This window comes from Talpa europaea, assembly GCF_964194135.1.
Source record: "Talpa europaea genome assembly, chromosome: 7".
Classification (NCBI taxonomy): Eukaryota; Metazoa; Chordata; class Mammalia; order Eulipotyphla; family Talpidae; genus Talpa; species Talpa europaea.
In genome coordinates this window covers 122,997,992-123,286,349 of record NC_140074.1, presented here as the reverse complement: position 1 = coordinate 123,286,349, position 288,358 = coordinate 122,997,992, and the positions used below count along the sequence as shown (strand labels likewise).

The 288,358-nt window shown below is 45.9% G+C and overlaps 3 protein-coding genes across 4 annotated transcripts; 1 reads left to right on the top strand and 2 right to left on the bottom strand.

The window, feature by feature from the left end:
- Positions 1 to 79,245: 79,245 nt before the first annotated feature.
- On the bottom strand, positions 79,246 to 89,171 carry LOC311174582 (ADP-ribosylation factor 2; the record flags this gene model as incomplete). 2 transcript variants are annotated; one of them, XM_084239115.1, is made up of 4 exons in its annotated part: positions 79,246 to 79,407; positions 81,257 to 81,381; positions 83,625 to 83,735; positions 89,024 to 89,171. In XM_084239115.1, 4 exons carry the CDS (start codon positions 89,169 to 89,171, stop codon positions 79,246 to 79,248), a joined length of 546 nt encoding a protein of 181 aa, XP_084095241.1. The 2 variants fall into 2 exon arrangements, with proteins under 2 accessions (XP_084095241.1, XP_084095242.1); XM_084239116.1 differs by lacking the exon at positions 83,625 to 83,735.
- Positions 89,172 to 99,084: 9,913 nt separating this feature from the next.
- NSF (N-ethylmaleimide sensitive factor, vesicle fusing ATPase) lies at positions 99,085 to 235,127 on the top strand (the record flags this gene model as incomplete). The annotated part of the gene is given in 23 exon segments (XM_084238538.1): positions 99,085 to 99,118; positions 99,121 to 99,224; positions 99,226 to 99,300; positions 126,186 to 126,271; positions 128,350 to 128,449; positions 130,683 to 130,722; positions 135,322 to 135,488; positions 137,173 to 137,280; positions 137,760 to 137,835; positions 140,035 to 140,190; positions 170,106 to 170,305; positions 182,491 to 182,656; positions 183,510 to 183,584; positions 183,785 to 183,972; positions 189,567 to 189,662; positions 193,243 to 193,399; positions 195,961 to 196,094; positions 208,819 to 208,885; positions 211,188 to 211,267; positions 230,282 to 230,416; positions 231,514 to 231,627; positions 234,572 to 234,627; positions 235,055 to 235,127. Coding segments are annotated over 23 exon segments (2,457 nt in total). The 3' UTR covers positions 235,098 to 235,127.
- A 10,853-nt stretch (positions 235,128 to 245,980) lies between these two features.
- WNT3 (Wnt family member 3) lies at positions 245,981 to 285,955 on the bottom strand (the record flags this gene model as incomplete). The annotated part of the gene is made up of 4 exons (XM_084239420.1): positions 245,981 to 246,460; positions 247,576 to 247,841; positions 251,339 to 251,580; positions 285,876 to 285,955. 4 exons carry the CDS (start codon positions 285,953 to 285,955, stop codon positions 245,981 to 245,983), a joined length of 1,068 nt encoding a protein of 355 aa, XP_084095546.1.
- Positions 285,956 to 288,358: the final 2,403 nt, after the last annotated feature.

Below are 288,358 nucleotides of genomic sequence, written 5' to 3'. Positions count from 1 at the left end.
GATTGAGGTCATGCAAAGACTTGTATACAGATGTTTATACTCACTTTATTCCCAATAACCTGAAACTGGGCATATCCTACAACTGGGCAAGAAAAGGAACCTACCAATCCCACAGCAACCTCTATGCATCGCCAGAGAATGATGCTGAATGAAACAGACCAGTTCCAAAAGGTTACATGATTCCATTTATGTAACATAACTGTCATGGCAAAATGATTGAAATGGAAAATATAGTGATTGTCACTGACCAAGGAAAAGGTAGGACCAACAGGGAAGCAGGTCTGGTTATCAAGTGACAGCAAGGAGAGCCTTGCGTGGGGTCTGCATCAATGTCAGTAACCCAGTTGTGATCTTCTTAGTCTGTTTATGCAAGACGTTACCCTTGGGATAACGGGGTAAAGAGTATATGGGCTTTCTCTCTATTCCTTCCAACAACTGCATGTGATTCTACAATGAGCTTGAAACAAACAAACAAAAAAAAGTTTAAGTAAATAAATTTAAATTGGGGCAAGAAAAACAAGCAGGGGAAAAACTGCCAGTGATCCAAGATGAAATTAGAAGGTCCAGGTTTCCAGACTTACTGGACTCACCTGGAACAGACTGAGTCAGGCCCTGGCTCCCTCTCTCTCCTTTCCCCACCCAAATGGAGGAAATGCTGATGAAACCACTCGTGCTAACATAAACGATTGTCCTGTGGGTGCCCGCTCGCAGAGCACGTGCAAGTGTTCATGGGAAAAAGCCAGGTTAAGCTAAAAAGTGAATCTCCAAGAGTGGAATTGCTGACACGGTAGACAGAGGAGGAGAGACATTTAAGAGAGCTGGAGGGAAGGAAAACTTCCCTGAACTCAGGAAAACCCATCGGGCCTGCAAGTCCATCAGGCTGACTCATCAGGACAACTGCACTCAGTGGATGGAAACAAAGACCTCATCGCCAGAGCAAGGATGGAGGTGGAAACGCAGATCTCAGGAGTGGGAATAATTAAAAGCAGAGAGAACTGGGACTTGAAAAATAAAAGATAATTGTTCACTTGTTCAAAACCTCTTTTTTTCTGGGCAAAGCACAGCCCATTTCTGCACCAGTTAGGCTCTGAATGGGAGTGGCCATCTTGCCAAAAATGATTGGCCTAAGAGTGATCACCTGACCCAAGCCTGGCCAATCACAGTCCTGTGCCGACTCTGGGTCTCAATATTGGATGAGAAGGTGAAGGGTAATCAGTTGGTGTCTTTCCTGTTTGTGAGTGGAATTGAAGAGAAAGTTGGTGTTCTCAGAAAGCCTTGGAACAGCAGCACTGGAGAAGCTGTCTGAAGGGGCCCAACACCCAGAGAATCAGAGATAAGACAGTGTGACCCCGGCCTGCTGGCCCCAGTGCCTTGGTTCTAGTTCTCCTTGAGGTCCCTGCATCCCTGCCCAGTCAATGGTTTGGATACCTTTTTCCCAAAAGCTGAAGCAAAACTGGATCTGTAGCAGGGGGAGGGCGAAGCTTATGTGGATGTCCCATCCAATGACCAGGGACTGTGCTGAGCCCCTGAAACCCTGCCCCCCAGAGGAGATGATGCTGAGGAAGCAAGAATGTAAGGACATCTCCCCTTGAGTATCTGAGCCGAATCAGCGCGCCCTGCAGGGCAGGCATTGTTAGCCCATTTACAGAGGCGGAGACTGAGGTTCATAGAAGTAGTGTTGCCCTGGGTAACCCAATAGTAAGAGGTTAGGATTCAGTTATTTCAGATTTCCCAGCTAGTTTCTGTTCGCCAGCCTATCTGCCAGAGCACAGGATTTTGGTCTTAGCGAGTCTAATCTTAGGTGAAGGTTGTGACCCAAGATTTCTACCATCTCAGACTACTCAGTTCCTCTGAACCTCCAAACATGAAGGTCTGGGGAGTCCAGCAAGCTGAGTGGTTAGGGTTTGGAGTCATATGGCTTTGGGATGGTGTCCAGGTTGCATATGAGACCCTGGGCAAGTTGCTTACCTCCCTGAAACTCAGTTTCCCCATCTTCTACCTGAGCTGACAGTAGTGGCTTCCCCCTAGGGCTGTCCTGTGGGTTAATGACACAAGGGCGGGAGGTGCTTAGCATGTAGCTCGTGCTCCAGCCGAGCTCAGTGAGCTGCCTCTGACCATCAGGAAGAAAGCCCTGGCCAGACATCTGCTGTCATCAGCCAGCCCTCTGGGTCCCCCAGCCCCCAGGTGCTGACCTTCTCCCTCCTCCCTAATTCAGCTCTACCCAGGCCATTCTTGTCTAAACTTTCCCAAATGTCATTCTTTGTTTTTTTCCCTTCTTTATGCTCCGTGTCTTTATCTAGCTGACATTTTTCTTCCCTTCCACAGGGACTGTTATGAGACCAGGAGTGAAAATAACAACACAAGGCCTCTGGTCACATCCCTCCAAAGAACAGGAGGATATTTCAGCCTAGAGACACCCAGAGACAGTGCCAAGGGAGTGGAGGGGGCAGGGAAGGGAATGAGCTGAGGCAACGGTGGGGGCGGTTCTGCAGTCAAAGGGCGGGTCCCCCTGTCTAGGAAAAACACAGAGTCTCAAGTGTGGTGAGTCAATGAAACCTGGCTCCGGATGTCTTGATAAGCCTGAAGTCTTCCATGTAGGAACTAGGAGAGTGGGTTCAAGCACCTTCTAGAACTTTCTGTCCACGTGTGACTGTGCTGGCTGACTCAGCCCGACCTTCCCCTGACTGGGTGAAGAGACCAGCAGCCAGGGGTCCCACCGCAGCCAGATCGCCCCAGGCCCCAGGTCCTCAGCCTCCTGTTACTGCGCTTGGTGGACACGTGGGTCTTCACAGGGGGTGTGAGGATCTGTCCACGGTGCTTGATGTTTGTGCTACAACAATAGGAGCCTCAGTGTGGGTTGAATGGAGTGACAGTGACCCCTGTCCTCTGGGAAAATGAAGAGCAGGACCTTCAGAGAGGAGGCAGATGGCAGAAGAGATTCCATTTACAAACTTGACTCCTGGGCTACCCAGCTGGCCATGCCCACCCCATTCTCCAGGAAATGACCAGCTTCGGGCTTGGACCCCAGCTTACCCTTTCCCTCAAGTCCAGGATTTAGTTGGGGGAGTAAGAACACTGACTGGAGCTAGCCAGAGAGACTCTCTTTGCAGGAATTTGAATTTTTACCTGAGCAGATAGTGAAATACATAAATAGGGACCCCTTTATGGGAAATTGCACAGTGCAGGCCGCATCCCAAGAGCTGCTTTCTTTGCTTTCTCCAGAGCCCATGTTGTCACCTTGGAGCCCCAATATCTCCCCAGTTCAACCCTTGTTTTTGGCTTGAGCTGGTGAGAGTCCATTTGTGTTGCTTGCAAGCAAAAGAGCCTTTGGGGATCATTCCCATACCTGCTTGGGGACCAGCACTGGTGTGAGTTTAGCCTGCCACTTCCCCAGAGGGGGGCCGGAGTGGTGGTTAGAGTCCTGCTGTGCACTTCTCCCTGCAATTCCAGGGAGGCTGGATGAAGGGAAGCCCCCTCAGGCCTGGGGGATGGGGCAGTGAGCTCAGAGGAGAGAGCACTGGAGGCAGGAAGACCAAGCCCCAGGCTTAGTTCAGCCACCTGCTTGCCACGTGACTCTGGCCCCTTGTCACTGCACCTCTGGCCTTTTGATCTCTCTCCTTTCTAACTCGGCCTCTCCAATGAAGGGTCCTAGGCCACCTCTTTGCCTGTGCCAGCCTTCCTTTCTAACTGGCTCCTCCTTTTCCCTTCCAATTTGCCCCTCTCCCTGCCTCCCCACCTCGCCACCGTGCATATGTACATTCCCATGCCCTCTGCCTCTGCCTTTCACAGCAGGCTTTAAATTAGACATGTCTCTGCAGCCTATGAGGAAAAGGTAGTGGTTGCATCAGTCAGAGTGGGTGCGGTTAAGGGTAGTATCAAGCAATCCCCAAATTTCAGTGTGTTTCTTATTCTTGCTCCCTGTTCACAGTGAATCAACCCAGCCCGAAGCTTCCACTTCTCACCCAAGGCCTGGGATGACATAGCAGCCTCTCTCTGGGAAATTGCCAGTGGTTTGTCTTGTGGGTTTTCATCATGGCGGGAAAGAGGAGCATGGTTGTCCAGAAATGGACCTGGGAATATGGATATAAGGGCAAGTAGCTTATTTGGGAGGCGTGAGGTACGCTGGTGTGGAGTGGGGAGATGCCGCAGGGAAAGGAAGGCAGCCGATAAAGACTGCACATTGAGCCAGCCGCCACTGTGGGTAAATGAACTTGATCCTATGGGAAATCTCACCTGAGCCCGCCTCAGAGGTGAGTCGTTGACTGAAAGAAGGTGACAGGTGTCATTCCCCAGCACGGCTGGCCTGCTGTGCCTGCTGGCAGAGCTGTCTTTGTGCTCTGGGAAAAGCCTGTATGCAGAGATGCAGACACTGCAGGTAGAAGTTGGCCCAAAGAGCCAAGAGATGGGGTGGGGCAGCGAGGGAGTTGCCTTGAGGGTGAGTCACGTGCTGGCTTTCCAAAATGTGTCCCTTGGCCCCGCAGAACTGTGACAGCAGGAGTATGCAGTCCCGCCATGCGCCGAGACGCCGGACAGTCAGCGTGTGTGTGCACAGCCCACTGACAGTTGTGGACCTGCCAGGACTCTCACTGCTTGTGCAGGAAGGAGCTGAGCTGACTCTGCCATGAGACACCAGAAATCCTGCCCACCGGGCACGTCTGGTCTCCTGCTGGAACCACGTCAGCTCCTGCCCTCCTGCACCTCTCCCTGGGGCCCACTTTGGTTTCCTCTCTGTGTACGCCCCCTCTCTCTCAGCACAGTCATTTCCTGGCTGACCTGCAGCCCTCCTGTTGCAGAGCTCAGGGGATTGTCTTAGCTGTTTCTGCCCCCCTCTAAGTCCAAATAGCTAAGCACTCTGCGATTTGCAAATTGCATAGGTGTCTGCTCTTTCTTCTCACTTCATGGAGGCCACTGTCTTCAGTTCAAAAGCTGAGGCTATGGAGGCACAGAAAGTAACAACCTGTCGAAGGACACACAGTTCATGGCAGACCTTGGCTGTGAAAGTCCCAGCTCCAAGGTCAGTGCGCAGCCTCCCCCCACATGTGGCTATTCCGAGGTCAGCTCCTGACCCCATCCAGCATCCTAGTCCACCGATGCCACCTCCTTCTTCCCTGTTGCCACCCTAACTGGCAGGCTCTCATGTTATCCCATTCTTTCACAACTCCATGCCTTGTGTGTGCCATTCCCTCCTCCTCAAGAGCCCTCCGTCATCCATCTCCACCAGCCAGAGGGTGCCCCAGAAGTTGCCCCAGAAGTGCAAGAGCCCCTGGGTCCCCTCCCCATGAGCAGGAAGTGCTGGAAGTGAGTTCCTCCCACCTGTGGCTCGAGGCACTAAGATGCCAATTCCAAGGCTCATAGCCCTAAGCGCTACCTAAGCCTCCCATCCTTGGCAGCTCACTCCATTAGTTCAATTACCTGCACCAGTGAAGCCCCACTTGCTGTCAGCATTGGCAGCTGGCAGCCAGCCCAGGATCCAGCGCTCGCTGGTTCAGCCCCACTCCCTCCCTTGGGAGAAGCAGTCACTAGGACCTGCTGCTGCCTCGCCTTCCTTGGTTCTGCGCTCAGCAGGCCATAGCATCAGTCTGGGCCTCCTTGACTGTGTGCAGCTTTCATCTTCACCCCAGCTCCAGATTCCTACCTCTGATGGCCACGGGGCGGGGCAGGAGAGGGGCAGAGGCCTGATTTGAGTAAAAGTTTGAGCCTTGAGGAATTTTGCCTCCTACTGCCATCATTCCACCATTCGAGCCTTCCTGTGGCCTCCACCTTCTCACTCTGCAAGTTCCTGGAACCTGCCTTCCTGGGCTGTGTGCCACCGCTGTGCCCTTCTCTGAAGCGACATTGTCTCCCCCTCAACACACAACCTCCATTTAATAGATGAGAAACGGACAGTGGAATAGGTAAGGCGGCAGAGGGAAGCATGCTTATTGATCCATTCAAAGCATTTTGATTTCAGTTTCAGTCCCTGTTCATAGACCTCTGCTGCCTTGCTCAGCCTGTTTCCAACAACTGAGGATGAGGATGTCGTGCAGCTCATAGTGTGGTTGTCGGCATTAAAGGAGACGCTGTGTGTGCAGTGGGGGCTGGGAACGGTGACTGCACCAGGGGATCAGGGCACCTTCCAGGCAGAGTTGTAGTGGCCTTGGACACCTCTGCCACCCCTGGCTCCCTGGCCCTGTAGGCCCCTGGGGGTCTTACTGCATCCTAATACCATGCAAAGTCCTGAGAGAAGCGCTGCTTTCTAAAATCTCTGTCAGTTCCCTCCCCGCACATAGCAACTGGGAATCTTTTCCAGAAGCTACTTCAAATGAGGTCCTCAAGGTCCAATGTGTGGGGAGCAGGGTGCTGACAAGAGGAGAAATGAACCTCGAATTAGGGTCCAATATCTTCTTTCCCTTTTGGGCAAGTTTGCCTGCACTGCCGTCCTGGAATTCTATCACGTTCCCTGACTGTGTTTCAGGAAGAAGCTGGCCAAATTCTAGCCCCTCTGAGCTATTAATTAGAGCTCATGGGCTAGGACCTTGCTGGGAGTGACGGCTTGGCACTCACATTTGAATCTGAGGATCGACACTTGGAGATATTCCGACACATAATATTCACAGTGCTTCAAAGAAAGCAAGCTCCAAAGAGATTATAAAAAGCTCTGACCTAAGGCTGCTCCCGGATGAACCCATCTTGACATGATGAATAGTGAGGCGCTCTGGACAGTAAAGAGGGGTGCTGACAAGTCTGCGCAGGAGGTGAAGTTGACGGCCCAGGCTGGGGTGGAACATGGGGGTAGCACATGGGGTTGCTCCCCAGCCAGCTTAAGGGACCAGAGTCAGAACCAAAGAGAGGAAACCAGAATGTTCCCTCAGGGCTGGCAAAGCTAATGATGTGCTTTGCTTGCTTTGCGATGGAGAAAATAAGTGTGGCTTCTATATGGAGAGGAGAAGAGAAAGACTAGGGGAAGACAGGAAAAGAGGGGAGAAGTGGTAAGAATAAGACACGTGAGCTGTGCGATGTCAGAGCCCACTGGCCACCCTAAAACCCGCCCCATTGCACAGCACCCAGGAATGCTGGAGAAATGCTTTCCTTTCCTCAAAGTACTGAAGTCACAGAATGGAGGGGGCCACCCTCAGGACCCCAGATGTGCCCAGAACAGGAAGATGCAAAAGCGCCATTGAGGGTGACAACCACCTCCTTAGCACAGGGTCTTGAGTTTTATAGTTCACATGGGGATCCAAGCAATTGAGACCCCAACATAAAATCCACAGTCTTGACAGGCTAAACCTCGAGTGAAAAGTTGGCCCCATCAGTAAAGAGAGACTGAAGGAGTCTGTCTTGGCCTGAGCTCTGTGTTAAAAAACATCAGTTTCTCCTGAGAGCATGGATTCATAGCCCCCTCCTCTCAAGCTGGCATTCACATGTCCATTGCTTGTGTGATTTAGAAAATACCAAATCAAGAAATGTGCTTAGGCCCTCCCCTGGTGGCGCAGCAGTTGAGTGCTGGGCTGTGAAGCTGCCCGCAGCCTCTGCAGCGCCGGTTCAATCCCCGGCCACCACCGAGGATCCCACATGGCGCAACAGACCTCTCCTGTCACGCCCGCTGCTCCCCTCAGCAGTGTATTTCGTCAATCTGCCTGTTCCCTGCTCTGGCTCTGGTGAATCATCTCACCCTCCTGCGCTTCTGACTGTACCCAGTGCTTGTATAAATAAATAAATAAATATTTAAAAAAAAAAAAAAAAAGAAAGAAATGTGCTTAAACTGGGGCCATATTTTGTAACACGTTGGCATGCTAATGCTAATCCTCTTTGAAGCTGACACTCTTACCCACTCTTCCAGGAATCCAGGGACGAGGAAATCCCAGATGAACACGAGCTAACAACTACGAGATACAAGTGACTGCCGGATACACAGGAAATCCAGTGCCTTGAGTGAAAATCAGCAGGTAAAACAAACAGCAGAATTAGACCTTCAGAGGACCTCTGATGTCGGGATTAAGAGATTGTTCTATAAATAAGCACGCTTAAATTATTTAAAGAAAAATACTCAAAAGATACAAAGTTCTTCCCCAGACATATGTTGTTCCAGTCTCACAAAGCCTTTTTGGGGCATACTGGTGGCGTGTAGTTTTTTCCTCTGAGGAGTCGAGAGGGCAGACATTCCTTCTGGGAGCTCCTCAGGCTGCATGTATGCAGGGAAGTGTTGGGGTGTTGAGGGCAGCAGGTACCCACCTGGCCTGACCTGGCAGCGAGGCTAGTTCTCTGCTCACCCGGCCCTTCCTGTCCTGGGCTGTTCCCCGCTCCTCCCTGCCCGCCCCCCCCCGCCCCACTGGACCGTGGCCTCAGGTCGGGGCTCTGGGAGCCTCTTCAGCAGCTACTTTTCTTCCAGAAATGAGGTGTGGGAACAGTGCTTCCTGTACCCACCTTTAATTCCCCCCACCACCCTCAGCACTAAGCTGCTTGAATAGAAGGCACAAGACGGGTCCCCAGGGAGGCCTGAGAGCTTCATGCCAACCATTCCACCCCCAGGAAAAGACACTGGATGCCCTACCCTTGTCCCCACTGGGATGCCTGAGACAGTGTCACGGGCCTTAAAAGCCCTGTCAGACACCAGACAAGGTCAAGTTGGAAAAGCCTTTTGAGACTCATTCATTAGTCCAATCCCCTCAATTTGCAGAATGAGAAACTGAGGGCCAGAGAGAGGAAGAGACTTCCAGACGGAGCTTGAGTCTCAGCACCTCGGCAAGTGTGTTCTCTGCTAAACCCCATGAGCTGCCTGCAGAGCTCACTAGGACCTCTTACACGCGGTGTGGGTTGTGTCACAACATGCAAACCACAGCAGAGATTCCAGCCGCTCACACTGAAAAGAAACACAGTCCTTCAAAAGACTGACCCCTGAGCTCAACACAAACGCAAGGTGCTGTCTCTCTGGAAGGAAGACCAGCCCCCTGCACCAGGCCTGGCACAGGCAGACTCCTGCAATTTGGTGGGGTCCCCGGGGTGGGGTGCAGATGTGCTTGCAGCGTGCAGAAGGCCCCACATGGGTGAGAGCCCGCAGCCGGGTCCCATCCCTAATGCTGCTGCCAAGTGACCGCAGGCCTTGACGAGCCTTCTGAGTCCGGCGTTTCAAGTGGAAAGTTCCCCACGGAGTTGGACCTGACGACATTTTGTGATTTGAACTGCTGAGCAACTAAACCTGTTAAGTCCTGGGGTAGGCAAGCTGCTCCCCAGCCACCTGGCCCAGAAGGGAGCCAAGAGAAGAGCCAGCTTTATGGCAGGCAGAAGAGGGAGAGGACCCCGGCCGCCCTGCACTGGGGCTCTGAAGGTCAACAAAACAGCTGCCAGCACATGGCCTGCCAGCATTGCACACACACCCGCCGGCATTGCACAATACCTGCCAGCATTGCACACACACCCGCCGGCATTGCACACACATCTGTTTGGGGCCGATAGGGTCTGGGTGAGTGAAGCCTTGGGCACACAGAGAATTCCCCCACCCCTGCTTCCTGCTCATTCTCACCCTTGCACTCATTTCTTTCTTCAAGCACCCTTTCCTGACAAGGCTAAGTGCAGCCCAAGCTCCTCTCCCCATGTCAGCCATCGGCCCCATCGGGGTCATTCCCTGACTCTGCACTTGCTGTTCCCTGCTGTTCTGAGCTCCTGTCTTTGGCCTGGAGAATTACAACTTCTAATAAAACTGTAGCACCCCCTCGACAGGCTTCTGTGGCACCAAGGATGCTCTCCAAATTGGGCTTCTGAGTCCTCTCCAGGAGTAAACATACCCACTTGATCACAGCTGTTCAGTCAAAACCCATGGGCCTCCCCTGGTGGCACAGTGGTTGCCTCTGTAGCGCCGGTTCATTCCCCGGCCGCCGGTGAGGGTCCCACCAAAAAAATAAATAAATAAATAAAAAGAAAGCCTGTCCTTTAAAAAAAAAAAAAAAAAAAAAAACCCCACGCCACAGTGCCCTGGGGGAGGGACCCTTGTCCCCCTGAGGCACGTGAGCCCTGGTCTCTGGGAGCCAGCCTGTGTGAGGAGCAGACTGGGGTCTCGGGCTTCGATGCCATTTCTGACGTCTCCATGCAGCCAGGGCGCTGTCCTGAAGCCCCGTGGCGTGACTCGGCGCAGACCGCCTCTCTCCAGCCACGGCTTCCATCAGTCCAGGCCACCCTCAATCTGCCCAGCCCAGGCCTCCCAGCTGGCCACCTCCTCACCTACCCACTCCTTTCCAATTTCTGCAAGGAAACCTCCCTGCAGTTTTGATCTTGGCTCCTCTTCCAAGAAAGCTCATCTCCCTCTGCCTCTCCCCCCACCCCAGTAGTGTCTTTAATCCTCTCTGCCAAGACGCCTCTTTCTTCCTGGCTCCAAGATTCTCTTTCACCTCTCCCTCTCTGCCGTCTTCACCTCCACTTCCTCCAGAAAGTCCTCCTTGATTAAGGTGGCAAGAAGGGAGAACATCCCTGAATCACCTGTAAGCAGCCAGCGCCCTGCCTTCTCCCCATGTGCGGCCCAGAGGCGGCAGGCGGCATGCCTGCCCACGCACACCACCGCCCCAAGTTCTTCCTTTTTGCAATTAGTCAAGCTCATTCTAAAGTTCACACAGCAAAATAACCAAGCAAGAATAGGCAGAGGCCTTCTAAAAAAGAACAGTGAGGGGGCCTAGAGCTTTGGGATATTTAAAATAGTGTAAAGCTCTGGTGATTAAAGCAACATGAATAGACTCAGACCAGTGGAAAAGAAAGAAACTGTAGAATGAAAACAAATAGCAGCAGCAGTTTGGTGAGTGGAGAAGGTCCCGTCTCAAATCACAGGGAAGACGGAGTGTTTATTAAATGATGTGGAACGATGAGAAAACAAAGTTGGATCCTTGCCTTGTGCTGTATTCTAACATGGATCACAGACACGTGAAAGGCTTCGACTCAAGCAGTGAAGCCAGAAAGTACTATTAGAAGATTTAAAATTTTAATTTGGAGTATAGAGACCTTTTAAAATATGATAGAAAGCCTAGAAGTCATAAAGAAAATGTTGGTAAGTTTGACTACATAAAAGTCAAGATTTCTTCCACAGAAAAACTACTGAGTAAAAAAACTGGGGTGTCTTCACATAGGGAAGGACTTTCCTTCTTGCTGTGTAAAGATCTCTCCAAAACACAAGGAAAAGGAATTCCATTCAGATGCAAAACTGCAATAAACAGACAGTTCACAAGGAAGGAAGAACAAAAGCATCTTAGACACATGAAAAGCTGCTCCCTTCAGTCGTAAAGGAAATGCAAATGAGGCCGCAAGGAGATAGCATTTTCCTCACCTATCAAATCAACAAAGGTAAAACGGATTTGCTAGCACTTTCATATATTGCTGGCGCGAGAACAAATCACACAATCTCCAACACGCATTTCCCATGCCTCCCCAAAACCATGACTCCTTAGAAACAAATGAACAGGTCTAGTTGCACCCCCACATTTCTCCCCACCCCCCTGGGTTCTTTTTGGGCTGGTCAAGCCATCAAAATAATATCAAACGGATGAGTAGGAAAAAGAATACATTGAATTACATACGTATGGAGAATCTACATGGATGTAACAGCCTGTGGTAAATGGGGCAAAACAAGGGCATTTATCCTGAGCTGAGAAATGAGACAGGGAGAGAGAGGTGGGGGTGGGGAGGGGAGCGGGGAGCCCACGAGACAAAGGACCAGCTGCACTGTAGTTCGGCTGGCCCTGCCGTATAGGCAGGCTTCTCTGATGAAAGGTTATTTCTAGTAAAAATCCTAATTCTGGGCAAGCCCCCCCCCCACCATTTTCACTCTTCTAGGTAGTTAAGAGAGAGAGAGAAAGTTGCTCCTGAGTCCTCAGAGCCTCCGCTGACATTGGTTGAAACAGTCCATGCACCCAAGTGACAAGACTTGGGGAGGCCGCTCCTTCACCCAGAGAATTCCGCTGTTTCAAAGTGTGGGCAGGATGTGAGGGCGATCTGGCTGCGACATCTGTCACCCCATTGATCGCCAGGGTTGATTCGGCTGATCTGGCTGGCTAGGCGGGTGTCCCCTTCCTCCCTCACCGCTCCATGTGCGTCCCTCCCGAAGCTGCGCGCTCGGTCGAAGAGGACGGCCTTCCCCGAATAGAGACGGACCGGTCTTCGGTCGAGGGTATACGAGTAGCTGCGCTCCCCTGCTAGAACCTCCAAACAAGCTCTCAAAGTGTGGGCAAAGCCAGGGCTGGATAGTATCAGTTAGTGCCTGTGTGCGTGTGTGTGTGTGCGCCTGCGTCTGTATGGGGGGTCGAGCGGAGGCCTGGAGGAAAGGGAACCCGACCGCATCAGCACGCATCCTCCCAGCCGAGAAGGATGTAGGGTAAATGGAAATTGTCAGGATTTTCCGCCCTCACGACATTAGCATTAATGATAGGCCCCTGCAGGTGTGTGCCTGCTGGCGGACTCCTGGAGTAGGGTGTGGGCATGCGTAGGTGGGCGCACCTGGGCTGAGAGACTGGGCATATAAGGGCGGCCTCGTGGGGACGCCAGGAGGAACAGCAGAGAAGCAGAGAGAGCAGAGAAGAGCCCGCGAGAGAACACCAGAGAGCCCAGAAAGAGTGAAGACTCACCCGGGGCTGGGAGGCCTGCCTGGCCCCCCGGGCCCCCTGCCTGCCATGCCTGTACCGGTTGCCGCACTACAAGTGATGAAAAAAGTGCAATAAAAGTCTGAAAAAGCCACCGAGGGCTCCAGGACTCTCCTCCATCTGTCCGGATCATAGAGAAGCTGCTCTGAGCCTGGCTGGTGCTGCGGGGGGCCTCATCCCCAGCAGGCAACCGGAACGGTTCCCGTGGGGCTTGTGATGTCCCAAGGCACTGGGCAAAGTTCCTGACTGACTTGGAAAATCGTTCCTGCTTACAACCCACATTTCCTCATCTCTCCCCTGTGGGCTCCCAGCCCAGGCAGGGGTACAAGGTGGCTCCAGAGGTGGGGGGAGCACGCAGAGATGGGCAGAAAGGCCCCCACCTGGAGTAGCAGCCTGGGGAGACTTCAAGAAGCTGAGACGAGGCTGGCGCAAGGCTCCCGGCCTGACCGAGGGTGAGCATCACCTGGGGAACATTGAAACAGACTCCCGGCCCCACCCACCTGCTGGGGCAGGTCTTCAGAGGGCAGGGCCAGGGAGCTGTATTCTTACTAGATGATCGCCATGCAGCTCATCAAAAAGATGCTGATCTCGGCCAAGTTACTTATGGCACAGATGGGGAAACTGAGTCCCCCAGAGAAGAGATTCACCAAGGTCATCCAATCATGGAGTGTCCCCCGTAATCAAGCCTGTGACATGTGAAGATCAAGCATGGAAGTTCACAGGAGCCGCTGGGCAGGACCAGACCCACACATCAACAGAGTGGGAGTCGCCCGGGTGGGGGTGACTGGAGGCAGCCTCACTCCAAAACCGTAAGTGGACAAAAGAAGTTCGTGTTTGTTGAGCATCTACTCTATGCCACTGTTATGCAAGCAGGCAGGCAAGGCAGGGGGGTTAGGAGGCTCTGAGGGGGGCAGCCGAGCCCCCAGAACCCCTCGAATCTCTGAGCAGCCTCTCTGGCATCTCCCTCCCAGTCTCGTGTGGTCTCCTAGTAGCAGTCTTGCCTCAGCGCCGCCGCCCTTTTCCCCCTCCCCTCTCAGCACAGGTGTCCACGCGTGCATTTGCGCACCCCATGCTCTCTGGGCCTAGGTGTCCATAGCCATAGGTACACATGCCCCACGCCCATGCCCCTCGGCCCTGGGCATCCAGGCACCCCAGGAGGAGTGCAAGACCACAGGTGGTAGCCACAGAGGCCGTGGCAGAGGACATGAGAAAGCCTGACTTACTTCATTTACCCTGCAGCCACACTCTGTGCCTCCTATTTGGCGCCCTGGTGGCATTCCTGCCACCCAGCCACAGGAGGACGCCCTCCACACTCATTGTGCAAAGGTGGGAACTGAAGCTAAGGATTGTCAGGAGCTTGCAAAGACCAAAGTCAGCGAGGCAAAGCATAGTTGTCAACTCCCAGGGGTGGAATCCAGTTATAGCCCCACACGAGTCAGTGTGTCTCACCTAAGGTGTAGGTGTAGAGGGGCCCCCACCATGCACCCAGAGGGGCCAGGTTTCTTCATTTGACACAAGTGACTTCCCACGGGTGCAAGCAGAGGTTTTGGAGCCACCCAGAGCTGGGTCTATGCCTCTCATGTGCTGTGTCATCTTGGGCAAGTGACATTAACTTTCCTGAGTCTACATTTCCTCATCTGTGAAAGGGGTATAAGGTTGGTCACTCCATGTCAGCCCTACCAGTTGATGTTACTGCAGCCCCATTTTACTGATGAGAAAACCGAGGCTCAGAAAGTTTAAGTAATTTATCCAAGGTTGCACAGCCAAGCAGGGATTCAAACCCAGAACTGGACTCTTACCTTTCATACAATCCCTCTCCTAGCGTAAATGAATGCTCAACCCATCCTACCTATTGCTACTGTCCTCAGAGCAGGAAGCAAAGTCCAGGATGAGAGGATGCAGGCAGGGGTGCGTGAGAAGCAGAGCAGCCTCTGGCCCCCCGAGGCTGAGGCAGGGAGGGTGGCCCTGCTTCAACCAGCACCCTTCTTATCTGGTTTTGTCCCACCTGGTGGGATTCTACTTCCATCCCATGGTGAAGAATAATCGAGTGACTTAGGTGGGAGCCCGGCCACATTGTGACCGCCAGGTGTGGACATCTGACCCCCTGGCCTGAGGCAGTGCAGGCAAGTGTGAAACTGGTTGGGCCCGTGAGGGCCAGACCAGCACTCCCTGCTGAGCATTGATTGAATTAAGTGCAGGATTTCAGGTCAAAGTAGCCCATGATTTTGACCCGTGCACATAAATGGGACCTTCAATTAATTTGCAATTAGGTCTTTTCTGTTACTGACGCCGCTGTTGGGTCTTGAGCTTGTGATGGACGCCTTTCTGCAGGAGAGCTGTGTTCTAGGGGTGGCTCCTGAGCGGGGAGGGGTCAGCTGTTTGAAGGACTGACTTACCAGTGGAGAAGAAAGAGGGAAGTTGTTTTAGTACCTACTTTAGAAGCTGCCAGGTTCACTCACATTGAGAACTCTGGATCATGCCCCCAAAATATGCTGAGACAAGTATTGTGATCCCCATTCTGCAGATGAGGAAATGAGAACTCAATTCCACCCTAAATCTGGCCCAAGTTCACAGAGCTAAATAAGCAGCAGACAGGAGAAAGCGTACGAAATAGTCAAGCACCTTTCACGTCTGCCAAGCGCTTTCCTGTTCCTGTTTTTACCTTAATACTTACAGGAACCCTGCCTCGCAGGTGAGTTTCCCACCATTTTACAAAGAGAAAACAGATCCCAAGATCTCAAGTGGCTTGCTGGCAAATGGTGCATCTTAGAATAAAATCCACACTCTTTCCCCAGTAGCTCAGAGTCTCAGATGACCAGGAATCCGTGAATCTGTGCAGTGTCGAGCAATGACAGGAAAGCACCACACCTCTTGTGTTTCTGCACTGCTCTTCAAATGCTCATCAGCGGCTGGTGTCGTGGATAAAATATACTTTAGAATAGAATCAATGTTAAAGGGTAACTAATTCATGGATGCTTTTTTTATCACCATGTTCTGTCCCGAAACAGGGTCTCAGTCAATGGTTACCCAAAGGCAGCCGCTGGGCCTTGGAGGTCTGAGATATGGGTCGATGCTGCAAAACGGCTTTTGTGATGGAGAAGGTCAGAGGAGCTTGGTCTGTGCTCCCTGTGGGAACAACTCTGGGAAGAAGGTGCATTCACTTCCAAGGGGATGCATTGTCACTCTGCAGCCTGGCGAGGGCTGAGGGCCGAGGAGAGGCTTCTTCCACAGGTGTGGAGGGTCAGGAAGATCTTTACTTGCCATGAAGCTGTGTGACAAACAGCCTCAGGTCCCAGTGTCCTGTGACTATGTCCTCTCGAGTGTGCTGGCTGGCCATGCTGCTCTAGGCTGCGGAGAGGCTCAGCCCTCCCCTACACGTCTCTAGTCTCCAGGACCCAGGCTGAAGGGCTCCATCAGGCCCACTCTTCTTGGGGTGCAGGGCTGGAACCCAGGAGGTCAAGCCACCCACATAAGCACATGTAAGGCCTCTCTGTGGATGAGCGAAGTCCCGTCCACCTATGCTCCACTGGCAAAGCCAAAGTCCCTGGGGCTGGGCAGGATACTCAACTCCTGCTGAACAGGAACACAAGCAACCACAGAGGGTGACTCTGCCAAAGTACCCTGGGCAGGACGACATGGAAGACCATTCTGGGGGAGCTGGTCCCAAGCAGTCAGGCAATCTGAAATTCACAACAGGCTTAGAGCCGGACATACCTGTTTTACCCCTAAGAAGATCAGGCAAGGAGACCATTGGGTCTAGTTTTGCTCCTGGTTACCCCAGGGCACATCAACCTTGGAGCCTCAGGACACTGAAATCTGCCCCAACCCAAGACTCTCTGGCTTCTCCAGCCACCCCCACCCCCACCCCGCTCAGAGCATTACTCCCCCTCCAGCTCGTAAAACTTTCATTTCCCCTAATTCAAATATTTTCACCCTTTAGAAGACTTGTTAATATTGTATTTCAAGAAGCATTTGAAAAAATCACTTTCTGCTCCGGCTGAAGCAGTAGTTCATAAATTATTGATTTCTGCTGGCAGGAAATGATGATTCGTTTCCTTCTTGAACAGAAAAGATGTTGCTCTGTCTGGGCTCTCCAAAGGCGAGGTGAGGTGGCGGGTGCAGGAAGAGGCTCTCCACCCACCCAGTGCAAGGGAAGGAAGAAACAGGACTCCCTTTTGCCCATCCCTAAAGGGGGTTCCAATTCTGGTTTCCCCGCCCTGATTTAGGCAGTGGGCCTGAGGAGAGTCCCTGTTCTGCCTCCTGTGCAGCCCTGGGGCAGTTGCTTGGTCTCCCTGAGCTGCAGTCTATATGCCTGGAAATAGACAAGAGGCACCAAGGCTGCTGGGAGGTGAGAAATGAAGGAGATGATGCCTAGAGAGGTCACACTCACCCATAGCATCCTAATAAGGGGATTATCTTCCTTGCTTCTCTGGTTCAATCCCATCTGAATGATGCATCCTGTACTCACAGCCACATTCAAACTCTTAAACAGTGCCACCTACTGCAGGAAGAATTTCCAGCCTGGGTTCACCAGCAACCTCTCTGTTCTGCCTAGAGGCCTCTGCAGGGCTTCCAGCAGTGCCCTTGAGCCTGGTTTGTGCACCTGGAGGTAGAAGTGACCTTGATCAGGGAGTCTAGTGGCTGCTGGCCCTCAGAGCTCAGCACTCGGAGGAGGGAGCTGGAAGGAGCTGCTGGAGCAGTCTGTCTTTCCCTTGCCAGCTTCCGCCCCAGCCTATCATCCCTGGGGATCTATTAGCATCTCGAGACTCGCACAAGGCTTGGTAAATCAGATTCCCTTGCGTAGTGGTATTCACTGGAGATGCAGAGACAGGAGACATGGAGAAAAGCAGCTCAGAGCCCCAGGGAGCTACTGGGGGGTATGCTGAGCTGGATCTGCCAGGGCCCAGGGGAGGAACTGAGGCCTTTCACCTGTTTTCATCATCTGGTGTCCCAGCAGGGGGGTGGTGGTGAGGAGGTGGTGGGGTGGAGGTTGGACACAGTCCTGGCCCAGCTTTGTCTCCCGCTGGGTGGGTGAGGCCTTGGGCACACCCCAAAACCCAGAATCAGGTGTCCTGTCTTTGAGAGAGACACTGAGAAGGCTAATTTCTCAAAACTGCCCTGGGTACTTGGTAGATCATTCCTAAACTTCAAGTTCAATAGTTTGAATTTTGATACATAAATTAGGACAGAGGCAAGATGTCTCCTGGCCCTTGTTCTGATGAGCTTTTTGGAACAGGGGATGAGGGCTTGCCCTGCAGCCCCCGAGTGGTCCTGAAGCAGTTCTCGGGAGGGCCAGCATATACATGTTATGGAGGGGAAAAAACAGTCTGGGAGTCACAGATCTGGCCCAAACTCCTCTACTGGGTGAAGAAACCCAGAATAGATTAAAAGGTTAGGACAAGATCATACAGCCGATTGGGGTGAAGTCTGCCCCGAGGTTCAAATCCCAATCCAATTCCTTTTCTCTTCTTCATCTCTCCACGCCCACCTCACCACGGTGGGTCTCTCCTTCCATCCGCAAAATGGGAATAATCGTGCATCCCTCAGGGGTTTCCAGGGAACCGCCCATGGGAGCAGATAAAGCAGGTGAGATCCCACAGGATCACTGCAGTGCCCTGACTTCAAAGCTGGGATCACCAGGCCCTGCAGCACAATCCTCCCCCAGCCTGGGGGAGCTCAGGCCCCTCTCGGCCTGCTGCTGTCAGCCTCACTGCTTCTGCCTCACGGAGCAGCAGAAGCGCGGTGGTAAACTCCTCACTGAAACGCGTTCTCCCGGGATCGCCAGCGGAATCTCCCGTCAGTCGGGAAACACAGATGCCCGTGGCCAGGGCGGGGTTGGTGAAATGGTCCAGCTCCTCCATGACCAGCTCTCCCTCTCCTTGAAGGAGGACCCAGCCAGGGCCCTCTGTAGCCGTCAGCCCTGCTCTCGGGGCATGTGTTTTAAAAGAGGAAAAGAGGAGGAAATGCCTCTACAAATGGTTCCTAGATTAGGCTCTAGGTCCTTGCAGGGAGGAGGGGATTCGGCATCTCTGCCTCCCCCAGGGGGCCAAGCACTTAGCCTCTGATTCCTAAGGCCCCCCTGGCTGTGCCGACAGGGGCTCCGGTTTTCATCTGTAGCCTTGCTGCACCAAGGTCACAGCCAGAGCCCCTTCCTTCTCGGCCTTCTCTTCTGGGCAAAGAGCCAAGAGGCCTGTATTCCCATCCCAGCTCTACCTTGACTGTGGGCTTTTGGTTAAAACATTCTTTTCTGGAGCTCAGTTTCCCCAGGTCTAAAATGGGGGGATCTGACCGGAGGGTGGCTGAATCCCCTCCAGTCCTGAAGGCAAATGACTGTGCAGCTCTGAGAGGACCTTTCTGTGTCCTGCAAAGGCCTGAGGCGGGTGTGTGATGTTTGTGCTGTCAGCCAATTGGAAAGAAAAGGCATGAAAAGTTGCCAGAATTAAAGAGCAATACAAGATGACCCTACAGCGGCCATCTGTCACCAGGACTTTCACATGAAGGGCCAGTGGGGCTGGGAATGACCTTAAAGAGAAAGAAGTCAGAGGAGGAGAGGAGAGGGGATTTGGGGGGGTGGGGGAGCTGGAGTGACTAAGGAGATATTCTAGCAGGAGGGGGGCGAAGCTAAGCTTTGAAAGATGGGTGGGACTTGCATCAAGGGAGCAGAGCCAGGCAGGAGGTGGCATGGACAGAGGTAGGCACTGGGAGTCAATGAGCAGGTAAAGGGACAAGGAAGGTAAAATTTAAGGTTCAGGTGGGAACAGGACTTTTTCCTTCTTGCAGGGTCCTCGCTGGGTGTCCCAGGATGCTAGCTAGGATTTAGGACTTGGACTCAACCCCAGCCACTTGGCCATCCTTGCCCAGCTGTCTTTCTAGGAAATTCTCCCTGTCACCTGACTCTAAGGAGGGCTCCGTGCCACATGATTTTGTGTCTCTTGAGGCCACAGGGGCTCAGACGAGGGGTAAGCATGGGGCTGCTCTGTCCACAGGCAGATTCAAGGGTGCTCTGGAGGACGTCACAGCGACATAAAAACTCTGGTCTGGGGGCCTCCCTGGTGGCACAGGGGTTAAAGACACAGCGCTATTAAGCTATCACCAGCCACCACTGGCCAGGGAGCTGACCCACATGGTGCAGCAGGCCTCTCCTGTCTCAACCGTTGCTCCCCTCAGCAGTGTGTTTCAGTCAGTCTGCCTGTTCTGTTCCCCACTCTGTCTCTGGTGGATCCTCTTACTCCTGACACCTCTGGCCTGTACCTCAGTTCTTTTATGCAATAAGAAAAAAAAAAAGACTCTAGTCTGGAATAAGGACTGACACCAAAATACTGCACATAGAGAGAAGGCAGCCCTTGTGGAAAACGAGTAGGCTGGGGGCTCCCAGAGAAGGGCTGGAGGAGTCTTTCTGCCCAGGGCCTGCCTGTTCTCTTTGCCAATCACAGTGTACCCTTACTCGGGCAGTGCCCTGGGTCAGAGCGCCTGGTAACAAGCACGTGGCATGGCGGTAACTAGCCTGAGAAGTATCATTATGGGCAGAAGCCTCCCTCTCCCGGCCCTCTCACCCCCCTGCAGGCCTTGTTTCTCCAATTAGCATCAGAAATGACCTCCACAGAGGCACAGCCTCTCCCACTCTGAATTCCTGGTACCTCTGGACTTTTTTTTTTTTTTTTTTTGTGGGACCCTCGCCGGTGGCCGGGGATCGAACTGGCGCTGCAGAGGCTGCGGGCAGCCTCGCAACCCAGCGCTCAACCGCTGCGCCAGCAGGGGAGGCCCTACCTCTGGATTTTGCCCATGTTGTTCCCTGCACATTTAGAACCCAACTCAAGACTCACTTCCTCTAATTCCTCTAAAGATTCCTCTAAAGAAGTCTCTAACTACAACCTCATCTGACCACACACCAGCCAAAACCAGGAGAGTCAGGGTGAAGTGGACCAGCGGGGGCAGCCCTTCATAATGGACTCTATGCTTTAACCTCCATTACCTGGCCAGAATTTCATGGCGGCCTGGAGGGATGTGGGGTGGGCTGCCTTATCGCCACTTGTCTCCTGGAGAGGCACTTGTGCCCTCCAGAATCCTAATCTGAGCCCTTGTCCATTCATCACCTGCAGGTGGACATCCATGGCTGGGCATGTCACCCGTCCTAATTTATTTACACACTAACCCAACCAAGATTTACTATATACCTTCTTCAATTCAGACATTTTTCTAGATATTGAAGATGCTGCAGGAATGAAAACAAAGCCCACATTCTAGTAGAAAGAAGCACCCAATAAAAATAGTGACTAAATAAAAGATACATTATGTTAGGTGATGACAAGAAATATGGACCAAAAAATTAAAGCAGGAAAGGGGGATAGAAAATGCTAGCAGTGGTGACATTTTACATAGCGTAATCAGGCAGGCCTTACTGAGAACGACAGAGTTGACAGAGCTAAGAGAGATGAGGGAATTAGTTATCCAGTTATGTGGAGGATGAGCCTTCCATGTGAAGGCAGCAGCATGTGCAAAGGCCCTGAGGCAGGTGATTGCCAGCCCTGCTTTTCCTCCTTCTATAATTTGGTCTCCTACTCCTTTCAAGGTGGTAGCCACAGAAGCAAGGCAGCTGCCCATAGCAACCAGGATAATAACCCGGTCCCATGTTCTAAAAAGAGAGGCCATTGCCATGTCCAGTGATGAAGACAGACCTTTAAAAGCCTTTTCCAATGGCAGACTCTGTTCCAGAACTCAGGTCAGGACATTGGCCACAGCTCCATCCTCCTCTGATGGAAGCTGACCCGGTGGTTGGAAGCTATTGGTTGAATATTCCCTAAATACCTGTTTGCCAGCCTCACTGACCAGACAGAGCTGAAGAAGGATCAAGACAAAAACAAAACAAAACAAAACAAAACATACAGGAAGCACAAAACAGTGCAGCTGGGACAAGATCAGAAAACACCACCATACACGCTGGTCACCTAGAGAGAAACCCAGAGAATGGCAGGCCAGCAGCCAGCAGGGCTTCAGAGGGTCCCAGCTGCTCCCACTCCAAGGTCCTGAATTTCCATATTTCCTTGAGCAGGTAAAGATGTGCAAACCTCTTGCCTTCACCCACATTGTATTCCCTTCACTGAGTCATAATCTCTCTGTCATCTACTCCCACTCAGAGTGATTCACTCATGTCTACAGGCCCAACACTGCTTCCCCCCCACCCTTCCTGCAGCTCTCAAGACTGGACCTGGGGCAGACAGGGCAAGTGGGAGCCTGGGGGTCCAGATGGGGCTGGGGGGGGTGAATCCTAGCATTGGCCCCAGTGTTGATGCTGCAGGAAAAGGGAGCAAGAGGGAGACCTGGGAGGGCAGCCCCAGAGCCCCTAGGATCTCTATCTGGGATTTCTACTAAAGGTGCTATAACATCTGCAAAGTCAGGTCTAAACAGACGGGAGGAAAAGGTTGAGAGATGGCTGGACCCACGTGCCTGGTGCAGTCTTCTGCCCATCCAGATAGGGATGAACTTGTCCCTAGGAAGGGCGCCAGACTCTCCTCTAGGTACCCACTCTAGCATCTCCTCTCCTGTCCTCAGTCCTGCCAGATGTGACAGAATTCTCAAAGATGTGTAGGGATGCAGGATCCACTGGGACAGCAATTGAGAATAACAAAATTGATGGACTGAAGAGAAAAAAATTCATTTCCCTTCCCAAACCAGTACTTACCAAACATCGAAGACCCATCCGCCTTTCTCCTGGCAGGGAAGCAATTACACAGCCTGACATCCAGTCCCTGGGGCCTGGGCTGAGATGGAGCTAATTACCAATTACTAATAAACATCAAATTAATACTCTTGGCCAAATTAAAACTAATTTGGATCAAACCACAATGACCTAAATGAATCCCATCTCCATGGCGTCCTCTAGATTTGCTCACATACTCACATCAACTTCTGTCTAAGCCCCCAAAATCTTCCCAAGTTTAGCTTCCCCAGGGTAACAATCCAACGCACAGACACCTGACATAAGAACCAACCTTTCTTTCATTCCTATTGCAGGGACCCTAAATTCTGGAAGGAAAGTCCTTGGCTGTCTCCCTACCCCACAGCCCTATGTCTCATCAAATATATCTCACAATCCCTTTCTCTGGCTCATGGTGGCCATGTGAGATCTCCTGTTCCCCAACACAATCAACTTGTCAGTCACTGCTTTTTGTCTTTGCAGCATTTGATTCTCCACCATTTCTCTTCAAATCCTGACCCAATGGCCCTTCTGAAAGCTTTGTGAGAAAATTTCTTGGGTAGTCTTTGTCACACACTGAACTGGACAGTATATGTCTTGTGCCCAAATCTTTCCTTCTGCACCTGCCTCCTCTTTATATTACCCAGTCACTTCTTGGAGAATGGAAAAATCAATTTTTTCTTCTCTCTTTTCTTTTCCCCTACCAGGGTCATAATGTTTTGGGGTTTGTCATGTCCCCTGCCTTTTCTCCTGAGTGTTCATGGAAGTTAAGGAGGAGCTTGCCCATGAGGCTGGCTCTAGCTAAGGTCTTTGAAGAAATGGGTGAAGGGTTCCTGGAGGGTCTATGTTGTCTTGTCCAACTTTGTAAGTAGAAAACCAAATCAAATAGAAAATAACAGTCCCAAATAGTGAGCTTGTGGTTGGAGAGTTACCTGAGTAACTCAGGAAGTCAAGCCTTCAGGGAGTAGGATAGATGAATTGGGTACATATATGTCCAAGTTAAGTAAGGACCCAGCCATACCTCTAGTTCAGAGCCTGTGAGGATGGGTGAGTAGGACCACCCACTCAACACCTCTCATTTTAAAGGAGAAGCAAACCCAACGACAGCGGCCTGCCCCTCAACAGGTTAGTCAGGATCAGTGTATTAATCTGAAGAAACAGTAATTTTTCCTATTCCAATGACAGAGCTAAAATCTATGAGTAGTGGACTTTCACATAGACAGATCTAGATGAATACACAGGCAAGCTGCCTCCTCCTGTCCCCCCACCCTGAGACCCAGTGGGGTAAGCAGAGAGGCTACTTAGCAAAGAGGAATTCCAAAGTTACAGCTTCTCCCCAGTCAAGGCAAGGGAGGGCACATGCTGAGAGCAGAAAAGAACAGGCAGAGTTCAACAAACTCAGGAATGGAGAATGCTGAGGGCAGAGAAAGGACTGGCAAGGGACTGCACCCCCTTAGCAGGGCCTCTGGGATCTGCTGGGTGCTACAGGGACGACTAGGGTTTGAGAGACCATGGGGATGGGCACCCAGACAAAAATTACTCACCAATCCTTTTTAAAGACATAACTAAAAAACTAATCATGTGCTTGCATTTCAAACATAGCATTAGTAGCTAAATTTAAATGACTGCATGGCTGCACTTAGATCAACTAGTTTTGTATCCAAAACCTTTAGGCTTTAAATACACTAGGGAATGGTGTGATGACTGAAGAAAGAATATTTCAAAATAAAGTGACTTTTCTTTAACAGGTTAGACCCTAAAATGGGGCTTGCCTTGGGGATTCCTTTGTCAAGACAGCCAAAATCCTTTCTCCTGTGCATTTTACCAAGACCACCATTATATGGACTGTTTATTATTATCCTTGTGTGTTTTCATGTAGATATTTCATTGTCTTCAACTTGATCAAAAGGCCCTTTATGGCAGGAGCTGAGTTCCCTGTGTCCTTTGGCTTCCCCACAGTGTAGAGTTAAGTGCTAAGCCTCAAACAGAAGTCCAACAGCTAATTATTTCTGGGATTGATCTTCAGCACCATGGACAGAACCGTGCTTGGCCTTCCTCGTCCCTGCCTGTTTCCCATGTCTCCCTCCTTGTTTCTTTCAAGGTAAAGCCTCCAGCTGCCTTACTGAGGGTTTGGCAGTACTTAAACCTCATTTTCAGTGGAGAGGGGGAGGGAGCTGCAACAGGAGCCAGAAACAAAATCATGTTAGGGTGGAGTAGAGATGACGGAGAGGACCTCACAGCATTTCTTGCTGTGCATAAAATGAGAATATCTCAGTCATGTACCCCCTGGAGCCACAAACCCCCAACCCCCTTCTCCCCAGTGCTGCAATAATGCTTTCCAATACTGCTGAACTTGGTCAGAAAGTTATAGGCCAGCAGAACACCTGACCAGTTGGAGCAGTACTGGGATAGAACTTAGGCTGGGGTGGGCTGGGCAGGGGAGGCCCCTGGCATGGCAGGATACAGATGAGGTGAGAAACATGCCTGAACTGCAAGTGAGGAGGGAGTCAAAGCCTGAGGGTCAAGGGGGAAATATCAGTTATCATACCGAGGAGATTCGCTAAGACCCTGGTGGGGGTAGGGCAGATGGCCAGTATCTGAGGCCAAGGAGAACGAGGTACATGTTCAAGACAAAGGCTGCAAATAATGCCACAGGGCTAACTGTGCTCCCTTGCTGGCTGTGGAGTAGAGATGGTCACCACCGGGATGCCACGGGACACATCTTGTGGCAGGAACAAGATAGAATTCTCAAAGCCCACTGATGCAGGACCCATGAGAGGTCAGAGAGTGCCCACCAGAGCTGGACTTAGCGAAGTTGGCCATCTGAGATCATTTAACAATTCTACTCATTGGCTGTATCTCTACTGGGGGCTCCTCATGCTGAGATAAACAATTATGTGACCACCTCCTCATGCTGAGATAAACAATTATGACCACCACAGCATTCACTATGATTCTATTAAGTACATTGCTCTCCTCTTTCTTGCACATTCTGTCCTCCCTTCAAGGTCCTCTTGAAATCCTTCCTCATCCAGAAACACTTTAGGGCTGTAGTTATCACAGGTTCCCTGGTGAGGGGATGGTTAACCTTTGTGATCACTGGATCTGCTGATCCTCAGCCTTTTGGTACTGCCTGAATATGGGCTACCTGGGGAAACAGACTTTGAAAAGGATATTTGTATGAAGGAAATTTATTGAGGGTGTTTTCAGTGTCAACAACTAGGGTGAGGACTGGGGAGGGGGTTGAGGAAATGGGATTGGCAGAAAGAGGAGTTGAACTAAGATGAAACTTCCACAGAGATCTCAGCCAGCCCTACAGCGTTCTGGAGCTGGGAGGACCCTTCTGAGCCATCCTGTCCTGGGGCAAGAAGGATGGATATTTATGCCTCCCACATCCATTTTTGGATGTAGACTGTCTCCAGGAAGGTAGCACACCCTGGAGCGAGATGACTGTTTTGGTTGATGGCAATTCCTGAAGAGGAGAGCATCCTCTGCCAAAACTCCCAGCAGCTGGAGGAAAGAGGACCTCGGTCCAGGGAGGGGTCCATCCGTGACCCAGAGCAACAACCTTGGATGACACTGTGTGGAGGGCCGGTGTCAGAATCCCTGGAGGGGGCATGGTTTAAAGGTGACTCTGCGACAACCCTCTACCTGCCCACAGACCACCATGGTTAGGAACTGCTGATCTCCTCCAACTTGCCCTGAGACAAAGGAGGTGACTTAACACATAGTAGGTGACTTAACACATAGTAGGCAAATGCCTAGGATGAAAGGAGCCCACGCATCTATGAGCTGCTGTTTGTTGTGGTGAGAACCCTATTCTCCAATTAAGCACCCAAAAAAGCAGCACCCATGCCTCACCTGCTCTTCTAACCCCTGTAATAAATTATGCCTAGCACATACTTGGTCCAGAGGAAATGGGAATGTTTTGGGGGAGGTGGAAGCAAGGGAGGAGGTTCGTGTGCCTGTAAAGGCAGGCAGAATTGAATTGGGTTTTTAAAGCAGTTATTATGTATAGACATGGCCTTTGTGCTGTGTATACATGACTTAACCTGATGAGCAAATCCCCCTGATTCTTAATTAACCTTTGCATTTGAACCCCTTGACCAAGCAGCAAATGGGGCCTGGCAAATTGGAAATGAAGCCTCACCTCCCCCCGTTCACAACATGGCCAGCCACCTAGGCTGGTAATTACCTCAGCTAGGGCTGGGAACTTTTTACAGGCTGATGAACAAATAATCTCCCACTAATAGCTGTGATAACCACAGAGCCCAGCTCTCCCCTGATCTCTTTCCAGATTACCTTCCATAAAACCAGAGGCAGTTTGCAAATAATAGCCCTTTCTCTCTCTACTTTTAATAAAAAGGAGACCCACTTGGGCTGAGGATCATGAGAAACAGCATAAGGAGGGGAAGAATGTGCCTTCAGAAGCCTCCCTTCCCCTCCCCCACCCAGCTGCTCCAAGCCAGGTCCTTCAGCAGACCTGGCGAACAGCTGATATTTCTGGAATGTGCTCTGTAGTGGATGTCAAAGCAATTTGGAAGATGAGGCTCTGGGCCCACAGTCACATGGAGGGTGGGGAGGTGTCAGCAAAGTCTTTCGCCCCCAGGCCACCCAGCAGAACCAAGGGAGGAGCGGCTGGAAGAACAGGGACAATCTATGGGATGAAGAGCGGGAGAGGAGGCGGGAGGTTGCAGCAGAGGAAGCAAAGATGAGAAGAGGCAGTCCAGGCAGGGAAAGGCGGTCCTAACCATGGCCTGGGGCCCTGCCCCCTCCCCCTGTGATGGCTCATGGTTTCAGTCCCCACTCTGCACCTGCTGAAATGTGATAGTAATGGTGGAATCAGAGTGTTTACTTTGGGCCAGACCTCTTCTGAGCTTTTCATCCAGCACCCAATCTCTCCTGTGAGCCTCAAGCAACCATAGGAGGTCGGCACCCCTCCTCCCATTTTGCACATGAGGAAACCGAGCACAGACACATTAAGAAACTTGCCCATGGCCCACACAGCTAGTTCTAGATGGAGCTAGGCTTTAGGCCTAGGCAGCCTGACTCCAGAACCCAGCCTTTGCCTGTTCTGCCCAACTCCTGTCCCCCTGAGCTCTGGGTGCCTGTCCTGTATGTGCTTGATGTGGCAGAAAGAGCCCTGGCCCACCCAGCTGTAAAACCATGAGCAAGTGAGCCTGCCTGTGCCTCAGTTACCTTATCTGTCAAATGGGCACAAGGATGGTCACCCTACTCCAAGAACAGGTGCAGGGATCACATCACAGGAGAGCGCATGGGTGATCCCCAAAGGCCCTGCACGTGCCCCTTGGCATCTCCTCCCTCCTCCTGTCTGCACCGCGAGCTCCTGCGGGGACCTCGGGTCGTCCCTGCCTTGTTCAGCCATGCACACCGTGCACCCCGCCTAAGGTGGGTGCTCAGGAATCGTGGGCTTCCTGCGGGGCAATGAGGAAAGAAAGAGAATGCCCAAAGCTTCTCTTCTCTCTCCACTGCTCCCTCTTTCTCCTCCCCCCATTTCCTAGTTCATCAGTTCCCGATCCTTTCCCTCCTCCTCCCGCAGCTCCTCTCCCTCCTCTACCACCTGAACTAGACCTTCCCCCTTCAGCTGGCAGTTCTCTACCAGCTCCTGGCCCTGAAGACGCAGTTCCCCAGGGAACTTGGAAATCTTGCCATGGAAGGCCTGTGAGACTGGTCTTCCGCCCCCCTGTGCCAGACCCTGGAGGGATTCCCTAGGGTCCCTCCTTCCCCCATGGGAGGAAGTTTCCATTCCCTGCCCACCCCTGCCCCCACCACTACCCTCACCCTAGACATGAAGGCCTTTCTGATGCACTATTAAATGCTCAAGCTCAATTTGATTAAAAATTCAGTGGCTTTTTTACTGTTAAAAAAAAAGAAGAAATAAGTGAGCAAACATCAGTGGTCAAGGTTGTAAACTGCAGTGTGAAAATTCAAGCAGGCTGAAATCATTGCTGGAAAACCCATCAGCAACAGAACATTTCTATTTCCCAAAATTCCAGCTTTCCAGAGGGGAGGCTGAGCCAGGCTCCCCTTTCCAGTACCCCCGATTGCATGTTCTCCCACCCACAGCCCTCAAGTATTCATTCAGTAGGAGTCCGAGGGATGAAGAGAATGGAGTCTGGAGTCAGATTGATTGTTTTACCCGCTGTGTGTCCCTAGCTAAAGTACTTAACCTCGCTGAAGCTCAGTGTTGCGTCTGAAAAGATTACCATTTGCCATGTCGGATATTCAAAGCACAAAGCACAACACTGAGCCCTGGAGTGGTCACAGAGCTGAAGGCACATACTCGGCCCTGGCCCTGACCAGCTCTGGCCCTCTCTCCCCCCTTCCTTCTGAGTCCTTTATTTCTCCCTTAGTTGCTCCTCCGTTATTTGCTAACCTCCAGCCTTGAAAGCTGTCCATCCTTTCTATTTGGCCTCTACATTCTGGCCGGGCCCCTCACCATTGGCCCCCAAATTTTTCTCAAATTGCCTCAGACAATCACCCTCCAAACCTGCGAGGGGTCCCTTTCCATTCTTTTCCTACCTCTCCCCCACACCAGCTTTTTCCCATTGCTGGCACATCATAAATCTAGAGGCTGAAAAATCCATCTTTCACTGATGAAGCATCCCGAGAAGTCAGTCCATTCTGAGACTGGGGGCTGGGCCTCCGCAATTCAATTACATCCCTGAGCTGGTTGCATAGTAGGTGTTCAATGAGCTGGTGACCTGGCCAGGAGAGTGAACAATGATCGACTCATGCCCAGAGTATCTCTGCCCAGTTAACTTCAGGTTTGGGAGTAGCTGGAGCAAGGTTGGGGGACACAGAGGACAGTGATGGGTGACAGACCATGTTTTAAAGGAAGGTGGCTTTAGACCTGCCAAGCTTCAGCAACCATCGGACACTAACATAACCATAATGCTGGTGCTGACTAGGGCTGAGTGACTACTTTCTGCTACCAGGCACCACGCTAAGGATGTACGTGTCTCCACGTATTCAATAGTCACCAAGACCCTATGAGGTAGGGATGTTGTAAATCCCATTTTACAGATGAGAAGATTGAGGCACAGAGGTTTCAAGTAACATTCCCAAAAATGGGTGGCCAGAAGTGATAGGACCAGGATTTGAACCCCACTGCCATTTGAGCCCCACTAGCCTGGAAGACTTGGGTTAACCCCGCAGGTTATATGTAATGGAAGACCAAGACTATTGCTAAGATTATGCAATGCCCCTCTTCTCAAGAAAGTAGTTCTCAAACTTCACCAAGCATCAGCATCATCCTGGAAGCAGGTGAAAAATACAGGTTCTGGGCTCACACCTGAGAAATTGATTCACTAAGCCCAGGTGGCCCGGGAATCTGCATTTGTGATGAGTATCCCAGGTAGCCCTGCTGAAAGCTATTCAGGACCTATGTCTTTGGAGACTCTTGGCCTCTTTGGAGACTCCTTGAATCAAGACCCAACTTCTGGGCCTGGCTGGCTGGGTCCGCCTCATAAGGAGGAGGCTCCCTGCTCAGGCCATACCCCACTTACCCCTGCTCCACTCATCCGGGTACCACCCATGCTTAAAGGCCCAGGTCAAGTTCTCTGTAGTTTCCTAAGCCCTCCATGGGAAAAGCAGGTTTTCCCTTCTTTAGTCCCAGCCCCTTCTCGAGGAACACGCACTACTGCAGAACCTCATTAGAAATGGCCAGTATTGCTCCATTAGCCTCCTGTGATGTGGCCGCGGGCCTTTTCTGACAAACCAGAGCATCACAAGTGCCGTAAATGTAGGAGCTTTCTTTTATATTCTTTGCATGTGGCCCCACAGCCCAGAGCAGGCAGTATGTAAGCAACAGAGACCCGTGGATTTGACAGCAGTGCCCGGTGCTGACACCCTCCTGTTTCCACGATTAGCATAGCATTGTATGTCCCCCCAGGCATGGGTGAGGTCCAAGCATCTGGAATCTTCCTTAACATAACCTGGGTGCCTTTTCTGTGTCAGGCATGGGAGTCCAGAGGATGCATCGTTTCTGAGGTCTGACACAACCACTTCCAAAGAAAATGCCTTCTAAGGCAGTTTCTAAAATCAGGTCATAGTGATGGATGTGCAACTCTGAAAATACTAGAAACCATTGAACTATAAACCTCCCTACTACCTAATTTGGGGTGTGAAGTTACCACCCAGCAGACATTTGACAAGGACTGGAGACACTTTCATTTATCACAGCTGGACTGATAGGGCTATGGGCCCCTCGTGGGGAGAGGCAAGGAATACAGCTGAGCATCCTACAATGCACGGGACACCCCAAAGCAAAGCCATGGCCAGCCTAGCAAGCTTGAGAAAGCCTGCTTTCAGGGGACACGCTGAGCCATACCTACATATACAATATACCCCACGTAGCTGCAACCTGCGAGGGTGACAGGCATCCAAAGGCAGGAAGGAGTAACCCCCAGAGAGTTGGGGTTGTTGCAAGGATTCACAGAGAAGATGTTTAACACCTATGAATTGGCTGATGAACAATGGATGGCAAGGATTTTAGCAGCAGAGGCAGGAGAGGAGAGGGGGGTGTTTCTCAGAGCTGTGAACATGCTTGGCAGGTTTGGGGTGCTTGGCGGGTTTGGGGTGCTAACTGCCAGGTCTGATGTGGCCGAGTGCCTGGTGCTTGTTCTTTTCATTCATTCGACACCTCCATCCATAGCCACTTCATTTTCATTACTCATTCCCTCAGCAAATCTGTCCCCCAGCAGAGTGGAGGGGTGAGCAAATGACCCTGGTTGAATCCCCCTGGTTCTGCATTGGTGGACTCTGAATAAGGAAGGTGTTACTCTGGGGGGTCTATGGGGTTGAGCTGAATGTGGTCTTCCCTGATGGAGAGGTGACACCTCCCCAGTCTCTGGCGGGGCAGACACCACAGTACTTTAAAGGTATTCGGTGCCCCGCAGCTGTGAACCAGGGGTTTTCTGCCACTGCAAATGAGGAAAATGGAATGTGAAGAATGCCTGTGCCTCTCAAAGTTAAATTGGAATGAAAACACATTACAAAGTAATTCTGAAAAAAAGAAGTAATTTTGGTAATGTTTGTCTCTTTAAAAAAAATCAAGCAACCCGAGACGGCTGTGTTGTTCATTCGAAATAGCTGTTTTTCTAGACGAGCTCAATCTTTGCTCGTCTCCCTCTCATCTGCCTCTTAATGTGTTTCTTGCTCTTGCTCTGGCCTCTCCATCTCTGTCCTTCTTCACCTCGAGTGTCTGTGTGAGTTGTGGGGGCCCGTTTTTCTTTCTTTGTCTGCATTTTTATGTTTCTTCGACTATGACAGCGCTGCTTGCATCCTTCCCCCGCCCCCACTGCTGAGTTCTGATTTTTTTTCTTATTTCCAGGCACCTGTTTCTGATTCTGCTTCTCTCCCACCGCCCCGCCCTCTGCTCCTCTTTGCCCCCCTCCCGCTGCAGCCCCTCAACCTCTCTGCCATACCTGGTCACTGCATATAACTGAGGTGTATTTTTATTACTGGTTCTATTGACTGACTAGAGTTACATGTCCCCCATTCTTGATTTGTAAAAGCAAATGACAGAAACATTTTCTATTTCTTTCCCCTCAAATCTCCTTGAATGGACCTGCATTTTACTTTCATCTTCCTCCGTGGATTTATTTTTCCATTGTGTGGGTCATGCCCTTGATAGAAATAAACAAGCTCTTCACCCTCATTTTACTGTATTGCAGGAACTAGCTGGCCAGACTGGGGTGCAGGCACTGAGACAGGCAGGTGGGGGGGGAACTCAGTGTGGCTCTGGCTTGGGTGCACCCAGCACTCTGCCATCGGGGCTTTTCTTGGTTAATCTTATTTCAGTAGAGCCAAACCTGCTTTGGGTTTGACATAAGCAGTTCTGGAAGGATAGCTATAGATCCCTAATTCATCACTGCAGATTCCCTTGCCTTTTTTGTGGCCTGTAGAGACTGGAAAGGGATAGAAAATGATTGAACACAAGCCTCTGAAAGAAAATCTTTTACATCTTAAAAGGAGAGAGATTTTCAGCCTGCCAGGAACATTAAAGTAGACCCAGAAGCTCTTCAAAGCTTTGCGTTTTCCTGCTTCACCGGAACCTTTGATATGAAGGACGCATTCCAGCCTGGGTAGCAGGCCCCATGTCCCTACTTGCTGGAGTGGACTCTGCATCACTTACCCTGATCCTCATCCTGCCACTCCTGCCCCTGCCAGGGGTCATTATAATTGGAGTCATAGGACAAACATCGGGGATGGAAGGGTCCAGTCAGACTGCCTCTTCCAACAGAGGAGGAAAGGAGCCTCACAGGGTGGAGATGAATTTCCCCCAAAGCACTAGGCAACCTGATGCCTTTGTCCCCAGAAGTAGACATCCCATGTCCCCTCTAGGCCTGTCTGCACATCTATTAAAGGTAATGCTGCTGCCTGGCCAAGGTCTGTGGGCTAGATTCCCATCTGCCTGACAGTTACAGGATGAGGGCACGGGGTCAGGCTGGTGGCATGAAGGGATCCATATGGCCGTCCTCAGGGACATCCTAAGACATGACACTCACTCACCAGAGGGATCCCTGATGAGCCCCTGCCACTGTAAAAGAGGAGGAGGAGGGGAGGCTCTGGGAGCAATCACACCTTTATGTACATTCAGTCTCATTGAAATCGATACCTTTTATTGACCAACTGGTGTGAGATAACCCCTTGGCTCGAACTGGGGATAAGGCATAAAAGTGTGACCCTTAGGGTGTAATACTGAGGTATGTGTGGAATGACAAAGGAGAAGAGAACCAGTTCTCCTTCTAACTCAGCCCAGGGGTGGGGGGAGCCCAGGAAGACTTCCTGGAGGAGGGGCTGTCATGAGAAATTATTGGCCTAATGTTCTTTTGAATCTTTCTTAGTGAATTCCCTGCTAGGAGACTTGAGGAGTACCATTTTGATATATTAGCAATTCAGATCTTAGCTTCCATGTTGGCCTCCATGCTCACCCATGGCTATGTGACTACAGACAAGACAGGGGAGCTCCGAGTCTCCCTCTCCTGCCCCTTGTCTGGGCCAGGCATCCTGCAAGATGGGATGTGGGAAACGCATTTCACACGTTTGAAAGTGCTCTGACATCATGGGCTCTAATAGCCCTGGAATCCCTCTAAATCCTCTGGCGGTGGAGGCTGAAATCAGTCAAAGCCCTCCCTTTTGGAAGTGACAAAGGCGTGCAGAAGCAGACTCTGTTCCTGAGCCTCTCGGGCCTCTGCTTCTTCACCTGAGAAAGGAGAGCACTGGCCTCTTCTCAGTTTCCCTCCCGCACAAAGGGTCTAGAGGCCTGTGGTTTCAAGACAGTGGCAAAGACTAGGCCCTTGAAAGACCTATGTGGGCCAAGCAGGTGCTGCCTCTGCCTGGCCTCGCCAGTCCCTGACAGGGCCTCAGACCTTCCAAAGCAGAGCCTAGGGTCACCACTGAGCCCACCAGCCTCCTCAGGTTGAGGGACACCAGCAAGGCAGAGGCCTGCTCCAGACCAAGCTGCTGGAAATGATCTCCTTTCCCAAAAAGAGGGAGCTAAGGGGAAAAAGATCTGCCTTCCTCCTCAAAATAAAAACAGAGGCAGATGGCCGGGAGGGTTTCCATGGTTAATTAAATATGCTTTAGTCTCTAAGTTAATTATAAAATGATTCCTGCAGGGGAAGCTCTGCTTTGCACGGAGCAGGTTCCGGTAAATGGGCCGGAGAGCCTGCAGACCCCCTTAGATGCTCTCCCCAGTGTGAATCAAGATCCTCTAGTCCAGGCCCTTGGGAGGCCTCAAAGGAACAAAGGTGCCCCACTGGGGTAGGGCAGGCATTGTAGCAGGCATTGTAGCAAAGCTGTAAGGAGACAGACAGATAGAACATAGCAGAGCTGAGACTCTAATTTCCTTCTGAGAATTTCTTCTAAGGAAACTATCAGAAACCCAGATAAAGCTTTCTGGGACAAGAATATTCACATAGCATCATTTATAATCATGAAAAATGGAAACCGCCCAGATGCCTACAAATAGAGAGCAGGCCAAATAAATTCTGGTATAACCAGACAATGAAATATTATGTAGTCATTAAAATGGGGCTTTTGAAGAACAGTTAATGACATTGGGAAATGTGCCTGTTGTATAAAGTGAAAAAAAAGCAAGAAGCAAAATCAGATACAAAGTGCCACCTATTTTATAAAGAGTTGTGCACAGAAAAAAAAGGGGGTACATTACATCCTAATCATGGTTATTTCTGAGAAGGAAGATTCAGAGATTTTACTCCTTTCTATGCACCTTTCTGCATTTTCTTAATTCTTTGCAATGAGAGTACTTTACTCTCATAATCAGGAAAGCAATTTTTTTTTCATGCCAGACATCCTCATAACAGATTTCCAAGTGAGCCTGAACAATTTAATCACACCTTCTTCGAAGTAAATTAACTTTACAAAAATGTGCTCTTTTCAGGCTTGATAAAAGTGAGCTGTAGTTTATTTTTGAGACCTCTTAAGTCAAGGTGTCTTCAAGGGGAAGCAATGCATACATGAAATGTGCCTCCACACTGGTGGAATGGCACGTGCCAGCCCGCTCTGTCAGCTGCAAGAGCCATGCATGAGTCTGGATGTGACTTCCTGGAACCCCCACATCTGAGAACCAGAGACATTCAGTGCTAATGTCCCCCAGAGATAGGAGAAACTGTATCATCTGGAGAAGCATAAGATGTGATAAGATCATTGAGCAATGGTGAAGCCAAGGTGGGCCTCTTCCAAGTCTCTGGAACCAACTTGGAGCTCCCATGAAGATGTGGGTACAGTGGCAGTCAGCCTAACCTGGAGGCTTAGAAGATATTATTGACCTCACTAGCCCAATGGATTGACAGGACTAGAAGATGGAAATAGGAAAAAAAAAGTTCACAAATGTTTATACAACTTACACGATGATAGTCACCATCCCTTGTCTATTTAGTAAGCACCCACCACCAAAACAACTCCCAGAATTCAGCAGCAGGAACCATGACCACCAGATGTGAAGGGAGGAGTTCAGTGTCCTGTCCTTGGGAAGTGCTGGCTGGTGATGGCACCCCCTTTGGGCCCCAGATTATTTCTATATGCAGGGCTGTCCTGTCCATTGGTCTCGGGCCTCTCTCAATGTTTTGGTGCTAGACAGGCTGCTCTGAGTACAGGTGTCCTCTCCAACCTCTAGAATCTAGAAAGAAGAATACCAAGATTACATATACTGTCGGTGCAAAGGAGAGTGCAGGACTCCAGCTCTGTCTAACTCACCCCAATCCCAAAAGCAGACAAAGACACGTGGGATAAAGACTGGCACCGTTCCTGAAAGTTATCAGCTTTAAGGAAAGACACCTGGCCCCCATTTGAAGGCCGCTTGAGAATCTGCTATTTCCTGTAACTTCCTAAGCTGAGTACACAGTAGAACTCAGCGCAACTCCATTTAAGAATCTCCTCCTTTTAAGCTTCTGCTACAGGAAGGAACAGCAATTATTAAAAGTGTTCTCGTCACAATCCCAGCGTGACATAGACCTGGCCCCATCACCAAAACTTTTCAAAACCTTCCATTTTCCTGTAGAAGACCATCTTAATTTTATAATGGAATTTTCTTTTTAAAAATGACACCTCGTGTATAGTTGCTTTATAACCAGCTCTCTTGGAATGGATCTGCTAGAGACAGAGCCTGTCTGTCTCTCTCCCACTTTGTGGTAACAAATTGTTCTTTCAACAAGCAGCTCATGATCTGAACCCAGAAATATGGCCCAGCCCCGATGGTCTCTAGCTTCCGAGCCTTTGCCAGCATCTTATACAGTGAGTAGACTTTGACAGTCCTAAGTTGATTTTTCCCTACCAAATGCAGACTTTTGCACATCCACGGACAACAACATTACAATGTCATAAGGGAACCCCAGCCACGTGTCCCATTTCTGAGCATCTTCAGCCCAAGTGGCCGTTACAATGTGCCCATGCATTGTTCAAATAGCTATTGTGTTTATTGATGTAAGACACAAGAAAATAATGGGAAAATAAATGTGCAGGTACTGGAAAGAAGAAATGTTCTCACAAACTTAATTCAATGGAAACTAAGCTTAACTGATGATGTGGAAGGGGACGAGCCTTAGCACCAGCCCAGGAGACACTGGTCTTGAACTGGTCGACTCGATTCAGAGGAAAGAGAAGGAAAACTAAGTCTCAGAGATAGATCATCGGTGGCGATGTCTCAGAGGGAGACAACAGAGAGCCAGTCATTCTTTTCCACTCTTGAGTACAGTGCCCACCTTAAACATAAAACAATAGGGGCCTCTCTGGTGGCGCAAGGGGTTAAGGCACAGCACTATGAAGCTATCACCAGCCACTGCAGCATAAGTTCGATCCCCAGCCAGGGAGCTACCCACATGGCACAGCAGACCTCTCCTGTCTCGCCCACTACTCCCCTCAGCAGTGTATTTCAGTAGATCCGCCTGTTCTGCTCCCCACTCTGTCTCTGGTGAATCCTCTCACCCCCCATGCATCTCTGGCCTGCATCCCAGTTCTTATATGCATAAATAAGTAAAATCTTAAAAAACATGAACAATAATCATTAACATAAAGCATGGCTGTTTTATGTGTGTTAAGTATATAAAATTACCAAATTTGCAATAGAAATGTACAAGGTCATTACTGTCTCATTCTATTTTTCAAAAAACTGAGGCTCAGCTCTCAGGCATACCGCAGCTATGTCCACGCAGCTGGTTATTGCTCATGCCCTAACCACTAGACCACACTGCCTCTTGTGTAACCTGAGCCCGTCACCCAACTTCGGCTCATCTGATATTCATAGGCATTTTTAGGAGTTTATAGATGTAAAAAAAAAAAAAAAGTTCACACTCCATGGGGACTGGGCAGTCCCTCTTTGCTGTGCTTTCTTGGCTTGCCTGAGCACACTGAGGTCAGCCTGCAGACTCAAGTTAAAGCAGGGTGGAGGAGGAATTTAGACCAGACCAAGACAGACATCATTTTGCCATAATCAAATGCCTTTGAGTGTAAACAGTCCTGTTTGTACTTCATGTAGGTAAGCCAAGTTCAGTTTCAGGAAACATTCCAAAACCCTATTCAAGGCAGAAACCCATAGATTTAAATCAATTAAAAGAAAAAAAGCCTTTGGGAAGAAACTACTGACATGTAGGACCTTTGCGGGGAGCAGATGTCTTGATTTCCCTGGGCTTCAGGCTGGCCCACTGTCAGGAGAAGGGCAGCCAGCTGTGCCTGGGAGGAAGAGGAGGACAGAGGATGCACCTGCCCCTGCCGGGCTGAACTCCGGCTCCCAGAAGGGGATTAAGTGTCAGGTGTCAGGGGTTCAGGTGACAGGACGAGACCTCTGTGGATGAATGCTGACAGCCCTTGAACTTGGAAATCAGATTTGCTGGGAATGAACATCCATGTGGACCCAGTTCACATAGACTGGTACCGAGTGGGACCCTTTAAAGGCACTCAGACCCCTTTGAGTAGCTGCAGAAACTCCAGGAAAGAAAAAAACTGTTCATGTGCACACACCCAGGAAATCTATAACGTACCCCCAGCCACCACCCCCGCACTAGTGAAATCCAAGTCCCCTCCCCAAATTAGCCAGGCCCTGCAGAGTATAGGGCCATTTGGGCCTTTGACGTGGGCTGAAAGGGCACAGCAAGCCGGGCCACGCGACTCCCCCGCCTGGTTCAGTGCCAGGCCCGGAAGGTCACAACAGGTCTCCTCACCGGGACACGCTGGTCCGAGCCCCTCGCAAGCTGTTCTCATTCACACTCTCAGCATCTCTGTAAGAGGCGTGGGGCGTGACCTCATTCCTCCCACGACCATTCAGGGAAGAGGAGAGCTGGGTGCTTCGTCCATCTGCCCATCCCGGGGCCTGCCCTATCAGCCTGTCCCCCCACCTTGCCATGCAAACTGTGCAGACACCCCATCCATCTGCCTTTCCTCTGCTCCTAGCATGGAAGATGGGTGTGGGGGAATGCGGGCGCCTACAGAAGGACTTCGCCCTAAGATACCTGGACCCCCAACTCCTACCACTTGGAGAGATGCTGTTGAAGGGGGCAGTGGCTCAGGGGAGAAGGTCTGAATAGCAGGAGGAGGCCGGACTCCTCGCAGTGAGCACCAGGGAGATTGGGGGCTTCTTCGGCTTCTTCAGGAGGAGGGTGGGCAGGATAGAGTCAGGCACAGGCAGCTCCTGGGGCAGCTGGCGCCCATGCAGCCTGTCAGCAATGAGCTGTGAGCTCAGCAGGGTTAGGCTGGAAGCTGTGGGTCAGAGAGATGTGGCTGAGTGTCCCAACAAAGGCCTGAAGGGAGGTGCAGAAGGGGTGTGGGAGAAAGAGGGGAGCAGCACCCCGGCTCTGGGAGAGGCACAGGCACCTCCCAGGAAAGTTCCAAGCTTCTACTCACGTCTTGGTTTTCCTGGGGCCAGCCCCCATCCTGCGTCTAGCCTGAGGCTGTCCAAGATATCCTGAGAACGGCCTCCTTAGAACAAAATACACTCCGTCACCCAGGAAATGTTAAGGGTTTTAGGAGCTCTGTGCCAGGAGCAGGGAGTGGAGACTAAAATATTTCATTTCTAATATTCACAACAGTAAACATTATATCACAGCTTCTATGAATTCAGAAGCAGCTTGGCCAGGATGTCTGGCTCTGGGTCTCTAAGGAGGTTACAGACAAAACCCTGGTCTGGGCTGCAGTCATTTGACGTGGGCCACGGGTGTGACGTGGCTGCTGGATCTGCTTCCAAGGTGGCTTCTCAAGGCTGTTGGCCCAAGGCCTTGGGTCTTGGCTAGCTATTGAGGGAGGCCTCAGTTCCTCACCATGTGAGTCTCTGACCATCTCTCTGTTGGGTCCTTGTGTGTCCTCACAACCTGGCAGCTGGTTCTCCCTCAGCGTGAGGAATCCAAGAGAGAGAGGGCAGCCAGCGTGACTGCTAAGATATTCCTGTGTTTGAGACCACTAGTGGAGCCTCTCTGATGACCCTCAGAGGACAGCCCAGAGAACACAGCAGAACTGACTAGAAAGGGCAGGATATTTCACTGGCCCCTGCCTGGTTTCCTGGGTTGGACAGGAGGGAAAATGCAGCTCCATAAGCAACCAGACGAGCAAGACTCACCCAAGTTTCCGGGATAACTGGAACAATTTTGGGTACATCTGATGCAAAGATGGTCAGGTCTTGCATCTGAATTGGGGAGAATCCCACATGCATTAGCGGTCTCTCTTTGCCAGTATTCCCCATCACCTTGAGTGATAAGAATCCCCTAGGGTACCCGCAAAGTGGCAGGTTCCTGGTCCCGGGTCTAAGCTATTACACAGGAGCACACAGGACCAGAGAGTTGACAATTGCCCCAAGCGATTTGCCATCAGGGACTTGTGGGAAATCACAGGACTGGCAGAAAGAGGACAATCCAATTAGGAACCTTGCAAACCTCAATCACTGAACCTGTAAAATGGGAGTGACTGGAATTGTTGCAACTGCCTCAAGGCAACCCTGGAACAAGTGGATTCTTGGGGTGTCTTTTAGCCCAGGACCAGAGCAGAGAGGAAGCAAGGGAGGGGGAGGTTTAGCAACTCCAGCAAACTTCCCGGGGGAACGAAATTGTAGTTAAGGCAGATGAAGCAGGCATGCCCATCTTCCCTGGGGTACTGAGATGCATCTGAGGAGTTGGTGTCATGGGGGGCTGCCCACCCACCCCACAGCTCCAGCAGAGGAAAATGTGTCAGCGAGACTTGGCAGCTTTCCCAGCACCGACCTAAGATGGCTCTGAATAGAAATAAAACCTGCCTTCTCCCTCCAGAGGACGGGCTCCCCTGCTCTCCAGTGAGTCAGTCACACATGTGCAGACCCAGAATATGCTGGGCGGACAGATGGAGGCAAGGAGGGCGGGGAACCCAAACCAGGCTGTGGAGCAAACTGGCAAATCCAAGGGCTTTGGTGGCAGAGTCCTGGGTGCAAGTCCTGCCTCCCCCAGCTCCTGGCTCTGTGACCTCAGTTAATAGCCTTAGTGTTTCCATCTGTGAAATGGAATGATAACACCACGGTGGCTGCTGGGAGGTCACAGAGCAGAGCAGCCAGCAGCTCAGCAATAGACCCAGAATCCCTGCGTTGAATCGTGACTCTACTCCTTGCGACTTTCAGGAAATCCGGTGCAGGTCGCCTGACCTCTTAGAGCTTTGATCTCCTTGTCTTAAAAGTGGGGGTAATGAGAGGTCCTACCCAGAGGGTGACTGAGAGGCACTTAGAATACTGCAGGTGCACGGGAAGTGCTGTGGGAGTGCCCACTACGTAAAGGCTCAGGGATAGCTGGTTCTCTTCCTCCAGTTGGATTTCCATTCCTCACTCTCACCCCACCCCTCACAATGTCACCCCTTCCCCCGTTCCAGTCCTTCCAGAGATAGGCTAGTCTAGCAAACCTAACCAAGAGCCTCCCTATCATGGAGCCCCATACAGAGTCCCAAGGCAGGAGACAGGGTGCTGGGGGGAGGGCGCTGGAAGCACAAAGGAAGATACCAGAACCCAGATCCCAGGAGCATGGAGGGCCCCCCTAGAGAGGTCTGTGGGGTGGGGGGCCAGCCCTGCTGAGGCAGGTGGGAGCAGTGCCTCAGCCGGTGCTTCTCTGTGCTGGCTGGACCTTAGAGGTGGTCAGGGAGCTTTAAAAATGCTCCTACTCCAGAGCATCTGATGTAATTTCCTGGGATGTGCCTGGACACTGAGAGCTTTTAAAACTCCCCAAAGGGTGCTCTAGTGCTGCCAGGGCTGAGAAGTAGGCTCTGGGGTGGGGAGGGTGGGGGGTTCCTGCGTGCATCAGAATCAGCCAGAGGGCCGGATAAATGCAGGTTGCCGGGCCCCACCCCAGAGTTTCCAATTCAGTAGGTCTGGGGACTGCTAAGCAATTGCATTTCTAGTGTTTCCAGATGCTGCTTGTGACATGAGACTGCACTTTGAGAAAGACTGTTCTAGGGTCAGCAAACTAGAATCCTTGGGTCCAATCCTGCCTTGAAGCTTGTTTTTGTAAATAAAGGTTTATTGAAACTCAGCCACACCCATTCATTTACATGTTGTCTGTGACTGCTGGTTCGCTACAGAGTTTCACAGTAAGGACCGAGACCCACATCCCTCCCGGCTAAAATGCACACCCCCTGGCTCTTTGCAGAAAGCCCTGGCTTGCAGGGACCCTGGGAAGTCACTTGATGGTGGGATTCTGGGTCTCTGCAGCTGAGCTTTCCTCTGGACCTTTCTATTAGAAAAAGAAACAAATAATACTGGATGGTCTCACTCATAGCAGGAATCTAGAAAACTTAAATAAGGGACCAGGAAAAGGAATATAAGAAAGTGAAAATCAAAATCAACAAAAAACTATGAACCAGAGACACTTTTTGGGGGGTGGGGGGCGGGAGGGGAAGGATTGGGGTCAGAATGGGGCGTTTGCAATTGTATGGGGGAATATAAAAATAAAATTTAATATTAAAAAAAAAAGAAAAAGAAACAAATATTAATTCGTTCTTTAAGCTGCTGTATTTTGAGTTTTCTTGCTGACCGCAGCTCAGATTCAGTTACATTCTAAATCCTGGCACCCGCACTCCCTACCTATTCTATTCTATAATCTCTCTGACCTCAGTTTCCCCGTCTGTGAAATATAAACAGTAGTATCAACCTTCTGGGTTATCAGAAGGATTAAATAAATTATCGAGCTCTGGCTCATAGCAGGGGCTCAACAGATCTCAGTTCCCTTACCTGCTAGACCCTTTGGGTGCCCCTGGTTTGAAAGGTGACATCATTTCTGTACCCTACGTGCCCCTGGTCTGCTTGGAGAGAAACCAGGTCACACAATCTGACATGCCAGAGAAAGTTGCTAAAAACTCCCGATGCTCGTTTATGCTCTTCAGCCAAACACGCTGCAGGTCCCCACCCCCACCCCCTGCTGCAGATGAATACAGTTTTCTTTTATTTGGAGGCTGGCACAGCTGTTCACTTGCAGAAATGTCCTTCTCAACTCCAGTGAGCCAATCTTGGGGTTACTTTAAAATAACAGTCTCTCCAGGTGGGGAACCCTCTGACTGAGCAGGAGGTTGAGGAAACCAACTTAAGTGGCCGCCCACTGCTCTGGGGGCTGCACTTGAGTGCTTCCCACCAAGGTCAGTAATTACACAGTTTCCACTTGGTTCCACTTAGTGTCAGCTGTGGAGTGGGGCAGCCTGTGCCCCTGCAGTAAGAATGGGTTGGTTAGCTCAAAAGCATGACTCCATCATCTGGGGGAATACAGAATGCTAAGGAGCTGGGGAGGCGGAGAGGAGGAGACCCAATAAGAAACAGATCCACAAATGCCACCGTCAACAACTCTTTGCTAGAAACCAGGAGGTAGCCAGGTTTCAAGATTCAGAGCTGCCAAGGGCCATTCCACCCCTGTCTGATCGCCCAGTCGCCTGAGGGTTTGTTAAAATGCAAATTCCCAGACCTATGTGGGCCCACAGAAGCAGATTCTCCAGGGTGGGCATGAGGAATCTGTATTTTTAACAGGATCCCTGGGTGATTCTGATAGTGCCTGCCTAGTTGTAGGGTAAGGAAAAATGTCAGGCTTTTCTGCCCACCCGCCATCAGGATAGATGATGGATCCTTGTCCTGAATACATACCTGATGGCGGGCACCTGGAATAGGGTGTGGGCATAGGTAGATGGGATTCACCTGGGCTGAGACTGGGCTTTTAAGGGCGGCATCACTGGAGGTGGGGGAGGGGAGGGGGGGAGAGAGAGAGAGAGAGAGAACACCGCCGGGAGTGTCCAAATACAGTGAAGACTTGCTGGGGGCTGGGAGACCTGCCAGCCGCCCGGCCCCCTATCACCCCTGCCTGCTGTGTACCAGGTAAATCCTAGTAGAGGACCTGCAAGGACCACTGAGGACTCCGATTCCTCCTTTACCCCGTCTGCTGGATCATAGAGAACCTGCACCGTGGCCATTCCTGCCCTTACACTAGTACTGGTCTGAGGACAGACTTTGAAGAAGCACTGGATTTACTAAGAGAAGGGACTCTGAACACCCAGATCTGGATTCAAATTCTACGTCCAGGTCACAAGAGACACCAAGTGTAAAAGAAAAATTTGATGTCATACTATATCAAAATTTTTAAAAATCTGCTATTGAAGAGATACTATTATAAAAATGAAGGACTAAAAAAAATCTGCAAAGCACATAGATGATCAAGGACTGGTATCCAGAACACAAAAAAGAATTCTCAAAGCTCAATAACAAGCCAATAAAAAACAACCAACAAAATGACCAATTTTTAAAAGATTTATTTTTATTTATTTATGAATACAAGTATTGGGGTACAGGCCAGAGGTAAGCGGCTTCAGAGGACTCACCAGAGACAGAGTGGGGATCAGAACAGGCAAATATACTGAGATACACTGCTGAGGGGAGCAGCAGGTGAAACAGGAGAGGTCTGCTGCGCCATGTGGGTCAGCTCCCTGGCTGGAGATTGTACTCATGCCGCAGTGTTTGGCCATAGCTTGATAGTACTGAGACTTAACCCCTTGTGCCACCAGGAAGCTCCCCAATTTTTTTGGTAACCAAAATGTGAATATTCACCAAAGAGGAGATATAGATGGTAAATATGTAAGAAGATGCTTATAGGGAAATGTAATTAAAACCACCAACTACCTATTAGGAAAGCTTAACTCAAAGCCTGGGTCAACAGATTACTGTCTATAAAAATCCTGGCATTGTGCTTGTCCACCCCACACCTTCGTCCACAGCCTTAAGATGGAGACTACGTCCATTCTGCATGGTTGTTGTCAAAAGTGTATGAAATAGAAAATCAAGTTATAGTGGACACTCAGTACATTTAGTTCCCTTGTCCCGCCTTTTCCCCTCATAGAGTGACCTGAATCATTTGCTCAATTTTTTACTCTTAATTTCTATACATTCTAAAAAAAAATAAAGTTTAATTATCTTGTCCTATCTTAATCTTATCCTATACCATGAGAAAAGAGGCTGTCAAAGAAAAGCCCTCTGAGGACAGGGAGAAAGAACAGCCAAGGCACACGTGATGATCCTTCCTCTCTGATTCATTCATTCATTCATTCCTGAGCACCTGATGCCTCCAGCACCATGCTAGGACCTTAGCAGTGGATGCTGCTCAGGCAGCTCAAGGAGCTCCTGTTCCCGTGGAGAAGTCAGAAACATCTTATTAGCCAGACCTCTCCTAGTTGCAAGTAACAGACCCCAGTTCCACCAGCTCAGGGGGATTCACAGCTTTGTTTGCAAGGAAGACTTCTGATTCCCAGCACAGAGGAAGAACCAAAGGAACCAGACCACCAGTTCACATTGTGGGCTCAAAACCCCAAAACTCTCCCAACCCTCTCTCATCTCTGCTGGGTTCTCCTTTCACGGGGCCTTGGTCTCTCTCACATGGCAGACTGGGCACCAGCCCCAGCAATGCCACGAAGTTCTCAAGGATAAGAGCTTCTCCCAGGGAAGGAATCTGATGGGTCCTGCTTGGGTCACATGCCTCTTTGGGAGCAATCACCTTTGCCAGGATAGGTAGCCGTGTGTTCTCTACATGTGGCGCCAGAGACAACTAGAATACAGGTAGTTATTCTGGGAGGTGACTGCAGGAAGCAAGAGGGAACTGACTAGTTGGTGGGATGGCCGGTGAAGGTGGTATTAGGCTGGTTAGCATCATAGACCATACAGGGTGCACCACCAGATTGACCCCTGAAGGACAGGAGGCAAAAGTCCTACTCCTCCCCAGTGGTTGGGGATTATCCCTCTCTTTCCTCCTCCTGTCCAGGCTGCCAGTGCAAGGGCCCATCCAGCTTCCACGGTTTTTCAGGGCCAGGTGGCTGCGGCTTGAGAAAGACAGAACTGTCCAGCACGGCTGTGGCTGAATTGGAAGTGGGCCAAGAGGCTGAGATGCAAGGCAGGAGGACATCTGCTCCTGTGGCCAGGACAGCACAGCACAATCGATGAAGAAGGGGCTGGGAAGGCTTGGGGGACAGACCCAATCAATAGTTCCCCATAATCTAGCACAAACAGTTAGTATGCTACTGTACTATTCTACAGATACGATGAGAGTGCAAGCTACTGGGAACCGAGCTCTGCCTGGGCATGCGGAGCTCACAAATTGTTGGTCAAGGTCAGGGTCAGTGAGGCCAACATCAGGTAAAATAGCCTCTCCGCCAGCCCCCCCACCTTTGCCCCTCCCCCCACCTCCTCTCCAGCTGCTGTCTGACTGCTGGAGTTTCACCTTCAGCTGCCAGGCGGGACAGGAATGGATGCCACCTTGCCCTGGTTTCAAGGCCCTGAGCAGTGATGGCAGAAAATCCATCCTTTTGCACAGAAAAATAGAAAAAAAAATCCCAGCAGGACACTGAAATTTTCTCCTTTCTGCTTTGCCGATGTCTCCTGGCAGGAGATGACACTCCCTGCCACCGGTAAGAGAAAACAGATACTCAGCCTTGAAGCAGGGTCTTCACAGCAGAATCCAGAGCCCCTTTCAGCCTGATCCAAAGGCCAGGGGTGTGCTGTGTGTGCGCAACCTGAACCCCAGCACAGGGGGATGACATACAAAGGAGGGCATCTAGGAGGGATGGGGTGCTGCTTAGCTGGTTCTGCCCTCTGGGTTCCAGAGTCGTACCTCCCAAAGGGCGGGGGCCACTTGTGGGGGCCACTTGTCAGTGGGGGCCACTTGTCCCTGTATCCATAACATCTAAAGATGTCCCTGAACTTACACTTCATGAAAAGGACAAAGAATAACCATCTCAAATAACTGGACCCTTTCGGGCTCAGAATGAGTGGCCAATACCATTAATTACGCTAGGAAACATTTTGATGATCTTACTTACAGGAGCCACCGTGTGCCAGGCCCTCCTTAAGGGCGTATTGAATCATCATGACTTCAAGGGGTAGGTACCATTACTGTTTTCACTTTACAGGTTAGGAAACTCAGTTCCAGCAAAATTAAGGAGCTTGCCTGAGGATGCACAGCTAGGAAAAAGCAACACTCATCAGCAGCCCCCTGCACGGTCTGAACTCAGGCACAATAACAACCACAGCAGCTAGTAAGGCCCTGGGGCCAGAATTGAATAAGAGGAAAGAACTTCTCTCCCCAATTTAAGTAGAATTTGCTCTTTCTTTTGCAGACCTCAGACTTCCTTTGGGGGCTCCAAACTGTTTTCACCATGCAGGAGATTTGGGGCTTGGCAGTGTCTCCAGCCCTTTGTTACTATTTGCAGATTTTCTCATCTCCTGTCTGCAGCTGCTGCAGGTGAGCACTGACACTTTAGTGACAACTCTCCTGGGAGGCTGGTGCCCTATGAGAGATGGTCTGCAGGACACCAGCTCCCACCGGATGCCAGGGCACCAGTCCTGGTCCAGCGCACCAACTCGTCTCTCAGACACAGGCCTGGGTGTTTGCTCTGCCCACACATTGCCACATGCCCGTCCTCCCTCATCAGGGAGGAGAGCGTGGGAGGGGACTGATCTGCTTCTTGAGTAGCAAGAGAAACTTCCTGATTGAAATAGATCCTGAACTGGACAGAAATGTGAATGTCTCAACCCTTTCTGAAAAGCATCATTAATCATCCCCCAGCTTCAACAGCCCAGGAACTGTTCATGTTTAACCTCCTTTCTTGCCGTGGGCTCCGGAATGGTGAGGACTGCCCTCAGTCAAAAGAGCAATGGGAAAAAAAAAAAAAAAAAAAAAGGGCAGTGAGGGGTGGGTGAATCAGAGGATCCTGGGGCCTCCATAATAGCAGGACTTACCGTCAGCTTGGAGTGGCCCAGAGGTGATAAGTGAGGAAAGCGGGCCTGGTGAGCAGAGAGTAGTCTGGAGGGGCAGTTTGGCGCCATCACCTCCAGAACCTTCTCTGAGTCCAGTCCCATGAAGAGCAGGGAAGGAGGGTGAAGAGAGGAAGACCCCAAACCTCAGCAGCAGTAACAGCAGCAGCAGATGGCCCTTCCCATTCAAGGACCTGGAATATTCTAGAACTACTGAGCCTGTCCAGGAAGGGTTCTGATAGTTGATTATACCCATTGTGAGTACCCAATGTATCTATGTCTCTTTCCAAGACAGAGCAATAGATTCTGGCTGGGAGACTGGATGTGCATGTAATTTAAGAGTTGAGGACTCAGAGAGAATTATCTGAAGGTGCTTCAAAAAGGAAATATGCAATAAAAAAATATGGCACACCTTGGCTGGCCAAGAGGAAGGCAAATACATTCCTGACACAGAAAGAAACCTCTTTGCATTTGTTGATTCATGCATTCATTCATTCAGTAAGCATGAATTAATCTCCTACTGTGGTTGAGCACTCTTTTCGGCCCTCAGAATGTAAAGACTTACAGGACAAGAAGGGCCAGCTTAGGGTGGAACAAGGAAGACACTTAGAATGCAAAATAAGGTCTTAGTCACTTTTGACACCATCCTGCTTTTGCACGACCCCGAGAGAGTGAGTGCCTCCTTACATTTTGCACCCTGGGCTTCCTTTGCACTGCTGGCCTCATCTTGAAGGGTTCATAGTCCCTGATGAGCAAAGACCTGAAGGTGGAAAGCCATCAGCATCTTAGCGTGTATTCAAGACCCTCAGGCTCCATTTAAGAATCGCCTCTTCTTTCTCCGTCAAGCCCTTGCAGGCTGAACTGTGTCTATTCTGCTGATGTGGTGTACACCTTAGCGCCCCCACTCCCAACTGGAAATCCCTCCACTGCTTCCAACCCCCCATTCCTGGTCTGCAAAGTCCTACCCACCCATCCTGACCACTCAGCCAGCACCTGCTCTCTGGTGCACCATCAGCCCCCAGTCAGCCTCTGGTGAACTGTAACTGGCAACCCTGATGCCCCCAGGCAAGGGCAGAGATGGGCTTGGTGGCTCTGGCTACGGCTAGGGGCGTGGCGTGCGGGATGTAATTCAGTACATGCCTGGAAGCCTCCCATTCTGAATAGCAGTCCCTGCCTTGGGCCTCCTGCAGTGGAGGAGGTGTGCTCCGTCATCAGGTAATGTGATGTTTTTTGTTATGAAACTAAAATAATTTTCCCCCCAATGTCACACCCTCTATGTTTGACTGGTCTGGGACAAAACTCCCATTGTCTGAGTTCCAGCTCTGCGTGGAGGGGAGGGTTTTCCTGGGTGAGCCCCGAGGCCCCCTGACCTGGAAGGTGCCCTTAACACAAGCATCCCTGGGGCAGCCAGCTCCCCTGGGGTTGGGGGGGTGGATTGGGGAGAGGGGGTGTTCCTGTTCTCTGCTAGATCTCCAGACAAAGCACAGGGTCTATCAGCCACTGGGCTAATTAGGTGTGCTGGGGGCTTGGGGCAGCATCGAGGAGCCCACCCACCCAGCTCAGAGCATGAAACAAGAAATGACCAAGACGCGGGCAGGTACCACTCAGGGTGCGTGAGTCAGCGGGAGAGGGAGGGGGCAGAAGAGGAGGAAGAGGGGGGCAGGGCCCTAAGTGGTTCCCCTGATTCAGAGCAAAGCCAAGTGCCTCTGGGAGGCAGAAAGGGCCTTGAGGCTGCCCACGCCCGGGAGGCTGGCTCCAGACACAGCCCCTGTCTGCTGAGATGAGAAGCTCCGCAGCATGCCAGCAGATGCCTCATCGAGGAGAGAACTGCAGAGAAATTACAACCCCTTGTTGTGACTTCTCCCACGGAACTAAAAACAGCGCATCAATCCCACGCTCTCTGTATCCAGATGGATGCTGCTGCCTCTCCACCCTGTGGTGGGGACTGAGGATGGAGAGGACACTGGCCTGGGAGGGGCCTTTGGGGACCATGGACCTCTGTGGGGGAATGAGTGTCACCCCCAAGCTGGCTTTGTCATGCTGGAGTGCCAGCCCCCCAACATGACACTCCAGTTCCTGGGGGGAGCCACAGGCGAGCCCAAACAGGGTTCATTCTCCCCCTTATCTCAGTGGGGTGGGCCAGTCACAGGTAGGTGAGGGCGCGTCAACAGCAGCTGAAAAGCCAACACCTTTTGCTCAGATGAGCCACCTGGGGAAAGTTCTCTGAACCCTGACGAGGTAACCAGGGAGGCTCAGAGCACGGCTGGAGGAGTCTAATTGAGATAAATCACGGGAAAGAATTTTGTCAATATTATCCTGCCAGGTTGTCGCAGATGCGAGAGGAGACAGCGGGATTCTGAATGCAGTTATCACCTGTGGCCAAATCACCTGCACCCAGTTCCCTTCCAGGCCCAGTGGTTTTCCCAGCAATGAGACCTGCAGGCCAGGACACGTGCTGAGTTTGCCTCTCAGGGCCCCTCCCTCCTCCTCACTCCCACCCTGGGCGGTGGGCAGGCTGCCCAGCACCGTCAGGCAGCGTGGCTCAGGCACCTTGGGTCCGGCCTTGGCAGTGAGGGAGGGGACGGATTGCAAGCTCCAGGGGAAGGGGGAGGAGTTGCTGCATCACTGGAGGCAGTGTGGGGGTGTCTTGTGGGGGTGTGACAGAGATGGCAGGGAAGCACACCCATCCGAGCCTGGGGTGGGGCACCTCTCCTCCCAGAGCTGGGGGCCTTCAGTGCAGAGAAGTACAGGGTCCCTGGGAGCCCCTAGCATGCTTCTGCTTCCAAGCCCCAGCTCAGCCAGCCACAGCTCCGTGTTTGCCATTGCATGCAATGAAAACTCAGCCTTCCTGCCCTGTCTCTCCTACTTCAATGTTTATTAGAAGTCAGTTTCTTTTCAGCCTGAGTAGCTGTACCTACTATGTGCCACACAGGGTGCTAGGCTCCTTGGAGGCCACCCACAGAGACGGCCTGTCTGCCAGATTCTCACTGAGGCCGAGTCCCCAAACCAAGAGGATGCGGTGAGAATTCTTGTAGCAGAGGGACAGAGCTCAGAAGCCGGGGCAGGGGAGAGGTTCCAGGAGGCAGTCTGGCGACTGGAAGGGCTGGTGATGGTTGAGTGGGTCCTCAGAGCTGGATCTCCTTGTTCATTCAATCAATCCCACCACAGGACCTTTGCTCGACCACTCCCTGTGCCTGGAATGCCCTTTATCTTCCACTAGGTCCCTGCCTCTCACTTTGTGAAGCTACCACCCAAGATGCTATGGAAGGCACAGAAGTCAATCTAATAAATACTAAGATAAAGGGCCTACCTGGTGGCGCAGCGGATTGAGCACAGCGCTGTGAAGCTATCTGCAGCCTCTGCAGTGCAGGTTTGATTCCCAGGGAGAGTCCCACATGGCAAAGCAGACCTCTCCTGTCATGCCCGCTGCTCCCCTCAGCAGTGCTTTCGGTCTGTCTGCCTGTTCTGTTCCTTACTCTGTCTCTGGTGAATCTTCTCATCCTCCCCGCGCCTCTGGCATATACTCCAGCTACTGTATAAATAAAAAATAAATCTTAAAAAAAAAAACCCAAGATAAATAAAAAATGCTGTAATAGCTACTATTTGTTAGCATTAAGTTCTGTGCCAAGAATGGTTTTCCATCCAGAATGCATTTAGAACCAACTGGGGAACTGGAATAACCACCTATGCTCAGCCCCCCACCCCAGAAAGTCTGATTAGGTTAGGCTTGGTGGGGCTCAGACCTGGGTAAGGCTTGAAAGCTGCCCAGGTGATTTTACGATGCAGCGGTGGGTGAGAGCTAGTGGTGTCAGGGGTCCTTCCCAGGTCTCTCTCCCCAGGAATCTCCCCCACGAGGAGGGCTTCTCCTATGAGACCCTCAGATGGTCATTTTTGCAAATAAAGTTTTATTAAACGCAGCCACACTCATCATTTTCATCTGTCAGTGGCTGTTTTCAGGCTATACCGGCAGAGATGTGTGGTTTCTCTAGCCAACTCCTGGCTCTCAGGACTAAAATATTCATGAACTAGCCTTTGGCAGCTGCAAGAATAATGCTGATTCTCACTTCTCGGCAGGAACAGAGGAATCCAGAGGTCTGGGATCTGCTCTCCATGCATGCAGGTCTTTTCTGCTACTTCTCAGTGCCTAGAACAGTGCTTGGCACACAGAGGACTCACAAAGTGTCTGTTAAGTGGGGGTTGGTGGGGGGGTGGGAGGGTGGGAGGGTAGATGAGTAGATGGAAGGTGAGTGGCTGGATGAATGAATGGGTAAGTGGATGGATGGGAGGAAGTGTGAGTAGACGGTCGGGTGGGTGAATGGATGGGTAAATTGATGGGTGGGTGAGGGGTGGATGGATGGGTGGGTAAGTGGGTGGGTGGATGGGCAGGTGGGAGGATGGGCGGGTGAATGGATGGGTGGGTAAATGGATGGGTGGGTAAATGGGTTGGAGGGTGAGAGGATGGGTAGATGAACTCCCACCAGCCTTACCTGGGTCAGCACGTCTGTGGAACTAATACAGTCATTCCTCTGCCTCAGAGTAACTGTGCTGAAGCAAGTCCGCCCAGTCCCCTAGTGAGGCCCAAGACAAAGAGAGCCACTTCAGCCCCCAGGCTCTCCACCTCCCACCATCCCTCCCTTCCAGCAGCCCTTTCTGGAACAACATGAAAATGTGAGCAATTCTCTTAGCAAGGCAATTTCCCTTGGCCCCTTAATATCTTTGAAACTGCTGGGACCTCCCTGGTGGCGCAAGGGGTTAAGCATGGCACTATGAAGCAATCCACAGCCTCTGCAGCACTAGTTTGATCCCCAGCCGGCCAGAGAGAAACCCATATGGCGAAGCAGACCTCTCCTGTCTCGCCCGCTGCTCCCCTCGGCAGTGTATTTCAGTCAGTCTGCCTGTTCTGCTCCCCACTCTGTCTCTGGTGAATCCTCTCACCCTCCAAACCTCTGGCCTGTGCCCCAGCTCTTGTATGCATAAATAAATAAATCTTTTTAAGAAAATATCTTTGAAACTGCCCTGAATATGTTTCTCCAGCCCCAGCGCCCCCGGCCAACTTGGGGGGAGGGAATGGCAAATCACCTATACCCAGTTCCCTTTCAGGCCCCCGGGCTTGTCCATTGCTGAGACCAGCAGGTGAGGACATGTGCTGAAAAGACTTTGGGTTTGGAATGGAGGGATGCCCAGGGGGCTCTCCTGGCTCTCAGGATCCCATAGGGATCCCCAACCCCACCATCCCTAAGCTACTACTAATCTACTTTTTGTCTCTATACATTTGCCTATACTGGACCTTTCATATAAGTCTTCTTTTATTGGTCATTGTCTAAATCATCAACATCATCATCACTGTCTTTTGTCAAATGCTTTACAATTTACTGTGTCCTTCCATACATATTATGAGGGTGATCAATTGCAATAAATAACAAACTTGGGCCAATTCTTCCTCTCTGTATCTTGCAACTTGCAGTGCTCTCTACATGGGGGTCACGTTCTGGCCTCAGCCTTGCTGCTTGCTTTGCCCAAGGGAATGTTAGCCAACAGGAAGTGCTACATGTTCCCCATCCTCTCCTGCTCTCTGCTAGGGCCCTTGAACGTACCTACGACCCAGCTGTCCCGTGGAGAGAAAGAAGTAGATGGCCCAACAGGCCCCTCACCTCCCCGCCCGCCAGCCAGCCGCCAGCCCCTTGAAGGGGGAGCCAGCCTACACCGCAAAGTCACAGATTTGTGAGCTAAAGAAAGGCTTATTGTGGTATGCAAGTGAGGTTTTGAGGTTATTTGTTACTACAGCATTATGGTGGCAATAAATAACAATTATCTCATTTGCCTCTTACCACAATCCAGTGAGGTTGGCAGAGCAAGAAAAAAAATCTAGATTCCAGAGATGGAAATAGAGCAGGGGGAGGAATCTAGCCTGGGTTGAACACCTACTCTGAGCCAAGTCCTGAGCTTAGAATTTTCCTGCATTATTATCTTATTTGAAGCTCATCGCAATTCTGTGAAAACCCTGTGATACAGGGAGGAATGCTTTGATGCAGGAAAGAGTGTACCTGCTAAAGTCTCATGGAACACATTCTCTTATCAAAGCTAAGACGTCCAGAGGGAGAAGCAGCCCAGGGTGGATGCACAGCTCAGCAAAGTCATCGAGGAGCCAGTCCCTTTCTATCTTCCTGCTCCGCCACCCTGAAGTGTTAACTTTTCCTCAGGCTTATCACCTTATGGTTAAAAGATGGCTGCCACAGCTCCGAGCATCACATTCTCACCCAACCTTATTCATGGCAGGAAAATGGGAGCAGGACTTCTTGACATATAAGAAAAATCCTTCCCAGAAGTTCCCTCATAGGCTTCTCCTTATATCTAATTGGCTAAAATCGGGTCACATGTCCAGCCCTAAGCCAATCAATAACAAAAAGAAAATGACGTGACCATGCTTAGATCAGACCATCTTGGTATATCTCTAATTGGGGAGGGGCCCTCCCTCTCTGAACACGTTCCATCTAAACAAAGTCTAAGGAAAAAGGACAAATTAGTTTTCAATGGACAACAATCCATTCACAGGTTGTTATTATTTCCATTTTACTGACAATAAAACAGACTTGGGGATTCAAGTAAATGGTCCAAGATCATTGAGCTAAGTAATGGTAAAGCTAAGATGCAAACTGAGCTGGCAAAGTCCCCCTTTCTGTAAGGGGGGGATGCTTGGCCAGATCATGCAGTTATGGAGGCCACAGGTGGGCTAGGACCTGGGTTGGGGTGGGGGGCTTTATCCTCACCCCGGGGCTGCCTGGGGTGCCTCTCCGGGCCTGGGCGGTGCCTTCACATACCATCACATCATACACTACCCCCCTGCTCCCTCTGAATGTTTCCAGTGCCCCGGGAGTGGCCACACGTCCACAATTTATGACACATCACCGGAGGTGCTCTCACCCCGTAATGTATTCCAGCCTCAGAAGCTCTAGTCATGGTTCGGGGTCTGCGAAATGATTTACAGTCCTATCCTCGCCATAAATCCAGAAGCCTATGTATCACATTTCTCAGACTAGAACACACACGCCTGAACCTGATAATAGATGCCCCATCTACTCACTCCGCCCCCTGCCTGCTCCTCTCCAGGTGGCATGTCCTTGGCTCTCCCGATTCAGCACACTTCACTGTCTTCCTGCCACTTTTCTGGTTCTCAGAGAGGCACCGTGGGGAGGCCCCTTTTATTTTTTTTTTTTAAGATTTATTTATGCATACAAGAGCTGGGGTACAGGCAGACATGCAGGGGGGTGAGAGGATTCACCAGAGACAGAGTGGGGAGCAGAACAGGCAGACTGACTGAAATACACTGCTGAGGGGAGCAGCAGGTGAGTCAGGAGAGGTCTGCTGTGGGTAGCTTCATAGCCTGCCAGAGATCAAACTCATGCAGCAGAGTCTGCAGATAGCTTCACGGTGCTGTGCTTAACCCCTTGTGCCACCAGGGAGGCCCGAAGGCCCCTTTTCTGTCTTGATGGTCCAACTTAGTGGTGACCCTGTGCCACCTTCAGTCCCATGAGGTCATTTTGATGCCCAGAAAACACCCGGTGGGGGGCTCCCACTTGACCTTCTCTCCCTCCTGCGCCTGGACCTGGGGGTTGCTGGTGTTTCTCATGGGCTTGTGTTGAGGATGCTGAAACAGGTTCTGTCTCCCTAGATGGCTTCTTGGAGGAAACAGCCCCGGGAAGGCTCTCGTGTCCCCTCAAACCTCCTTCCCCACCCCAGCTCCTGTCTACCGGCCTGGAGACCCCCTCCCACAGAGGGGTCAGGCAGCTGAAACAGGAGCCCACCTGCCCGGCCTGCCACCACGTTGGGGCAACCAGCACAGGCACGGCAGGTTCACAGTTGATTTGGGCAAATGGATAAAGGATCTTGGAGCCGGAGGGAGCTTTGACAAGCCTTTAATGCTGAAGCAGGGGACTAGATACAGGCAGACCAAGGGGCAGGGGCCAAGGAGGCTGGGAAGCAGGCAGCTACTTCTAGATACTCATAGGAGCGCACACCCTATGCTCTCCAGCCTCTCGGCCCAGTGTCCACAATCACCGCTGCACGCGCCTCATGTTCACGCCTCTCGGCTCCAGGTGGCCGTGCACGCCCCACGCTAGTGCTCCCAAGCACTTTTGCCCCAACATGTTACCACTTGTGGCCAATGAAACCTGGGAGGAAAACAAAGCCGCAGGTGGCAGCTGTAGAGGGTGACAGGAGCCAAAAAAGCTCCAAAAAAATCTCTGAAAAAGTGCCTGAGCGCTCCATCTTCCCTGCACCCCCACCTCGTCCTGTAGCGGGCAGTGTCCCGAGCACCGGGTCTCCGAAGCTCACTGAGGAAGTCAAGGCTGAGATCGCACAGGCCCTGTCCACTCCAAGCACCTGATCCAGTCTTGCAGAGGCCAGAGCTGCAGACTCGAAGGTAAAACCAGAGAGAAATCTTCACCATCATCTAGGCCAGTGGTTTTTAAAAGATGCTTCAGCAACAGAACTTTTGTCTTCTGAATGAGATGTGTACCTATGTAGGGTAAGGAAAAATGTCAGGCTTTTCTGCCCTCCCGCCATCAGGACACATGATGGATCCTTGCGGTCCTGAATGCATGCCTGATGGCGGGCACCTGGAGTAGGGTGTGGGCATAGGTAGATGGGATTCACCTGGGCTGAGACTGGGCTTTTAAGGTCAGCATCACGGGGACGCCAGCAGAAGCCAAGAAGCCAAGAGGGAGCAGAAGCTGAGAGAGAAGCAAGAGAAGCTGAAGCTGAGAGAAAGCAGGAGAACCCAGATAGAGTGAAGACTTGCTGGGGGCTGGGAGGCCTGCCAGCCTCCTGGCCCCCCAGCATCCTGCCTGCTGTGCACCTGGTAAATGCCAATAAAAGGCCTGCAAAAACCACTGAGGATTCTGACTCCTTTACCCGGTCTGCTGGATCATAGAAAACCTGCACTGTGCCATTCCTGACCCTACAACCTAGAACCTCAAGATATCAAGTAAATACAAGTGAAGCCGCTAATTAAGCTGTGACCCTCTTGACCTTGGGGATCTGAGGAACGAAGTTTGAAAACCATTGCTGTGATCGATTCTTTAATTTTATCAATGAAGAGATTGGGGCTCCGAATAAGGGAAGTGATTTGTCGTGAAAAATAGGCAGCCAAGCTCAGCTCAGGGGCCCAGGGACAGCTCAGGTCTCCGCGGCAGAACTTGAGGAAGGCGGGGCAGGTGGGGCTGGGGACTGTAGGGGATTGAGTAAATCAGAACTTCCCCCACCTTCCTGCCGCTAGTGTGGCTGCCTGGGGCCTGGGGCCGAGGGGCAGGCACCGGGCACACGTGCCTGATTGTGGACAGCTGGCCCAGAGGGCACAGGCATGGGCATGTGTAAGTGCCGGGAGGCCAGGGGGAAAAGGGCGGCGTCCTGAGACAGGACTGCGCTACAAGAGGGCCACTCTGAGGGGAGGCCACACAAGAGAAAGGAAGCACAAAGATTCTTGGGGGGCTGGGACGTTCAGTTGCCTGCCCCCCTCCCTCCTTCCAGCCTGCGCCTGCCTCCCTGCATGCAGCCTCCCTGCCTGGCGAGCCTGTGGACCTGGTTCCCTGAGAGAACACTGAAGGCCTGTAAACATCCACTGAGGGCTCCGGGACTCTCTTTATCCATCTGCCCGAATTCACCTGCCCATGCTGCTGGCACTAGACAGGCCAAACGTGGGGGAGGGGAGCAGGGGTGGGAGAGGGGGCAGGGGTGGGGGGATGGATGGGGGCAGGAAAAAGGCAGAGGAGGCGAGCAGAAGTGGAGCTGAGCCAGGAGGGGGGCTGGGAGGACTGTGCCTGTGATGTGCCTTGGGCAGAGGGTCAGTGAAGGTTCAGGGCCCAGAGGAAGGCCGTCCACCTGGGAGGAGAGGTCGGACTTTTGTAGATTTCCCCCCACACTAGGCCTTGGGGAGTTATTCTCAGGGCAATCCTTCACCACATTCAATTCCTGTCAGCCATTTAACACACTGAATAAAACATCAATCCCTCCCCAAGAAGCGCTCCAAAGTGAAAGTAGATTGAAGTTGATTCGAGGCCACACAGGGGCCTCCACTCTTGCGGCGCTGCAGCCCCAGCACAAGCCCTGCCTCCATTCCAAAGTCGGAACAGTCACTTTCCAGGTGGAGCAGAACCAAGGGGCAGCGGAAGGGGGGGGCACCACTTCCCTCCTTCCCCTCCCAGCTGACCCTAGACTAACAAGATGGGGGAGGGGAGTGAGACGTCTAATTGAGTTGTGGGGTGCTGTTGCTTTATGCAGATGTGGAAAGGAAAGAACAAATCAGGGACCTCTGAGGTGTCTTAAAGCTGTGGTTCTCCCCGTGCTCCCCTGCCAGCATCAGCACCAGCTGGGAATCTGTTAGGAATACAAATTCCAGGGCTCCACCCCAGAGGCACTGAATCAGAAACTGGGGGTGGAGCCCAGCAATCTGTGTCTTAACAGCCCTCCAGGGAAGCCTGCAGAGTGCTCTGGCCTCTCCTGTGTTCCTGAGTTACTCTGGGCGCTGGGGCGGAGGAGACTGGGGGCTGTGGATCGGCAGCTTGAGATTGTGTCCTAGAGAACAGAAAGGAGCTGGGGGCCCCCCTAAGGGGCTGCTGTTCAAGAGGAAAAAGAATCTTGTTTCAAAAATGACAAATGTTGGCCAAGATGTGGAGAACTTGGAACCTGTGTACTTTGCTAGTAGGACTATAAAATGGTGCAACTGCTGTGGAAATAGTTTGATAATTTCTCAAATATATATATATATAAAGTACCATTTGATCTAGCAATTGCACTCCTAGGTGTCTCCTCAAGGGATTGACAGCAGGGACCCGAGAGACTTGCACTGCAACCTCTCATACTGTAAGGTGCAACCCCAGGGTGTGCTGTGAGAACATAATTTCATTCATTAACAACTCTTATGAAAAATTATGGTTATACTGTGCCAGAAAGGAAACTGAGGCTCTCAGAAGTCACACCGCATGGACTCTCACCCTGGGTCCATGCTGCTCCCTTCTGGGTGGCCTTCCAGCTCAGCTAGCCTGTTCTCTCTCCACCAGGCCCAGACCTTTCTTTCATCTGCCACTATAGCATTGTACTGGAATTTCTCTGGGTCTGTCTGTCCCCCCACCCCACAGCCCTGGTCCCCTAGACTGGGAGTCCCACACAGGCAGAGTCTGCTCTTCCTTATTTCCCGGCACCCAGCACGGTGCCAGGCTCTCCATGGCTGCAATGGGCTTTGAAGGGTCCATCAATAGAAGGTCCCTGACTACTTGTGACAACCACAAGGCCAGACCTTGGGAGAGATGCATTCTGAGGTTCTGGCCTCCGCCCGCCTGCGGTACCTGGCCCACTCTAAAGTAGGGGGTGGCCTGCATCGCCCTCATCCAGTGACCCAGCAGGAATCACGTACTGCCCCTCCTTTTCCTGCTCCTAGCATGGTCTAGCGTGGGGGCTTCTATTCTGGGTCAGCCTTTAAGGAGAATAAGGCGAAAGCTCAGGCCCCTCTTCCCAGAAAAGACCTCCCTGAGCCCAGCCATGTGCAATGCGCTTGCAGCCATTAAGCTGTGCGTGCATCACTGGGACCCCAAGAGAGAGGACAGCCCAGGAAATTTGGGGAGCATCGCATGTAAATAGCAGAGAACAGGGAGCTGGGGTTCCTAGGTAAAAACTGGGGTCATACTGAACCCTGGAGGGAACCCCAAGCCTGCCCTCCCCAAAACTTCTTGGGCCCCTGTGATGTACCCCCTCTTCCTTGGCCCACCTTCTCTGCCTGAGAGGACTTCTCTCCCCGCTTTAATCGCTGCCTTGGAGGTTTAACTAACGTGAGTTGTTTTGTATTTGCCTCATTAGAAAACCCTTTAACATGCATTTTCAGGTCTGTGTTCCGTACAGTGTGTCTCCGTGTCAAAATTTTCAGGCAAATCACTTTTAAAATATTGGGTGTTTGTTTTCCTTCTAGCCAGCCCTGCCTGGGCTTCAGCTCAGTGCAAGTCGCGGGATTACATTATAAACCATAAAGTGAATTTGGGGTAACTCTGGGCCCTACCTGCCTAATTCCCTCCACTCCACAGACCTGGCTGGGACCCTGCCCGCACCTGCACGGCTGGCCCGGGGCACAGGCTGTGAGATGTCAGTGCCCCTCCCTGCCCCAGCCCCAGCAGACCTTGACCCCAGGAACAAAAGCTCCCTTCACAAACAGCGTGGGTTATTTCGCAGTTTTGTAGGTGAGGGTGGCTCAAGAACCACAGCAGCTTTGTCATTTGCTGCTGGTTAAAACTTCTAAGAGAAAAAACAGTTCGTGGTTGTAGGTGGGACAGAGCCTTGGTCTGGAGCTTTCCAGATGCTACAGTTCAATCAACTCAAAAAAGGCCCAGACAGTGCCGGGACAGCGGCAGGGACAGAGCTGACAGCTGGCTCCAGACCAAGCATCCGGGTCCAGACTGCTGACTCTGCACGGGGTCACGCGACTCCAGCCCCCAGGGAGTGACGTGTGTGGCCGAGGGGCCTTGGGAAGCAGCCAGGCTTCCCATTCAGGCTTCTGAGGTCGATGTGCCGTGTCTACAGGAACATTTCCTTCCAGAAGCAAGACAGAGGAGGCTGGATTTCCCTCTGAGCACGGGCCCGACTTCCACAGGTGTCACCAGTGTCCTCAGACCACAGGCATCCTTCCCACCTCCCCATCCCCCCAGGCTCTTGGGCTTGTTCTGTTCTCCGTCTCTTCCCTGAAGCCACCCTTGGGCTCTGGAGCTCCTCAGGTCAGGACCTGAGCTCCCAACTCAGTGCGTAAGGCAGGGTCCAGCACAGCTTCTCACACATGAACTTCCCACAACGGTTTAACGGGGCCAGGAGGATCTAGATCATGGAGATCTAGAATCTAGAAGAACAAGTCTGTTGAGGAAGATGCAGTGGACTCTACTGATTCCAAAGGAGTAATGGGCCCTTCCAGGCCAGAGGGGGGGCTTAGCAGGAAGCTGTTTAAGTTTATGCCTCAGGCCCTCCATTAGCAAGGGCCCCTTCTGACCCTGGTGCTGCTTTTGTGCCCACATTTTGCATCCACTTCTTACAGGAAGTGCTTGAAGTAGTATGAGCCAAAGGCTTCACCAAACCCAATCTACCCCTAGCCCTGGCCCTCTAGCTGTGCACGGTCTGAGGCTCCTGCTTTTAAGAGTGGTATTCCAGAATTAGGTGGGATTTCAAAGAGTATCTGGCTTATTCCTCAAGCAGGTAGATCCATCAGCTCCCTTATTTTAGGGGTCTGCTGTTGCATGAATGGGAGTCATGGAGCAGGCTGCACAATGCAGGATGCTCCAGAGTCTGCAAAGGTAAGATGTCACCTTCTCAATGGCCCTTCTTAATGTTTGACTCCTTTAAAGTCAAGAAAATACTCTCTGTTGGGCTGCTGTCTCCTACTTCAACTGAACATCATTTCCTCTTTGCAGGTTTTGGGAACACAGTGACTGTATCTCCCCTTTCCTTAGGAATGGTGGCATCTCCCTCAGAGAAGATGGCAGAGACACTGCAATGCCGCGGACCAGCACAGCAGTAGACGATGAGGCCACCTCAGGTTTGAGAGAAGCGTGCAGGGTGGTCAGGGCGTCGGTGAAAGAAATGACAAACAGACACACTTCAAGAGTGATAATCTGAGTGTAATTTTCTTTGAGTTTGTGACCAGTATATATATGTTTTCCAAAAGCACAGGAACAATGAATATCAATGAAATCAGCTTGCTCATGGGCTCAGCCTATCACCAACAGGGCGGTGATCTACATCTACTATATTTTAATTATTACAGGGTTTAGTAATGTTTCATTTGAGTCAGCCTTGTTTTAAGGATTTCATATGATTTTTTAATTAACAAGCAATGACCTTTATAGAAGAAAGAAGGAAGTTTAGAAAGACAATAAGGGATTAAAGTTTGTAGTTCTAGAAAGACGGGATAAGATTTTTAGCATTCTTATAGTGGTTCCTGGTGGTCGTTATCTTTTGATAAGCTTCTGTCTTTTCAGGAAACTTCGCTGTACTTCCCCTGCTTCAGGGTGTTTTGCTGTTCTCCCCCTGCGCGCTGGTTGCCCAGCCGGACCTAGGGACGTGGCGAAAGCCATTCCTAAAGGTCACTGCAGGGGGAGGTGCAGCAGGTATGTTTCAGGGGGTTTTGCTGTTCTCCCCCTGCGCGCTGGTTGCCCAGCCGGACCTAGGGACGGTTAGCCCTAAAGGTCACTGCAGGGGGAGGTGCAGCACTGCAACATATTCACTGCACTGTAGTGTCCTCCTGAGCACACAGTGAGGCCAGTTTCCCATCCTCCCTTGCAGGCAATTTGGAATCACATGACAGAGTGCTGCCCAATAGGATGCGGACAGAAGTGATATAAACCCATCCTGTCTTGTTCCTTACAAACATCTTGCAAAGTCTGCACTTCTCACTCTGTAGAGCCTTGGAAAGTCTTGGCTCCAGATAGAACAGTTGCAAAATATATATAGTTTGAGTCTCGGGCGCCTCCTAAGGGAAACTACCAAGAAGCAGCAAGATGATGCAGTGAGAAAGGAATGGATCATTATTTACTGTGTTAAGACACTGAAACTCCGGTGGTTATTTGTTAGTGCAGCATAGCCTATCCTGAGTAATATAATCTGAGTCTCAAGTTTAGGATGTCTCTTCTACAGCCCCTTGGAGGTCCACACACACAGTAGAACAATGGAGAGCTGTATCAGGACCGAAGTCACTTTCAGGAATCGGAATTCAAATGAGTAACTAATCCATCCACGAAACTTGTCCTCTCTGAGTTAAATAACATCAATACCTTCAAACATTTCCTGGATCCAAGGTCCATCAGTTTGATCATCTCAGCTTCCTTTATCAAAATTTCCTTCAGTTTTTTGCATTTTTAAAAGAATCAGTGACCCAGATTAGAAAGATTAATAAGAGACTCCATGACACATTTTGTATAGAATAAGGGAGACCTCCTCATGTTTCTCCTTATGTCTATCATCATAAAAGCACAAGATAGCTTGAGAAGTCTTTAATCTCATGTCTCAGGTTAAACCTGCCAAGTTGAGCACACAAATTTATCGTCTCTTTCTGAAAAGCCACGAAAATGTGGCTGAAGCTATCCACCCACAGGAACAAAAAGAATGAGAGGGCGAAAAATACCAGCAGAAGACAAAAGATGTCAACAGATTTTTCGGAAGATAGAAAGCAGGTGGAGGAATTATCAGAGCTGAGAAATCTGAATACCATGTGCCTACACAGGGGGATGCTAAGGAGAACAGAGCCAAGTCAAGCTGTGGGTCTTGGCAAGGGGCAGAAATCGCAGACACAAGAGCTGCAAAAGACAGGGATGAGTTATAGATCTGAAAACTGGGCAATTGGTTTAAAGTCTGTATAAGAAGCAAATGGGGAGTTATTCAGTGGAGAAATTGAGGGTCTAAATCCAGATGGATGGGAGAGTAAGAAAGACAAGTTATCTCAGCAGGATTAAATGAAAGTTTGTCCACAAATGGCTGTACCTCTTGCCCTGGGGGCACACATCACCAAGGGTATTGGCACCAGACCTCCTACCCCACCACATTCACCCACACCCACCCCAGAGAGGAGGTCGGTGGACTCTTCTCTGGAGAAATAACATGGCTCCAAGAAAAGACCCTTGATAATGAAAATTTGGGGATCCCCAAAGAAATGGCCCCCATATGACTGCTATGGTGAAACCCATCCATCGTGATACCCAAGCATGCAGAACGTCCAGCAGGCTTTTTAATGCTTTGCTCTTGAACATCAATGAACTGCAAAAGGATAACCAAGAACTTGAGGGCAGTCTCCAACAGGAAACTGAAAACCCGCTGACAACCAACCAAAGGAAGGAGCTTAGCAGAAAGAAAACATCAAGGAAATGATCATGAACAGCTTTCAAGAGATGCCAGAAGATACTTCACCTGAGAAACTGGAATAAAAGACTGTACAAGAAGAGATGATCCCACTTGGATTGTGGTGATGGTTGCCCATCCCTGGAACTTTACTAAAGATCACTGAATCATACTCAGAATGGGTGACTGTTATATCTAAGTTGTCTCCACGCACACCCTCAGACCTTTATAAGAGAACAATCAGGAAAAAAAGGAGCAAGTCCTTGGGTACTGACAATATGACAGCAGAAATGAGACTGTCAGTGAAAGGTTTGAGAGATAAGATCCAGGAAACTTTCAGAAAATGGAAAAAATAATGGTAGGGAAAATGGGAGATAAAAATAGAGAAAATAAAGACCCACCTAGGAGTTCCAACAAAGTAGAGAATAGAGAAAGTGGAGGGCAGTCTATTGTTTTTAAAGATTTATTGTATTTATACAATTAAATAAATAAATAAATAAAATATATATAGCTTGAGTCTCAGGCACCTCCTAAAGGGAACTACCAAGAAGCAGTAAGATGGTGCAATGAGAAAGGAATGGATCATTATTTACTGTGTTAAGACACTGAAACTCCAGTGTTTATTTGTTAGTGCAGCATAGTCTATCCTGAGTAATATAATCTGAGTATAGGCCAGATGCGTGGGAGGGTGAGAGGATTCACCAGAGACAGAGTGGGGAGAACAGGCAGACCGACCAAAATACACTGCTGAGGGGAACAGCGGGCGAGACAGGAGAGGTCTGCCGCGCCATGTGGGTTGCTCTGAGGCCAGCAGGAATCGAACCGGCACTACAGAAGCTGCGGACAGCTTCACAGCACTGCGCTCAACCGCCTGCACCACCAGGGAGGCCCTAGGGGAGTCTATTGTTGAAGAAATAATACAATATTTCCCGGACAGCCAGCATGATGTTTCCAGGTTTTCAGAGCCCACAGAGCCTCCAACACGATGAATGAAGACAGGCACACGCTACTCTCACAGCGACATAAATATGGAGGTAAAAAACCTTATGTTTCCAGAGGGGAAAACAGTTAAAGAAAAATCTATCTGGAGGAAGGTTTCAGACTCCTCATTCTCCAAGTCAGAAAACAAGAGAGAAATATGTTCAAAAGTATTCCTTTGTGCTGGCAAAAATAAAGGCTTTTTCAAGCAAGCCTTTGATGAGACCAAAGTGTGCACATGCATGTTGTGTGTCTGTGCCTGCGTGTGTGCACACGGGGCTGCAGCTTCAGGTCTCTGGCTTCTTCCCAGCACACCTTTCTCTCCCTTGCTTTCTCTCCCTCCACACTTTCCCTCTAAGTCACCATTTCTGCTGACCTTCTTCTCCCTTCTGCTTCCTGTTTCCTCTTCCTAGGCTGACCATCCCACAGAGCGCAAGGAGTTGTTCTCCAAGATGTCCTTCGTCTGTTAGGTCATGTCATGCTCTCTGTGTCCATTTCAAAAGCAAACACATGTGACACTTTGTGTCTTCCCGTTGCAACCTCTAAATGAAATGCTCCCTTTGCTTCTCTCCTCTGCGGCCTGTGCTGCCCTCCCGGGGCCTCTGCCTGCAAAGCCCTGTCCCACTCGCCCTCCAGGGCTGCAGTTCCCTATTAGTGGGTCACCTCACATGGGGACCAGAGGCCTAACTGATCTGAGCTCAGGCTCATCGTGCACATTTAGAGACAATTCCAACAAGTCTCTGTAAGTTCCAGGAGAGAAAGAGTTTAGATTTGGTGCTCAGTAGAAGGTCTCCTCACTCTAGATCCTCTGGTCTTCTGACCCCAACCTCTCACTGCAGCAGACTGTCACTCTAGGCCAGACATCCCAGGGACCGGGGACTGCTCAGTTGAGACTTGTCTAGAGGGAGTGGTGCCAGCAGTGACAGTGCATCCCTCAGAACATGTTTGCTGAACACCAATTCTGCGTTCAAGGCCTACGATACAGAGAAAGCTGAGGCTGGCCTCTGGCCTTATGCTGTCTGTGACAGAGGGAACAACCCCACAACAGCTAGTTACTATTCACTGAACACTGTGGTAGTAAAGGCACCAAGTTTGTACAAAGCATCAGCGCAGCATGGAAGAGGTAGGGTTTCCTTTTATTCTGGAACACTGAAGATGGCGTCCCAGAGGAAGTGACCGGGGAACTGCGCCTTTAAAGATACACCACGAGCCGCTGTCAGATGGGAAGGGCAGGCTCGGCAGAGAGAACAGCCGGTGCAAAGGCACTGAGGTGAGTGAGAAGACTATTTTTGGTATGATTTGTGGGGAGGGCATGCCAGTTCTCCTCCCTTCAGCATTCTCCGAGCTCACATCACATCTGTCACCCTGTCCAGAGAGAGACGGCAGTGTCTGGTCCTGCGTGACTCCATGGTGTCCTGTGAGTGACGGCTCGGTCATTAGCAGCACGGAGGCGCACTCTCCTTGGAAGAGCAGCTCCTGGATTTGACAGGTGCGCTGTCAGCCCCAGCCCCAATCACTCCCAACCAGACTCTCACCTCTGCTGCCCCTGTCTCAGGAAGAAAGGAGGCCCCGCTCCACATACACACACACAGAGAGACAGACTCAGCCTTCAGGGCCCTGGGGACTGGCTCCCTCGCAGCAAAGGTAAGAGCATCCGCAGCGTGGAGTCTGCCGCTCTGACAAGCTGTGGGGCCTTGGAGAATCCCGGGCAGGGCTCGTTGCATATTCCACAACTGGTCTCCCAACACCCTCCCCCTGCCAGTGCCTGGCATATGGCAGGTGCTTCCTACAGGCCTCGCTGACAGATTTTAACAAGAACGGGAGGGAGAGTCACGATGTTGGGGCACCAGGCACACAACAGTCCCAGATCATGCCCGTGGAAGGCAAGCCAGATCCGGGCTCACTGCAGGACCTTGCTCACTCTCACTCAAGATCATCGGAACAGCTGCATTTTGTAGTCCAGGTTGAGGCAAAGTGGGGCTAAGTGACTTGCCCAAGGTCACAGGCTAGTGCAGGCGCTGGGCGTGGGCCCAGGCAATCTGGTCACAGACGTTGTGCTTGTGACTGAGCCATGTGACAAGGCCCACAGGAGGACATCTTATCGGGACACAGAGGAGAGCATGTCCCTGGGGGACAGACAGGACCACCGGCTGGGGGCAACGCGCAGGAGGAGGCCTGGCTTCCTGGTGATGGCTGAGCGCAGGCTCTGCCCTGGGTGTCTGGAGACCCGCACCTGCCGATAGGGCTTGTGGTAGTCTCTACGGTCAGCTGTGGCTCAAAGGAATCTGGCCCCGAAGCCTCTGGTGCCATCTATTGCTGCTGCAAAAACAGCTGCCAGGTGGTCAGCTCACTCCACTCCATCCCACATCCCAACAATGGGGCCACCTGGGGGTCAGCAGAATGAGAACAGCTTTGCAGCGGGACTTTCAAGGGTTATCAAAAAACTTCCTCTCTTGAACCCACTGTCACCCCCTCACCCACGTGTCTGCCTCAATGGCCGTCCTTGTCTTCTCCTTGGTCTGATACCTCCCATCCATCACCTCTGCACCTCAGTGAACAGCAGTCAACACCATGTGAATATCACCGAGTGCCAGGCGCGGTGTGTGACTCACCCTGCTCAGCCTTCACCGGCACATCCTAGAGGGTAGGTATCATTCTCTTCCCTTTGCAGGCAAGGGAAGGAGACTAGGGTGTTCCTTCCGATCAGGCCCCTGGTCACACGGGTGCCACGTGGTGGGGTCTAACCTGGCCTGGTCGTGTTGAGCTGGGCCCAGCCCTTCACCTGGAGCCACAGGCAGACCTTTGTCTTCCCGGCTTGGGGCCCTCCTCTTTAGCATTGGCATGGAGCCTTTCTCAGATTGCCTAGTTTCATCTGGATGGAAACAAAGTCAAAGCCAGGATGCTTATAAAAGTAGAGATGGTGGCCTCTGTCACAGAGGGAGCCTGGGGGCATCATCGAAATGCTAAGGCACCCCAAAGGGATTGAGGGGTGCACATACCACCTACTGCAGAGACTCATAGGGTCAAAGGGAATTGGGTGGCTTGGATTGGGGAGGTGGGTCAAAGCATCCCACACTTAGGCATGGCCAGGTAAGAGGGTACTGGGCTGAGGAGGAGGGTGAGACCCACTGCCCCATCCACTAGAGAAGGCCGCAAAGAAGGAGAGGGTCGCTGGTTTATAGGGTCGCTATGAGAACCCAAGGCTGACATGGAGGACCTTCGGGGGGGCACATACCCAGATGTATGGAAATGCAACCCAGGCTGGACTGACCATTTCAGAATGCTCAGGTGCTTATTTATCCCTGACACCATTCTCCTGGCCACAGCGCCATCTGCAGGCAGCCCTGCACCATGCAGAGGTTGCAGGTGCTCGTCCCCAAGTGCTGGCCATCTGGGAAGCTGGCCATGACATTGGCTACAAAACCAGCAGGAAATGGTTCTTTAAACCTTAGAGCAGTCACATAGCAGGACCCCTTCCCGGCGACCTTCTGAGTGATTCAGCGGGTGTGATGGCACCCATTCATAAAGAAACAGGGTCCCAGAAAGCTAGGATCACCCAACTAGCTCTCAGTACAGCCAGGCAGGATTCCAGCCTAGGCGCTTTGACAAAAATTTCCCTGCTCTATAGTCATCTCACCCATCAAATCCGTGAGAGGAGGAGCATGGAGGGTGGAAGATGAAGTGAAAAGCTGCTGGTTGAGGATGCCAAAGAGCCAGGATTTGTGGTTTGTGTGGGTCACACCAGGACCCTCGGCCTCCCTGAGTCCTCCCCACCCCAGCCAGGGAGAGCAGACATCCCCAGAGTGTCCATCCTCCCTGGCCTGTCAGCAGATTAAAACAGAAAATTGAGCTGCTTAGCGGAAACTGTCGAGGAGGGTGAGGGGTTTTTTAAACCTCTCAATAACTGGCAGCATAATTGAGAACATTGTTTTTTACTCCCCTCGGTGCCATCTCAGCAGCGAGCCTGTCAGCCAGAACTTGGAGGCCAAGGCCACCTACCCTAACAGGAAACTCTGAATTTACCAGTTTTTTTTTTTTTTTAAGATTTGTTTATTTATGCATACAAGAACCGGGTCACAGGCCAGTGGTGTGGAGGGTGAGAGAATCCATCAAAGACAGAGTGGGGAGCAGAACAGGCGAATCTACTGAAATACACTGCTGAGGGGAGCAGCGGGTGAGACAGGAGAGGTCTGCTGTGCCAGAGGGTCTATAGCTCCCTGGCTGGGGATCAAACTCGTGCTGCAGTGGCTGCAGACAGCTTTATAGGTTGAGTCTCAACCCCTTGTGCCACCAGGGAGACCTGAATTCACCAGTTTTTCAGAAATTTGAAGGCTTTAATTTCTGAGCCACGCTCCATTATCAGCCATCCAAACTTTTGAGCTCTTGTTTCAGTGTCAGAATGAAGGCCACCCAATCAGGTTTACACTGCTGGTTAATGGCCCATTAGCCACATGTGGAGTCACTCCTTCACAAATGACCTACAGTAAATTTATTTATTCCTGGGACAACCTTCTTTTCCAACCCAACTTAAATCTCCCAGGAGTTTGGCCCCAAAATAGAAAATAACTGCTATAATATCCCGAGCTAGTTGCAATAGAGTCCTGATGGAAGCCTAATTAGAAGGCAGATCTGCCTGGCTAGTCAAAAATCCCTCCCCCCACGCAAGGCCTGCTGAGGTGCGGGCTACAGCTCCCATAACTTTGCTATTTGATTATCTAACATTCAGCTCTCTTTCTTTCTAATTTACCACTTTTGCATATTTATGCTGCCTAATCAGTCAACAAGTCATTACTAACTGCCTACTGCATGCTCGTCCTTACCGCCTTTGTTTTGAGTGGGGGCCCTGCAAGAGAAATACTGGCTCCTTTGGGGTCTCTTCTGGAGTCTTTGGTCAGATGAACCAGTAACATATTGCGCAGTCTTGGTGTGAAAGCAGGTGTCTGGAACACCCCAGATCTGAGCGTGCACACGTGGTAGGGCATTCCCAGGATTGGTTAAAGGAGAAAGTCCTGCTTCAGGACTCTTCTCTACCCTTCTTCAGTCAGAAGAGCAAAAGGAGAACTTCGATTTCATTCATTCGCTCACCAAATAGTTGTTGACCGCCTACCTGGTGCTAAGCCCTAGAGGAGATTTTGAAAAAAAAAAAAAAAACAGGATAGTCTTAAAGATATGACAGCATGGGGGTGGGGGAGCTGGGGAGTACATCTTTTTTTTTTTTTAAAGATTTATTTATTTGTTTACATAAGAACCGGGGTACAGGCCAGATGTGCAGGAGGGTGAGAGGATTCACCAGAGACAGAGAGGGGAACAGAACAGGTAGTCTGACGAAATACACTGCTGAGGAGAGCAGCGGGCACGACAGGAGCGGTCTGCCGCCATGTGGGATCGAACCAGCACTGCAGAGGCTGCGGACAGCTTCACAGTGCTGCGCTCAACCGCCTGTGCCACCAGAGGAGGCCCACATCTTTCTTTCTTTTTTTTTTTTTTTAATGCAAATCACAAAATGGAACAGAGGCACATCCAGAGGGATGAGTAAATTTAGATCTCAAGAAATTGTTAAAAAGATTCATTCTGTTCAAAGTTGAGCGTCCTGTGAGGTCTTAACCTGCTTGTTCTCAGCAGGTTGAGGGGGTAAGGGAGAGAGCTGCTTCTCTGGACTCACTGCTGGCCCTCGTTGGTGAAAATAGAAATAGTGATGTATTACTGGGTTTCTCCAGGGCATTGGCACCAACAGGAATTACAGTGAGGCAGGAGAGATTTATTATGGGAATTGGCTCCTATGATTATGGAGGCTGAGATGTGATATAGACTACCTGCTCTCTGCAAGCTGGAGAACCAGGAAAACTGGTGGCATCATTCAGTCTAAGGCCAAAGGCTTGAGAAAGGAGCTTGGGCTCGGGGAGGGAAAGGGAGGAGGTTTGGGTGCTGTTATAAGACTTGAAATCCAAGGCCCATGAAGCAGGGAGGCAGGAGAGATGGATGTCCCAGCTCAAGAAAAAAAGCAGAACCTGCCCCTCCTGCACTATTTTGTACTTTTGGGGTAAGGGGCATTGAACAGGATGACGTGCACCTATAGTGAGTGGGGGGGGGGTCTTCTTTACCCAGTCTGCTGCATCAAATGCTAATCTCTTTCAGAAACACCCTCATGGGCATACCTGGAAGTACTGTGTTATTATCAGGGCAACTTTAGCCCAGTCAAGTAGACACACAAGAAACCCTCAAGGATGGATTCACACTGTTACAACCTCCATCTGGAGTGACTGCCTCCTCCCATTTCCTGGTCCAATCAGGCTGCCCAGTCTTCAGTCTTTGGCCTCCTGCACACTGAACCCCCAGGCTGCCACTCAGCCCACCTGTCTACCTTTTGCATCATTCTTTGGTTAATTTTTCATTTTTCTTCTCTCACATCAGTCACCCTGAGTCAAGGTCATGTCATGAAACCAAGCCCCAGGGAACTTGCCCTGCAGGTGTGGAAGGCAGGACTCCTCTGCCTTAGCGGCTGGACCCACCTATCCAGGGAAAGCTTGAAAAGAAACACAAGTGGCTACACCTGGAGCTCATGGCGAAGCTCAGATTTTAAGAGGACTTGCATGAGAAAAACAACAGATTTTTGATAAGAATGGATAGTTTCAGAAATGTTTACTGATGAGTTGAAAAGGTGTAAGACATTTAGCACAGTGCGGAGAATGGGTGTTAGTAGCTGTAGGGTAAGTGAACTGGTCAGGCTTTCTTTGGCTGTCAACTGGGGCTGGACTGCAGGAGGTGCTTGGGAGCATGGGGCGGGGCATGCATGCCTGATTGTGGATACCTGGAGCATGGTGTGGGCATGCGTAAGTGGGCACACCTGTGCCTGGAGGCTGAGGCTGTAAGGGTGGCATTACTCAGAGATAAGGACGGCTATAGAAATGGCGATTGAGGGGCAGTTAAGAGAGGATGAGGGATGGCTATGAGCAGAAGAGACCATGAGAGAACGCCAGAGAAAGCCCCAAAAGAAAGAGTAAAGATTTGCCGGAGGCTGGGAGACCTGCCAGCCTCCTGGCCCCCCAGCCTCCCTGCCTTGCCAGCCTGCGGGTTTGCCCCACAGCAATGGGCACCGAAAGAGCATTAAAGCCTGAAAAAGCCACTGAGGGCTCCAGAACTCTCCTTTATCTGTCTGCTGGAATTGGTGGAGAACCTTCCTGTGCTTGCTGGCACAACAGTAACCAATAAATATCAGGTGCCATTATTATCATTACTGAATCCCAGGATGGTGAGCGTTTGTAATATAAATGTAACAAAGACAGTCTTTAAAAGCTAAGGTATTTTCAAGGCAAAGAAATCAAGGAAGAGAAGACGCAATGTTTGAGCTGGATGATGTGATATTAACAAAAGACTGAAGAACAAAAAAAAAAACCTCCTTTCTCCTCATTTCCTTCTGTTTCCTTTACTAAAGAGAATGATCTTCAACCTGAGAGGCTGAAGATGAACCAACCGGGACCCAGGAGAGGAAATGTAGCACTTATGCAAGTCCTGCTGCTTCGCGGGAGCTCAACTCTTGATTCCAGCTAAGTGTAACCGAGAACTTTCCAGTGTGATTGCAGAAACCCTACTGGTAAACTTGAGAAATCAGGAAGCTGCAGGGTGTGGGGAAATACTGGAGCTGGGCTGATGCTGCCCGTTTGAGAGACGGTGGGTCCTGACCTTAGATGGTCGTGGTCAGAAGGTTCTGAGCCGTTTAAGATGGCAGGTGTGATTAGTGGGCAGCGTGGCTCACTCAGGCTGATCGGGGACCTCATTCCACTGTGGGTAGAAGGCTCCCTGAAGGTGCTGCTCTGCATATTGTAGACTCGATCCTCACAAAACACCTAACAGAATCTTAGAATTCCTGGTGGGCAAGATCAACAAGGGTAGGGTTCAAGGATGATTAGCCAAACTGTAGGTGACTGTTAAGTAGCTGCACAACCCGCCAGTGCCATGACACAGCCCTGGGAGCTGCTCCATCCGCACTTGTCACACTGATGAAACAAGTGCAGGAGGCTTTTGAAGGCGTGTCCCAGTTTTGTTTGATATTTCTTATCGATTCAGATGACGACTTAGGAGTCATCGTGTCGAATTTTCAGGGAGCAAGTCTTGGGGAGAGAACTCAGACAAACAACGACAAAAATCTAAGATTCAAAATGATGTGACAAGATGGGATGATGGGCCAGAGCTTAGATGAAATTAACAGAGACAAATGTCATCCATTCGCTTCCTAAAAGCAGCCTGGCTTCCCCTCATTTCGAGAAGAGAGAGCAGCATGTCAGAAATGGTCAGAAGCTCAGTGTGTTTCACTACTTTGAAGTGGTTCCCCAAACGCAACTCAACCTGGAGGCTACACCCAGGATGGAGGACGTGTTTGGGCCCCAAGGTGAGTGTTTACTGCTTGTCAGTTCTGAACTGTGTTCACACAAGTGACTTCATTATATGGCTTGTATAGTTTTTATCCAAAAGGATGTCTATTGTACCGGCAGGGTGAGAGGTCTGTTTTGCATGTAGGATTTAGTAGAAATTTAATATGTGGAGTTAATAAACTGAGGGCGATATCAGAATATCAGGAAGGGTGAGCAGATCATCAAATTGGATTCAGCCACACGGGCCGTGGACCTGGGGAAGGCTGGGCTGGGGAGACCCACCCCAGGTTGTCCCAGTTTGGGAGCCTCTTCCCCAAGTGGATGAATTGTAATAAGACAGGCCTGGAATAACAGTAATGCTGGGGTGAAGCAATATGTGATCTGTTAGTCCTGCCTCAGAGGTAGTTTGGGGAGGGATTTGTGCAGTGTACGAAGAGTGAGAGTAAGAAGAAAAAAATGCCATGAGGAAAAAAAAAATCGGTGGGGAGACAATTCTAGATGTATCAATTAATGATACATTATCGGAAAAACTTGACTGGATCCTGGTTTGGGGGAAAACTGCTGTAGAAGACAATTGGGCTGAAATTCGAGTATGGACTGGAAATTAGATGGTGTTAGGAAATTACTACAGATTTTCTTGGGTGTGAACATAATTTGTGTGGATGTTTACAATGTCCTCGCGCTTAGGAGTGCCCTGCTGAAGTTCTTGGGGGTGAAGCGTCGTGATATCTGCAGGTTATTTCCAAATGTTTCAGCCAAAGAAGTCTGGAGCGAGAAAGCGATATAGAGCAGATGTGACAAGTGTTGCAATGAGGCGAAGCGTTTCTCTACTCCTTTTAGCTTGGTATGTTTGAATGCTTTAAAAATGTCGAGGAAAGAGAAAGAAGGGAGTTACTTGTAAGTCAAATACTTCTTGGGTATCTGAGTCAGGCACATCAGAGATGTTTTGTGTCCCCTGTCTCTCTTAGTCTCACCCCTTCTACTGGGAACCAGAGCTCCCTGGAGGGAAGGCTGGAAGGTGAAGGTGGCAGACCCCTACTGAGGACTAATGTATTATTAGCCGTCCAGGCAGCTTGCGGTGTGGAATGCTCACTCTTGCCCTAATGGCCACCAAGCCAGGCCAAGCCACCTAGTGGGGTTAGACAGGTGGAGGCGAGGGTCAGTACAATCCTCACAACAACTCAAATGGAGATACCGAGGATCAGAGGGGTTGGTACTTTTAACCATGGTCTCACAGCTGTATGGAGAGATGATTTGAACCCAGAGAGCCTAGGACCCGTGCTGCTAACCACAGTGGTGGGCCTGCATCTGCAGAATGTGGAGCTCACTCTGACCCTGCACTTTAGGATGCAAAGAGAGCAAATGAGACTGAGAGCTACCAGGAGAATGGGAGAGGCTGAATGAAAAACTTGAATGAAAAACTCTGGGGGTGGGGTCTGTACAGGTAATAAGGACTTGGGGTAAATGCAATGTCCTTAAGGGCTCAGAAATGTTATATGGGAAAGCAAAGAGGGTTACTTTGCACAGCAGAATAAGGACAAGCAAAAGCAGTCAACTTTCTTTTTTTTTATTTAAATATTTTATTTTATATAATTCTTACATCTTTTTTCATCTTCGCACAATGTATGTATTTTCATTTTGGTAATATTCCCCATACAATTGCACCCCCCCCTTATTTTGACTCTAGTCCTTCCTTTCCTCACTCCTCCCCCCCTCCCCCTCACCCCGTAGTGTGTCTCTGGTTTATAGTTGCTTGTTGATTTTGATTTTTATTCTGTATTGATTAGTCTTTTTCCTGGTCTCTTACTTAGATTTTCTAAATTCCTGCTATGAGTGAGACCATCTGGTATTTTTCTTTTTCTTTCTGACTTATTTCACTGAGCAGGAGCCCTTCTAGCTCCATTCATGTTGCAAAAGCAGTCAACTTTCTAAGATTAGAGTTATCCCAAGCTGGAATGGGCTGCTTTGTGAGGTAGTGAGTTCCCTGGCGCTGAAAGCATTCAAGCTCCGGCTGGATAGCCATTACCTTTCTTCTTTGGGGTGCTACTCCCTATCTCTTCTCAAAGTGCCTACAGCATTGCTGAGGCCTGCTGATACGGCGACATCCTCATTGCTATTGGTTTCCTGATTACTCATTTCATACAGCTTTGCTGAGGTATAATTTACACACCATACAATTCACCCATTGCAAGCAAGCTCCTGGGCTCAGTAAATGTATACAGTGGTACCCCGGTGATCACTGTGGTGATCGATTCTGTTTCCCAAAGAATATTCTAAGCAGTGGACAAGAGGTTCAGGTCTCCCTTGGCTGTGGTGTACTCATGGCCCCTCACCCCTGCTCACTCCCCTTGCGCAGGGGCTGGCACTTCTCTGTGCAACCCTATGTCCCAAGATCTAGCACTCCTCGGGTTCTCTCCTGGACTTCCTTCTGCCAGCCTCTGGTGACCAAAGTCTAGTCTTGAGCACAGGCCCAAGGCTGTGATGTGGACTGGAAGGCTCTGGGGCCTGGGTGCCTCAGATCTGCCTTTGAATTATTACCATGTAACCTCTGGCACGCCGCTTTCTTGAACCTTGGTTTCCCCCTTTGCAAACAGATTAAAAACAAAATGGTCTTTGCCGGGTGTGAAGGTGAGAGGTGATGTGTAAAGCACACAGATGGGTCTCTGAATGCTCAACTAGTGGCCGTGATGACACTAATACTGCTGCTGCCTTTACTATTATTGGCACTCTCAAATCCTCTGCTCTAGATGCGCTTGTCCTGCTCTTACAGGCATGTCTCTGGCTCTAGACCCCATCTCCTGCGTTACTTGCCTGGGTCTCCTGCACTGGGGAGCCAGTGGCCTCAGCTGGCAAGGGCTGCAGCTCAGTGGGATGGAGCGGCAGCACCACCTAGTGGCAATAAGCTGCCGTCAGCTATTTCCTGGTCAAATCCGGAGCTCAGTGGACAAGACACCTAAGGGCACCAACTCAGTTGTCCATTGGTGCCTGTGCGGTCATAGCATTCCATGCCATGCCTTAGAGTAAAAGAAGCAGCTTAGATGAATGAGAATTAACAAAAGAAGTCCTTAACGTTGTGCCCTTAGAGACCAAGGTTGGTGAAAAAGCAGCATCCCCACCAAATCTATAGATGGAAAGGTCGGTGGTTAGTGGCTGCCTAGGCCTGGGATGTGAGGGACGTGGTACTGGGGAGCTGGTACTAGGTTTCTCTTTGGCATGATGGACATGCTCTTGAATTGACTGTGGTGATGCTGCACTTACCTGTAAGCAGACAAACGACGCTTGATTATATAAGCAGGGTTGCTGTCCTTTTTTTTTTTTAATTTTTGTTTTTAAGATTTATTTATTTATTTATTTATTTATACAAGCACTGGGTACCGTCAGAGGCGCGGGAGGGTGAGAGAATTCATCAGAGCCAGAGTGGGGAGCAGAGCAGGCAGAAGGACCGCAGTACACTGCTGAGGGGAGCAGCGGGCGGCAGGAGAGGCGCGCCGTGTGGGACCCTCCTCCGGTGGCCGGGGAGCAGCCGGGGATCGAAACCGCCCTGCAGAGGCTGCGGGCAGCTTCGCAACCCAGCGCTCAACCGCTGCGCCACCGGGGAGGCCCAGGGTTGCTGCCTTGTATATGAATTAGACCTCAATAAAGGTGCTACCAAGGAAGGGTGAATTGTTGAAATTGTCAACAATTTCAAAAGAAAAAAATCTCCGGAACACATGGTCAGATTTTCTGCAGGCCATTTGACAAGGGTTATCAGACACCCTCTGACCAAGGATGCAGGTCACTCCCAGGTGTCACTTCATGTGAAGTATGAAACTTTAGCAAAGGCACCTAAGCAACTCACATGCAGCTGTCCAGTCCTGTGAAGGCATCATCTCAACTAGATCAGATGACATGACACTCAATATACAGAAATGACTCACAATACCCCCTATTTCTGGCAATCACAAAGCTGTACTTTCAAGTGAGCCTGAAAACTTCCATTTTCAAGCAAGAAAACAAGAGGCCAACCGATTTCAGCCATTCATGAGTGAGCTCTAATGCAGGCCTTGGCTTCAATTCCAGATTGAGCCCTTGCCCCTCCAAGGGGGTGACTGGGCGTGCCACTTCCCCCCTGCTGCCCTGCAGGATTTGGAGAGAGAGTGCTTTCTTAGAGTGCCTTTCCCTCAAGGTAATCAATTTGAGCTGCCTGACCACAGGGCAGTCTCTTCCCTGGGGCTCTGCTTCATCTGTAACTCAGGACTGAAGTTATGGCCAGGCCAGTAGTACGCCAGCATTTTCCAGAGCACCCAGGAGCTCCCGTCTCCCACCGTCTCCCACCGGGGCAGAACAGGCAAATCCATAGAAGCAGAAAGGAGGGAAAAGAGGAATGGAGAGGGGATGCTAATGAATCCAGGATTTCTCTTTAGGGGGATGAAAAGCAACCAATAATGGTGGTTGTACAACTATGAATATACTAAAAACCACAGGATGAGGCTGGGAGGCGGAAAGAAGGTGGTACACAGCCATGTGCTTTTTAAAACAAAAGCACATCAGCTGGCCGTATTGGCACTTAGCATGGTTAGGACAGGACGGGGCCTTCAGCCAGTTGGAAGGTGAACAGAGCAGGAAAGGACCAGTGTCTCCCCACCCCATCCCATCCCACGCCTGTAATGTTGATCTGCCTGTGATGTTGATCCGTATCAAGAATCCCCAGGGAGGGCCTCCCCTGGTGGCGCAGGGGTTGAGCGCTGGACTGCAAAGCTGCCCGCAGCCTCTGCAGTGCCCGTTTGATCCCCGGCCGCCAGGTGAGGGTCCTACATGACACGCAGACTTCTCCTGCCGCCCGCTGCTCCCCTCAGCAGTGTACTTCGTCAATCTGCCTGTTCTGTTCTCCACTCTGGCTCTGGTGAAGCCTCTCACCCTCCCGCGCTTCTGACTGTACCCAGTGCTTGTATAAATTAAAAAAAAAAAAAAAAAAAAGAATCCTCAGGGAAACGCCAGAGCAAGGTCTAGAGAGATCTGAGACATTTAATTCTCACATCCCTACGAGGTAGCTATTTTGCTCACTTAACGGTTAAGCAAAGAGGCTCAGAATATGGAAGCTAAGTGACTGGGCTGAGGCAGCGCTAGCGAGGAACACAGCTGCAACGTGACCATGACTTTCGGGACCCAGGTCTGTGCTCAGTCACCACACAGATGCGCACGCCCCCATTGACCCCACCCCTCCAGCTCCACAATCATAGACTGCCAAGCTGGACGTGTGAGGAACAGCAGGCTGCTTGGGCACAGGCAGGGGACGGCCTACGTGGTTGTCTGTTGCACAAGCGCCCCAAGAGCTTTCAACAGAAAATCTGCTGAGGGGAGAGGGATTTTAAAGTAGTTCAAGACACTGAGAAGCCCATGGCCAGCCTTCCCTCCTTCCAAAGCAAGTTCTTTATTGTCTAACCAATCAACAGGTCAGCACGGCCCAGCACAGCACCAGGCACGCACACTGAGCATAAATACAGAGTGAAAGACACCGTCCATGCCAACTGAGACGTACAATTGAATTATTTTCCATAATTATTCCATGTTTAAAAATCAAATCTGGACTTGGCTGCCAGTATTGCAATGAACATTCTTTAAAGTCAGCATTTTAAAGGGAAACATATACACCCCACATTAATCACAGTAGGAAATTTCTTCCTAGTTAAATCAACTTCATTGTTATCACTAAGAAGGTTTGGGTTAAATTTACCTTATCTTCCCTCCCTCTGTAACTGGATAAAGATTTTCTGAGAAGAAATTTTAAATAGTAAACAGACTAGAGGAAGTGCTCAGGTCCGAGTGCAGCCTCGGTTACTGGGCAAAGGAGCGTCAGATTACGTGCGAGCTGAGCTCGTCTTCAGACCATTTTTATTAATATTTCCACACATGACATTATTGCCATCCAGAAGAGGGAATCAGCGCCACGGTGAAAGGTCCAGACTAGACATTGTTTCATAGCAAAATTTAGCACCAACTCGAGGGCAATACAAGGGGTTGCTGGGAATTCCGTCCCCAAAATGAACTTCTTGATTCTCTCACGAACTCTCAGAACTCACAGGTGTGTGGTTCTGGGAGCAGGACCACCTAAAACCGGAAGCGGGACTAAGGTAACTACACACAGTGATGATTTCATCCCAGGAGCGAGCCTCCTGCTTCAAGCAGAGAACATTCAGCACAGAGCAGAGAAGTGGGAGCAGCAGTCTCGGGAGCCTGAACTCCGAGATGGTGGTGCGAGGACACGCATGTGACGTCACCTCACCTGACCCTTCATCTGACGGAGAGGGCCCAGGTAGGGCCCCACACAGGTCACTACCCCCAGTGGTCTCCATTTGGCAAGTAAGAGACAAGTAAGGGGAGGAAGTACTGTTAGGGAAGGACTGGCTATCTAGTGTTACGGAGTCATTACACTCTCTTGGAAAAAGATCACTGATTCCTTTAAATAAAGCACGTTAAACCAAGAAGTCCAGGCTAGAATGTAACGTAAGGGAAAAGTTCCCATCTGAACTCCAGATCAGTGGCGAGCAAGTACCTCCTCTTTCTCGCGATCACTTGCTTTTCAAAGTCAGTTGTTAACTCTGGCTGTGAACGGGAGTGAAGGGCAGTCCCTGTCTTTTTACAGAAGGACACCCAAGTCTAACTGGACCCCAAGGACACAGAGGTCAGGTCCGGGACTGCCCAAATGAACTCAGTCCAGGTGCCAACCATCTCCTTCCCCCTCGAAGACCACTCTGGCTGCTGTGCACCAGTAAGCCTTCGGGACTCCCCCCTCCACTGCAAAACTGACCATCAAAGTGACTGAAATGGAAGGTAGCGTTTAAAATGTAACACTGGTTTTGCTTAAATGTAAGACCGGTTTTCTTATAGCATGTATAAGGCACGGTGTGAGAAAGCTGCTCCCACGCCCAGCCACACATCCACACTTGGCTCCTCACACGCACACATGCACACAGAAGAGGCCAGCTGAGTTGCCACGATGCACAGGGAATGGGGAGCTTCCGATCACTTCTGGTTTTTGAGCTGGTTGGAGAGCCAGTCCAAGCCTTCGTAGAGCCCGTCTCCGCTGGTGGCACAAGTAGCCTGAATGTACCAGTTTCTCTGGCGGAGGGAATGTAAGCCAAGTTTGTCTGTTATCTCTGCTGCGTTCATCGCATTGGGAAGATCCTTGAAAGAGAGTATTCAAAAGTCAGCTTATGATGCCGTGTTTACAAAATGAAATATTCCCTACCCCAAAACCTGCCCCAACCCAGTGTTACCTCAGCCGTCCAGTTAGTTACTCAGCCCCCAGACCTTCAACTTAACCTTTCTCTCAACACTCACAATTCCACATCAGGAAATCCTACTGGCTCCACCATCAGTCTCAGGATCCGACCACTTCTCACTGCCCCCACAATGACCCTGTTGCCATCACATTTCTCACTTGGGTTACTGAAGTAACTTCCTAATTGGTCTCCTGTTTCTGCTCTTGCTCCCCAGTCTATTCCCAGCCGAGCAGTGAGTGAGAGCCAAGTCCCGCAACATCTCAGGCTCTCAGGGGAAGAGCCAGGGGCCTTGGGATGGTTGGCAAGGCCTTCGTGACCTGAGCCCCACGGCCCCTCTTCATTGTCCTGCTCAGTCATCTCTTAAATGCAGCGCTACTGCCTGTTACTATATGGCGCCATTTACTCACTGAGCCTGTCTATTATTATCCACCTCCCCTAACTAGAAGGCAAATTCTGCAGGGGCCAGAATCCCTAACTATCTGGTTCTCTGCGGTATCCCAAGTGCCTAGACCCATGTCTGACAGAATAAGCTCAAACTTAATTGGAAGAAATGAGTATTTAAGAACAAGGTAGGTCTAGATGTGCTGACATGGAAGGGCACCAAAGGTGTGCAGAGCCAAAAAGCTGGTTGTGAAAGCAAACACAGAATATGATCTCGAGGATTGGAAAATGAGTAGAATCAGATAACTGCCTTTAATAGGCATTGACAGTTCTATCTCTGGGAAGAGAGAAAAGAAATTTAACAATGTTTCACCCTGAGGGGTGGGGTTGAAATATTTCACTTGATATTCTGAACTGCTGGCATACTGAGACCACGAGCATGTTCTGTTTTTATCATCAAAAAGAACAAGCTGGTTATTTTCCTTTTTGAAAGTCCGTCGTGTTCACTAGTGAACTTCTGGACTGGCATCGAGCCAAAGAGTAGGGCAATGTTTGTGTGAATGATGACCCGTCACCACGTAAAATCACGATTACCAAGAGTTGCATGACAAGAGAACATGTTTTTGATAAATCTGAAGTGACACAACAGGATGCAGCCCTGTCAGAGCAGCATGATTTCAGTTATGTGAGGAAATGTGCTCGTGGGGGAGAAAGTAGAAGGAAACCGTCACACGAATGGCGCTCATCTCGGGCGCACTCGTATTTCCGCTTAGTTCAGCTCCGAGGGCTGAGGCAGGTGGCTCCACGTGTGGGCCTTGCTCACTCTGCTTTTGCGGTTTCGCTCCTCTGAGACAGGCCCTGTATGATCTGAGCTCCTCTCGCCCCTCACTGCCCGCCCCCCAACCCCGCGCCAGCTGCGCTGGCTGCCTGGCAGTCCCCAGAAGTGCGGGGCTCCTTTCCCACGGCCGTCAAGACTCTGCTCAGATGTCATGTAGTCAGAGAGGTGCTCTGGCCCTACCCCACATCCACCACGCCCCTCCTCTGTTCTACTTCCCCCCACAACACTCCTACCAGACACGCAGCTTACTGACTGGTTCTCCTCTACTAGCCTGAAAGTCTATTAACACAAGGCTGTTAGCCTGTCTTGTGCACGGTTCTATCAGCAATGGCTAAAACAACACGTGAACTGAGTATCAATAAATGTTCCACCAATAGTAGTTGAGTGAATCAAGATTATAAAGCAGGTGGAGAGAGAGGGTACTGCAGGGCTAGAGAGAGGGAAGAAGACATCTAATTTAAATATCTGTATTTTTAAGTGAGGAATCAGGCTGTTAATTTCCGTCCCAGGACTGAGAGAGCCAATAGCATACCTGTTTATTTACAAAAACCAATAAAACTGCATCTCTGAGCTCATCTTCTGCTAACATTCTGGTTAGTTCTTCTCGGGCCTCGTTGACCCGCTCTCGGTCATTACTGTCAACCACAAAAATCAGACCTGAAAGGAAATCACAAGCATGTTAGTAATCTGAGCCCAGACAGAGTGGCTGTTGTTATGTCCTCACAGCTTTTCTGGGTGTGGTTTCACTGAAAGCAATCTATATGGAAGGATATATAATCTCAAATTAGGAAGGCTGCTGTATACTCCACTAACCTATCTTTTCCAGAAGTCTCACAGCCCTTCACTGGGTTAACAGTAACAACAGGGGAAAGGCGAGGCTAGTGTTCAGTCACTCATTTCTACCACATGCCTATGTAAGGAAGTCCCGATAAAAACCAAACGTTGTTCAGACCAGCTCCCCTGCTTGGCAATACTCTGCATGAGTCACACACCCGTGAGCCGGAAGGGTAACACTTCCTGGCCCCCAGGAGAGGGGACAATGGAAGCCCAGATCTCATTCTATACATTTCTCCCTTTAGCTGGCTCATTTGTATTCTTTTGCTATATTATAGCAAAAGGATAGTGATTTAAATAGAGCACTTTCCTGACACCTGGGTCAGGAAAGTGCTCTATTTCTAACAAATTACACAACCCAGGGAAGTGAGGGATACGGCCAAATTTGTAGCTGCTAATCAGAAGTGAGGGTAGTCTGGGACTCCCCAACTGGCAGCTGGTGTCTGAAGTGAGGTGTCTGAAGCTGTGAGGACCATCACCTGAAAAGTTGGACCCAACTCTAGGCAGGGGGTAGGGGTGGTCAGAAGCCTCTCAGCATGCCACCGCAGCATGAGGGGAGAGATGGGCGAAGAAAGGCTCGGCCACTGTACCGGCACGAAGGTGGCTGAGGCCTGGGGAGACCCACCAGTGCCACAGTGGCTGGAGTAAGCAGATGACCTCAGTTCCTTCTGACAATGAGTTTCACAACTATGTCGAGGAAGGGAAACGGGGGTGAACCACTCTCTTTCCTTTCCCTCCATGCTTCCCAGATCCATCCAACAGCTGTCTGACCAGCAGCCATTCCAGCAGATAGGAGCTCTGGCGGCTCCTGAATGTTTGGTTGAGATGGTAGATGGCAGCAGAGAAAAAAATGCCAAATATTCCACCCCACCCTACCCTGAAGAGCCATATGCTTCCAGCAATGCTGGACTCTGCTCATAACTACATAAACAAGGTTATCCAGAAATTTGAAGATATCCTTTGTGATCCGGGATATCATCCCTTTGCAATTCCTAATATAAATAAAGGTTTATAAATATTAGGTTCCATTTCTATTGTTTGGATGTTGAGCCTTATCTGGGAAGCAAAACAAGTAGCATCAGACAGACCATACTTTTGTATTGAGAAAAAGGGTAAATTTAGACATGAAAAGTATACTAGAATTGTTTTTCAAAGGGAGAAATATGTATCTATAGCTGCTTATAAATGCACAAAATATCTCTGGCTAGATAGATAAGAAATAAAAGTGGCTTTCCATGGGAGAGAAACTGGGTAGTTAGGTGTCAGTAAAATGAGAGTAAGTTTTTACTATATAATCTTATTTCTTTTTGAATTTTTAACTAGATAAATATATTGGCCTTCAACAAATTAAAATAAATGAACCTACAGTCAAAGAGAAAAATCTTTCCACATGTGAAGTAATGAATCATTTTATACCTCTGAGATGATATAATCAACTACAAGCCACATAAACAGTTCTGATTTCAATCTATACAAGTGAAACCTACACATTGTTAAGTATCTTAATAGAGAACTAAGTTCTATTGAGTCTCTTATATACAACATACTGATGAAGAAGAAAATGTAAATGTAAAAAAACAGCCTGAACTGGGAAGTTGGCAGAAAAACAGAGACAATACAGGTTCCAACTAGGGAATTAGGCATTATTTATAGTTAGCCTATAAAGGCAGCATTACCTCCACTTTATAGATGAAGAAATTGAGACAGAGAATAATTACTTAACTTTCCCAAGGTTCCACAGCAGAGGTGTGATTCAAACCCACATTTTCTAGTTCTATTATAGATGAAGAACTGCAATAGTTTGGCCAGTATGGCAAATGCCAATCCAAGATTAATGAACACTTGGACTATCAAAAAGATTACTCATCTCTTCTCTACAGAGGGATGATTTTGCAATTCTCAACAGGTTTAAAATATTTAAGTGAATTCAAATTCTTCAAAAACTGAAACTTCATCTAAGGCACATATAACTCTTAACCAAAAAATGAAATTTTGCTTCTAGCATCCATCTATAAAAGCATTTAATATATATATATTTCCAAGTCTATAGATCAGATAATCTTTACCTTGGGTGTTCTGGAAATAATGTCGCCACAGAGGTCTGATTTTGTCCTGGCCACCAACATCCCAGACTGTGAAGCTGATATTTTTATATTCTACTGTCTCCACATTGAAACCTAAATTGGGAAGATGGAGAAATTTTTCATGAAGACTTTCATTGGCTGAACAATTCAAAATAATTTCAACTAACATTTGGATAGTACTTTTAATATGCAACACAGCTTGTGAGTTACTAAACACTGTATGGTTCCCCCGCCCATTCATCACCACAGGTGTTTCAAACCTTCTCTGCTCTCTCCAGCTTCCATCTTGCACCCCTTTCTCTTTCTCTCAGCAGAATATCCTCAGCCCTGTTGCTCACAACAAAGAGAAGCACTGATTTCCACATCCCACCTGTGTAGAAATCTACCTACCCTCAACCTATAAAGATAGAGCTTCCATGTGATCCAGCAATTCCACTCCTGGGAATTTACCCAAAGGACACAGAAACATTAATTCAAAAGAGCACCTGCACCCCTATGTTTATAGCAGCACTGTTTACAATAACTAAGCTTTGGAAACAACCCAAATGCCCAAAAATAGATGACTGGATCAAGAAGATGTGGTACATATACACCATGGAATATTACTCAGCAATAACAAAAAGATAAACTCATGCAATTTGCAGCAACATGGATGGACCTGGAAGGGATCATGCTCAGCGAAATAAGCCAGAAAGAAAAAGAAAAATACCAGATGGTCTCACTCATAGCAGGAATCTAGAAAACCTAAATAAGGGACCAGGAAAAAGACTAATTATAATAAAGAAAAAATCAAAACCAATAAACAACTATAAACCAGAGACACACTGCCAGGGTGTGGCGGGGGTGGGGGGGGGCGGTATGAGGAGGAGAGGAGGGATTAGGGTCAAAATAAGGGGGGTGGGAATTGTATGGGGAATACAACCAAAATGAAAATGCATACACTGTGTAAAAATGAAAAATGATGTAAAAATTATATAAAATAAAATAAATTAAAAAATAAATAAATTGAGGTTCCCATCAGGAACTACAGTTTTGACATTCAAAAAAAAAAAAATCTACCTACCTACATCTTTACCCAAACTCTCCTCCCTCCTGCTTGGAACAGAGGGAGCAACTCTCTAATGCCAATTCCGCACACTCTGGGACCTTTCACTGTTGCCCGCCCCATCACCTTGAATATCTCCAATATTCTCTTCTCAGCATGCCGGTCTTTGACATCTTTCAAAAAACCTTCCTTGAGGACACAGCCTCACAGCTACCACCCTCTATTTTTCCTTTTAAAGTCAAACTTCTGTAAGACTTTTGGCTACATTCACTGTGCCTACTGTCACCTCTCACCCAGGAGCAACTTAGCTCTGCCTCACCATGTTATCCAGATGGTCTCACCAAGAAATCCCCCCACACACACCCCCGCCGTGATCTTTAGTTCTTTGGGAATTTGATGTTATTCCTGACACTACTGCTCATTTTCCTTTTTTCCCCTCTATTCTATGCTGTACCTTCCCCAAGCTCCTTGACGAGCTCAGACACAGCTAATGATCATTAAGTGGTAAAAGTTTCCATGACTCTCTCTTGTCCCATCCAGTCTCCTCTTTCCACCCCCCACCCACATTTCATCTGTTCCTGGGGCTTCATAATCATCTTTGTGCTCTCAAGTTTACAGTACCCTGAGCCAGATCTCTTCCGCACTGCAGGCTCATAGTCCATCTTTGCTTTGATGTTCCAAAGCAACGTACCAAAACTTAAGATTTTCATTCCATTAACCAATTTCTCTACCAGACATTGCCTCACGGACTTCATTTCGCAAGCTGGAAACCTGGGAGGTGTCTTGACATTTCCAAATCACTAACTCCCTGAAATCTCATGACCAAATCTCAATTCAACCTATCTACCTACTAGTCACCCTAAGAAGCCATTATTTTTAGGCTCAATTAATGACACAGCCTAACTAATTTCCCTGCATCCATTCTTCATCTCATTATCCACTCACCATTTTAAAATCAAAGCTATCAAAACTATATAATGTGTCATATCATTTCTCTATACATTTATGCTTGATTGAAATATTTAAAATAATAATAATTTAAAAAAAAAAAACTTCTTGGCTTCCCACACCCCAATCCCAACCAACACTATAATCAAGGCCACAGTCTGGACCTACTCACTTTCCAAATTTCAGTTCTAGTCATGTCTTATTTTAGAAAGGTCCACTCATTACACTGCCACAATCTCAATTCTTACTAAACAATGTATAAACCTAATGCCACTCCAATTCGAAAGTGATGGGGAAGCAGAGGGAAGGCAGGAAACTTAGCAAAATGATCTTAAATTTAGTGAGGAAAAATAAGTAAGCATAAACAGGAAATCTCTGAAAATGAATTATAAATTATTTTAAAAAACATTATCGGGCCTCCCCTGGTGGTGCAGTGGTTGAGCGCTGGGCTGCAAGGCTGCCCGCAGCCTCTACAGCGCCGGTTTGTTCCCCGGCTGCCGGCGAGGGTCCCACAAAAAAAAAAAAAAAAAAAAAAAAAAAAAAATTTATCAAAGCCTGGTAATACCTGACATAATCGCATTCAAATGAATACAGTAGGGAGTTGTCCAGAAAAAGAGGCATGTACTTGGGGATATTTATTCATGATAAAATCAGCATGGACAATACTGTCAGTAGATGGCACTGGACATCAGTCTACCCTGTCTGTGTCTAAACCATATGTGGATATTTAATTAAAGCTAAAAAGACAGTTTAAAAAAAAAAAAAGAGCTAAAGACAGTTATAAGTTCAGCTCTTCAGTCACACCAGCCACATTTCAAGAGTCCCACAGTCACTTGTGGCTAATGGCTACTACACAAAATAGCACAGACAGAACATTCCCGTCATCACAGCAAGTTCTATTAGACAGCTCTGGTCTACTAATTTGAAAAATACAACCAAGTCCCTAGCTTACTCATAATAGAAAAATAAACTTTAAACGAATAAAATACTTTTTAAAAATTAAGTGAAAATAACCTATAAAATTAGCAGGAGAAAATATTGGTGAATATTTTTATGATCTTAGAATGGGGAAAATCTAAAAATATTTCCTAAAGTAATAAATGGGGGGGAGGAAAAGGGAAGGTAAATTTGACCACCTCATAACTTTAAACTGCCTTATGGAAAAAACACAGAAAAAATAAGGTTCAAAGAAAAACTAGAAAATGTAACCACCACATGACAAGAAGTGTTCCTGACCAGGCTGATCTGCTTTAAATCAATGAGACAGATAAACATCCCAACATAAAAAAAGTTGACCAATATTAAAAACAAGTCAGAGAACAAAAACAAATGGCCAATGAACACTCGAATATATTCACTTAAAATAAATCTGAAGTCAGATTGGCAAATTCCCTGGAGAAGTGAACACTTTTTATAGTTGGTGACACAACCTTTTTGGGGAACAGTCAAGTAAAAGAGTACCCACATTTTAAAATGCACACAAATTTTAACATAGCAACCCTTTCTCCAGGGATTAAAGGTAGGGACATTTATAAAAATGTTAAGGATGCTTAGTTTAGCACCATTTATAATAACCATTACAAATACTCTAATCATCCATCAATGGAAAATTGTTTAAAATACAGCCACAAAATGGAATACTATCCAGTTATTAAAATTTAACGTCAATTTGTATGGGTCTTGTTATTTAAGCCCAAAATTTAGTGGCTTAGAACAATGATTTCCCCCCCACAATTCTCTGGGGTGCCTAGGCTTCCTCTGGTAGCTCCATTCAACCATCAAGTCCCTCGGGGGCTGTGCTGGACCTCTCTCTCTCCTGGTGGTCTTTTTTATCCTGGAGGAGCATTGAGCTTCATCACAAGGTTGTGGCAATGTGCCAGAAGGGCAAGCCCCAAGACACAAGCACATATTCAAATTACATTTGCTGATGCCCCCTTGGCCAAGTCTGGCTAAGCTCAGCATCACTATGAAACAAGACTGCCCAAGGGTGTGGCTGTGAGGGGTACGATCCACTAGGGCCCATTAGTTTAACACTCTACCACAAGGTCGGCATTCAGTTCATTCACCAAGTATTTACTGGGCATCTAATGTGAGTCAGGCATTTCACTGGGCTTAGCCGTGAACGAGACAGACAAGATTCCTGGTCTTATTTACACTGTTGGGAGGAAGAGAGAGACTGAGCAAGCAATGACAAATGTACCCCGAGTTACTAAGAAGTTCAGGTTGCTATGGAAACTAATAACAAGGGGAAACCAATCCAAGTGGTTAGGAAAAGTGTCCCTGAGAAATGTTTAAACAGGGACAAAAGAATGAGTTGGCATTAGCTAGATAAAGGGGGAGGAGCTAAGGAAGAAGGCAGGAAAGCATTCCACAGAGAGGAAATGATATAAGTGAGATCCAAACAAACTGTCCAATGCATAAGCTGGAAAACAGCATGCACAGACACTCACCAAAATCTTAATAGAACGTTTTTTAAAAAATTGTATGTTTTTCTGCATGTCTGAAATCACAGAGGCGTAAATTATTTTTCCAATTGGAGAAAACCAAGCAATTATACTATTTTCACTTCGGAATAATAACATTTTTTAAACTATGGGTATGAACATTTTCTCCATCTGGTTTCCTGTTTCTTCAAATGTTGCAATCTCAGAAGCTCCTGCCCACATTGGAAATTGGTCATTTGGTCCCTGTGCCTAATCTAACATTCAGAACACCACTGACATTCACATGCCATCTGGGGAGTCCTTCTCACTCAGGAGTTTGGATCCAGAGGCCGGTCATAAGGTAAAGATTAAGCTCTGTCAAAACAAAGATTAAGCTCTGTCAAAACTGCCTTTGCAAAATGCTTAAATAGCCTATGTTGGTTCACATAACTACACTGTCAGACTGTCCCCTTGCATTGAACAAACCATATTTTTCAATTGGACACCAGTTCTGGCTTGAACCAAAGTGAAAAGAAAAAAATGTAATCACGCTGTATCTTTAAACACCAGGAGAATACTTGCTGTGGGGAGATGATTCCACTCAGAATGGAGACTGACCTGGGAGGCAACAGCAGATTCCCAGCTCCCGGACTCAGGCAGGGACACATGCTAAAGGAGGGGAATGGTGAGCATAGCCACCCTCACTGTTTCCATCATTACTAGCTTTTTCTTTTTTGCCAAACAGATAGGGTTAAATTTGCTCAACCTAAATGGGTTCATATGACTCTCCTACAACCTAGCAGTGTGCTAAAGATGCCAAAGAATAGTTGCGAAATCATGTTACCTGATTTTGGACTCCAAAGATTTATGTTCTTGGGGAAGACAAGAGAAATATTCAATAATGTAAGAAGTATGTAAAAATATGACACACGAAACTATAGGTCTCACTATAGGTCTTAACGTACCTATTGTAGGGATGGTCGTCACTATCTCTCCCAGCTTCAATTTATACAAGATAGTGGTTTTTCCAGCTGCGTCCAAACCCACCATAAGAATCCGCATCTCTTTTTTGCCAAATAGACTTTTAAACAGTTTTTCAAAGACGTTCCCCATCGTAAATGAATTGTTACCTGAATGAAAACAAAGGCAGTCAAGTCATTGTTCTTTGCAGAAATAAACAACATAGATATCTCTATTAGACATGGTTCCTAGTAAAATTTAAACACTTTAAGAACATTTTAACCAATGAGGAATAGTGTGGCTTGTTTTCAAAGGGAAATTCAACTAAGCCTTGTGGTGCCTTGGCAGAAAATTCTCTTTTCCACTGCAGCGTCCAGGCGGGATGGACAGAAGCACACTCTCTATGCGACCACTATGGGGGCAGGATTTAGTCACTCTAAGCCTGGAAGCAATGCCGTAACAAACAGCTAAATTCTCTGGAATTGAGAACTTACGAAGCAGAGAACCAGCTTATTTTATAATGTGAAGCAAAGTCCTTAACACAGGTTAAGTATCAATATTGCTTAGCAATTTAGTAGTTGCCTTTGGCTAGCAGACAAAAACAACCAGAAAGAACCAAAAAAATTTCAGAGGAAATAGAGCATTAGGAAACAGCCCTGCTAACAGAGAAATTAACTAGGCAATGAATTGAGAAGATACTGTACATAGCACCAGTTTTGAACATCACCTTACTCCCAACCAATTAAAAAAAATTTCTATTTGGGTCTCCCTGGCGGCGCAAGGGGTTAAGACGCAGCACTCTGAAGCTATCCTCAGCCACTGCACTAGGGAGGTGACCCACATGGTGCAACAGACCTCTCCTGACTCCCCCCTTGCTCCCCTCTAGTGTATTTCAGCCAATCTGCCTATTGTGTTCCCCACTCTGTCTCTGGCGAATCCTCTGCACCTCTGGCCTGTACCCCAGTTCTTATATGCATAAGTAAATCTTTAAAAAAATGTTATTGAATATAGTTTACATACAGATATAAACATACATAATAAAGATACAATGAAATGATTACCAGTCAAGCTTTCCTTATGCTCTTCTCCCAGTTATTAACCGCAAAAGGTTAATGACTCTTGACTTCTAACAACATAGATGTTCAATATCTCATACACACTCTGTAGAGTTGTATTAGAGCGTCTATAATGGGAACCAATGTAAAGACAGATTAGCTTTGCAGAGATTTACAGTCTTTTAACAGATTAGCCTTTCTGAAGCATGAGCTTGACATTTGAATAAAAGACATAGAAGTAGTACTTTAGGCCGCTAATCAAACTCCAGGAAAACTACAAAGATTCTTCAGAAAGAAAAAGACAAATATCCTTGTTCCAGGGACTACAATTTGCCTTTAAACTACTCACCAAAGGAAAACTTTACTCCTGGGCAGAGCAGGAGGAAAATGCAACCAGAACCACTAAGCTCCCATTCATCTGGACCCCAGTGACCTCAGAAGGGAGAGTCACAAATTCCTGGGGCCCCAGCTCTGTAGGTAAACAGCATGGATGACGTCCAAGCACACCGCTTCCTTCTCAGACAGAGAAAGGGCGCCGCGTTTATCCTGCACATAAAGGAGCTACAGCTTGAATCATTCCTAGAAGGCCCGGGCAGAGAGTCTGTAAAAACCCGGTACACTGCAGCCCTCGAAATCTCGCTAGGCGACAAAACTAGAAATTCCTGGTCTTTGTTTCCGAGGGGAAAAAAGACAAAGAGCGGAGATGAGAAAGGCCGTAGGAACTTGCTGGGGGAAAGAAGGTACTTCCCGCTCAGACGCCCTCTGAGGCGAAAGCTGGTGCCCGATCCCTCCCCCAAGCGCACACAGGTCGCCTCCTGGGGCCGGGGGCCTGCTCCCCTCCCCCTCCCTCCGCCTGCGCACAGCCCGGGCCCCGGACCCCGCGGAGACCCTCTAGGGAAGAGGCCGCCCGCCCGGGCCCTCTCGAGACCTCCTGCCTCCAACACCAGCTGCCCTTCGGGGGAAGAGCGACCGGACCTCCAGGGCACCGAGGAAACAGGGGCACGCGGGCTCCCCGGGAGGCCCCCGAGTGCCCCTTGATCCCGGGGTCCGGGCGCTCCCCCCAACCTGCGCGCCCGCGGGAGCACCGAGGGCCCGCGGCGGCCGCCAAGCCTCTCAGATCCCCGCAGCCCCGACCCCACAGAGGGCGAAGGAGCGACAGGGAGCCCAAGCCCTCTTCGCGGGTCCCTCGCAGCTCTCCAGCTCCCCGCCCGCCATCGGCGCGGAAATCCAGACAGGCCCCGAGCGCCGCTGCCCTTTCCCCGCCGACTGCGCTCACCTGTCGCCGCGCGGAGCCGAGAAACCGACACTGCTGCCTTTAGATTTCGGGTCCCCACTGCAAAATGGCGACTGACGCGGGGCGGGATCAGCAACCAACCAATCACCTTCCGCCTCTTGGAGCTTTTGCACCAATGAGCTCAAAGCTCCGTGAGTGACGACAATTCGGGCCAATGTGAAGGACAATATGAGTGTGGGGGAGGGGACCCGCCCCTCGCGACCTAGGCGACGGCACGAAGCTCTACAAATGCCGGGTTCATCATCCAATCACAGCTTTCTGCGTCCCGGCGAGACACGCCCACGTGCCCCGCCCCACTGCCGCGCGCGACCAATCAGAAAAGTAAAAGGATTTCCCATTGCTCCGCCAATCAACTAGGAAAAATCCCAAGGATTGAACTAACCCGGGAGAATTCGGACCAACCCGGTGGGGGGTTGTGGGCGGGGTCAAAGGCGCGGTGCTATTTAAGGAAATTTGCCCGGGTTGAGCTAAAAGTAGAAAGTAGTTTGGGTGGAGTTCTGTGTGGGAAAGTTTCAGCCACAGACACCGAAATTAGGAATAAGGAAGACTTCCTATTCAGGCTGAAGCTGGACGGCAGCTCTGCCTCTCAAAAGGGTGTTCAGGGGGCCTCCCTGGTGGCGGGGGGGTTAAAGACAGAGCTGTCAGCCACGAGTTCCAGCCCCCGCCAGGGGGCTACCCACATGGCGCGGCAGACCTCTCCTGTCTCGCCCAATGCTCCCCTCAGCAGTGTATTTCAGTCAGTCTGCCTGTTCTGTTCTCCGCTCTGTCTCTGGTGAAGCCTCTCACCCTCCCGCACATCTGGCCTGTGACCCAGTTCTTTATGCATAAATAAATAAATCTTTAAATAAAAAGGATTTTCAACAGTTGGGCAGAATGCGAACCACCTGCACCTTTGTTCAGGTGTGGAAAAACCATGGTTTTCACTTCTGAAAAATGCTCTCAATAACTCCTACATGCCGGCTTGCATAGCTTAAAAAAAAAAAGCCGGTAAGTGGTACATAACTGAGATAACCAGAAAAACTAACATCAACTAACTGAACGCATAATCTGTGCCAAGAATTTATGTCAAGGACTTTACCTGCATGGCCATATCACCCAGTGAGTTAAAAACTATCATTTCTGTTTTACAAAGAGAAAAATGAAGTAGTCAGATAGATTCAAGCGTAGGTCTGTCTGATAGCTTCATCTTTTTAACCAAATAACTTCTTGGTCACAGTGATTGTATACGAGAGTAAATGTAAATTATACGAGAGGTGTCTACATGACTCTTCAAACATTATTTTTTATAACAATAGAAATTTATACAAGTTTTTAAATATATGAGAAAAAAGGCCGTCATCAACAGAAAGAGAAGAAAAAGGAGGTGGAGAAAAGAAAATCTCCCATCATCAAACTGTTATGGAGAGGCAATCACTGTTACTTCAGTTTTTTTTCTTTCCAGTCATTTTTCTATGAAATTTTTACATAGTTCAGATTATTAATACATATGATTTTGACTTTTTTCAGTTAACACTGAGTATTTTCCACATTGTTTAACATTTTTGATGGCTGTGTAATATCTATCATATGGGGGTACCACGATATATTTAATCAATTTCTGTAGTTCAACATTTAGATTTTTTTAAATCTTTCTAGTATGAGTGACGTTGCAGTGAGCATTTTTTTTTTCATTCCAGCATTCTTGCCTATTTAGGAAAAAATTCCAAAAGTGGAATCACTGGGTCAAAACATGAAGATATTTAATGTTCTTGATATGTATTACTTTGCCCAATTGTTTTTTCAATAGATTACACAAATTTACATCCCCACCAACCAAATGAAAGCCACTATAACTTCATCATTGGTAAGCTATTTTAAGAAAAAAGGGTTTTTAGTGTTTTGTTTGCTAATTTAATAACATATTTTTTTTTACTTTTCATTGGTTTAATTTTCATTTCTATGATGACTTATTTTATTTTTCTAAGTATTTACTCATGCTTTTATTTAATCTACTACAAATGATCTATTCATGTTTTCCTGCTAACTTTCAAGGAAAGATGTAAAGTTGTCTTACCAGCAGCTACGAAAGTTTGAAGGGAGTCATCATAAGTGGGTGGAAGAACAAGTGAAGTAGCAAAGATAAGATTTTTATGTACCACACTATTGTTTATACCTACAGAAGTAGTGTAGGGTTGATTATAAAGGGACTTTATTCCTCCAGTGCTCACAACCTGAGAATATACATTATTTCTCCTAGATCCGATCATGCCTATTAATAAAACAAAGTCCCTGCTTACGTGACACTCAATTGTTAGTGAATCAGAACCATTAGAACCATATATACATCTATTTATATATATAAATATATGGAGAGAGAGAGGGAAAGAAAGAGAACAATGGAATATACAGGTGGTCTAGAAGAAAATGAACCTAACTTACTAGTGACTGTATTAAGGAGGTAGGGTTATGATTTTTTAAAATAATTTTTAACTTACTGTACTAATTTTATAATGTCAAACAACTTGCTTCTCAAAAAATACAAAACTGAAAACAGGAAGGGGGTTTGATTGAAATGTTAGCTGCTCAGGGGAAATTCAGTTATCAGTTCAAACTGTTAACTCAATAAACTCAAACTGCTTAGGGTACAATTGATTGAGTGGGGGGTATTTCTTAATTGAAAACACTTCCTGTCAATATAATGTTTGTACAGCATGGGAAGTATAAAGTGCTTCTGAGAGAAGCAGAAAGATCATTTCATCTTGAAAAATGTCTTGTTTGAAAGTAGCTCCCAATTAAATGTTAAAATTGGTTGAAACACTTGTGCATAGTGTTCTTGGTCACAGTTACAGTTCTCTCGGTGGTAGTTAGTACTGCTTTGGAACTGCTGGCTCAGTTGCTGAATAAATTAGGTACTTTGTTAACAATCTCATCTCATTCTCACATGAAAACATTTGTTTTGAGAGTATAAATATCACACAGAATACCAAGACCACCTTTCTCCCCACTGTCACTAGATGTGTCCTCTGTTCTGGTCATACGTGTACTCAAGAGATGCTTTCTCCCTTTCTTGGAAACCCTGCTCTCTGTGGTCCTTGCCTTAGAAACAGTCCTCCAGTAGATTCACCCTCAGGAAGAACCTTCCTCTTTCCTAGTTGCTCTCCAGAGAAATCACAAGTAGCCAAGAGAGTCCTCCGCAGTTAGCTGTAGTTTGTGGGCCTCTAGTGTCTTGTGGTTGTAAGAAATTCAGTCCCTCCCAGGAGACTATGACTTCCTTTTCTCAAGATGCATAAAAGCTCATTAGGCCAGTGTCTGAATGATCCCTCTTCCAGGAGCTGCAGGCAGTTCTCTGGACCCACAATGTTCTTTTGCAGCCTAGCAAGTGCATTGGGGCTTACACTAAAGGATCATTCGGTTGCCATAGCAACATTCCTTCCTTTCGGAGAGGATTCTGTCATCTCTCCTGCCCACTCAGACTTTCCAGATGAATTGATTTTTGTGACTAAAGGTGTTTGTCCTTGATCCTCTAAAGAGAAAAGACATATTCATTAAAAAAAATATCCAACAATAAAAAACCTGACTGCAGCTAAACTACTGCATTGCATCAGCTGGGCTTCCTTTCTTTGAAAATTCCATATCCATTCTCCATTTTGCTTCACTCTCTAGCCTTATCCATCATTTTGGAGAAGAGATTTCTCTAACAGAAAACAAACAGATGGCAATGCCATCTTCCTAAAACAAGCTAAGATGGGACTGTAAAATGAAGTTCCCAACAAGCTTGGGCTGGGGATGGGTGACCTGTGGGTTATGTTGGAGGGGCGAGAATAGGATTGCTATGCATATGTAGCCCTGCCACGGAGCTGTCAGTCTCTGGAATTTTGCCATTTGAGATGTGTTTCCTGGGTTAGGCATTTCTTGCCTCCCATTATATTCTCTTCAATTGCATATTATCTTCTGGGAAGATAATATATGAGGCTACTAAGACTGAGGGAACATTTAAAAAGCGAGGCGGTGGCGTAGAGGGAAGGGTAAAGGAATTCTGTAGACCACCTTTATCTACAATGACATCTTCTGCAAAAGGATCAGTGCAGGTCCTTGTCACACACACACACCCCCCTGGAGGATGCCCTCTGACATTTACAATGGGGTGAGCTCTCTGCACAATACTGTACCCCTTAAAGTTACTAAAAACTTTGTTCCCAGCACCATTTGTTTAACCCTCCAGTTTCCACAAACTAAAGGGAACGTTCCCTTGATTATTGTGGAAATCATCAAAAAGGTGCATTATTTTGTTGGATGACAGTGAATCAGTTCACATCTATGTAGTTTAGCACTATGTAAATGAAATACTACACAGAAGAAATTAATTTTTCCCCCAGGTATATTCCACAATTGTTACAACCAAATGTTTATGTAAGCAAAAGTTACTTAGTCCCACGCCAATGGAGCACTTATGAGTGATGTTTAATGAGAAGGAATTTTAACATAAAATTCTGTCTATGTAGTCTTCAAGTCTTTCAATCAGGCCTCCACTTATAAATAATGATCACCTAGTGGGGAAACAAGAGATAATACTAAGTTTCTCTATGTAAAAGGAGTTTCCGGTGAGCTATAAAGAAATCATTCCAGGCTTTTACATAGCAAAACTTAATTGTGTATATATATTTAAATACGTATTATATATTATATATTGTATATATAAATGTATACATTTAGTTATTTTAATTAACTATATAAATTTATTTGAAAAAACTGAGTTGCACTTTTGGAGGTTTGAAGGGTTAAAAAATCTGATGCTGTGGGGCTGGCAAACCGGAGATTCAGGAAAGAGTTGCAGTTCAAGTGCAAAGGCAGTCTGCTGGAGAATTGCCTCTTGCCCTGGGGAGATCAACCCAATTCTCTGGGGAGATCAACCCAACTTCAGTTCAGGCTTTCAACTGCTTTAGATGAGGCCCACCAACATTATGGAGAGTAATCTGCTCTACTCAGAGCCCATGGATTTAAGTGTAAACTGAATCCAAAAATGTCCCCATGGAAACATCCAAAATGCTTGACCAACTATCTGGGTACCATAAATTAGCCACACTGACACATAAAATTAACTATCATACTAGGCTGTGTTCAGCAAGAACTGGACTTGGCAAGCCCTTCCCATTTGCGCCCTCCCTTCTATTTCAGCATCATCATCTTCTCTCCCCACCTTTCAGGTATCGAATCCTTAGAACATGATGTTAGTCATTTAGGTTTTAGGTTAAATTTAAGTCATTGTTAGCGCTTACCTATTTTCTCACTGTAAAAGGAGAGCATAATAAAAGAATTTCAGAGAACAATGAAGACCTGGGGGAACAATGAAGACCTGAGGGAGGTTCTTTGTGGGTTTATTATTTTTTTTTTAAGATTTATTTATTCATGCATACAAGAACGGGGTACAGGCCAGAGGTGTGGGAGGGTGAGAGAATTCACGAGAGACAGAGCGGAGAGCAGAACTGACATAAGGACCGAAGTACACTGCTAAGAGGAGCAGCGGGCAAGACAAGAGAGGTCTGCCATGCCATGTGGGTATCTCTGCCGGCCTGCCGGGATAGAACCTGCACTGCAGAGGCTGCAGACAGCCTCACTGCACTGCGCTCAACTGCCTGGGTCACCGAGGAGGCCCCCTTTTTTTTTTTAATGAAGGAAAAGAGAGTGACTAACTCATAGAAATCAAGACAAAAATTTTGCAAAAGTTACAAACCTGGTAAACTCCAGGGGTCTGCATAATGAGTGTGTCACCATTGTGGTCAATTTCCATTGACTATATTTCATCCTCAGGATAGTCAAGATTTATTGTTTGGGAAAGACAGCATCTGATTGAGTCTCTTCCCTCCTGGGCCAGGGGAGGGAGGTTACCATGTCTGAAAATGCTTCCAACACTACACAAACTAGGAGAGCAAAGATCAAAAAGTGGGGTATGGATTTGGGGTAGCAAAAATATTTGTTGTCTATCATATATCACTGCAAGGTAATGCAGGTCAGCTCCACTCTGCTTCTATGACCTTGAGTGTCAGCAACGCGCAGATGGGAGGCAAGGACACGTCACCACCTGGAGCAATGTCTCATTGCTCTTCCTCTCCAGCTGGATCCTGCACACTTAAAGACAGGAGCTCATGGCTGTCTTACAATTTCTTTGGTAGGTCCTTCATGGCTGTGCACACGATTTTATTGAATTTAAACCACTTGTGAGAGGATACATAGGACGCTTATTGTGTGGATAATATGCTCATAAACTGACACACTGGAATCTCTCTACAGACCTGCAGTCCTCCTGGGTGGAGAAATTGAGGACATTTTCCTGTGCAATCTAGCTAAGCAAGACAACAGCACAAGGGCATAGATACATACTTTTGCATTTTTCTCTGGTCTTGAAAATAATGTCACCTCATTGGACTGAGAGTCAGTGTCATCTTTTGGATCATATAATTATTTGGATAAAACCTCTTTGATTTACAGATTCACAATCAAAGTATCAAAATGTAAGCCAACCAACCATGAAGCTCATCTAATTGTACCTGACACATTACAAATAAGGAAACTGAGGCTCTGGGGGTTGAAAGGACATAGCCAGGGAGTGGCTGAGTGATGGAACAAGGAAAAGAACCCAGACCTCCTTACTTCCTAGTCCATTTGAAATGTTTTTATAGCTTTTGCAAATGAATAGGTCAGGGTTCAATTGTTTCCTATCTTTCCTAATAAACTCTCTGATTCACCCAAACCAGTTTGTCCCACAAAGCACTGTGGCTGTCAGGTGCAGAAGGACAGTTTATACAACTGGCCTGTATTTTGCCTCCATCCCCCAGGGCCATTTCCAGTCATTGATTTTTATTAGTTCTCTGTTTTAAATCGCTAAGCATATCCAACTCCTCTCATCCTTTCTTTCCTCCTATTGGAAAAAAAAAATGTTTTTTAGTTAACTGTGAGAAAAGAAAATTAAGTCCTACCACTTCTTACTGTCTGTGTAAACATGAAGAGAAATATAAGGAGGGGCAATAAAAGCATTTGGCAGAATCTTTATACAGCGTTCTGTTCCTGCTCTTGTTATTAGTATTACTACTACTATCTATTCAGAGATTCCAGTGAGGAAATCTTATGGTAGATAGCAAATACGCAGGTTTTTAAAAGGCCAAACAAATTAAGGGTAGATTGTACTCCCAATTACCACTATATAAAATACTGTCTAAAGCGAAACCACTGGGGGATGACAAAGGTGGTTAAAAATACAATTACCTTTCTAAAGAGGAACGTGAAAGTTAATATACAGATATAAAATACTCATAATTCACTTTTAAATTTGTAAAAACGAGTTCTCCAAGTGATACATAGATCATCATAAACGCCAACGTTGATCATTTCCAGGAACTGGGAAAACAAGTCCACCTACAAGAGAAAAGCCCGACTTCACGCAGATCTTGAACCTGGAGCCAGGTGCTGGTTACCCATGTTCTAGCAGGAAGGCCTGGACGACACGGGGTGCTCTTCCTACAAGATCCCATTTCTGGGGGGCTGACACACATAGCTAAAAGGCCTTTAAAAGGCACACAGCAGCAGACAAGGAGACAGGTAGGGGCCGAGCCATTCAACGCATGAAAGACCTTCCTACAAAGTAGCTGTAACCCTTGCAAAAGCACCCCTGAGACCGTCGCTGGCGGAGACGGCCGCTCTGCAAGCAGCCACAGCCTCCGCCGCGCCGGCCGCTCCCCCCAAAATGGCGCCGCCGCCCCGCCCTCCCGGCGGCCCGCGGGCACGCGCGCGCCCTGCGGGGCGGAGGCGCCGGGGTCGCGGCCGGGCGCGCGCGCGGCCCCACGGCGGCTGCGCGCCTGCGCGAGGGCGGGCGGCGGGCGCGCGCGCGGCGGGGGCGGGCTGTGCTGAGCGCGGAGCTGCAGCCGCCGAGCCGGACGTGTCCGCGAAGATGGCGGGCCGGGTGAGTGCCGGCCAGGGCGCCCGGGCTCGCGGCGGGGGCGCCGGGCTCGCGGGCACTCGGAGGTCCAGACCACCCCAGGGGCGGGGGAGTGAGTCTGTGTAATTGGGGTGTTTGATGGGGCGGCAAGTCAAGAGAGGCTGGAGGGGAGAAGGGGGAGCGGTGGCAGGGGATTAGCCCTCCTTGGAAAGTCCATCCCCCCCTTGGGAAGCCGGAGGAGAGGTGACCCCTTCGCATCTCGGGTCTCCTGAGTACCCCCTAATTCTCCCAAATCAGCCCTTGGGACCTGATCCCTGCGCCCCTCAAGGCAGCCTCAGCTCTGGCCATCCCAGCCGGGTCTGACGGGGCTCTGGGGGGTTCTCCGCACCCCTTCGGCGGGGCTCGCTAGGGGCAGCCGCTGGGATAACTGCGGGGTGTCGTCTGCTGCAGTGGAGCGAGGGAGGTGGGAAGGATCATTAGGAACCCATTTGTGGTTCTTCACATGAAAGGTCTGGAGAAAGGAAGAGGGGGTGCAAAGGACTTTTAGTGTCAAACCCCGGCCATCTGGGGGACCTGTCACTGTCGGAGCGGGCACGAATTTGGGGTGTCGCATTTTGCCTTTTTGAATGACAGTCGCTACGAATGCAGCAGGATATGTTGTAGTTTTTAGGGTTTTAAATTTTACTTCCTCCTTTAGCCTGTAGGATCGCCCTATAGGATGGGTTTGGTGAGGGGAGATAGGGCTGGTTCTGTGCTGTATTGCAGTGTGCCTTGAGCAAAAAGCCCTGTGAGGCATGGATCCTGCCCAGAGATTACACTGGCCATAAACCTGGGACATTAACTGCGTCATTGGGGGATAAGGATGTGCTTGCCTGATTTATTTATACTGGAATATTTGAATAAGTTTGCATAGACTTATGCATACATACAAATGTCTACCTAAAGGAAATTGTAAGTCATGAGATTCTAGGGTCAGAAGAGACCTTAAAGGTCATTTAATTTAGTCCGACCTCTTTCTCTTCCTTTCCCCCTTTCATGGAGAAGCTATGGGGGAAAGGCCAGACCTGTGCTTCAGTTTGTCTTTTCCCACCTTCTCAGAAACTTCTTCACCTGATGATTAACTTACTCGATCTTCTCCCATCTTAAAACAAATCCTTCCTCCACCCCCACACTTGTCATCTTTTCTCTCCCCACTTGCCAGCCAGATAGCTTGATAGAGTTGTCTATATTTTTTGTCTCCCATTTGCTTACCGCCTATTTAACCCTCAGTGCACCGCAGTCTGATTTTCGGCTCCATCATCCACTGAAACGTGTTGGTAAAATAGATATTTTTCACTCCTTGACTTAATGTCTCAACAGCTATCGACGCTGTTGACTGTTGGTCTCCTTGGAAAATACCCTTGCCCTGGCTTCTGTGAAACCTTGTTCCTGTTTTTACTCTTCTCTTTTGCAGACTCACCCTCCTCTGCCCTGTTAATCAATGCAGGTATTCCTCAAGGCTCTCTATTTTACCCTCAGGAAATCTCCGTGAAGTCCACAGTTTCAGTTACTGCCTATCTGACAGTGATTCTCAATATTTGACCCCCAGTCCAGACATATGCTTTAAGTTCCAGACTAATAAGTCACCTGCCTGTTTAAACCAAGACACTACAAATTCAACATGTTCGAATCTGAAGCCATGATCTTAGCTTACATAGTTAGTATTTCCCCCTTGTTTCTCATTGCAGTGAATGGCAACCCCATCCATCCAGTCATATAGGTTCCAGCCCCCCCAAACCCCTCAAAGGATGTTATTATGGCCAAAGATTCTGGCTTGGGGCATTGCTGCTTTAAACTATCTCCAGATCACCCACTAGATGGGTCACATGTTCTGTTATTTTAATGTCCTAGAAATCTCTCCAATCTGTCCTCTCTACATCTTCATTTCCATATCCTTTCCCCAAAGTATTACCACTATTCGTCTGAACTACTGCAAGAAGTTTGGAAATGGTTTGCTTATGACATTCTCCACATTGATTATTCCCTGCCATGCTCATTGTCATAAAACCCCCTCCTTCAACAGCGCCCCATTACTTTTGGTAGAAGATCAGATCCTTAGCCAGGCTTTCAAGGCCCTTTGTGGTTCTGCTCCTGCTTCTCTCCACTCACCCCCTTACTTACTATGTTCAGTAATATAAGCCTTCCCATTCCTTCAACTCATAGTAGTTTCTCTTACTACAAGATCTTGCATATTCCTTGTAATGTTTTGCTCCCAGTCATTTACCTCCTACCGGTAGATCACTCAGGGAAACCTATTTTGATCCACACTGCAAGTCAGGATCCTTTGTTACTGCTCTGTAAGAACTGTACTTTTTTTTCTAAGAGATTTATTTCTGTCATTTCAAATTTCTTTGTGTGATTATTTGTCTCTACTATTTACCTTCTATGAAAGCAGAGACCGTGTAGGCCTTTTACTCACTATTATCATCTGTGCTTTGCATATGCCCTGGGGCCTAGGTGCTCAGTACATTTATGTTGAGAATGAATCTAATCTCTGAATACCCTAGTGACAGAGAATGCATCATGTTAGTGTCATGTTAGTTTTTTTTTTATGTGGAGTTCCATGTAACTTGTACATAAAGATATTATTTCTGCTGTTTAGAACTTCATACAGCTAAATACAGCTCCTTTTCCATAAGATAGCTTCTCAGATATTGAAGACAGGTTACTTATTCCCTCAGATTTTCTGTTTCACAAATTAAACATCCCCAGTTCTTCAGCTCTCCTGTATAATAAATCCTTCCTCATTTAGGTTATTATTCCTTTGGAAATGCTCTGTTTTGTCAGTGTTTCTTCTTCTTCTTTTTTTTTAATTAATTAATTTATTTATACAAGCACTGGGTACAGTCAGAAGTGCGGGAGGGTAAGAGAATTCACCAGAGCTAGAGCAGGGAACAGAACAGGCAGACCGACAAAATACATTGCTGAGGGGAGCAGCGGGCGGCAGGAGAGATCTGCATGCCATGTGGAACCATCGCTGGCGCCTGGGGATCGAACCGGCGCTGCAGAGGCTTCAGGTAGCTTCACAGCCCAGCGCTCAACCGCTGCGCCACCAGGGGAGGCCCTGTCAGTGTTTCTTCTAAATGTGCTCAGGGTAGAACACCTTGAACAGTGAAAAAAACGTATTTGAACTATTTATATTCTCTTGAGCTTGACCCTGCCAATTGCTACAGAGTAAAATTGTATTTATTTCCCCTGCAATAAATCATGTTCTTTGCTCATATTGAGCTTACAGTCAATTAGAACTTTCATGTTCTTTTAAAATCAGCTCCTCCACCCCTATTCTAGGTATTGTGCAATTATTTTATTGAGCTTAAGTATAAGACTTTGTCTTTATCCCCTTTACAGTTCATTTTTGTTAGGTCAGGGCATGTCTGCTACTTGTTGAAGGTCTTCTTGATTCTTTCATGTTATGCAACATAATAGCTCTCTCTCGTAGGCTTAATAGTCATGACTTTTGTGTCTGTGTTGAAGGCACTGATGAAAGGTAGAAAAAGAAGAGTCAGAAATGGCCCTTGAGCATCATGCTAGGGCTTCTTTTCTAGGCCAGCACATCAGTACATTTTGGGTACCAGTGCTTACCTACACATAGATCTCATTTAATCCTGACAAAACCACCGTGCAAGGTGAGTAGTACCAGCTTTGTTTTTAATCAGATACTGACTCACAAACTTGACAAGTTCACAGCCAACAAGATGGGTGAGAATTTGAGGGTTGGATACTGTTATCTAATTCACCAGTTTAGTTTCAAGGAAATAAAGAAGGGTAGATTTGCCTTACCTAGACGTATTTTTTTTTTTTGGTGTAGAAGAACTTGGGTGTAGGTCAGCAGTGTGGGGGTGAAAGGACCCACCAGAGAAAGAGTGGGGAGCAGAACAGGCAGATCAGCTGAAATACACTGCAGAGGGGAGTGAGACTGGAGAGGTCTGCTGGGCCACATGTGGGCTAGTTCCTTGGGCATTGAACCCAGCTGTAGTAGTGACAGCGCTGAGACCCAACCCCTAGACCACCAGGGAGTGGTGGTCTAGAATGTTTTAGAATTTGCTGTGAAAGTTTAAAACTACTGGCCTACCTTTTGAAAAATCTGAACACTTTTGGCACATCTCTGAATGTTTTATTTCTCCTGGGGGCCATAATTTTCAAATAACTACCTATTGATGTTTAGCGAATAGAATTAGCCTCGTTACAATACGCTTAAAAAACCTTCTGTATTTCCTTTTTGTGGGAAAAGAGCTGTTTTGAATTATTATTGCTTTTGATTAGTTAATTTTGACATTCTGATGCCATCTTGTAAATGTATTTATATTCATATACATTCAAAATATATTTATATTCGTAATTAGAGATTTTTTTGTTTATGCCACTATTGTTACCATTAATAGCATTAGTAACATATTTATCTTGTCCTTTGCTTTTTCTGACTTAAAACATTTAGTTCATCTGCGAAATTTGATGAAGAATAAAACATGTGACTTATTAACGTTGAGGCTGTCAGAACTTGATTAATCCCTAAAATAACTTCAGACCCCTAATCTGAACAGTAAAGAGCATAAAAGAAAATAATTTTTCTCATTGTTGTTTTAGTGTATTTATTATTTGAGAAAAAAATATGGAATGGTTAGTTGGATACATTTTTTTAAAAGATTTATTTATTTATGCATACAAGAACTGGGGTACAGGCCAGAGGTGTGGGGTCTGAGAGGATTCACCAGAGACAGAGTGGGGAACAGAACAGGCAGATCGACTGAAATACACTGCTGAGGGGAGCAGCGGGCGAGCCAGGAGAGGTCTGCTGTGCCATGTGGGCTCCTCCCTGGCCGGCAGTGGCTGCTGATATCTTTACCCCTTGCGCCACCAGGTAGGCCCATGGATACATTTTATAGTAAAATGACCAATCTATTTAAACTTATCTGGTTCCCATTAGCCTTTCAAAAAGATTCAGTTAGTAAATAAGTTTTCTTGGCTGTTTTAAATTTTTGCTAGTAATTAAGAAGATTTTAAAGTCATAATTCTTATTACTTATATTGAACACAGACTCTTCCTTCATAGTGAACTCCAGATACACATGGGCCTTCCTGCCCCAGGCCTCCATGCTGTCTTTTTAGCACTCTGAAAGCCGCAGCTGCTGGACTCAGATAGAGGAAAGAATGAATCTGAAACACAGCACAAATAGCTTAGGAGAGTTGATTACAGGGAAAGACTCTTCAGGAAAGCTACTCATTTGCAGTTGCTTTTAGGTTGCCTTACACAGTTGCCTTATCACCACCACCCAACTACTGAAAAAAAAAAAGAAAAGGTGATTTCCCACATTGCGGGAACCTTTTTGTACTCTGTCTTTAAAAACAGCCAGAAATCTCACTGACTAGAGATTCAGCAGTCACGTTCTGAGAACGTACATACATTAATGCAAATAAAACCAATGAATTGCTTTCTTCATAAGTTCTTACATCTGGTTCAGGTAATATGTTGTGAAAAAGAGGAGTAAGATCATGTTCAACAGGAATCTAAGGGAGAGAACTCTCTTAGGAGTTGAAAGGGGTGTTGAAGGAGGTAAAATTTACTTAACCGAACATTTTGTCTTGGGCAAGACTGCATATTCAGTGTCATTTAGTATATTGAAGAAGCTTTTGTGGCCCAATTCAAAACCAAGCCATTTGTAACACTTTATGGATGAAGACATCTATAGATAAAGTTTTGGGACACATTATAAATTGGGGATAGGGCTTCCCTGGTCACACAAGAGGTTAAGTCTCAGCACTGTGAAGCTATTGCCAGCCACTGCAGCATGGTTCCATCCCTGGCCAGGGAGCTGACCCACTGGTGCAGCAGACCTCTCCTGTCTCTCCCGCAGCTCCCCTCAGCAGTGTATTTCAGTAGATCTGCTGTTCTGCTCCCCACTCTATCTCTGGTGAATCTTCTTGCCTCCCACACCTCTCTGGCCTACACCCTAGCTCTTATATGCATAAATAAATAAATCTTTAAAATAAATAAATAAATTGGGGATAGTTCATGTGTATTATCACAAGTTAAAAGAAATAATATAAAATGTTTCTTGGTCCCATTTGCTAAATCAAAGTTTTGCTGTCCAAGGCACCTCAACTTTCTGGAATCTTATATGCAGTAGTTCTTGTTTTTGCATATCACCTCTGTGAATATTTTTAAAACTATCTTCAAATGCATTACACTTCAGAAAATAAAATTCAGCTCTTCATAGTATTACTTAATAGCTTCCTCTTTGAAACCTAAAGGAATTTACACTTACCATTGGTGTATTCTTTTTTCAAGTATTTAAGCCAGCATGCAAAGATGTAAGGTGAAAGTATATTACCATACTGTTGAAAATTTTTGAATTAACAGAATGGTGAACTATTGGCAATACACTGGACACTTGCAGTAATGGTGTTATGAAGGTCCATATTCTGGATATGGCATTTTAGGTAAAAATCTCCCAGTTAGATTCTTTTTCATACATCATTACTAATACCCTTGAGTGGGCTCTGAGACCTACCTTACACTGCCTTCAACATCCTAATGACTTAATCGCATAATTTCCAACTTAGGTTTTTATGATGAAAATCAAGTATTCCCTGTGTAACTGTAGGCTCTATACATTTTTTTTTTGTTCTTTTGATATTTAAAGAGCAGGTTTATTAGAAAAGGGATAGAATCGTAAAAGACACCTGCATAGACACAAGCCGGCAGGAAGAGCTGCCCGGAAAGAGACAGGTTTGCTAAGAGAGGCCTGCATGGTTGCAGGCGGGCAGCCTTGAGGAGAGCTGCCTCCACTGGGGGAGGTCAGTGAAGCGAAGCCCCGGCATATACAGGTCACGGGCAGGCAGGAGCCTGCTGCCCTGAGGAGGGAGAGAGTTGGTGAAAAGAGGCACCTGCATAGTCACAGTGGGCAGTGAAAGTGCCGCCTCTATACATTTTAAACACGTGTAATTTATGCGCACTTTAAGAGATTTAAAGCATGCTGGAAAGTACAGCAAATAACACTTATATCCATATGCTCACCATCCAGATTTAAGAAGTATTAACATTGTGATATTTTTAGAAATAAAACATTACAGGTGCAATTGAATCCCAGTTGTGCCCCCTCTTGATTCCACTGACCTTTCCCAGCAATCGCCATGATCCTAAAGTTGATGAAGAGCCTATCTGTCCACATCTTTTTTTTTTTTTTTAATAGAGGCATGTTTATTTATTTATTTATTACATTTGTTTGTTTTGTTTATACATGCACTGGGTACAGTCAGAAGCGCGGGAGGGTGAGAGAATTCACCAGAGCCAGAGTGGGGAGCAGAGCAGGCAGAAGGACCGAAGTACACTGCTGAGGGCAGCAGCGGGCGGCAGGAGAGGTCTGCGCACCATGTGGGATCCTCCTCCGGTGGCCGGGGAGCAGCCGGGGATCGAACTGGCGGCGCCGCAGAGACTGCGGGCAGCTTCGCAACCCAGCGCTCAACCGCTGCGCCACCGGGGAGGCCCTGTCCACATCTTTTGCTCACATGTGTTGCCATGAACAATATATTATTATTTTGTGTTTTAAATGTAGATCATGGTGCCATTGTATATTTCCTTTGGCAACTCGCAATTTTTTTTTTTCATTTAAGATGGTGTTTGAGATTTAATTACGATAATGTATATAGAACCAGTTAATTTTGTTTTAATACCGTGTAGTCTGTTTTGTGAATACAGCGTTATGTGTTTTCCTATCAGAGGATAATATAGCCAGTTTTCAATTTTGTTTTTACTGGAGTGCACATTCTTTTATATGTCTCCTTACATACATATGTAAGAGTTTCTTTAGGATACATGTCTAGAGACATAGACATATACCCTATGTAGAATTCCATATTGCCACGTGGAATTGCTGGGTGATGTTACCTTTAACCTTCATAGTTACACCAGTTTACACTCTTACTAGCAGTATATGTGTGCCTGTTACTCATGTCCTCGCCAGCACTTAATATTGCAGCTATTTTAGTTTTTATAGTATGATAGCTGAAAAAGAACCTCATTGTTTAAATTTGTACTTTTTCCAAATTACTGGTGAGATTGAACATTTTTCATGTGGTCATGGAAATTTTCTTCTGTAAATTACCCCGTATATCCTTTGTCCATTTTTCTAAGTTGGATTATTTGCATTTTAAAAATTGACTTGTACCCTTTTCTTTTGTGTGAGTAGGATAGATTCTAACCTTGTGTTAGTTGGAAATAGCTTCTCCTAGACAGTGGAGATCTTTTCATGCTGTTTATAGAATTTTAGATAAAAGCCTTAGTATAGTTGTAATTATCATGTTCATCTCTATTATTTTAAGGAAATCTTTCCCCACCTTGGAGTCATAAAGATTTTCTTCTCATTATAAGGTGTAAAATTTTGCTTTTCACATTTTGGTGTTTAATTCATCTGGAATTAATTTTTGTGTTTGGTGTGAATTATGAAGCTAATTTTACCTTTTCCATATGTATAACCAGTTGTCCTAAATATCACTTATTAAGTTCATCTTTTCCCTCACTGATTTGTAATGCTATGTTTTATTAACAGACTAAGTCTAGACTCTATTCTGCTTCATTATTCTGTTTGTTTATATGTATACCAATGCCACTGTGTTAATTACTGTGGTCTTAGAATTATTCTTGTTATTTAGTATGGTGACTTCCTTCCTTTACTCCCTTCATTTGGCATTTCTTGACCCTTTTCCATATGAATATAAAGAACAACTTAATCCTTCCTTCTTTAAAGTTTTTTTAACCTTGAAATTTAAATGTATCTTTATTGCTGCTAATTTTGACCACATTTTTTCCTTATTATTTATAAGGGCAAATATAAAGCTTATTTCAAAATTCAGCTGAATTAGTCTAGGAAGCTTCTTTTACTTTTATCCTTTTTTTGACATTAAGCCAAAAGTGCTAATAATGTATCACAACTTTTTGTATAGATTTGAAACCAAGTGAATTAGGATCAGCTGTTTATGAGTAATGCAGGGTATTTTGGTTCTTTGCTAAATTCAGAATGAAGTGTGAAAGTGCTGATGCATTTTGCACTAGCCATATAGATTTTTGGTAATGAAGAAAATGGGAGCTTTATTACTTTCAGGTAAGAAATAAGTTAGTCATGTTTAGATACCCCATCAATGTTCACTTATTTCTAAAATAATAGTCATAGTATTTTAGGGTTTCACTGGTGGAATTTCTTGGCTTGACAAGCAGTGAAAATAGCAATTATCAATAATTCTTGGTCTTCCAAAGAACATGTGTATTGGGGGAATTAAAAATTTTAGTTATCCTAGTTACTTTTCTCCCAGATAATGATATTGACAAAATTTTGTGAACTGATGGCAGACTTGGTTCTCTCTGTTCAGAACAGAGCCTGGGATAGAGGTATTATTCAGTTAATGTTTGTTAAATAAATGAATGTTTATTTCTGCTTTAATAAAATATTATTTTGGCCATTGTCTATAGTATGAATTTTAATAATCTCTGCCAAACTATTGAGTACTCTAAATATGTTGCTTTTTAATTCTGTTTTCCAAATCATTAGTAATATAGCATAGCTCTAACTTTGAACAGCTATTGAGACCAATACAGTCCTTCTTCTTCTGCAGATACTGAATTTAATAACTATTTATTTGTATATAGACTTCTAGGCAGTATAATACTTATTAAGCATCAAAATAAACTTATATTTACCGAGTTAAATGATGAAATGGATCAAGCATGTTATTGAAACCCCTTCACCACATTTTTTCCCTTCCATTGTAGAAAGAAATCAACTTGTTAGCCTTTCTATTTCTGTGGAGTTTATTTTTCCTTACTTAGTACAATGATTTTAAAAGTGGGGTATGCAGACCAACAAATCTGCATTACCTGAGAATTTGTTAGAAATGCAAATATCCAGGCTCCACCTGATGCTGATTAAATTAGAAACTTGGGGGTGCGGGGTTGTGGGACCTCAGCAATCTCTTTTTCATCAGAATCAGGTGATTCTGATATGTGCTAAAGTTGAAAACCATTTAGTCCTTTGGGTTCTCCAGTTTAGTTCCTTTCACAAATTGTTGAAGATATATTTCTCAACCTAATTATTTCTAGGATTCAGATTTATTATCATTTCTTCCTTTTAATGCCTTCACTTATATCCAGTTTTCCAACATTTAAGAGGAATTGTTGTTTTCTGCAGTATAAGTTACATATATTAGTCTATATTAGGTATCCTGTTTGACCTTCCCATAAAAACAATTTAAAATGTTGAATAGCATGATAGCTGTACTTAATGAGAAATCGTATACTTGAAATTTGCTAAAAGTAGATGTTAAGTATTCTCATGTCACACACACACAATGTTAACTATGTGAGGTGGTGGATATGTAGTTTGATTGTAGTAATAATTATACTGGGTATACTTATGAAAACACTATGTTGTATACCTTGAATATATGCAACTTTTTGTCAGTCATACTCTATAAAAACTGGAGAAAAACAGACAAAGTGCTAGACTAAATTAAAAAATTAAATATTTTTGGTAGAAAGTAAGGAATGATCAGGACAAAAATTATGTGAAAGTGTAAGCTAACATTTTTGCCTAGAAGACATTACTGCAAAAGCTGGTTAACTTGTCCTTCTGCCTCAAGAAACTCGGGGAATAGGGGATAAAGTGTGTAGTTTTCTGGGAGAAGTTTCCCTTACCCCATAAAGTACCTCAAAGGGAATGCCTGATTTCATACTGCCTGGATGGCATGAAAATCTTAAGCCAATAATTCAGTTTAAAATGGTATAAGAGCAGAGTGTCTCAAAATGCCATAAGAAGAGTTAAACACAAAGCTTCTTGGAAGACCTCATCTTCATCTCATAGCTTAGAGATTTCCTAAACATAGTTGTAAGAAATATGAACTCACAGAGGCAGAACACAGGACAATGAATGAGAACCAGCAACAATGAAAAGCAGAGTCAGGACCTGCAAATACTTAGATTTGTAAATAAGTATATTTACAAATATACATGTTGTAAATAAGTATATTTAATATTAATAGAAATTTTTAAAAATTGACAATAAGAATGAACAGCAGAAGTTTAAAAACAACCAGGTAGAATTGGAAAAGAATTGAATGAAACTGCTAAAAATAAAAAAAGTTATGTTTGAGAATTCAATGTATAAGTTTGACAATAGATTAGATACAGCTATAGAGAGATGGAATAAATTGGATGATCTGAAAACAACTATTCAGAATATAGCATAGATGAAATGGAAAGTAATGAAAAAGTTCAGAGAAGACAGGGTAAAATAAGAAGGTCTAGTCTTTTCAGAATTCCTGGGGTGAAAGCATGGTAAAGAATGAGGCAAAGGCAATATTTGAAGAAATAATAACAAAAAATTGATGGAAAACACCAATCAACAAATTCAGGAAGCCTAAAAAATCCCAAATAGGGTGAAAAGCAAGGAAATTCATACTTACACATCTTTTAAAGAAACCATATGACATGAAAGGTAGAGAAAATCTCACAACCCATTAGAGAAAGAAGACATTACTTTTAATAGATAATTAGGCTGTTAGCTAATTTCCTGATTGCAATGGTGAAAATCAGAGGACAGAGAATAATATTTTCCAAGTGCTTGGAGAAAATAGTTGTCAACAAAAATTGTATATGGAGTGAAGAATGTGGCCAAATTAGTCTAAAACAAAGAAAAATGGAAAGTTTGTAACTGATCAAATTTCTTAGTAGGAAAAAAAATGCTCAGTGATGTAAGATGTGAGATTCAAGAAAAATTAAAGAACAATGATAGTGGTAAACTCATAGATACATCTAAATAAATCTTTGCTTTACAAAGCAATAGTAATGATAGAACTAGATAGAACAACAAAGCATCTAAATCAGAACAAAGTAATTTAAAGTAAGCTATTTGACTAACTTTAGACTTTGACATATGTATTAATATCTTAAGAGTAACTTGTCAGGGTAGAAATATGAATAGAAGGGGGAAAGTAGAATTTTTAAATCATAGAAAAAAATGAGACAGATAAAACAAAACCAAGATGATAGGAATAAACAAAAAATAAATGTAAATGAACTAAATGCTTCAATAAAACAAAGAATGTTAGATTGGAATTTTTAAAAGCAAGCAAGTGTGATGACACAACTGAGAATCCAAGTATAATTTTTGAGCAGTACAGTTAAAGCAGGACTATAGAAGGTACAAAGCAAAAGAATGGGGAAAAAATTATCAGACAAATTCTAACCAAAAGAGAGGTAAAGTACTATATTAACCTCAGACTGTATGAAATTTGAAACAAGAGAAAATTTGATATATGTCCCTAAACAATGATAAATCATTCAGTTACCCATTAAGATAATAAGTTTTAATTTTTTATGAGTTCAATAACTTCCTCAATATACAGAGGATAAGATGATGGAACTATAAGATGAAATAGATAAATCTACCAAAGTGGGGAGTTTCACACCTCTCCCAGTAGTAGATAAATCAGAGATAAAAAATGTTTACAAATTTATTAAGGATCTAGTTCCTCAGTTGCACTAGTCATATTTCAGATGACTTAGTAGCTACATATGACTACGCTACTGTAATTAAACAGTATAAAAAGTATTTTGCACTGCATTGATATGGAAGACTTCAATAATAAAGTTAACAATATTCATAATTAATATTGACCACCATAGCCAAGTATGGATTTCTGTATAATATAGAGATCTGCAATGCAAGTAGATTAGAAATTGATGACAAAAAGGTGGCTGAATAAATGGGGAAGATATGTTGGGGGTAGATATTTGAAATATATATATAGTGTATATATATGTTTGACAAGGACTTGTACCTATATATATATATACCTATAGGTACAGGACTTGCTGCTTGTACGTGTGTGTGTATTTGACAAGGACTTGTACCTAGAATATATGAAGACTACAAATAATAAAAAGGATAGAAAGCCAGTAGAAAAATGGACAAAAGATTCAAGTAGGTGTTTTATGGGAAGGATGTCTATGATATCTATAAAGGTGCTCGACCTCGTTAATCATCACATTAAAACCTCAGGGAGATACCACTAGAACCTCAGGGACATAACCAGTACACAACTGAAAGTTAAAATAGAAACACTGGCAGTCCCAAGTGTGGGAGAGGATGTGGAGCAGCTGGAATTCTCCACACCATTGGTAGGGATGAAAATGAGTACAACCGCTTTGAAAAACTATTTGGCAGAGTCCTCTAAAGCTGAACGCAGGCATGAATGCCTGTATGCTAGCAAGTGTAGTACCCAAGATGATGGGAGTAGGGAGGGAGTATATCCAGTAGAAATGCATGCATCTATTTTTCAAAAGATGTACAGACATGTTTATAACAACATGTTTATAAAAACTAGAAATAATTCAGCTGAATGATGGTGACATGTTTGGAATTATATACTATAAAAAGCAATGAAAATGAATGAACTGCTACACGCAACAACATGGATTAGTCTCAGTCATATTGAGGGGTAGATGTCAGATACAAAATAATACATGCTGTATGATTCCATTTATATAAAGTTTTCAAAAACAGGCAACATGTATCTATGATTCCTGACTCTGATACAAACAGATAGTGGTTATCTGTGATTGGGGGGGTAAAGGATTTGTGATGAGGAAGGAACACTATGGGGTGGTGGTAATGGTCTTTCTTGAACTGGGTACAAGTTGGTTACTCTAGGTTTGTTCACTTTGTAGAAATTCACTGGACCAAACACTTGGATGTATGTACTTTTCTGTATGTATGTTTTTCTTCAATAAAAAGTTGATTTAAAGAAATAGTAATGTTCTTTTTCTCAGTGGGTGGTAGGTATATGGTGTCTGTTTCATGGTATTTTATTCATAAAACATAAAGATTAGTCATAACTTCACTGTTATTTAAGTATCTCCTGTACCAAGCACATTGCCTGGGATAATAAATTTTGTTCCATGGGATAGAAGTAGGCTAGTAATTCCTCTGTGCTTTCCCAATAGCCAATTTACAAATAATTATTTCTAAATAATGAAACCATAAATACTATTCTATTGTGCTTACATTTATTATCAAGATGAATTTATTAAATGAGAAAGCTCAATATCATTAATTATTAGCAATTTTTGGTTTCGTAGAGTGTGGGCTTACAGATATAAATAAATCACCTTCACAGTTTTGAAGATGGGAAGTTATTAGACCTAGTATTTTCAGTGTCTCACTGTTTTTTCATTTGCTTCTGAATAACTAGAATGACAGTTAGTGTTTTCCATTAAATCTTGTGCTCTTTCCTGGGTTCATACTGCCACTGGCTTCTTGCCTATCGTGCATTTGCTTTCCTAAATGCCCTGTATCTTCCTAAGGGAAAAGTCCACAATTATGGGACTAGTTATTGGGTGTTTAAAGTCTCTAGGCCTTGGATCTTTGCCCCAATTCCTTTTCCGAAGAGTCTGCTCTTTCTTGTAAACTTTCAAAAGAACATGTACCAAATTTTTATCAGCATGTTGGGAATTTTAAAAGAAAGCTTCCTAAGTACTTTGATTTTTCTAACAACATTTACAGTCAGCTTTTCAGAGGAAGAGCCCTAGGTTAGCCAATAAAGACTATCTTAAATTGAATGGTATCTTATAGTTTTAAAACACCTTCATAGATCTTTTCTAGTTAGATTCTCAGAGCAGCCATATCAGTTGGCACTCTGAAAATTCAGTTCAACAAACAAAATTTCAGCTAACAGAAAAAAACTCACAGCTAACATACTGGTGAATACTGAAAGCTTTCTTCAAGAATGCTTCAAGAAAGCTTTCTTCAAGGAACGAGGCAAGGAGGTCTGGCCTGGTCCCTTTTATTCAACACTGTATTGGAAATTCTAAGTAGGACAGTTAAGCAAGGAAAAGAAAGAAAAGGCACCAGAGTGATCTCTTTGCAACTATTTGCAAATGACATGATATTATATGTAGAAAACACAATAGACTTTACACACAAAAAAAAACCTAGAGCTAATGAACAAATTCAACAAAATTGCAGGACATAAGAACAACATGTAAAAGTCTGTATACTAGCAATGAATAATCTAAAAATGAAATTAAGAAAAATAAACTTACAATAAAATCTACTTAAAATTATTTCAAAAAGAATAAAATATTTACATATAAATTTAACCAAAGAAGTGTACACTGAAGACTACAAAACATGTGGAAAGAAATTAAATCAATGGAAAGACTCTTGTGTTCAGGGATTGGAAGATTCACTATTAATAGCAATTTGATGTATAAATTCAGTGAAATCCCTCTCAAAATTCTGCCTTTTCTCCCAGCAATAGATAATCTGATCCTACAATTTATATGGAATTACAAAGCCATTTTAGCCACAAAAATATTTGAAAAAGAACAAAATTGGATGATTCATACCTCCTGATTTCAAAACTTATACTTAAAGCTTCAGTGATCAAAATGGTGTGGCAGAGGCATAAGAATAATCATTTAAACCAATGGAATCAATCGAGAACCCAGAAATGAAACCATAGATTTATGGTCAGCTGATTTTTTTTTTCACCAAAGGTGTCACAACCATTCAGTTGGGGAAAGAATAGTCTTTTCAGCAACTGATGCTGAATATCTACATGCAAAAGAATGAATTTGTGCTCCTACTTCATACCGCATGCAGAATGGGTCAAAGATCTAATAAATCTGTGAAATTCTTAGAATGAAACATAGGTGAAAATATACATGACCTTGAAATAGGCAATGTTTGTTTTTCTTTGCAATCAAAGAAAAAATAGATAGATTGGACCTTATCCAAATTAAAAATTTGCTTGAATCAAAGGATGCCATCAGGATGATGAAAAAGAGCACACAAAATGGGAGAAAACATTTACAAACCATATATCTGATAAGGTTTTAGTATCCAAGATAAGTTAGGAACTTTCACACCAATTAAAGACAACCTAGGACCTCCCTGGTGGCACAGCAGGTTGATTGCAGCTCTGTGAAGCTGTCCGCAGCCTCTGCAGCACGGGTTCAATTTCCAGCCAGCCAGGGAGAAACCCACATGGCGCTGCAGACCTTTCCTGCCTCGCCTGCTGCTCCCCTCAGCAATGTCTTCAGTCTGTCTGCCTGTTCTTTGCTCCCTTCTCTCTCTGGTGAATTCTCTCGCCCTCCTGCGCCTCTGACCTGTACCCCAGTTCTTATATAAATAAATAAATCTTTAAAAAAAAAAAACAACCTAAATGGGCAAAGGATTTGAATAGAGACTTCTCAAAATAAGAGGTATGGATGACTGATAAACACATGAAAAGATGCTCAAGATGATAGTCATTAGGGAAATGCAAACAAACCCATAGTGAGATAGCGCTTCACACTCCCTAGGCAGGCTTTAATTAAAAAACAAAAACAGGACAAGATAACATCAAGTGTTGACAAGGATGTGAAGAAATTGGAACCTGTATATATTGCTAGTGGGAATATAAAACAGTGCAGCTACTGTGGAAGAGTTTGGCAGTTCTTCCAAAAGTTAAACTTAGAATGACCGAGAAATTCTATTCCTAGGTATATAACCAAGAGAGTTGAAAACATAATTTCATACACAAACTTGTACATGGACGTTCCTAGCAGCATTATTCATAATAACCAAAAAATGAAATTAGCCCAAATGTCTACCAGTTAATGAATGGGCAGATGGAATGTGGTATATTCAGACAATGGATTATGATCAGTTATAAAGTTCTATTATTTGCTTCAACAAGGGTGATCTTGAAAACATTATGCTAAATGAAAGCTAGTTACAAAGATGACATTTATGATTCTATTTATATGAAATGGAGACCATAAGTAGATTAGTGGTTACAAGGGGATGAAGGGAGACAGAGTTGTTATTAACTGCTGATAGGTACAGGGTTTCATTTTGGAGTGATGGAAATCGCGAATTAAATGGTTGTGATGGTTGCACACCATAATAAATATGCTAAAAACTGCTGAAATGTATACTTTCAAATGGTGATATTTATGTTTTATGAAGTTTGTTTTAGTTCATTCGGGCTACTATTACAAAATACCAGAGACTTGGTAGTTTATTTCTTTATCACACTTCTGGAAGCTGTAAGCCTGAGATGAGGGTGCCAGCATGGTTGAGTGAGGGCCCTCTTTTGGGTGACAGACTTCTTGAATCTTCATGTGGAAGGTGACTTAGCTCTCTGGGGCCTCTTTTATAAGGGCCCTAATCCCATTCCTCAGGTTTCTGTGCTCATGACTTGGTCTCCTCTCAGAGCTCCACCCCCCCTCCCCAATACCATCACCTTGAGCACTAGGTTTTCAACTAGGTTGGGGAGACACAACCATTCAGACCAGAGTAGAAGTATTTCTGAATGCTAATGAAAAGTTCAACCAACATTTACTGCATGTTCACTAGGCGGCACAGGGAATCAGCTAAGTAGCATTCAACAAGGTGTGTCAGACATGTCATAAGTAGAGATGAAACTGTTGGAGAAGCACAAATAAAAAATATACAAGCTTACTAGGAACCAGGGAGTTTCATAAACTTGACTTTGCAAGATAGGCAAGATTCCCTGGGAGGAGTTTGGAATTGGGAATTCAGGGCAAAGGAAAAGTGTGAAGAAAGTCATTGGCTTATGGAGAACATAGGGTTGGGTTGGGGCATTAAGGTAGATGCTGTAGAAAAATAAGGCTAGATCACAAGTGGTTTTGAGGAGTTTTGGATTTATTATTTTTTAAGTTTATTTATTTATTTATACAAGAACCGGGGTACAGGCCAGATGGTGGGAGGGTGAGATGATTCACCAGAGACAGAGTGGGGAGCAGAACAGGAAGATGGATTGAAACACTGCCAAGCGGAAGAGAAAGTATAACTGGAGTGCCAAGGCTAAAAGGCGAAATACCACTGGGACTGGTCGAATGAGGCACCTAAAAATTGTATACCGCAGATTCAGGCATGGATTCCATGAAGGAACAACACCTAAACCCAAGAGGGCCACTGCTGCAGCATCCAGTTCATCTTAAGGATTTCAGCAGTCACGCAATAAATTTCTGGTTTAAAAAAAAAAAAAAGAAAGAAAACACTGCTGAAGGGAGCAGCGAATGAGACAGGAGAGGTCTGCTGCATTGTGTGGACATCTCCCTGGCCAGCCGGAATCAAACTTGTGCCGCAAAGGCTGCAGACAGCTTCATAGCACTGCACTCAACCTGCTGTACCACTGGGGAGACCCCTGATTTTTACTTTTTAAGTCATGGTGAGGAATGTAGACATAGCTCTGGGGAGGAGCGTTTTACCGGCAGTGCCTCAACACGTGAGAGCAGAGGCTGGAAGTCGCAGTAGGGATCAGAACTACTGGGGCAGGATCCTGTGGCCTTGCTTTTGAGATATGTGCATTAAGATGCTTCTGCGACGTTAAGACTGTGATGGATGGAATGGAGCTACATTGTATGCTTTATGTGCTTGAAATTGGAGGCAGATGTAAGATTAAAACTTGCAATTTCAGTTATTCTTCATAAAATTAGATTTTTTTTCTCTTCTAGCTATGCAGTGTTCAGAATGAGTCATGTTTAAAAAATCATTTAGAGAGAAGTAATTTTCTTGTGTTATGAGAAACAAAATTATTATCTAGAGTAAAGCAAATCATGTTATTTAGATTTGCCTATAGGAAAAAGAATTGTGGGCTGGGATCCTTGCAGGTAAGTAAAACTCTCAAACAGTGCCTGGTGCATAATAAGCTCTCAAAACAGCTATTATTATTAACACCCCCACCCCCTCCACACACACCCTAAAAAGATTGTCAGTTGTCTCAACATTTATTGAGCTTTGCCCCCTGTTGATTCTAAATCTCCTATTAAGTTCTCATGTATCTGGTTCTACTTCTGATTTGTTTGTTCTACTCTGTTGAACTGTTTGCTTCTCCAGCAGTACCACACTTTCTAATTACTCTGTTGGGCATGTTTTGATGTCTAGTAAAGCCAGTCCTTCTCATTCTTTCTGACAGTTTTCTTGGTTACTTGCACCAATTAAAAAAAAAAAAAAAAAAAAGGCCTCCCTGGTGGCGCAGCGGTTGGGTTGAGCGCTGGGTTGCGAAGCTGCCCGCGGCCTCTGCGGCGCCGGTTCGATCTCTGGCTGCTCCCCGGCCACCGGAGGAGGGTCCCGCATGGCGCGCAGACCTCTCCTGCTGCCCGCTGCTCCCCTCAGCAGTGTACTTCAGTCCTTCTTCCTGCTCTGCTCCCTGCTCTGGCTTGGTGAATTCTCTCACCCTCCCGCGCTTCTGACTGTACCCAGTGCATGTATAAACAAAACAAACAAACAAATAAATAAAACATGCCTCTATTAAAAAAAATAAAAATACTTTAAAAAAAAAAAAAAAAAGCCAGGCCTCCCCTGGTGGTGCAGTGGTTGAGCACTGGGCTGGCCAGGGAGAAACCCACATTGCGTGCAGACCTCTCCTGCCGCGCCCTCTGCTCCCCTCAGCAGTGTATTTCATCAGTCTGCCTGTTCTGTTCCCCACTCTGGCTCTGGTGAATTCTCTCACTCCCCCGCGCTTCTGACTGTACCCAGTGCTTGTATAAATAAATAAATCTTTAAAAAAAAAAAAAAAAGCCCTTCCATTTCCCTTGCTACATCGACTTTCCTAGTGGCCCTTTAGATTGAATTTACTGACGTCCCATTGGGATTTTCATTATAATTACATTACGTTTATGGTTAATTTGGAATCAATGATCCCCTTACATTATTGTGTCATTATATGTAATGATAATATATATCTCTACATTTATTTGGATATTCTTTTTTGTACTTCTGTTGGTTTTTTTTTTTTTTTAACATGGGCCTTGTACATTTTCGCTAAGCTTTTAACCAGTACTTTTATTTTTGTTTCTGTTGAAAAATAATCTGTTGTCTCTTACTTATACCAAGTATTTTAATTTTATGTATCTATGATGATAGGTGTTAATTTTCTTCAACTTTTAGGCATTTCTCTAAATTTAAAAAAATTCAACAAATAGTTGAGTGCCTATTATGTGATTAAATATTGTTCGGGCACTTTTCCAGACTTTAAAGTAATTTTCTTTTCAGGCATTGGTGAATTTTCCCAAATTAATGCCGTTTTGAAGAGGAAATTATTCATAGGGCCAAGGACTCAATTAACTGACTTATGATTTATCGCTCATTTTAATGTGGAGTCTAGTTAACTTGCTCAGTAAGAAGAAATCGTTATAGTTTTTTTTTACATATATTTATCAAATGGCTCTGTGATCCAGAGCTTATTACTGAGCTCATTGTTTTATTTATTTACAAAATTCTGTCTCACATTATTATCAAAGAAAATTAGATTTAGCCAACATAATGTAAATATGAAAAAACAACACATAAATGATGAGACCATGTCTTGTATTTCATGAATGAAATGACAGTGCCCTTTTACCAACCATGTCCTCTGAGTTACTTTCCTAATGTCCACAGTTATCACTCTCTATACAGCAGGAAACAGAGGTCTAAAATAAAATAAGAAAATGCAGGAAAGATGAAGAAATGATTTCTTCCCATGGATCCATTGTCCAGTCACAATTGTTTTTTACATTTTGGTGTATTTCCAATTAGTTGGTTTGCTAATACTTTTAAAAATCATGCTGTAAAAATAAAATTTATATAATCCTATGATATGTACCCCTTCCTTAAAGTAGTATGAGGATTTGAAGCTGTATGATACTTGATTTAATTAAATGGAAATGTGGTTTACGTAACTATTATTTAATTAACCATTAAGTATCACAACTTTATCCATATTTAATGTTGTTAGCCTTTTTATTTTTGTTTGTATGTTTTTTCCCAAAAACCAAAATTGGAAACTTGCTTTTTTTCTTAACAATATAAATTTGTAAAGGAATTGTAAGTCCCAAAGGGATTCAGGAGTCTCACTGATGCAATTTCTGGTCTGAGATGGGTAGTGTGAAGGGTGTTCCTGCAGGCTCATTGAGGGATAACTATAGGACATACAAGTTTAACTTGTTTCTACCCCATCACTTCCAGTCCCACATGACTACCAAATTTAACAGAAATAATGATCACAGAAGCTAATTGCACAGAGTGATTCCATTGCCGCGGACATAGGTACTGCTGATGTCTGGCCTCTCCCCAGTCTAGCACTATCCACTGAAACGTCTGTGAAGTACTAGCCACATGTGGCATCAGAAATGTGATTAGTGCAACTGAAGAACTCAAGTTTTAATTTTAACTAATTTTAAGTTTAATCCATAGTGTCTAGTGGTTACCTTATTAAACAGTATAGTTGCAAAATGTTATTTTCAGGAAAGAAGTTGTCTGTCAAGAAATGACAGACTGAGACTGGTCAGCTGACCTGGCCTTGGGCAGTTCTTGCTCTCTGACCTACTTCCCTTTCCCGTGGGGGCATTTGTGTGGCTCTAGAGAGACCCATCGAGGCCTGAAGCACCAATGGGAGGAACTGGTGGATTCAGGAGTGTCGCCATGAGGGGAGGAGGTCCTGTTGCTGGCTATGAGCTCTTCTAGTCAGGCCTCTCTTTTTCCTGTTTATTTTCCTCTACTAGATTCTTCTGTTAGCAATAAAGCATATACTTCAGTAATCCAATTTTAAAGCATATCTTTGGAAGAAAGTAAGTAGTTAACTCTAAAACTTTACACTATTGCCCAGAGGAGTCCTGGTGGAATCCCCCATATATTTTTTAAAAGATTTATTTATTTATGCATACAAGAACTGGGGTACCAGCCAGAGGTGCAGGGGTGGGTTGTGAGAGGATCCACCATAGGCAGAGTGGGGAGCAGAACTGACAGACTGACTGAAATACACTGCTGAGGGGAGCAGCGGGCCAGACAGGAGAGGTCTGCTGCGCCTTGTGAGTAGCTCCCTGGCCGGCCAGGGATCAAACTCGTGCTGCAGAGGCTGAGATAACTTCATAGTGCTGTGCTTTACCCCTTGCGCCACCAGGGAGGTGCCTCCCATATTTTTTTGATGATGAGAAGCAGATTCTTGTTCTGCCCTTTAAAGACTTTTCATATAAGTCACGATATAACTACTTCCACTCAAGTTTCCTTTAAAGATTTGTTGGAATTTTCATTCTTTTGCATCACAGTGAGTTAACAATTGTTTACATTTCAAGTTGTTAACAAAAGGATTTTATGGCTTTTGGACAATTAAATGTTCTAGTAACATGGATAAGTAAACTTATATTGCTTATCAATTTTGTGTTTTCATTTCTTAATTATCTGCGGAATTCTGGTGGTTGAGTTTTTGTTTCCTAGAGGCAAGGTCAATGTTAGAAAAATTGTGGAATTTTCCCTTGGCATTACAGTAATAAGTAAATAGCTGCTATTTATAGGGACTTGTATTTTGATGAGATACCCTGCCTGGCTTGCCATAAAAACACAGATGCTTCTAGATTCCAGTAGGGAGGCCTTTTGCTAATAGCATCTGTTTCATTTGGCCAGCCAGATGACTTCTACAGAGTTTTTCACTTTTTTTTTTTTTGAAGGACACCCTTTGACAAATAAATAGGCTTACAAATGAAAAGGTTAACTTAGCATTTTGTAAAATTTTTATTACTTTGGCTGTGTGATTTTGAACTATTAGATAAGTAATGAAGTTATAGCACTTCCTAAATAACCTTGAAATGTCCTTTGTGTACGTGTTCTTTGAATTATTTATTTTGCAGTTGAGATAGATTTATATTGCTCTATAGCTGATTCAGTCAACAAATGCTTGGTGAGAGTTCTTGTGTCCAGGCCGGGCACTAGCCCTGGGAGCAACAGCCCACACAAGAGACAGCCTCAGCCCTTGAGGAGCACACTCTTTAATGCAGTGCAAACTTGTAAACAGACAATAAAAACACAGGCCGGTGCTTCCATGTGATGTTTATTTTATAAGTTTCAATGGGCTGCCCCACTAATGGGGGTGTCTAAGAAAATCTTCTAGAAAGAGTAATGTCTGAGCTGAGAATTGTAGTCTGAATCGGAATTTGCTAGACAGGAAACTCAGAGGGGAGAGAGAAGGATATAAAAGGAAGAGACTTGTAGGTGACAGAGGGTAGATAGGAAACTAAAAATGTCCAGTATATTTTTGTTAGCTGGCTGGTCAGATTGTGACCCTGAGCAAAAATATCGTCTCATTCAGAAAGCACACTTCTGGCCTAGATTCTATCCAGCTTAAGTTCTAAATTGGTGATTTCTAAACATATTGAATCCTATCAGTAAAAAATGTTTTGACCATATGTACTCTATATATTTATATTTATTTATAACTGATGGTAATACTAATAGTTTATAGCAAAACATATACATTGTAAAAAATAAAAGGGATGAGCTTAAGATGAAATGTACAATATTTTAATTTTGTTTAAGTTATTAACAAAATAGAAAGAAAATGATGCTTTCTAAAGTTTTGGTTTAATATTTTGTGATACCACTATTCAGAAGTCGGTGTCTAATTTTTTTTATTTCAATACTTGTCTTTTTCTAAAGATTTATTTACTCATACAAGAGCTGGGGTACAGGTCAGAGGTGGGGGGTGGTGAGAGGATTCACCAGAGACAGAGTGGGGAACAGAACAGGCAGACTGACTGAAATACACTGCTGAGGGAGCAGTGGGTGAGACAGGAGAGGTCTGCTGTGCCATGTGGGTAGGTCCCTGGCCTGCTGGAGATGGAACTCATGCTGCAGAGGCTGTGGATAGCTTCACAGTGCTGTGTTTAACCCCTTGCACCACCAGGGAGGCCCTCAATACTTGGTTTTAATGACTGTCAAAACCTAGATAAAAATGGGGAAATGTGGCTGCACTTTCAAAATCATGATTTTTTTCAGATTCACTCACCATTTATAGAAATGTTTTATTGAAATATGCCTGGGAAGTTTCCACTGATCTGTTAGTTTTTCTTACAAACTAATCAGAATATGTTGTACTTTCATTGTGCTAAAAATGGGTTAAAATCCCTGAAAGTCTTCATTTACATGATTTTTATGAGCTTAGAGAATTTTGTTTCTAATTTTTTTAAGCATGCAGATATGAGTTTTTATTTCTTATTTATTTTTAGGTACCATAAATTGCTTAAACAGCAAAATCACTTAGCATTAGAAGTGTTTCCAAATACCCATTTTTGAACTGCTCTGTTCATGAGCACAATTACTAGCCTTGACTTTTTTGTTTTTGTTCTGAAAGAGCAGTTTCTAACATGTGTTACAACATTTTCATCCAATTGGAGCAAAGTGAGTTTTCTTCATATTCTCTTGGTAACATCCTACTTACAATTTCTTCAGAGGAGCACTAGTCTTTTTATAAAAGGGAATTGTATAACTCATCTATGTTCAACAGATCTTATAAGTGCTTTCCCTTGTGGCAATCAGTTAATCCCTATGCAATTAAAAAAATCTTTTTTATCACTTTAAAGAATAAAGTGATAAAGTGCTTCCTACCTCTTTGCAGAGTGTAGGAAAGATTCTCTATTATAAGTCTTGTTTCAATAAAGTTGACCTTGGTGACATCCCAAGGCACAAGGTCACACCTTTCCTCTGTCTTATTTGCAGCTGTAGCTTCTGGAAATGAAGCAATGAATCACTTTCACAATAGATGTTACCTTTGTAGCTTTTATTCTGGAATGCTTTTTTAAAAATTACAATCAAGTCAACTAACCATTCCATCAGTGGTTACAGTTTTCTTTGGAAGTACATTGTTTCATATACAGTTGAGACTATACCCTTTCAGTAGTGTTATCTTTGGTAACTCATAAAATTATAGTTCTTGGTGTGTTTCATAATTACCCAGAAAGTATGCTCAGATAAAAGAAATACCTGTATTTTGAGCTAACTATAATTTCATTTCTTTAGGGTTTTCTAAGGGCTTCTGAGTGCATTTACCAGTAAAAGAATGCTGTTTGTCACTATTTTGTTTTCCATGCATCATTTTAGCCATCTTTACTGTGGTTCCTGGCTTCTTGTCTTTTATCCTAGGAGACTTTAACAGTTTCATCACATGAACTTTAATACCATTTTGTGAAGTGCTGGATTGAAAAGGATATGACTTTAAATAGAGGTGGAAAAAAATGTAGAAGTTTAGCTCTTGCTGTGAATACACTTAATTTTTAAAGGCCTGGTAGGTTATCAGGACTTTTTTTTTTTTAGTGTCATTAAGTTATATGTTAAGGCAAGATGTACACTTAGGATGCAATTCATCTTAAATAAAAATGGGTGTGAAATAAATACAAACAGATGTACTAACATTTTCTTCTCACACTCCAAACGATTATCTTGCAAACCCCTTGCAAATCCTACTTTAGAGACAACTGATCTCAAACAACTGGGGTAGCTATTGCTGAAACTAGTCTTTTAGTTAAAGCACAAGCAAAGCAAAATGGAATTTGTTATCTGCTGTAGTTTCATATTTGTGAGATAAACTTAAGAAGCATCACCTTTGGCTTGAAGTTTGAAGAATGAGCACTTTAGTCATAAACAGACTATAATTATGAGTGTCATATTTCACCAACTAGAAAACCTGAAAGAATGCTGGAAGTGTTATTGGTTAAATACATTATATGAAGGAATGTTTTGTTGATCAGAAAAGACTGTTAATTGATGTTTTTTAAAAAATACACTGTAATTATTTTTGTCGAGAGGTATTTGGAAGATGGCATTTCTCTGTCTGTAGGAAAGTAAGGTTCATAGCCGCTTGGGATCTCCTTTTTTTTTTTTTTTTTTTGTTTTAAGATTTATTTATTTATTTATCCAAGCACTGGGTATACAGTCAGAAGCGCTGGAGGGTAAGAGAATTCACCAGAGCTAGAGTGGGGAACAGAACAGGCAGATGGACCGAAGTACACTGCTGAGGGGAGCAGCGGGCGGCAGGAGAGGTCTGCTCGCCATGTGGGACCCTCTCCGGCAGCCGGGGATCGAATCGGTGCTGCAGAGGCTGCGGCAGCTTTGCACCTCGCAGCCCAGCGCTCAACCACTGCGCTACCAGGGAAGGCCCCACTTGGGATCTCTTATAAAAAGAGACTTTTTCCTGATATACTTTGTCAGACTTAATGAATTTACTTCATTGCATTTTTATCAGTCAAGATTATTTTCTTTGGAAGAGATGGAAAATCAACTCAAATAAGCTTGATCAAAAATGAGAATGACTGATTCATAACCAACATTTAGGCCTGGTCTCAATGGCTCTTGCTGGTTTGTCAGTTCTATGTTCCAGACTCTATTTCTCTGTCTTTGTTTCCTTCGCTATCTCTGATAGTTTTACTCTCTTAAGTGGGAAGTCTTCCTTCTTGCTTGTGTGAAGCACTGGGAGTAACTTTCTTTTTGCACCTGTTTATATAACCCCCACCCCCACCCCCAGGTGGAAGAGGAGCCTGTGTGCTGTGGCTGTCAGGCCCTCTAAAGCACATGGGATGGGGAAGGAACAGTCTGCAAAAGGATGGCTTTGCTGTTACCACAGAGGAAGGGATGCTGAGAGTCACAAGTAATAGGTGCTTACTACAGTACCATGACAGATGCACAAGTCATAGTCATCTCACCTAATCCCCAGGAAACTCCTCTGGGATCTGGTGACTGCTTCTGCAATCTAAAGAGGGAGAGAATAGAGTCTGTGGGAGGAGAAATCTGATTGGGGGATGGTGAAGGAGGCAGGGCTTGAGGGAATAAGCATGGAGGGAGCCAGGAGGGTGCTGGCCAAACTGGACCTGGGCTCCAGGCTGGATCAGAGAGAGTGACAGCTTTATCTGTTTTTTTTTTTTTTAAGATTTATTTTTATTTATTTATGCATACAAGAACTGGGGTGTAGGTGAGGAGGAATAGAGGATAGGAAGGCTTAAAATATCCTTTAAAGTTATAAAAGATGACTCAATTTTGTTTTCCTAATCATTGATTCTTACAGAGTATGCAAGCTGCAAGATGTCCTACGGACGAATTATCTTTAACTAACTGTGCAGTTGTGAATGAAAAGGATTTCCAGTCTGGCCAGTGAGTATCTGACTTTGTTTTTTTCTAGTGTGCTAAATGGTATTTTATTTCATTTTTATTTATTTATGCATACAAGAACAGAGGTACAGAGGATGAGAGGGTTTACCAGAGACAGAGTGGGGAACAGAACAGGTGGATCCACTGAAATACACTGCTGAGGGGAGCAGTGGGCAAGACGGGACTGGTTTGCTGTGTCATGTGAGTCAGCTTCCTGGCTGGGGATCAAATTGCCGGCTTCCTGGCAATAGCTTGTTAGCACTGAGACTTGAATCCCTGCGCCACCAGGAAGGCCCCTAAAGTGGTATTTTAGAAACTTACAGAGAGTCCTCTTGCTGAGCTGGAAATAGAAGAGATGAAAAAGACACTATTTCAGTGTTTACTGCGTCAAACTATGATAAATTATCTTCTAAATGATATGTAGTTTTTATAGGTAACTTTTTTCTTATTTATTTTCTTAGCAGGACTAAACAGAATTTAGCAGAGCTAAACTACACTGGTTCTTTGACTCATAGTAGCGCAGTCACCCGGTTTTTGTCTTTGGAGTCAGTTCTTCTGAGTTCACATCCTGGCTCTGCCAATTACAAGCAAGATGACTGTGGATAAGTTATTTATCCTCTCTGTGCCAGTCTCTCCTAATCTGTAAAACAGGGGTGTTGGTAGTATCTTGCTCAGGGTAGTTGTGAAGATTGAGTTACACAAATAAAATAGAACAGTGCCTAGCGTGTGAATAAGGCCCCAATAGGTATTAGCTATTCTGATCATTATTACCATGACGACCTAAGCAGAACGAAATCTGCACGGTGCACACCAGCGTAGCACCTTTACAAACATTTGTCCTTGTCATTTATTTTAACCAGTTCACATCACCCACTGCCAGGCCTTCTAAAGACTTTGTTACCAAATTCAGTGCCCTCCATGTGCTTCTGAGATTGGCAAAGGTGATGAGGGACTGTCCCAGAAAGCAGTCAGGCAAATAGGGGCTTGGAAGCAGGAATTTTAACTGTGACATATTTTTGGTTGTTTTTCAAGCTATTTGTGAAATATGTGAGTTCCACAGGATTAGAATTGCTAATCATCACGGTTTTCAGCTCAGAGTAAGGGGCTATGCTAGGCAGCATATCAACATTGTTTCTAGTCCAATGCTGAGCTGAATACAGAGCTTTCATCATACAAGTCAGTGTGAGAATTTGTTTATAGGATTCTTTGACCTATGTCCCATGTTCACTGTTCTCAGATGGGGTTACTCAAACTATTATCATATTTTATATCTATCGATATAAGGGACTTGTGACCTAGTAGCAAAAGGACACGCAAAAACATTCATCATGAATATTAAAAAATTACAGCATTCAAAAAGATAATTTTAAAACAGTGCTGTTGCCTAACAGAGTTTGAAGCATCTGTCTCACACACAGTCACTGCTAGCTTCTTGGTGTAGGAGATGATCAAATGATGATTGTATTTTAGCTATTTTCAGTTAACTTCTCCCAGGGTGAATTAGCACAAAATCTTTGAAGTAGTAAGTACTGTTATCTCAGTGAAAGCTAATGTATTTTGTGAAAAATTTTCATTTTTCTCATCTTTTTAATTTTGCAGGTTGATATTGTTTCAACCTGTTATGAGAACCTGCAAAGAGATTTAATGAATAATCCTAAACACAAACATTTTTTACTGGTATATCCTGAGTCTTCTATCTTTGGTTCTCTTCCCTCCTATTAAGGATGTGAAATAATTCTTAGGAGAAGAACTTCATCTAATTTTTATGTACTATCAAGGTCTCTAAATCTCTTTAGTTTTTGTCAGCTGGTAATGTAATAAGTAGAGATTGTCCACTCTTGAAATTAGTCCTAATTCTGCATGATGTATATTTGGCCTAAGGTGCTTCCTATGCCTGGAAAACATTTGGATTTCTGACAAATAGAATTGAACGTGAAATTTGTGGTCCTTTTCCTTCGGGATTCCCATAAACTGCCATGCTTCTGCTTAGTACACATCACGAGTCAGATGTTGCAAATGACGTGTCGGAAGTGGGCTTCTCTCTTCTGACGTGCAGTACTGACTGTGCTTCTGTTTTTTAGGCATGTGGTCGTGAGGACCTCTGCCAGCCACAGGTACACATTCACACTGAGGACCCATCCGTCAGTGGTCCCAGGGAGCATTGCATTCAGCTTACCTCAGGTAACTCAGGGGTTAACTGATTCTCTCCTTCTAATCTTGAAAATTATAAAAGAATTGATTTGTTTAAAGCAAGCCATACCTTACAACTATGTTGATTCATGCTAAAGAAAAATATCAGTATTCTAAAAGGAGTTTAATGTACTATGACTGCCTTTCGTCACCTTGGCTTTTTCCTAATTTTATTCTGCAGTAATATCAGTTACCTATCAGATAAAGTGTCAGGTTATTTTAATGTTCACTTCCAGGGTAGCAGAAAAGCTATAAAAAAATAACATTTACTTGTAAAGTGGACAGCTAATAAAAGTGATTTTTAAATTCAGTGATGTCAGACAAGAATGTGATATGAGTAGGTCACCTCAAATTACAACCCTTCTTGCTAGACCCGCATGATGACTGGATGGATTATGATTTCAGCTATAATCCTTGGTGCAGTCTGTGGAGGGAAGATTGTTTAGCACAGAATACATAATCTAGGAGTCCACAGTACTGCCTGTATCCTTTCTCCTTCTACCTTTTTATTTTTTTTAACTCAAGCCACTGATTCCATAGTCCTAAGCAACCCCTGTCTCCTCTTGGATGCTGATAATCCCTGATTTCCTGTCCTGGGAGTGTAGGGCAAGAGAGAGGTGCTCTTTAGACAACCATGAAAGATCTCATGAGGCTCTCAAAAATTAGGGGCAATCTCCACTCACTCTTCCATTTTTCTCTGGATTCCTCTCCATTACCAGAGCTGCTTTTCACCTTTGTTTCTATAGATCAAAAGTTTGGAATACTCCAGTTTGGTTTATTCCAAAGTTTCATTTGGGATTCTGTTGATCAGAATTGGGGTTTCTGAATATTTCTGCTTTTCTCTCTGCTTTAAAAAATTTCCCCTAGCCTTTACTCTAGGCCACTTACTGTTCTGAGTACTTCTGCCTGTTAATTCATTTAATTCTCAAAACAACCTCATGGGATAAATAGAATTGCTCTCATCCCTTTGGAATCAAAGTACAGAACCTAAATGTAGCTGCTTTGCGACAAAGTCTGGACATAACTAGCATGCTGCTAAACTTCAGGCTGACTGAAAGTGGAGAGAAGAGGGAGGTGATACTGAAAGAGGAGGGAGAAGGTACCTGTGGTGAGAGCTGGAAGGGAGAGCACTTGATACTGCACACATTCAAGATGCAGCATCTTCTGAACCATCCACCACAGGATCTGTGATGTTCAGATGGGTAGACGCGCTACTGACTTTCAGCCAAAATTATTTTGCTCACTGTTCTTTGGAGTGTTATCAGTAATTACTAATTTTGAATGAATACTGTGCCAGTCCCCAATTCCTGCCTCAACACAATCTGGCCTGCCTCAGTACATACTTGTAACCAGTTAGGACTTGGAGAAGTTCAAGTCTGCTTGCAAATGCCTGAAAATTCTCTGACTGTTACCCAAAGAAGAGTCATGGTCATCGAATGATTTGAATCCCTGCTTGGGTTTTAGGGTAGGTGATCTGACAAGTTTTAATTTGGTTTTCATGAACTGAATGCCTTTCTTGTTTTGATACTATAATAAACAGTATAACAAACAACAGTGTATTTAGAACAAGGAAATATTATCTGCAATATAATGAAGGCTTTTGGGAGCATGATATGCAAAGAAGCAGCCTACTCTGGCTTACTGTAAAAGGGCAAACTTTGTATGTTTTAGAACAGATGTTTAGTTATACACTATAGCATGTGCATTCACTTCTTAGGACAGCTGTAATGAAGCCCCACAACCCGGGTGACTTAAATCAACAGGAATTTATTGTTTTCCAGTTCTGGAGTCTGGAAATCTGAACTCAGTGTCAGCAGAGCTGTGTTCTCTCTCCAACCCTGCTTAGCTTCTGGTGTTGCTAACAATCTCTGATGTTCCTTGACTGGTGGATGTATCCCTTTGTCCTCTGCCTCCCTTGCCAGGACTGTCTCCCTGTGTCTGCATCTCGTCCCTTCTCATCAGAACACCAGTCATGTTAGCTTAGGTTCTGCCCTGCTCCATGTGACCTCGTCTTAACTGATACATCTGCAAAGACCCTGTTTCCAAATTGGTCATGTTCACAGAGGCCAGGTGCTAAGACCTCACCGTATCTTTTTGTGGGACACAATTCAATAAATAATCCCATTCCATGTTTTGGTCTCTGAATATGTTCCTGAAATTCATAAAATTTCTTCTTTTCCCCATTTCTCTAATTTCGATGTCTTTTTTTTCTTTTATTTTACAGCGAAAATGGGCTGGACTTTCTATTGGGCAAGAAATAGATGGTAGGTATATTTTTCATTACCTGAGGTAGATTCTCTCCTACTATTTAGATCTGTACAGTTTTCTGTTACTGATTGTCTGGACATTAAACACTCATTCTGTTCATATTACTGTTTAGACCTATGAGAATGAAAGTAAATTCGTATGATACCTATACCTCTTCATCTACTTGCTATTCTGCCTGAAAATGTAGGTTTTTTTTTTAAGATTTATTTATTTATACAAGAACTGGGGTACAGTCAGAGGCATGGGAGGGTGAGAGAATTCACCAAAGACAGAGCGGGGGGCAGAACAGGCAGACGGACCGAAGACACTGCTGAGGGGAGCAGCAGGCGAGGCAGGAGAGGTCTGCTGCACCATGTGGGTTGCTCCCTGGCCAGCCGGGAATTGAACCTGCGCTGCAGAGGCTGCGGACAGCTTCATAGCATGGCACTCAACCCGCTGTGTCACCAGGGAGGCCTGAAAATGTAGTTCTAATGGGGAAAAGAATATCCACTTATTCTTAGTTCACACAGAATGTGCATGGTAAATATGTGCACAAATATTACCATTAGCAAGGCTAGAAAATTAGCCAGAGAAATCTTGCTAGGTCCTGGAGTGTTGACTGTGGAATAGGAAGAAAGCATTACATGTTAGAGACAAGGAAGAAAGGCTTTGAAGATTTGAAATAATATAAATAAATAATATAAATAAAGCAAGTCAAAGGTTGTACTCAGAAATTATGTTTGCCTAATTGAAAGGATTTGCTTGAGTGGATTGTGTTAAGTGGTATGAGTTGAATATGAAGTTAGTGGAGGAATTAGAAGTACATACTGGAAAATTTGGATTTTTATACAAAAACAGTGATGTGTGCCTGAGGGTTTGTTAATGAGCACATCAAAATCCTACTTTTAGGAAAAGATTCTAAGGTCAATATGGTGTAGAGTGAAGAGTGGGGAGAATTCAAGAGTTGAGAGAAATGGTGTGGAGACTTTTCGATTTGCCTGGAATTATGTTCAGTAGGACTTGGTGAAATTATAACTATGGAATTTCCTATTTCTTTATTTATTTTTAAAAGAATACTTTTTAGAGTGTTACATATTTTTTTTTATGGATTTATTTATTTATTTTTATACAAGAGCTGGGGTACAGGCCAGAGGTGCAGGAGGGTGAGAGGATTCACCAGAGACAGAGTGGGGAGCAGTACAGGCAGACAACCGAAATATAATGCTGAGGGGAGCAGCAGGCACAGGAGAGGTCTGCTGCACCATGTGGGAATCTCCCTGGCTGGCTGGGAATCAAACCCGTACTGCACAGGCTGCGGACAGCTTCACAGCACTGTGTTCAACCCCGCTGTGCCACTGGGGAGGCCCTCTTTATATATATATATATATATATATATATATATATATATATACACACACACACACACACACACACACACACACACACATTTAAAGAACAAGTTCATTAGGAGAGGGACTGAAAAGTAAAGTACACTTTCATAGACACAGGTGGGCAGGAAGAGCTGCCCCAAAGATATAGGTTTGCTGAGAGAGAGGCCTGCATGGTTGTAGGCGGGTGGCCTTGAGGAGAGCTGCCTCCACTGAGGGAGAGGTCAGTGAAGAGAAGTCCTGGCATGGTACAGGTCATGGGCAGGCAGGAAGCTGCTGCCTTGCAGAGGAGAGAGTTGGTAAAAGGAGCACCTACATAGTCACAGGTGGGTAGAAGGGAGTGCTGCTGGAATTTCTTTTTTAAATCTATATTGAAGAGGAATAATTGGTATTACTTGGGGATTCCACTTTACTGTATACTGAAATGTGTTTTCTCCTGTGTTTGTCCGGATAAATAAGTCTAAGTTGGAAGAAAGAGTGGCAGTACTTAAGAGAATGGCCTGTTTTTCTCAATGTATGTTATGAAGTCATCATAGCACATTAGGGAAGGACATGGGAAACAATTTATGGCTTCCGGAGTGGGGGGGAAGATTAAACCACTGTGGATTATAAGCCAATGAACTAATAAGCAAAAACAGGCATTGTTTCATAGGCCATGTGACAAAGTTGTCAAATTATTCATGTCAATTGCATGGTACAGTAGGGGAAGAAAAAAATAGGCGAGTATAGTTAAACCAGCTGTTTTCTCTGCTTGCTTTTAAAACCTAAAAAAAAATTCATATTTACAGATGAAATATTTGCATACGCTCTTCTGCTTGTGATCCCACTCTTGTTTTAGTTATGACACTCTTCTTTTAGTTAGGACTTAAACAAGACCTTTAGTCAGGTCTCTGAAATGATCCTCATTAGTTCTTCTGTCAGCCACTACTTGGTTGAATAAAACTTATTCTAAAGTAGATTCCTCCAAGGAGTATATATGTTATAGTGTTCCCTAAGTTCTTGAGTGTTTACACTATTTTTCCTATATCCTTAATATTTCAAATGCAGCTTAGCTGGATATCAAATTATTGGATTGTTTTCTTTCCTTGAATTTCTTGAAAATGCTGCATTAAAGTTGCCCTGCTTCGTGTGATCCTCTCCAGGAGTCTGATACCAGTATCATTTTCTTTCCCTTATAAGTAATTTGATTTTATGCTGGGAGCCTTGAGGGTTTTTCTGCCTTCATTTAGTCTGCTCTCCATTAGTCTATGATCTTAAATTGCCATTAGCCACAAAATAAGGAAACATTCTCAACCTCCCCCTTTGCTCCTTTATGAACCCTCAGGGCACCTCTCCCTTTGGAAGTGATTGGCGCTGACCATGGTGCTGCCTGAGGTGCTGTCCATGGTACTACCCTTAACTTTTTGAAGTTGTAACAACTAGAAGGTCTTTTTGGTTTAGGAACATTGACTTTAAATTAAAATGTACTTAAAAATTATAGCCAGTCATGATGATATTTTAATATGTTTATTCACATTTCTTGGTAAAAGATGATGCATCATGCCATTGTGAAATCATTTTGGGGTCTTATGTGCAAAATGGCATCATACTGTAAAAATCTTTGCAACATACTCTGCATTCAACATTATATTGTAATGGGTGACCCATCTTTATTAACATACCAAGTTTTTATTTTTAATTTCTGTACAGTATTCCATATTAGGAATATACCAATTTTATTCACAATTTACAGGTCAGCATTATTTTAAAGATTTATTTATTTATGCATACAAGAGCTGGGGTACAGGCCAGAAACGTGGGGTGGGGGGAGGACTCATCACAGACAAAGCGGGGAACAGAACAGGCAGATTGACAGAAATACACTGCTGAGGGGAGCAGAGGGCGAGTCAGGAGAGGTCTGCTGTGCCATGTGGGTTGCTCCCTTGCTGGCCGGGGATTGAACTCATGCTGCAGAGGCCACAGACTGCTTCATAGGTTGCGTCCCAACCCCCTGCACCACCGGGGAGACCCCAAGATCAGCATTTTAAAAACATGTTTCACTATTACAAATAATGCCGCAATGAAACACACTATAGATCTCTTTTTAGGTAAATGTTCAAGAGTCTTTCTGGGACAGACACTTAGAGATGGAATTGCTGAATCAACTTACTAATTTTTACATTAGTATTTCACTGTATATATAATTTCACTATGTGGGAAAACAACTAAACTCTGTTGCATGAAAGTTATTTAGCATAAAGCCTGTGCTTTCAAACTTCCAGAAGTGGAGGCTGCAGACTATTCTGAAACTTTTTTGAGTTCATTCTTTTATCCTCATGGCATTTTCCATCCCTCACCCTGACTTTCTGCGTTGTTTTACTTTTGAAAATGTTTATCTTTAAAATATGTATGTCCCCCTTTATGACAGCAGACAAAAATATAAATGTATGACTATACAAGCCATTTTGTTTAAAGAATTTAAGAAAGTCCTTGTACATAACTCCTAATTAAACTGTAAGAAATAAGTTTAGAAGCAAATTTAGATGCTGAAACCTAAACATTCATCTAGTCTAGTCTTTTTATTTTATAGACATGAAAAAACAGAGAGTTATAATTTACTTAGAATCTTCTTGTTACTAGCAGTCTGTTGAAACACACAGAATCAAAAATCCCCCTGTCTTCCTTTGTTATTAGTATGGACACTGTGGCATTTTTGTGTTGCTGTTTCATTGAAACAGGTCATGAACATGTTAAGAATCTAACAGACACTTATGTGCTGTCAAGACAAGGATGAGTTAAAAGCATGGCTCTTGTACTGTTCTTGTCCACACACCTCTCATCTCACATCTTTCTTGTGTCAAACAGGAATCTTGTTTGCAAACAGCCTGCTCTTCCACTCCAAGGGGCTGCCCTCACTGTTGCTTTGTCCCCTATTAAATAAGGAGGAGGAAGATGCAGAAGTTGTGTGAAGAGGACTGTGGTTTTCCCCATGAGTTGAGTGAGGGGTAAAAGTTGAGGGAGTGTGCTGTTCAATATGTTCCAATCAATTCAGAAAGGGAAGAAAATCTCTACTGGTTGTTATTATTTTTGAAACACCTGTGCCTGTGCCTGCCTCCACTGAAGGCCATGTAAAGTCTCCTTTGGGTCAAGTTTCCTTCTGATTTGCTTATATGAAAATTCTTATTTCTTAAAACACAGCAAGTATTTGGTGTCCCTGTGGTTGAAAACAATGCTGTTTTTCACTCCTAGTGTCCTCATATACATTTGACAAAGCCAAGCAATGTATTGGCACAATGACCATCGAGATTGATTTCCTCCAGAAAAAAAGCATCGACTCCAACCCTTATGACTCTGATAAGATGGCAGCAGAATTTATTCAACAGTTCAACAACCAGGCATTCTCAGTGGGACAGCAGGTACTTTCTAAATTTCTTTCATTCCTTTGACTTTATAGGCATTCTGATGCCTGCAGCATGCAAAGTCAGTTCTACTTTGTAAAAGCCGGGAGGGATTTTGCTTATTAATGGAAAGGTATATCCACAGGAGGTGATACAGGGCAAGGAAGGTGTATTTATTGAACCTCTAGGAGTCTGTTCAGGATAATTCTAAAGTAGCTTTTAGGTAGCAATGTCACATACAATTATAGTAGCTTTTCATCTTGGGTTTTGGAACACTGCAGAGCTTTGGCTCAAGTTTCTTCTTTTTCTTATTGTGGGACATTGCTTTTGATTTTGGATGTCTTTCTCTTTTACTGATACATTTCTGTAGGAAAGTAGTTCTTAACTTTGTTTGGTTATGAACTCCTTTGAGAATCTTAAGAAAATTATGTAAACACATTTTCAGGTTTTTCATGGAACCCCTGATACCCAGGCTTTCTCTCCTTTCAAATGATACTGCTGATGTCCCTTTTTGGGATTTCAGCTAATGTATAGTTAACCTCCTGCAAAGAAATTTCTGTCCTTTTAAACAGGTGTGAGTTCATAAGTTGCTGCTTGTACACATAAATAATCATTGCTCTTGTGACCTAACCTTTACATTTGTCTCCTTTCTGATTTCTTTCAATCATTCATAATTCCTTTCTCTTAACCTAGCTCTACAGCAGTGGTTTTCAAAGGGTGGTCCTGAGGCCCTCAGGATCCCTGAAGCCCTTTTAGGGGAGTTGCAAACTCAAAATTGTTTTCATATTAGCAACAAGACAACATATGTCTTTTTCCTCTTGTTCTCTCACAAGCCTTCAGTGTAGTTCTGCAGACAACATGCCGTGTGCATGCCCAGTGCACCCACTGCCAAGGCAGACACAAGGGTCCAGCTGTCCTCCATTAAGCCAGACGTTAGAGTTTGCAAAACTGTGACAGTGTCATGCTTCCCACTTACAGTTTTTATTTCAGAAAATAGTTTTTGAAGTAAATTAAAAATATGTCTTTATGTTAATGCATAATGGATCTATCATTGTTATTTTTAAATTAAATACATTTTAAGTTTGTTATTCTAATTTCTAATATAATATATATCAATAACTATAATTCATCTCAATAAAAGCTCTTTGGGGTCCTCAAAAATGTTCAGGCTTATAAAGGGATCCTGAAACCAAATTATTTGAGAATTCCTCCTTAGAGCACTCTCACTTACCTAGATTTGCCAGCACATAGGAGAGCACCTAGCTTGTGGAAGACATTCAGTAAACATTTGGTGGAAGAATGACAGAGCATTCAGAAGCCATGTCTGCACTTGTATGACAAGCTTTTGTGTTGGTTGCAGAAAAGCATGAATTTTAGACCTAGGCTTGACTCCATTCACTGTGACTCTGGGTCCTATGGCTTAGATTTTCCCTGGCTTGCAGCTTCCTCCTTAGTAAAAGTCATTTCTGTTTGTAAGAGAGTCTGTGAGTGCTAATTACATAGCCTCCTGAAGTGTTGGGTGTGTGGCAGGTACTCCAGTGTTAGTTCTCTTTCCTCTTGTTGACTATGTGGGTAGTTGGCCTGTTCAGCAGATTGGAGATGAATAAACAGGAGAAAGCTGCTTGTCTACGTTTGGAAACATCGGTGATGATGTGAGAATGATGTCATGAAGTGACTTTTCTCCCTTTACCTCTCCATATAGCTTGTGTTTAGCTTCAATGACAAGCTTTTTAACTTACTGGTGAAGGATATTGAAGCCATGGATCCTAGTATCCTGAAGGGAGAGGCTGCGACAGGTAAAAAACAGAAGGTACGTGTGTTTCTCGTGATATCTACTGGGATTATCTTTACGATGTGAATTGTGCAAAGGCATTGTCTTGCCGGGTGATTTCTTTCATAGTCTATACTCTCTTAAGAGAGTAGGGAGAGAAAAATTGCTTTATAGCTAGCATTATTATTAAAATATTACACCGGAGTTATATGCCGACCTAACAGTTACTTGAAATTTCTATATGTACTTGTAACCTGCTTCAGTGCAGGTGATATTTATTGCAAATAAATAATAGCAATGTGAAAGACAATAACAACAGATATATGCATTGAATAAAGAAAATATAAGCAGTAGAAGGTAGTTGTGAGTGAAATAAATGTGACTTAGATAATGGATTAGAAGATCTGCTTTGCCCAAAGAGGCCCCATATACCTTTCTTTGGGGGCGTGGGGGGCTTGCTTTGCGAAATCCAGAAATCTGCTATTAGACTAACTGCTAACTAATGTCTTTCTGTACAGATTGATGTAGGACTGGTTGTTGGCAACAGTCAGGTCGCATTTGAGAAGTCAGAAAATTCGTCACTCAATCTTATTGGTAAGATTTGTAGTTTTTAGAAGATTCTGAATGAAGTAAGACTATCTCTGTTGTTACGTAGATTCTACTACAGATTTTCAAATGGGGAAAGAGAATAGGGATGCCTCCTCTGAGAAAGCTTGTCACAAAATCACATCTTTCTGATGTGTTGATGTAGAAAAAAATTTTAAACCTTCATTAGATCATCATTGTCCAGTAGAAAATAGAAGATGACCTACATAATGAAATTTTTAATACTCTGATAGCCGCATTCAATATAAAAAGATACACATAAAACTAACTTTTAAACTGTTGATACTGATAAATCCAGACTTACAAAATATTTGTAAAAAACAAATCAGAGTTTCTGTATAGCCTTCACCAGCTTCCTCCAATGTTAAGTCTTAAATAATCATAATGCAGTTACCAAAGTGAAAGCAGTTACATTGCTACTAACTAAACTACAGACTCAGATTTCACTGTCCTTTTTCTGTTCCAGGATGTAATTCAGGATTGCATGTTGTATTTAGTTATTTAGTTTCCACAGTCTTTTCCAGTCGCTGATAGTTTCTACTTTTGTCTTTTATGACCTTGAGAACTGGTTAGTTATTTAGTGGAGTGGCTGTCAGCTCTGTAATGCTAGACGACTTCTGTTAGGGACTGTGTGAAATGAATGCACGTTTAGATCTTTTCAACACATTTATAGTTCAGTCCTATCCTGTATGCTAGCCTTATTTTTAATAAATTAAATAATGATGTCTGTCTCTAAGCATATTAACTCACCAGAATAATGCTGTCATTAGTGCTATAGTAATTCTTCTTTTCAGTTGATTTGACTATATTGATGTCTCAACTGCAGTAGAAAATGAGAATTTTCGTTGGTTGCCTATCAACATGTGCACGGTTGTTTAACTTTCTTCAAATGTCTGGGCTTTTTTCTTGATCCATAAATTATCATTTTACCTTTATTGTTTTGTTTTTAATTATAAAATAAAGTACTTCATTTCCTAAAATATGGATAGGAACTCAACTCACACTAAAATTTTTTAATTTGATTTTGTCTTCAAGCAGTTTTATTACTTGTTCTTTTTGCTTAACATATTTCATGTAATAAATGTACCTCTATAACGTAATTTTTAATGACTATATATGTCATTTTATGGATGTGGGATATATCATAATTTCCTATTATTTGACCCCATACTTTCCTGAAGTCATTTCTTTGTATTTTATTTTTTGTCCACCTTTTGTTAATGTTTCTTATCCCAAGGAATTGCACTACTTTTATATAATATGGGGATTTTTAAGAAATTCTTGCAAAGGTATGATAGATTTTTTTCCCCCATTGGAAATTAAAATTGTGTTGTGATTGAGCATTGATAAATTTGGCCACAAGAGGGCACTAGCGTGTAAGAAATATTTTTGATAGCTTCATAAAGGAAATGTTAAGTCTACAAAACTCTAACCATAAAATCACCATCTAGGATAAGCACTTTGAATGTGACCTTTTCATTCCTAATTTAAAAAATCTATAGTATTACTCTCGTTTTTGTTTATAGTAAAGTGTTCTAAGGTACTTCATTCTTCAGTTGAGATAATGTGGTTCCCTTTAGTAACTGTGGGTGGCACTGTGACATTTAAGTTAGATCATTTTCAACTAAAAGAATTTGAAAACACGATTTTTGAAATCATTAAATACTTTGGGATGATTTTTGACTTATGTATGCAAGTGAAGAAAAAATAAGACATTAAACTTACACAGTGCCTCTTCTTAGACTGAGGGATTATGTCCCAATTATAAACTTAATCTAGAAAAATATAGGTATTTTTAAGTATGCTTTCTTTAGGAGATTTGAGGACACCTAGATTTCAGCTGTGTTTCTGGCAGCTAATGTTGTCTTCATCAGATATGCACATGGTGTTTCCGCTAATCAACTAAGTTAGTAAACTTGTTCAGGATTAAAGATGAGTGAGATTTAAGCTCCATGGATTGGTAACAAATGCACTTTATTTTAAAAGCATTTTACTGACCCTAAGTGGGAACCAGACAAAGTAGTTAACATAGCAAAACTCATCCTTCTTGGAAAGTCAGCTCGAACCTGCGGTTCATCTTTCATAATTGCGGCTTCTTTTTATTCATTGAGGATGCCCCGGAGTTCTATCTCTTTGCATTTGTGATGAACTTCTCATTTCACATTTGATTATCTTTACTTGACACAGGCAAAGCTAAAACTAAGGAAAATCGCCAGTCTATCATCAATCCTGACTGGAACTTTGAAAAAATGGGAATAGGAGGTCTGGACAAGGAATTTTCAGATATTTTCCGACGAGCATTTGCTTCCCGAGTGTTTCCTCCAGAGATTGTGGAACAGATGGGTGAGTTTAAAAAAGGAAAATTTGATGAAGTTTTGTGTTGTTAAAGAAAATAAAAAAGTGGTGAATTGTTTTTTTCAATAGTGTTTAAAATTATTTTTCAGTCCTGGCAAAGAATTTTTCGGTTTTAACTTCCTCTTTAAAAAAAGACATTTTCTGAAAAACTTTAAATATTAAAATTTACAAAAGGCATTTTGTGGGGAAATTATGGAAATATATTAGCTTGTGTCATTGTATCTACTTCCTCAGTACATTTTTCTAAGAGACATAATATAGAAATAGCTTTTCATTTATTTGTTTCACCTGACTCTAAAGGTCTACTATGGGTCAGATTTACCCCGCTGAATAATCACTATTTATTAGACTGTGGATATTTTAATATTCGCTGCTGCTATTTTTTTTTTTTTATTGTGCTCTTGCCTTACCCAATTAGGACATCTTCATACCTGGTAAATGGATACTTGGCATGTTTTAAAATTAGATAAGTTTGATCCAAAAAGCCAAATGCAGGACATAATAGGAGTTTCCATACTGTGCTCTTCATTTATCACTTTCTCTGTGAAGGTTTGTTTAGTTTATCTGCATGAAGTGGCTTTATTTGCCCTCATGGAAATGCTGTCATGGCCATTTTCATGTCTGTATCATCATAGGTGGGTTTGGAATGTGAGCCACAGAATGTCTGAGAAAGGAATTTATAACCTAACAAGCTTCTGGCAGATTGTTAGTATGAAAACAGTACCCAGAAAAATTGAAGGAATACGAATATATTACTCCCTTCACCCCCATCCTTCTTTATCTTTAAATTGCTACTGGGAGATAAAGTGTATTCATCACGGTGGGATAAGAACTGCTTTCGAGGCACTAAGTGCCTGTTCTGTTAGCCTCCTATTGTTGGTAGCTTTTCTGCCTGGGTGCTCACTCTGATAAATTGCAGGAACAGCACACACCTGTTCAGTGGCTAAAGGTCGAGTTTGGAATTGGATTAAGAGAAAATGACAGAGACCCTCATCACCTGAGTTTTATACATCTTGAAATGCCAATGACATACTTTTTCTTTTTTACCTGAAAGATACAAAGGCCAAGTCCATAAAAACCAGAATTTTCATTCGAAACTAGTAAAAACTGTGGTAGTTCACTGTCTTGGTAATGTGTATTTCAAGGCACCATAAAATCCCTAAAACTTTTTGATCAAGACGTGAAAATATTGCTTTAAGTTCCTCTTAGATACAAGCAGAGATACAGAATGATTCCAGATGTTCTGCCTTATCCTTGTGGAATATTTCTACTGTTTTTCAAGAGTGAGGCCTGATGCAGAAGTCTAGTGATTCTGTTTCTTTGAACATTTATACTGTCCGGCCAACAAGTAGAAAAAGAACTCCTTCCGTAATAGGCCATATATTTTAATTTGTTAATATCTTCTCCCAATTTATAAGCTTTTGAGGATTCAGTTATTCTGATACTAGTTACCCTATTTGTGCATCTTCCAAACCCTGCTCACTAGGGCCTTTTTCTGGGGTTAGGTAGATATGCCTGGAGCAGTAAAACAACTATCTGTCCATTGGTGACTTTGCCAGCTCTTGAAGGGTTTGACATGAAATCAGATTTGGAATTTCTGAGTGAATTTCATCAGTGTTTCTGCAATCTGCATTTAAAATGAGTTGAGTCATAGCAGTGTGCTTTTTGACCAAGGACTGTAGACTTGAATTTCGTTTGTGAGTGCTACTATCCAGAGCCTTTGTTGTGGATTTATTTCTTCTACTTTTTTTACCCTAAATTAATTAGGCAGAAGATGAGTTGTGTCCTTTTTAAAAAGCAATATGTTCTTCTTTTTATGTTTTTTTTGCCATCAAGAAGCATGTGTTATCAATTTGATATAAAAGGTAGTAAGTGTTAAGTTAACCTTTGCTTTTGAGCTGAATTGAAAGACTTTATTTTGAATGAGGTGTTGTGGTGTCCTAAAGCTAATTTTTAGCGGTAAAATGGCTAGGAAATAATTCTCTTGCTGTGCGTATATCATTTCCCTTTTTCCAATACAGGCTTCTTTTTTTCTTTGAATTTTGAGGGAATTACACAGTAAAATATTTCACTGCAAGTCTAGTACTCTGTAGGTTATAAAGGTCTCATTGGGCTTTGGTAAAGACATATAAGTAGACTATAAAATAACATTATACAAGTCCTTTCTTCACATATACCCCCTGTTCTTTGACCCTGCCAGAAGGGAACAAAATTGACTGTTTTTTTCCCCTTCATTCTTTGTTAACTTAAATCATCAACCTTTCTGGCTTTGGGATCCAATTGAACATTGGTATAATTGGTTAAATCAACTCAAATTTTAAAAAATAGTGATTACGAAAAGAATAATTTGTGTCGGTTATGGGACTGTTTTGTTTCAAGAGAGAACTTTTTTACTTTTGGCTTGAGACCAAATCATTGTTTTTACCATGGAATCTAGAGTTATGTCAACTTTGTAAATGGCAATCTTAACTAAATGCATCTTTTTGACTATATGTTGAAGTTCTAAGTTCACAAAGTGATAACTTTAGAGTTTTCTTCCTGTCATTGTGTTTATGAGACTGATAATGGTTCTTCTGGACAATGTCGCTCTTTCATTTTGCTTGTAAAACTGTACATTGCTTTTTAAAATCGAGTATGTCGTTTAGATACATACAGAATGGTGCCCGTGAGATATAGGAAGACCTGAGGACTAAGCAGAGGTATGCAGTTAGGCAGGAAAATTAGGGATCAGGCCACGCAGTGGTCATTAAATGTGTCCTAAGTACTTTCAAGCACATACTCTATACCGCCCTGCTTTTTAAATATTTTTATAACATATAAAACCAAGGGAAGCCTTAAAGGGCAAGAGATCACATACAGTGCTACAAATCGAGGAAGAGAGACCATGTGTAGAAATAGGAATAGGGGTTACTCAGGAGGATGTATCAGTTGCATTTCGTTGTTTTCATGAGCGTAACTAGTTATGCCTTGTGTGTAGTGGTTGGACTCACTCAGCCCACATGGGGCAGCTCTTCCTTGGTAACATGAAGCCAACATGAACGCATGAGCATGGAAGTTTAGACTTACACCTGTATGTAGTGGATGCCAAATAGACATTTAGTTAGGATATCCTCGGCTCCCACGATGGTAAATGTTTAATTAGGGATGACCTTAAATCCTTATTTGTGGGTTAATAGAACCATCTTTTTGGTCCCAGAGTGGAAATGTGGCCATCAAAAACTTATCTGGAAGGATGGGGGGCTAATTCAGCAGCTGATAGCCTGCCGAGGGCATATTCCTATCCACTGAACGTATATTTCTGTTCAAACACTTGCCACACTTACACCCTTGCAAGGAGTTTTGTGGTGAGTGCTCTGGATAAATCATTGATTGATTACCTCAGTTCTTGTTGTAGTTCTTTTGTTGGCAGAGACTGAGTTTCTCTAGTGAAACTTCGTTTTTCAACATCCTTGGCAATTACCTCTAAATTGTAAATGTCAGAGCAAAAAACAAATCCTTTCCAAAGAACAGTGGAATGATTGTTAAAGAATTAGCTGGTGTCTCTTAAGGTAACTTCAGGATTGTCCAAGGCAGGGGCTTTGGCAGCAGTCATCCATTTGAGAGCTAGCAGGCGAGGGATAGGGACCCTTTCCAGCCTCACACCGTCTGTGGGGGTCTCTACTTTGTAGAGATCAGGCCACCTAGTGGGGAGGAAAGTCACTTTTTAGGGTCTTGTGCCCCCATTCTCATGAAGTTGACATTGTTCTTCTGGCCCCCTGGCCTCCTGGCCTCCCTCTCTAAGCCCATTTCAGTCCATGCTTTTAAGGTTTCACTTGAAATTCTCGAGGAAAGGAGCCCTTTTCTGACTGATATCATAAGCGGAACTGCAGCTCCCTGTGAAGCAGAGACGAGTCCCCAGCCCCACAGACATCTTCCATAGCCCAGGCGCAGAGCAGTGAAATCCCGTGCAGGGAAGGGCGCTGAGGCTTTGTGCCTGTTTGGGAGAGAGGGAGTTCTTGCCAAGATTAACATAAACACTGACACTCTGAAAATGCATTTTCACACCCCCACTCCTGAGGAGAGCTTGCAATTTAAATGGGGGTTAAGACATCTAGCCGAACTCCAGGGCTCTGTAAAAGGAACCCTAAGGCTAAAGAGCTTATCTGAAATTTGAAAAAAAGAGAAAAAAAATGAAGCTTTCTGACATTCATCTTTTTTCCTCGTATTAGTCATAACTTGCTTTTCAGCTATATTTTAGGTTTTGAATGCCAACCTGACATCTGTTCAAGTCTGCCTGTAATTTATTAGGGAAGGAAAAGAAAGCCATTGCTCACTAGTTAGAGATGCAAAGCTTCCCCTTCAGATTTCCCACAAAGTACCTATAGATGGATACTTGCCTATGAGGAATGTAATGAGCTAATAATTTGCTAGTTCTAACTTCAGGTTGGGAAATTTATAAAGTTTTTTTTTTTTAATTAGAAGAAGAAAATGGCTCATGGTCACGTGATTTCCAGAATCTCTGGAGCAGGATTTAGAGAGGAAACCCACACCCTAAAAAATGACTAGAGGGGCCTTTTTATTAGTGGAAATTTTTAACCTTGAATTAATTTTTCCCATTGGTTTTAATTTTTCAAGTAGACATACTTATGTTGAATAGAAATAATGTAGCTGTGCTAATATCTCAGCATCAAACTAGATGTAAATTCAGTTGGAATTTTTTATTTATGGACAAATTTTTAGAAATAAATCTTTTGGAGATACCCACTGAGTGACTAAATGGGTTTGATTTGCTGGCAGCTGCAGTTGAGTTACAGATCAATAATTAGGTCACTATAAAGTTGAAGTCTGTGTTTAAGCCTACATAAATACCAGCAAGAAAATGATTAAGTAAATGATGCCACGTTCTCCCGTCTCATTAGGGAACAGAGTGGTGCAAGCATTATATAAAATGAGAAAGCTCTAGATGAGGGGACGTGTTTGTTCAAGTGTAAAAAAAATACATAAATTTTATTTAGACTTAAATGCATTTAATTCTCTACAGGCACACATTCAATTGAGAAAAATTTTCTTCTGTGAAAGGGAAACTAGAATGGGCAATACAAGGAGATTGTTATTCTGTTACTCATGTTTCTGTCTGAATGTTTCAGTGACATGATATTTCTACTGATGTAATTAAAAAAAAAAAGATAATATCACAGACTGTTCTTCTCATAGGGGCGCCACTGTTAGCACAGCGAGGGGCAGAGCCACAGCCCCTGGGAGAAGCTCTGTGGGGAGAATTGCTCAGGCCCGGGCCTGGGTGCCGGGGCTTATGGAGCCCTTACCACACGGATGGAGTGTCTGGCCGGATCTCCGCAGCCTCTTCATAGCTTACAAACTGCTTCTTCCCGTTGGTTATTAGCACTCAGTATTCTCTCCGGAGCGAGAACATTTGCATCCAGGCCCTTAAGCAGCCGTAGACACATCAGAGGGCCGAGGAGAAGGGCCGCTTGAAGGAGAGCAGTTTCTGACGCAGGGAGCCATGCTTGAATTGTTTCTCATCTCAAACCTCTTTCCATTGAGGACGCTAACTCATGTGACTCCGAAGCCAACCGTTACTGTTTACTCCTGCCTTTAGATCGGTGATGAGGTGATAGCTAGTCCCTCCGTAGTCCCACTGTCCTGAGTGCTTTGCTATGTTCACTTATTTAATCCTCACAACAGCTTTATGAGGTAGATGCTGTCTTGCCCTCCTTTCACGGAGAAGGAAACTGAGTCTCAGGAAGGTTAAGTAATTAGTCCAAGTCATGGAGTCAGATTTGAACCCAGGCCGTCTGGCCTCAATATCCTTAACCCTTGTGCTGTTCGTCTCTCGTGAAAGCCCATTGTACAAAAACTGGTAAAGTAGGACTTCTCAGCCCCACTTCTTTTTTTTTTTTTTTAATAGAGGCATGTTTTATTTATTTGTTTGTTTGTTTGTTTTGTTTATACAAGCACTGGGTACAGTCAGAAGCGCGGGAGGGTGAGAGAATTCACCAGAGCCAGACGGGGAGCAGAGCAGGCAGAAGGACCGAAGTACACTGCTGAGGGGAGCAGCGGGCGGCAGGAGAGGTCTGCACGCCATGTGGGACCCTCCTCCGGTGGCCGGGGAGCAGCCGGGGATCGAACCGGCGCCGCAGAGGCCGCGGGCAGCTTCGCAACCCAGCGCTCAACCGCTGCGCCACCGGGGAGGCCCTCAGCCCCACTTCTTGAGGACCTCTGAGGGAGCTAGAGGCCAGAGATTTTTCACCCGTCATCATTGACATTTTAAGCAAGATAATTGTTTGACTTAGTGGTGTGGGGGGCCGACTGTCCTGCACTTTGTAGGATAATTGGCAGCATTGCTGGCCTCCACCCACTAGGTGCCAGTAGCATGCCTCACCCGTAGTGGTGACAATCAAAAGCCACTCCAGACATTGACAGGTGTCCCCTAGGGGGGCAAAAATCACCCCCTCTGAGAACCACTGTTCTAGTATAGTCCCCTGGCTCCTTCTCGTTATAGAAGCTGAAGCTATGGTCAAGGCCAGCAGGAGAGACCTACAGGTCAGAGCTAGAGCTAGAACTTGGTTCTCCTGGTTCAGGAACCCTGAAAGAGGAGAAGGATGACCTGCCTAGGTTTGTACCAGTCAGTGGCAGAGCAAGGGTTGGAAATCGAGCTCTCTAGTTGCAGAGGCTCTTCTGAACTGCCTCTCTGGATATTGAGAGGCAAAGCTAAGAATCAAGTCATCAATGAAGCTCTGGATTTTGTGTTAACAGATATCCTGTGGTGAATAAATAAGTTTCACTTTTGCATTTCTTCCTTCATTAATTCTCAAAGAAATTTACAAAACTGTCCATTTGTAAAAGTTCTGAGGACTTGGACATGATAGGTTTGGGGGTCGGGGTGAGAGGAAGAGAGGGGTAGTTCAAACACTGAAGAGCTATAAATCTGGCTTCACCCCTGCTGTCCCTGCCTGCTTTTATAAATGACAGCCTTAGCATTTATAAATTACCTTTGTTTGTGTAAATTTGGTAGAATTCTACGTATTGAGTACAGACCTAGGGATGATTATAAACAGCATAAATCTGACCTTTGTATTAGAGAGCAAACAGTACCGCTATTTCAGCCCGCCCAGCCTCTCTCCCTCTGCTAACAAACCACCTTCCTTTCTTCTCCTTTCTTCTCCTCTTCTTTCTCTCTTCCCATTCCTGCCTCTTCCCCTCTTCTCTCACCTCTTTTCTTCTTTCCCTTCTTTTTAAGATTAGAGACCATTTCCAGAATCTCAGTCAAGGCAGCCAGTATATTGATTGAAAGCATAAAGATCTCTGTATCTGTGCACACCTTGAACAAACTCTCAATTAGGATTTCTTCATTTTCTTATTTCTGGTATCGTTCCTGGAGCCTGAATGTGGTAAAAAAAAAAAATCAGTAGCCCTATCTTGGTCCAGAGTAGGAAGTGGAAGTGTTCACTGTGTGAGAGTAAGTGACCTCTGAGACACTCAGACTTTATAAATAAACTGCTCTTCTAGTAGCCTGATGGATTCAAATTGTAAGGAACTTAAGAGACAGGAGGGGAGACTGTGGAGTCTAAGACCTAAAAACTCTAGTCCACTGTCTTCATGTGTGTTTTGGCCCCAAAACACACATTATTCCTGTAGAATAATTCAGGAATTATAATTCCTGTAGAATAATACAGGAAGGAAGTGGTTGTTACCAGTGTGTCGGAAGCTCCGCATAAATGAACTGTCAACTTAGAGATGGAACATAAATGTTAAATAATGTTGTACATGTTAAACAACGTAACCTAAGAAGTGATATCAAGAGGGCCTCCCTGGTGGCGCAGCGGTTGAGCGCTGGGTTGGGAAGCTGCCCGCAGTCTCTGTGGCGCCAGTTCAATCCCCGGCAGCTCCCCGGCCACCGGAGGAGGGTCCCACATGGCGCGCAGACCTCTCCTGCCGCTCGCTGCTCCCCTCAGCAGTGTACTTCGGTCCTTCTGCCTGCTCTGCTCCCGCTCTGGCTCTGGTGGATTCTCTCACCCTCCCGCACTTCTGACTGTACCCAGTGCTTGTATAAACAAAAACAAACAAACAAATAAAAAAAATGCCTCTATTAAAAAAAAATCTTTAAAAAAAAAAAAAAAGAAGTGATATCAAGAACCAGCATATGATGAAGTGCCAGTGAGTGGGATAGATAGTAAGTCCTACAGGAATGAGGACTTGGAGAAGGCAGAGCTTGAGTGAGGCCATAATCACCGAATGGTTTTGGAAACGCGGGGTAGAAGGAAAGGCTGTTCATTTCCTGGGAAGAATAACAGACCAAGCAAGGTAGAGAATTCACAACTTAGACCAGTCCGGCAGAGCTGTTGCTGGAAAGAAGCAGGACATTAGCCCTTGTCTGGCTAGGTATTGTCCCCGTCTAACTTCACACAGCTCAGGTGCTTCTCCCATGCTTCCCTGAACCTTGTGTACTCTTAGACTCAAGCTTACTTCTTTTTAAAAAAAATTCTTTTTAACGTATGCTAATTATTTATTTGCATTATAAGCATAAAGCAGAGCCTCTCAAACTCGACTTTTTTTTGACATTTTAGGCTGGATTACTCTTTGCTGGGGGGGTGGACACCTGGGGGTGGAGGTTGATCCACTTGGTGCCAGGAGTTCCCTATCTCTCCCCACCCTGTCGGTGACAATCACATGTGTCTCCCGTGACTGGTAAATCTGCCGGCCTCAGCTGCCAATCCTTTTTACCCAGGTCTCCACCATATCAGGGCTATTTGGAGTGTGGTCTCCTGACCATTGCTGTTACTAGGCCACCATGAGCTAAATATTGAAAGTGAGAATTGGAACTTAGAAACATGTAAGGCAATTTAACATTGCTATAGTGCTTTTATAATATTTGGCAAAAATACTGGCCTATAATGGGTTAGAAATTAAAAAGAAAAAAAATCTTGGGCCTTAACATAGTTTGAAAAGCACTGCCCTACATAAATATTTGCTAAATGAATGAAATTTTTTGAACAAATTATTATAATGGGAATTCATTGGGGACTTATAGCAATGGAATGAAGCAATTAAAATTAATATTTTGGGATAATTACTATGGTTATTCTGCTTGAGAGGATTGCTCTGGGGAGGAGGTAAATTGTCCATTTGTGTGGTGCTTAGAACCTGGATTCGGGGTAGCAATGGGAATGGGAAGGGAGAAAAAGTTATGAAAAAGATCAGAAAGCCAAAATGGACAGACTTTGGTGATTAGCTTCTGTGGGTGACAGAATTGGAGGTGAGTCTTAGTTCTCAGTGAGAAAATGCTGGAAATAAGGTGAGGAGGACCTAGTTTGGGGGAGTGGGAATATCACTGCATAAATCTTCACTACCAAGGAATAAAACAGACCCTAAATGGAAGGTGGAGAGGGAGGGCTGCTGTCCCTGCAGGTAGCTTCAGTCACTGCCTGTGTGTGAGATCTGCACTCTCCACCACTCTCTCTGGAAACAGTCTCTTCACTTGGTTTCTTTTCAAGGGTTTCTGATTTTTCTTCCACCTCCCTGGCTGTCCCTTTTCTGGCCCCTTTTAGAGGACTTTTCTGTCCTCTTGGGAGTTCCCCAAGAGTCTGTCTAGCACCTCCTATTTTCCCCACTCAGGAATTATTCTCTCCCAAATTGATCACATCCATTTCCGTAGCGTCACTGAGTATCTATGTTGTTAACCCTCCAATATACATATTCTATCTGTTTCTGTTGGGAGCTCTGGATTTTCACCAGCGTGACACACTGGCTAGCTCACGATCACACAGTGAGTTCAAAGTTGAACTCACTCAGCTCCCCCCTCCAGCTCCCCAGTCGTGCTGCCCCTCTGCTTTTCCTCTCTGGACTCTGCTCTTCCCCACACCTCACATTTCCAGGCAGCCACAGACTGGACTGTCTGTCCCGCCACAGATCTCGGCTCTGTCCATTCTCCATCTTTCCCCCGCACTACCTTCCTTCGGGACAGCATTATCTCTTGCCTGAATTGTTCCCTAAGCCTGCAGCCTTGCCCTTCTCTAATCCATTCTCCACACTGTAACTGGAGCGATTTTTATAAAAAGGCAAGTCTGATCCTGTCACTCCACCGGTTAAAACGCTTTAGTCGCTCTCCTTAACTCCTTCCATGGCTTACAAGCCCTATGTGGTCTGGCTCCTGCCAGACTTTCCCGCCTCCTCTCTCCGTCTGTGCCCCCTCCCCCATGCTCTGGGTTCCAGCCAGCCAGTGCTATTTCCAGTTCCTCTAATTTGCCATGCTACTGTATCTTACCTCTATTTCTGAGGATATTTTTCATCCAACTCCTGTTCATTCTTTAGACCACAGCTTTGATCTCCCTTCAGTGCTCCTGTATGTTCCAACAGTTCCATGTGTTCTTTCGTACATTATTACATTGTAATAGAATTGCTTATTACATGTCTGTATGCCTTTCCACCACCCCTCCGTGCCCCTACCCCTGCACCACAATACAAATTCACAGAGGAAAAGACCTTGTTTATTTAGTCACTAGTTTATTTTCTGCTCCTAGTATGGTGCCTGGCTCCTGGTGCCTGGCTCTTTTTTTTTTTTTTTTTTTTTTTTTTTAATAGAGGCATGTTTTCTTTCTTTCTTTCTTTATTTGTTTGTTTTGTTTATACATGCACTGGGTACAGTCAGAAGCGCGGGAGGGTGAGAGAATTCACCAGAGCCAGAGCGGGGAGCAGAGCAGGCAGAAGGACCGAAGTACACTGCTGAGGGGAGCAGCGGGGAGCAGCGGGCGGCAGGAGAGGTCTGCGCGCCATGCGGTACCCTCCTCCGGTGGCCGGGGAGCAGCCGGGGATCGAACCGGCGCCGCAGAGGCTGCGGGCAGCTTCGCAACCCAGCGCTCAACCGCTGCGCCACCGGGGAGGCCCCTGGTGCCTGGCTCTTAACATGAGTTTTTAGGACATGAATAAATGCCAAGAACTTGCTTAGTCTCGGTTCTAGAACACTTAGACAGTCAGAGCCAAGTCTGCCCTCAAGATGCTTCCAGTGTGTTTGGGAATTACAATAGATTTACACATCCCAGAGCAGTACTGTGCAAGCATAAGCCTGCTGTGAATTAATTTCGCATGGTAGGCCTCTGGGGGAAGCGGCAGGTGCATGGAAGGGGGGAGACCAGAACCATGTCTTTGAAAAGTCAGAGCAGGTGCGCTTATATTCATTACTAAATCTATGTGGATCTCTTAGATTCTTTATTAATCCAGGAAAGACCTCTTATAGTGATCCTAAGTGAAAGTCATCTCCAGAAATAAGAAGGAAAGGGCATTTTTGCCTAGGCATTTGTCACCCACCATGCACTTCATGGGGAACTGCTATCCTTGCACAAAGGTGCTGTAATGAGCATGTTCACATTTAAGGGCATGGTGTCAGCAGTGCGTGTGTGTTTGTGTGCATAGTGCATTTTCTATTTTAAAAATTATGAGAGTCATGCATCCTAGTAAAATAAAATAGATATGCAGAGTAAAAAGTGAACTCTACCTCCGCCCCGGTTTCTTTCCCTGGTATAAAGGGAGCTGCTGTAAAGAGATTGGTGCAAATCTTTTCACACCTTTTCCTAAGCACTTACATCCATATGCCTTTTTGACTGTGTGTACTCAGGGGAGAGTTATTTTCCTATTGAATATTCAAATAGGCTCAGACTAGTCACTGTTCTGTGCCTGTTTTTTTTTTTTTTAATTTAAGACTTATTTAGTAGTTTAACAGTGGGCTTTATTCTATGAAAGAACATAGAGATAACTTTTATTTTTTATTAAAAGATTTATTTATTTATTTATACACTGGGTACAGTCAGAAGCACGGGAGGGTGAGAGAATTCACCAGAGCCAGAGCGGGGAGCAGAGCAGGCAGAAGGACTGAAGTACACTGCTGAGGGGAGCAGCGGCTCAGCAGGAGAGGTCTGTGTGCCATGTGGGACCCTCAACGGTGGCCGGGGATTGAACTGGCGCTGCAGAGGCTGCGGGCAGCTTCGCAGCCCAGCGCTTAACCGCTGCGCGACCAGGGAGGCCCAACTTTTATTTTTTAAAAGGTAAACAGTATTAACATTATATTCAGATAAATCCTGTACTGGTAAATTAGCATCTCATGCTCAGCAGTAAGAAGGCTCGTGGGCACACCAAAGAGTCTGGTAACACTTACGACTGGTTTGGCCCTGGATTTCTTAATGCTTAAGGTCTCTGAGCCCTAAACTCTCCCAGCCTTGCCACCCTCTCCTGCAAAATTTACTTTGTAAGTTTATTGTCGGGGTAGCGTTAATGCACATAAATTTTCCGACTCGGTACTTGACTCACTATAAACTCCATAAATGATAGGTGATTGGTATCATATTGCCAAAAGTTACTTTTATAGCTCTGTAAAAGGCAAAAAATCTTTAATCCCTTCTCTTTAATCAAATGTTTAGGTATACTTTCTTATCTTCAACTTCAGTGGCTGTTGAAAATAGTTAACGCCTTAGATTATCCTCTTATGCTGTTTTGTAATTACCCATTTTGAACAGTGTTTGTTGATAAGGTAGTCAAGGGGACACTTAGAAATATTTTTTCTTTATTTGTGAACTCATACTTGGGCTGATTTATATTTACTTTTTATCACATTCCATCAGAGAGAAGCTGATAAATGTTCTACCGCTTCTATAAATCTTGTCAGTTTCTTGTATGTAATATACTGACTTGGAAAAACAACCATCATCTTGATAGACACAATAGAGAATAGGATGTTGGAGGAAAGGGATGTGGAAGAAAGAATTAGCAACAACCTTAGTTGCTCATTCTCTAACTGCCCGTAACGTAACACACTATTATTTGGGAGGATAATTCTATCATGATTCCACCAAGACTTTTCTCAGAATTCTATATGGTTTGTCACTTGGAGCAATCTATTTTTGAAAATATGTTGATAATTTCTAAAAAGTAACCTTACAGAAAACATGGAGTTTGCTTTTTTAAATAAGTAAGGGCATTCTTTCAGGTTCCTCAAAGAAGTTAGAGTAGACAGCAGTAAATTCCTTCTACCTACCATTTTACTAATAGTGTAAATTTTGACATTGAAAGTTACTGAGATACTGTATCCAGTACGCAAAGATATTTTTCTGACTTCGAGTTTTTCACTAACACCTTTGTCTTAAATATTAGCATCTTTTCTCTGGGCAGGTGATAGTTTGAGTTCTATTCTTATTTCAAAAGTGACTGAAAACTGATATATATGAAGGTACATACCTCTTCAGCTTGAACTTCTATACTTTTTATACATGTATTTACTGGAATTTATCCACAATGATATAATTTTTTAGAAGTGCTTTGATTTTTTAAAATCTACCTAGAGTCCTGTCATCAGGGAGAAAACTTAGCAAGACTTAAGAGCCTTTTGGTAATGAATGGTTACTATAGGATAAACCTATAATTAGTATGCAGCTAATCCACACATTAGATATATTCAGTCAAATCTCAAATATACGTAGGAGAATTATCCAAATTGCAGATTATTAGTGCATTCCAGGGACATTTCCATGGTGACCCACAACTGCTTTTTTGCCTGACACTTTTCCTGTGTTACCGGACTTCTCTTTATTGGTTCTTGGTTTTCTGTCTGCTACCTGATTATTTGGCTTTCTCTGTGACTATTTAGGCAACAAATTGAGACTGTGATGAGCTTAGAAAAACGGAGACAGGAAAGACTCATTTAACCGAGTCACACATTCTCTGCATTCTGATTGTTTTTTATTTGACTAAAGGACATAGAACTCAGCTGTTCAAAATTCAGATTTGTCTTATAAGTAGTAATGATTCCAGGTGGGATACTCTGTTAACATAAGGAGAGAAAGATAGATTATTGCAACAGTCAAAAAAAAATGGAATACTTTTTTTCCATTTTATCTAAAAATGAATTTTTAAAAAATTAAATGAGTTGAACTTATATTTGAGTAATTGTATTTTTAGCAACTCCTAAGAATTTGAGTTTGAAAGATCATTTAGAAAGGTAAACAGAAACATAATGGAAGACATTGTTTACATTTATTACTTTCATTATCCAGTCCTTTCTCAAACATCATTTGCCTTTCTTACTGTTAGGCCCTTTGCTTTCTGCTCTTAGATTGCTGCTGTCAAGGTATGAAATTTTCTCAAGAGGATTTTCACCCATTTTGCACTATCCAGTGCTCCTGTTTATGAGATAATCAAAAGCAGACTTAACTACATTAAGGTAGCCATATATTTGAATCAGAATTAGACTGTTAAAATCCACATTTTCCAAATTTACTTAAACTTATCTGACACACACTGAGATACATCTATTAACATCCCAAGGAATTCTAGTTTAAGAAATGCTGATCTTATCGATGTCATTCTTACTTTATAAATGAGGACACTTGGGGCCCCAGGAGAGTCAGCAATTTATTTAAGCTAAAGTCACAGTAGGGGCTAGACACCAGTCTGGTGCCCTTTAGTTTCAGCTACTTGAAATGATTTGTTATTTCAGATTTTACAACTTGGTTGTGGAGACACATTTCCCATTCTCTCGAATGAACTTCACTATTTTCTGGAGTCTGATTCAGAGAGCCTCTCCCTGCCTTTCGATCCCTTCATGCTCTCTGATGGGCCTGCAGGAGGGTTCAAGGACAATGCTTTTTTTTGTATTTTTAAATCTGCTCTTTATCTCAACTGCTTTTTAGGGCCTCTTAGATTTATGTTTATGAAAAACTTTTATTAGTTATTATAATTATAGTAATGCATGTCCATTATTTCAAAAATCCATATAAGTAAAAGAAAGAATAAGATAATCACTCAATCTGAAAAAGTCCCTGAAAACTCCTGTTAATATTCTGGAGTAGGGACTCCCTGGTGGCGCAGGCGGTTGAGCACCACGCTGTGAAGCTGCTGGTAGCTTCTGCAGCGCTGGTTTGATCCCAGCCGGCCAGCAAGGGTCCCACATGGCTCAGCAGACCTCTCCTGTTGTGCCTGCTGCTCCCCTCTTCAGTGTATTTTCTCGGTCTGCCTGCTCTGTTCCCCACTTTCTCTCTGGTGAATCCTTTCACCCTCCCGCGCCTCTGGCCTGTACCCCGGTTCTTGTGTAAATGAATAAATAAATCTTTAAAAAAATATTCTGGAGTATACCATTCTATTAATTTTTGCTTTGTGTGTGTGTGTATAAATATATGTACACATATACATGCACATATGCAAATGTACACATTTGTTTTGGTTTCTATATGCATTGATTCTTCATCTCTATGTTGTATATATAAATACATAAATTTGAAGTATGTGCTTTGAATTATATACATATACTTCACATATAAATATGAGGGGGGGTGTGTGTGTGTATGTATATATCTATATCTATCTCCTGAAAGCTAAATATCTTTGCCTCTATATATATTTAGGATCAATTCCTGGAAATGGAATTGCTGAATCAAAGGTTATTCATAAGCTTAAATTTTTTTGTCACATATTGTCAAGTTTAGACTTCCTTTTTAAAAAATCAAAATGTCATATATATGTAAGTCAATCATCAAGTGGGTTCTACAGAAAGCTGCAAATATGAGAAATATCATGGTTTAGTGAAACTGGGGGACAGGGTGTCAAAAGACGGCACCTAGTGTTAGATTTGTCACTGACTGTGGCTTTTGAATCTGTTTCCTCATGTGTAGAAGGATGAAGCTGTAAATTAGGAGTGGAGATGCTTCTGGAAGTGTTCACTGAATGCCTCACTTCAGTGAAATGTGAGGTTTACACACAGACTCTGGCAGAGAAGCTCCCATTAGGTGCTCATCCTCCAAGTTTCAGCTTGTTGTCGCTCTGGAAAATTTGTCACACATGTATCCTCCCTATAGAAGTAGTATTTTCCCTTTTTGGCTTCTTATAGCCCTTTATTTTTCTATATAATTGTGTCTTTGATTTTTAATATTTAGCTACTTATGATTATCTTATTTGTCTCCTGAAAGAACTCTGCTTAGGCCTCCCTGGTGGCGCAAGGGGTTAAGCATCACACTATGAAGCAATCCACAGCCTCTGCAGCACGAGTTCGATCCCTGGCTGGCCAGGGAGAAACCCACATAGTGTAGCAGACCTCTCCTGTCTCGCCTGCTGCTCCCCCGAGCAGTGTATTTCATCAGTCTACCTGTTCTGTTACCCGCTCTGTCTCTGGTGAATCCTCTCACCTCCCTGGCATCTCTGGCCTATACCCCAGTTCTCGTATGCATAAATAAATAAATCTTAAAAGAAAAAAAACAACTCTCCTTAGCATAATTCTTGGGTATATAATAGAGAATCAGTAAATATTTATGGACTTAGGTCTTTCTGGAGAGACCTGAGAACTAGCTCTTTTGGTCCCCAGCAGATAAAGCAATGAACCTAGTCTTCTCCCTGCAGAGCACTTTTTCCATTCTGAAGAGGCCTCCATGTTTCTTTGGTTTTAGAAGTTGTTACAAAATGAAGCTCTTCTTTTCTGATATTTTTCTATTCAGTAACACAGTGGTTCTCAATCTTTGGTGTGCATGAGAATTTTTGGAGTTTAAAAAAAGAAAACAGATTTTCAGGCTCTCCTTCAAGTCTCTTGAATCAGATAGACTCAGGTGAAGCTGAGACCAGTGCCTTAAGCAGCTCAGCTGTTCCTGGGGTTTTAGCTTTGGCATCCGGCAGGTTGGTGTTCAGGTCCCAATTCTGCCACTTACCAGCTGGTGTCACAGGAGAATGCCACTTAACCATTACTAGCCTCAGTGTCTCATCGCTAAAAGAGGGCAAAAATAATACCTAGCTTAAAGGGCTTTTTAAATGATTACATAAGAGAATATACTAAAGCATTTAGTTAAAGGAAGGATAAAAATCCCTTCCAAAGCTGCAGTTCTAGCCATGATTTGTATTTCTTGCGTTTTCCATGCATTATTTATTCATTTCTTTGTAAAATATTATTCTTCAACTTTTAGAAGTTAATAATCTCATTATAGGAAACTGGAAAACATAAGCAAAGATCTGAAAAAATCATGCACAATCTGAAGCAATTTATACTTCAGCATGTCCTCCCAGTCCTGTATGTATATACACATTATACATAGTTGAGTATACTTTTCTTTAACAAGGTTGAGCTCAGATAGAACATATCATATTTTTTTCACATATCATGAATATTTACCAGTGTCCAAGCCCCAAAACCCTGAGTATTTTGATAATCAAGTATAATAATTCCATTCTAAAGTATAATAATTCCATTGCATATAATACAAATGAAGCCAAAGATATATTTCCTTATCTTTCACACAGACAAAAACATCTTTCACCAGACAGCAACATCCAAAAAGACAAGGCAGCAGACCTCTGTAGATATTGGTAAATGTATGTTAAATATTTAATACCCAATTTAAAATGAGACACAGAACAGTAGAGTAAAATAATTATGCTTCTTAGACAGTGTGTATCAAATCTATACCATTAAAATGTTAAGTAATAATACTTATCATTATAATAAAATATTAGCAGATGTAATATTTTCATTTGTTTAACAGTGTATTCATATAGTCAGAAGACATGTACATATATATCTACAGTTATCAGACTGTAAATATGAGCATATTTTATATATCCTTTCTCTTCCCCTTCTTTCTTGTTTTTTAAAGATTTTTATTTATTTATTTATGCATACTAGAACTGGGGTGTAGGTCAGAGGTGTGTGGGTAAGAGGATTCACCAGAGACAGAGTGAGGAGCAGAGCAGGTGGATCTACTGAATTACACTGCTGAGGGGAGCAGCAGGCGAAACAGGAGAGGTCTGCAGTGCCATGTGGGTCAGCTCCCTGTTCAGGATGGAACTCAGAGATGGAAGGAACTCAGCTGCAGGGCTGTCAATAGTTTGATAACTCTGAGACTTTAACCCCTGCGCCACCAGAGTGGTACCTTTATTGACAGTGGATGAGCCTACAGTGACCCATCATGATCACCCAACTGTGAAACTGAAGTTTCATAGCTTACATTATGCTTTACTCTTGGGTGTGGGCAAATTTATAGTGACACGTAGCCATCATTACAGTAACAGAGAGTATTTTCACTGTCCTAAAAATCCTCTGCGCTCTTCCGCCCCCTCCCCTCACTCATGGCATGCCCTGATTTTTGTTGTCTGTTTCATAGTTTTGCCTTTCATAGAATGTTGTTTAATTGAAATCATACAGGATGTAGTCTTTCTAGATAGACTTCTTTCACTTAGCAATATGCATCGAAGGTTCCTTCGTGTCTTCTCATGGTTTGATAGCTCATTTCTTTAAAGCATTGTGCTATAGTTCGTGATGTACCACGGTTTATTTACCCATTCATCTACTGAAAGACATCTTGGTTCCTTCCAAGTTTTGTCAGTTATGAATAATTATGAATATAGCTCCTATAAATACTCATGTGCAGGTTTTAGTGTAAACATAACTTTTGAACTCCTTTGGGTAAATACCAAGGAGTATATTATTGGATAATATACTCCAATAAACATATATGGAGTATAATATATAATAAACATATATAATAACATATATGGAAAATATATGTTTAGTTTTGTAATCAGTTGCCAAAGTGTCTTCCAAGTGGCTGTACTATTTTGTATTCCCACTAGCGATGACTAAGAGTTTCTGTGGTGCATATCCTTGCCAGCATTTGATGTTGTCAATCTTTGAATTTTGCCCATTCTGATAGGTAAGTGGTGGTATCTGATTCTTTTAATTTGCATTTCCCTGATGACATCTGATGCAGAACTCTTTTCATATGCTTATTTGCCATCTGTATATCTTATTGGGTGAAATATCTACTAAGATCTTTGGCCCATTTTTTATTTGGGTTGTTTGATTCGTTATTGTTGAGTTTTAAGGATTCATTGTGTATTTTGGATAACAGAGCTTTATCAGATGCCTCTTTTGCAAATACTTTCTCCAAGTCTGTGACTTGTCTTTTCATTCTCTTGACATTGTCTTTCACAGAGCATGCGTTTTTAATTTTAATGAAGTCCAGCTCATCAATTATTTCTGTCATGATTCATGCCTTTGGTGTTGTATCTAAAAAACCATTGCCATTCCCAAAGTCAACTAGGTTTTTATTCTGTTATGTTCTAGACATTCTGCAGTTTTGCATTTAACATTTATACCTGTGATTCATTTTGTATTAATTTTTGTGACGTGTATATGGTCTGTCTAGATTAAAATGTTTTTGCACGTGAATGTGTAGTTATTCCAGCACTATTTATTGAAAAGACTGTCTTTGCTCCTTTGTATTGTCTTTGCCTTTTTGTCAAAGATCTGTTGGCTATGTATTGTGTGTGTGCATTTCTCAAATCCATGATTAAATACTTCTGTTTTTTTTTCCCCTTGCCTTGTGTTTTGGGTCATTCCTTTTTTTCTTCTCCATAGCTTTGATAAATTACACTTTAGCTTCTGCAGTAGCTTCTTTTATTATCTTCCTAGCCTTCAGTCTTCTTCCTTCCAATCCTGGAGTATTTATTTCTAAACTCATTCTCTTCCAAAGCTAACTGGTTTTATTGGAGAATATCAAAAGAATTGTATAATCTCAGTATTTGCAAGGAATCGTAAGAGTTATTTAGTTCATACGTTTGTCTTTTGATTGAATATTCTCTCCATTTCTGCTGAACAACTTCTGCCAAATTCTTTAGGTTAACTTGAGTTCCTCCAATGAAAGGAAAATCATTCTCTCTGAATGTTGATTGCATTTTTTTGTGCTTAACTATAGGTTAAATTTGAGTTTTCCCTATGTTAAGATGAGATCTGCCCTTGTAGCTTCTACTGCAAGCTCTATCTCTCCCCCTAAGAATATACGGAACAAGGACAAGGGGCTTCCCTCTGAAGCCCCTTTAGGTATGTGAAGGAAGCTATTCGTACAGACCTAAACTGCCCCAGATTCATCTTTTGTTGAAGCTAAATCTCCCATATGTTGGTTCCTTCAGTAAATTCTTTTAGAACTTGATTTTTAGCCCTTTACTATCTTGTTCACATTTCTGTGAACTTTAACATTTGTTTATACTCATCTTAAGTTATGAAACCCTGAAATCAGTTACTACCAGTGTGGTCCCTATTGTAAAATAGACCAGAACTATACCTCCCTTGTTCTTTGAACCCATCAGTAGTCTTTTAATACAGGTTGAAATCGCATCAACATTTTTGATATCCACAGTCTATCTGGACTCATAATGCATTTACTCATGTGTAAAAGCCCCAAGTCATGTCTCAGAAAATCATATCTCCCCTGGTTATACTCAAGAACAGAAATCTTACATTTTTTCTTGATAATTTTCATCTTGTTAGAATAGTTTTTTGCTGTTGAACAGCTATAACTTGTCAAAGACTAAAAAGTGTGTTTTTGTCAGCTCATGATTTAATTGAGACTATTAATCATATACACTAAATAAAATAAAAATCTCATAACTCTTAGAAGATGCCTTACTATAGTTGTAGCTGATGATGTTTGTCAAAGTGTCCTCTCACCTGCATTAGAACCCCCTGGGTGGGAGGCGTGGTAACTATTCAGCCTCTTCAGCTTTACTCCACACTTAGTGAATTTGAATTTCTAGAAGTAATGCCTGAAAACTTGCATTTGAACAAGCATCTTTGGACATTTGGTGCCATTAAAGTTTAACAACAGCTAACTATAAATACTGAAGAATAGAGATACAGTCAGAGCTAGATAGATGGTCTTAACAGAGGTAACCATGAGTAAAGTTAGGTGGCATTAATGAAGGAGCTATTTCCCAAGGAACAGAAGAGCATGAAATGTTAGAGCGAGTAGAAGTCCCAAGTGTAGGAAGAGAAGGAATAAGTTATCTGTTAAGAGAAGAGAAGATCCCTATCTCATGAAGCAGAGGCCTTAAGAGCACAAGTGAGAAGAGTTTAACATTAATGGACAGAGGAAAACGAAGAAAGGAAAAGCTGTAAAGTTCTGAAACCAGCCAGGAAACGTGCTGCCAGGTGGCAGCAAGGCAGGACCTGCTGCAGGAGCAGCATGATCTTTGTCATCAAGAATTCATGAAATACCAAGCAACACCCTATAAGGGAGTGTAGTAGGGTGGGAGTGTCAGCAAAGATTAGTTTGGAGAGTTGCTACACATATACCATCTTTAGTTCTGGGCTATCTAGTGAGAAGATCTATATTAAGTCTCAGTTGACTAATTTGGAGGTAGACCAGTCAGGTGGTAGGTATCTTGCACAGCTGCTTGGTGCTCTGGGCACAGGCATTTCTCTCGTACCGTAACGGAACTCAGGGTGGTATTTTAAAGTTGGTGGGGCAACAAGTCTCTACTAGACAAAATGATACCCAGAGAATGGATGATCAAAGACCTGACTCAAATGGGGTCAGGAGTTGTGTGTTAAGTCTTAAATATTTCCTTTTCTGAAAGATTTGGTAAGTGCCTAGTTAAGCAAATGTTGGTGATAACTTGTAGACACTGATTGACATCTCCCTCCTAGATTGTGATTTGATGAAAGTCATGCACCACATTCCCATAGCATGGCTAGAAAATTCAAAACTGTGTCTTAGAGTAAATATTTGTATCATGCTACTAAAATGATAGGTTGAACAGAAGCAGGAAAGTACTCAAGATTCCAGAAGTTAGAATTACGCATACTTTAAAACAAAAGATTAAATAGTAATACAGATTTGTGAATTGTATTTTCTAAAAGTGCATATACATTTGAAAATAAGCATTCAAATCTGGTTTGCACAACTGCAGAGAAAAGCTTGCAAGACTTGTGAATAAGTCCTGACTTGCCATTAGTCTGTTGATAGCCTCCCTCTTTGGCAAACATAGCATATCTGTCTGTATTTGAAGTAGAAGCTACTTGGGATTCCCCCTTTAAACACCAACTATCGTTCAAAACCTACTTCACACATTTCTCTCTCTTTATAAGATCATGTTGCCCACAAAATGAATTATATATTCCTTATCCTGATGCTAATTTGACAGATATCACTTCTAATTTATTATCATTCTGCTCACTCTTGTGTAAAATTAGTGTTTGCTATAATTTTTTCCTCTTTTAGATACCTAAAAGTTGGCTGACAATTTTTCATCAGTGCAGCTGGTTTTGAAATCATCTGACGAAAATAAAGAAAATGCTCTTTAAAATAGAAGAACAGAGCAAACACAAACTTGTTACTTTTTTGCATCATGTTTTAAAAGATTATAAATAATAGGCATTACTGTTCTTTCATTTTATTGCAGAAGTAAAGCTATGTATTTTTCATTGAGGTATTTCAAGAAAAATATGACAATTAGTATATTAGCTATCATAATATTTTCACTATCATTTCATTGGTGGGGCTGGATAGACTGTCTTATAGTGGCTAAGACCCTATATAGTCTGTTTATACTTTTAGATCAGAAATCATTTCAAGTTTCAAGTATACACCTTAAAACCTATTAAAGTTATCCCCAGCAAAATTTGTATGATTACAATCACTGGATATCAAGACCTGGAGCTCAAATAATATTCCAAATTTTGTATATTGTTGGAGAATTCTAATTCAAATTAAAGCATTTCTTGAAGTTAGGTGAGAAGGCATGTCATGGAACCCATCCAAACTAAGAGGCACAGGATGGGATGTGGTAATCCAGTATTTGCAAATACCCTTTTGGGTGAAGTGCCGAGAAATAGCCCCAGTTCTTCCCAGTAGAACCAAGTCATCCCAGGTGAGCGCCAGCAGGGCAGGGTGTGTGCTGCCTAAGAAAGGGGAGTGGCAGCTTTCTAATATCTGGCAGTTAGGGACTATGAGTGTGGTTACAACTGGGGAGATAAGGGGAACTTTGGAAAAGAAACCTATTTATGATAGAACAAGAAGGGGGAGAAGGTTATAGAAGGTGTGTACATATGGAACTGATAATCATGATAGCTTTTATGGCTGGGCTAATATTGACCCTAAATGAGCATGGAGAGCTTGAAAAATAGATGAACCAAATGTATAAGGCATAAGAGAAGCAGGCAGGATTGACTCTGCTAGTAATCCACCTGGAAGAGAGAAACTGAAGCTGCGGAGAATCCTGACTTACTGAAACAACAGTGAAATCTTTGTAAAATTGCTGTGGGCCAGCTCATTTACTGCTGTGCTAATTTGGAGCTTGAGGTTCATCAACGGAATGGGTACTGTCATTTGCAATGTTCAAGTGATAATAGTGTTAGAGCAGTAAGGGGTCAGATGGTCACAATAGACCATCCCAGAAAAAAATTTCATAAGCAAATGGTCACTTATTTTCAAGTCATCTTGTGACTTGATCTAATTTCCTCACTGTTGGGAGTCTGGTTTCATTCCACCACTCAGCTTCAGCAACCTGATAAAAAATAACTGAATATTAATTAATAGCCAATATTTATAAGCTCTTACTCCATGCCAGGAAGTATGCGAATGCTTTATGTGCATTATACTTCCTTTTTTTTGTGCATTATACTTTGAACCCTCATAATAACCTCCCGAGGTAGCTGCTGCGATCATTTCTAGCTAGTAAGGGGAAGAACTAGGATTTGAAACCAGGCAGCTGACTCCAGAGCCCCTACTTTGAACAATGTGCATAAAAGTAAGTTTATTTAATCCAAAAGACTCTCCTTTATTCTGAAATTATGTCCATTCTACCTTCTGATATTGAAATACATTGTCTTATATGAAATGGTGGTGATAGAAGGTAACAGGTTTGATATTTTTGGTTTAAGAAGACCCTACCTTGCAAAATGAAAATAAAGTAACCCAATGATGGCACATTCCCCCAGTTTAAAAGAGAAAAAGTTCTGCTTGTTTGCAAGAGCCAAGTCTGAGAACCACTGGTTAGAAAAGCATGGCTCTTAGTATTTTTAATGTTCTCTTGAGATTTTTCACTTGATTTATTTCCTAATGCCTTTAATCCAATCAATCGTTACTTATCTGGCACCTGACCACAAATCATACTTTTATCCTTCTGACAGATATCTGTTGTGAAACATAATTAAAATGCAGCTTTGTGGTTCATTTTCTAGGAAGCCATTAAAATACTTTATGACAAAGGGTCTAGAATGAGATACAAACAAGACTTATATTAAATTATATACAGAGTATAGTTTTATAGGGAAGTATCAGTGTCTTGTTCACTTAAATCCTTAAATCATAAACTAGAGCTTCATCATTTGTTATATTTCTTTGGCACTTTATATTATTTCTACTTTTAGTGTTATTATTACATATTGACATATTAATAAAATTAATACTTTTCATTATCACTAACCTTTGGAGAACAAAATGAGGGAAAATAAGATTTGACCTGCCAGAGAAAGGAATGAACAGGGGAACCAGATAAAGAAGCATAGTGAAGTAATTGAAGAAGATGCAAATGGCTTAGAAATGAAGATTAAAGCCTCAAACTTTGTGGGAAATGAAGGACAGGGCCTCCCTGGTGATGCAACAAGTTAAGCACAGTGCTGTGAAACTGTCCACAGCTGCTGCAATGTGAGTTCTATCCCCGGCCAGGGAGCTACCCACATGGCGCAGCAGACCTCTCCTGTGTCGCCCGCTGCTCTTCTCAGCAGTGTACTTCAGTCTATCTGCCTGTCTTTTCCCTGCTCTGTCTCTGGTGAATCCCCTCACCCCCTACACCTCTGGCCTATACCCCAGTTCTTGTATACATAAATAATAAATTAAAAAGAAAAGAAAATGAAGGACAAATCTTGAAAACAAGTTGTGCGATACTTTTGACCTCATACTTTGGGAAAATTATTAATAGATAATAGCGTTGAGCAATAAACATGTTGACTTCAAATTAAACTAATTTAACACTGTTTTTTTAACCTCATATTGCTCATCTTTTTAAGATTCAGTTTTGACCCAAAACCCAATCTTCGCCTAAGGTCAAGATTCTTATGTCAGCTTTGATGAACTTTTTATTTATACAATCGAGAAAATGCCCGCAGCTTTCTGAACACTGTGAGTTGCTTATCTAACTACCACAATGAGGCCGGAATACCTGTGCACTGGATCCAGTTGCTGAGTTCACTTACCAAATGGATATGTCCTCTGAGGCACATCTCCCCATTTCCTGTGCTCCTGTTCTCTAGTGTCATCTCCACTTCCCTCATTTTGTGGATGACCAGGTTTCTACTTCACAGAGTAAAGAGAACCCACCGGGTACAACTTTGGCTTATTTCCTCTTCTCCCTTTTACTTAACTAGTCTCTGAGAAGGTTTCCTTGCAGACTCTCTCCTGAAATCCTTCCTCTCTGTTGCCAGAGTTCTGGAAAATGTGATTTCTCTCTGCTCCTGTTTATACTGCTCAGCTTCCTTTTCCTTCCTCAACCTGAAATTATCTGACCCTGATCTTAAGACCCTGTGGCCCAAATCAACATGAACTTTATGATTTTTAAACCTAGTGTTCTTTTTTCCAGGCTGCAACCTCTGTCTTGCAGCATTTGTCCTTATTGCTATATCCCTCTACTTAAAATTGTGGCTTTTCATGTGCCCAAAGAAGGCATTAAAAAAAATGAGTCAAATTATAATAAAGAAAAAATCAAAATCAACAAGCAACTATAAACCAGAGACACACTGCAGGGGGTGGGGGGAGAGGAGGGATTAGGGTCAAAATAAGGGGGGGTGGAACCGTATGGGGAATATAACCAAAATGAAAATGCATACATTGTGCAAAAATGAAAAATGATGAAAGAATTATATAAAATAAAATAATATATATATATATATATAGAGAGAGAGAGAGAGAGAGAGTCAGTACCTATAGCTTTTCTGAGCCCTGGACACTGTATTTGAATCTCAAATGCCTTATACCCAAAAAGCAAGTTTTGATTTGCTCTCCTCGCACCCTCATCTTGGTCTTCTGGGCTGATCAGTTTCTCCATGCACCCAGGCTAGATATCTCAGGTCATCCTTGCCTCCCTCTGATTTTCATTTGAGCTCTAAACTTTGATGAATATCTCCAACATTTTCCTTTCTTTTTCTACTACTATTTCCTATAACTATTGCTTCCAGTCTCTTGTCTGACTTATTTCGGTAGTATAGTTAGAGGTTTTAAATTTGGATTCCAAGAATAGACCTCCGAGGATCTAAGAATACCTTCAAAATTGTGTGCAAGCTTTTTGTACATGTGCGTTTTCCTAGGGAACCCATTAGACTATTCCATGGGAAAGAAAGTGGGAGAATGAGAGACTGACAATTTTTCTGTTCCATTTCTCCTTCTTCCATGCCTGCCCTTTGCTATTTAGTTTTCTAATCCAGGCACTGATCTCTAAGTAGTAAGGAGTCTTATGAGACTTAAAGGAAACAAAAAAGTAATAGCAATCAGTACAACTTGGCAGTCAGACAGTCTAGTAGCTAGAGATCAGAGGCTCCCAACCTCAGCCAGGCTTTTAATGTCCTAAGAGAAGCTCTGAGAACGCTGGTATAGCAGTAGGGAGGTGTCCTCTTGAGGCCTCTGGACCCATTCGTTCATGTGTTTCCAAAAGACTTGGAAGGATATGAAAGCTTAATTTGGTAAAAATCCAGAGCCAGCCAGTAAGGCAGTGTCCCCAGAAAAGGGTTAAGAACATTCCTCCAACTAGACATCCACCCTCTGATCTTTGTTCTCTAGTCCTTCCTCACCTCTACCCTCAGAGTTAGTTTTTCAACACATATCTCATTGTGCACCTTCCCTGATTAAAAACCTCAAATGTTTTTATGAAACAAATTAAAAACTCCTGGGCATGGTGTCAAGGCCTTCCAGAGTTGAGAACCTGTCAGTCTCACCTTCAGGCACTCCCCTGTTCTCACTTCCAAGACTCCAGCCCACAACAGGTCACTACTGGCTCCTTGGAGAGGACAGCTTCTATGTTCACACACCTCTGCGCCTTTGATCATGGTGGTCTCTCAGTAGGGTGCCATTTCTTTTCCCTGGCCCAGCATGAACCTCCTCTATCCTTCATGACCCAGGCTGAATGCCACCTCTTCCCCCTGTGTCCACTCCAGATTTTCTGCCATCACTCTGGGGAATCAGTCTCTCTTGGCTTGGTTCCAGAAACATTTCAGACATATCTGTGATAATGTCATATTATATTTTAGATAGCCTATTTTTATTTCTATCTTTCCTACTAACCCAGGAATGCCCTGCAGGTAGGGACTGCCTTTTTCAAGTTGTATGCCTGATACCTAGTTTCATGCCTCGTCCAAACAGGAGCTTAATACACTTGGTTGAATGGAACTACTTATGAAATGTTTTCATGACTCACCTAAAATTAGAGACCAATGCTTATTTAATAAGTCAGAATAGACTATTATAATAATGGTAATAACAAAGTCCCATTTCCATTGCTTATTCAAACAACTGCTTCCTTTGTGGAAGTGGATTTTGAAAGTCTTCCCATGTCAATGTATATTTTTGATGTACTTTCTTGACATCCTGAAAGAATTATATTTCTAATGCAGACTAGAGCTGCTATGATATTCTTATTGATGTTATATTGAGTAGATTTTGTCATTTCAGAGATCTATATTATATGTAAGTTTCATCTATTTTTCTGTTAAACTTCACGGTAAAAATTTGTGAATTGTTTATTTTATGAGAGCTGAGGCAATTAATTCAAAACATGAAATCAAGCCTTTTCCATATATAAAAATAGTTATAAAATCAAGATTCTAGTATTTATAATGTGATTTGTTTTGCTAAATTTGCAAAGTCCTAGTTATTACAAATGTGTTTTTAGGTGTTTCGATTAGTTCAGCTATGAAAGAAACACTGTTCCATAAATTAAGATCTTCCAGTAATTTCTTAAAATGGTCTTCTTTCCCTCATTCTCTTTGTGTTTTATAGGAAGGAAATCAACACTTTACTTATTCAGCTATTTACTGAGGGCATATTACATGCTAGTCTTGTGCTGTTTGCAATTCAGGATTGATGAAACAGTACCTGCTCTTGAGTAGTTTACAATCTAATAGAAAAGGTATATAAACAAATCATTGCTACTCAGACCTTGAAGAAAACCCTTCCTTTGAGAGTTGATGTGAAGGTTGAGAATGAATGTGTCTGCTGATAAATTTGTAGATAGGAAACTAAAAGGAGTTTAGGTCTCTTGCTAGTCCCTTTTTTCATTCCCCCAATGTGGAAAGTATGGATCTAGGTCATCTCTACGAATTAATGGCGCATGGTAGCACTTGAGAAGAGATGAGTGGTGAAGATCTGATAATCATTACCAAAGAGAATGGGAGATGAACTTACAAAAACAAGAGGTAGCATGCAGAATTAAGAAAGCAGTGAGAATAGAACTGAAACTGGATAGCATGAAATTGTGAGGATCTCAGCCCATGCAATGGTGTAATTTTCTCTGGCTGGACTCCGTGGCCAGTGGATAGGTCCATAATGCTGTATTGTGTTCAGGGCTTGTAGGGTGGAAGGCCAAGGAGTTGAGAGTCCTTGGAAGAAGATATCGCTTAATATTGAAGGAAATGTGGTTAGGAAGAAGTTGAAAACTGGGAGAATGTTAAGAAATTGGAGGTGAGAATAAGGCCTGGTACTTTATAGGACTACAGGGGAAGCTTAAGGCTTCTCTCCTTATCTCCCTCAAGGATAGTCAAGGGCAAAGACATTTTATGAGGCCTTGGTTCTTGGGAGAGGAATTTACTCTGAATTGAAGAGAATTAAGATTCTAATCCCTACACAAGCCAATTCCCTCTTGTCTAACCAGAAGCACAGATCTCATTACTTTCAAGGATTTAAGAGAGAGTCTTCTTTGACATAAAAATAAAAAGCAGTGACCATACTGGCAAACCAAAGGATCTTCCTCCTCAAAATCTAAATTTTCCAGTAGAGTTGGTTGTGTCTTATGATTGTTTTAATGTGAGTTACTGAATTTGTTGACATAATATTTTCTTAAATACATAATTTTTAAGGCTCTCATTCCCAATGAAGGCAAACTCTTTTCCATAGAAACCCACTTTTTATATTCCATTTCTAGAAACTGTCTTTCACCTGTAGCTTTGAGTATAACACTGAAATCAAATAATTCATCATTTCACAGAGTGCTTCTTTGGTATGGAAACTCATAAGCAAAAGTTATATATCTTAACTGTGAAACTGTTAGAAAGGTGAGAATTCCTAGTGAATTCGCAGAAGCCACAGGCCATCTTACTCTTCAGAAGTGGAGTAAGTGTTCTTTAGCAGTCGCTGAAGAAATCCTGGGGAGTGTAGATCATCCATCTTGCTACTTTGCAGTTGCTAATGATACCTTTAAGGCATTTAGCAATGCTCACCTAGAAAAGAATCAAATACTATTCTTTTGAAAGTTCATCTTCATCTGGGTGGCGCTGAGAACACATGTGCCTGACTTGGCATTAGTCACATGAAGCAGGACATTCAACTTGATCCACAGTCTTAACATCCCTCTGCATCCTGCACCTTCTCTGTACCCATCCCTCTCAGACATGTTGGCCCTTTCTTCAAGTGCTTGTATTGACAGGCAAACCTGTGATTTATATGACTAAGACATAGTTTCCATAGCTGATTATATCATCATAGATTTGTTTTAGGTTAAATTTGCCTAAAAATAGATTTCTTTTTCTCCCTAAGTTTAGAGTGAAGGATAAAGAAAAGCAAGTAATAGTTGCTAAGCATTTAAGCAAAAGAAACATTTTCAGAATGAAAAGTATTTGTCCTAAATGATAGTTCAAATAGACTTTTCCAGAGACCTTTCAGTGGCATCTTCTCCTCCCCGCCCTCAAATATTAGTAGTGGTATAGAAATTGTGTGTGGAGTTTTTGTTACAAAAAGGACTTTAGTTCATTTTTGATCTGTTCATTTCACCTGGATATTAATACATGTTAATGGCATCTCTGTGTTTTTCCGGAAGTGGATATGAAGAAGAAGGAAAACTTTCCTGTAGGTGTCTTGCTTGGATTTTAGTTAGTTGATACAAGCCTCTTTTCTTTTTCTTTTTAGGTTGCAAACATGTTAAAGGCATCCTGTTATATGGGCCTCCAGGTTGTGGTAAAACTCTCTTGGCCCGACAGATTGGCAAGATGCTGAATGCAAGAGAGCCCAAAGTGGTCAATGGGCCGGAAATCCTTAACAAATACGTGGGAGAGTCAGAGGCCAACATTCGTAAACTCTTTGCTGATGCTGAAGAGGAACAAAGGAGGGTAATGTTAATATAAGTACAATTTAATAAAAATTTCGTTACTTACATGATGAAGGAAACAACAGAGTTAAGGCAGAAACTTGTGACTGTGATCTATATTTAAAAAAAATTATTTATTACTAGTTTACGTATGTCAGTGAACCAGGGATTAAAGGGATTTACATGATGTGGGCAGATGTCATTACCACATGTTCATAATACAAAGATAGATGATTGTATAAGTCAAGGGTTTTGTGAAATGAGAATCATGAATATGTTTTCAAGTGACATTTTTATTCCACATTACTTCCAGAAACTTGAACTCACTTATCCTTTGGAAAAGGGGGAAATTGCATCTATGAAATGACTTGTAGACTTATATGTATGTTAGGTCCAGGTGCAGAAAGCCAGCTTACTCACCACTGGTTCAGTTCAGTTGTAAAGTGACAGGTATAACTTGTTAGGTCTCAAAGGAAAGCTTGATTTAGTCTTAGAAAAAAAAATTCCATTAAAAGTCAAACCAGAGTGTACTAATTGTGGTGGTTAATTTTATGTGTCAGTTTGACTGTTCCACAGGGTACCCAGGCTTTGGCTAAACTTTATTTTGGTGTGTTTGTGAGGGTATTTCTGGATGAAATTGCCATTTGAGTCAGTTGACTGAGTAAAGCTGATTATTTTCACTAAAGTAGGTGAGCCACACCCAATCAGTTGAAGGTCTAAGTTGAACAGAAAAACTAACCCTCCCTGCAGTGAGAGGGAAGTTCCCACTGCCCAACTGCCTTGAGCTGGGATATCAGTTTTCTTCCACTTTCCAACTCAAAATGAAATATTAACTGTTTCTGCGTCTCAAGCTTGCTCGCCTTTTTTTTTTTTTTTTTTTTAAGATTTTATTTATTTATTTATACAAGCACTGGGTACAGTCAGAAGCATGGGAGGGTGAGAGAATTCACCAGAGCCAGAGCGGGTTGCAGAGCAGGCAGAAGGACCGAAGTACACTGCTGAGGGCAGCAGCGGGCGGCAGGAGAGGGCTGCACGCCATGTGGGACCCTCCTCCGGCGGCTGGGGAGCAGCTGGGGCTCTGCAGATGCTGCCAGCAGCTTCGCAAACCAGCGCTCAACCGCTGCGCCACAGGGGAGGCCCTGCTCACCTTTTTGATGCAACTCATTGGTTCGCTTTCTCTGGAAGATCCTGACTAACACACTAATATTAATACATTTATTTCATTAACAGACAGGTTTTGAAAAGTGCCATGGGATTTCTGGTCCTAACAATACAGTAGACTAGGTAACCTGAAAAAGTTCCTTCTATAAATACCATCAAATACTGGGTAAAAAATAACTAAAATCATTTAAAATATGTAATTGGGTTCTCTGGAAAGAAAAAGATCTCTCTAGAAATGAAAAGAAAACTGAAAATTAGAGCAGCAAAGATAGGAACTGCAGCTTTTAGTTTTGGTAATATATGAGTTTGGGTGACAGCACCCAGTGAGGGGTAGAATAAGTCTTTGAGCCCACCTAATGTGTGGACTAAGAACTGGAACCTTCTGAGAAGTTGTGTCCTCAGTGAAGAATGGGCTAGAAAATATGGGCTTATAAGCACAGAGAAATAACAAGAACATTTAACTATCTGCCTGAGTTCTGGACTGGGAAGTGGAGAACTTCCCTTGGGAATTCTAAACCATGGATCGTTGACTCATGTTAGTTCAGAATTTGAATACACAAACACATATATGTGTAGTCTGCATGCGTGCACACACACACACACACGTAGTGTGGAAACCCCAAGCTGAGAAATTAATTGAAAAATGAATCCTTGGCTAATGATCCCATAGGGTTGTTACATATAAGTGAACCCTAAGGGATGCTTCAACAACCCAGACCACAACAGATTCTCATAGGGGAAGTTAAAATAGCTTCAATAAATGGAAAATTTCAAAATTTAAAACTCAGCAACCAAGTTAAAGGTAAGTCAGTAGTTTAAATTGAAGAACAAAGTGATAAATAGAAGACTAGACCTAAAAAATATTACCCAAAATGTAGATCAGGAGAGAGAAAGAAATGTAAACTATGAAGTAGAAATTGAGATGAGTTAAAATAAGAGTCCAAATAGAAGAATGTAGAAACAATATTCAAAGATAAAATGACTGAGAATTTTCTAGAATTGATACAGAAAAATAAACACTAAGATTCAGGTAGCACCATAAGCCCAAATAGGACAAATAAAAAATTAAATGTCTTTCTGGATACATTGTGAAATAAGAGCATGCCAAAGGGAAAAAAAAGAAACAATATTAAGAAACATCTTAATAACCAAAGAAAGAAATCCAATTTGTTGACTGCAAACTACTCCACAGCAGCAAACAGATCAGAAAACAGTGCTTCTGTTTTTACAGAGATAAATGAAAATAACTCTCAACTTAAATTTTTTTTAAAGATTTATTTATTTATTTATACAAGCACTGGGGTACAGTCAGAAGTATGGGAGGGTGAGAGAATTCACCAGAGCCAGAGCGGGAAACAGAACAGGCAGACCGATGAAATACACTGCTGAGGGGAGCAGCGGGCGTGGCAGGAGAGGTCTCCGCACCAGCACCATGTGGGACCCTCGCCTGGCGGCTGGGGATCGAACCTGCGCTGCAGAGGCTGCAGGCAGCTTTGCATCCCAGCGCTCAACCACTGTGCCACCGGGGAGGCCCCAACTTAAATTTTTATACACAACTTAATTCTCATTCAGGAATAAGGGTGAAAAGTGAATGAAGGCAAAGGCTGATAGAATTAACTACTCATAGATGCTTCCTGGGAGAATGTGAAGCAGGATCTACTTGAAACTGAGGCAAACTGAACCCACAGAAGCAGTGAATGCAGGAAACAATGGTGAGCAATGAAACTGGTGAAAATGTTGATAAAATCTGGGGCCTTTACTTCCAGTAGTGGCAGATTAGGTCTTTTGAATCAACACATTTTTTTGCCTAAGGCATCAAAGAGCTTACAAGATGCAGGGGGAGAATGGAGGCCTAGTAGAATAGATGTATGGGCTCACTGTTCCTCTGGAGATACTAGCCTTTTCTGGAGGGAGCTGTTAAACAGCTATGCAGTCATTTTGACAGGCTGTTGGAAATAATGGGGGGCAGAGATTAAAGCCATAACCCCAAAAGAGGGGATACCCACAGAACACGCTGCATTTTGTGTGGGACCTTGAAGGGCTACGCCATAGGATCAAGGGTTAACTAAAAGTAGGCCTGCTTTCACAGAGGCTGCAGATCAGCTTTCAATCTTGTCATTCTCTAAAATTAGATGGAGGGTTCCCAAAATGTTAGTGCCCCAAGGTATCTGGCAGAACTATAGCTCCTTCCTGGAAGGAAGGCCATCATGCAAGGCCACAAATTATTTCTATAGATTGCAAATACAATGTCTGGCTTATAATGACAAGTAACCAGATACACCGGATCATAAACAACATGAAGAAAAATAAACAAAAGATGATAGAAGTTAGGCCTCCAAATATTAGAATTCTTGTGACTTTTAAAATAACTATTCTATGTGCAAGGAAATAAAAAACTAGACAAAATTTTAGCAGAGCACTGATGAAAATTCTAGAAATGAGAAATTTAGTAACTGAAATGAATTCATATGGATGATTTTTAAAGAGATTAGACACCTCTAAAGAGAGAATTAGTGAACTGAGGGATATTAGAAGAAAATAATAAGAGACAAAGGATGGAAAAACTAAAGAAAGACAGAAAATAAGTTGTCAAGGTCTAATACATAAATTTAAACTTCTAGGAAGTCAAAAGAAAGAGGATGGAACAAAAGCAATATTTGAAGAGAAAATAGCTTAGAACTTTCTAAAAATGATGAAGAGCATCAGTGTGTAGATTTTAGAAGTAATATGAACTGCAAGCCAAAGAAATAGCAAAGAAGCCTATACCTATAAATAATCACTGTTAAACTGCTGAAAATTAAAAACAAAGAGAAGAATCTTAAAAGCAGAGGGGGAAAAAAAGATTACCTTCAGATAAACAGCAATTAACTGACAGCTGTCTTCTCAACAGATATAATGGAAACCAGAAATCAGTTGAACACCTTTTTAAGGGACTGAAAGAGAATATTGACTTAGAATTTTATACTCAGTAAATGGATACTTCTGACATAACTATAAGATGGAGTGCTACCCAGTAATAAAATAAATAGCTATACACAGTTGTGAATCTCACAAATAAATGTTGAGCTAAAGAAACCAGACAAGAAAGAATACATACTCTGTGTTTTATTTACCTAAAGCTCAACTAAAGTACAGTGTTTGATGATGGTAACTGGTAAAACTGTAAAGAAAAGTGAGAAATAATTACCATAAAAACTGTTGAGGGAGGAGTGCTGGGGGAGGCATGTGAGGAGCTAAATTTACAGGCTTTTGCACTATAGTGCTTCTTGTTATGGTTACATAGACGTTCATTTTGTGATCATTCATTAAGACATACATTTATGTTATTTGAACTTTCCCTCTATGTATGCCATACTTCACAATAAAAAAGTTTAAAAGAGATCAGTTTAACTACGGGATATGCACATCAAAGACATCTTTACAGACACATCACCCAAAGCAGTGATAGTGAAGGCAAAGATCAACAGCTGGGACTACATCAAATTAAAGAGCTTCTGCACAGCAAAAGAGACAATAACAAAAACTAAGAGAAACCCCACCGACTGGGAGAACATTTTTGCAGACAACACTAATGATAAAGGACTGATCACAAAAATCTGCAGAGCTGATGAGACTCAACAACAACAAAGAAAATAATCCTGTCAAAAAACGGGCAGAAGAGCTAAAAAGAAACTTCTCTGAAGAGGAAATGCAAATGGCCAACAGGCATATGAAAAAATGTTCAACATCACTTGTAATCAGGGAAACACAAATCAAAACTACCATGAGATACCATCTAACACCAGTGAGAATGGCACATTTTAAAAAAACTAGCAACAACAAATGTTGGCGACGTTGTGGAGAAAAAGGAACTCTCCTGCACTGTTGGTGGGAGTGCAAACTGGTCCCACCACTATGGAGAGCTGTGTGGAGATTTCTGGACCTACTAAAGATAGAGCTTCCATATGATCCAGCAATTCCACTCCTAGGTATTTACCCAAAGGACACAGAAACATCAACTCCAAAGAGCACCTGCACCCCTATGTTTATAGCAGCACTGTTTACAATAGCTAAGCTTTGGAAACAACCCAAATGCCCAAAAATAGATGACTGGATCAAGAAGATGTGGTATATATACACCATGGAATATTACTCAGCATTCAAAAAAGATAAACACATGCAATTTGCAGCAACATGGATGGCGCTGGAAGGGATCATGCTCAGCGAAATAAGCCAGAAAGAAAAAGAAAAATACCCAGATGGTCTCACTCATAGCAGGAATCTAAAAAACTTAAATAAGGGACCAGGAAAATGAATAATTATAAGAAAGTGAAAATCATAATCAACAAACAACTATGAACCAGAGACACTCTATGAGGGGTGGAGGGCGGGGAGGGGAGGGATCGGGGTCCAAATAAAGGGGTTGCAATTGTATGGGGAATATAAAAATAAGATTTAAAAAAATTACAAAAAAAAAAAGATCAGTTTAATAAGCATTCACCATATAAAACAATAATAATGGTCAATATAGGTTGTTGGATTTTTAAGGCTGGAACTAAAATATAGCACAAAGCATATGGGAAATGGATCAAGTCCATATAAGATCCTTGTGTTATTTGGGAAGAAGATAGTAATGTTAATTAATGTAAAATTTTAAATTAAATGTGTGTATGAAAATTGTATGAGACTTTCAGGCTTCTCCAAAGCATGAGAAGTTGAGGGAAAAATAAAGGAAACTCAAGTACTTTAAAAAGCAAGAAAGGATTAGCAAAGCATAAAAAAAAAATGTGAAGGTACAGAAAATGTAGCAAAGTTTTTCACTTGTAACAGCCATGAGAATGATAAGGGACCAGCGTTAAATCTAACAGGAAGATTAAAAGAGCAAATATAAACATGTTTGCTAATCTTTTTTAAAGAGCTAATGAATGGGAGGGTATAACATGTTCATACTGATGATAGAAATACTGACGATGCAAGGATGCCAGTTCTCCCCATATTAATGTGTAAATTCACTGCTTTTCCAATCAAGTCTAAAGAATTTTTTGGAATTTGAAAAGTCAATTATAATTTATTTTCTTTATATTTGAAGAGCCGTGAAAATTTTAGAGAATAATGAAGACTTGTCTTCTCAGATGCCAAGACTTTTACTGTAAAGCTATAGTAACTAAGACAGTGTTACATATTCATGCAAACACAGCCCAATGAAACAACAGACATGTTATGTGAAAAAACATGTTATGTGAAAAGTGACAGTATCATCAGAGAGGAAAGGATAGGTGATTCCATGAATAGAACTGAGATCATTGGCTCTCTGCAAAGAAATTAATGCACTCTCTCGCATGATGCAGAATTGCAAAATGGGTTCACAAAAGGGCCTCCCCGGTGGCACAGCGGTTGAGCGCTGGGTTGCGAAGCTGCCCGCAGCCTCTGCAGCGCCGGTTTGATCCCTGGCTGCTCCCCGGCCACCAGAGGAGGGTCCCACATGGCGCGCAGACCTCTCCTGCCGCCCGCTGCTCCCCTCAGTGTACTTCGGTCCTGCTCTGCTCCCCGCTCTGGCTCTGGCTCTGGTGAATTCTCTCACCCTCCCGCGCTTCTGACTGTACCCAGTGCATGTATAAATAAATAAATCTTTAAAAAAAAAATGGGTTCACAAAAAAACAAAACTCAAATTTATAGGAGAAAACATTTTTAGAAAAAAATAGGCAAAAATCTTTAAGAATGGAAAGTAGAGAAGAACTTCCTTAATAAGATACAGAAATAGGAGGCCTCCCTGGTCACCTAGGGGTCGAGTCTCTGTGCTGTTATCGCTATGGCCTGGGTTCTATCCCTGGCCAGGGAGCTGACCCACACGTGGTGCAGCAGACCTCTCCTGTCTTGCCCGCTGCTCCTCTTAGTATTGTATTTCAGTAAATCCACCTATTCTGCTCCCCACTTTGTCTCTGGTGAATCCACTTACTCCTCCTCCCCGCTGCACTGCTGGCCTACACCCCAGTTCTTCTACACTAAAATAAATAAATATTTTAAAAAGATACAGAAATCAAATCTGTAGAAAGAAAAATACTAATTTGATTACATTGTAAAGAAAACATTTTCATTTTCAGATTTTCATATACCTTTTAGAATTGTCAATCCAATTTTTAAATATCTGTATCAGCCATTTCTTCTTGTCTTCCCTCTGTAATACTGGCCTTCAGCATCTTTCTATTTACAGTCCATATCAAGGAAATGTGGATGCACCAATGAAATAAAAGATGAAAGGATACTGTCCTGTGTTCTTTAGAATAGTAAGATGGCCTAGTTTCTTGTCATCAAATATCTCACAGTAGAGACTTTTTGTTAAATAAATAACTAGATAAGTAACATATTTTCTTTTTGTCCTTAGAAATATATTATTCACTCAATCTTGAGTTTGAGAAAATTGTGTAGGATATCCCATGAAGGCACATAGTCTGAGCTTGACTTGTAAAGAAAGATCAGTTTACATCTTCATTAGAGCCTCAAGAGCTGCGTCTCTCCCTCTGTGTTCATGTGAAAATTCATCTACTAATTGTGAAGCATTTTTATTTGTGGATTTTCTTTTCTTGGACGTTATGGCCAAGGAATTAAAAAAAAATCCAAATCCCCAACTGTGTTCAGTTAAGCTAATATCAGGCAACAAAGATGGAGGCTGATGTCTCCAGACATCTTTTATAACTTCTTAAGCAATGCTGTAATACTCTGGACAACACAATAAGCAAATTGAAGGATGATGTCATTGTGATATTATTTCACTCTTGCATCATTTTTCTAACCAATTCCATCATTCTTCCATTTTCTTATTTTAACCTTTTTTTTAAGCATCATTGGGAATAATTGATGAATAACAAGGATATAATTTCTAGAATGTTGAAATAGCACAATATCTCTTGGATTTATAAAAAGATCCAGTGGACCTATATGGTAATTATAATATAGAATGAATTTTATTCTATTTTTAAAAATATTTTTTCCTTTTTATTCTGGGGAAGACTTCTAAGGAAAAAAAATGTGATTTACCATATAAAGTTTCTTTAGAAAAGAAACCTAAAAACTGGCATTGAGGCTAATGGACCCTGATGGTCTTTTGAGGATTGGACACTAGGTGCAGGTGAATTCAATGCCCTTACATAAATCTGTTATGATAGCTTCCACATGATTATATAGGTACCTTTGGTTCTGTTTTTAAACAGACATTTTAATGCAGCAGTTTAAATGACACTATTAATGATTAAACTGAGTTGGCAAAGAAATCTAGGGAAACATTAAGCATAGCCAGCCCTTTTAGTTATACCTTTCTTAATCTTTACATCCAGAAATGGCTTGGTAAAGTCGGCTAGTGACCCCATGGAGGGTATATATGTGTGTTACATAATGAAGAAGTGCCTCACCTCTGTGATTCTGGACAGTCCAGGCTGATGGAGATGAACACTTACATATAGGTCAACTAGTTAAATATAGAACAGCCGCTTTAGAAGTCTGTTGCCAGGAGCTCAACAGCGTCAGCTCTGTTTCTATGGGGGGAGACTTTGCAGACAGTTAAACAGCTAGAAGCCAGTGAGTTGAAGAGGCTCGCATTGTGGAAATTTAAATTATTTGGGAGAGGGTTTATTGATGATTCAGCTGTACTGATCTGTGAACATTATTTGGCATCTTCCTCACCTGATTCCTAATTTACTACAATAAGAACCTGCCTTTATTTAAGTCACACACCTGTAAAAATTGATGTTATTGTACTGACAAGGTTGGGGGAAGGGACTGATGACAGGTCACAAGATTAGCAAGGTTCTGAAAAGGTCAGAATTGTACCGAATTATGTTTAGGACAGATTACTCCTGTGATCATGTAATCAGACACAGTGTTCTTATTGTCTTTGTCCTCGCTGTCCACATGGATAAGTCTTGTGGTTGGGCTGAGAAGGAAGTCATGATTCCAGGCAGTATTAGGCACACTGACAGCAGAATTCCCACATAGCAGCTTTTGTTTCATGCTATATTGGCAGAATTTATCTGTTTATGATTTTAAAAAACCTTTATGTATTCAAAAATTTTTTAAAAGATTTATTTTTATTTATGCACACAAGAACTGAGGTGTAGGCCAGTGGTGCGGGGGTAAGGAGATTCACGAGAGACAGAGTGGGGAGCAGAACAGGCAGATCTACTGAAATACACTGTTGAAGGGAGCAGTGGGTGAGACAGGAGAGGTCTGCTGTGCCATGTGGGTAGCTCCCTGGCCAGCTGGGGATTGAACTCGTGCTGCAGAGGCTGCAGCTATCTTCATAGTGCTGTGCTTAACCCTTTTTGCCACCAGGGAGGCCCTGAATTTGATTTCTTTTCAAATTTGAATTTAGCTTTTAACATATTTGTGGAAATAGAACAATTTTTAAGCAGTATTCAGGAAAAAATAATAAAACTTAGTTAACTGTTAGAAACCTTTGAATCTTTAGAACATATGACTATCATCTTGTATAGAATTGCATCAAAAAATGGTCAATAGTTCAAATATGAGTAATGAAATTGTACTATAAAATGTTTTCTTTATCATTATTATTTATACTATGCAGTGAAATTGGCATTTTTCTCCTCTGGTATACAGTTTTATGAATTTTAACATGTGTATGGATTCATGTAGCCACCACCAAAATCTAGATAGAGAACATTTACATTATCCTCAAAAATTCCCTCATCCTGTCTCTTTATGGTTACCCTCCTTTTGCCCATAACACTTAGGGACTACTGATCTCTACCTCTCTAGCTCGATAGTTTTGTCTTTTCAAGATTGTCATATAGATGGGATCACAGTACGTAACCTTTGAGACTGGCTTCGTTCACTTTGCATTTTGCCTTTGCAAATCATCCAAGTTGTTGCATGTACCACATATCCCTCCTTTTCATTGTTGAGTAGTATTCCATTACATGGTTATACTCTAGTTTGTTTAGCCACTTACCCACAAAGGGCATTTGGGTTATTTCCAGTTGGGGCAATTATGTGCACAGCTGCTGTAAACCAAGGTGTGGAGTTGCTGACTCATATACTGTCTTAACTGTTTTTTATTTTAAATAACATATATTCAGGTTTGTTTTAGGCCTAATCTTACTTCCTTTAGGTCATTTTGGAACTACTTTTTTTTCTTTCGATGTAACATTTCATCTTTTATCTTTGTGATGTTTTCTTGTTTCCCTTTTCTTTAGGTTGCCTTCATCATAGCTGTCTTCTGGTACTATAACCCAGAATCTTTCTTGCCTTTATATTACTCCAACTTGATCATGTGACTCACCTTAAACAATGTAGTTTGCTATTAGATTTTTTTAACTAGATGATTTTCATATCTATCTTTCTATTCTCTTTTGTTCAGTTTTGTAGATCTTGTTCTCTGAAGGACATTTCTAATTAGATGTCCTGCTAACACTTTAATCTTATCATGGTAGATACTTAAAAAAAATCCCCTTGCGTCTTTTCCTCTTTGCAACTTCCTTATCATAACTACAAGGTAATTTCTTATCTTCACTGTCACTTTCCCCTTCCAAATGCAGGCAGTAATAAAACCTAGGACTTTGCTTTTTATTACTACTTCCATCACCAAAATTGTGTTACAGATTCTATGTACCTCATTTATGTACATTATTTTTCACTGATCTTCCAACTGTATACTTCTCTTTTTTCATCCAAAAGTCAGGATTTAAATCACCTTTTATAAAGAACCTTTTGCTTTTTCAGATCCTTTGGTGAGCCTCTCTATTTCATTAGAAAGGCCTGCTTCTGGATTTCAGTTCCTGTACTATAATAACTTCAGGGTCTCCCTGGTGACACAAGGGGTTAAATCACAGTACTGTGAGGCTATCAGCAGCCACTGTGGCATGCCTTCGGTCCCTGGCCAGGGAGCTGACCCACATGGCACAGCAGACCTCTCCTAACTCACCCACTGCTCCCCTCAGCAGTGTTTTCAGTCAGTCTGCCTGTTCTGCTCCCTACTCTGTCTCTTCTCCCTCTGGTCCCTAATAGGAGACTTAATTAGTTAAGTATAAAATGTTAGAAGGTTCATGTTAATCTAATGAACTATACACACTAAGTCTTTGCATCTATTAAAAATTCAAAATATAGGGGCCTCCCTGGTGGCGCAAGGGGTTAAGCACAGCACTATGAAGCTATTTCAGCCTCTGCAGCACGAGTTCGATCCCTGGCTGGCCAGGGAGCTACCCACATGGCACAGCAGACCTCTCCCTGACTCACCCGATGCTCCCCTCAGCAGTGTTTTCCGTCAGTCTGCCTATTCTGTTCCCCGCTCTGTCTCTGGTGAATCCTCTCACCCTCCCGCACCTCTGGCTTGTACCCCAGTTCTTATGTGCATAAATAAATAAATCTTTTTAAAAAATTCAAAATATATAAACTCATTTATTTCTATGATGACTGTTTCCATTAAACTAAGACAGAAATCACTATGCAGAAGAAACAGAACCCTCTTGACCATGTCTCTGTTCTCAGTTCACAGTTAGGAAGAAAACATCTACTTTCTTGTGATTTAACTAAATATGAATCATGTTCAGTTCCTTCCCCTGTTTGCTCAATTCCCAATCAACCACTGGATAGAGTTAACATTTAGCTATATCACAAAAGAATCAACGTTACATCTGTTATTTCTGGGATAATCTGCTCACCAAAGTGCAGGGGATATAGCAGGGAGTTGCCATTCCCTGACTTAAGAAGGGCATCCGGTAAGTGTAAGAGTTCTTTCAAACAGTAAGATATGTGGGTAAATGAACAGTTATTTGATGGACCGTTCACTTTCATCAGTACATAATGTGTGTTTTTCTGTTACAGTTACTAAGTACAGGTCCTAGAATGCCCCTTTAGCTCACAGAATTCTGAATGCAGCTCCAACATTTGGGGTGGGAGTGGGGGGCAGGCTGCAGCCGTGAGTGCTAGCTGCGTGTATTCGTTAAAATGGAGTAAAGCCAGTCTGTGGAGAGCTTTGTCTTTTTTGCTTTTTAAATGAGTCTGCTTAATAATATGTTCAAATTCTAACTTTTAATGTAATTTCTTTTCCCTTCTTAGCTTGGTGCTAACAGTGGTTTGCACATCATCATCTTCGATGAAATTGATGCCATCTGCAAGCAGAGGGGGAGCATGGCCGGCAGCACAGGGGTGCACGACACCGTGGTCAACCAGCTGCTGTCCAAAATCGACGGGGTAGAGCAGCTCAACAACATCTTAGTCATTGGTATGTTTGCTCTAAAAAGAAAAACGTGCTATGATTTCAAAAACATTGGACACCAAGGCCCTAGAGATTGCAATTATACATTTTGCCAACATTTCTAAAATAGTATCACATGATATTGAAAATTCTGATTTTAATGTCTAGCCTTAAGGGATAAATGAAGAAACGGGCTTTGGTGACTGATGGGTTTAAGTTTATAGCTCCCCTCAGATGACAGTGGTGACACAGTGGAATATACGGTTTCCAAACAGGGTCCTGCAGGCCTCTGAGAGTCCTCAGAACTGCTTCAGGGTCTGTGAGGGCCAGAGATTGAGCTTTAGATCACCCATTCCAGCCATAACCACCTTTTTATTTATTTATTTTTCTTCTTTTTTTTTTTCATAACCACCTTTTTAAAAACTGTTTTATATACTAAGGTTATTTTTAGGCTGACTTTTGGGAAAAACTTCTAATGTTTGTAAAGGTTGGAAACCATTTGGTCAACATAAAAGGGGAGGGACTTCAGGGTCACACAGATTGTGGTCACATTGCCCCTTTTCACCATGACAGATGACTTACCCTCTTCAACCCTTAACCTTTCTTTTTAAATATTTGAAGCTTTCATTCATTTATATTCCACTTACTTGTACAGTAGCGAAATACTAAAGCAAAGTCTCCAGGTATTTTCATTAGGACACATCAAGAACAAATGATACTTTCTTTGAGAATAATTTTGGTTTTCTATGTGACTTTTATAAAATGCCATCTTTAGCCTGTCAGGAAAATGAGTATTCTTGCATATACTGAAGGGTTTATTAAATCTTATTTTTGAACCCTGATAATGTACGTGTTGTTTTGTTTTAACATCTCTGCTCAGGAATGACCAACAGACCAGATCTGATAGACGAGGCTCTCCTTCGACCTGGAAGACTGGAAGTTAAAATGGAGATAGGTGAGCAGACCTATCCCTGATGCAGGCAGCATGGGGCAGGGGTATGCACTTAAGAGTTCATTAGCAGGATCAAAATCATATAACTTAATGTTTGTTGAAAAAGTTGTTTATCATGAGAAACAGATGTTTACTTAGTGGAGTACCCATAAGAAATGCATGAGGATTATAATGATCTCTATTTTATTTACCAATGTTATCAGGCTTACCAGATGAGAAAGGTCGACTACAGATCCTTCACATCCACACCGCAAGGATGAGAGGACATCAGCTGCTCTCTGCCGACGTTGACATTAAAGAACTGGCTGTGGAGACCAAGAATTTCAGCGGTGCTGAGCTGGAGGGTCTGGTGCGGGCAGCACAGTCCACTGCTATGAACAGACACATTAAGGTCAGTAAAATCAGCTTCTAGGTAAGGAGTCTGCACCCTATAAATACCACGCCAGCCTTCTTTCGTTTTCCTTTCAAGTACACCAAGAACTAGGTAATGCTAACTTTTGAAGGAGAAGAGACATGGTAAAAGAAATAGAAATTAATTGCCAACTGCTGAACCTCCAGAGTAGCAGGAAGAAAGATAATGGTCACATCTTCTCCCTGGTAACCGCTGACCCATGTCGCAGGACGTTGGGTTTTCTACGTGCTAGAATTGGCGACTGCTTCATTCAGCCATATACTGAATACCTACTGTTTTTGAGATATTACGCTTAAGACACAAGATGATAAAGCATAACCTCTTCCCTCAAGGAATTCAGTCAGGGAAATGAACATGCTTATAAATTAGTACAATCATGCCACTGATACTGTGGTGGAAACACAGCATTCTTTGATTTTAATGAGTGAAGTGCCCTTGATCCTTTACCATCTCTCCTCCTCTGCAGGTCGTAGTTGTCACCTGTAGAGAACTCACTCCCAGATTCATGTCTCATCTCTTGAAAGTATCTTTCTCTGACTTCCAGATTTATACTAAAATACCTCTGCTTGGCTATTTTATCAGGTCTCAAAATTAATATTCCCCAACCAAATTCACTGTCATTTTTTTACCACTTTCCTTCTTGTTCCTATTTCCCGGTTTATTCCAATTCCCCAGGCTTACAACTTCCAGGCAGTTGAATTAGCATTATTATTAAACTTCATGGGGCCTCCCCGGTGGCGCAGCGGTTGAGCGCTGGGTTGCGAAGCTGCCTGCGGCCTCTGCAGCGCCAGTTCGATCCCCGGCTGCTCCCCGGCCACCGGAGGAGGATCCCACATGGTGCGCAGACCTCTCCTGCCACCCGCTGCTCCCCTCAGCAGTGTACTTCAGTCCCTCTGCCTGCTCTGCTCCCCACTCTGGCTCTGGTGAATTCTCTCACCCTCCCGCGCTTCTGACTGTACCCAGCGCATGTATAAACAAAACAAACAAACAAATATAATAAATAAATAAAAAACATGCCTCTATAAAAAAAAAAAAAAAAAAGTTTAAAAAAAAAAAAAAAAAAAAACTTCAGGTAGTGCATGTTGAATTGTGATCAACACCTTTTGTACCAAACAGCTTTTACTGTTTTACACTATCTATGGAATGACTAAGGCAAAGGATTATATGGTCCTTCTGAGGAGAGAGAAAGATAAGTAGGACAAAAACCTTACCCCCCGCCCCCCCCAAAAAAAAAAAAAGAAATAGCATACTAACACTTATTTCCTTTTCTGCATCTTTTAAAATCTTTTTTGTCAAAGGGTCTCTAAGCACTGTTCGGGATACTCCTCCTCAGCTGAACAAAGGGTATACAGTTTTGTATTCGCATTGCTGTAGATGCTCATAGTTTTCCTAGTAGTGATTGATGAATATATATAATATGAAACTTATGATTTAAAGTGGACACAGAATTTTAGAACATCTACAGCATTGCCACTGTTTGTTCTGATGTTCTGTCCTCATATTACAAAGGTCATTATTAGTGTTATTTTTCTTTCTTTTCAAAAGATTTAGGCTTTAACAAAGTCAGGTGGACTAAAGGAAACAAGTATTCCCTGTTAAACGTTTCTCAGGTTTTTTGAAACAAATGGAAATCTGATCATAAACACCTGATGTTCGTGTTGTTTGTGCTCAAACTTGTATTTGTGGTCAGCTAAAATTCAGGTGATGTTTGGTTGTTTTTATCTTGAAAGGAATGTCTGCTTTAGGTAGCGAAGATTCAGAACCCAAATTTCTTCTGCTGTAATTTGTTGTAAGGAAACTAAGAGAACACACACATACTTATTACAACTAAATCAAAACGCTCATTTATATTTGCAGAATTTCAATACACTTTTTTCTTATTTTCTGAAGAATTTTGATTGATTAAGTTCATTCTACCCTTAATTTCAGAGGAATGATAAGAACTTTGAAAGGTCAGATTTAAAAGGTTATGAAATTTAAGGGTGACCACTTGATATTTGCTAGTGTTGAAATACAGGTTTATTAGTTTCTGTGGGTCTAAGCTGAAAGATGGTGCTTCTTCTATATTGATTAGCTGTTATAAAAAAATACAGAAAAAAGTCACACAAATTCAGACAAGTGAGGAACGGTTTCCTGAAGAAGTAAAAATTCAAAATTATAGAATTTTTAAATACAAGATTTCACTAATTTTGTTAAAATAATAAAAGCTAAGAGAAGCCCTTCAAAACCATGTGAATGAATAGGTTGGAGTAATTTACAACTGGAATATTGTTTACAGTTAGGTAACTTCTAAAATTTCTGGAGTGCCTAACAACATTGTGTTCTAAAATAAGCACCCCCCCCCCAACCATCTTAATTCACTTTTCATTCATTGGGGGAGTCCCTTTTTTTAATAGCAAAAAGACAAGCTTCATGCCAGCTTCAGTCCTAAAATTGATCATAGTTTTTGCAAATGCTGAAAGATAGACAAGATTTTCCCTTTGTTTTGCTATGTGTTTCTATCATGTGAATTCATTTCACTGGAAGAGGAAGTCAAAATAACAAAACATACTAAAAGCTTATGTGGGGAGAAGACATTTAAAATGAGGCTGGTAACTTCATGTGGATTTTAATATGATGCTGGCTCACTTCTTCATGTTCCCCTGAAAGTTTACACCTTGTAGAAGCCTTTCAAATGTGTCAGGAGGTTTTGGTCAGAGTTTAAAACCTTTATATATGATTATCTAGAAAGGAGAGCCTATATCTACCCTTAATTAAATTATCCTTATCCTTAATTTAAGAAAACTTTGCTGACTTATAGAAGGATAAAATGATATAATCAGAATGCAAAAATGGGATAATGTTAATAAACATACTTCATGAACTATAAAGTACCATAGCGATTTATATATTATGAAGTGAGTATCATAATTCTTTCATGGAGAAGCTTATTTCCTCTAACACCATTTCCTTTTTTTTTTAACTTAAAAATGTCAAATAAATGCTATTAATATTTTCTGAGTGCTTGATATTGCCACTGAAAACCTTACTAATCATTAAAATGCTAATTACTCTTTCAGCTAATTACTCTTTTAATATTTTATTTATTTAAAATGTAACCTGTTGGGCCTCCCTGGTGGCGCAGCGTTTGAGCCCTGGGTTGCGAAGCTGCCCTCGGCCTCTGCAGCGCCGGTTCGATCCCCGGCTGCTCCCCGGCCACCGGAGGAGGGTTCCACATGGCGCGCAGGCCTCTCCTGCCGCCCGCTGCTCCCCTCAGCAGTGTACTTCGGTCCTTCTGCCTGCTCTGCTCCCCGCCCTGGCTCTGGTGAATTCTTTCACCCTCCCGCGCTTCTGACTATACCCAGTGCTTGTATAAATAAATAAAATAAATCTTTAAAATAAAATAAAATGTAACCTGTTAACTTTCTTGTTAAAAATACAGAGGTCATGCCAGAGTGTATAGGGAAATGTGGAAAGACCATCTCTGACGCCCCCCTTTCCTGCTCCAGTGGTAGCCAGCATCTGGGATATAGCTTTGTAGTGTTTATATTTACATTTGTATACATATATGCTTTTTTAAAAGAAGGGGAAAAAAAGCAAACATTAATGGAAGTGTACTGCAATTTAAATTTTCACCTGATAATATGTCTTGGTTAGCTTTCTATCTCAGTATATGTAAATCTTTTTTATTTTGGAACAAATGCTTAGTATTCTCAACTAGGACAGCATAATTTAAAATGTAAGCTCCCTCAGGAACCTGTTTGTTTTATTTACCGATCTGTCTCTAGTCCCTGGAATAGTACATAATCCTGGCATGAGAATGCCCGCCTTGCCCTGCTGTGTCCACAGGCAGTCACTTCTAGGGCAGGTACCTAGACATGTGTTGGAAGCTGTAGTATAAGTGTTGCCAGTGAGAGCCATCACAACAGATTTAATCTGGTTTCTTCTCAGATAACCTGTTTCTTGTCTCTCAAAGATTGTAGGACTTTCTTCACCTCTGGTGCTCTGAAGGTTTACAGTCATGTGTTTGAACAGATGGGGGTTCCTGTCTGTGTGTTCCCCTCAGAGCTCCTTGAACCTTTTAAACTGCAGACATGCCTTTCTCAGCCATAGAATATTCTTTTTTCCTTCTGTCTTCTATTGGTTTTTCTCATTCTTTCTGTCCTTGCTTCTGAGAATCCTATTAGGTTGGTGTTAAAACTGCTGGTTATATCTTCCATGCTTTTTAACCTTTCTCATTACTGCAATCATTTTATGGGATTTGGGACAAGAAGGGAGATAAATAAATGTACTCTATTTGCCATCTTGATTCAGTTTCCTGACATAGTTATTTTTATCCCATAGGATGACATTTTCTTTTAGTGTCTATCATTTTATTTGTATCAACAGTCTGTTCCTAAGGGAGCATGACTCATATTTTACAATAATCGGTGGAAGGTAGATACTGCTATACATCCTTTCATTTTGTAGTCAAGGTTTTTTGGCAGGTACTTTTTTTAAAAAAACATAATATCAATTTAAAAATTAGACTCACTTGTCTTGTGCTATTGACAGTGAGCCCAGTCACACCGAAAAAAATGTGTTGGTATCTCAACCACTTATCTGATCCAGGCAGATCCAAGTGCTGACAAAGGACTCGATGCTTCTGCAGATGTCTGCTGTGTTAGCTCCAGGTGCAGTAAGCAGAATATTTGGAGCTGGCATATAGAATCTCAACAACTAGTATGATACAAGTCAAAGTTTAAGGGCCTTGGTCTCCTAGAATAATGGTTCGTAAGCTTGAGCATCAGAATAACCTCTGGTACTTTATAAAAATATAAATGCCTAGACCTTCTGCTGGGCCTTTTAAACCAAAACTCTGAAGAGGGTGGAGCTGGGCATCTATATATGTTTACAGGCGCTAAGGAATTTTCTGATACAAAGCTGAGGATGAGAACTACAGTTTTTAGAGCCCCTCCTCTGTAGGTATGTTCTCCTCCTCCTGCCTCATTTTGAAACACTTTTTCTCAAGTGTTCTTTGATACAGATGTATCATAATTCACATCACTGGTGCCCCCTCTGTAGACTCCTGAAGCTTCCAGTCTCCTGTGGTTCCCAGTAACTTGGGTATCATGGTGCATGTGACTTAGTACACACTTGTGAACACACTAATAGGATAAAGCCCTAGGAGTGGGGTTGTTCAGGCAAATATAAACATGTTTGTGAATTTGAGAGAGATGAAAACAGTTTCTTAAATCCTCGGGTGTTATATTCTTAGGTTGAAAATATTCTTAAATCTTGGAATTCCTGGGCCTCCCTGGTGGCACAAGGAACCCCTTGTGCAGCAATATGAAGCTATCCACAACCACTGCAGCACGAGTTCGATCCCTGGCCAGGGAGCTACCCACATGGTGCAGCAGAGCTCTCCTGTTTCCCCGCTGCTCCCCTCAGCAGTGTATTTCGGTTCATCTGCCTGTTCTGCTCCCCACTCTGTCTCTGGTGAATCCTCTCACCACCCTCACCTCTGGCCTGTACCCCAGTTTTTATATGCATAAATAAATAAGTCTTTAAAAAGAACTTGGAATTCCTTACATTTTATTTTTATTTCTAATTAGGCTAGCACTAAAGTGGAAGTGGATATGGAGAAAGCAGAGAGCCTGCAGGTGACAAGAGGAGACTTCCTTGCCTCTCTGGAGAATGATATCAAGCCAGTGAGTATGACTTTTGAGTGATGTATGGCCAAAAAGCAGTGATAATTCAGGAGAAATATGAGTGCCATTTAACCCAGGATGATGGACAGTTATATCATATGTAGTTTTATAAAATCTGAAAACCTCTGTACTGGAAATACCTAATATAAGAAATGTCTGTGCAATAACTCTAATGACTGGGTAATAAACCAATACTTACTGACATATTTCTCATGATTATGACACAGATCATTCAATTTTGAGACTTTCTGATTATTCTTACATGGTACTAGAATTTGTTTTTTCATTTGTTATCCAGTCTGAAGCTACAGAAACCTAAATTCAATACATCCTCCAAATTTCTGCTATTTTGATATTTAAAATGAACTCTCATATTCTCCTCTCTCCCTCTCTTTTTCCAACCTCTTCCAAGGCATTCCTTTTTCTAGCTGAATACTACTGCTGCTAATTGCTTTGGTTTCTAAAGACACTTAACTATCTTCGGTGCTCTTTAAAAAGAAAGGTGTCAACTTTCTTAAAAGTTTACTCAAAACTGAACTGTCATAGTTGGAATTTTAGAATGCAACATAAGGTCATTAAGCCATTTTCATTTAAGACAAACACTAATGTTTGAATTACCACTGTTTGGAGCCCTGTATGAGCATGGAAACAAATTAAAGAGGTGTGTGTGTTTGTTTTTCTTTACTAAATGGGCCTCAGGTGCCTAGAATTAGATTAATCTTAATCCTTAATTTATGACACACTGTTGTCATTCTTCTATGTGGTGTGTAAAATAAAATAGTGTATGTAATTTTCCCGGACTTGCTATTTTATTACAAAGAGTCAACCTTATGATTTCCTGTAGGTATACATACATCATTCATTTTCAAGTACCAAGTAGCACGCCCTTGTGTGACTACCACTATTAATTTTCCTGTCAATGGGTATTTGGAATGTTACCAATTTTTGTTATTACAAATAAATGCTGCTACAAGCATTCTCGGGTGAGCTTCTCTCACTATGTATTTAGGAGTAAAATCACTGTGTTCTTGGTTATATGAATGTCTAACTTCAATTGGAATTTAAAGTGCTTTTCCAGTGGTTGAACCAATGAACACAATCCCCAGTAATGTAAGAGATTCTATTAAAAGGCATCATGTGTAAAACATGGTGTTATCAGACAACTTTTGGCATTCAGTCAGATGGAAAATGGGATCTCATTTTGGTCTTGATTTGCATTTCACTGATTATTTATAAAGTTAAGCATTTCTCAGTCTATATTTATTGGCCATATGCATTCTATGAAATATTGTTTATGTATTTCCCCCTTTTTTTCTGTTGCGTGTTCCTCCCTTATCTTTATTTAACCAGCATAACTTCTTTATATATTTTTGACAGTAATTTGTTGTACATATCTCCTGTAAGAAAAGCAGTCAATTCATTTTACCCTGCCTATTTTTTGACTGTGTGACTTTTAAATAGAAAATATTATCTTTCGAAAGTTACTGAGCCATGAAGATGGTGTAATCTCTTGCTATTGTCATTTGTAATAGTTAACAAAGATATTAGACCCCAGCCTAACTGATCTGTTGCAAGATTTTTGTAATGAAAAATGATTTGGCTGTAAGGAAGGGGAAACTAAGATAATTTAGTTAAGTAAGTAATAAATTACTTTCATTTATTCTAGGGCTCTGGGGGATAAAACAAAAAAAAAAAGAAATGGTGGGATAAATAAGGATCATTCATAGCCTGGGAGGATTACTTTTTCTGGGTCGGGCTGATTTATTTATTTATTTAAAATAACTTTTTTATTGTAGTGACACTGGTTTACAACACAAAGCGTGTTTTAGGACTACAAGTTCACACTTCTCCTTCAAATGCATGTTACTACATCTACCTCCAAAGTACTACTAATCCTTCATCCCAGTCCACCAGACCCCCTCCACCCTTTATCCCTCCCCCAACTAACCTCAATTCTAGCAGAATCCAAGGATTTGTTTTTGTTTTGTTTTGCCTGTTCTTTTTCTTTTTCTTTTTATTTATCATATGAGTGAAATCATGGCATTTGTCTTTCTCGTTCTGATTTATTTCATTTAGTATAATCCCCTCCAGTTCCATTCATATGGTTACAAAAGGCAAAATTTCATTTTTTTTTTTATAGCTGAGAGAATTCCATTGTGTGTCTAGGCCACATTCAGTCATCCACTGATGGGCACTTGGGTCGTTTCCCTGTCTTGGCTAATGTAAATAGTGCTACTGTGAACATGCAAGTACTTTCACGTTCTTCAGATAGGCACCTAGAAGTGGAATTGCTGGATCATATGGTAGATCTCGTTTGACTTCTCTAAGGTCCTGGTTCAGGTATCTTAAAGCTGGTACTGTGAGACTCTTTATGTATACTTGGAATAATTAAAGACAACAACAGTCAATTAAATTTCTTAGAACAGCCATTCACCATTATTTATTAGGCTCTTCCTTCTTACAGAGCCAGTGAGTTTACTACATTTAGGCCAAGGACTGAAGACTTTCCTCTGCACTCAGAAGTCAAAGCACTAGCGTATGCAAGAACCAGAGTGGTCTGAAACAGATGATTTTGGTGGCAAAATAGGGACATGAAGCCACTGAATACTGTGTCCGAGACAGGACTAGAAAGAATGGTTTTCTGTGAGATGTAATTTCTAAAAAACTGTTAAAATTATTCCATATATGGGTAATGAAAAACTGACTTTTTGAGGGATGTGACAATTTTTAAAAATTTGAAATTCTTCTTGAGAAACTATACCTCACCTTTTACTTTATGTTGGTTTACTTTATGTTGGATTACTCATTTTTTCTCCTAATATCCCTGTGGAAATGTAGTACAGTTAAGTACTAAAGTTATGACTACTTTTGGCAGCTGGTTGGGCAGGAGTTACAGTTTGAAATTAGAAGTTGAAAATGAAAAGGGACATGACTCGTGCTCCGATAGTGAACACAAAATTATTTTTAATAATTGCTTCTATTTCCTTTTCCTAACCCTTCAATCTCTAATTATAGCTGCTCATTTCTACCTCCTTCTGAGTCTTATATTTACTCACATGTACTTGCCTTGGTATCATTTACCTTGTTTCCCCGACTGCCAGACTGTTGTGGAAAAGATTCCCTCATGATCATCCACATTCCAGTATTAATCCATGACACAGTGAGTGTTAGGATAGTATCTTTGTCTGCTGTGCCAACTATTTCTAATTTCTAATTCATAATCTCTTTTTCTCTTTGTTCTTAGCAGAAGGCACAGTCTGCTTACTCCTTATAGAAACAAGCGCGTTGGAACATACCCTTTCTCAGGGATTACGAGGGTTTGGGCGCTCATAAAATCTGAGCCTAGAATCTATTGTTTATTCCACTCAGTCATACAGAGCGACTTTTGCCCCCAATGGGCAAAAAGATAAATGAGAAATTCCAAGACCGTTTTGTTGCTTTTTGGGCTTTTACATTAACAGGGAATATTGCTTAACACACTGTGTGTGTAGGAATAATTATACTCATTTCTTATAAATTTAAGTGCTCTTGCTGTTAATACTAATGCTCAAAATGCTTTGAATTATCCTTTCCTCCATAGGCCTTTGGCACAAACCAAGAGGATTATGCAAGTTACATTATGAATGGTATCATCAAATGGGGTGATCCAGTTACCCGAGTTCTGGAAGATGGGGAGCTGCTGGTTCAGCAGACTAAAAACAGTGACCGCACACCTTTGGTTAGCGTCCTTTTGGAAGGTGAGAAAAAATATGAGATGACATTTTTTTTTAAAGATTTATTTATTTTATTTTTTTTGTACAAGAACTGGGGTATAGGCCAGAGACATGGGAGGGTGAGAGGATTTACCAGATAGAGAGCAGGGAGCAGAGCAGGCAGACAGAAAGCACTGCTGAGGGGAGCAGTGGGCGGGACAGGAGAGGTCTGCCACGCCTATGAGATGACATTTAAAAAAAAAAAAAAGCAGCAGCACTTTTACAAAGCCATTTGTCACATTCCAGAACAGTGAAATATTTTTGGTTCTAAACCACTTCATGATCTAAAAATAGTAACTCAGCAGGACAGTCTATGTACCAGTATTTACACAAATTAAGTTTTTATTGGGGGGCAGAATATTATTCTTGAATTATAACTCATTTTCTTGTGGAATTACATATAAATTTCTGTTACTTAATAGACTATATGATGGCAATTCAATTAAATAACTATTCACTGAGTACTGACTAGGTTTTCAGCACTGAACTAGTTGCTGGAGGTATAAAGACATTCATAAGGCTTAGTCTGGTCATGAAAAAAGTCAATGTAAGCAATTTCCTGACTACAGTGTGCATGTGTCAGGGGTATGTGAATGCAAGTCACTTTGCCTGGGGGTGATCAGGAAAGCTAGAGTGATGTTTAATTTTTAGACCTTGAAAGATCAGTTAGGATTTTACCAAGTCAATACAAAGGAGGGACATTCTTTTCCCAAATTATTTATTTACAGTTATGATTCCTATAAAAGTTCAGTAAATCTACAGGACATGAGAATCTAACCCCTTCCAAAGGCCTGGATGCTGGGTTCCTTGCAAGAAAAACATTAAGCCATGACTTGAAGGATGAAGACAAGTTGACTGGGCAAAGTAATTGGGGAGGATGTTCTAAGCAGGATGTGAAAGAGTCCTTAGTAGAAAGGAGACTGAAACAGAAAGGGGGATTGGCTAGACATGAGACTAAAGTAGACAGGAACCAATTCATGCAAAGTCTTATAAGTCCTGTTAAAGAATTAGACTATATCGGATGGGCAATGGGAAGCCATTTGTAGGGATTTCAGCAATAAAGTGACATGGTCAAATTTGTATTTTAAAACAAAATATTACGTTATTAATCATAAGTATTATAATTATTAATTGTTAATTATAATTGAGCTAACTTATTTTAACTCTTACTATTTGCTGGTCACTCTACTGATACTATGCTCATCTCATCACATTCAAACCTCACTTCAATCCTATGAGGCTAGATGCTGCTGTTCTCCCTATTGTATAGATAGGGAGCTAAAGCTTAGAAATACTAAATAACTACAAACTTCACCCCCAGGTTTCTAGCATACACAGCCTGCTAAACAATGCTGTTTACTAAGTTCAGGACACCATCATGAACTGTCAGTACACAGACTGCTGTCGAATCCACAGTGCAGGGGGCATCACTCACAGACGGGTGTGGGTTTAGGAGAAAAGGGGGCCTAAAACTGATCTCCCAGGTGCATCAACATTTAGAGACTAGAATGAGGAGGCGAAATGGACAAAAGAGACCAAACAAGAATAGCCAGAGCAGTAAGAGGGGGAAAAAGAGAATATGCTGTCCCAGAAGCCAAGAAAAGGAAAGTATTTAAAGAAACAGGAGAGTTACCAGTTGTATCAGCTATTCCTTACAGGCGAACAGATAAGATATTTGTTGGTGGCATGGAGGTCATTGCTGAATCTGACAGAAAGCTGTTCCATGTACAGGAGTGGGAGCCAGCTATAGGGTTTGCCAGAGGATGGATGGAAGGTGAAGAGTGAAGGCAGCCTGTGTAGATAATTATTTCAGGAAGTTCCATTTGGAAAGGAAAAGAAATAGTGTTGAGGGGTGGTTGAGGTTTTTTGTTTTATTAAGCTGTCAGGTAGATTAAAGTGTGTTTACATGTTATTGGAAAGACTACATGGAAGAGGAAGAGAGTGAACCTCTCCTGGTGAGAGGGTGTAATCAATAACATCAGGTTCCTGAGAAGATGGGAAGAAAAAATTGATTGTTTTATGGATGGAAGAGGGACACATCTTCCATTACACAGAAGGGAAGAAGGAAGGGTTGTCAGAACACAGGTAAGTTTGCTCCTAGATTTTGTTGCCTTTAAACTCCTAGCTTTTTGGTTCACATTCGCTTCTGATAAGGCATTTTCCCATGCTGCCAATATCATCTACGAAGATCATATTAATATTTTTGTTAGACAGTTTGATAGAACTAATAACATAACTACTGATATGCATTTGAATGCATTCTTTTTTTAAGACACAAAACACTTGCACTTTATACATTGAGCTAGAAGATTATGACTATGTGAGAAAGAAAATGTATTTCATCATACTTTTGTAAAATGCTAATCAGTTCATTAAGTTTAGTTGCTAATAAATAAGAGCAAACATGTCTGCTGTGAAACTGTCAGAAAATGGTAATGAGCAACTAGTTGAGACCTCAGTACATTGTGAATAAAAGTTTAAACTTGTTTCATTCCCCTGTGCTTAGGTTGGCTTTATTCCCCTGACTTGCTCATCTCCTTACGCAGGCCCTCCTCACAGTGGGAAGACTGCCTTAGCTGCAAAGATCGCAGAGGAGTCCAACTTCCCCTTCATCAAGATCTGTTCTCCTGATAAGATGATTGGCTTTTCTGAGACAGCCAAGTGTCAGGCCATGAAGAAGGTATCACACTTCTCACTTTCATTTTAATTCCCTGTGGCTTAGGTATATGTGTATTTGTGTGTGTACACATGTATGTGTGTGTGTGTGTCTGTATATAAAGGCCATACCAACTGTGTTCTTCTCAAGTGGCTAAAAATAAGAGAAAACATGTCTACTAAAATTATCAGTAGAATTTGGAGGGAAACAGTGGCTGTTTTAGATATATTTAACTCATAATGAATTATTGTTACTTTATCTTCTAAATTTTGCTGTGTTTATATCATGATTCATTTTTATTGATGTTTATATTGGGTAGATTTAGCAAATTCATTTACAATTTTTTAAAAGTTCTTTCATTAATGTAGAAAGTCCAGCTGTTTTGGGTCAATTAAGGTGACTATATAGTTTAGGAAAGGACAGCATGTAAGTAACATGGAGTACCCAGGACCCAGGCTCTTTTTTGCCTCCCATTGCCAGCCTCTATGGCCACCACCTATGGCCTTGCTTTCCTCCCAGGCTGCATTACTGCATGTGATATCATGTGATTAAGGCAGTCGAGAGCGCAAGCATGAGGCATGCACACCTATGATTATGGATACCTGAGCCAAGAAGCCAGAGAGCACTGGGTGTGCATATTTAAATACGGATACCTGGGCCGAGAAGGGAGAGCTAAAGGGGAGATTTGCAGGGACTAGGGGACTCAGTTGCCGCCTCCCTGCCTGCTGGTCTGCCTGTGTGTCTGCTTCCCTGATTCAGCATTAAAGACATGTTAGAAACACCAAAGGCTCCAAAATTCTCTTTCCATTTGCCCGAATCAACAATGAACCTGCCTGGCCTGGGAAGGCTGCACAGAGCAGAGGCATTCATCAGGAAGAGACCAATGAAATTCCCTCAAAGGGCAGTGGTATATTAGATGGTGGTGGGAGTCAGCTCGATGCAGTCTTCATCCTTCTGCCATTCTCTAAGCTCCTCTTGTCACCATCTTGCTATGACAGCTTTGAACCATCAGTAAAAGTCAGAACAACATAAAATAGAGCCTAGAGCTGAGTGCACCGTAGGACCACCAAGTCCGTCTCTGTTACACCTAACGCATCTGCGATAGCAGGTAACCCTCTAGAAACAGCATCAACAACAACAAAACTCTGTGCTGAAGACTCTTAACAGCTGTTTCTTCCCACTTGGCAGCCAGAATTTCCATGGCTGTTCTAATTTTGTACACTCCCAGGTCGTGAGTAAAGTATGTGTCCTCTCTAGTTGAAGTGTTTCTGCTACTCAAGTCCTTTTTTCATGTTTGATCTTTTATAGATAATGAACTGACTATAACTCAAAAAGATGTGGGAGAATCAGAATTAGGGGAAAGCCGCTTTGAAAATTGGGGTGCCACCCAGTATGACAGTACACATGTTTCTTTTACCTTGCTCCCACACCCTCGCTTTGTTAAGACAGAATAGAATGACTGGAGTTATAAGTTTGAGAAACCAGTCTCGTACTGGTGCCAGTTGCAGAAAACCTGGTAGCATGCTTGACATGGATGGAGGCAAATCCCTATTATATACCTTGAAAAGTCAAGATAAATATTCTAAGACTAGCGAACAGTACAGTCAAGATGGTTACAGGTGACCCAAAGGGTGAGGTGTCCACCTAGGCCTTCTTGGTGTAGGCCTGCCAGGTAGAGCATAAGAAGAAAAGCCCAGAAGTCTCTGTCAATTTTGCATTCTCCAAGAAGTTCCTGGCGAGGTGGAAGACAGTGTCTGGGGAGAAGTCTAAATCTGATGAAATGGCAAAAGTTGATGAACTACTTTATGATCAGGAGAGGAAGGACTGTGGGCCAGCTGAGGGAAATGCCCCCGTACTCCCGGGAATTCTTCCTGTTCTGTTAAGAATTCCATTCCAAGATGAAATCCATGAACCCCAGCATCTTGATCAGAGACGTGGAGAAGGAGTGAGTGAGATGTGAATTCACTAAAGTGACAGAGAAAAACAGGCTGACATCAGGCAGGAGGCTGAAGAAGACAGAGAAGGATCTCGCTGACTCTAAGTCGAAAGGAAGCTTTGATGGCACTAAAGCTTTCCTCCCACTAAAGTTGCCAGGAAAAAGGTGGAAGAGGAAGATCTAAAGACAAGGAGGGGAAGATGAGAAGGAGAGAGGGAGAGGAGGGATACAAAAACTGTCTAAAAAAAAAAAAAAGAAAGAAATATTCTATATAAGGATCTCTGCAATGGAGTGTGAGAGGGGTAAATGTTGCCAGACACCAGAACTTAAAATATCATGGTCAGTCTCTTCTATGACTGTCCTTCCTGGGGACATCTGGACAGAGTAACGAGGACCAGTAACTTCCTTAGTGCCAGGTAGGATTTGGTTGTTTTTGTTTTTCTCCCTTCAAAGGGAATCCTTAAACTACTTCCTCTGGTGAAAATTTAAATAATAACCCTGGGAATCTGTGGCATTTAGCCTTAACCATTTAACCGAACAGCTGATTCTATTTCCACTTCCCTAGCTAGCTCTTGTCTATTCCTTATACTTGTTCAAAAACAGTTGTCTGCCATGCACATGGTAAATTACTGCACTGCTCTTCACCAGCTGCCAGCTCCTACCTCAGGTGTACTCTGAGATGTGGGTGGATGGTCCTAGTTTTTCTATAAAATTTTTAAAAAGTATTTTATGCTCCTGCAGATCAAAGCAGCTTTATAAGTGTGAGATATTATCATTTTTATTGTTTTAATCTCTTGCAAATTGACTTGAGGGGGGAAGGTAATATGTGCTGATTTTAGAGGCTTAAATGGTTAAATTAATGGTTTAATAACTTATGATTTAATCTTTAAATTGTTGAAGCCTTTCAAGGTAGAGTTTTAGAAGAGTGGAAGGCTAAGGAATATAAAAATAAGTGTCTATACAAGCTTATTCAAAATTGTTTCGATTCATGATTCACCGTCTGGATCAACCGTGCACCCTTCAAGTCACAAAAATTGTTTTTGTTTGAGCAGTAAAAAAACTCATACGAGGACTTTTTGATTTTTCTTGGGGAAAAGCTATTACTCCCTGTAACTAAAGGACAGAACAGAGGAAAGAATGAAGCATAGGTATTTTAGAAATATTCTCAAAATATTGCAAAATCTTTCCCTGCAAATAGTTTTCACATTGTTGTCTAATGATAGGCTGACAAAGCCTGAGGGCTCAGACCCGTCTGAAGGTGCTAAGTCTTCCAGGTTGCTTTTGAAAGTGAAATATGAATGCCATTCTCCAGTAGTCCTGGCCTACCTCCACCACCGCTCCCTACCCTGCATTGTTCCCAAGGATGGGAAGATGTTTTCTTTTGTGTTTTTTTTTTCTTTAGAGCACAATTTATAATTTTTTCTCACCCCAGAGAGGACATTTGTTTCCTTAGAAAAGTGCTTCACCCTCACCAAATGCACCATTTCCTAATTACAAAAATAATTTAAAAAATACAGAAAAGAACTTGGAAGAAAATAAAAATAAAGCCGTATTTGACCTTCAATTTTCTTATCTCCTCAGACACACACACATTATGTATCAGAGATCACATCAGACACTGTTCTAAACATTCTTTTTTTTGCTTAAAATATTATGATTTTTTTTCATTGTCATTACAGTCTATCGCCAAATCACATTAAATTAATAGCTGTATGGTATCTACTTAAACAATCCTTTTTTTTTTTAGCTTTTAGGTTTTTTCACAATTATAAATATTATTCTGTAGAGCTATCAAACTAGGGAAATCACTGCCCTCATTTTCTTACTAGATTTTTCTTTAAAAAGCATCATAGTGTCCTGACTGAGTGCTTGGGCTTAGGATTCAAATAGAACAGAATTTGAATTCCAGCTCCACCACACTTACCAGTCCTGATAACCACTTAACTTATAAGCCCATTTTCTCACCTATAAAATGAAAATAATATTAACAATCACCTCATAGGGTTATTATGAGACGTAAACAAGACGGTACTTTATGTATCATGCAGTGCCTTGGGATATAATAAATATATGATATTTATTTATACATAAATAAAATAAAATGTAGTGATTATTTTTACTTAACATTACTGTAAGCATGTATTTCTGGTTATTCCTTAAGATAAATTCTCAGAATTGGGATTGCTAAGGTAAAAATATGAATATGCTATCAATCCTCTTACTTAAAAACACTAATAATTTATAAAGCCCACATCTACAGAAAGCTGTGCACTTGCGGGCATATGAGAATACCAGTTTCCTTAGACTCCCATCCACAATTGCTGTTTTCAAAATTTTTTTTGCCAATTTAATAGGTAAAAGATTGACATATAATTATCCCCTCAGCTACATTTTAATACAAAATGTTCAACCTTAAAATTTTTCAAAATGTTTTGCAATGGCAATAAGTTTGTGAAACTCAGATAGAACACATTAATTTTATTAAAAGGGAGTGATCTGAATAATTAATTCATAGAATATTTTAATATACCATTTCATTACTTAAACCAAGGAGGGTTTTTGTTAGCAGGAAGGACCATTATGATAGCTTTAATGAGTACCTAAGATTTCACTGTAATTAAGTTACTGCTTCTTGTTCACATATGGATGGTGCTAAAATAAATGAAAGTGGTTTATTCTCAACTAATTTAAAATTCACCTTGTATGTCTCTAATTTGCTTGAAAAATCCTCTCTCCATGGATAAGCTCCCCAATACTGCGAAAGTCTGTGGGAGGTATTTTCCTCACATTCTGGAAGTGTGAGGACACTATATGTTTTATTAAGATATTTAAAGTATTCACAGATCTCTTCCCCCATTTTTGTTTCCCCAGTTTCATCCTATTTTAAAATTTTAATTTCTTCCTCTGTTTTTTACATGTATACTTTTAAAAAATATCTATTTTAGTAGTTCTGTTAGTGTTACTAAATGAACAAAAAGAACAAAGCAGGAGAATTTGATTTTAACTAATTACCTAATCTTGATGCTTGCCAAGTACACAATACAGAGAACAATCTATGTGACTAAATTGATCGAACAAAATTAAGATAAAATATCAGTGATTTATAAAACGATCCCCATTAATCAGATAATATAGTCTTGTTTTTAAAGGACTGAAAATTAATGGAAGAAATTTTCCTTTCCACTAGCTTTGCAAGAAAGAAATAATCTTCTTTGAATATCCTCCTGTAAATCCCACTGCAAATTGTAGTCTGCACAGAACAGAATCTTGGTACCTAATCCTCCTCTTTTCATGGTTTAGTCCATACAAAGAGCAAAGCTGGAAATTGGATCTTTTGACAGCAGTTACTAAGCAACAGAATTTGGATGTTTTTGGTTAACATCCTAATATATCATGTAGCTGATTTGCTGAAGTTTGTGCATGTATTTACAGAGAGAAGTTGACACTCCAGAAGTGTCTACGTGCCCCTGAAGAGGAGGCCAGGGAGGGACATGCTTGCTGGTGTTTTGTTTATTACACTGTCTTTCGGCATTTGTGTGTTTGGACCGCAAAAGAGGATGGTACAGATCTTCAGCAGGACTTTCAGACCTTGTGACATTTTGTATTAGTAAGAATACCCCACTCTGTGGCTTGTGTTATCTGAAAATGTACAAATTTTTCCTGAAAAGCAGGGAGAACAAATAGGGATTTTAAGGTCATTCCAGGAAGCTTTAGTGCTTTGCCAAAAGTTTAGGTCCACTTCCTGAGGCAGTTTTCATTAGAAGACAGCTAATGTTTGCTTGGTCTACTCCCAAGTTATTTTTAGAAACTGGAGATTATTACTGATAGCACGTATTTGAATTTGCTCATTTACGTTTTTATATGCTACCAAATATGATTAGAGTATGCTTGCAACTAATTGCTGACAGATTTACTACATTAGGGATTTTCTAAGTCATCAGAGCCCTAACTAACTAGGTACTTGACGCCAAGCACTTCAGGACTGAGATGAACTCTTTCAGCCCCAAAAGAACCAGAGAATTTGGCTTCACTTACCTCGGATCACTAAAGTGGTTACAGAAAATGGAGGACAGAAGCTACTTAGAACATGCTTTGCTGTGGTTTGTGATTCCGAAAGACTGGGATTAACACGAAGCTACTGCTGGCATGTTCCCATTTGTATTCAAGCAGACTCCGGAGTCTGCAGCTGCTGCCCCTCCCCTACACACAGGTGGCTCCCAGCGTGTCTGGAGACTCCAGGAGTGGGCTCTGTGCCTCGAGAGCTTGCCCGTCCTTGAGGGCTGCATCTGGCCTCCCCCAGCCCCTTTGCAGCGGGAGCCTTCCCTTTCAGCCTCCTCATCTAACTCTAAGACCCTGCACACACGTAGATACTGACAGTTCTACTTGCTGTGCAGGAAACTCCCTGATAAAATGAGGATGACCATACATTCCAATCTGCTTTGAGCAATCCTGGTTTTTACCTGTTGCTGCAGCGTGATCATTAACAGCTCCCCCCTTTCAAGTGTCCTGGTTTGCATGATAACTTAGTATGATCCCCGACTGATAACCTCTCCAACAAGAAAAGGCTTGAATATCATACTTTTATCTTACTAAATGAGAGGAACAGAATTTAAATTAATTTTTTTAAGAGTCTATAAGATGCAACCATTAGCTCCACTGCAGCCCACCTGGCTGACTGTTGTTTTGGCCTCATTTGATGTAGAGCAGGAACTGCTGTGTGCTGTTGCTGGTGGCAAGTTTGCCCTTCAGTTGTCTTCTGGCTGGGGCAATTTGGATGATTTTGCTTCTTTTCCATGTTTCCTTCTAGTACCTCTCGTCCTTTGGGGGTTTATCTGCCTAAAGTTGAGGAAGAACTTCCCAGTTCAGCATGTATATACCTCACATAGATTTTTGTCTGGCTGCTGATCTCGGGCACTTGCCAACCGAATCTGAGCACCTTCTTAGTCAACTTTCTGTGGGGCCTGGGCCAGGAAGCCCGGAATGAAAAGGAGTGAGGAGACGAGGCAGGGAACATGGGTCTCAGGGAAGAGTGATGACTTGATATTACACTAGTGACTAGATAAGGCAAAGAATGTGCATGAAAGAAGTGAGAGGGGTGTGTGCATTTAAATTAGGGCAGAGGTGCTACTTGAAACTGGTCAAGTTGCAACTGGAATTGCACAGCCTGTGTCACGGTTAGTACGTTGTTAAGAGAGTTACCCATGGGTGCTCCTTTCCCCGTGGCAGTAATTAGTACATTAAGAGCTGTCGGTAAAACAACAACAACAAAAAAGTACATTAAATGGCTGCTGTAGGTATTTTTCTTCTGAAGTGTTATAGGTAGCCTGTATTATAGGCAGTCAACTGTGGCGTGATTTGTCATGGTACCTGAATCACAGGCTCTGTGAGACTACATAACCATTTATCATTAGTTAAAAGCCAAGCAATGTCCTAATGAGGCCCCTGTAGCCAGGGAAGCTCTACTCTGTTTTCAGAAAAGGAGAAGGGTTAATTCAAGAAAAATGTAGAGTAGCAAGTCTCTACTATGCAAGTAGCCAGTCTGTGGCATCCCAGACGGGGGGGGGGGGGGGGGGGGGGGGGGGGCTCTAATCCACACTATTGCAACCTGAAAGACTTACGTGGCTGCTGAGCCTTTAGTAGAATTCTGAGATGTTTTGAAACGCTATTTTCAATGCTTCCTGAACAGCCCCCTGAATTTATAGGATACCGCCTTGAATGCTGTTTTGGTTCAGTCTTTAAAAAATAGTAAAGAACCACTGTGGAACTACTTTTAAACGTTTTCATTGTCTTGAATTCAGCACCCAAAGTCAACAGGAGACACTATTTGTAGTAAATGCTAAAGTCCATATCCTATTCCTCTTATTTTTCCCTTTGTCTTGAGAGAGGAAGAGCTGAAGTGCTTTTCTCTACCAGCTCTTTAAATGCACCCACAGTCCACCCCCAAAGCAGCAGTTCCTCTGTTCATTTCATTTGCCAAACTAGGAATGATCCTTGGCCACAGTTTCTCCTCATCACCACACCCATTGGTTCACCACTCCCCTCCCCACTTATGGGCTGCCATTATCTTTCACCTGGAATCTATACTCTCAAACAACTGCTACAGCTCTCTGACACTTTTCTGTACCTCAGGGAGAAAAATGCCTCTAAGTCATGAACCTGACATGTTGGTCCATTACTTTAAGCCCTTCAGTGACATTGTAGTCCTCACAGTAATGTTTCAACTGATGAAATTTATAAGATACTTCACATCCAGGCTCCTTCATCCCCTCTTTTGCTTCATCTCTTGCCCACTACTCCCCACACATGTCATAACAACATCTCTTCACTTTTATTCTGACTGACTATATGTCAATTCTGTGGTGCTCTTCAATCTTCTCATCTCTGTGCCTCCTAGTATTCATCATGCTCTGCTTTAGAACTGTTTTGCACTGGTTCATTCTTTGTGTGTCAGATTAAATGTCACTTTCTGAGTTTAGGAGACCATTGTTGACTCTGTAAGCTCTAATGTCAGTCAGGGCAGGCTAAGTTTTGCTGCAAAAATGAAGAACCCCAATATCTCAGCAGATTAACCCAACAAAGTTTATGTCTTGCTAATATTACATGTCTGTCATGGTTAGGGGGAGCGCTGCTCACTGTTGTTTCTCAAATACTCAAGCAAATAGGTCATAGAAGTTCCAGCTCACATAATTTCACAATAGGAAAGGCAGGATAAAGGAAATATGGTGAATCATGCATCACATTTGTCTTATTCATGACTCTCTTCATTGCCTTCATTGATGCTTGACGTATTATAGGAATTCAAAAATATTTGTTGAATGAACAAATAGAGCAACACTTCAAGATTTTACCTTTATTTTATTTAACTTTTATTTATTTAACCCTTTATTCCTCTTCCCTCCACTCTTTCTCCCCCACAATCTCATCCCTGCTCATGAATGAGGGTGACCTCCATGCCCCGATGTGGGACATCTCCATGACGGACTTGATGTTTCTACTTGCATTTAAAATGTGTAAATTTAAACATAATTTTCAGTAAATATTTATTGATTACTTTCTGATAAGACATTATATTAAATGATGTGAGGATACAGAGAAAATTAAAATAGTGCCTTCAAAGGGCTTACCACTAGTATAGTAAGGGAGGAATACAATGAACTGTGATATAGACACAATGTACAGAATGCTATTCCAGAGAAGAGATGAGTGGCTTATGGCACTATGGCATTCAATTAATCTACTGACCGTTAATCTACTGACCAGATGTCTTAACTAAATACTGTCCTGTGCTGGGTACTGGACGTACCACCAGTGAAGTTTTTATGGACCTCGCAATCAAGTAGGGAAACATAATGTGGGAGAGGAAAGCAGCAGGGGCCTTGTCTCCTGCAGGCATATAACAGATATTCATTTAACACAGGTTTCTGACCCTGAAAACGTAATACTGAAGAACATAAGTCCTATCTTAAAGAACGTACAGTTTGTTGTGGCAGAACTTGTCAACATCAATTGTTTTGTTTTGCTGGGTTTTTTTCCTTGCGTCTTTGAGGATGACTTTGAGCCTGGGAAAGACCATGTGTAGCTAATTTAAAATGTAAAAAATTAAAAGTCAAGATATTGAAGTTATATATATAGTTTAAAGCCTAGTTTTTCAATACAAAAGAAAAACCTAAAACTTTTTCGAAAGCCACCTGTACATCACTTACTCTATTTGTAAGTTTAGTAAAATTTAGCAATTATTTAAAAGGGAACTTTTATAACTTAATTAAATTTTTAAAAATATTTTAAACTATATTTACACATTGAAAATATTTTACTTTCTTTTTTAATTAATTAATGCTGGGCAAACAATTGACCTGCTTCCCTCATTCTGAGTTTCAAAGTAAAGCTAGAGTTACAGTTATTTATTAATAATTTAAAACTAGGGCCTCCCCTGGTGGCGCAACAGTTGAGCGCTGGGCTGCGAAGCTGCCCACAGTCTGCAGCGCCGGTTCAATCCCCGGCCGCTGGCGAGGGTCCCACATGGCTCAGCAAACCTCTCCTGCTGCGCCCACTGCTCCCCTCAGCCGTTTATTTCGTCAGTCTGCCTGTTCTGTTCCCCGCTCTGGCTCTGGTGAATTCACACACACACACACACACACACACACACACACCCCACCCTGTGCTTCTGACTGTACCCAGTGCTTGTATAAATGAACAAGTAAATCTTAAAAAAAAAATTTTTTAAAACTAATACAAATATGGTGGCTCTCAGATTATCCACTATTAAAATTATCTTTTCAGAAAAGTTTATAAAATTATTTACATATATATTTTAAGCTGAACTAGCAATGCTAATCTATTATGGTAAATTTTCTTAATTGCTACAAATCCTTTAAAGATCAAGTATGCACAAGTTGTCTTTAAACTTAGTATGAGAAATAGGGGCCCTCCCTGGTGGCTCAAGGGGTTAAGTCTCAGCTCTATGAAACTATCTGCAGCCACTGCAACACAAGTTCCACAGCTGATTAGGGAGGTGACCCACATGGCACAGCAGACCTCTCCTGTCTTGCCTGCTGCTCCCCTCAGCAGTGTATTTTAGTCAGGCTGCCTGTTCTGCTCCCCACTCTGTCTCTAGTGAATCCTCTTACCCCTGCACCTCTGGCCTGTACCCCAGTTCTTTTATGCCTAAATAAATATTTAAAAATAAGTAAATAGATTTTTGTGATCAGTCCTTTATCGTTAGTGTTGTGTGCAAAAATGTTCTCCCAGTCGGTGGGGTTTCTCTTTGTTTTGGTTATTGTCTCTTTTGCTGTGCAGAAGCTTTTAATTTGATGTAGTCCCAGCTGTTTATCTTTGCCTTCACTATCACTGCTTTGGGTGATGTGTTTGTAAAGATGTCTTTGATGTGCATGTCATGTAGTGTTTCGCCTATATTTTCTTCTATGTATTTTATGGTTTCAGGTCTTATGTCTAGTTCTTTAATCCATTTTGAGTTGGTTTTTGTGCATGGTGTGAGGTAGTGGTCAAGCTTCATTCTTTTGCATGTACATAGGCAGTTTGCAGCAACATGGATGGAGCTAGAAGGGATCATGCTCAGCAAAATAAGTCAGAAAGAATAAGAAAAATACCGGATGGTCTCACTCATAGAAGGAATTTAGAAAACCTAAATAAGAGACCAGGAAAAAGACTAATCAATACAAAGTAAAAATCAAAATCTACAAGCAACTATAAACCAGAGACACACTACAGAGGGTGGGGGGGAGGAGGGGGGAGGAAAGGAAGGACTAGAGTCAAAATAAGGGGGAGGTGCAACTGTATGGGGAATATAACCAAAATGAAAATGCATACATTGTGCAAAGATGAAAAAAGATGTAAGAATTATATAAAATAAATAAATAAGCTTAGTATGAAAAATATTAACATTGTAAGTTTGCCTTACTTTCTTCCTATATTCAACTCTTAATCTTGTACACTTAAAAGATGCCCTCCAAGAAATATTATGTCATCCCATGCAAGATATGGGGAGGAGTTATCATCTTGGTGCACTGAGGTTATTTATCAACCAGAGAGACTGGGGTGAGACACAAGAATTAATTCTTACAAATGGCACCTATGAGATATACTGAGCCCTAATTTGAGTTGCTGGAAGAGGAACTTGCCCAACATTTACAAAAACGTTGATTTCAAAATCTCGGAAACTTATTTTCAACTTACATATAAATTAATTCTTCTGTATCACTTGGAATTGAAATTGCTACATGATCAGGATCTAACAACTTCCCTCACTATGTGCTTTAATTGCATTTCTCTGACTGTCTTTTTTTTTTTTTTTTTTTTTAAATTTTTTTTTTTTTTTTTTTTTTTTTTTTTTTTTTTTGTATAGAGGCATGCTTTATTTATTTGTTTGCTGGTCTGTTTGTTTGTTTTGTTTATACATGCACTGGGTACAGTCAGAAGCGCAGGAGGGTGAGAGAATTCACCAGAGCCAGAGCGGGGAGCAGAGCAGGCAGAAGGACCGAAGTACACTGCTGAGGGGAGCAGCGGGCGGCAGGAGAGGTCTGCGCGCCATGTGGGACCCTCCTCCGGTGGCCGGGGAGCAGCCGGGGATCGAACCGGCGCCGCAGAGGCCGCGGGGCAGCTTCGCAACCCAGCGCTCAACCGCTGCGCCACCGGGGAGGCCCTTCTCTGACTGTCTTAAAACAACATACTGTTATCTTCTCACTAGTTCCAAAGATAGAATCATATCTCTCTGATCTTTTATACCCAACTTTAATTCTCTTGTAAACATTTTCACATTATGGTCTGATTTGAGTTGATGGACCTCTGTTCATTCCATGTTATTCTTGCTTAGCAGGACCATAATTCTTACAGATAATAAAGTGACATCCAACTTTATTCTGCACATCCCATGTGACTCCATCTAGCTCTTGAGTCACAACACTGAGGTCATGTGCACATAGATAAGAGAGACCATTGTGATCGACTTGATGGGATTTGCCTGTTGATTAATGACAGCTGCTCCTTGGCGTGCCCAGATGTGACACAGTCAGCTTCTGGGGCTGGAAACAGCCTGTTTCTTGTCAGCCACCTGAGCAGTTGTGCCGTCCTGGGCAAGTCATTTAATTGCTTTGGGCCTCAATGTTCTCACTTTTAAGTTGCATGGACTCTTTCAGTTCTAAAATCCTATTACCTATTAAATTCTAATTTAGTGTAGTCTGAAATTTGGTGTTGTTTACTATGCTTTAGACATTGCATAAGGACTATAGTTCTATCTTCTTGGAAATCATAATTATGGAGGACACTGAGATAATAAATGGTTTTGCTTTCTTACAGATCTTTGATGATGCATACAAATCCCAGCTCAGTTGTGTGGTTGTGGATGACATTGAGAGACTGCTTGGTGAGTCCTAAGTTTTGCCATTATACCACCTTTGCACATTATAGCTAATGTTTCACAAATCACAAGAGAAAAGTAATGGGGATTTATGAACTACAGGACAACAGGAGTACCTTTCTTTGTCTTATGGAGAAATACAGCATCACCTCTTATATCTGAAGTCAGTAATGACTTATGACCATAACATTAACTGCTTTCCTGTAAGCGGCCTTGTGTCTTCACAAGGTTCCCTGCCCACAATAAATGATTAGTAATTTTTGCTGATGGATGTATTTGTTATTTGGGACCTCTGAGCTACACGTGTGACTTGGACAGAACTAAGGAAAGAAGGGTTAGGATAGGAGTGATAGCTAAACTTAGCTGCAACACTGAGGACAAAAGTTGCAAACTCCTTGTACCTCAGTTTCTGTTCTTATCAGAGACTATATTTCACTTATTTACTTATTCCACAAAGAAATCGTGGAGACAAAAATCGGATAACAATGTTGAAAACATTCTAAAGTTTCAAAGTGCTTTGTGTGGGGCTCCCTGGTGGCGCAGCGGGTTTAGCGCAGCGCTGTGAAGCTGTCCACAGCCTCTGCAGCACCTGTTCAATTCCCGGCTGGCCAGGGAGAAACACACATGGTGCAGCAGACCTCTCCTGTCTCACCCGCTGCTCCCCTCAGCAGTGTATTTCGGTTCATCTGCCTGTTCTGCTCCCCACTCTGTCTCTGGTGAATCCTCTCATCCTCCCGCACCTCTGGCTTTATCCCAGTTCTTGTATAAAAATAAATAAATCTTTAAAAATAAATAAATAAACAAACAAACAACAAATAAAAGTGCTCTGTGGTAATTTTTCAAAGTATCTCCTCTGTTTAAGGGTACTCCTGCAAGGACTGCCCTAGTCATCTTTGGGACAGTCCCTGCCCTCAGCTCAGAAGTTGTAATTTACAAATAAATGACAGAAAAGTGTTGTTACTCTTACATTTCATTTCAGTGCAAAAATTAGATAAATCTGGAATAAATCCAGCAAATGGCGATGTAGGATGCTGGAATAAACTCTATTGAAATTGATCCCATCTGGTGACATAATAATTAACCTCTGAAAATACTATCCAACACCTCAATAATTCCTTCTTCCTTAAGCTATCCGTAATGTGCAGTGATGATTTCAATTTAATTGTTCTTACTGCATTTCCCCCAGGATTTCCAGACTAGCTTTAGGTGCTGTTATTTATATTCCTGCTTCCTAGAAAAATGTTTGCTATAAAGCAAAAGCAGGTATATCTGTGAGGTCTTCTTAAATTGATAGTTTTATCTACTGACTTAGGTTTTTGGTCTGCTATTTTTGATACATTTCAGTCCAGTTTATAGGATTATTTCTTTAAAAGCTCTTAGGCACATACTCATAGCTCTGTGTAAATTCCTTTATCTAAACACAATTGAGATGTGTGGTCATAGCAACACCATTATGTCAGGAATGTGTGCCCTCAGACTATATTTTCACTCGTATGAATAGTTATTATCTATACTTGTTCATTTATTCAGCAAGCATTTGCTGAGAATTCTTATTACTGTGCTAGATAGTTAGGGTTCAGGGGAAAAATTGCTGTCTGTCATTATAACATATACTGGCAAAAAATTGATGCAATGTAGACTGTACCTTATGTTCTGGAGAGTCAGAAAAAGAAAGGATCACTTTTGACTCCCAATGCCTGAAGGTAGCTCTAAACACAAGGCCAGGCGCATCTGCAATACACAGAGGAAGTTGAGTAGGTGTCATTTGTGCTGAGTTTTGAAGGATTGTTAGGAGTTTAACAAGTCAAAAGTTCTATTAGAAAGTTCTTTGTTCGTCTCTATCTGAGGACCAATCTTAGTGGCTCTACTATCACTTCAGTGACACTGAAATGCCATACTTATGTTATAACTGCTTGACATTTCCTCTACCCATTTTCTGGTATCTTTCTTGTTTTATTCCCTACATATAGACTGTATTGTTAGGTTTGCAGTAATTTCTTGGAAATGCTGGGAAAATAAGCCTAGGTTTTTCCCCCAAAAAAACAAACAAACAAAAAACCCTCTGAATACCAGACAAAGATGTCTACATGAACTCAACATGGATATTTAGAAACTCTTAAAAAAAAAATTACAGATAGGAATTCTTATATAATATTTTAAGTGTTACAGTTATTGGAGAGTTTTTTTTTTCTTACTCTCATTAGGTGTGTGACTTATTCTCATTGAGGACTTGTTATGCCTAATGCAGAAAAATCTGAATTTTTAGCATATGTGTTTCTCTCTAAACACAGCAATGTTTCTCTTTCAGATTATGTCCCTATTGGCCCACGATTTTCTAACCTGGTATTACAAGCTCTTCTTGTGTTACTGAAAAAGGCACCTCCTCAGGTAAAAATAATATAATAAGGAGCATTTTCACAGTGTTTCCACTAAATCTTATATAATGGTGAACTCTCTAAATAAACAGGTTATTATAAACATATATTTCTGTTGTTGAAGGATTTGGAAAGATTGTCCAGTCAGTCTGGCTTTCTGTCTTCAGGTAAATAATTTTAACAATCAGAGAAGTTTTCCACTCCTTTTCTGAAGATCTAAAAATCCCACAGCTTTTATTAATATGCTTTTTTTGTTGTTTGATAAATTCCTTATCATTGTCACCTCCCTATCCGCCTCAACCTTCCATGAGAAATTATTAAAGTGGAAGAAAGTGAAGACTCCCTTTGATTTCGTTAATTGTTTCCTAAGAATTTGTTTTGGGAAAACTTAAGTTTATTTCCTGTAAGTAGATTTTTTTTTTAATTTTTACAGATGGGCTTGAGTTATTTCTCTTGTGTCATGTGGCACTTGTGAGAATGAGTTTATAGCTAGGATCTTGGTTTCTTTAGTTACATTTCCACTGATACAGTTATTGGAGACGGGGGCTTTGATTGCTTAACACACTTAAAGCTAACCTATGCTGATTGGTTAAATATGTTAATTATGTAGAGGCTGCAGAGCGTGTTTGGCTATGACACAAGACACGTATTGTCTTGATTTATTCTGGGTGTTATAACCTTGAAGAAATGCCAATCAAAGGCAGATGCAAAGGGGTTAAGTGCTAACTTGAAAAACATCTTAATACTGTATGAGCGCTCATATTTGAAGTCATAATTGATCTCATATTTGAGTATAAACTAAGCTGTATGGGAAATAATGTTAAGTTGGTGAATCTAATTTTTAATTTAACAGCTAAAATTTTATGTATATATACATAAGACCTAGAGGTAAAGGACTTGTTTTGATTATCTGAGTATTTGGCTTTGGATTTTTTTTTTAATTTCTAGAAGAATGGAAAGAAACATAACATAAAACCTACAAAAATTTATTACATGTTTGTGCTGTGAAAAGAATTTTTTAATCATCTTTCCATAAACTGTCATTCCCAGTAACTGGAGTTTTAACTTTAAGTAAGGCTGAAGTTTGAGAAATGAGTATATGTCTCCTACTCTGGTTCCTTCAATAAATACATAGAGATCCTTCAAATTGCTGGAACAAAAATAGATTATTTTTTCCCAGTAGCTGTGTGTGTGTCATACTGAAAGATCATTTTAATGAATTTAGCATTTTAAAAATTTTTAGATTGGGAGATTTCTCCAGGCATTTCTCTATTTCAATAATACTGTTTTTTAACTTGAAAGAATTTTTAGAGAGGGAAGACTATGTTTTCAGTATTTTTTTTTTTTTACTGCTTGTCCTTTACTTTGTTAAATATTATATACATTGATTTAAGCAGAAAGATATCCACTATCTGAGAATTACTTGCAATCCAAAATAGATACTAATAGAAGTAAATAGAACATTTCCGATTAAAGACTTAGGAATAACATTTCTGTTTAAAAAAATAGTTTTAGGACTCTTGAGGAAAGAAATATACTTTTAAAGTTTATAGTATCTGTCACAGTTTTATACATATGCACTTCAAGAATAGTTTATTCAACTATATATGTGTATATATATATATACATATATCATTCAAAATTATTTTTTGAGTTTCCCTCATTTTGGTGGGGTTAAAGTATTTTGGTATTGCTGTCATTTATATTTGGCAAGCTATGAATAAAGTGAAAACATTCAAAAATAACTAAAGAGCAAATGGTCAATAAGAACATGAAACAATACTTAACATCTCTCAGGGAAATGCAAAATAAAGCGACAATGAGAGACCAGCCCATACCCTTGAAGATGGCCATGATCAGCAAGGTAATTACAGTGTCACCATATGTATAGGGAAATTGAAACCCTCAAGCTCTGCTGATGGGAATATAAAAATCGTGCGGTCTTTGGAGAACAGTCTAGAAGGTCCTCAAATAGTTAAGGATAGAGTTACCATATAATCCAGCTTTTAGGTATCTACCCAAAAGAAAAATATATGTCCACACAAAAGCTTGTGCATGAATGTTCATAGCAACCTTATTCATAATAGCCAAAAAGTGGAAACAATTCAAGTGTTCATCAAATAAAGTAAAATGGTTGTATATATACAAGGGAATATTATTCAGAATAAAAAGAAAAGAAGTACTGATGACTGGGTGAACACTGAAACCATGCTAAGTGTTTAAAACATCCAGTCCCAAAAGCTGTATATTGTATGACTCCATCTTAAGGAAATGTCTAGAACTGGCAAGTCTGTAGAGATAGAAAGTAGATTAGTGGTTGCCTAGGACTGGGGGGTGTGGCTAGAGAGAATGAGAAGTGACTACTTAATGGGTACAAGGTTTCTTTTTGGATGGATGAAAATGTCCTTAAATCAATTGTGGTGATGGCTGCATAGCTGTGAATGTACCCAAAAAATCATTGAACTGTTCCTTTAAATCAGTGTATCCTGTATTATATGAATTACCTCATTAAAGTGGTGACTCTCCTCATCTCCCCAAAATAAGTGTTTTCAGAAGCTACTTAAATGATGAAAGGAAGGTGAAGAGCTGGAAGGAATGCACATCCAAGAACATGGCCAGCTTGGGAGAAACCTTAGAGACAGGAATTGGATCATTAAAAAGGGGCATGGAATGAATTTCTCTAAGGACTGAAAAGGAAGAAGATAGGAAAATGTAAAAAGTAGAAGCAAGAGCTGGTTGCCTTAGTGATTGGAAATGGCAGGGATGCTCTTTTAAGAGAATACCAGCCTCTCATTAATCAGAATTTGGTGACTGCCCTGGACTGCCAAATGACCCTCTGTGGCAGAGGAAATGAATGTTTAAAATATTGCTAGTTGCCATATATTGAACAAAGCAAAACCAGGCTTTCTCTTTACCACCTTGCTTTTTAAATTAGTTTGTATTCTCTCAGAGAAATAAGGCTGATCCAGTGTCAAGAATGTTTGTCATTCTGGCTTCACTGCCTAGGAAGAACATCTACATTCTGAAATAGAAGCGTTCACCTCATCAAACCATTTTCATGTGGGTTTTTCAGACTTTCAACTGAATATTAAAATATATATATAAATCTGGATATTGTAAAGATATGTGTAGCTGTGTAGAAAACTATTTCATCAGTATCAAGAAAACAGATATGTTGTAGGCATTTCTCTTTAAAAAGAGGCTTGCACATGTGATGACAATACAGTAATCATATCAGTCGCAGAATCCTTAATTTTGCATTTGTTGTAATTCCAGCTTTCACACAGAAAAACTGTGTGTGCGTGTGTGCACACGCTCAAATAAAAGAACCCCTCTAGGGGCACGATGTTGTTCTGTATCAAGATATTCTCTTCTGTCCTCCCCCTCTCCGCTCCCTCTTGTAAATTGGCTTATTAAAACTGGCTCACAGGCCTTCCTTTTTTCCCTTTGTGATTGCTTTGGTCTTGGATTTTCAGTGTAGGACTGAAAATTCAAGTCAGATTTCAGCTACTAGGATAATTTTCTTTGAATTTTAAATTTTTGTAAGTAAATGCATAGATTTTTAATGAACCTGGTATTCAGTGGATTTGCTTTAAATTTAACTGCAGAGTTAATTTCTTGATTTATTAGCCCTTTGAGAATATAAAAAGTGGTATCTGCAGTTCATGAAGACTGAGAAACATCATCACATTTTGTTTAGCATCTTTTTAAAACCAATTAAAAGCTTTTCTAAAATGGATTGAACAGGAGAAAATAAACCATGTTGCCTAGGCCTTTATTTCAATCAAGTTTCCCTGTGTTCCGCAGGAGAAGAGATCGAGGGGGGATAGAAAGATTGAAAAGGGCTGTCCCAGCAGGGAGCCACGCCGCAGAAAAGGGCTGCTCTGAGAACTCGCAGCAGCAGCTCAGAAAGCTCCCAGCCCGCTTCATCTACATGCAGAGTCACACAAGGCCTGGGGGTGCTCACCGTCACCACAGAGGTTTCACATGTGCTTCCCTGCTGATTCCTGTGAAAAGCTAACAATTGGCTCGGAGGGTAAAAGACCACTGCAGTTCACCCTCCCTGAGCTGGACATACAATTTGTCCAGTGTTAGGAAATGTCCGGCTTAGCCGTGAGAGGCTTGAAGACACCCCTCCTTCCAGAGAGATTCCTAAAGCCCCTCTCTTTTACTTGATGACACTGAGGCGCTTTTCAAGTTTTGCAGATTTATGGAGGTTGAGGGGAATGTGCTTTTCAAGCCCAGGAGGATGAAAGCCTGAGTGTCCTCCATGTTCAGGAAGAAGCGGTAAAGCGGGGAAGCCCAGGTGAATGGTCCCCAAACCTGTAGCACCAACAGCTTTATTGTTTCTTTCACTGATCTCTCCTGGCACGCCTTTTAGAGTTTTGGGGAGACAGAATAAAGTGCCTGAAAAAGGAACTTCTCAGGCTGTCAGATGACCTGGCAGCCTAGTTTCTCTAAGTGTGAGAGTAGATAAGCCCAAGAACCCGAGAGCTTGAATGCTGGGTTTATTTGACACTTTAGGGAATCAAATTGAAGACCTATCAGAACAGCCTTGTCTATGGAGAACCATCCCCTTTCAGTTAAGGGTTTCCCAGCCCCTTCATGTCTGTCTTAGAGAAAACAGTAACCTCTGATGATGTACCTGAGTGAATGGATCAGACCAGCCATGCCAAGCGCCCCCAGCCTTTCCAAAGAGTGCTGAGAACTGATTCCTCAGTCCACCTGTAATTCATTTGCAATATGCCATGGAAGAACTTTTTGTAAAAGAAAACTTTTACGAGAGTATCGCTCCAAAGTCATAGCAATATTATTGCAATAGAACTCAGTTTTAGCTACATAAAAAGGTTTTGAAAAAGATAGTTCTCACTGCTCTGGCACCTGGGAATATTACCTAATAAGAAAGAAATAGGGTTTAGAACTGGGAAGGGTGTGACAGGAAACTGTTAGTAAACTCCTGATGGGAAGTCAGGCAGACACATTTTTGTCTTAACAGGTTTTGTTTTAATATTACCCGTCTCCAGAGAAGACTGCTTTTTTATGCAATGCTTATAGGACAGCTTAGTACAGTCTTCCTTCAGCTATATTATTAGGAAGTCTTGGTTAATATTAAGTAACTCGTCAGTCTTTGGGTTGCTTTAGTGAAATAAGCAGATAATGGGAGCGCCTCCACATCATGCAGGCCTAAACATGAGTATCTCTTCATCTATCTGTTCAAAATAGACTCTGGCCAGTGACTGCAGTATGACTCCATATGATATACAGCCACTTTAGGAAAGAAGTTTAGTCACTTTGCCAGACACATTAATTGTAATAACTGATGTGGTGACTTTTGCACTGGACTTCTTTATTTGAAGACCAAAACAAAAAATGATTGATTGACAGCTTAATGGCCCAATTTGTCCATTTTTTAATTCAGTAACTTTTAAGTCAGAAACGTTAGATGGTAATTATATTTTATAAAATTCTCTTTGCTTAGCAAGGTCTATGTAAATCAAATATATATAATCCAGATATGTAGAATAATTTCTAATTTATCAAGAAATAGTGGGGGAACAGGGTGTCCTTTTTTTTAAATATTGCTATAAATACCTGATGAATGTAAGCTATGGTTGCAATAGGTATTAATGAATATAAAAATTATTAATCATCAGAGAAATGCTAATGGTGCTGAGACAAAATATCCTCTTCCTGCCATAATGTCTTCATCCTTCCCCTTGCCTTCACTATGTTACTGTGACGTAACATCAGCATTAGAAAAGGGATGATTAAAAAGGAAGTCAAAGCAATAGACAAAGATGAGGATGACTGAGCTTCTGGAAGAGAGAATGATTACAATATCAAAAGCTTAAAGTTCTTTGGGAAAACTGAGGAGGAATTTAAATATTTTTCAAAAATGACTCTCATTTGCTCTTGATAGGAAGTTAAATGTGAAGTCAGGAGCACCCTGGTGTGCTCTCATACAATTGTGTGACTGTAAGTGCCCTCTCTGAAGCGCTCACTCTTCATATCAGAGTCAGAGAACCTGAATTTGAGTCTTAGGGCTTCTGATTTTGTAGCCTTGAACTTGTTGTGTGTGTGTGTCTGTGGAGACTGTTCCTCCTGCCATTTGTATGCTCCCCAATGAGGGCCAACTAAAATAATGCACAGTGTTTCGTGGACTGCATAGTTGAGTATCAGTGCCTTATTGTGAGAAGCATGGAATCACAACAAATAGTGTGCCTTCATCCACCGAGAGAATGCCATTTGCAAAGAATTGGTTTGTAAAGTCTTGTAAAATCTTCCAAGGGAATGAATGTGTAGCCTGCATGGTTTGAATATGCCCATTGCTGGGGACCTATGGTTGACATCTAAGATTCTATTTCTTTCAAGTTCTTAGAGGACCTAGTATTTTATGAATATTGTTGTGAACTCAAAATGTGTTTTCCAGGTTTGTTTGTTTTTTTTTTTTTTAAAGAAAAGAGTTGTCTTTAGATTGTTCATAGACTCTTTTAGCTTAAAAGATAGGAAACTAAGAGAATGTAACTGCTATATGTGAATAAGAGTCCATGGAGAGGGAGGTGGAATGTCCAGGCACAACTCTCCTCATCTGCAATACCAGAAAAAGAAACGGGGACACCCTGCTTCCTCATCTCCCACTTGTAGAAATTAAGACTTTCCTAAGTCCTAAGAAAAACAGTCTGTTCTGGGGGTTGGGAGTCCCTGTTATAAAAGGAAGAATGCAGTAGAAACAGGAATTTCCAAGCTTTCCAGGACAGGAGTAGGGGGTGGGGCAGGGTTTCTGGCCATTGTGAGCTCCCCAAGGATACTGCCAGTCACCCTTGTCCTCTGCCTCCAGGGACAATGGCCCACCTTCTTCCTTTTTCTTGGCAGCCCATTATTTTAGTGACGGAAGCCCCCATTTTCTCCTTACTCAGGGTGGATAGAGGACCATTTCACAGCTTCTACCTCCCTGTCCCCCAAACAAGTACATAGATCTTTGGCGATTTCGTAGGTATTTATACTTTACAGCCTAAGAGCTACTGGGTAAGAAAACCCAATAAAAGGAACCTTACAAAGGGTCTAGAATAATCCATCGATATTCCTAGTAGTTATTGGAATGTAGATGGGACCAGGCCCACAACTTGATTTGTAGCCACATCTTGCTCATGACAACCCTCCTTCCCCCTCACACTGAGGAGCAGAGGAGGCTCCAGACAGTGGTCTCCCTTGTCTCTTCTTCCTTTTAAACCTATTTCGATTGTAGAGATACTACTATTTGTTGAATGTTGTTAAATAAATATTTTGAAGCTAGCAGGTCTTAATTCCACATGGACCAGTTATTGTCAATGTAAAATAAGAACATAGCAGTTAGAATTCAAAGACTTGACTCTGAATCCAGTCACTAAATGTCTGAGCCTCAGTTTTCTCATTTTTAAAATGGGAACAATAGTAATATTTTAGTTGCGAGAATTAAATAAGATAAATGTTTATTGTCGATCTTTTTTTTTTTTTAAAGATTTATTTATTTATAGAGCTGGAGTACAGGCCAGCAATGCGGGGCGGGGGGGGGGGTGAGAGGATTCACCAAAGAGTGGGGAGCGGAATAGGCAAACTGACTGAAATACACTGCTGGAGGGAGCAGCGGGCAAGTCAGGAGAGGTCTGCTGCACCCTGTGGGTAGCTCTCTGGCCAGCCGAGGATCGAACTCATGCTGCAGAGGCTGTGGATTGCTTCATAGTGTGGTGCTTAAATCCTTGCGCCATGAGGGAGGCCCCTATTGTCAATCTTTGTAAATAGCAAAGCACAACTCAATTATTAGTTTTATTACACTTCAGAGAAAACTCAGACTCTGTCTTCCCTCACATACACAACACTGCAAAAGCAACAAAGTAGGGCCTCCCTGGTGGTGTAGTAGTTAAGTCTCAGCACTATCATGGTATCACCTCTACAGCCTGAGTTAGATCCCAGGCCAGGGAGCTGACCCACATGGTGCAGCAGACCTCTCCTCTCCTCAGCAGTGTATTTCAGTAGATCTACCTGTTCTGCTCCCCACTCTGTCCTGGTGAATCACCCCCCTGCACCCCTGGCCTACACTCCAGTCCTATGCAAAAATAAATAAAATTTAAAAATATATAAAATTTAAAAAGCAAGCAAAGTAGCCAGCCCACATCTGAGGCGCCCACTAGACATGCTGCCACTGCAGAAGATGCCAGCCTGGAAATGTCAGCCGCAAAGAGCAAAGCAGCTCGCCTTTCCCCCCAGATGCCACCTTACCCCTTCAGGTCCTGTCTTGACCAGCCCTGGAGCAGGCAGAGGAAGGGGTCCAGTTTCTGGAATGAGAGGACTAATAACCCAAAGGGAGGACAGGGAGAAATATTGAGGGACAGCAAGGGCATGGAAAACTTTGTGGTCACCCAGCTAGTGACCCATTATTTATATAAAATTGAGTCTGTGTCAGAAACTGCCTGCATAACCATCAGATCACCTTTCACTTAATCCTCAGTTATTCTCATGGTATGAGTTCAGTTATTAAAAAAAAAAAAAAGGAGACAGGAAGTTTGTTGGATTTTTTGTTGTGATTACCTTTATATCAATGGTCTTCAGACTTTGGAACATGTACCCCTATCAGTAAAACATCATTTGAGCTCATCCCCTCCAATATTTTTGTAATTTCAAACACCTATTATCCTATGGCATGATGTTCATTTCAAAACACATGCAAAAGAAATATTTTAAAGAATGAATTAAAAGTGAAAGGAAGTATTGTTATTTCTCCATCTTAAAGACAGCTGTCCTATTTAGATGATAGGATCATAGGTGATTTTTTTCCTGCTTATTGTTGCCTGTATTTTATAAATTTTCTACAGTAAGCTTTTGTTTTTTTAGCACTATTTGTTTATAATCAGGAAACAAATTTAAAATGCATATACAAATCATTTTCTTTCATTTTTTAAAAAGATTTATTTATTTATACAAGAACTGGGGTACAGGCCAGAGGCGTGGGAGGGTGAGAGGAGTCACCAAAGACAGAGCAGGGCGCAGACAACTGAAAACACTGCTGAGGGCAGCAGCGGGCGAGACAGGAGAAGTCTGCCATGCCATATGGGTCAACTCCCTGGCTGGGTGGGACTCGAACCTGCTCCGCAGAAGCTCTGGACAGCTTCACAGTACTGCGTTCAACCCACTGTGCCAGCAGGGAGGCCCAAATCGTTTTCATTTTTAACTTAGCAGCATAATTTCAAAATTCTTCAATTCTAATTCTTTGCACTAATTTGCTGCCTGGCTAACAAGAGTTAAATGAGTCTACCTTAGTCTATATGTGACTTAGTCTATATGTGATGTATTTTTTGACGTAAGCCTAATTGTTTTTTCACGTAAGCCTAATTTAATATAAGGTCTTGTCTATAAGACACTCAGTAGTGCTGAGACTCTGACAGTTGTTCTTGGGAGCCCACCTGGCATCCAGCTCAGTGCTGTGCCCCCGGGCCAGTGTGACAAAGGTTGTCCAAGAAAAAGGGGGTGACAGTAGTGTAAAGTTTATGAAGAGAAATAGCAAGTTTCTTTTCCATCCTAAATAATTATTTTGGAATATGCAAGTTTGAAATATCACTTTAAGGAAGTGATATTTATCAGGATGATCATTCAATAAATGTTTGTTCCACTTTATAAAAATGCAAAGATGAGTAAGACATTGCACCTGCCCTCAGGGAGCTGGTAATGCAGGGCCACCTGTTCAGTTGTACAGATTATGCTCAAGGTCAAGTGTCAAGTGGAGGTTAGCATCCCAGCCCATGACCTGCTCACCAAGCTGCCCACCCTGAGTCTGCCTTGAGTCAAGTTGTCAGATATTTTAGTAGATAAGGATTCAGGATATCCATTTAATTTGAATTTCAGAAAGACATCAAAGGATTTTTATTTATTATTATTATTATTATTATTATTATTTAGTGTAAGTAAAGCTTATCCAGAGTTTGGGCATACTTATAGTCAGGACATTTTTTTTTTTTTAAGATTTTATTTTATGTTTGTGTAGAAGAGCTGGGGTGTAGACCAGAGTTGTGGGGGATGAGAGGATTCACCAGAGACAGAGTGGGGAGAAGAACAGCCTGATCTACTGAAATACACTGCTGAGGGGAGCAACAGGCAAGACAGGAGAGGTCTGCTGCTCCACGTGGGTCAGCTCCCTGGCCGGGTTCGAACTCGGGCATCACAGTGGGCCACTTAACCCTTAGGCCACCAGGGAGGCCCATATACTCAGGGCTTTATCTGGCAGCCCAGCCCTAAGGAAGAGGGGAAGGCTGCCCTTTGCTCATACAAGGTGCTAGGGCTTTGGGGGTGGCGCAAGGGTGCTCCCAAAAGACTGCTTTTTCCCTGAGCCATCCACCTAGAAGGGCTGTTCTTTTCTAATTCATACAGAGGTTAACTGACTTCCCTGTCACAGATGAGTGAGGAAGAAAGGTGTGTAAGTATGTAGTCACAGGTTCCAATGGAGAATAAAGATAAGCCTGTCCATTTTACTTGAGAAAATCTGCAAATATGTCACAAGTAGTACTTGATCTTGGTCTTGAAAGATGATAACAGGGACATTTCCCAGGGTCATCTTGCCATGCTAAGGACTTCTGCACTGATGGGGAGAGACAGTGTAACATGTGCCTCCATCAGAATTAGCAAATACTGGGAAACCAAGGATGTGCTTTGTATATAGTGACTTTTCTTCATGGGGCATAGTCAGTTTTATTGGAGGGAAAAATAGGACATCGTAAGAAATCAAAGGCTTCATTTTCCCCAAAATGACTGAAGCTTAACCTCTTTAAATACCAATTGTTGTTATACTTTAGTCTCTTTTTTTTTTTTTTAAGGGGAAAAAATTGCCACATACACCCATGATCTACAAAGCAGTTCCTTTTAGCACTGAGAATACTGTGGCTGTTGGCCAGTACAACTTTATCTTCATAATTTAAAGTATTCTCTTAGAGCTCGGCATTCATAATTTCTAGGTGCTAGAGCTGCCTCGCTTATAATTAAGAGATCAGGCATTGCTGATATGAATAAACAGTTACACAAGGAAAACAATGGACGGCAAAGCAAGTGGAGAGACCAGTGAGGCCGGAAGCTAATTTCAGCTCTATCTCTGCAGGGAAAAGCTTCTGCCAGGTCACTGCACCTCTCACCCAGGTTCCTCCCGTCTACACTGTAACCAGCAGGGGGAGAGCAGGAAGAGGGGACTAGGTCATCTTTAACTGTCAAATCTACTCCAAGTGTCAAATCTGATGATTCAGTATCTTTTCCACAAATTGGTACTAAAATATTCTTTAATATCACAGAGTGGTCTGCTCTTGCCTAAGTAATCATTTAAAATTTTGGGGGGTGAAGTTTCTCATGTCATATCCAGTCTGCATCCTGAGCCCCCCTCCTCACAGTCCCCTGCCCTGCTTGTAGCTCTTCGAGGATGGTTACAAAGACAGTAGACTAAGAATTTGCTTCAGGGTAAGATCTAATGGAGAATTTAAGTGTTGTCGTCTGCCTAGTTGTAGCATGATTTATTTGAAACATACTTCCTTTGGTATTCAACTTAAACATTTAACTACCAAAAAAGAAATAAAAGTTAGACACTTGCGCATGAGCAGTCAGAAACGCAGGCAGATATGCAGAGGCCCCATTCTCTTCATCATGGTCCAGACTCCTGATTATTTTTGGGTAGTCATTTCCCCCCTTGGCTCGAGGAAACCAAACGTTCTAGGAGCTGCTGAATACTTGTTTATCTCACTCGTTTAAATGAATGTGATAATCTTGTGATAATCTATTCTCCGTTAGATAAGTCCACATTCATATCTTAACTACTGATTAATCAATTAAGAGATATGACAGTCTTTGGCAACTACTTATATCGTAAGTGAAGCATCCATGCCATTCATTCTAGAGTATTTCTTTAAAACTTGTTGTGACAACATTCAACACTTGGCGCGCAGGGGTATAGTCTCACTGAAGCGGTAGCTAGTTGTCATCCTGTTGAAGTAGTAGAATGTGAGTTTTTCCAGGGCCAGAAGAGGGATCGTAATAAGGAAGGAATGATCTGCTACCCTTGAAACCTAAACCAAGATCACCATTCACTCATTCAACACAAATGATTCTTAACTTCTCGCCCCATATACATAGATATGTAAACACACACAGAGGACACGTCAATTAAACCCAACAGACAAAAACCCTGTCCTCGTGAAGTAAGACAAGCAATAAATAAACAAAAACAGCGAATAGTGTAGAGTATGTTAGAAGGTCATCCGTACCATGGGGTGGAAAAACAGGGCAAAGGTGGCCGGGACGGGGGAGGGGTTGCAGGTTTTAAATGGCGGGGGTGAGGGAAGGGCGTGTAGGCCTTGTGAGAAAGGTGGCATTTGAGCAAAACCTTGACTTGCATGCAAAGGAACATGTGGACGTACAGGGAAAGTGCACTCGAGGCCGAGGGAACATAGAAGCATCTCCTGTATGCCTGGCGTGCTGTGCTCAGTCCTACCCCCCCCCCACCCCCCCCGGACAAGGTTAGAAACAAGATTCTGACTCGCAAATAAATGCAGTGGTGAAGTTGTACAAGCACTAGGTCCGGTAACACTTTTTAAAAGGTCTCTGTATCAGTGATCCCCATTTCAAGATGAAGCTTGGGTACGGGATGGCGGGAGGTGCCTCTCGGTAGCAAGCTGCTTCTCCCCTCCTGCCCCGAGCTGATTCTCCCGCAGAAGTCACTGCCTCTCGAGGCCCTTGACGCTCACCCCACTGCCAGGACTCCTTCTGAGGAGGTATTTGATCTTTAGCTTCAGGCCTCTCCAGGCCTCACTATAACCCTAGTTAAGCTGAAGATTGGAGCCCTCATCTTCCCAGGCCCGGAGCGGGTCTCAGCCCTCTGGAAGAACCCACTGCTCCCCCTTCAACATAATATCAAGAGCCCCGACATCCAAAGCAGAGGACGATTTTCCAGGTTCCTCTCAAGACCACCCTCGCGCTCGCGCTCTCCCTTCCCCTTCCTTCTTGCCTCCTCCACAGTGATGGCAAAGACCCCTCCCCCAAGAATTCCTTCCCTAATACTCTATTCTGACAGGTAGAGAGGATTTTTAATCCCATTTTTATGGTCGAGACAGTGGCTGAGAAGTTAAATAATCTACCCCAAGCCACACAGCTGTGAGTGGCGGGGCCTGCACTTGCCTGCTGGACCTGCCCCCCAGAGCACAGGCCTCTCCTCTCTCGCTCTGCCAGCCCTGGCTCCATTAAAAAGAGGTGTATGTGAGGGATTGGTGGGAGGTGCAGATCCTCCCTGGAAGCTCACTCTCAGGACTGGCCCCCCAATAGTGCTACAGCTGCCCCACAGCTCCCTCATCTCCCTCCACAGAGCTTCCAGAATCATCTTTCTCTTCATTACAGTTCTTCCTCCTCCAGGACCTTCTTTAGTTTCCCGTAGCTTTTTATAGTAAATGTCCTTCTTGCTACCCTCTCTGCACCTCGCTAGCAAGACGTTGTCTTCAGCCCCGAGTGCTCGGGCTCAGCGCCTCCACTGCCCACCTAGGAGTCAGTAGCCTTAGAGACCCTCCTCTTTGTCAGTGTCTCTGCAATACTCCAGGAATCTTCCCAGATGACCCCACTCCATGCACATGTCCCCTCAGCCGGTGTTAAAGTCTGCCTTTCCTGGTGTTGCTGGGTGGCGATCTTGAATATTGCTCTTCCCGGCTAGACTGTAATCACTTTGACAGTACACACCCAGCTCATGATTCCGTCAGCAGCTCAACAGAGAAAATTCTTGTTACTGGTCTGATGAACTCATCTGTTTTATCTTTTACTTACAAGGTTTATAAATTCTTAATATTCTGAAATCCCCCACTCTCATTTACAAAAAACCCAAATCCTAACAATCCAAAAATCAAGTTTCAAGTTTAAAGCCCCCAACACTCAGCAGTTTTGAGTTGCACTTTTAAACTCACTTCTTAATCCATTTCAGGATTCCCAATTGTTCCGAGTTAATTCTTCTTACCCAGGGTGTATTACACTTGCTCAGCACTGAATGATACAGAAAGAATGGTCTTTCTTTACTGCATAACTGACTTCACTTTTGTTCACAGGTTAAAATCAGCCCTCCATTTCACTGCAGTATTATATTGGTGGCATTTTTATTTTTAAAAAAAAAGCTTTCTTCTACATGAACTTTTGTTACAAATCAGTTTATTGGGACCAATCAATGGGCAGGACCTTTGAAAGGGTGTGGATTATCTGGTTAGCCCTTTGTGTGGCAAAAGGCTTAGATGCTGCTTAGTACTTGGCTCATTCTTCATCATGTAAAGAAGTGTTTTTTTGAAGGATCAACACCTGACTGAGCCTTGCCTTTTTCATGGTAATGTTTTCACCTGAGTTGCTGCTTATGGTACTAAGATTAGTTAACTGATACTTATTTAACCTTGGGACAATGTTTATCATAATCCGATTGGCAGATAGTCATTTTATTTGGCCTTCTCTTTATTCATCCCGACTAGCAAATCTCAGTAAAGAGTAGACTGGGAACAACTTTGCACCACCACGCCCCCTCCCCCCACACCCCAGGTCATCTCTCTCCCTTTTTTGCCTTTCCATCAAGGGGCAAGCTTTGACGCTGTCAACAAGACTAGCAGCCACCCAGACCCTCTTAGATTGAGCTCTGCTTTGCTTTTTAAAGCTGGCCTTCTCATTTCATGCTGCTGGCAGCTTTTCCTCCACAGCGTTCTCCAGTGTGATTTATTATATGACGACATTTGGAGCTGGTTTTGTTTTTTTTTTTTTTTTCCCCATGATGAATCTGCCTCATGAGCATTACCACTAATTAATATACAAAATGACCCGGCACAATTTAATAATTTGGTAATGTTTTTCGGTGTTTTCTTAAAGATGATGGTTTACAAGTCAAGGCCTGAACTTGCCTGGGTCGTGACCTCTCTGCAGTGTTTGCAGTCTTGTTAAACAAGCAGAAAAGCAAAACATAAATTAGCGTCTCCATTATAAGTTGCTCTACATTTCCCAGTCTTTCAACACTCTGATGAGCATAGTCACTACTAACCTAAGAGAAAATTTCACTAGGGAAATGGAAATTCCAACTTTCTGGAATGAGCAAAAAACTTGTTCGGTGCCGTTCTCCTAGGGCTAATGTTGTCCTCCATGAGAGAGGAGCAAGATGAGGAAATTTGAACTGTGGGCTCAGAAATATTGAAAACCTAAGGATAAAAGAAAAAACCAGTTACCTTACATTACAATGGGATGTTCCCGTCTGTGTGGCCTTTGGCATCTATTAGCTCTTAGGGGTATGTTCTTAGGGTTACCACTAGATTTTAGTGGTAAAACTTCTTTGTTAGAGCACCACTTTTCTCCAGTAGTGGAAGTTTATATGTCTTTATGCATTTGTAATTACCCAACACCCCAGTTTAGTTTTCATTCTGTTGCCTTTGGACTTATGTGTTTCTGCTCCTTCTGACTTGGAATGTCCTTCCCTCTCATCTCCCCAATGGACTTACTCATTCCTTAAGCCTCTGTTCAGCATTACCTCCACCTTCCCATGTTAGCTTGAAATTAACTATTTTGTGTCCATCTGTCTGTATAAGGTCTGTTTCATATTTCTCTAGAAAAACTGTTAGTGTCTTTAATTTTTAGTGAGTTGATTTCTTGAATAACAGTAATGGTTATCCCTTAATCTGTGCACTTCTATCCCATACATCTTTGCACAGACATCTGATATACCAATCAGTAATGCTACCAGAACATCTCAACTTTGTATCTTCAGTGCACCTTTGTTTATCTTGGTGCATTATCCATTCTCGGCACAATAGGTGGGCAAAAACAGTAAGAAAGATTGAGAAAGGCTAGCATGCCTTATTGCCAGCAGTAGTATAATGTTTATAAAATGCAAATTATTTTGGTATCTGAGCTTCAATTTTTTAAAAATATGTTCCTGCATTTATTTTCATTTTCACGTACTAATTTCTTTATTTCCAAGTTTATTTTGACTTCCTGAGTTTCTAAGATTTGTGAGTAATGATTAAAGACTTATTTGTGGAGTGAATGTAGATCATAAATCTAGTGACATTAGTTTATTTTTCTTTTTAATTGAGGTAGCATTAATTTACAACACTATCTGGGTTTCAATTGTTCAATTTCTCACCTCAGCAACCATATATATTATAGCATATCCACCATCAAATTTGAGACATTAATGTGTTTTCCCCCATGGATTCTGGATATAGTTTCCATCCCTGGCACTATCATATTTAGTTATTTAGTTGAACAAATTACATCTGTGAGATGCAACAGCTTCATCAGTAACGTAGAGACAATACAAGTACTTAAATCTCACTATTATAATGAACATTAAATAAGAGACTGATCTAAACAGTAAACAGTAGTAGATACGCAGACCCTGTCCATCATCTCCCAGTGTGCCAGAAACTAGGCTTTGTGACTCTCATGAAGGAGATCAGAAGAGTCCTCTCTGGGAAAAATTTATACATAATGACCATTAAAGATCTCCAGTAATCACTCTATCTGATCATCCTATAGTGACGTCTCAGACTCAGAACTACCAGTCATTGGTTTAACTTTTAATATGAAGCCATTCAACAAACATCTGGCCACCAAGGAAAGCCTCCAGTTTGCAAATGGGGGGAGGCCAGAGGAAACAGTGACAGAGCAGAGAACAGAGGAAAATGTTTTTAAAAGTCTCTCAGAAATCTAAACTAAGTTATTATTTCCATAAAATATAATAGGATAACATAAAAAAGGAAACATTTAAGAAACAAGAAAGAACTCTTAGAAATTAAAAATTTATAGAAAAGCTTAATATAAAGATCGCAAGGTAAAGTTGATGCTAATCCAAAAAGTATTTGAAAGAGAAAGAAATAAAAACCAGGAGCATAAAAAGAAAATGAAATTAGAAGTTTATTCTGTGTTGAGCTATATCCAACTATTCTAGAGTCCAGGGAAACAGAAAGTGAATGGAAAGAAACTTCAAAGAATCCAAGATATTTCCTAGAACTGAATGATTGGAGTTCTGTTTAGAAGAAACCCGTATCTCATGCCAGCAGAATGAGTAAAAAAAGCCTTATCTTGAGGTAAATAATTTAAGTTTTATATTATAGAACATAAAGATAAAAAAAGAGATTGTTTAAAAATTATATTTTAAAAAGTTAGAAATGGTCAGAAAACCAGGATAGCTTTGACCTTCTAGCCAGCAACACCATAGAGCAATGCCTTAAAAATTCTGTGGGAAAATTATTTCTAACCTTGTTCTCTATACTTAGCCAAACTATCAAGTATAAATACAGTATAGTTGTTAAGGTTGGAATAAAGGCTTTTCCATAAAGGCCTTTAAATTTTTGCCTCCCATACAGACTTTTTTTTTTTTTTTTTATACATGCACTGGGTACAGTGAGAAGCGCGGGAGGGTGAGAGAATTCACCAGAGCCAGAGCAGGGAGCAGAGCAGGCAGAAGGACCGAAGTACACTGCTGAGGGGAGCAGCGGGCGGCAGGAGAGGTCTGCGCGCCATGTGGGACCCTCCTTCGGTGGCCGGGGAACAGCCGGGGATCGAACTGGTGCCGCGGAGGCCGCGGGCAGCTTCGCAACCCAGCGCTCAACCGCTGCACCACTGGGGAGGCCCCCCATACAGACTTTTACAGGAAGTTTATAAAGTATGTTCACTACAGAGAAGAGGGAATAAATGAAGAAAAAAGGAGGCTAGGACATAGGGCATCTAACAGGAGAGTGGAAAATTCTAGAATTGCAGCTGAGCAGCAGACCTAGGGAACAGTCAGTTCAGATTAAACTTTGAGAACAGAGGGGCTCCAGGAGGGGAATATCTCCAAGAGGAAAAAAAAAAAAAACAACAAAAAATTTAAAAATTCCCTGACAAGTTTGAACATAGTGAAAGGATAGTGCTGGCTGTGTTTGTCTGGGAGGGAACTTTTGGTAGGTACCTGGTAAACTAAGCAAAGGAGCTGGGGGTAGGGGAGAATGCAGTTATTAACTCTAAGAAAAACAAAATGTTTCCCAAGAAAGGAAATTTATAGTGTACTATACGACTTAGCTATAAGTCATGTTTATATAATCATAGTAAATACTGAATATGAATTGTAAAATCACTATATTGGAAGGATGAAAATAGGGACACGGGGATGGTGGTAAATGCAAAATGAATGTGAAATTTCCATCATCCATACTAGGAAGTCAGTAAAACTGAAAACAAAAATCTAAAAGCAGTTGTGTTCATTGTCAAAGATAGGAAGTAATTACAGAAAGAAAAGCTAAGAAGGTTGAAAACGGCTACCTCTGGAGGCCTATCCGGAATAGTGACATAATTTTAAGGATTCCTTCCTTCTATATTTGGGGGGTTAAAAGTAAAATTTAAAATGTTTAAATGTGGGCCCCTGGGGGCGCAGCGGTTGAGCGCTGGGTTGCGAGGCTACCCGCAGCCTCTGCAGCGCCAGTTCGATCCCCGGGGACCGGTGAGGGTCCCACAAAAAAAAAAAAAAAGTTTAAATGTGACAGCTATATGAAGTTCTTAACACCATGCCTTTCACAGTTAAGTTCAAGAAATAAATTGTTATTATGCCCCTCTTCCAAAAAGCATAATAAATAATAAGCCTTGCTAAGTGGGTGATACAGACTTCATTCATTCATTCATCTCAATTTTTGCCCAGTTCCCATCATATACCCCCCATGCTGTCTGAGAAATGAATTACAAGCAGATACTACAGTGTGCTTAGTGTTTGGCTCCTGTAGCTCCCTGATTTACTGTGTTGATAGGAATGAGAAGAGCCACGGCCTCTTTCTGAATCATATTCTGAAGCAAGTGTTCTTTTTTCTGAACCATGTTAGTGATCACTTTTTTTTCCCTCAGATTTCCATAAGGAAAATTCTGAATTTTTTCTTCTCTTTGGCTTAATCAATTGTGTTTCAGCAATTAAATAAAGGAATATTGTCCGTTACTCTGGTTTCCTAATTAGCCCTGTCCTACGCATTCTAAGTATGTCTCCTCTTGTGATCAGGGCCGCAAGCTTCTCATCATCGGGACCACGAGCCGCAAAGATGTCCTTCAGGAGATGGAGATGCTCAATGCTTTCAGCACCACCATCCATGTGCCCAACATTGCCACGGGAGAGCAGCTGCTAGAGGCTCTGGAGGTGAAGATGCGCCAGTGGTTTGCATTCTGAACAGGAATGAATTGAGGCTAGAAGTAACGCGGAGGGTGCCATGTTATTTTGCACTGGTGCTTAGTTTCTGGGCCAACCTAGGATTTGGAGCCTGGGATGTACCTTCAGTCATTTTCAGGAGTTAAAATAAGAAGAGTGAATCCAAGTGAGAGGGAATTAATTTCCCAGTCCTCTGTGTAGGCAGCGTACAAGCTCCCAGGAATGAGTTCCTCTGTACCCAGCATGAGTGGGCCACAGGGACCAAAAACCAGGAATGGCGAAGGAGAGTAAAGTAATCAATATATGCAAACTTGCTCAGCAGCAACAGTCAGGGCTTCTGCACATGCCCGTGACCCATACAATTGGGGTATACTCCCAACAAAATAGAAATCATCTGTATGATAAATGTCTCCAGGGTCTAGTTAAGTGGCTTTTGTGCCAAGGTTGGGCAAGAGAATTAAATTTAGTCTGCTTTGAAACATACAGATTGTTCCTAGAAAGGAATGTTAAAAATTTTAACTGATATTTATTATGGATTGGTGCTTCTCTCCCCCAGCAAATATCCCTCTAAATGATAACAGAGATCCATAGGGAAGGAGGCTTTAGGACACCAGTCTTTGCTTTGATATCTGTACCTACTGAGTACAAGGTCAGGTTAGATTTTTAAATATGGGACAGTATTGTCAGCTTCAACCAGTTCTTATCACGGTTCTTTTTTTTTTTTTTAAAGATGTATTTATTTATGCATACAAGAACTGGGGTACAGACAGGCCAGAGATGCGGGGGGTGAGAGGATTCACCAGAGACAGTGGGGAACAGAACAGGCAGATTGGCCGAAGTACATTGCTGAGAGGAGCAGAGGGCGAGTCAAGAGAGGTCTGCTGCTCCATGTGGGTTGTTCCCTGGCTGGCCGGGGATCGAACTCATGCTGCAGAGCCTGTGGATTGCTTCGTAGTACGGTGCTTAACCTCTTGCGCCACCAAGGAGGCCCCTTACCATGGTTCTTTTAAAGGTAAACGTGAGAATGAATTAATGTTGCTGATGTACTTGCTATAAAAGTGCTTTCATGACTTTTATTGTTTTTGTAGCTTTTGGGCAACTTCAAGGATAAGGAACGTACCACCATCGCCCAGCATGTCAAAGGGAAGAAGGTCTGGATAGGAATCAAGAAGCTGCTGATGTTGATCGAGATGTCCCTGCAGGTAAGATGCTTCCTTCTCGGTGCAGTACAGACCCAGAAGCTTCAGGGCCTTCCCAGAGGTTTCATTTCCTATCTCTGTTAAGGTTTTAATGCATTTAAGTTCTAATTCTCTTATATTATTTTTGAACTCAGGTTGGTATCAGGAGCCTGCTTCGGAGAGCAAACAGTAATTCATTAGTGCATCTCTTTCCCACTTCTTAAAATTCAAAGATAGGAGAAGGATTATAAAGTTCCTTCTAGTTTTAATTTAGGGAGTCACTAGATCTTAGAACTAGAAAGGAACAATTGATCTGCTGCCCCCTTGTTTTAGAGACGAGGGTACCGAGTGTCCCATGGGCTGGTTGTCATTGGGTTACCCGAGGTTGCACAGCCGGTTTTCAATGGCAGGCAGTGGTGTTGCCCATTGGAGACCAAGAAAGGACTGGTATACACCAAAGAGCCTGGAGATTGTTTTAAGAGACAAGCTAATTGAGTTGTCCAGATTAGATTGAGGTTTTGTATAGCCTGGCCTTGCCGGCTCCTGGAAATCCATTCCAGCTACTATGGGGTCAAAGCATCCAGGATCATATAGGGCACTGAGCCCCAGGCGACTGCCAGGACAAAGGCAGATGAACCTCCTTTGGGGCTTTCTCACATCTGCTCACTTACCTTTCATCTTGTTGGAAGGTAGTCTGCCCTCTCTGTGCCATCCTGTGCCTGTGTTCCGCACCTAAAATTGTTGGAGGAGAAATGTATCATAGGTCTACGATTTGGGGACCTTGGCTCTCCCTCATATTGAATCCACAGCCCCTGAATAGAGGTGGACACACGGCAGGCTGCTCAGTAAACTTGAACCTCTCCCAGGTGCCGGGTCCCAGACTGGCTGCGTTCTAATCATTACTGCTCAGTCCTGCCCTCAGTGAGCAGTTGGTGGCAGAGACTGAGCTGACATTTCACAATGACATCTCAAGTAGGGCCTGGGACCTGTCACTCGAAGGGAATATTTTCTAATCTGTGCTGGGTAACTTAAAATAAAACCGTGGCTTTCAGGAGCCTGCAGTTGAATCGTTTGCACTTTCAGCTGGACCATTCCAAAGCCAATGTATTTATTTATTTTCCTTAATGAGCAGTCCAGTTACCGACTAATCACTTTGCTTAAGATTATTCTTAGTAAGGTGCATAGGCAGACGTATTGTCTCTTTCCTTGGAAGAAGATAAATCTGTCAGATAGTCAGCTCTTCTCTTCTTCATTTTTTTTTTAGCTTCAACTCATTTTTTTTCAATAATTGCATAGAAGAAACTATGTGCGTTTTTTTCTCCAATCCCTAACCCTTCCTCTTCCTTTGATGCCTGCAGGTCAGTGATCAAGTTAATGCCTCTTATGTACGTGGGGCAGAAAGTGAGAGTGGGGCGCTCAGGCCTAATCTTCAGCGACTGACACTTCATAGGCCTCTGAGTTTGAACCCCTTCATGTCAAATGGATTTCGTGCAGCTGAGTGAATTCTCTTTAGATCTGCCTTAGAGAGGCTGAGTCTAAGTGGAGAGGCATGTAGTTTAGCAGAATATAAGTCATGTTACCTCTCTGTTCACTATACACAATTCTGTTAAAACTTGCACAGTGCTGAGGATCTGCTCTGACTGGATGTCACCTGAGGGAATAAAGTCATTTATCTAGATTACTTTTTTCCTCCCTTTCTCTTGACTTTTAATTCCATCGCTACAGGCAAGTCAGTAAGTCGTTGCTCACACATATTAAATATATTTAATGGGCAAAGACCTGCAAGTACCGACTACAGCTGAGCTCCAGCCAGTTCCATTTTTTTTTTTAAAGAACTTGACAATTGATTCATATGTAATTCTATTCCCAAAGAGGAAAAATGTTTCTTTTGTTAGCGATTCACACTTTTTCTTAGTCCTTTGTAGTCTGACCTCTTAACTTTGATACATTTGAAACTTCTGTTCCATGTTTTTCTGAGATAGAAGAAATCTTTTAAAAAAAAAAAAATGGTTGGAGGGGGGGAATCCAATTGCACATTTACGCACAGCTGCAGTGAGTGTTTGAAAGCTGTTCCTGGAGGGCAGGGAGTTCCCTCTTGAGAAACAGACTCCTGCTCTGGAACATTTTTGAAAAGTTAGGTGTGTTTCTTACTATAAAAATTCATCTTAAGGAATTAAAGATGTTTTTAATGATCATTTTTTAGATAACTTCACATTTCTGGTGGACCAAAGAGAATAAAATGTAGTTACATACCAAACAACTGGTATAAATATGAATATAAAATGGAAATCAATTTGGATAATGAATAACAACAACCAGAACCAAAACTCAGATAGTCCCCATCGCTCCTTGCACTCACGATCCTGCTCTCAGTTATAGGAGACCCAGATTATCTAGCGACGGTGTCAGAGAAGTCATCTCCACTCTTCAATTTTTAATTTCAGCACAGTTTTTTCATTAATTGCAAAAAAGAAGCTGTGCGAGGAAGACGAAGGCTGAGGAAGGCTGCTCTGCTGATCACAGAGTTAAAGGGCTATTTTTTAGTCATCTTATCCAGTCTCATTGGTGTCTTCGAGTCTGGTCTCCCTTTATACCTCAATCCTACGAATCCAATGCCGTTTGACCCCATCAGTGGCCACCGCGTGGCCTCATTCTGTCCTGCTCTATGCCTCTCCGGCCTTCCGCCTCCTCACACAGCACTGCCCAGGGAGCCCTGCCCAGGCGCTGTGAACACCATCCGGGGCCTCGGAAACCTTGCTCATGGCCCTCCTCTATGCTAGTAAATCCCATGCACGTCTCCCGAGTGACGTAACCTTGTTCGCTGCGCACCAGAATGCTGGTCAAGGAGCAGGTAGCACATTTCTGTGACTCAGCAGAGACAGATGGAGGATGAAACCAAGCATTTCCTTGGCATGAAGTAAGCGCTTAGTTATTAACCCGTCATCTTTATTTCTTCTGACATCTTTAGATGGATGCTGAATACCGTGTGAGAAAATTCCTGGCCCTCTTAAGAGAAGAAGGAGCGTAAGTACACACCACGCTAGAGGCTGTCAGCCAGGCTGACCCTCTGTTCAGCCCCAACGCCTAGGCTCAGAGTCGCTCTACAGTGTCTAGAAATTTGAGTTCACAACCTTTCTTGGACAACTTTTTTGCCGTTTATTAGACTTCTTTGCTGTGTTGTAGGTCTGAGAGACCAAGCAAGGGAATTGGTTGCACTGTTGGTTTGCTCTCCCTGTCCTGCTTCACAAAACTTGCTTGTCACAATGCAGGGAAGAACTCAATGGTACATATTTATTGGAACCTGTTTTTCAATGCATGGAGCCGTGACCTCCTTGTGAAATGCTCACCTACTAGCAAATGCGTAGTGAAAAACGTAGAAGCTCTTATGTAGTGATGAAGGGCTTTTTGCAGACCCCCCATGTGTTGTGTGTGTGTTTTGGGTTTTTTGCAGTAGCCCCCTTGACTATGAAAATGGATTATTTTCAAGCACATAGTGACCAAGAGAAGCGACCAAGGTGAAGATCGCCTGGGGCCTTCACGACGTACTCAAGATACTGGACTGGGTGTAATGTCCCTCCCGCCATGCGCTCGCTCTGCATGAGTAGTGCGGTAACCTCCCTCTGCCTCCTGAGATACCCCTGTTTTGTGGAAGGCATCAATTTGCTCTAGAATGCTGTGCTTACCTCTCTGTGCAAGCTAAGATGATTCCTTCTTCTCAGCCTCTAAGTGTATTTGTGAACACTATACATCACCCCCACCGCCACCATCCAACTCTCAATAAACAAAATGCTGTTGCAAGACAACATGGGCCTATTGGAAGGAAGAGTGTAGATCAGTGACTAGAGGTGTGGGCTTACCTGACAGCTGTGCTGAGGGCCAGGAATTACTAAAGGTAATTCAGTGTTTAGTTAAAAGTTCTCCCAGAAAACTGGTGGCTACTTTTGCCTGAAGAAACTGGGTTTTGAATTTTTAAGCTGCTCTTCTCAATCATTTCCAGAGCTGTTTCCAAGTTGCAGTCAGGAGGAGCTCTTTCTTAACAGTCAGATTCTTTCTTGTGTGGGCTGTGACATCCCCGTAATGTAACTTAGTTTGCTGTGGTAAGCGACATGCTAATCAGTACTGCTTGGTAGATGTTGTCAAAAACTTGTGAAAGTGTGTATGGGAAAAGCAAACACCCCGAACCGGAAAAGCGTTGTTAAAATTTAAGTCATTTACAAATCTCTTAGCACTAACCAGGGTCCACTTCTCAACAGCCAGCTCCTTAGTTTGACACTGAGGCTTATTTGCGTCGCCACTTTTCTGTTTCCCAAATGACTTTAGAATTTAGCCTTCATTTTAAATGAGCTGTACTAGCTAACATCTAAGTAAAACACTATCTCCAGAAAAAATAACCCCCTTCCTGGCGCTCCCCCTCAGTCCTTTCATATCCATTCCAAAGCATTGGACATTTCCTCCCCCCCACGATGTGTTTCTTCCCGAGGGAAGAGAATGGATAATCTGTCTTGTAACTGCGCTACAGGACTCCACCTAGACCATCCTACCTGGTGATGAGGACTCTGAAGCATGCCACCACCTCCCCATTGCTACTTGAAACTCGAGGACAGTGTCTCCTGTGAGGCTTGTGCCAGTGTCCCGTGGGTGTGGCTCTGACATTTGTCCCTGCGGTTAGAGGGCAGATTATCTCCAGATCTTGCTATCTGTATATTTTGCTAACCATGCACATCCGATCTACTGTTTTGGGTTTTACCCCTAGCTTACTTTGTGGCTTTTTAAAAAGTGGATTGTATCGTGACATCCGGTGATTCCTGGTGGCCAGTGTCTGGACCCCCTCGTTTGTTTTAAATTTTGCCTCCTTTTTCTTCCCATGAAGGCAGCAGATGTTGTATTAACTTCTGTCTCTTGTTAAGTGAGATTAATGTCTTTGTTTTGTCCAAAACTATATTGAAAAATATAAATACTATATTGTTTAATGCAAATGAAGGAATGCAATAAAGAGTATGCATACTTGAAACGTTCTCTAGACCAATATTTTGAACCAAACAACATACATGTCTGATATGAATTGGTGAAAAGGAGACTCAAGTGTCTTGTTTTAACTAGCATAGGAGATGGGTAATTTTTTTTTTTATTTTTAATTATTTTTTATTTTTTATTTTTTAATTGATTTTTTTTTAATAGAGGCATGTTTTTTTATTTATTTAGTTTATTTGTTTGTTTGTTTTGTTTATACATGCACTGGGTACAGTCAGAAGCGCGGGAGGGTGAGAGAATTCACCAGAGCCAGAGCGGGGAGCAGAGCAGGCAGAAGGACCGAAGTACACTGCTGAGGGGAGCAGCGGGCGGCAGGAGAGGTCTGCGCGCCATGTGGGACCCTCCTCTGGTGGCCGGGGAGCAGCCGGGGATCGAACCGGCGCCGCAGCCGTGGGCAGCTTCGCAACCCAGCACTCAACTGCGGCGCCACCTGGGAGGCCCAATTTTTTTTTTTTTATACAAGCACTGGGTACAGTCAGAAGCACGGGAGGGTGAGAGAATTCACCAGAGTCAGAGGGGAGAACAGAGCAGACAGAATGACGAAGTACACTGCTGAGGGGAGCAGTGGGCGGCAGGAGAGGTCTGCGCGCCATGCGGGACCCTCGCCCAGTGGCCGGGGATCAAACCGGTGCTGCAGAGGCTGCGGGCAGCCCCGCAACCCAGCGCTCAACCGCTGCGCCACTGGGGAGGCCCAGGAGATGGGTGATTTTAATTGAAAAGAAAGTTTAATTATTTAGAAAGTATTGTTTTTTTAAAAGAAAAACAGGTCAATGACATATTTTTAAAAGTTAATTCACAGGAATTTTACCTATTAAAAAGCTAAGGGGTACCAAGATCATTGAGTTCGTGGAAAACCAGAAAAGAATATTGTTTCTCTCTCTTTTTGAAGAATGAGAGATTTTATTTTTTGTGTAGAAGAACTGGGGTGTAGGCTAGAGAGGATTCACCAGAGACAGAGTGGGGAGCAGAACAGGCGGATTGACTGAAATACACTGCTGAGGGGAGCAGAGGGTGAGACAGGAGAGGTCTGCTGTGCCATGTGGGTCAGCTCCCTGGCTGGGAATCGAACTCATGCCGCAGTGGCTGGCACTAGCTTAATAGTGCTGAGAAATAACCCCTGCACCACCATGGAGGCCCAAGAATAATGTTTCTTAATTAGAATTACTCCTTTTTGTCAAATGTACAAACCAAGAGACTGAAACACTCAGTGGTATTTCTTTACATGGTTTGTTTGAATCTCCTGTGCCTTTTACGCATGTTTCTGAGCTAGCAGATCTCTTTGCCTACACCCTGGTCCTTAGAGTTGGCCCAGGTTAGGAGGAAAGTCAGCCCAGAAAATCTGCAAGACTCTGTGGGAGAGGCTATCTTCAGAGCTTCTCTGACAGCAAGGTGAGCCCCCACCCCGCCCCGCCATGGAGCCATCCCACACCATTCTGGACCCTGTGTGGCTGGAGAAGGTGGAGTCTATCCCAACACCCTGCAACACCCCACTGCGCCAGGAGCACAGAGATGCCTCATGGCCTGGTGACACAGCAGGGAGGCTCCTGCCTTTGAGTTCCTCATCTATACATGCACGATTAGCAGTTTAGAAGATGTAATTAAAATCTCTTAAAAATAGGTCATTTTAGTCTTTTTAAATTTGTCCATCTTCATTGAAACACTTTTTTTTTAAATGTAAAAAAACCATATAGTGGAAAAACCATATAGTGGTGGTTAAAATGGAACACGTTTTGGTTTAAGGCTTTATGTCTTTTCACATCTTGAAAATTACCATGAACAGCCTCCCCTTTAAGTTTCAGCAGCAAGTCATGGGGTAGATTCAAATGTGTATAATAATCAAATCCTGGTAAACAGACTTGTTGAAGCATTGAGTCAGCGATAAACAACCAACCCAGCCCCAAACACAGGTAAAAAGCAAGACTTAATTTTCCTTGCCTGGCAACTCGATCCATAAGCCTCTTCAAAGAAGTGACTGGGAAAGGTGTGGATGAGAGTTCAAAAAAGCATGTAAATTTCAGAAGTCATTGCAAAATGATCTAAAGTTTCTCATCAGCTGGCAGGCAGTGCCAAGATTGGGTCCTGGAGCTGAGCCCGCGGAGGGTGTGTTCTGTATGGACAGCATGGCATTAAGATGCAGGAGATAGCGCCCGCGATCGGCAAGAGTCCCAAGTAGGGAAGACAGAATCTGCAAGGAGGACTCGGGCTTGAAATCTTCCCAGCATGCAGTCTCCACCCAACTGACTCTGTCTCACTATTTGGGAAGTATGAGATTAATGGTAAGATAATATTGTGCCTTCTAGAAAGTTCTACGTTAAGCTGGAAGAAACGTGGCAGCATAGTAGCTGTGCATTGGCTGGATTAATGCCTTTATTTATACCTCATCCCCTCATTCTTGAGCTGTCCCTTCGTCATCAGAAAACACTGCTTCAGCAGAGAGCTTCTCATTATAGCATCTCTTCTTTCTATTGCATCTTTTTATCAACTTCCTCTTACTTTTAGGTGCTTATTAGTATTTATGCTGAGGGAGAAACTAAATGTTCGGGCACTGCTATAAACTGCATTCGCTTTAATCAAAGAACATGATTAATCATAGAAAAGATGACAAGTGCCTGGGTAAGTCTGAATAAGAACCACTTAAATATTTGGCAATCTTGTAGGTTAAAAGAAAGGAACCCCGGGTGCCGCGAGAGATGACCTGTGCCCTTTCTGTGTCCAGCCCCTTGCCCGGATGAGACAAACCACTTTGTGGTGTAACTTTTTCAGGGACTAAATAAAAACCTGTCATGGCCAAATAAAGTTCCGGAACTTCTAGTAGCCACTCCCTGTGTGAGGCTGAGTCTGGATGGAGCACCGGGCAGCCGTCTTCACCACCCAAGGCAGTCCCCTTAATTTCATGTTTTTTTTCTCTGCAGCGAGATGAATAAGATTTGTTCCCAATAAAGGTGAATGAGGAGAAAGCGAGAGAAAACATTTTAGCTGAGCCAGATAAAGCGAAGGTGACATTTTATGGGAAAGTCTGAAGACCAAAGGATTTTCTGTTGTCATAAAACTGAGTTACAGCATCTCACTGTGGAGAAGGCGTGACGCATGAGCTTCAGAGGAGACCTTTTGAAGCGGCAGTCCAAGGAGAGAATGCCCTTCCCTAGAGCATGCCCTCTGGTTGGTTCTTTCTGCCCAAACCAATCCAAAACTTGGAATGTTCCAGACAGCCCAGGGCACATCATTCTGTCTTCCCAACCAACCCAGCCCCTCCTACAGCTTAGCTCTTGGAAACTAGCAGGGAAGAACCATCTCCTGACAAGTTTCATTTTCAAAAGAGCAAATCCCACGTGTCTAACAAATGGAGTTGAAAATGCGGGTGAAGAAGGGACTGAGCTACTGGCCAGCTCGGTGGTCAGCTGGCTTTGCGCCACATCTTTCAATGTCTGTGACACTCAAATGTGCGATCGAAGGGCCAGAATCTATGAAATGAAGGACTGCCCAGGTGGTTTTATTTCTAAAACTGGAAATTCTTTGTTAGAAATCTATTTAGAACAAAGTGTGCCTGTAAGAGAGTCCTCTAGTCAACGACACCTACAGTTTACCACGTCTCAGGTGACCTTGCTTAGAGAGCAGAGGAAGGGACCTTAGCTCTGGCCTCTAGTTTAAGAGTGAAGGCCAAGCCCACCCCACTCAGAACCTATCACTCTTGACCTCCTGAGCATTCACCTGGAAACCCCACACACTGTACAAGGTATCCACTGGAAGTTTGTTTACCTTCTCTTTAATGACTCAACAGAAAAAAACTGCATGATGAAATAGATTTTCTCCAAATATATATATATTTATATAATATATAATCTTAGTTAACTCAAAGGTATATACATTGTATAATAAATAATATTTATAAAAAGAGACTTTTTGAATATAAAATCAAAAAGATCAACAACTTCTACAACTTTTTACAAAACTTTGGATACAGCAGGTTGGTAGGAAATTTCTGTTGGATACTATGACCTGACTACAGCAAGAATAATTACAATGCACTCAATGTACTATTATTAAATAATTACTTGTCAGCTACTTGAATACGCCCCAGAAACATGACCTTAGCACGTTTAATATAGAATACATAGATATGAAAAGACTGTTTGGAAAATTTGTATCCATTCTGCTGAAAGAATTCTCACATGAAGCAAGCATTATGCGGTTGACATGATTTAAAACTTTTCAGTCTATGGTGAGACTGGGCGGGCAGTTGGGCTCCACGGAGGCGTGGGGTGTGCATCTAGCAGGGCTCGTGGCCAGTGGTCAAGAGTGCGAGCCTGGCCCCCAGACCACTGTCTTGGCCAGCCAGGCAGGAAGATCGCTCGACCTGGTGTCTGAGGCCAAAGGGAGACGAGAGAAAAGCAAGCAGAAACCTTAGTTCTGTTGTGCCCCTGGCTGGGTCTCTTCTTGCTGATGATTCTCCTTAAGACAGAGCTGTTGGGTGACTGATACTGTCAGGTCCGTTTGCCTCCATTCCACCAGCTTCGTCTACGGCCCTCCAGAGCACCCGTGTGGAGCAAAAGGAGAACTCGGCTCTGAGAGGCTGTCCCCGGGGGAGCAGGGGGGGGCTTGCCTTCCTTTCGGGGCCTCGTCCTGGTGCTGGTCCCTGCACGGGTGATGCCATCTCAGCACCCAGGAAGGCAGGGGGATCTGCGTTTCTGTTTACTCTCACAGATCAAAGAAAGAAAAGGATGCAGGAAGGTGTGTCCCTCCTGAGGAGGAAAGGGCAGCGCCTTCCATCTAGCAGTCACGAGGCTCAGGACCAGATCTCTCTCTCACTGAACTTGTCTAATGCGTCCTAAGCTGACCTAGTCCCTCTGCTCTACCTGGAATTGTTTGTATGAAGAACCTGCAGGTGAGCAGGGCTGGGGGGACTCAAAGGCCCCTTCCAAAGACAGCACTTCTTTCTTCAGGCAGCCACCGGGGCCAGGGACAGCTCGCACCCCGCCCCCGTACGTAACCTATTTACAACAGCCACTACCGAAAAGTAGACTGCAGCAATGGTGGACACGGCAGCATGGAGGAGGAGGGTTCTGCGAGCTGACTGCCGTTCACAAGAGCCTCCCGTGTTGGGACAGGGGCACAGAGAAAACGAGACTGCGAAGAACACTCGGCCGCTCTTCAAACAGCCTGCCAGGTCGCCTAGAACTCAGTCCTGCGCGAATGCTCGCTTCGGGCCTCCCTACCCCTTTATTCTCACTACACCTATGGCTTTTCTCGGAGCGTGAAAGCATAGCAGATGCGAACGGGAGTGGACAGAGGAGGAGACGGCCGGGGCCTGTCCTACTTCTTCACTCCCACCTCGCCGGCATCTTGGCGTGTCCCCGGAAGAAGCGGCTTGGAAACAGAACCTGCCAACACTGCTGTCTTCCCACCGGGCAGAGAGCTCACATCAGCCCAGCCTGCTCTGTTGGAGTCGATTTTTTTCCACTTTTATTTTCTTTAACATGTGCAAAGATAAGCCTCGGGTCTGTTCCTATCAGACCCCAGAGAACTAAAAAGAGAGCCCCTTCTTTAAAAACCACACACCATCCAGAGTAGGGTGAGAAACGGAAGATGAGAGAGAGGGCGGGAGGCCTGCCGGGCAGCGGGCGGGTTGGGTCCAGGTCATTTACCACACGTGCATCTGGCAACAGTCCCGATTCCTGGCTGTCGGCTGCCGAGGGCCGAGCCCGGCTCCGGGTCCTGCTTCCCACAGGGCTTCGGTGAGTCTGCCCAGCCACACACTTCACCTGTTCCCAGCGCCCTTGGAGAAAACAAAGAGGAAGAATCAGAACCCTGGTTCCGCGCCCTGGGGGACCATCCATCAGGCGCAGAGATCAGAGGCTGCGAAGGGAGACCCGTCGGGGTCTTGACTGAAGCGAGCGGCTCTCCATGCCCCCCTGGGCGCTGGGGCCTGCCACCGGGGGATGCTGCCCGGCAGACACTGGGGGGAGCCCTGCTTGGGGTCCCGCCGGTGCACTGCACTTTGTTTCCCACCAGGTAGTGTGGTGACGAGCTGTCGGAAGGAGAAGGCGGGTCGATCCACGGTAACTCCTTCCCGCGAGCACACCGGCAGGCACTGGGCTCTCTGCAGCTGCTGGGGGCGCAGAGGCCTAAGGCGCTCTCACAGGCCTTTCCAGTCAGCCCTCGCCTCCTCGCGGAGCGCGGCGCTCCTGTAAGTCTGTTCTACAGACGCAGAAACCGAGGCTCAGTCCCAGGCTCACCGCCAAGTTAGCAGCAGATCGAGGCCTTGGGGCCGGCCAGGCCACCTGACTCTGTCCGCCCTTATGACGGCTGAAGGGCAGGAATGAATCGGGTCCTTGTAAGGCAGAGATCCCTGGTTTGCTTACAGTACCAGACAACAGCTACGGGTGAGAGCAAGGCCGTTTTCTCACAGGTAGGGCCAGGACTCTGGCCTTCCTGTGACACCAGGTGGATTTGGCTGGGGGTCTCCCCGACGTGTGTGGAGGGCACAGCCTGCGCTGTGCCCCCTTCCCTCTCCTACCGCACGGTCCAGGCAGACAGGCTAGCCAAGAGAAAAGCAGGCGGCTCTGTCCCCCGGGTGCCTGCAAGCTTTCTCAAAAGCTGCCACCTTGCCAGCAGTGTCAGTGTGGATAGAAGAACGAAAGGGCTGACCAGGTCTCGGCCTGTGTCTCCAGACCAAGAAGCAAGCCTGGGGGAGCGGCTCCCAAAACTCAGTTCCACTTGGCCTGGAAGCTTCGCCGCTCCCCACAGAGCACCTGGACCCTGCGCCAGGGATACTGGTGCACGTGCCTCCCGTCCACGCGAGCCCCTGCCGGGACACGGCTCTTGTTCCCAGTTCACACATGAGGAAACTGGGGCTCAAAGAGGCCGCCCCACACCCCCCAGCCCAGTGAGTGTCTATCAAAGGGACACCTTTGGGAGAGAATCCACTCTTCCCGGCCCTGACTTCAAAGTGGAAGCAAAACGACTCAGCCCAGATGTAGAAGACCTTCCGGCCTCCTGTTTCAAGTTTTCTACCCCCTGTTTTAACAGTGAGAAAATCAAGCTCCAGGCTTCATACAGGAGGAGCCGGGAGGGGGGCCACGGTCTACCTGGATATGGCATCTTGAGCCATGTCTGTGTCGTACGTTACGTAAGATTGGGGAAAACACAGCCTCAGAAATGAGAAAAGAGGACTGATAGAGAGTTTTAATTTGGGGGCCTCCCTGGTGGCGCAGGGATTAAAGTCTCAGCACTATCAAGCTACCACCAGCCACTGCAGCCTGAGTCTGATCCGCAGCCAGGGAGCTACCCACATGGTGAGCAGACCTCTCCTGTCTCGCCCGCCGCTCCCCTCAGCAGTGTATTTCATCAGTCTGACTGTCCTGCTCCCCACTCTGTCTCTGGTGAATCCTCTACCCCCCCACACACACACACCTCTGGCCTACACCCCAGCTCTTGTATGCATAAATAAAATAAATCTTTTAAAAAAAGGTTTAATTTGGGGGCCATCAGTCCTAATACTGATCTGGGGTCACAGGTGTATTTTCCGGACACCCAGCACCTCCTTCCTGCCGGGCTGGTGGCTTACCTGACTGCCCACCCAGAGGAGGCCAGGGACTGGACCCTGACTCAGCCTGCTAGAGTCACCCACAGGCTTGGGCTGCAGCCTCAGCAGGAAACCACCTCTTTCTGGAGGCTGAGGCCTGGGTTCATTGTCCTCAGCTGTAGTGGGTGGACAGATGGCCCCGCAGGCCCTATCCAGGGTTCCTGCTCTAAAACTGGTCTCGCACAGACCCCTCGGAATGGCCAAAGCTGTGTCCTGCGGCGGTGTGGGGGTCCCGTGTTGCCTCTGAGCACGGTGCATCGGAGGAAAGTGGCCAGTGCGGTTTTCAAACATTCCTCCCACCTTGACAGCCACGAGGTCCTGTGAGTTCTCTCCCATTCCCTGACTCCTCCACTATCATTTTGAAAAGCAGTAAATGAAACTGCCCGGTGAGGACACCGTCTAGGTGGCAACCCCAGGTCACGGCTCTCTGGACGACAGGACAGTGTTGGCGTCGGCTAGCTCTCCTGGCCTTCACGGAGACCCTGCTCGGCTCCATCACCCCCGTCGGTGTCCAGGTGCAGGAACCGGGCCTCCCAGGCGGCTGGGGGTAAGCTGCAGAGCTGAGCCCCCTTTATCCTCTTTCCTCACCACACTGCCTGCAGGCAGACCCCACAGGCATCCCTGGGGGCTTCCCCTCTGGGCAAGGTGAGTCACCCCATAACCAGGACTCTCCCGGCTGGTGCCAGCTTCCTCCCAAACCTCAGAGAGGTCCCAGCCAGCAGTGACCCAGCCAGGCACGGCCTTGCCGCGGCCCAAGTGCTCTCACCCTTCCTGACAGCACCCCGGGGGAGGGGGCCGGTGTGGAGACGGGGCTACGCAGACCGTCTTGCCTGGGTCTCATGGTTGGTGAACAGGGGAGCGGGGCAGCTGGCCGGGCTCACGCCTGTCTATATGGGGCACCCTCTCGGGGCAGAGAACAGGAAGCCAGGCCTCAAACCTTCCACCTTCAAGACTCCAGGGCCGCCTCACTTCAACCTTGACCTGTCCCGAGGGCCTGTGGCTACAGGGCCAGCCACCGTGTCTCCCACGCAGGCCATCTCTGGGAAGCTTGGGAACAGAACCCAGCGGCCTTTGATGCCGTGATTACTCACCGCCAGCACTCTGAACTCGGATCCCTCCTCCTCCCCGGCTCCATCCATAAACTCGCTGAGCGCTCACCCCACTCCACCCAAGCTTCAGATCTGGCAGGATATGGGCTTATACACCGCTTCCCCCCACCCACCTCCTTGAGGTGGTAGGATTTATGCTTGTGCAAAAACTTGCCCTCTGAGTTCAAGGTGGAGGCAAAATGACTCTGCCCCAGGGGTAGAAGAGACTCTCCGGCCTCCTGTTTCAAGTATTCGAACCCTCTGGTTTTACAGGGAAAACACTGAGGCCCAGAAAAATGACAGAACAGGCAGTTAGGGCAGAGCTGGGCCCAGAGTCGGGGGGTCTCCCGGCTTCCAGCCTTCCAGCAGCCTCCCCTCTCTGGCTCCGCGGATGCCCCCCAAGGACGGCCACTGGCCACACGGGGACGCTGACCTGGTGACAGCTTCCTAACCTGGCCCAGGCAGCCCCGGCTGTGCACACACTGGGTTATTCTCTGGGGTCTCTGTAACCCCCTCCCCCCAACCCCCACCCCCAAGGACTGTCCCCACTGAAACCTGGGACGCCCTGCTCCCCTCCCTGCGGCGCACCCGGGAAACAGAACGGGCCTTTGAGAAGAAACAGGCTCCCCCAGCCCCACACCGGCCGGCAGCCCCTCCCCGCACCCTACCTGGCGCCCTACTTGCAGGTGTGCACGTCGTAGATGCGGACGCACTCCTGGCAGCTCACGTAGCAGCACCAGTGGAAGATGCAGTGGCACTTCTCCTTGCGCTTCTCCGTCCGCGTGTTGTGGCCGCGGCCGCAGCACAGCAGGTCGCAGCCGTCGATGCCGTGGGAGGTGACGTTGCAAGTCCGGTCCCTGGTGCCGAAGGAGCCCGTCTCCGGGTTGGGCTCGCAAAAGTTGGGGGAGTTCTCGTAGTAGACCAGGTCCCGCTCGGTGGGCGGCTTGAAGAGCGCGTACTTGGCGCGCAGCGTCTCCACCCAGCCGCGGGACTCGCGGTGCTTCTCCACCACCATCTCCGACGCGCTGTCGTACTTGTCCTTGAGGAAGTCGCCGATGGCGCGGAAGTCGGGCTGCGCCCACCAGCAGGTCTTCACCTCGCAGCTGCCCGACAGCCCGTGGCACTTGCACTTGAGGTGCATGTGGTCCAGGATGGTCTGCGGAAGAGGAGCGGCGGCTGACCCTGGGAGCGCGCCCACCCGGGCCCTCCCTCGCTGCCCCCATCCCGGGAGCCTCCCCTGGTTCTCCTCCGGCCCCGGAGGGAAGCAGGGGCCACCCGAGGACGGGGACCGCTGTTTCGCGACCCTCACACCCCAAGCACTGGCAGAAATCACGTGCTTGTCTCAAAGCCCTCGGGAACAGGGACTGTTGCTCCCGCTTAACAGATGGGGAAACTGAGGCCGGGAGGGACATGACTCGCCAGGGCAAACAAGCTGAGGGAGGCCTGGAGGCTGACTTTAAGGCCGCCCGGCCTCACACTCCCACAAACGCAGCCCAAGCGCCCCGACGGGGCCTGCTCGGGACTCGCGACGGCCTCGCTTCACGCTGACTCACCTCGGGACCCGGGCAGGGGTCAGCCCAAGGAGGAGGGGAGTGGACAGAAAAGGGGGCTGAGGGCTGTGGGTGGGCGGGGGCCAACCCTCGCCACCAGGAAAGCGGAGACGAGGCCGTGCAGGCGCCACGCCGGGTTGCCAGGCCTCAGCCGGGCAGGGGCAGGCGCAGGAGCAGGCGCAGGGGCAGGGGCAGGGGCAGGGGCAGGGGCAGGCGCAGGGGCAGGCGCAGGGGCAGGGGCAGGCGCAGGGGCAGGCGCAGGGGCAGGCGCAGGGGCAGGGGCAGCCGCAGGGGCAGGGGCAGGCGCAGGGGCAGGCGCAGGGGCAGGGGCAGGCGCAGGGGCAGGAGCAGGCGCAGGGGCAGGCGCAGGGGCAGGCGCAGGGGCAGGGGCAGGGGCAGGGGCAGGCGCAGGGGCAGGGGCAGGCGCAGGGGCAGGGGCAGGGGCAGGGGCAGGCGCAGGGGCAGGCGCAGGGGCAGGGGCAGGGGCAGGCGCAGGGGCAGGGGCAGGGGCAGGGGCAGGCGCAGGGGCAGGGGCAGGCGCAGGGGCAGGGGCAGGGGCAGGGGCAGGCGCAGGGGCAGGCGCAGGGGCAGGGGCAGGGGCAGGGGCCTGCGCAGGGGCAGGGGCAGGCGCAGGGGCAGGCGCAGGGGCAGGCGCAGGGGCCTGCGCAGGGGCAGGGGCAGGCGCAGGCCCCGGCAGGGCAGGCTGAGGGCAGCGGCTCACCGTGCGGCCAGCCTCGTTGTTGTGTTTGTTCATGGCCGAGCGCGCATCCGGCCTGTTCTCACGCGCGTCCGCGAACTCCCGCGACACGAGCACCCCGAAGTCAGCGTCCTCGCTGCAGCCGCCCCACTTCCAGCCCTCGCCGGGGGGCCCCTTGTGGTGTGAGTCGCAGCCGCAGATGGTGGAGGTGCCCTCGGCACAGGAGCGCGTGACGGCGAAGGCCACGCCCGCGGAGGCGATGGCGTGCACGAAGGCCGACTCCCGCGTGGCTGTGGACGGGGCGGACACACGCTCAGGCCGGGCTGCGACCAGGCCCCCGGCCGGCTGCCCCGCACGGGCACGTCGGGAGAAGGAAAGAGCCGAAGGGCTGTCCGGCGAGGGATGAGGGAGAAATCGGGGTCCCTGGTGGGGCTCCCCACTTCATGGCTAGGCAAACCGAGGCCCAGGTGGGTCGGCGAATGGCTTCACCCAGGGCCTCAGCATCTGGTGCAGGGGAACGCGGGGCCCTTTAGAAATGGGTGGAACCATCATCAGGCAAGAGGCTGAGGAGAGGGAACCCGCGGGGCCTGTCCCAGGACCCCGCCCCGCCCATCCTCGCCCATCCTCGCCTGCGCGGCCCTCACCTCCCGAGAGCGCCAGGGCCGGGGTGGGGGGAGGCGGGGAGGCTAATGCCCAAACCCTCACCCACGCGCTCCCCACAGGGCTGCGCTCCGGCCCTTTCTTTCCCGGGCCTCACTCTGGCAATAAAATGGCTAAAACCCCCTCTGCCGCCAGAGTGACCCGCGGGGCCGGGCCCCGGTCTGTCTCGCCTTCCCTTCTCCACCCAGATAAAACGAAGGCCTTCGTGGGAGAATGGGAGCCAGGGCAGCTCCCCTGGTTCTGTTTCAGGGTGCGCTGGAGGAAGAGGCGCCTGGCATGGGCGGCCCCGCCCTCATTGTAAAGAGCCTCTTCTGGGCGGCCGGTGCGCACCAGATTCCGCCCTGCGTGTTCGATGCCACTTAATCCTCTTGACCCCACGTGGCAGAAAGTCTCCCCCGGACCCATTTGACAGATACGGACACTGACCCTAGGAAGGAAAGGCCCGGGGGTCTGCAGCCCCCCCAACCCCACCTGCCCCCGGCTGCGCGCGCCACACGACCCCGGGCTGGGCTGGAGGCCGGAGCTGCCCTCGGGGCGCGAGGGAGGCGCGGGCCGCGGACGGTCAGGGGCCGGGTGACCCCCGGGGCCCCTGCTGCCTCTTAGAGGCGCCCGCGCCCTCGTGGGCCACCGGCAGAGCCGCGCCCCGCTCCGGCCCCCGCCCCCCGCCCCCCGCCAGCGCCGGGTCGGGGGGCGCCGAGGCGAGCGTCTCGTTTCCTGCCGGACCCGCGGCCTCTCGCGGCGGCGGCGCCCGGCCCGGGCCGCGCCGGGTTCCCAGCCAGGGGCGCGGGGGGCGCGGGGCCGCGGGGGCCGCGGGGGCGCGGGGGCGCGGGGGGCGCGGGGGCGCGGGGGCGGGGCGGGATTAGCCTGGGAGCGGCGCTAGCAGCCCCGCTGCGCCGGGCCCGTCCGGCGGGGCCCGCTGGGCCGCTCAATCCGCCTTTGTTCGCGCGGTGTCACACCGCATTACCCGCATAATGCGGCCCCGGGCCCCGGCCGCCGCGCCGGCCGCCACCGCGTAGCAACGGGCGGCTCCCGCGGCCGGGCCGCGCCCCCAGCCCCGGCGCCGGCCCGCGGGATCCCCATGGAGGCGGCGCCCCCGCCCCCGCGCCGCGCCGCGCGGCCAGAGGGCGTGTGAATGGCGCGGCGGCCGCAGCGGGCGCGGGGCCGGGGCGCGCGGCGGGGGGCGGCGCGCGGGCGCTTCTCAAGCCCCTGAGCCCCTCGGGCCGCCGCCCCCGGCCCGCCCGGGACAGCCGGCGCCCCGCCGGCGCCCCCGCCGCGCCCCCCCCCCGAGAGCGCCCCCGCCGCGCCCCCCCCAGCGCCCCCCGAGAGCGCCCGGCCGTCGCGGCCCCTCCCCTTCCGACCGCCGACTCTGCGCCCCCCGCGCCGCAGGTGCAGCGCGAGCCCCGCGGCCAGCCCCGCCGGGGGGGTCGATCCCGGCCACCGCCGAGGACGCGCCCCCCCGGGGCTCAAAGCGGCGGGCGCAGATCAACGCCCGCAGCCGCACGGCGGGGCTGGGCCTGCCAGGGGCGGGGTGCGCACGGGAGCCCAGAGCCGGGGTCGGACCCCTGGGCCACGACCCCGGAGCGGGGGTGCTGGCCTGGGCCTTCTCCCTGGAGACCGCCTGGCTGTCGCCAAATGCCCAGAGTCTCCGACAAACCACCCACCCTGCCCGCCGCCCGCCCCACACCACACTCGGCCTTCTGCGGTTTAGGGAGGACGGCGGGTGCTCGAACCTGCAACGGTGACTTAAAACGTTAAACGCAGACGTGAACGGGCCACAAGCTCAAAGACCCGATTTTCCCTGGCTAACGTCCCACGCGGGGAAGAGCCATCAGAAGGTGAGTCTCGCTTTTGGGGAGCGCGTCTAGACGCCAGGCTGTTTGGTTGAGCGCTACCTGGCCCGAGGTGGGGCACCGGAAGGCGGGGAGACTGACACAGGCAAGATCGGGTTTGAAATGCAAACCGCCGCCACTTGGCCCCAATTAGAGGCCAAACCTTTTATGTAAACAAGGAATAATTAGCTTTGGTAATAGAAGCATCATCCATTGATTTGCTAATTGCCCTTCTGTCCCCAGACAATTGCCTGCAGGCCGGACAGACCCAGCGCACCAGCGCACAGGTGAAGGGGACTGCACCCCAACATGGGGCCGGGGTGCCCTCCACCCTGCCCTCCTATTCCGGTCCCCCGCGTCCCCACCAGACCCAGCTGGCTCTCAGGTCCCTCTTCCCTGCTGTGATGTGGCTGTTCTGGAAGAATGGGAGCCAGGCTCGCCAGCCAGTTTGGTTGGCAAAGCCCTGGCGGCCGCCAGGAGGTTCAATTTGTGAGGAAATGGAGTCGTGGCTCCGAGCGCCCAGCTGGGGGATCCTTGCATTCCTGGGCCCTGCAGTTCCTCTCGGCCCTGCTCATCCAGCCCGGGACTCACAAGCCCCCAAGTCCCCTTCTTGGAAGCAGTTGCCCCCACCCCCCATCACTCTTTCCAGGTGACTTCATGTGAAGCTGCACGACTCCTGTTCCCTTGAGGCACAGTCAGACGCACAGGTTGCAGGCAGCTGGACGTTCCCCAAGGCCAGCCAGCCCGTCCTCTGTGCAGCTACAGTCTGTGGGTGATTGGCTTGCAGGGAGCTTGGGCACCAGCAGAAACCTCTGGAAGCACTCGAGAGCAATGCAATGCCACCCACACCAGGCAGCTTTCTCAGTTCCAGAATTTTCTCTATGGGAAGGACCTAGGGGTGGTGACCCCCCCTCCCCTAGATTTGTATAGCACTTAACACAGCACTGGGGAAATGTCACAGATGTCCACATCAAAGCCTGGGCTCTCCGCTGTGCAAGCCAGGAGGGAAGGCAGGCCAGAGGAGGCCTCCCAGCCCACTAGGGCCTCAGACTCCAGAGCAGCTCAAGGCTGTCCAACCTCAGCCGCACCTGAGAAGGTGTTGCGGCCATAGTGACAGTCTGGGCCCACTCAGAGAAGAACCTCCACTTTCTGTGGAGGCCACAGATTGTGACCAATTTTATCTCCCCCCACCCCTTCTCTGGGCTCAACTGAGGTACCCTCAGGGAGTCACAGCCTCCCGGGGGACATCTCTCCCCACCAGCCACTCTCCCACCTCCCGCCTGAGCTTGAGACAGTACCTTTGTCAAGGACGGGCCCGAAGATGGCCAGGCTGTCATCTATGGTGGTGCAGTTCCAGCGGCGGCCCCGGAATTGGTGCTGGCACTCCTGGATGCCCAGCTTCACCCCCTCGGCCACACTGGGCATGATTTCGATGTAATTGCGGCAGAAGCGCAGTTGCTTGGGGACCAGGCCTGGGATGGAGCCGCAGAGCAGGGGCTGTGAGCCCAGGGATGTGTACTGCTGGCCCAGGGCCAGGGACCTGCCGGCAGACAGAGAGCAGTGGCACTGCAAACAAGCACAAAGTATGCAGCCCCCCAGGGGCACCGCTCCACTCACTAGCCCTCTGGGTGGGTGGTGCAGCGGACGGCACATGGGGCTGTGAACCCTGGCACCTGAATGCACTGCCTTTGAGCTCTGGAACACGCGGCCCCTCAAAGGGCAGAGCCATGCCCAGGCAGTCAGCCCTCTACAAGGGCCTGTCCAGCTTGCAGGGGTATAAGGACCAGCAGAAAACTTGTGGAAACATTCCAGGGCACAACACCATGAGAAGAGCACTGAGTTGGCAAGGTGGCATCAAGGGCCCAAGGTCAAGTCCCTCCCAAGCTCTGTGCCAGTTTCCCTGATGGGAAGGTTGGCCTGGGGGCCTAGGTTTCTGGGACCCATGGGAAGGACTCAAACCAATATGGGAACCAGCCCATCTGAGGAAAGGCAAAGAAACCTCATGCCAGCAGAGCTTGCACACGCACGTGCGCACATGCAGGCCACCTGTGGCGATGGAGGCCTCTTCCCCCAGGACGCTGCCTGCCCACCCCAAGCCTCCCAATGTCTTCCAGATCCCGCGTCCTTTGTCTACCAGGGCCTCCGTGACTATCTCTGCAGCTTCCTAGAAGTTTCTGGAGAGCCACCTCCTCTCGCACCAGAGACTGGTTTTGTTTCAAGACAAGTTTAGTTCCGGGTCGGGAAGGAGGGAGAAGACCTCAGCTCCTGCTCCCCCACCCAACACTCTGTGGCCTTGGTGGGAACAGGAGCAGCAGAAAGGACATTTTGTGCACGAAGCTGAGAAAATGATCCGTGGGTCTCGGTGGGCTTCAAGGCCAGTCGCCGTCAGCCCTGTGATCAGGGACGGAGTGAACTGCAAGGAGAGAGCGGGCCTCACCTCCTCTCCCTTTAGATCCTGAGCTGACCAAAGGCTCTGGTTTGGCAGTGGCCTCAGTGCAGCCCCCCACACAAAGCGACAGCAGAAGCCTTGGGAAGAGACCCCAAGGGCAAGCCAGAAAGAAGCACACGAAAGCTTTCGGCACTAGAGGAGCCAAACCCTTGAGCTGCCGTGTATCAGCTCTTGCTCCCGGCACCCGGAGGGCAGCTACTGCAGGCTGGCTCTGGGCTGGCTCTGGGCTGGCTCTGGGCTGGCTCTGGGCTGGCTCTGGGCTGGCTCTGGGTACAATTGTCAGAGGGAGAGGTGGGCCCCGCTTTCCCAGTTGCTTATTTCTTCTGGGGGGAGGGGCTGGGGATCCAGATCTGGGAGCTCAGAGGTGTAACACTGAAACATTTTTAGATCTTGAGGGCTCAGTCTTTTTAAAGAGAAGGAAGGGCCTCCTGCAGGCCTGCAGTAGCACCAAGAAGAGCTAAGTGCTGAATTACTGACTTTCCCCCTACCAGGCTGGGCCTCTTCCTTGGGTCTGCTCACTGAATCCTGAGGACAACCCATGTCAGCAGGAGGGTGAGAGCAGACCCATTTTGCAGATGGCTTCGCCTTGCCAGTCACTCAACCAGCCGGGACCACGGAGCACTGAGGACTTGCTCCTAGGAGCCCAGCCACCTTGCCTCAGAGCCCGCGGGGCGAACCAGCAGCTCCCTGCCTGCTGGGCAGTGGCTGCCTGGGTCAGGGAGGGAGGAGACAGGGGTGTTTGCTGGCCTGGCCCTGAGCCTGGCCCTGAGCCTGGGCCTCAACACTGAGCCTGAATAGGAGAGCAAGTCAACCCCAAGCCCCCAGTGGGCATGGGACACATGCAGCACCTGATAGGCCACAGGCCACTCTCTCCTGCCCCTTCCCTCTCTATAGGTATAGACAGGTTGGCATGATGATAGTGATAATCTAGTATCTATGTTTTACTTTGTGCCAGGCTGCTTCTAAGTGCCCATCTTTTACCTGACATAATCCTCACAGTCTCTGAGGCAGGAACTTCGTTACCATTGTCATCATTCCTTTTCACAGATGAGGAAACTGAGGCCAGGGAGCTGAGCAAGCTGCCAAGTCTGTAGACTTCGAAGTGCCAGACAGAGCCTCCCACCCGTGCAGGCCACCCCTCCACCTGCTCCTAATCAGCACGTCCAGCCTTGCCCTGCCAACTGCCTGGCAGCACTTTAGTCACTGGGGGGAAACTGAGGCAAGATTTAGTGTAGATGCATGGTGTTAGCATGGTGTTGTCCTGGGGAGGAGGCTCAGGAGCAAGGTCCTCCATGGAAAGAAACTCAGGCCTCACCCACTCTTTTTGCTCCCTTCCTACTGAAGCCCTAGACGGGGGCAGCCAGGGAGCTGAGGCGGGACAGGGGGTGCTGCTTCCCCCGTGGTGCACCCCAGTTTGGTCCTGAGCTTGGGAGCATGAGGACACGTGTAAAGGACTATGGTGGGGACTCTCTGCCCTTCTGCAGACCCTGGGCGGGTCTCTGCCTTGGTGCAGCAGGGAGAGAGACCTGGCACCACGTCCAGCCTTGGAGTCCCTGCCCTGGCCAGAGCCTTCCCCTGGTCACACCACAGGGGGCTCCGTCCTCTCCTCTTCTTGAAGGTGTGACTGGCCCTACAGCGCCCACACTCCCCATCAGCCTGGCTTCCACTCCCACTGCACCCCCCAACCGGGTGGGCCTGCCCCAAGTCGCTCCCCATCCAAGCCAGGGTCCGAAGTTCCAGGCTCCGTTGTTCCAGGCTCCGTTCACCCAGGGAGATGACAGCAGGACCAGAATGCCTGCAAAGAGGTCCTGGCAGAGGAGGCCGCCTCCCCCGCCCCTCCCCCAGAGATGCCCAGCCCGTGGCCAGGTCCTCCCCGCGGACCATTCCCTCCAGCCCCAGCCAGGCCTCCTGTCCTCTGCCGTCACCACCCAGCAGTGACGGCCACCACACTCTGTCCTGGCTGGCCGCTCCGCTGCGTGACCTCACTTAATCCTCACAACTGCTCTGGGGGAGGGCATGGCCACCCCACCTTTACAGACAGGAAACTGAGGCACAGAGAGGTTGGGTAACTGGCCATAGCCAACCAGCTGCCAGGCCGCCTGCTCTGCTGCTTCCCAGCTGCTCTCTCCAGCACGCACGTCACTTTCCAGGCCGCTTCATCTGTGAAGCAGACACGCTGGGAATGTAGGGGCTGAAGCTCCCACGGGTGGTGACCCCACTGTTCAGCGCTCTGGCCCTGGCCCTGCCGGCAGCCTCATTGGTCCTGCCCTCCGTCTCTGACTGGCTGGAACACGCCCGAGGGGTGCGAGGCCCTCCCATCCCGCGCGGGCGAGGGGGCCTTGGCCCGGAGCACAGAGACCCTTTTCCTGGGAGCTCAGCCCTAGCCAGAGTGGCCGAACAAAGACATGCCCTCCCCAAAGGGGAAGGGCATAAGGGCCATTCCGGGGTGTCCCTTCCAAGGGCGCCCGCTCTGATGTGGACATCCTGCCGGTAATGAGCAAGGCCGCTGGGGAGAGGGCTTAGCCCTGCAGGCCGGTGTTGGGCTAATGAGGCCACGGCTGTGGGGTTGATTTCTGCAGGATCGCTGCCCTCCGGAGCGTGCCTGGCTGCCCGGGGCCCCGAGCCGGCCTCCCACCCACGGCTCATGTCTGAGATTCCACCGCCCCCCACAACTCCTTGTCCCTAATACTGAAGTGCACGCTCCCCTGGGCGAGGTCACGTAGGAGCCTTATTCTCCTCGGTCCTTCCTACCAAAATGTGCGTGGCTTTGATTAGGTTGGCCCGGCCTGCTGAGCGCCCCGCAGCCTGGCTATCCGCAGCCTCCGCGCCCTGGCAGGAGCCGAGACCCCTGCCCGGAGGCTCCCCTCGGCCGCCCAGGCCCCTCCGCCAACCCGGCCGGTCAGCCCTGGGCTCCTGGTTCACCACAGGCTCCGAGACAGAAGTACTGTTCCTGCTGCTGCGTTTCTCCTCTTCCTTATTCAAACTTTCTTATCACACAGTGTTGGGCTGATTTGATTCCCTCTGGCTGTGCTGGCATAAATTCCCCAAGGAGAGAGGCTGCGTCTCCCCCAACACCAGCTCCAGAACACACACACCGAACTCCCAAAGGGCCAGACACATGGTCGGTTCCTGCTGATTCTCCAGGGTAGGGAGGAGGGCTCATTTCTTCTCTCAAAGGCTAATCTGGCCTCCCCGTACCTTGCAGCCCCTCAGCCCCACTCTCCAGGCCTCCAGGCATCCGGAGGCTCCACCTACACACAGGACAAGACTCCTCAGCGGTTCCGCTGAGGAAGTTCCTCCGTTTGGGGTCTGAGACAGTGGCCAGGCTCCCCAGGGAGGTAGGGACCGGCCTGGGATGGGCAGCTGGTGAGGGGGAGGAAGCCGGGCACTGCCAGGCCTTCCCAACTGGGCAGGGGCTATTTATACACAGCTCCTGGCCCTGCCCTGCCCAAGGGTCCTGCCACCCTCCCCCTAGGACAGCTCATCCTCCGCCCCAACCACCCACTGCCCAGCTGGGCTGAGGACGGACACGGCCGCCCAGCGGATGGACAGCAGGTGCGGGCAGGCTGCGGGCGGAGACCTCGGCGTTCACTACTCAGGGTGCCATCCCCTCCCCAAGAGACCGGACTTCACCCAATATGTGCTTCATCCGATCCCTGCCCCCACCCAGTTCTTCCCCACCCAGAAACCCCTTCTGTCTGCAGAGGGTTGAAGGTGATCCTGTCTGGCAAGCATGGGGCAGAGATAAAACTTTTAGCTAAAAGTTTCAGGTGAGCCCAGAGGCCGAATCGACCTACTGCTGTAGCATGTGGAGAGACGCGGACAGGAGGCCTTGCACTGGGTCCTATCCGGCGACACTGGCATTGTGCCCATAGATTTTGCCTCCCAGCCAGCGCTAACCTGTCCCACTGCAGGCTGACTATGTGCTGCAAAGGGGCACACACTTCAGCGTCCCCATCCTGCTTCTCATAACGAGTCATTTGGGTTGGAGCCCCACAGCCAGTCAGTGGCCTCCAAGACACCCAAAATTGTCTCTTTTTAACCTTGGAACCTCCAAACCATATAAAATTTTAGCTTCAGAGGAGACTCAAGATTGAGCCAGTTTAAGATATTTGTTATTTGTTAGCATTTTTCCAGACAGAATCATATGCAACCACCCCCCTTCTCCTCTTTACATAAAACAGATAAAAAGAGAGACCTCTTTCTCAAAAAGCCAAACATACAATGACCAGGTGAGACAGCAACTTCATCCCTAGGTATTTACCCAAAAGAAAAGTGGATATCTTGCACCCCCATATTTAAGGCAGCAGTGTTCACAACAGCCAAAGGTGGAAACAACCCTCGTGTCCATCAGCAGATAAATGAAGGCAAATGTGGGCTAGCCATTCGATGGAATATTATGCAGCCATAAAAAGGAGTGAAGGTCTGATACACACTACGTTCATGAATTTTGAAAACATCATGCTAAGTGAGAGAAGCCAGTCGCAAAAGTAGAGATATTGTATGTTTCCACTGATACACAGCACTTAGAATAGGTAAATTCATAATGACAAAGTAAATTAGTGGTTACCAGGGGTTGGGGTGGAGGAGGGGAAATTATTGCTTAATGAGTACAGAGTTTCTGTTGGGGATGATGAAAGATTCTAGAAATAGATAGTTGTGAGGGTTTCACAATATTGTGAGTACACTTAATGCCACAGAATTGTACATTAAAAAAATGATTTAAATGGAAAAGGAGAAGTAGCCGCCCCCACCCCCGATCCCCCCCTCGCCCCCACCTGCAGGCCTCTCGCTGCAGGTCTGGTCTAATGCCACCTTCTCTGGACGGAAGGACAGAGGCCCAGGAGAATACCTCCTTTCGCTGGATCGCACAGCCACACGCACAGCCACTTCTATCCGGTGGGCTGTAGAAGGTGACTCCAGCACACAACTCAGGGAAATTCTCCAGGGTCCCCCTCCTCCTCCTTCCAGTCTTGGGGTGAACTCCATGGCCCAGCCTCCCCCAATCATGACATTCTTGATTCATGGTGCCCTTGACCTCACCTTACCCCATATCGAGGCCTAACCATCTCTGCCACCCCAGACAGAGCGTAGAGAGCCTCAGGCCCCGGACAGAGCCTCTTACAACTCTGACCCAGAGACCTAGAGGCTCTTAAAATGGCTGATCTAGGTGCTGAGATGGAGGAAGGGAATTGGAAACCACTGCCTTTGTGGTCATTGTCTCTTACCTCCAGAGTGACCACCATGTTTCCAGAAACCCTGTAACAGTCCCATGCTAGTGCTTCATCTGCTAGCTCCCAGGCCACACTGAACAGATGCTCCTGTGTCCCCACACTGGCCTGGGGCAAGACGGAAACTTCTAGAAAGGCTAGAAAATGGGCTGGAATTATACAGCCAAGAGTTGGTCTTGGAAATCCAGGCCTCAACTTCCCACTTAGGTCAAGAGGCCTCTGAGGGCTGTTGGACATTGTGAGGAGAACCTGACAAGTTCAGGTGCCCCAACTCCTAAATGTACCCAACTCCTAAAGTGGGTGCACCCAACTCGTAAAGTGTGGAGGCAAAGACTGCTCCCACCATGGGAGGCCGCGGGGCCTGGACTTGAGACTACTCACCATGGTGCCTGGGCACGGAGCTCATGACAAAGCAAGAGGAGGGACCTAAGTCAAGATTCATGAGTCCCTCAGGTCCTCCCTGGAGCACATGGGTGCTCACATCACCTCGGGGACAAGGCCATGTGGTCCCGTGGCCTATGGAGCAAACCTAGATGCCACAGCTGATGTCTTTCAGCGCAGAAGCAGGCAGAGCTCTAGAACTTTCTCATCAGTCATTCTCTCAAAGGGCACGGGCCATCTGGTTCTCCTGCGTGTCCAGCAGGGCACCCATGTTTCTGCGCAGAAGGGAAAGGTGAGCTGGGCCCCAGAGTCTAGAGAAGAGATGGTGAAGGAGCCCCTACAAGAGCTTCTGAGCCCCTGGGGGCCTCCTACTGGACTTCCCCCCTTGGTTTCATCCCAATCACCCCGACCAGGCGCCATGAGAACGAGAAATGTGAGGAAAGGAGGTGCCTGCCCCAGGAGAGCGGGTTCAAGTCTTGCCTTGGTCAACTCCTACTCATCCCTCACCAGTTCACTCCACACACATTTGACTAATGACGCTCATCAGGCCAAGCGCCAGGTCCTGGAACCCTGGCGCTGAATCAGCCACGCCCACACGGCTCCCAGGCCAGGAGGCCTCTGTCAATCACAGAGCAGTTTTCGCAGCACCTACTAGGTTGGGTGCCATGTGTGCCAGAGGGTCCCCAGGTGCTGGTAATTTGTAAGCAAAGTGCCCACCACGCCAGAGAGCACATGGCCAGAGGCAAGAGGGGCTGTGGTGATCAGGGCTGAGCTGGTGGGGGACAGCTGGGGAGCACTGCGGGGGTGTGAGATAGGGAAGAGCCCTAAGCAAGAGGTGGAGGAGGGAACAGCAGCTGATCCACACTCGCTAGAGCCCAGAGACTGCAAAGGAGCAGAGGCGGGGACGGGGCACCGAGTGCCCAGCTTCACCCCAGTGGCCTGGGCAGCTGTGGAAGGCTCCTGAGCTGGGCTTTGGAATATTAAGCTGTTAGAAATGTGCACAACGCGGCCGGGGTGGGCGCAAGGACGGGCTGGGGAGCGGTGCGGGGAGTGCGTGACGGTGGATGCTAAGGAGCATGTCAGGCCACAGCTGCAAGCTCCCGGAGCGGGTGCTGGCCGTGGCCTCTCAGCGCCCAAGGGGGCCCTCCCGGCTCTGTCTCCTCCCGCCCCTGAGCGGCACCCCTTTCTCTCTTGTGCTGGGACCCGGGTTCTGGGCCTCTCCCTCGGCTTGGCCCGGCAGACACTGGGCCTTTGGACTCTGGGCAACCCTTCCCGGGCCTGGGCCCCTGTAGCGTGTGGCCCAGGCCCCCACGCAGCAGCAGGAACAGGACGATGGAGGGCTGAGGGCAACCGCGAGGGGCAGGCGGTGTCCCAGGCCAGCCGGCCACACCGCCACCGGCAGAAAAAGCCACACGCTCAAGAGAAAAAGAGGAAACCAGAGCAGAACGTCACGCTTCGGGCAGCGGCCCCTGAGCGCAGCCGCGGGGCTGGGGCGGGGGGCTCCCCACCTTCTCCCTCCCTTAATTCGCCGACAGGTCGCTGGCCCTGCTGGCCAAGTGGCTGCTTCTACTTCTGTGACTGCCTCTGGCAACCCCCCTGTGTCCCCCAACTTCCAGAGAGGGGCGGTTTCCGTGGGGGTGAATGAAGGCCACCCAGGAGCCCCGGGCTGAGCACGCTGGGAATGGTGGGGAGATGCTCAGAACCAAGGGCTTGGGGAACACTGAGCTGCCTGGGGAGGGGGCGGTGGGCCGGCCCCACGGTCCCCGGAGCTGGAGGCTTCTCTGGGGAGCAGTGGGACGGGAGGCGGGGAGGGCGGGCCCGCCGGGCTGGAATGTTACAGCTTCTGTTCTCCAGAGCAGCTCCCGAGCGCGCGCCCGCCCGCCCGCCTGCGGCTCCGGCTGATCTGATAAGATGTGACAAGGCATCCTGAAAAATGTTGAAACCTGTAAAATGTTGAAACCTGTTTTTTGTTGTGTTGTGAGTGGAGGGGTTTTTTCCCCCTCAAATTCATAGGAAAGTGGAGGTGATCGGCGCAGAGAAGGGGAGGGCAGTGGAGAGGGATTGTCCCCTTCAGCCAAACTGGGGGGCTCCGAGCAGGACTCTGGGTCTGGGGAGGAAGAGAGGAGGGTGAGAACTGGGAGACGTGGGGGAAGAGGTCTGAGAAAGTGGGGGGCACGCATGAGCAGAGAGAGGGGACAGGGGCTCCCGCAAAGCCGCTGCAGCTTGGGTCTCCTCAGGCCGCCCTCCCTCGGCCCAGCGAGGGCAGGTGAGGTGAGCTGTGGGTGTCTCCCTGCAGGCAGGTACTGGCTCGGGAGGGCTCATCAGGGGCAAGGAAGCTCCAGGGCCCAGGTGGGTACCCAGAGGGGATATAAGGGGGCCCCCAAGGGGTCTCCTGAGAGGCACCAAGGCCACAGGCAGGCAAATGTTTGCAGGTGACTGCAGAGCGGGACACGGCTCCCAGGTGCACTTGTTTTGCCGAGCAGGTCAGGACTCAGGTGAGTCCCAGCGGCCTCGCTTGCTCGGGGGAGTCCTGCCCGTCCCATGTGGGCCGCGGCCATGCGGGCTCTGCGGGCACACAGAGGAGTCGTGCCATCTGATGTGCCATCTGACTGATGACACGACAACAGACAGCAGCCAAAGACATCAAATGACGGGTTTTGCGCCACTGCACCCCCGCCCACTTGTTTGGGGTGATTTTCCTTAAAGTTCCCTGTAAATGGGTTCAATCTTTCCAACTGAAAGATGCTGAATATTCCAGAAACCCCATTGGGACCTGGTTTCTCTGGGGTGTTCACTGGGCAGATGCTCAGGAAAGGTTTGCTGAATCAAAGTCTCTGCCTGAGAAGGTTCTCCTGCTGCCGCCATGCTAGTTGGAGGGAGGGACTGGGCAGACTCGTCCAGAAGATATTAGAAGCCTCTGTAAACGGCCACACGTTAGTTATTCTGTCACAGTGTGAGGCCCATGTTGGGCAGCGCCTGGGGCATCATCTAGTACAGTTCCTTGGGGTGCTGGAGCGCAGAGAAGCCACGTGACCTGCGTAGGCTTCGGACACACAGACTGTCTCCCTTACAGCACCGCTTTGCTTCTCAAAGCCTCCAGTCTGAGGCCCAGGGCCTCAGAACACGTGAACTGCCCTCCTTTTCCAGTGTGCCTAAGACCTCCTTTCCAGTGTGGCCTCCACCCTCCTCGGTGTGCAGAAGACACAGTCCCACAGGCCACCAGTACCTCCCGGCCCCACTCCACCCACCAGAATTCTCACCTACACTCTTCAACCTCACACACAGCATTAGCTCCTTTTAGCCTTGTAACACTTTCCCCTTCCCAAGTCCTCCAGCCCCTAGGTTATAGAATGCAGGGGTCAGGGACTCCCTGGGTGTGCAGGGATTAAAGTCGCAGCACTATGAAGCTATCGCCAGCCACTGCAGCAAGAGTTCGATCCCCAGATAGGGAGCTAACCCACATGACACAGCAGACCCCTCTTTTCTCACCCGCTGCTCCCCTCAGCAGTGTATTTCAGTAGCTCCATCGGTTCTGCTCCCCACTCTGGTGAATCCTTTCACTACCCGCCCCCCACACCTCCAACCTACACCCCAGTTCTTGTATGCATAAATAAATCTTTAGAATGCAGGGGTCTCCCATTTTACAGATGGAAAAACAAGGGTCTTACAGGGCTGGTTCCCAGGCTGGAAGTTTGCTGGGTTCCCGTACTGCTTTATCTCCAAGCCTTGATTAAAGATAAGGCGGCCTTCCCAGCCTTTCTGCTCTCTTTGGATTCCTATTCATCCTTCAAGATCCTATTGAAAAATCCCCTCTTGATAGATACAGTTTAAACTGTTCCCTTCCTGCTTCCCAGAAACACATTCAGTTGAAATGCACATTGACTCTGTTTCCCTGCTAAAACTGAGTTTTTTTGAGGAGGGGAATAGATCCTTCCTTTTAGTGTGGGAGCAAAGTTCACTCTGGCTCACCAATGGGTACAGCACCCCTGTTCCTCTTACCCCACAGAGCAGCTCCTCCAGACCACCCCAGCCATTGTCTTCACTTTCCCCAAACCTGGCAGGCTGCCAACAGGGAAAGTGGAGGGGGCAGGTGATGACCCTCGTGGTTTTCTGGGTGTTTTTTGATGGCCCCACAGTCTGGAAATTCTTTGATTCTTGGGAAGAAGCCCAAGAGGGAACGTGGGAGGCAGGGCCGCTTTGCTCAGCTGGGAGTTCACTCCAGTTGCTCCCCAAGGCCCCTCCAGAAGCCACTGCCTGGTGTGTCCTCACTCAACAAACACACCTGTCCAGGACCTGTGCTGGGCCTGAGAGCCCCCAGATGTGAGCGGGGCCCTCCTGGTCTGGCAAGAAGGCCCCGCTAAGTCAGGAGCTACCCCCAGCTAGCCCATACTCCTCCCATCCTGGGGCCCAAATGCCTACCCACCCGCTGGACACCCGGACAGCACTGACCACAGCCCTGGTGAGGGCCTGACCCAGGCCGTGCACAGCCCGGCAGAGGAGCAAAGACCTTTGCCAACTTGGCCAAGGTGCTCAAGTCACTAGGGGTGATTTTGAAAAATACAGACACCTGCACTCCAGAGCCAGCCCCAGCCCCAGCCCCACTGAATCAGACTCTCCAGGAGGAACCCGGACAGTGAATCACGGAAAACCTCCCCAAGAGCGTGACAATGGCACAAGGTATGAGCTGATGCAAAGCGGAACACCCAGCACCCCCTAGGGAGTTCTCTGGCCAAAGATGTTTATTTTGAATCTCATGGAGATTTGAGAAGTAACTTTCAGCTGTCAGGGCACATGAGGGATAGAGGAACAAATCCAGGGGCACCAAGGGGAAGCAGCCAGACAAGTCCCGTGTGGGGGACCGTCCACGTGCTACAGGCCTGAACTCGCCAAAAGCCAAAAAGCCCAGGTCATTTTTTAAAAGTGTGTGTGTGTGTGTGTGTGTGTGTGTGTGTACCCGCGCGCATGTGCGTGTATGTGCATGTGCGTGTGTGCTGATGTGCGTGTGTGCGCACGGGGTTATGTGGGGAGAGATGGCTCAGCTTAACAGCAACTTAAGAGACATAACAATCCAATCAATGAAACCCAGAGTGAAATCCCAGCCACGCCGGCATTCCGAGGCCAGCGGGGGAATCTGATTCATTAGAAGTCATGCATAATTTTGTTAAGTGTGATAATGGTATGTGGTCGTGGGAGTCATCCTTATATTTTGGAAGTGCAGGCCTGAAGAGTCATGATGACTAATTTACTTTGAAATGGTTCAGGAAAAACAAAACCAAAAGCCGGCTGGGGGAGGGGTGCGCGCGGGTGACAAATGCTCAGCAGCCGCGCTGGGAGCGGCAGCACATGTGCTCCTTGGGGGCCTCTCCTGACTGACAATTTTCATTAGAAAACTTTGAAGGAACAACAAGACAACAACTCCAGCCCCCCCCCCCCCCCACCGGCGGGACCTCCGGACTCCAGCCTCCGGGGTTCGGGCGCTGCGCCCCCGGCCGGCAGGAGCCCGGGGGGGCGGCGTCTGGGGCAGGCGCCCCCCGCGCAGGTGCGCACGGCCGGGCACGGCGGGCGGCGCTCAGGGCAACGCTCCCCTCGGTGCCTTTCAAGGTGGGTATTTCCACCGCATTCCCCGGCCTCTTCTCGCGCTGGTCCCCCCACGGCGCTGAGCACGCGCAGGTGAAGACAGCCCTGCCCGGCACCTGGGCTCCCGCCCCACCCCCGCTCCGCCTGGGGAGGCTCCACGCAAGTTCAAAGCGGAGGCTGCCCCTCCCTCCCGGCCCATTCCCCATCCACAGGCGAGGCCGCCAGAGCGAGCCCCAACGGCTTCCCTCGCGCCGCCCCCCACCGCCGGCCCAGCAGCCCCGGAGTCCCGCCGCCCATCCCTGGGCAGGGTCGGCGCCTTCTCCCCGGGCCTCTCCGGGAGCGGCGCCCACAGGTACTGGGGGTTTCAAGCATCCATTCGGCGCCTTAATTCAACTAGGAGCTGCCGCCGGGGTCGTGCAGGCCCTCATTGAATTTTGTAGCACTAAGAGGGGTAACCCTGGCTGCAGGGAAAATGGCTGTGGGGAGCGGGGGCCCCATCTTCAGAGAAATGCATTTAATTGGTCTGAGGCCTCCAGGCCTTCGCTGAGGCAAGATGGAGCAGCCCTGTCCTAGGTCACAAACAAGGCTCAGAACCTGCCGCTGTCCTTGGGAGGGGGCAGCCCTGTGCATCCTCCCCCCGGGCCCCACCCTGGTGTTGCCAGCACCGCTGGCCACTCCACCAGCCGCTGTCCACCTCCTCTCATGCGGTGGCCCTGCCTCAGCTCTCGCCTTTGGCCTCCCAGCAAATCTCCATCTTTACAGCAATGGAAGCAAAACTTTTTGATCCAGCAGCACATCAGTAAAAAGTGTTTGGGCTTGCCCCGCGTTTACATCCTCAGGTGTAAATCACATGCCAGCCTCGGCCCAGGCAGTGTATGCGCATGACAAAACACATGATAATTCTCAGGAAGGACAAGATAAAACTATTTCCAAGAAAAATCACTTCACCCTAGTGCCTTCCAGATCCTCCTCCTTTGGTTTCTCCTGCCCTATATTCCCTTCTCCCTAATTTCCACTTGCGGCTTAATTTGTTGCAGTGCATGGAGAGCCCTCTCTGCAGACATGCTCAAGGTCAACAGGCACTCTTGGGGTTTAAGTTTCCAAGGTTTTTCTCTTACCGGGATCCACAGTTTTCTCCATTCTTGTACTGGAGAACTCAGAGTGGTCACTATTATTAATAATAATAGCTAATATTCATTGAACCCTGACTAGTGGCAGAAGCCGTGGAAAACTCTTTACATAGAATATATCATTTAATTTGCCAGAGAGCCCTCCGAGGTTATCCTCAACCCTATTTGACGAGAACCGGGGTGTAGGCCAGAGGTGCAGGGGTGTAGGGGGGTGAGAGGATCCACCAGAGACAGAGTGGGGAGCAGAACAGGTGGATCTACTGAAATACACTGCTGAGGGGAGCAGCGGGCGAGTCAGGAGAGGTCTGCTGCACCATGTGGGTTGCTCCCTGAGTGGGGATCGAACTCAGGCCTAAATGACTGGCAATAGCTTGATAGTGCTAGACTTTAACTCCTGCGCCACCAGGGAGGCTCTCCATTCTTGATCTTGCCCACAGCTAGTGTGTGGGGGGAGGGGAAGGGGGCTAGGACTTCTGGTTCTCCAGGCACTTTTCACCAAAAAAGTGGAGCCCCCTGGCCACCTCCTCTCCTGTCCTTCCATCAATGAGCACAACAACCCCCTCACCTGCCAGACCTGGCACGTGCCCATGCCCGGGCTGGTGCTGTGGGAATGTTTGCATTTTCAGTCCTGTGCCCTGGTCACATTCATTACAAAAGCAGTAAGGAATTTCTTCCAGGAGAAAAGACACTTTGGAAAAGTGTCTGCTACACACCCACACACATCCACACAGCAAGCATTTAAGTAAGCAGCTTTTAATGACCAATTTCTCCACAAATGCAGGGACAAAAGAGCAGAGCAGGTTACTTCCACCTGAAGTTCCCCCAGGCATCCCGGCTGGCCCCGAGAGACCGCCAAGCCATCCCAGCCAGGAGAGGCTCTAAGAGGACGGTGAGGTAATGGGGTCACTCAGGGCTGTAACTAAGATAAAGGGGAGCTTTTACAGGTGCATACCCAGTGGTGAATAAGTAATGTGGGTGTGTTTATTTGGGTAGAGAGTGGCTAATAAGGTCATGAGGAAATAATTTACTGAACTCTGCCATAAGTAAGGCAGTGAGGGAACCAATTTCCTGGGGTACTCAGAACGCTCAGTGTTATTAATAACAGCTAATATTCATTGAGCCCTGGCGAGTGCCAGGAGCCATGGAAGAATCTTTGCATAGAATATATCTTTTATTTTTATTTTTTGAAGGTTTATGTATGCAAATATGAACTGGGGTACAGGCCAGAGGTGCAGGGAATGAGAGGATTCACCAGAGACAGAGTGGGGAACAGAACAGGCAGACTGACCGAAATACACTGCTGAGGGGAGCAGCAGGCGAGACAGGAGAGGTCTGCAGTGCCATGTGGGTAGCTCCCTGGCCGGGGATGGAACTCGTGCTGTAGTGGCTGTGGACAGCTTCATAGTGCAGTTCTTAACCCCTTGCGCCACCAGGGAGGCCCCAAACCAGATACGTCTTTTAATTTGCCAGAGAACACTGAGGTTCGCATCCTCACCCCTATTTGACAAGTGACGACAGAGAGGGGAAGTAACTTATCTGGGATCACCCAGCTAGAAAAGGGTAGCATTAAAGTGGCTCCTGTCACAATGAGAGGAGACATTTATTAGGATCAGGCCTATTTGGAGCTACTTGGTGGAGGGTTGAGGAGGAGGGGAAGGAAATACTCAGGTCTGTCCTGCTACTCAGGCTGCTGGCTGGATTTATAGGCCTGTAAACCCAACGCGGGCCCTGCCTAAGGAGCTTTTTCTCTTTTGAAAGTTGTCATGGATCTTCCACTCTTGCAGTTTGGTTCTCTGTGTCTCAGACACGGCCAGGCCCACACTGAAGGCACCCCGGGGCCTCTTTCTTAGGGCTGGAGGGGCTTATGTGTGAGACAGGTCATGTGAACTCAGGACCTGTTGGCACCAGTGGGCATCGAGTGCCCGAAAGAGGGAAGGGTGGATGGCAGTGATCCAGCACTTTCCCCACAGAGCACCCCAGCTGAGCCTCTTGACAGCCCTGAGTGACTATTTCTTTACAAAAGAAGCTGAGGCTCAGATGGGACCATAAGCCAGTTAAGTTGAGGGGGATTTGACCCCTCCCATCTATCTGAGCCCAAATCCTGTACTGTCTGGATCCCAGCCCATTCATCCCAGCGGAAAGCACTTAGTTGGCACCACTGTGTGCACTGCATCCAACATGGCACAAGGAGGGGGGCTGTAATTTCAGGGCAGGCCACATGCGCATGGATGCAGGAGCAGAGGATACGCGCCAGGACACTGGCCAGCTTATACCTCATGCTGGTGGAGATGGAGGGGTGACTGGGCACACAACATGATGGGGTGAAAAATCTACAAGACCTCAGAGCCCAGTGCTCTGAGAGAAAAGGGGGAGAAAGGGCACTTCGGAGACACTGATGTGACCCCCCCCAGACATGAAGCCCAAGGGGTTGATGAGTTCTGAGCCCGCGGGCTGGGATGTGCAAACCGCCCGTGGGCTGGAAGAAGGCCTGCCCGGTGTGGGCTGGCCCCGGGGAGAAGCCTGTTGGCACCAGCCCGTGGCTGGCTCCCAGGTGACTTTCTGCTGTGTAGGCGCAAAGTGAGTTCTGCCTCATGATCTTTGTCTTACGGGGTCTACCCCCTGGGCCTCTTGAATAACCCAAGTTTATGTGGGTGTGCTCTTTTGCGAGCTGCACGTGCACGTAAAACCCCACCACGCAGTGTCTGGGGTTTCCATCTTGTTGGTGAGGATAGAGGATAAAAAAAATCCCTTCCCCGTGGGGTCACTCCAGGGAAAAGGAGGCACAGAGCAGCCCCCCACCAGCAGTCAGCATGTGCATGGGCAGCGCTGCACGCCCGGGGCTGGCAGATCCGCTGACCAGAGTCCCGGCTCCGCCACCACCACCCGCCGCCATGTTGCTTTGGCAGCACTCCGGCTTCCCAACCCGAAAATGCAAACATCATCTACTTCCCCGAGACTAGAGGGAGGCGTCATGGAAACGCAGTGCCTGGTGGTTGCTATTGTTGTGAGTGCCCACGGGGGTCAATGCCATTCTGGGGCCAGGCGCTGTTCCATGCACTGCGCACTAGTAACTCATTTAAATCCTCCCAACAACCCGGCTCTAATCATCAGCCTCATCTGGATAGGGAAACAGATTAAGTGATTGATTATTTACCTGCAGTTGCCAGGTAGCAAGACAACATCCTATCTGGTTCCAGAGCCCAGAAAGCTTAACTGGTAGGGTTTAACCACAGCACCCTGCCATTCTCTGAGAGGGGTGGGAGGACAGCTCCATCAGGCACAGCCAGTGACTGAGCACCCATTCGGGGGCCACAGAGAGGTGAATGTGACAGCTCCCTGCCCTGCAGGATCCCCCAGTCTCACAGGGAGATAGCACCTAAGAAGCATATTACAGGTGGGCCTCCCTGGTGGCGCAGCGGTTGAGCGCTGGGTTGCGAAGCTGCCCGCTGCGTCTGCGGTGCCGGTTCGATCCCCGGCTGCTCCCCGGCCACCGGAGGAGGGTCCCACATGGCGCGCAGACCTCTCCTGCCGCCCGCTGCTCCTCGGTCCTTCTGCCTGCTCTGCTCCCCTCTCTGGCTCTGGTGAATTCTCTCACCCTCCCGCGCTTCTGACTGTACCCAGTGCTTGTATAAATAAATAAATAAATAAAATAAATAATAAATTAAAAAAAAAAAAAAAGAAGAAGCATATTACAGGAGACCAAACACCAGGGTGATTCCATTCAACCGGGGGTGGGGGTGGGGGATGTTGGGGGCAGGGTGGTGGTGAGGAGAGGTTGGGGGGGAGGGGTCAGGCTATGCCCCAGGGCACAAAGACTAGCTGGTTTTGGTTTCTGAGTGCCTCACAGGGCAGGTCAGCCAGGAGGGAGGCTCATTCATTCATTCATTCATTCGTGAATGCAGGCACCTTCTCACTCAGTCTCAGGAGTGGGTGCTCTGGCTGAACTAGTTCTCACACGATGAGTTTGAAAAGCCAGAGGAATCCCAATCCCACAATCCGGTTGCTGAGAAGAATAAGACCACAAGGACAAACTAAAAGGGTAATAATTGTTACTTGAGGGGGAAAGGAACTTCAAGGCTAAATACTTTTGAAAAACAAGATTAAACAAATGAAAACAAGGGTCACCCCCTCAGGGCCTCTCTGGGTGGTTAATATGCTAATGAGATGCTAATATGCTAATGAGCACCGTGAATACCTAGATGTTGGAAGTAGCAGGGGGTACTTTCCAAGCTTATTTGACCCCAGAAGTCATTCAGCAGGAATGCGGGGCTGTAAGAAGTTCTGTAAGAGCGTTTTGCAACATCCTCCCCTGGCCCAAAAGGTGTGCAGAAGAGGCGAGAGCAGGGCAGTGAGGCCCAGATGATTCCGGGAAGACGGAGACTCTGAGCTGCATTTTGAAAAATCCGGATGAGGTCAAGGCCAGTCATTGGAGTGATGGGAAGAGCTTCTCAATTGGAAAGGAGTCTTAAGCCCCTTTCATCTTTACAGGAAGGCCCTAGGAAGTGGAGTTGCGCCCTGGCGGAGGAGGTGGGAGGAGCCAAGAAAGGCTGAGAGCCCCTGGCTTTTCTTTCCTGGCAGAAAGAGTCAGTGTTTGGATAAGGGTTTGGGGTAAGGATTCACCTTTGGTTTTCCCTGAAGTGGCACCTGAGAGAAGTTATTGCAGCAACTCTGGTGGGGTGGCCCTTTGGGCCAGAAGGAAAGGGGAAGGGTCAGGAGGGGAATGTGCCCTGAGCTTGGCAGACTGAGCCTCTAGCTAGGACTGGCATGGTTTCCGGATGGCGGGCAGGGTGTTCAAGACCCTTCAGAGTGCACTGGAGGGGCAGAAAGGGGAAGCAGGCTAGGAGGTGACCAGGGAAGAGATGACTGGGCCAAGATTGCCTCTCCCTGTCCTATAACAAAATGACCAGTGGCAGCCCCCTGGGCAGACATGTGAGGAGCTCAAGGGACTGAAAGTTGAAGTCAGGGGAAATTTCCATCAGACACACCAGACAAAATGGTTTTTATGTGTTGACATGAACGCTGGGGCCCTAGCCCTGCCTCTGCTTTTTCCCTGCTGCAGGAACTTAAAGCATTTCTGCAAACGGAGACCACAGACCATGCTTTTTAGCTACCAGATTGACAAAGATGAAGTCACTTGATCCAGGTGTCAGTGACCTGATGACTATGGAGAGCAAAGATGACAGTGCAAATGGCCACGGCCTCCTTGGAACACAGCGTGACATCCACTTGCAAAGCAGAACATTCACACCTCTGCCACCCACAGTTCCACTGCAGGGCAGGTATCCCTAGCAGCTATTCTTGTTCAAGTGTAGACAAGTTGTGGTATACCCAGACAGTTCAGCTGCGAAGGCACTCCAGAGAGACTAGCAGTCAATGAGATAGAAGGCAGAACAACAATAAAGAGATGTCCACACAAATAAAAGCGAGTTCTTTGAAAAGATCAATAAAATTGATTAATAAAATGGAGACTTTAAGTTAGACTAACCAAAATGTATTAAATACATAGTCTGGTAGTGTTAGGGGGAAAGGATGTCCTGAGCTAATTATATGCAGGCTTTGTGGACTCCACCCCCACGCCAGACCAAAGCCATCAGGACATTGGGAAAGACAAATCCCGTCACCACCAAAGGGAAGGGAAGGTGGCTGGGACCTGAGGGTGGAGTGAAGCAGCCAGGGTTGGGTATAAAAACCAAACACGTGGGCCTTGGGCTGGCTCGCTCTGTCGCTCGCCTCCTGGCTTCACGGCTCCTGGCTGGCGGCCAGCTCTCAGAGCGCCATTTGGGATTCCAGATCGGCGGATCGGGTAGGACTCATTTAAAACTTTGTCTCCCACTTTTCTCCCTGAGCTGTACATTTCCTCATTTCCCCTTCCCTTGTCAATAAACCTTTTATTAACCTTTCGCGTGTGCCTGCAGTAGAGCATTGATAAGTCCTGTTAAGCACGCGGGTGAGGACCCACAGTCAGGCACCCCGTTTTGTATCGGGGCTGCCCTATAACAGTTGGAGCTGAGAGTTTTACATTCTGAATGACAAAGAAATCACTTATACGGAATTTAACAAGGACAGAAAAGATACACTGAAGTTCAAGGTTGCTGATGGTCCTGGCAATAAGAATGATAGTGCCCCAAACTTGTTAGGGCTATGAGTGGGGAAAAAGTCACTTCCAAACACAAACACACACACACATAGAAAATGAAGTCACTCCACTGATACCCACTTCAGCAGTCAAGTCCCTGGGGCTGGGGCCCAGGTCTTGTACCAAATTGTGGGGGCCTGCGAATGAATCTGACTACAACTTGACTTTGTTGGCCTGGATTTCCCCATGCCCAAGGTCAAGGAGCAGCCTGGATTTGCGTAAGGCTGGCACCCAGCCACCCCAAAAGTATATCAGCTCCCACCCCACCCCACCCCCCCGCCCCACCACCCTGTCACCACCTCTCTTCCTGCTGTTTAGCAGGACTCTGCCTCCAGGTTGAAGGTGGTGATGACTGTCTGCACCTGCATCTGACCCTGGCCTCCTGCCACCCCCGCCACACTTACTCACCGCGCTTAGCAGGCTGAAATGGCCAGTGTCTAAACCATTAACTCGGGTCATTAAATCCACACAGACCAGTCCTTGGAGCCCAGGAAAAGCTCCAACAACCATGTTTGATTCACCTTCCTTCCCAAAAATGGGAGGCCTCTGTGAGTACTGAACAGGCCTCTGTGAGTACTGAACAGGTAACACCAGAGTCCACATGGCCTTGGTGCCACTGAGTGACAGGCTCAGAAGCCACATGCCCATCACCCACTAATTTCTTCAAACAGGTTAATTAATTGGGACAAACAAACAGGAAATGTATGTCTTTCCCTTCATGAGGCCTCTTCCCAGTTGGGAGGAACTGACATGTTTCTGTGGCAGAGAAGCTTGTCCTGGTATAGGATAATTTTTTATAACCCTTGCTACATTGGCATGGCCTTCAGAACATACTTAGTTCAAGTGATGTTTATTCACCTTTAACTCCGTTCCTGTGTATTGTTTTATTTCATCCCCATAGCTGCCTGAGAGAATTTTTTTTTAATTTATTTGTTTGTGCATACAAGAATGGGAGTACAGGCCAGAGGTGTGGGCAGTGAGAAGATTCACCAGAGACAGAGTGGGGAACAGAACAGACAGACTGACTGAAGTACACTGTTGAGGGGAGCAGCGGACGAGTCAGGAGAGGTCTTCTGCACCATGTGGGTAGCTCCCTGGCCAGGAATCGAACTTGTGCTACAGTGGCTGCGGATAGCTTCATAGGTTGCATCCCAACCCCTTGTGCCACCAGGGAGGCCCCAGAGAGAGCAGAATTTTTTTAAATTTAAGATTTATTTTATTTATACAAGAGCTGGGGCACAGGCCAGTTGTGCGGGAGGGTAAGAGGATTCACCAGAGACAGAGTGGGGAACAGAACAGGCAGAATGACCGAAGTACACTGCTGAGGGGAGCAGCGGGCGAGTCAGGAGAGGTCTGCCCCACCATATGGGTTGCTCCTCAGCCAGCGGGGATCAAACCGGCACCGGAGACGCTGGGGACAGCTTCACAGTGCTGCGCTCAACCGCCTGCACCACCAGGGAGGCCCGAGAGCAGAATTTTTAACCCCATTTTACAGATGAGCAAATTGAGATCCAGAAATTTCCAAGAAACTACCTGAAGTGCCAGTCCTAATAAGGCAACACATGTGAGAGACACCACGGGCAGTCTGACCCCTCTTTCCAGGATGCTGTGCCCTCTGCCCGCACAGAAGCTGGAAGCTGGAAGCTGGAAGCTCAGAGCTGGGCTCTGGGGAATCAGAGAGAAAACAAATGCCATCCCAGAAGTGGAAACCAGCTGAGTGTGGACTTGAGCTTCCTTGGGAAAGAGTTTGGTTCATCATACTAAGGCGTTCCCGTGACCTTCAGGATGGTGTGTGAGGCTCACTGGGGCTATGAAAACAGACAAAGCATGACCCCGCCCTCAAGGGCTGGCTCCCTCACTGGGTAGGCAAGACAGATGGAGGACGCCAAGGATTACCTGGTGGGAAGTGCTGGGAGGTCTTCCAGGAAAGGCCTCTCAGCGGCTATGGGCATCCAGCTGGGGCTGGAAGACCGAGACGTGACCCCCACTGTGCCCAGTCTTAAGAGGACCCACTGTGTCTGTGCTTTGCTGGGAGATAGGGGTGCATAGATGACAGAAACCCAGCCCTGCCTGCTGGAGCTTGGAGTCTAATCCATGGAGCCCAGATGTGCCTGGCAAAGGCTGAACTGGGGGCAGCTACTGAAGAACAGCAGCGCAGAGGCAATGGGGCAGGAGCTGGGCTTTGAAGAATGGACAGGAGTTCTCAGACCTCATGCCCAGGAAAGGCAGGGGCACGCGCAAAGGCCTGGGGACGCAAGAACAATGCAGACACTGAAGTGACATTGATGACGGCAAGTGTGTGACCACGAGACCCTCTGCCAAGCGTCACGTGTGTTGTTTCCTTCATTCCTCACAGCAGCCCTTGTTTTGCAAAGACTAAGACCCCGGGGTTCAGGTCACTAGAAATCAAAGGAGAACCATCTAGAACTCAGGACAGCTGTTCCCTGAAGCCCACACTCTCATCTATCAGGTGAAGAGGGTTAGAGGCTGAGCGTATCGGGTAGGGCTGAGCGTGGGTAGAGAGCCGGGGATGGGCGAGATGCGGCAGGGCCTCACTGCCCGTGCCCAGGAGCAGCCCAGCCGACCTCAGCTCTTCCGGCTGGATAGTTGAAAACACGGCAGAGTCGACTAAACACCAAGGAGAATCCTTCGAAGACAAGACGGATCAGTCAAGTTCCCAGTTCAAGAGAAAAGGACTTGAAGGTAAGAGGGGGCTGGAAACGCGGCCGAAGCAGAGTTAGTCATTCTGCTGCCACGGGCTGGGGGGGCGCCAGCATGAGAAAGCAGAGTCTGTGCCACCCGGGGCCCTAGGCCTACCCGGGACATTTGTGGGGCCTCCGGTGAGTCAAAGGACGTGTATCCACGCTGCACCCGATATTTAAAAGTTTCGTGTCACATTCCACAAGCGTTAAATATCATCCCTTCTGTCCGGCCCGGGGAGCGGCACCCTCGGAGCTGCACTTTCCCGCGTGCAGATTGGACCGCGACAATAAGTTCGAAAAAGTCAGTTTATCTCCTCATCCTGGCGGAATCCCTTACTCGCGAGGCTGGGGGAGGGCTGGGTGCTCGTGGGGTTCTGTGCTAGAAACGGCAACACGTGGAGGTCCAGCCCCCAGTCTGCAGTCCGCTCCACCCCCCCTGACACCCCAACTGAATCTCCCAGCTCTGCCGACAACCCCTGCCGAGGCCTCTCTTCGACCACCTTCGGGCAGAGAGACACCCACGCCAGCAGCGCCGCCTGTCCGGAGAGGCTCAGGCCCAGACAGAGGTATGCCCAGGCCAGAAGCAGCGCGTGCCGCTGGGGCGAGCAACCTCAAGGACCCAAATACTCAGAGCTGGTTAGGGGGGCTGTGGGTATAACCCCTTGGCCCGGGACCACTTGTCCTGCAGAGGGGCATGGCCTTCAGATGCCAGAGGGGAGCCCTGAAAACTGAAGGGCTGGAGCAGGGACCCTACACCTGGAGCTAAAGGCCTATCCATGGGTGACGGCACTTGGCAAGAAGGTGCAGAGAAGCTGGAGGGAGCACAGAAGTGAGAATCAGGTGGTGAGGGGTGTGGGGAGGCTGGGTCTCTGGGTGTGACTGCTCTGGAAAAGGGGAGACACAGAGAGGGGTCAGCCTGGTCCCAAGAGTCTGCAGTGGTGCTCCCTTCCCTGGGAGACCAAACAGGGCTTGGACTAAGTTGGAAAGATGGCTGGGGCGCAGACCTGGGAGGACTGTCCTGGCTGTCAGGATGAGGTGAGGTACGGCGTCACTAAGGGGGCGGGGTGGGGGGTGGCTGTGGCTGACATGGCTGAAGCTCCAACACTTGCCAGTGGGAGAACCTTGTGCAATGGAGGCTCCCAGGACCTGCGTGTCCATCTCTGTGGAAGGGGGTGACGAGAGAATGTGCTCCCCAAGGTTGTCAGGAGAATGTGTGTGTTTCCTCGGTGCACGCCAGAAACCGTGAAAAATTAGCAGGCCATTAAATCCTCTCCTCTGCTTGCTTCCTGTCTCTTGGGCTCTGAGAATCGCAGTTGTCTTGTCAATAAAATAGGGGTGAAGATACCAATCAGTTTTCACTTCAGAGGCAGTACTGGGGTCACGGGCTCCAGCCTTACTGGTAACTCAGGAGCCGCCAAGCCCTCTCCTGTGGAAGCTTTCCTGAAGTGGGGACCCACCAGCCCGTGGTCCCCTGTTCTCTCCAGAGGTGCCCACAGGCTGAAGCAGGGAGGAGGGAAGAAGCTACCAGAGCTGTGAGGGCACCTTGCTGGCAGATGGGGAGGCCAGCCTGGTCAGCCGCTGCCCTCTGTCCCTCCTTCACACCCCATCCTGTGGGCCAAGCCTGGGCCCTCTAGGGCTCTTCGAGTGGAAGGGCCTGTCTGGCAGTGAGGGACCCTGGGCCCTGCCTCCGCTCTGCCTTCCTGCCTGCGCCCACAGTCCACAGTGACAGTTCTTGCCATGGCTGTGGGGGGTGGGGGGGGAGCCACCCAGCAGGAGGGACGGGGTGGGGGCAGCAGCACATTCTGTCACCTGGAGAATGGCGGAGCTGGCCACCTTCCAGGGCAGAGACGGCGGGAGGAGCCACATATCAAGGGAGCCAGGGAACAGGCAGGCAAGGGGCGAGGGAAGGAGCTTCCCAAGAGCAAGACCAGGTGCCAACTCCAGGCTCAGAGTAAAGCCAGCCATGGAGAAAAGCAAAGATGGTGACCCCTAAACACCAGCCTTTGACAGCTGGGGGATGCCAAGCTGACAAGAAAGAAACTGATTACAATGCTCACGAGGCAAGACTACCCGGCCAGGGCCAGTGCTTGGGTTTGAGGAGCTGGTGTTCCCAGCTGAGGAGGAAGGAAGGGGCTAGAGAGGGGAGGCCTCGGCTTCTCTCTGTGGGCATCCTAAGGCTCGGTGTGGGTGCCCAAGGGAGGTTTGAGGCCAAGTGCCACCAGGCAGGTTCACAGCTCAAGGCTTGGGGCCGGGAGTGCTCTGACCTCACAGGCTCCCCTGGGCTCAGCCCCAGCAGGGTACCTTTCTCAGCAGGGACACAGATGGCAAGACTATACGATATGGCAAGATTTACTTTTGTTGGGTTTTGTGTATCCCTTGCCTCATTCCAGAGGGATCGTAAGCGTCTGGCAGCAAGTGTTCATTTCGAAGATAATGAACATTCACTGAGCATCTACGATGCGCGTGCCTGACACAGACCACAGAGCAAGCCGTGTGCGGGGCAGCGCCCTCCGCAGGCACCTGCAGGCAAAGCACACAGGGTGGAATGACAGGATAGACTAGGGCGCCCCGATGGGCCGGTCCCAGCACCCCTCCACCCCAGGGCAACCAGATAGCCACGTGGCCACTCCCGCCAGCTCCCTACAACCCCAGCCTGAGGACACAGGGCAAGTTTGCGGGTGACTTGCCCACATGCCCAAACAAGAGGCCTCCTCCCGGAGGTGCACAAACAGTCAACAGAACCAAAGCAGGAGTTTTCAAGTGGCGAGTGAAAGGCAATCTTGTCTCAGAACATCCTTCAGGGCAGTAAATGAATAAGTCAGTTCCTGCCCCTGGACAAAAAGCCAACTTTGGAGTGAGATGATGGTCGAGGAGAAAGCTTCGGACCCAGGGGCCGAGAATTCAGAGCACAGGCCCGTGACCTGACTCCTCGCCTGTAGCGTGGGCGGAGCCGGGTTCTAGATCATCGCGGGAGGCTGGGGCAGCCCAGAGACACGTCGATGGGCACGCTGACCTGCTCCCCGGGAGAAACTAGTCCTGCCGGATGGGATTTTAAAGCTCATCATCTGGACCGCGAGGCGTCGCCCAAGCTGGTGGACACGGCGGGAAAGGAACGGTGCAGAGGGGAGAGGCAGAGAGGAACGGCGCAGAGCGGGGAGGGGGGAAATAAAGCCAGGGGAGTTGAGACTAGGACGAGGCTCCCCTCAGTTTCTGAGGGGCAGCCTGCTCAGGTGAGGGGGCCCATCCTCCTGAGTGCCCGCCACAGTTGAGGGCTGTTAGCCATGTGGCTGAGCTGGGCGGGGCAGGCTGAGCGGGGTTGACAGGAGCCAGGGTCATGGCCATCCCAAGCCAGCAGCAGCCATGTGCTCCCAGCCTCAGGTGGCGTCTGGGGCTGGGGTTTGTATTCATTTCCCCCACACTGTGGTGGCGCCCACATGCAACTGGCACCCAAGAAGCTTTGTCCAGAGTATACCACAAGCAGCCCTACTACACGCCAGAACAGGCGTGAGGACACGCAGTGACCAGACACAGGTCCCCCACCTTGTGGGGGCACCTGCGGAGAAGGAGGGGAGCCCCTGGCAGGAGGCAGGGGTCTCGAACATAACTGTCCCATGGGGGAGGGGAGGAGGGAGAGGGAGTGGCCACCTGTTCCATGCTGGTAGGGCAGAGGTTCGGGAAGCCGGGTGGGTTCCAGAAGGAAGAGGGCTGGATGCAGGTCTAGAAGGCGAAGTGGAAGGTCACCAGTTGAGGGGAGAGGGGAGGCGGGGCGGGCAGCTCTTCAGTGGGCAGGCGCAGAGGTCACTGGTGGGCTCTTGGGGGTTATGAAAGGAAGGACTGACGGGGAGAGGCACGTCATGGGGAGCCTGGCTGCCAGGCCAAGAGGGGCTCCACGGGGGGGGGGGGGGGGTTGCAGAGCAGGGGAGGAGCTGGACAGAAGGCAGGGTGCATGCTCACTGCCACCGCAGCCCCTATCTGCATTCCTAATGGGCCCCGCAAGGAGAAATTGGTTTTCCTCCCCATCCAGCTGGCTCCAGCAGATAAGTGGGACTCCGCTAAGTGGGACTCCGTGCCCCGGGCGGGTTTGACAGAGCTGTCCTCAGCGAAGGGTCTTTCAGACTCTCAATTTTCTAGGCCTCATGCAGGGCATTAGGAAATCCTGATGACCACAGGGCTCCTCAGAGTCCCTTCTGGCTCTGGACCCTTTGCCCTTCCTACCCCTTTACCCACATCTCCCATAGTGGTGTCACCCTGAGAGGTCAGGAGGACTCTGGGCCCCAAGCCTTGCTCTGTGAACCTGCCCTGTGGCCACTTGGCCTCAAACCTCTGCTCCCTCCCTTGGGCACCCACACTGAGCCTTACGATGCCCACAGAAAGGAGCTGAGGCCTCCCCTTTCTTGCCCTCTTCCTTCCTCCTCTGCTGGAAACACCAGCTCCTCAAACTCCAAGACTCAGAGGGTCTGCTGGGACCATTCTCAGCCCCTCTGACCAGGGCTGGCTCTTGTTCCTAGCAATGGCATTCCACGGCTCTGCAAAGAAGTTCTCATAGAGTTATTCCATCCAAAGCTCTTAACAGCCCTGCAGGCAGGCTGAGCAAGTGGTGAACTGTTATCATCACCCATTTTGCAGATAAGAAAATTGAGGCCTGGGGCGGGTAGAGCCTCCCCCGATATCACAGCTGTTGAAGTGTAAGGCTTTGAGCTCAGTCCCCCACCCTGCCCCGAGGCTAGCGCTCAGGAACCCCTCTTCCTGGTACAGATAATCCCAATAGCTGCACGCATGGTCAGAATCCGGGACTGAGATCGGAAGCCCAAGGCCAGCATCTTGCCCAACTCCCCGACTCACTGCGGCCCAGAAGAACCTAATGTCACACCATGACTAGTGGTGGAGCCAGGCCTCAGGTCCCCTAACTCTCTGCCCGGGAACCTCCTACCGCCCCTCACTGCCCCTCCGCATCCCAGCACACTCGAGATGTATGGGTGTGCCTGACATTTCTGGAATCCACTCCGCACACATAATGAGGCCATTTTGAGAAGGCCTGCCTCAGGGGGGACTGGAGAGCTGTCTACTGTCCCCATCCTGACCCCTACCAACTCCTCCAGGCTGTGTACGCCGAGCTGCAAACAGATAAATAGACTCTTGGCCTCATGATCCGCCCCTTGCCCCCCGCACCCCCAACACACACCTTTCTAGCCTCCAGAACTAGAGGTGAAGTTTTTGGTTTCAAAGCTGTGGTGGAGGCTGCACTGGAAGGCAGGAGCAGCAGGGAGAAGTCCAGCTGGTGCTGACGGGTCAGTGCTAATGGAGGGAATCCAGATGTTGACACAGCCAGCAACCCAACAGAAGGTGCTGCTTGTCAACAGTGGAAGGGATTTGGCTGTAGCTGTGGAACTGTGGTGGCTCCCTGACATAAGGAGGAGAATGTTTTTCTCTCTCCCAGACCAGGCTGACCCTGCCTGGAGAGCTCTTCTTCTGGCAGCCAGTGTGCTTATGGACCACAGGTTGCCTTAACACCAAAAAATTGGGGTTCACCTGTGAGCACAGCGCCCAGCCCCCACCCTGTGGTGCCTGCTTGAAGAAAGGACTCAGCATCAGCATAATAGGGCACTGGAGGCAAAGTGTGGGGTTGGCACCTTTAGGAAGATTCTAGAAACACTTTGCCCTGAGGGATAGCTATTCACCTGCCCAGAGGTAGGGAAGAGACCAAGAGATCTTTCCCAATCAGTCCTGTTTCCCAGCTCCCATCAACATCCCAGATTCCCCTGGAGGACTCCCAAGAGTCTCGCCTCTTCCCTTTTATTCTACCTCCTCCAGCCCCAGAAACCCGCCCTGCTCTCCCTGCAGCCTAGTCTTTGGTGGAGAACAGGGAATTCCCTCTCTGGCAGCAGGAGAAAGTGGGACACTGCTGGGAGTTGGGGCACCGGGCCTGGAGAGGGAGGGAGGGGAAAAGTCTACCCCTGCTGCCGCCCCACTCTTACCCCCACCCCCTAAAGAATGTAATTAAGCAGCAGGCCTCTGCCAGGAGCCAAGCTTTCTGCTTCCGTCTATAAATCACCTTCTGAATCATCTCTCAGCTCCTGGAGGAGCAACTTCTGCTTGGGCTGTTCCAGGCGGCCCCAGGGCCACGCCCCCCTTGAGCCTGCCTCCCCGCTCCTCCCCAGCCCAGCTCCATGTGGCTCCAGATCTCAACTGGAAATGGCAGTGGCTGTAAGAGTCTGCAAACTGCCATCTCTCCCCCTCCCAGTCCTGGGCAGGCACTGCTGAGGTGAAGATAGCCTGGTCTGCTCCCTCATGTTAAGAATAAATCTACACACTCCAACTCCAAGTATAGTGAGGCGAGCGAACTCTACGGAGAAGGAAAATGTAGTCAGTTAAGACCAATCTGGGAGGACTTCTTGGAAGAGGCAAGATGGGCTCCAGGACTTAAAGGAGTCAAAATAGCTTGCAGACGGGGGTTGAAAATAACTAACATTTGTATAACATTTGCTGCATGACGGTCGTTACTCTAAGAACTTTGTGAGTATTCACTCATCTAATCTTCACAACCACCCTATTTTCATTTTATAGATGAAGAAACAGGTTCTGAGAGAGTAACTTGCCCTGGGTTATCTAGGTAGTACAGGAGAAACCCAGATGTGAGCAGTCTGGCTCCGTAGGAATGAGTAATTGGGGGAAGTGAGGTTTAGGGGTGCAAGAGGTTGACTTGGCAGTGGTGGAGCAACCTGCTTTGGGATTTAGGTCAAATGGGACTGCGGTAAAAGAATGGGGAACCAGCGGCAGGCTCTGTATATCTGAAGGGGCCCAGAGGGATGGGGAGCAGGCACCCAGAGCATCATGCTTCTCAGAGATGAACTGGGTGTCTGCCATAGTCTTGTGGACTCCTGAAGGCAGAAGGGACCCCCTCATTGTGATCAAGGTGGATGAAGCCAGAGGGAGGCAGGCAGGATGGGAAGCATGAAGCAGGAAAGGGACTCATTCTGTGCCCCACAGAACTCAGACACAGGTCTCCGCTCCCCTCTACAGGTGCACTGTCAGGGTGCTTCTGATCTTGGAGGGAACAGTGAGGCTCCCTCCTTCTCCAAATGTGGGGTGGACAGTCTTTCCCTGCTTAGTGGCTTTAGGATGATTCTGTGGCTCATAGCAGGGTGGCTGGAAAAGTCTAGAAGACAAGTCCTCCTAAATCCCTGGGCTTACCTCATTCCAAGACCAGCGAGGTCTTCCTCCCCGCCCCCTCTTTCCCTGGAAGGGTGTGTAAGGTGCTTCCTCTACTGAGAAAAGTCACTTCTGCCCACACTCTGGGCTCCCTGCCTCCCGTACAGGCCAAGGAGACCTACTCAAAGTGTTGAGAAATCCCCAAGGTCACGGATCCTTCCCCACCCCTAGACTGTATCCCACTGCCCCCCTGTATCTGCCCCGGAACCACCCCAGGTCAGTGGCCTGGGTGGCATACACAGGACAGGTGCCAGTTAAGACTATTTGGGTTTTCCACCAGGAGCCCTCTCTGCTGCCTCAGTTTCTCCACCTTCAGTAGTAATTGAGCATGTACCGGGATGCCAGAGAGTGTGGGTGCTGGTGGGGTCTGGCTGGGTTTGCCACTGGGAAAGCTGCAGGAAGGAGGACGGAGCGTGACCACTGAAGGACTTGGCACCTGGGCCCAGCTCCTGCCTCTTTGACTTCCTCCCCCAAGGTCCTCCCAGTCCTGGGGGCCGGAGGGTGCTTAGGATCCAGACTCCACCTCTTGGTCCCAGACCCGTGTATAAAATGCTCTGAGATACTGGGAGAACTTTCAATGACGCTGTCTCTTCCCCAAGACTTGCCCCCACATAGCAAAGCAGGTTCTTCCAAGAACAACTCAGCTCCAGGCTCCTGTATTTTTGACTTTTTTATTTTTTAAGCAAAATGTCATCCACTCAGAATACAAACTGATCAGTCACCCATTTTGGCCCCTATGGACAGCAATGGGGGGTCGGGCCCGCGGGAGTGCTGTGAACTCCCTTCAAGAGACCTGGATTAATTTCTCTGCCACATCCCCCCAGGGAAAGGCCTGCCCTGGAAGAAAGACCACCCGCTTAAAGCCTGGCCATCCGATCTGGTATCTGCCCATCTGTCTGTCTGTCTGTCTGTCTGTCTGTGGGATCAACAGCCTCCAGCCAGCTCAGCTCCTCAGCAGCCCCAGCCCCAGCCAGCTGTAATTCCTGCCTGTTACAAGTGTTAACACCTGGCCTGGGGCCTTCCTCCCCCGCAGTCTCCAGGTGCCTCCCTGGGCCCAGCCCACTGACCCCCACAGGGTTTGACTGAACATGTTCACAAGCCTCTCAAAGGCGGGTGGAGGTGGGAGTGGGTGGGGGAGGTAGCAGGACATCTGACAGATGGGGAAACTGAGGCAGGGCTCAAGGCAGGCCCTTGAGCTGAGGAATGAGTCCCAGGATGGTGGAGAGAGAACTCAGGTGTCTTATTTCCCAGCTCACTGCCCTTGACTTCCACAGAGCACTTTCACCCAGGCTGCGAGGCAGGGCAGGCGGGTGACCTGTGAGTGAAGGGGAGGAAACAGCCTGGGGCTGGCCATACAGAGCGGGGGACAGCCCACACAGGCCCCATCCAGCAGGGCCTCTGCCCTGGAATGCAGCAGGCACCAGGCCGGGCCCTAATAAGATAGGTTCATTTTTCCCCCCCAAGAAGGAGAAGAAAGACAAGTTCCTCCACCAGGCGCTAACAGGGACTGACAAGAAAAATTATAGAAATCAGGGCTGCTGTCACTGCTTCCTGTCCCAGGTCTGTACGACCTGGCCGGGAGGCCTCAGAGAGCATCTCCCCTTCCATGAGCTTGTTGCGTCTGAGGCCCTGATAGCTCGACCTTCTGGTCTACCTTCTCCCAGGATGGGGGGGTGGTGGGGCTCAGCAAATCAGGCTGCGGGGTGGGGGAGTGTCTTCCTTGAGGGGTGGCAAGGACAGAAATCCCAGCTAAATGATTTCCCCTGTAAATCCCTCCTGGGGAATGTGTGAGCTGGGTGGGCCAAAGAGGGCAGGCCTGGAGGGGCTCAGACACTGAAAGGACTGGAATCTGACTGGGGGGGGGGGGCCGTGGTGGGGGTGCGGCAGAGTCAGAACAGGAAGCTGAGGCCCATTCACTCACTGTCCCTGTCCCAGCAGGACTGCAGCCCAGAGGTGACTCACCCTCCACACCAGTTCTAAGACCAAAGACAAACGGCCAAAGGCGGAGGGCCATTGACCACAGTCCTTGGGCAGTCAGGAGGAGCTTGTGCCAAGGCAGGCTCCGTACCCACCCCCATACCACCCAGCCCTGGATCCCAGGGCAAATGAGCCCCTGGCAGCTTCCTCTTTGGACCTTTGTCTCTGGCTGAACTGTCCCTCTAGGACCCTGGGTTCCCACCAAGCACCCAAGCTCAGGATGTCATCCACACCCAGAGCTCAGATGTCTCAAAAATATCTATAGCCAGGGGCCTCCCTGGTGGCGCAAGGGGTTCAGTCAGGACTATGAAGCTGTTGGCAGCCACTGCAGCACCAGTTCGATCCCCGGCCAGGGAGCTGACCCACATGGCGCAGCAGACCTCTCTTGTCTCACCGGCTGCTCCCCTCAGCAGTGTATTTCAGTAGATCTGCCTGTTCTTCTCCCCACTTTGTCTCTGAGGAATCCTCTCACCCCACCCCTACCCCAGCCCATACCGCTAGCCTGCACCCCACCTCTTATATGCATAAATAAATTAAATAAATCCTAAAAAAATATATATCCATAGCAAAGGCCCAACCATGGTCACTGGCCCTGGAGGACAGTCCCAAACCCAGCCCCACCCTCACACTCACAATCAGGTCACAGCCATGAACACGGAGACCCATGCACAAAGACATCTGTGGGGCTTTCCCCTTACGCTGTCATGAAGGCATGCATGCACACGCACGCACACTTGCACACACAACCTTCACATGCCTGGTCACGAGCGTCGTCGGGCAGTGTCACAGCAGACACAGGTAGTGACCTTTACATGGGCAGAGATGCTTCTAGACTTTCTGTCTCTCACATGTATAGACACACATCATAGACTCAGTGACTTCCTGGCACTTGTAGGCAGACTCAGCACCCCATCACCAGCCATGGGTCCCCCAGACACCTTTTGCACAAGTTCACATCCAGTCAGCCCAGGCAGACTACCCTACACACTAGTCCAGAGATGACACCCTGAGGATCACAGAAATAGGAAACACACACACACACACACACACACTCATTTCTCTGCTCAGACAAAGCAGCAACCCTGTCCCCCCCCCCACCCCAGTCCCCAAACAAACCATGTGTCCAGCATTATGTTAGGGCCAATGTCCTGCTTTCCAGGTTTTTCCAACACCTTCTGCTATTGGGTGGCCCCTAGCTAGATGCTTCCCAGTTCACCATTACATACCAGACCCCCCTATGGCCCCGGAAAGTGCCTTCCTCCAGTTCACAGGGGAGGGGAGCCCCAGCTGTCTTCCTTGCTCCCTGAAATCTGTGGGGCTCCAAGTCTTTTTCTCCCCTCCCCCTGCAAGGGTCCCTGTTCCAGCAAAGCACGCAGGGAGAGGAGAGGGCTGGGAGAGGAGAGGGCTGGGAAAGGCCAGTGAGACAGGACTAGTTTCCAGCGGCCTCCGCTCCCCCCCTCAACCCCCCCCCCCACACACAGCAGAGCCCCCAACCAGGAACCCGGGCTTCCTCATGTCACCCCATGGGCTTCTTTATGTACAGGGTCAGCCACTGCCATGGAAGGATGCACTGGGCAGAAGAAAGCCCTCCCCGTGGGTGTCAGTCCCGGGAGCAACTCTCGGAGGCAGCTAAACAGAGGCCCTGGACCAGGCCCCCCTTCCTGCCCCCAGCACGGCCCCCCGAACACCCAGAGGCGAACGCTGCCACAGAGGCAGACTCGGGGTGTGGCCCCCGAATCTCACTGGCTCTGCCTCCCCTCCCCCAGGCTGGGAAGGGGTGCGGGCAGGTGGCAGGCACCCCGGCCACTCTCCTCCCCAGGGGGCCGCAGCCCTTTTCTCACTGATGATCCCAAATTCTTCCTCCTCACCTCCCACCCCCCAGGTGGAAGCTCTCCTCCGTCCAGGAGGGGAAGATTCTTTAATTAAAGTTTTCCGGAATGCAGGGGGTTGGAGACTGAGGCGAGGCGGGGTGTAATTTAGAGAACTGGTTTCAGTGTGTCTTTCCCCTCTGGCCTCCGGGACCTGCCAGGGGGCGAAGGGGCCGCCTGGAAAACAAGGGACTCCCCGGAACCGGGGCTTCCAAAGGCCCGTTCGCCCCTCGGTCAGTCCCCCCATACAGGCACCCCCCCCCCCAACACCGAGCCTGCCGTCCGAGCCTTATTTACTAAAAATGTCTTTTGTATCCGCATTTCTCCGGCCGGAATCCTCCCTCTCTCCCTTTCTCCTCGGTCCCTGGTTTTCCAACAGGAACGAATTTGACATGGAGAATTGGATTTTTGGTCAAAGAACGAACCCGCTCCCTCCCCAACAACTACATTTTCAAGGACCCCCCCCTTTTTTGCCAGGATGGACACGCAAGAGATGAATAAAACCCGAATTCAATGGCATCTCGGATCAGCAAATTCCATATTCACTTCTGTGGCTCCAGATGAATCTAGAGCAGAGTGGGGAGAATCTGATGACCCCCCACACACACACTCCCCTGCCCTGGGGATCCCTGAAGCCACTGGGGTCTGAAACACGAAGGCAAAGGGGGCTATTGTGGGGGAAATCGGATGGAGGCGGCGCGGAGGTGGGGGTGGCAGGGAAGGAACAGGACGCTTTTGCCCATGAAGACCCCAAAATGGAGAAGAGGAGAGGCCGGGCCCCGGGGACAGCGCTGGGTTTCCAGACACACAACTGCCAGCAAATGGAGGCCCTTGGAGGGGGGCCCGGATTGGGACGGGTGGGGGGTTAGGAGCTAAGACGAGAGACCGTGTGAGCCGGGAAAGTGCTCCAGCCTCTGCAGCGACTAGCAGGGAAAATGGTGATTATCAGGGAAGCCAGGAGTTGGATTCTGAAGGCGACACCAGCAGAAAACCCGGGGGGTGGGGGGTGGGCGCGGGGGGGCTGCCGGAACGAGGCAAGGAGAAAGGAGCCCCGGGCCTGCCGCAGCCCACCCCCCCGCCCCGGCCGGCGCCCCCCACCCCGGCCCCCGCCCCCCACACCTCCCCGGGACTCGGCGGAGAAATCCGGCCGCGGGCAGACAAGGGGCGAGTCTTACCACCAAATTGGGTAGCCGGCGAGGACCCTGGTGCCAGAGAGCAGGAGGCCGAGGAGCAGCCCGAGCAGGTGGGGCTCCATTAGAAGCGGCGCCGAGGAGGAAGTTTGCCCGCGATCATGAAGAGGGGGAGCGACGCCCCCAATAGTTGGAACAAAGTCCACTTGAGATTGGAAATGACTTTCGGGCTTGTCAGAAGCGCACCTCCACCCGCGGCCGCCCCCCTCGCGAGCCGGCGCGGAGAGCCGGGCGCGGGGATGTCAGCGAGCAGCCAATCAGCGGCCGCGGCCTAAGGTGAGAGATGCGTCTGGGCCCGGCTGTCAATCACGGCCCCCCCGCCCGGCCCGCGGCCCGGGCTCGGCGCAGGGCATCGCCCGGCAAACTTGGGCAAAGCCCGCGCCCGGCCACGGTGGCGACTTGGGGCGGGGGCGGGGCGGGCGGGGGCGCGGGGCGCGCCGGACCCTTCGCTGGCCCGAGACGGCCGCGGCCCCCGGCCGGACGGGTCTGGGCAGCCGGGGGTCCCACCCCGCGCTCACGTGGCGGCCGCCGGCCGGGCCGCGGCGGGGGGCTCCCTGCTTGCCGGCACCGCGACCCCCGAGGACCCGGACCCGCGAAGGGTCGAGAGTCGACAGCTCGGGGGTGTTTCCAGAAGCCCGGCTCGGGCAGGGCAGGGGCCGAGGGTCTCGGAGGGGGTTGGGAAGCGCGCGCCCCCGGAGCCGCCCGCCCCCGGGCCCTCGAGCCGGCCGGCCGGGCCCCCGCCGCGGGAGGTCGCTGCCCCCGCGCCCGAGATGCGCGCGGAGGGGTCCGCCGAGGCTCGAACGTCTGGCTGCGGGCGGCGCCGGGGGGACAGCGCCGAATGTCATTTGAGTCTTTTGTCAGGGATCAGATCGGTATCGGGACCTCCTGCTGCCTTTGCATTTCCTGCAACTGACACCCGCGGCCGGTTGCATTTCCTGCGCGCGGAGCCGGGCGCTCTCTCCGCCGGGGTCCAGGTGGGGCCTCCAGCCCCGCGGGCAGCACGACCTGCGGCCCCGCTGGAGTCTCGGGGATGGCGTGTGGGGACCGCGAAAGGCCGCGGCCCCGGCGTGGAGCCCTGGGCTCTTCTGAGGACACCCCTGCCCTTCAGGGCCCTTCTCGCCGCCCTGCCCCTCTCCTGGGGTTCTGGGCTCCACTGGGGTTTGGGGATCACATCCTCTTCCTCCGCGTGGACACCAGACACATTCTAGGATTCCGCCCCTCACCACGGGGAGAAAGTCCTTCCAGCCCCCACTCCCCCCCACGCACCCCGGGGTGCTGCCTGGCCTCTCCCTCCAAGAAGCAGCCTCGTCCTGAGCGAGGCTGAGATTGAGGCCAAATGGAAGGAGCTTATTCCCTGTGAGGTGGACCCCTCCTGCACACTGGAGACCCCCAGAGGCACCCTGACTCTGGGGTGAAGAGAGCAAAGCTCGTTGTGGGGACAACTGGTCTGGGGGCGGCTGAGCCTCCCGGGAACCTCTGTGGAAGGGGCCGGGGCTGAGCTGATCCCAAATCCCAACGGGATGGGGGGAGCGGCTCTCAGAGAGGTGGGGGCACCGCCCAAGGGAGCCCGCTGCCAGGGCACCAGACATTCCTGGCCTTTGATCTGGACGGGCTGTGCCCAAGGCTCAAACCCGGTGCCCCTGCCGGCCCGAGAGCCCTCTCCTCACACGGCTGCGGAGGGCGCGGGGCGCTCGGGGAACTGGCCCGGGGGCACCAAGGGTCGGGGGAGCCGCCTGGGCTTGTCACTGCTTCTGCCTCATTCCTAGCCCGGTGCTCGAGCGGAGGGGGGTGAGAGAGAGGAGGGTGGGCAGGGGACAAAAGGGAGATGCGGCGGGAGGAGAGGGGGGACAGAGATGGGGAGACTGAGAGAGACAGAGACCGAGTGGAGGGAGGGGAGCCCAGCGGCGGGTCTGCGAGGAAGGGGGAGGTGGAGGCTCTAGAGGGGAAGGCTGGGTGAGGGGAGGAAAGACCCGACCTTCCCTGGGCTGTGGGCGGGCTGGAGGCTGCAGAGATGGGACCTTCACAGACGTCTCCAGGGTGGGCAGATTTGGGGTGCCTTATTTTTGATTCACCTGAAAAGGGCGTCACGGTAAATTTGCAGTTGTCCCTGATTGCAGGAGCCCAGGCCCTAGGGGTAGAGAGCCCCGGCCCGCCCCCCTCAGTTCCTGCCCCAGGTCTGTCCTACCCAAGCGTGGTGTGGGGGGGGTAGGGGGGGTTTCTCAGCTGGTTTTCTGATCAGAGGTGCCTGCTGGAGCTCAAATTCTTCCCAAGAGTTTGAGGGGCTCCAGAGCCCCATAATCATGTTTCTGAGCCGTCCCCTGACCATCAAGGCAGGATTCTGTGGATTCAGTGTGGCTGGGAGGTAGGCGCTGGACTCCATGACCGCTTGGGGTCATTTCTAGGTCCCAAGATTCCACAGGTGCCAACCCTGGGAGTTGGGACTGAAAGATCCCCTAGGCTGCTGGTGG